Genomic DNA, 251,157 nt, shown 5'->3' with positions numbered 1-251,157 from the left:
CGGAGAGAAAAGAAAATAGGTGGAGAGGAGATTATAGGTGGGGAAGTAGGGAGGGGATAGATCAGTCCAAGGAAGATAGACAGGTCAAGGAGTTGAGATGAGGTTTGTAGGTAGGAGATGGAGGTGCGGCTTGAGGTGGGAGGAAGGGATGGGTGAGAGGAAGAACAGGTTAGGGAGGCAGAGACAGGCTGGGCTGGTTTTGGCACGCAGTGGGGGGAGGGGATGAGCTGGGCTGGTTGTGTGATGCAGTGGGGGGAGGGGACGAACTGTGCTGGTTTTGGGATGCGGTGGGGGAAGGGGAGATTTTGAAGCTGGTGAGGTCCACATTGATACCATTGGGCTGCAGGGTTCCCAAACGGAATATGAGTTGCTGTTCCTGCAACCTTCCGGTGGCATCATTGTGGCACTGCAGGAGGCCCATGATGGACATGCCATCTAGAGAATGGGAGGGGGAGTTAACATGGTTCACGACAGGGAGATGCAGTTGTTTATTGCGAACCGAGCGGACGTGTTCTGCAAAGCGGTCCCCAAACCTCCGCTTGGTTTCCCCAATGTAGAGGATGCCACACCGGGTACAATGGATACAGTATACCACATTGGCAGATGTGCAGGTGAACATCTGCTTAATATGGAAAGTCATCTTGGGGCTTGGGATGGGGGCGAGTGATGAGGTGTGGGGGCAAGTATAGCACTTCCTGTGGTTGCAGGGGAAGGTGCCAGGTGTGGTGGGATTGGAGGGCAGTGTGGAGCGAACAAGAGAGTCACGGAGAGAGTGGTCTCTCCGGAAAGCAGACAAGGGTGGGGATGGAAAAATATCTTGGGTGGTGGGGTCGGATTGTAGATGGTGGAAGTGTCGGAGGATAATGCGTTTTAATCGGATGTTGGTGGGGTGGTGTGTGAGAACGAGGGGGATCCTCTTTGGGCGGTTGTGGCGGGGGCGGGGTGTGAGGGATGTGTTGCAGGAAATGCGGGAGACGCGGTCAATGGTGTTCTCGACCACTGCGGGGGGAAAGTTGTGGTCCTTGAAGAACTTGGACATCTGGGATGTGCGGGGTGGAATGCCTCATCCTGGGAGCAGATGCAGCGGATGCGGAGGAATTGGGAATAGGGGATGGCATTTTTGCAGGAGGGTGGGTGGGAGGAGGTGTATTCTAGGTAGCTGTGGGAGTCAGTGGGCTTGAAATGGACATCAGTTTCTAGCTGGTTACCTGAGATGGAGACTGAGAGGTCCAGGAAGGTGAGAGATGTGCTGGAGATGGCCCAGGTGAACTTGAGGTTGGGGTGGAAGGTGTTGGTGAAGTGGTTGAACTGTTCGAGCTCCTGTGGAGAGCAAGAGGCGGTGCCAATACAGTCATCGATGTAACGGAGGAAGAGCTGGGGTTTGGGGCCTGTGTAGGTGTGGAAGAGGGACTGTTCCACGTAACCTACAAAGAAGCAGGCATAGCTTGGGCCCATGTGGGTACCCACGGCCACCCCCTTTGTCTGTAGGATGTGGGAGGAATCGAAAGAGAAGTTGTTGAGGGTGAGGATAAGTTCGGCTAGGCAGATGAGGGTGTCGGTGGAGGGGGACTGGTTGGGCCCACGGGACAGGAAAAAGCGGATGGCCATGAGGCCATCTGCATGAGGAATACAGGTGTATAGGGACTAGACGTCCATGGTGAAAATGAGGTGTTGGGGGCCAGGGAATTGGAAGTTCTGGAGGAGGAAAACACTTGCCCCCACACCTCCTCCCTCACCCCCATCCCAGGCCCCAAGATGACTTTCCATATCAAGCAGATGTTCACCTGCACATCTGCCAATGTGGTATACTGTATCCATTGTACCTGGTGTGGCTGCCTCTACATTGGGGAAACCACGCGGAGGCTTGGGGACCGCTTTGCAGAACACCTCTGCTTGTTTTACAATAAACAACTGCACCTCCCAGTCGCAAACCATTTTAACTCCCCCTCCCATTCTTTAGATGGCATGTCCATCATGGGCCTCCTGCAGTGCCACAATGATGCCAGCCAAAGGTTGCAGGAACAGCAACTGATATTCCACTTGGGAACCCTGCAGCCCAATGGTATCAGTGTGGACTTCACAAGCTTCAAAATCTCCCCTTCCCCCACCGCATCCCAAAACCAGCCCAGTTCATCCCCTCCCCCCACTGCATCGCACAACCAGCCCAGCTCATCCCCTCCCCCCACTGCATCCCAAAACCAGCCCAGCATGTCTCCGCCTCCCTAACCTGTTCTTCCTGTCACCCATCCCTTCCTCCCACCTCAACCCACACCTCCATTTCCTACCTACGAACCTCATCCCGCCTCCTTGACCTGTCCATCTTCCCATGACTGACCTATCCCCTCCCTACCTCCACTCTCCTCTCCACCTATCTTCTTTTCTCTCCATCTTTGGTCCACCTCCCCCTCTCTCCCTATTTATTCCAGAACCCTCTCCCCATCCCTCTCTCTGATGAAGGGTCTAGGCCCGAAACGTCAGCTTTTGTGCTCCTGAGATGCTGCTTGGCCTGCTGTGTTCATCCAGCTTCACATTTTGTTATCTTGGATTCTCCAGCATCTGCACTTCCCATTATCTCAGTTGCCATACCATGCTCTGATGCATTCAAGTAGGTGCAACTTTAAAAATCGATGAGAGGCATTGAGGAGATGTGAACTTTCCTCACCCTTCTGAGGACGTAGTGGCATTGGTGTGCTTTTTTTCTCTGTAGCATCAATGAGGATGGACCAGGACAAATTGTTGGGTGATGTTTACTCCTTGTAACAATTCCTATGGCCCTCACTAGCACCAGTCCACCTCTGAGCCACATGTTATCCTTTTATCAAAGAGGTATAAGGTCATACAGCATGGAAACAGACCCTTCAGTCTGACTAGTCCACACCGGCCATGTTCCCAAACTAAACTAGCCCCATTTGCCTGCATTTAGCTCATACTGCTCCAAGTCTTTTCTATTCATCTACTTATGCAGATGTCTTTTAAATATTGTAACTATGCCTGCATCCATTGCTTCCTCTGGCAGTTCATTCCACACACAAATCACCCTCTGTGTAAAAACGTTAACCCTCGTGTCCTTTTTAAACCTTTCTCCTTTCGCATTAAAAATATTTCCCCTAGTTTTTAACTCCCCTTTGGTAGGGGAAAGAATTATGCTATTCACCTGATCTATGCCCCTCATGATTTTATAAACCTCTATAAAGGTTACCCCCTCAACCTCCTATGCTCCAGTGAAAAAAAATCCAAGCCTATCCAGCCTAATTATATTAATCAATCCCTCCAGTCCCAGCAACATCCCAGTAAATATTTTCTGAATTCTCTCCAGTTTAATAACCTCCTTCCTCCATCAGGGAAACCTGAACTGCACACAGTATTCTAGAAGGGGTCTCTATCAACTGCACAGAACTGCAAGGTGACTAACCATTGGCTCGGCTATACCTTCACTGCATCATGGCGATGCCTATAGCTGCAAGCTCTGCAGGAGGAGCTGGCTGCAATGAGTCTGCATAGGCTGCAGCAGAGACTAAGCCCCAGAGTCATGTAGTCAGCAGACACAGCACGCACACATTACATCTGAATAGCATCCTCCATTTGGATGTGGTGTTTACCAAAGAGACTGGGGATACCCCTGTAGAAAGATAAAAGATAAATAAACACTGTTGTCCTGATTCAGGCATCTTTTGCTCAAGCTTTTTGGTGCACAGGCTGGAGCAGGTTGTATGGACTCACTGTGCACACTACCTCCTGACTGAAGGCTAAGATGCCACAGCACCACAAAGTGCAGTGTTGAAGTGGAGAACTGAATTGTAAGTGAGTTGGAGGTTGGACGTGGGACGTGAGGATATTGAGAGGCTGGGTCTCCCCTTGTCAACAGCTGCTCTGCCATCCAGCAGCTGCCAGGTTGCAGGTGGGCAGTAAACTGATGCCTCCAGGGCAAAAAATAATTCGTTTGAATTAAATTGAATAGGACTAACTCAACTAATTGCTTCCAGTTCAAACCACAAGCTTTCTTCATAGCACAACTATGTCTGAATCACTGTCTACTGGTGGACGCTACTACATTTATTTGTTTCCAATTATTTCAATCCAGCCACTTCAAGGCAGTTTTTATTTACATATGCAAAGAGAGAGTCCTGTGACGAAGCCTTTGGAAAGAATTTTCAGTGATCCCTGCTGGAAAATGTTTGTGTGACTCACGGATGAGAATGGGATCAAGATTTATAATTATGAGACCCTACGCACTGAAGGCTGGCTAAAATACATGGGATTATGTTCCCTATGGAAGCTTTTTGATTAACACAACTGGCCATAAAAACAATTCAGACATGAATATCTGTTTTGCAAACACAATTCAACCAAACTAGTAATATCCCATCATTTTTGTGATTGAATCTGTTATTTAAATGGATTATAAATTAAAATCAGTAATATCTATTTTATCAGTAATTTCTTTTGTACATGCAAATATTGACAAGTCTTTCAACTGAAATGTTTTCCCCTCCTGAAGACGTAAACTAACACTGGAATACAGTTTCATAGGTTCCAGCCACTCTGTGGTTAGCTAATGTGTCCACTAGCTGCTTGTTCAAAGTAGGCATGGCAACCTTGCCTGTTCTGCACTATTTTGACATCAATCATGTTTGTTATTTCAGCAACAGGCACTGACAGTCAGTTGAGAACAAGAACTGAAGGTTGTTTTCTTTCTCCTATTCCCAGAGGGCAATTACATTGGAATGATTATGCACAAGAGAAAAGGTGCAAAACTTGGGCCAATCCCTACACAGTAAAGCTCCTTTTTGTTAAACAAGAAGTGTATTTATCAATTGAATTATCAGCAGAATTGAAATAAACTTTAGATAGAGAATAAACCCGAGTTTATATTAAACTAAAGGCACTTCAGCGTCTCAGAGATAGTAGAAAGTGCAGATGCTGGAGAATGAGATAAAAGGGCGCAGAAGCAGGGTCTAGACTCGAAACATCAGCTTTCCTGCTCGGCCTGCTGTGTCATCCAGCTCTGCATCTTGTTATCTCAGATTCTCCAGCATCTGCAGTTGTTATGATCTCTGAAACAATTTTAACACCACTGTGAAGCCTATTTCTGAAGAACGGTCTGGGCCGAAATCGTCAGCTTTCCTGCTCCTCTGATGCTGCTTGGCCTGATGTGTTCATCCAGCTCTACACCTAGTTATCGCACTTCAGCAACTGGGGCCTCAGGCTTGTATTTACTACACTAAACCAGCAGAGGGTGCAAGGAGCTTGTGTGGCTGCTGAAAGTTAACCAACATGCCCGACACCTCAGCGCAGTATCTGAAAATTTTGTTTTGCTTTATTCTATTTTTATCCAGTCATGGGATGTGTACATTGTTGGCAAGGGGAGTATATGATGCTGATCCATAACTGTTGTATTGTTGAGCTATTTTTCTTGAATAGTTGCAGCCCATGTGATGAGTCATCTCTGCAGTGCTGATACAGAGAAAAGTTCCTGGATTTTGACCCACTGACAACGAAGGAAGGTGATACAGCTCCACATCAGGATAATGTGTCTCTTGGAGGGGAGCTTGCAGTTCTTGAGCGACTAGGCAGGTTGAAATTACACATTTGTCGGATGAGAACGGGTGAGTTGCTGGAGGGTATCTAGTAGATTTCTGCATGATTCCTCATTCCATATTTACAAACATGCAAATTAGGAACAAATTCGTGCTTGGGTCTGCTCTGCCATTCAGTAAGATCGTTTCTGCATTTCAAATTCTATTTTCTCACAATTTTTGATTCCCTTGTCTAACAAAAGTCTGTTTTGCACCACCTGAAGAATACTGAGTGACCCAGTCTCCAGCAACTTCAGAGGCAGAGAGTTCCAAATTCTCACAACCTTCTGAGAGAGAAAACAAAGGGTCAGCAACAACAATTGTAAATCTCTAGCCGGCTGAAGCGCTGGAGAGTTGTCATCTCTTTCCAGTGGCTTTTCCTATCAATCATAGTGAAATTCAACCCAATCTAAGAACAAAAGGCGACCTGGAGACCCAACTGACTCAATGCTATTAAGGTTGGTCTGTTGACGCTACAAATCAAGGTGATATCACATCTGAACATGCATACAAACATACAAATTCAACAGACTAGCCAGCTGCGCCATTCAATAAGATCATAGCTGATCTGATTGTGACCTCAATTCCACTCTTCTCTCTACTGTCAATACCTCAGATTCTGACCAAGAAGAACTTAATCTACTTCTTCCTTAAAAGTTATCAATCGCTTTCTTGCTCCGTGGGGAAGACAGTTCCAAAGACTCTCAGTCCTCTGAAAGAATAACTATGCACCTCCATTTTAAAAGGACACCCCTCACTTCTAATCTGTGTCCGCAAGTTCTAGTCTCTCTGACACGGGGAAACATTCTTTTATCATCTGCCATGCAAAGGCTCCTCATGATCTTATTGAAATACACAAGATCATCTCTCATTCTTCAAAAAATCCAATGGTTACAGACTCAGCCTGTCCAAACTTTTAATCTAGAACCTAGTTTTACGTTCCTTTCCAAGCATACAACAATAAACATGCCCAACTATGGCTCACAAAATAAATTAATGATAGTATTAGTTCCAAAGAGGAATCATATAAAGTTGCTTTAAAAAGTAGCAAGCCTGAGGACAGGGAGCAGTTGAGAACTCAGCTAAGAAGGACCAAGTGGTTGATTAAGTATGGAACTATTGAGTATGAGAGGAAAGTTGCAAGTAACATAAAAGCTTCTATAAATAAGTGACAAAAAAGTGATGACAGATATAGGCCCCTTACAGTCTGATATAGGCAAATTTATATTGCAGAACAAGGAAATAGCAGAGGGATCGAACAATAGCTTTAGTTCTATCTTCACAGCAGAAAACACAAATAGCTTTCCAGAAATGAGAGGGAAGCAAGGATCAAATGAGAAGAGGAATTGAAAGAAACTAATCATGAAAAAAAGCCTGAAGAAATTAATAGGTCTGAAAGCTGATAGATCCCGAGAGCCTGATAATCCACATTCCAAGGTATTAAAGGAGGGGACCATAGATAGTAAACATAAAGCATGAAAAAATGGTTGGTTTTTGAAGTGGAAGCCAGTGATGACTACCACTAGAATCAAAGCTATTCGCAATATATATCAATGATGTGAATGGGAGAATAAAATGCAATATTTCCAAGTTTGTTAATGATGCAAAACATAAGAACAGCAGTGGGCCATTTAACTCTTCAAACCTGTTCCCCTATTTAATGTGATCATGGCTGACTTGTGGCCTCTCTCCATATACCAGCTTTTGACCCATATCCCTTAAAATGCTTTTTAAAAATCTCAGATTCAAAATGAACTGATCCAGCAGCCACTGCCATTTGTGGAAGACAGTTTCAAATATTACCACTGTTTGTGTGTAGAAGTGCTTTCTGACATCTCTCCTAAACAAAACTAAGTGGAATCGTGAGTGATGGAGAGACTGTAGATGACAACATATTTGAACCATTCAACCATCTCCATTTAATGTCTGGCTGTTTGCCAGTAAGTAGGCAGATTCAAGCTGTTTCCACAGCTGCTGAAATGATACAACTAGTGACTGAGCTATTGCACGATGGCATCTCGAGTCTTTGATAGGCATTCAGCAACCGCCAATTTGTGATGCATCAGCCACTGGAGGAGCATGTAAAAGTAAAAATACAGGTCATAGAGCACGGTACAATCATGAGGTTTATTAGATGGTAACGTTTTTGGAAAGGTGTTCTTAAGGAAAAGTGAAAGTGGACACTTGGCCTGTTCTGGATTTGCCTGACAGTATGTCCATATGGTTTATTTGTTAGAGATTGAAGGGGAACCCATTTTTTTCCCCACTAAGAGCACATGCAAACTGTATGTACTTGGAGATAGCAGCAGCAGGCTGTGAACAAATAGGTCCAGCGTCCAAATTCTCGGAAAATCATTGACTATGTCAGGTTGCAGAGGGTTGTGCTTTAAATGGTCCATTTACTTCCAAGATGAAAAGAGAGATGTGTCTAAGTCATAGCTAGTCAGCCATTCCACCTGGATACAAAGCCCGTGTGACTCACTATACTATGGAGATGGAGGTTGAAAGGGCACTGGTGTAAGGTATTCCTGAAAGCATTGAAAGTTTACTTTCCAGAATCTAGGAGGGAGGGGGGGAGAGAGAGAGAGAGAGAGAGAGGGAGAGAGAAAGAGAGAGCAGCCTTAAAGAGCAAGAGGTTGTGGTTCACCATGCAGGAAGGCAGTTGGAAACCTGTACTCAGATTATAACTGTAGAAAGGTTAAGGCACAAAAATAAACTTTTCAGCCCTTCATGTCAATACCAGTGGAATAAACCGACCATCCATATTAATGTAAAAACAAAAACAATGCTAGAGACACTCAGCAGGACAAAGGAACAGAGAAACTCATTAAATCCTGTGATTCTTTCAACACCCATTCTAATCTCACTTTCCAACACCTGGATAGCAGTCAATAAAAGAAAACCATAAGATATAGGTGCAGAACTATTTCTCAATCCCATTCTCCTGACTTCTCCCTGTAACTGTGACCCCCTTACTAATCAAGAACACATCTATCTGTCTTAAACACACTCAATGACTTGGCCTCCACAACCTTTGTGGCAATGAGTTCTTGCAGATTAACCACTCTCTGAATAAAAAAATTCCTCCTCATCTCAGTTCCAAAGGGTCTTCCTTTTACTCGAAGACTGTGCGCTTGGGGTACGACTCTCTCTTACTAGGGAAAACATCTTCTCCGTGCCCACTCTATCCTTTTAGTATCTGTAAGTTTCAATCAGATCCCCACCCCCCTTCCACCATCCTTCTAAACTCGATGCAGTACAATTCCAGAGTCCTCAACTGTTCAACATATGACAACCCCTCATTCTCTGGATCATTCTTGCAAATGTCCTCTTCACCCCTTCAATGCCAACACATCTTTCTTTAGATACGGGGCTCAAACTGTTCACAATATTCCAATTGCAGTCAGACCAAAGCTTTATATAGCTTTAACAGTATATCCCTGTTCTTATATTCTAGCCCTTTTGGAATGAATGCCAACATTGGCAGTTAGGAAGGCAAATGCAATTGAACCTCCATGTTAACCTCAAGAGAATCCTGAACCAGGACTCCTAAGGCCCAGTGTGCTTTAGGTTTCTAAAGTTTTTCCTCATTTAGAAAATTATCTGTAACTCTGCTGAGCCCGCCACTCTCCTTGTGGATGGATCAACTCCTCCTTCCCCATGGTTCCAAAGCCAGATGAATTTGCAACTCTCACATCAATCATTGGCCACACAATTACCTCTTAAATCTTGTTGATACTGTGCCAACTAGCTTTTGGCTCAGGCAGTAATCTGGAGATTACTGCCTTTTTGGTTCTGCTTCCAAATTTGGACCCTAGCTCCTCACGTTACCTCAGCAGAGCCTCTCTCCATTTTTAAACAAAGTAAATCTTCCTCAACATTGTCTCAATCAAACAGTCCTCGGACAGACCTGGACAGGCGCAGCAATAAAGTTCTCTCTGCTCTTTTGGACTCAAAGTAACCAGAAAGTAAAGCCTCCTCGACACTGTCCCCATCAAATACTCCAAGGACAGGGACAGCACACGGTTAGACACAGAGTAAACATCCCTCTTAAACCGAAAGGAAGCCTTCCTCTACACTGTTGCCATCAAACACAACCAGGGTAGGTACAGCATGTTGTTAAACAGAAACTAAAGCTCTCTCTACTCTTTTAAACCACAAGTAAAGCCTCTTCAACACTGTCCTCATCAAACACACTCAGCTCAGTACAGCACAGGGCGAGATACAGAGTAAGGCTTTCTCTACTCTTTTGGACAGAAGGTAGAAAAAGTTAAACAGCCCCATCTCGGGCCCTTTATCAAAATAAACAAACTAACAGTTGAATGGAAATATACATAATGAAACAGAAACTTACTAAATTAGAATAACATTGTTCGGTCTTCCATCTTTGTACTATATCATTGGCATCTCTGTGGGCCACAATAATTGGATTTTTCCCTCTCACTCCAAGTTCCTCTGTAGCCCAGATGAGATATCCAGAAATAGCAGGAACTACACATGCTGGAGAATCTGAGCTAACAAGGTGTAGAGCTGAATGAACACAGCAGGCCGAGGAGCAGGAAGGCTGACGTTTCGGGCCTAAAACGTTCTTCAGAAATGCGGGAGGGGAAGGGGATTCTGAAATAAATAGGGAGGGGGAGGCAGGCAGAAAATGGGTAATGGAGAAGATAGGTGGAGAGGAGACAGACAGGTCAAAGAGGCGGGGGTGGAGCCAGTAAAGGTGAGTGTAGGTGGGGAGGTGGGGACGTAGGGAGGGGATAGGTCAGTCCAGGGAAGACGGACAGGTCAAGGGGGTGGGATGAGGCTAATAGGTAGGAGATGGGGGATGGGACTTGGAGGTGGGAGGAACAGATTGGTGGGAGGAAGGACAGGTTAGGGAGGCAGGGACGAACTGGGCTGGTTTTGGGATGCGGTTGTGAGAGGGGAGATTTTGAGGTTGGAGTGGGTGAGAGGGGTGGAGAGGTTGAGGCGACTGATGTCTTGACAGCAGTTGGAGATGAAGAGGTTGAAGGAGGGTAGGCGGCTTTGGGGTGGTGTCCAGGAGGAGGTGGTGTGTTGGAGGTGGGAGAAGAGGTCAGTAGAGGGAAGGTTAGGCTCACGATTAAAGAAATAAGCACGGAAGAGGAGAACAAACTGTTCAACGTCCAAGTGTGAGCGGTATCCGTTGATGTGTGGGTGGGAGGGGGACAAAGGTGAGCCCTTTACTGAGGACTGACCGTTCGTCCTCAGTGAGGGGGAGGCCTGGGGGGATGGTGAAGACTTGGCAGGGCTGGGTGCTATTGTCTCCTCTGGAGTTGTTAGCTTTGGAGGTGGTGGGCGATGGAGCTTCAAAATCTCCCCTCCCTGCACTGCATCCCAAAACCAGCCCAGCTTGTCCCTGCCTCCCTAACCGGTCCTTCCTCCCACCTCGATCTCCTACCTACAAGCATCATCCCGCCCCATTGACCTGTCCGTCCTCCCTGGACTGACCTATCTCCTCCTAAACCCCACCTACATTCACCATTACTGGCTCCATCCCCACCTCTTTGACCTGTCTGTCTCCTCTCCACCTATCTTCTCCTCTATCCATCTTCATCTTTGGGGCGGCACGGTGGCTCAGTGGTTAGCACTGCAGCCTCACAGCGCCAGGGACCCGGGTTCGATTCCAGCCTCGGGCGACTGTCTGTGTGGAGTTTGCACATTCTCCCCGTGTCTGCGTGGGTTTCCTCCGGGTGCTCCGGTTTCCTCCCACAGTCCAAAGATGTGCAGGTTAGGTGGATTGGCCATGCTAACTTGCCCGTAGTGTTCAGGGGTGTGTGGGTTATAGGGGGATTGGTCTGGATGGGATGCTTCAAGGGGCGGTGTGGGCTTGTTGGGCCAATGGGCCTGTTTCCACACTGTAGGGAATCTAATCTATCAGCCTCCCCTTCTCTCCCTATTTATTTCAGAATCCCCTTCTCCTCCCCAATTTCTGAAGAAGGGTCCAGGCCCGAAATGTCAGCTTTCCTGCTCCTCTGATGCTCCTTGGCCTGCTGTGTTCATCCATCTCTACACCTTGTTATCTCAGATTCTCCAGCATCTGCAGTTCCTACTATCTCTAGTCCCATTTGCCTGTGTTTGGCCCATATCTCTCTCTACTGTTCCTATTCATGTACGCATCCAAATGTGTTTTGAATGTTGTAACTGTACCTGTGTCTATCACTTCCTCTGGCAGTTCATGCCATATATGTGCTATCGTCTGTTTGAAAAAGTTGCCCCCCAGGTCCCTTTCAAATCTTTTCCCTTTCACCTTAAACTTATGCCCCGTTGTTCTGAACTCCCCTACCTGGGGAAAAGATCTTTGCTATTCATCTTATCTATGCCCTTCAATTTTATAAACCTCTATAAGGTCACCCCTCAGCCTCCTACGTTCCAGGGAAAAATGTCCCAGCCTATCCAAATTCTCCAGCCTCTATTTATAACTCAAACCCTCCAGTCCTGGTAGCACCTTCATAAATGTTTCCTGCACCCTTTCCAATTTAGCAATATCCTTTCCTTTAGTAGGGGAACCAGATTGAAAGCAGTACTCCAAAAAAAATCAACCTCCATGATGTCTGATATCTGGCTTGATAGTTTTTTTTTGTTTTAATGAGACAGTCTTTCACTGAAACTTAAGCACCCTATGCTGCAGATTTGCAGACATTGTTATGCAAAAGGATTAAATTAGAAGAAGCGACTATTTACATATAGTGTAAATGTCTGAAGATTTTGAAACACATAACGCCTACAGGGTTTTCACGAAACACTCCTGGACTGCACCTTTTAAACTAAACTCCTTCTACTAAGGTAACCTATTTTCACAATTCTTAGTGATAATGGGAACTGCAGATGCTGGAGAATCCAAGATAACAAAATGCGAGGCTGGATGAACACAGCAGGCCCAGCAGCATCTCAGGAGCATAAAAGCCTTTGTGCTCCTGAGATGCTGCTGGGCCTGCTGTGTTCATCCAGCCTCACATTTTATTTTCACAATTCTTACCTATCTTCTCCCTTTCTCAGGAACAACAGCTTTACATATCCAGCTTCAGTTAAGAATTCTGCAGAATTGCCTAAACCAAAAGTGGAAAAAAAAAACATTTTCACATTATGGGTGTTTCCCCACAGCCCCAAAAATCCAGAATCTTCTATCTGGAAGTTTAATAAACTATACTTTTTTTGTTCATGAGTGAACACTCCCAATTGCATATGAATTCCCATTTGCCTTTGATATGTCTTAGAAAAAAAATTACAGCTACAAAAATGCTTTCAATCATCAAACATCTTTAGAAACACAGAAAACCCATATTCCACTCATTAAAATCCAAAAATTAAACTCATAAATAAATTATATTAAATATATATAAATCACATACCTTACATCACACTTGTTCTGTTCGCCCTTCCCAAATGTATACCTAGATTGAATTCCATTTAACATTTTTCCACCCTTTTACCCAAACCATTGGTAACATCTTGCAGTCCACATCCAAACACCGCTACTACAACAATTTTAGTGTTGATTCGAGACACTGAATTAATGAGGAGAAAAATCAAGTCTAGGTGATACACCTAGCTCTCACCTGAGGAAGAATATCAGGGGGTAGAAAACCTTACTGTGAAATGTAATTAATAAAATGTGAGGCTGGATGAACACAGCAGGCCAAGCAGCATCTCAGGAGCACAAAAGTTGACGTTTCGGGCCTAGACCCTTCATCATCTGATGAAGGGTCTAGGCCCGAAACGTCAGCTTTTGTGCTCCTGAGATGCTGCTTGGCCTGCTGTGTTCATCCAGCCTCACATTTTATTATCTTGGAATTCTCCAGCATCTGCAGTTCCCATTATATCTGTGAAATGTAATTCACATGTTAAATGCTCCTAGGCTGAAAAAAGGAAGAAAACCAAAATAAACTCGTCAGATAAGAATTGCTTTGGATTGGCTCTAAGAGACTTGAATGTCCACTCAAAGAGCAGTATATAGTTTATCTGTGAAGCACATTTTTAGTTCTGCTCAAAGTAAAAAGGAAAGTTTTGTTTTATGCTTTGAAGCATAAACTATCCACAGAGACAATGCTGAGTCATGTTTTTTTGTCTTCTGTTACAGTAAAAGTCTTAAAATAGGAAATCCTGTTCTGTTATTCTTTCACCTGTTAATTGGAAGTTTGAATTTCTTGGTTTTTACCGGTATGGTAACAAGTGCATTGGGCATGCAGCAAGATCCCATTAAGGCTCCAGTGCATGAGGACATCATTCACTAAGGAATGCACACCTTTTTTCTTAATTTAACCATTTTCTAATCATCCTCTTCAAAACTGTTATTACATACCCCTGGATCATGTGGGACTTGAACCTCTCATTCCAGGGGTAGAAGCACTACCACTGAGCCACAACAGGGTATAAACTAACATCTTGTATGTTCTCAATACGCTCCAAAGCACTTCACAGTGAATGATTTTTTTTTGAAGTAGTCACTGTTGTGGAGTAGAAAATTGGTAATTTGCTGTAGTCCACTAAGGTTCACAGACAGTTCTCTGGATTAGAGATAAATTGGTGAAATAGCATAAGGATATGGCAGTCACTTTGCAGTCAGTGCTAACTACTGAGCCACTGTCCTGCCCTAACACCCATAAGGCTAACAAAATATATTTTAAAAAGATAAATAATTAAATAAAACAATTGAGTATTTAACTAAAACCCATTTAATACTGTAGGACCCGCCATACATGGTTAACTAAATAAGTTAAAGATTAAAAACTTGTAGGAAAGATATACAATTGGAAATCAATGACTGGCAGGTCAAAATTTTGGACAGAATAAAACGAAAACAAATAATGTCTAAGTAAGAATTAGTAAGGAGTGAGAAAGTGGTGTAACATAGAAAACTAGCTAGAAATGTGAGAACAGATAGTAACTTCCTGTACAGAAACATTGAACATAAAAACAAATAAGAATATTTCATCCAAACCTGGCACCCAGTGCGCTTAATAAGTCTGTGATTGTCTACGACTACTATATGCAGCACTCTCCTCCCAAGATTTCCAAAGGAAAAGGGAAGGGCCCCTTTGTATTTATTTCCTCAAAATAGTGCCTCGAGAGTCTCTGCTGCCTGGTTTGGTGGACACAAAGTGATATGCCAAAGTATATTTGAGTGGCAGACAAAGGTGAGGAATCGTAGTGTGTGCAGCAGCAGCCCACAGAGGTCATTGTAAAGGACATGGGGGAATTTCACCCAGATATTCAAACTGTGGGGTGCTGTATCCTAGTACATACTCCATTGCAGAGGGATAGATGAGGTTAATTTGTTCAGAAGTCCAACAATGGTTTGAGCCACCTCTTTCTCTTGTGTGGGGGGGTGTTGGAGCTGAGTACCTCAGTCAGAGGCTCTGGATGGCTCAGACTGCATACTGGACATTGACGGACACACCAATGTGTCTGCCATCCAATGTGCCCAATTTCTGGTCAGCCCAACGTCTTCAGCCTCTCCCCTGCCAGCCAGCGAATCTGTCCATGATCAGCAGCTCCCTTACAACAACGACTCCTGCAGGGGGAGCACTCCACCTTTGGCCAATCAAGTCTCAAACTCTGATTCAGTCCAAATAAAAGTAGGGCAATTATTAGAAGAAGCCCCGAGGGTAAGGCCACTCTTTGAACAGGAACTGCATGTCATAATTGAGGCCATGCATCTCAAATACATTGTCAGGATGCACCACTTTAAAGAAAGCTCACCGTAAAGGCATCACTGCATGCTCTGGAGGTAAAACGTTGCTGTCTGGGTGCAGAGCCAACTAGCATGTGTTTGTATTTCCAAATTAGATTCAGACACACGATCTGGCGAGCACATCACTGGCATGGCTCAGCTTTGGGTAGAGGAAGAAACAGCCCAGGTTACTGGCTCTCCAGAAACGAGGAGCTTCCATCTGAAGAAGTTGGGACTGTTCTCCTGGGAGAGAAGAGGGCTGAGTGAAGAGTTGGTAGAGGTCTTCAAAATCATAAGCAGACTCGAGAGATAAGAAGTTACTGCCTCTCATCAAACAGGAGAATAGATTTTAAAAAGTGATGCGCAAACAAAGCAAGAGAATAAAATCTTTTCATGTAGCGAGAAGCTAGGGCAATAATTGCACTGCTTGGAAATGTGGTGGAAGCATCTCCAATTCAGGCATTCAAGAGGGCATTGGATGTTTATTTAGATAGAAATAAAGGGATTGGCACTAGGTAATAGAGCCAAAGAAGGCACAGCAAGTCCAAAGGCCTGCTTCTGCAGTTCTGTGAAAATCACATACACCATATCCTGAAACCACAATTCCTTGTAATGAACACACCTATCCCCAAAACACAGAAAATAATCATGCGCTTGAAAATAATCCTAAAAGGTTGTCAGTTTCCTTTGTTCCCCAAACTTAGAAAATAGGTCAATTTCACCAGCTGCAGTAGAGGCAGTGTTATAAACATATCCCAGAGCATTAAAACAGATACCCAGACTAGTCTAGTCACATTACCATGACATCACTAATCTTTTCCAATCTTTGGAACCATTTTGAAGTCTTAACTGGCCTAGTAATGCTGGAACAAAACTGACATTACCTGATGGCAATTTAACCCCCAAAGACTTTTAATTGGTCGGGTGCAATTATATTCAGCTCAGTTTCCTATATCATGATTCTCCAAAAGTGCACAATGCACAATTTTTACAATGAGGTAAGAAAAAAAACACGTAGAGAAGCTACTCAATGACATTATCAGATGCCAGACAGAATAGTATAGATGTTCTTGTACAGAAAGAAAACATCCTGAATGACGTGAAGCCAGAATTATATGCCATTAAAATAGAAAGACATGGAAAGCAACTCCTTTTCACCAATGATTTTCAAGCTGCATCATTCATGTCTTTTTTATACTAATATTGAACGACCACTATGTAACAGTTAATTGAAAAGTCAATGTTCATTTTTAAAAGTAGATTGCTTTGGACTGTGGTTAACAAAAGTGGGGAACAATGAACACTGACAACCTTTTAAATTTATTTTCAATTATTTACCACAGATGTAGACTCCACCTTTTGCACATATTACAAAGAAATTTAAGAAAATTTATAAGAATCAATGCTATAGTGTTTATTGTGAAGTCTGAATTTTACAGTGTTGTAAAATTTCAATGTTTTTCCTTATTTTAAATATAACAAGGGCAATGTATGCAAATATTAACCTCAAGATATTTCATCCATTAATATAAATGGGTTGAATTAATGAATATGGCAATGAATTACAAATATCAGTATAGAATACTTACAGTCAAAAAGCTTAATTCAAGGTCACCACAATCAGACAGAATTAAAGGTCTCTCACCAAATATCAATGTACTACAAGTGCAATCCTAGACAACACCTCACATTAATACCAGTTAATAAAACATTAATCCATTTTACTAATTTCCAGCTTTTTCACCTTCCCCCTTAATTTTTGAACAATTATTGCTGATTATGGATGAGAAAAGGTCTTATTATGAGGTGTCAGCAGACCTTCTGTTCAAAACCCACATCAATTTTTTTCCACATAAAAGCAAGCTGACTGGAACATGAAGTCATCTGAGAAATTAATAGGATAGTTTAAAGATTGTTAACATGTGGTCATCTGCAGCTAATAATTACAGCTCAGTTGGCCACGTGCCTGAAATTTAATGAAAGGCCTTTTGAATACTAGATGATTTTGAATTGGTAATCTAAATATTGAGTTGTGTGTGTAAAAAACAATAGGACAGAATGAGAAAGTTTAAAGTGAGTTTGGCAAATGAAGTACTACTATTAGTTCTGAGGAAGGGTCACTAGACCCGAAATGTTAAATCTGTTTTTTCCTTCACAGGTGCTGCTAGACCTGCTGAACTCTTCCAGTAACTTTGTTCTCATTACTACTATTAGTTATATCAGCAGAGATCGGATGCTGGACATATATGAATGCAGATGTTGCAGCATATCCAATGGAGCTGATCTGACAGTTGGAAAACATTGGCAAGGTGGAAGAGTTCACAAAGTGGATGCTGGTAACTGTCAAGATGGGGAAGGTAACTGTTTTTATGGAAGGAGTCACTAAAAAGAAAATCATAATTCATAGGTTTTAGATTCCCTACAGTGTGGAAACAGGCCCTTCAGCCCAACAAGTCCACACCAGCCCTTGAAGCATCCCACCCAGACCCATTCCCCTATAACCCACACACCCCCCTGAACACTACGGGCAATTTAGTATGGCCAGTCCACCTAACCTGCACATCTTTGGACATAATTCATAGGTATGATGGAATACAATCATACAGCATCTAGGACCTGTAAAAGGCTGGGACAATTATATGAAATATATATTTTTTGATAGAAAAGAGCAGCTGAAACAAGATGATATTAGGTTCAGACACAGGAGTGCATAAGGTGTTAACAGTTTTGCTCGAATGCTGTGGCCACTAACCACCCACAAAATGGAATTGTCATATGTAGAGAGGGAAAAACATTGAGCAGCTAAATGAGAATATTACAATCATATGATGCATATGCAACATAAGAAAACTGTGTCAGGTCATTGGTAGCCATATGGAATGAAGTATACATTGTTTTACTCAAGCTCTGTACCAATCACCTGGTCAACTGATTGATGGCAAAGTGTAATGTACATGTATCTTCTATTTTTATTTTCCAGTACTTAATGTTACAGTGTCCTTTGTATTTGTCTACAGGGAGTTTCATCTTGCCCTCATCTGCCTACATGAAAATCCTCAAGCTGTCTGCAACATCCTAGATACTCCCTCAAATGTCACTTGGTGTCATCTGGACATTTCACTACCTTATAATGCAGCTTTAATCCCATGTCCGAACAAGAAGGAACCAAGGTTGCAACAAGTACTTCTCCATTCATTGCAGTTCCCTTTATGTAAGCTTTGTTTTCTTCCCTTTAGTCTGTTACTAATCCACATCCATAAATCATAGTTAAGGTATCAGGTTTTCATGTAGTACTTTCTGGAAACCATTTGGTAAAGGAAAATATGGCTAATCTTACAACTTATCTGTTACATTTGCCACAAGAAAACTGTGGAGCAATGTAGTTGAACATGTAAAAAAGATAACAAAACAGCCTTCTTCCATGAGGGGAATGAGAAGTGTGATTGGGAAGGGAGTTTAAACTATAAAGGACCAATATGGAATCAAAGTCTAAAATGTTTACCTCTTCTCAAGCCATGTTGTCCTTACTTTATTAGGCTACATTTGTTGTAGTGCCCTTTCTTTTTGTTTTTAGTTAGTTATTACATTAGTTTTATGATCAAGTTAATGGATCTGTAGTCATAAGATGAAACTCTTAGTTATCTCTCTTCAGCATGCAAATGGACTTACCAACTTCTTAACACTTAGCAGTGTTCAAAAACTTGCTTGAAATAGCTATCAACATTTAACAAGTTTTATCCCTTCATCTGCAAGTATTCTGAGCCATACCCCTCTGAGAACCAGAAAGAAATAGAGAATTTTAGTGAAGGACTCCAAAGATTTGGTAGTTGAGAGCACAGCTTCCAACAGTGTAACACAAGAGATTAGGAAAGAAGCCAAAACTGAAAGCCACAAAGTATCAACTATTTCTTATCAAATCTTCATACATAATTCTATCTAGATCCGTTATGGCTTATACTCCGTTCCCAATTCCTGGGAGCACTGAGGTTTTGAAAGATGTTAAATCGTTGTCAACCAATTTATGTGCAACCATGCCCCCAATCTATGTTACTACACTTGCCCCTAGTACACCAGAAAAGCTGCAGTACAGCTCTTACCACCATCTCCAAGAATGCTGCATTCATGAAAAATTAGCCATGGATGTATATTTTTCTTTTTACTGATCACAACTAAGAATGAGAGGAATTTATTACAAACCCTTCTAAGTCATAAAGGAGAGAAGGAGTGCTGATTGGACACTAGCTTGTCATTGTCCTTATTGAAGGGATCACTGTTCAGCATCATTGCATCCTGGTCAGGTGCATCAGGGAGATAACTATAATAGACAGCTCCTTACAAGACAAGCTGTTTTGTGGCTCATATGGTTGAAAAAAAAACTGAATTCTGACAAGTAACTATTAACTTCTGTAAGAGTAAATCTTAAAGAACATCAAATAAATCTTAAAAATAACTCAGAAGAGTTTTTAAATATCAAACAACACTTTCTCCATTGACACTCATCCACCAATTCCAATCATTAACCTTTTTATTGCAATACAAGTTTGGTGGAACTAATCAGGCTTTACTCTTCATAACATCACACACTTTGAAGAAAACTGTGAATGAAAAAGAATATCAAATGGTGCTTCAGTAAAATATTTGATGTATTGGCATGCTTATATTGCCCATCAAAAGTCTCAAGCCATATTATGTTCTGGCGCAGTGGAAAGAAACAGAAGTGTGATAATGTGAAAAAACAAAATTAATACATGTCAATATCTGGATCTTTGAATATATCACACAGTTCCCGTAGCTGGCTGTGCATTAGTGATTCAATGGTTAAAGGTAACAGGACTTATTTGTTACATCTTGTACTTTCTAGCAGACAAAAGCTCTTCTCTGCTAGCAACATTCCATGTTGTTTCGTTCAGTATCAGTTGGGAGCCAGCTGGGCAACTGGTGAAGATGGTTCAAAGACATCATCCTCAATAGTCTCCTCAATGGGTTTCATTTTTCCTGAAGTCCTAGTATATGGAGACCTTTCTGTTACGTTTGAAAGAAAACAGAAACAAAATAAGTATCTCTGCAATGAAATCATTGCTTTGAAGCTAACTGTTAATAATGAAAGTTTTTTTAAATCTACAAACTTGATTACCATCTTGTTGATTGGGGCCCTAAGCAAAATGGAAAGTGAAGCCCCCCAGGTTTTACTGTCAAAGCAATCACAAGATTTGTGCAAAAACGTTACCAACAGTTGAACGTAAAGTTAAAGTTGCCATTGTCCTACTGGACCATATGGCTGCTCTTCTCATTAGAGAGAGAGAGATGACTGACAGTGGTTTAACTGGAGAGTCACCTAGGTGAGGGAACAGGTTGAGAAGGATGGTATTTTACGACAATCTCTCCAAGTGTGGGAACTGAACCCATGTTGTTGGTATCGTCTGCATCACTAGCTGGCAGTCCAGCCAACTGAGCTAACTGACCTCCCCCCCCCTCCAAACAACAACTGCAAGATTGGGTCAATTAAATACAAATATCCAAAGTTACTGTCTAGACTGAGCTGGATAGTTTTTAGGTTTTTTCAAAAGGAAGTGGTGTGGGCATGTCAAGATAAATGATTTCCCGTGCATACACTCTAAGTGATGTAGAACAAAACAGCACCTTACTGTCTGGCTTACCACTGACATGCCTTGAACCATGTGAAGTTGCTACTTACACTGCAGACATCAGTTAAGCTTATCAAAGAAAGTGATATTTTATCCAATTCAGGTCAGTTTGCAATCCTTCAGTTTGTTTTGTAAGGAGACACAGTTATTAATCCAGCTTACTCAGATCTCAGATATCCTGCCATCCCTACTGCAAAGATCACACTTTCTGTGACTCACTATGCAGGAAGTTTAAAAACCTAAACACGTGGGGTAAGCTTAATGAACAGCAGATGCCACAGCCTGCCACAGAAAATTAGGATCCATTGTGTTCCCATCGACATTTCAAAGGGCAACTAATAGCTCATAGGCGTATCCTGCTGGCTTACTTGCTGGTTTGATTCTGCACTCATTCTCAAATAGCATATTTTCCTTTTAGAAACTAAAAGACTGTTACTCTGCTCTTAATGAGATATTCAATCACAGACATCATACCAAGACACAGCAAATTAATTCGTTAAAGAAATTCTTAAATATTAAAGATAATGGGAACTGCAGATGCTGGAGAATTCCAAGATAATAAAATGTGAGGCTGGATGAACACAGCAGGCCAAGCAGCATCTCAGGAGCATAAACATTAAAAGTGCCTTTGGAAAATAAATCAGAAAATGTTATATTGAAAATAAAAGTTTCTTTAGTAATTAAAACACAAAACTAAACAGTACTATAAAATATAGCTGGGGACAATGATAATAACATTTGTCTCCTCCAACCTTATAAATGATTATTTGTCTAGCTCCATAGGCCTACTTAAAATTCCAAGATATCCTTTAGATATTTTAACGATCCATCAACGTCAATCATTTTCATGCTATAATCAGGTGAATTTCATTGAAATTCAGGCATAAATTATTGCTCAAGACTAATATTCATCAGAACACCTCCGCTCAGTTCGCAACAAACAACTGCACCTCCCAGTCGCAAACCATTTCCACTCCCCCTCCCATTCTCTAGATGACATGTCCATCATGGGCCTCCTGCACTGCCACAATGATGCCACCCGAAGGTTGCAGGAACAGCAACTCATATTCCGCCTGGGAACCCTGCAGCCATATGGTATCAATGTGGACTTCACCAGTTTCAAAATCTCCCCTTCCCCTACTGCATCCCTAAACCAGCCCAGTTCGTCCCCTCCCCCCACTGCACCACACAACCAGCCCAGCTCTTCCCCCCCACCCACTGCATCCCAAAACCAGTCCAACCTGTCTCTGCCTCCCTAACCGGTTCTTCCTCTCACCCATCCCTTCCTCCCACCCCAAGCCGCACCCCCAGCTACCTACTAACCTCATCCCACCTCCTTGACCTGTCCGTCTTCCCTGGACTGACCTATCCCCTCCCTACCTCCCCACCTACACTCTCTCCATCTTCGGTCCGCCTCCCCCTCTCTCCCTATTTATTCCAGTTCCCTCTCCCCATCCCCCTCTCTGATGAAGGGTCTAGGCCCGAAACGTCAGCTTTTGTGCTCCTGAGATGCTGCTTGGCCTGTTGTGTTCATCCAGCCTCACATTTGATTATCTTGGAATTCTCCAGCATCTGCAGTTCCCATTATCTCTCATCACTAATATTCATCATACAGTTTACCTGAAATCTTGGAGGAAAAGAAGTAAAAGAAATTGCATTAGTAAGTTTTGTTTTATTTACATATGTGGTTAATACCAGGCAATGTGAAAGTGTAATGTTAAGTTTTTAAAAATGGTACATTCATGCAGATTGAAGGGATACACAAAAACATAATTACATCCATAACACTCAAATACTAATGTACACACTTTATTTAAAAAAAAATGAGGAAGAAATTCACATTTTATTAAATCTACCTTAATTATGCTGAAAGGCTAACTAGCAAAGACAGCTTGGTGACCTAAATTCAGTGTGATTCATTACCACCTTAAGAAACTGCTCTCAATGTACATGGAGAGCTCCATTTTACCAGCTGTGCCCCATTCAGCAATACTATCAGGCAATTGAACACATGCAATTAAACAGTCAGACAGTGTTTAATGCTCATCTAGGCATCCTGCATTTGTTGCTAGAAGAAATAGAACAGATGTTTCAGCTCAACCAAATTATCAATATTAAATGGATTTTCAAAAGGGTGTGGATGCTTGACAATAATTATGCAACAGCACACCTGACCAATAATTATTAGAGACCGAGAACCGTTAAAAGTCACACAAGGTGTTTGCAAGAACATGCTAAAATGGATTTTTGTTAACCCACTTGTAACGGTCACAGTGTAAAATGATTTTCTTCCTTTACCTCTCCTAAGGCGAAGGCTGAGGGGCAACTGCGGCATTTTCATGGAAATCATTTCAAAGCAGGGATCAATGTGAAGGAGTGTTTCTCAACTGTATAGCTCAGTACTGAACATTTATCCACTGAGTCAAGAGTTACCAGCCTTGGCTATTCTGCCTGTAACATGACAGTACAGAATTGTGTAATCTAGACATCAGTATAAAACCATTAAATCAAAAGAACAACAGCATCAGTTACATAGTCTTCCATCCTGCAGCCATAAATAATATTAAAAATGTTGCCAGTTATTCAAAAGGTGAGGAGTATTGTAGTTTAATCAAGAACAAAAAGGCTCATAAAAATGTAGACAGATTAGAGTACCAGGCAATCACTGACATCTAATTAGAACTTCACTGTTAAACCATTAGGCCAAATTCAGATTAAAACAAGATACGGGGCTCTCTCGTAGGGAAAATGCAGGAAAGCCCAATGGCTTAAACAACTTTACAATAATGAGTTACAATTTAGGCAAAATATTTTAAGTGCCATTCCTTTAAGATCAAGATACTGGGAAACTCAGAAACACAGGGAGCCTGGAGTGCCTGTCCACAGATGGCAGAGCAGGTTATATAGCTGGTTATGAAGGCATATAGAACATTAGCCTTTATCAGTCATAAGAAATATTATAAAACGAATCAGGTTATGTTGGTGCTGTACATAATTTTGGTCAGGCCACAGCTAAATTACTGTGTGCATTTGTGGCCACTACACGAGAGGAAGGTTGTGTCAGTACTGGAGTTGGGTTGGAATGTTTTGGCTATGAAGAGAGGCTGCAGAAGCTTGGGTTGTTTCTTTGGAGCAGGGAAGACTGAGAGGCAACCTGATTGAGATGCACTACATGATGAGGGGCTTGGACAGGGTGGACAGAATGCAACTGTTCCCCTTAGCTGAAGCATTGAAAACGAGACCGCATAATTTTAAGGTGAGATGGGAAGAGTAGATGGGATTTAAGGAAAACCTTTTTCACCTGGGGTTGGTGAGAATCAAGAATGCACTGCCTTGGAGAATAGTAGAGGCAGGAAACCTCACAAAACATATATATGAAGACTTGAAACATCATAAAATTCAAGGCCATGGGCTGCATGCCGGAAAATGAAATTAATGCAGATAGGTCCATGCAGGTTAAGTGGGCTGAAGGGCCTCTGCTGTGCTGAATGTCTATCAGATTCACTACAACTGCAATTCATGTAATCTTTCCAACATGGCAGTACAGTTTTAAATTGTGGTCAGTCGTGTGACAGTTCTATTATCCAGCACATACAACAACATCATCCTGTTCTGCTTCAAGAAGCAGCATTTACTTAAATGTAAAACATCACTATGACAATGTTGAACTACAATAATACTGCATTAATACTCCAGACTAGATTACGTGCCCAAATCCTAGATCAGCAATTTTCAATCTACAATCTTCTGGTATATAACCCAAGGACACTCTAGTTAACTCAAGGCATCAGAACAACAGCAATAACTGAATTTTCCTCTAAGACTTATTGATTTAATCAGGTTATCTCTGAATAATTAGAACAAATTAAATTCTTGATTTATATTACTTTTTTCAGTACCTGAGACCATGTAGTTAGTCACAATCGGACCAAGCATGAACAAAATGCAGCAGTTGACTCCTTTCAGACAAATTAGAGCAGTCTTGCAGGTTAGTTCCTTTTCACAAAAGTGAAAACAACATAAAAAGTGTTAACATCAAGTACAAAAACTCCACAGCAACACAGGGGAGCACACAGCTACCATAACAACCTTGATTTTGCAGAGTTGAGCATCAAATTAGGTCAGAAGACAGAACCAACTGAGAGTTAGTCTGTTGGGTCACATTGAAAGTTTCACATCCGATTTTACTTTATTTTTAGATTAGAATAGTGAAAGTTATTTGTTGCTGTACAACTCTAAGACCTACTGATGTAATCGGGGAAGGCTACAGTGTAATAGAACTGTTACTGGACTCAGCAGGGAACCAAGGCCAAGTCAGAGGGATAGGAATTCAAATCCTACCATTGCAGTTATTAAAATGTGAATTCAACAAGAAAGAAAATCTGGCTTAATGCTGAACATGGAACCATTGTTATAAAAGGAAATCTGATTCACTAATGCCTTCTAGGGAAAACAATCTGTCATCATTACCTGTTCTGGCGCATATATCACTCCAGACCCACAGTTGTTGATGCTTAATTGCTTTTGAGAGGGTAGTTAGAGATGAATAATAAATGTGATCTGACCAGTGCAATGACAAGGAAAAATTTTAAAAATCTTTTCCCAGAAAATTAAATGGATGGCTTATAAGTTTGATATAGATTCATTTTATACGAACTGTGAAAGGAATCGGTCTAATGAACCAAAAAGCATTTTAAAATCCTACACTTTTATAAAATAGAAAGTGTCAAAGCACTTCTTGGTCAGGCACCATGGCCAATTTGTGCTGTATGTGCCCATCTAACTGGACATAGCATAAAATTATGTCGTAGTTTTGATGCCTTATGGCAGTGATGAAATGGAATACAAGCTGGATGGTATTTGTGGAACATGTGCCATTGGTGGTGATTTATATTAGGCATCAGCTTTCTAAAAACTATTTTATGTTTCAAGTTCCTTTATGGATCATGTTAAGATATAAGGACTTTGGGAAACATTAACAGCAGAGGTAGTGGAGAAAGGGTTCTGAAAACCCTGTTTGATGAGTGGGTTACCTTGATTTAAATTACGCAAATTTCTTTGTTAAGTGGAATTCATACTGCAAGCAGTTAGTTTCGAAGGGCGAGACTATCGTGAAAAATCACACTTTCTTAACATGTGGAAGAAAGGAGAAGAAAAGTGCCATTTATTTGATGCTCACGGATTGATGAAGCAGTAGATCCCCCATGTAGAAAGTGTGATAGTCCATCTTCTGTATCACTTGTACTGGCCATACTATTTCTCATTTTCATCATTGAAAGTTGGGAGCAAAGGCTCGGCTGTCGCTCAAGTTTTTTGGCAGTCTGTAACAAAAAGAAACTGCATTTTCAGAAACAAGATAAACAGAACCTTATTTCTCAATATTGGTTACTTACTTTGACTGCCCAGATAGTTAAATTCCAGGAGCCTAACTCAATGCACAGTTGCTATTATTGAATTTGGCTCTTGTCTGTAAAATAGAGATGTACATTTCCAGTTCCAGATAAGACAATATTTTGAACTTGGTTCTGGGAAGGCCCTGCTTTGTATATTTTAAGACTGTTGGATAACTCTGAAATAATAGTTTCACTAAAATAACCTTCACTTAAAACAACACCATGCTCCTAAAGCAACGCTGATGATCGCATTATTATCTTATGAACACCTGAACCATCCTTGGAAACCAGAAACCTCTCAAATCCAATTACAGATACTTGATAGAGGAGGCTGTCTGAGGTGGCCTCTGTTACAGCTCAATATCTGACATAGCTGTCGACTAAAATATCGTTGCAATAAAGCAACAGCTCGCAAAAAGCTCTTTTTTTATGCAGTATGCCAACACACTTCCCTTTCTTTATAAAAAAAAACATTAAATGGACAGAGTGTGCTAGTTTGAGTGTGGATGTTATGTTTCACCATTACGGGATGTACTTCCCACTTTGAGAGAATGATTTCCTTTTTTGCACAGACAACGATTACAAGTTACGTTATGTATCCAGGCCTGCTGATTAGGGTTGTCTGTAAATTCCTCCCATATTAACCTTCCTGATTTTGACCAGAGTAACTATGTGTAAGATGCATCAAGTCTGCTCTGGATACTGATACTGAGTATGCCACACTGCACCCACCCATCTCCGTCTAAATTGAAATGAGATAACGCAGTGGAAGCAATGACAAAGAACTGGAATATTTTGCAGCTATTCTCAAGGATATTAAATTCGAGTGAGTCATATTAAAAATAGTAGCAGCATGTACTGTGATCTACATGTGTTGTGCTTTACAATAAGGGAACTAACCTTCCAGAAGCCTCGGTAGACTCGTCTGTTACTAGAAAGTCCAATTTAAATCTCAAAGAATGGAGTGAAGCATTCCTTTAAAACAACAACATTTGGAGAAGGTTGGGGGGGGGGAAGAGAGACGGAAGTGGGGGGGGGGGGGGGGTGGTGAGGGGTCCAAAATACATAATATCCAGTGGATAAAACATATAAAACCAGTAACTGTTTATTACATAAGGCTACAGGTGGTGTACATTTTATTGGAAAAAAATTTTGCCCAAAGCATAACCACAACATGCAAACTTTCTGCACAGTTATATGGCAGAGCAAGAGCAGGTATGAGAAAGTTCTGGGCCACCACTCTTAAAATAAACTCACCACTGATTTGAAACAGGACGTTCAGAATTCCCAAGTTTTTTTTTGTTTAAACGATGATGTCACAGTATTACAATATGCAAGGGAGCACATTGTCATTTATCACACATCCACGAGTCTTTACATTTTCATGGTCTTTACAAGTATTTCTAAAAATTAATTCATGGGATGTGGGCATCATCTACATTTATTGTCCATCCCTAACTGCAGTTAAGACTCAACCACATTGCTGTGGGTCTGGAGTCACATGTAGGCCAGCAGCTTCCTTCCCTAGAGAACATCAGTGAACCAAATAGGTTTTCCAACGAACAACAATGGTTCCATAGTCAGCATTAGTCTCTTAACTCAAGATATGTATTGAGCCCAGATCCCCAAAATATTACTTGGGTCTCTACATTAATAGTGTAGCCAAAATACCAGTACAACACTGCCTTCCCTCAACTTATTCATTCTGATTTGGTGCCCACTGTTTCCCTCCCTCCTATGCCAGCTGGCTGAAGTTCCACCAACTTTGGAGGGGCATAATGCACGTGACAGCCATAGACAGTGCCCTTTTCCACCAAAATGGATTCAAAGCACGCACACGCACGTGCACGCCCAGGAACCAAGTCCAATTACAGTACTCAGCTGCCCTTAAGTGAAACTACATAAAATAACACTAACCCAGTATCATTCCTAAGACTCTGTGGTCTGTATGACTTACTAATGGTGTCATGACTGATAGCAAAAACGAGGGTGTGTTGAAGAAAATATCTATGCAATAAAGCAACAGGACACAAAAAGCTCTTTTTTTTGTGCAGTATGCCAACTCACTTCCCTTTCACTTAAAAAAAAATTCAATGGACAGAGTGCTAGTTTGAGTGTGAATGTTATGTTTCACCATGGATTAAAACAAGACATTTGTCCTACCACCTAAAGTTTATGCAAAGTTCATAGCTCTTGCAATTTTTCCATCGACCCCTGAGGTGGCAAATTCACAACACCCATTATGTGATTATTAGCTTTTCCTTTAGAATTTTTTACAGGATTTGTATTTCCACCACTCTGATTGGAATGGCAGTAAAGTACTGACAGTAACTTAATGGAATGCAGTCTCCAGTTCCTTACTGGGTTTACCAATTACAGTATGAAGGATACAGAAAATAAATAAATATTTCTTACACAAGACTTGCTTGCCTGACTCTTAAGATCTGCTTGCAAAAGATTACAAAAATAAAGGATTTGGGCAGGAACAGAGACTGAGGATTGGCCTGCAACACTGATGTTTCACATTCAATTTGGAAAATTCCATTTCAACAAAAGAAAACCAATATTTTGATAATAGCTTAACCTTCATTCAGCATGGAGTTACTGGTATAACCACTACAACATACACAGAAGCAAAAATGGTACAGCTCTGTCTTACTTCTATTAGAGATCGAATCTGCATTAGCACTGTAAAATAATTCAACATCTTGCTCCTCAATTGTGACAGCAATCTTTTTATTATGCAATAACTTTGAATTTATTTGGCACTACTTATAATAAAATAGCAGAGCAGTTTACAAGACATATGATTTACTCTCAACATTCACCCAACATCTTTAAATCTTCCTTCTTCAAAAAAAAGTTATGGGCTATTTGAATCTTTCAAAATAATTACAGTCTTATTACCTGTTCCTAAATATTCTGCACAATCAAAATGCACGAGTGACATTTTATCAAATTGGTTATAGTGTCCATCACGTTTGTATGTACAAAGCAACTGAAGATCATAATAAGCAATCACTAAAATAACAGTTCAAATAGCAACTGCACGTTGTATCTAATGAAACATAACATAACATATTTGCAGAATAAATTCACCAGAAATATTTCAAATTGCACACCATTTTAAGTGAAGGATTAACTGTCTGTATAATAGTCAGTTTCATTAATCAATGCCCTAAACACCTTTTCCTTTGGCACGTTGTGTTTTAACAGTTTTCTGACCCTTAGAACTGAATACACAAAATTTAACTAACTCAACAACTTATGCTAAGATCAAATATTAGAGCTTTACATAAAAACATTTTCTTGATAAACCATAGCTATTTAGAAACTCACCACCGACACTGTATTATGAGACACTTGGTGCAGCAGGAAAGCATCCACTTTGAGAGTTACCCGACAGATTTTGTAAACACCCACAGAAAGTTTTTTTTCTCCTTAGAAGATAACATAAAATATGTTGCAAGTCTATTTCAACATCAGGTTGTTAAATAAGTGTGGGGTTAGATTACAGGAGCTCAAGTGGTCAATGGATCATCCATTTTAGCACAAACCTGTATGATTTGTTGGGTCCCACATTTAGGCAATGGTTTTTCATGAGTACTTAGCCAGCGAAGTATCTGAATGTTATAATGAGCCAAGTTGAGGGAGGGAAGAAAAACTGCTAGGATTCCAATTCCCAACGGCTGTCTATTGATCCTTGCTGGCATGTGTGGGCATTGAGTGACAACAGGAACTGACTATGGTGCAGCAGAACAGACTATTATCACTTAGTCCTTCAACTCACGCGTGAAGAATAATCTGATATCCAACAAGATCTAGTATCTCTCTGACCATATCCAAGCTGAATTTGCTACTTCAAGTGAGATAAGGGTTTAAAAAACACATTGGAAACCAAACACCTGGGTTAACGTAAAGGTTAAAAATAATCATATCATATATCGACTAGCTTTTTTAAAGTCATAACACAGTCTATTCATTATGTGTTTATACATTGTACTTTGTTTGATATACATATTTAAGATTTAATTACAACTTTTTATGTACAACACTCAGATCAAACAAAGTGTGCATATATTAACAGAAATTTAAGAACTGTTTTTGAAAGGAATCTTTATTCTCAGGCATATTTTTCATACCGAATATTTTAAAATTGAGCAATTTTAATGTAAATTTCTAATCGTCTTTGGATATTTACATAATATTTATCTTCAGGCATGCAAAATTAATACCTACTTTGTCATTTAGTGTGGGGTCATTCAAAGAATACAGCTTGTTTGTGATATCTTTGCCAATTAGATACTTAAAGACTTCATGAAGAAATGACTCTGTCTCCAAGAAGAAAGTTAGCCTCTCTCTGGACCAGCACAAAAACTTGCAGTTCTCTTCAGCCACAATAGTTACCTGAAGAGAGAGGACATCACTATGACACACTGTAACAGCCCAAGGCACTACAAGGAGTAAAAATTACTTGGATCTTTAATCAAAATTTTATGCACATATGGCTTCAATCTCAATGAATGACAATAAATGAATTACCAATTATGAAGCCCTATGGGTCACCCCTTTTCCAATTATTGTTTAAAGCCATGATGTCTTTATATCATTATAGTCATTATGCGTACAAAGTTTGCACATTTTCCCCCGTGTACAAGGGCTTCCTCTGGGCGCTCTAGTTTTTCCCCCACAGTCCAAAGATGTGCAGGTTAGGTGGATTAGCCGGATTAGCCATACAAAATTATCTGTAGTGTCCAAGGATGTGTAGGAGAGGCGGGTTAGCCAAGGTAAATATGACATGACGGGGATGGGGGGGCGGTTTTGGACTGGGTGGAATGCTTTTTAGAGGGTTGATGCGGACTTGATGGGTTGAACGGCCTCTTTCCATGTTGTAGCCATTTTCTGATTCTATGACCTTGAACTGAGGCTGAAAGTAAATCTCAGGGCAGGCAAGGTGATCAGATTTTGATTCTGTTAAAGCTATGACAATTCTGCGACTTGACCTGCATCTGAAAGGTTCTGCCTGAGAACGTACAATGGAGTGGCAGAGCAGGAATTTCTTCTATGCAGAGTTACTGAACACATCTGCCCCATGTCAGGTGGAGACGTGAATCCCCTCCACAGAGGCACACAAAATAAAAATCCATTCTGTCAAACATCCAATTTCAAAGCAATGAATTCCTGGGATCAGGTTGTTTGGTTCTCTCTTTGACAAGAAGGGGAATTAACTCTCAATCTGTTTAATAAGCAAGATAGCAGTACACAATTCTTCAAACGATGAGAACCATGTGTGTGCCCTAACATTTAAAATTAAGATATTTTGAATGTTATCAAATATCAAAACTGAACTATATAGGTTTAATTTAATTACCAGAGGTCCAATAAGCCCAAACATCATCTGCTACCTCAATAACCTCCTCCATCAGAAGTGGATATGTTCACTGATGATTCACAATGCTCAACTCATTCACAGATCCTCAGATACTAAAGCAGTCTATGTCCAAATGTCAGCTGACAGTTGACAAGTTACATGTGTACCACACAACAGCAAAGCAAAACTCATCTAGCCATCACAAACTGAGATTCAACACAATTGCCAAAGCGAAATTCCCAAGCAGAAACATCAAAAACTGAACTGGAAGAGCCATATAAATACAGTGGCTACTGCAGAAGGTCAGAAGCTAGGAATCCTGGACTAAGTAATTCACTTCTTGACTCTGTACTTTGTACAAGGCTCAAGTCAGGAATGTGAATAGAATGCTTCCCCACTTGCTTGGATGACTGCAGCTCCAACAATGCTCAAGAAACGTGACACCATCCAGGCCAAAACAGCCTGATTCACTGGCACGAAATACACACAAACATTTACTCCCTCCACCAGCAATGCACAGCAGCAACGCTATGTACCATCGACAAGATGCACTGCAGGAATTCACCAAAGCTCCTCAGGCAGCACCTTTCAAAATCCATGCCGATATTGTCTAGCCAGATAAGGGCAAAAGATGCATAGAAACTGCTCCACTTGCAAATCTCCCCCAAAGCCACTCACCCGGAAGCTTGGGAATATATCAATGTTCCTTCACTGTTACTGGGTTAAAATCCTTGAAAATCCTCCCCGACTCCATTGTGGCCTACCTACACTAAATGGACTTTAGCAGTTCATGACGGAAGCTCACCACCACCTTCAGAAGGACAACCAGGTATTGAAATATACGGTGGCCTTGTTAGCAAGGCCTGCATTTCCTGAATTAATAAAATAAAACATATCCGTTTTGTAACCATGAAACAACGTTAGATATATTCTTTTACTCATAAAAAGTGGTGGGGAAAGTAGCTGTCTAAAATGGATGTATATTTTCTCGTGTAAAATGAAAGCACAGTTTAGTCCTGGAGAAGAAAAAGGAAAGGAATGTGGCAGTGGAAATCATAAACCACCAGAACGGACGTTGTTAATTCTGGAATATAACACAAAAAGATTTTAATCCAGTAAATTTATACAGAATGTCCACAAACCAATCTAGGACATGTCTTTCTGTTTCCAGTATTCTCAAGGTACACTTCAATTGACAGAGTGAGTCAGGCATTGAATGCATTATAATTTCACTGATCCCCAGAAGGCTAGAGAATAATCAATTTATAGCTCAACAGACATGATGGTTTTATGTTGTGGTTTAGTTATCCATTCACTCCAGATGAGTTAACAGAAAAACACAGGACCATGGTATTTCACCTGGTATCTCAGGATTGAGTAGGAATCACTCAGAAGGAAGGGAAAAACAGCAGTTTTTTGCCAGCCACCTGTTAGGGGCAGTACTAGACTGACAGATGACTGATACCATATGTCTGCTCTATCAATAAGGATTGAGCAAAAACCGCTAGAGAAATAGACGAAGGGAGGCGTTTTAAAACCCAAAACAAGTATCTATTAGGGAAACCATAAATGTAAGTGACAGTTAATTTCAATATCACTAACATACTGCATCCAGAAAATGCAGACCAAGGGGTTATATGAATCACGTAAGTGCATAAAACGTATGCATAACTCCCAAGTATAGTTCACATATACCTAAAACACCCTGGTATTGAGCTTTAATGTCAAGTTCCAATTTTCCATTTGTCAACAATGTTTCACATGACGTCAATCACAATTAAAGGAGGAGGCTGAATATGCTAGAGCTATTTTCCCTGGAGCATCGGAGGCTGAAGGGTGACCTTATAGAGGTTTATAAAATCACGAGGGGCATGGATACGGTGAATAGTAAAGGTCTTTTTCCCAGGGTAGGGGCATCTAAAACTAGAAGGGATAGGTTTAAGATGACAGAGGAAAGATTTAAAAGGGACCAAAGGGGCAATTTTTTCATGCAGAGGGTAGAGCATTTATGAAATGGGCTCCTAAGCAAGTGGTGGAGGCTGGTACAATTACAACATATAAAAAGCATCTAGATGGGTACATGAATGGAAAGGGTTTCAGATGGACATGAGTGAATTGCTGGTAAATGGCACCAGATTAAATTTAGGATATTTGGTCGGCATGGACAAGTTGGGCCGAAGGGCCTGTTTCTGTGTTGTACATTTCTATGACTCTACCAGAATTTGTCATTACTAGGCACCCGACCATCAACCTGGAAGACGAGGTAAACTTGGCTTGACTGCTAGTGGAAATTCTGGCCATGCTTTTCAGCCAATCAGGGCTCCCATCTGCCTCTGTAATCTGGAGCTGCTGGCCAAACAGTCCAGAAGATCAACACGATAAATTTCAGAAGGGATTCCTTAGGAACAGCCTGCTTCCTGACCAGGTAAGTGAGGTTTGAGGTTGGAGGGCCAGTTAGACATGAACTGCTTCAGCAAATGGGGTGCATGGTCATCCAGGGCGGGGCACGTTGCTGAGGACAGCCATGGAGTGACCCAACTAGGCAGTTCCACCACTGCAAAGTGGCTTTCCCAGGCTGCAAAGGGTACACTCACCATGACACGCAAATGTCACAGTTGGCCAATGGGTAGGGGATCTGTCCTCCATCTCCTAAACACTGGTTAAATGCCACAATAGCAGTGTTCCTAAAAGCAAATCATCAGTATTAATATACACGCTCCCAAACTGGTAAAAATATACATTTCTCATTGTTCTACCTGAAATTTTTCTCCTTTATGCATCTGAGTCGATCGGAATTCAGGAGAGTCGATGAAAGAAGTGGGGTAAATGTTGTGCAGAAAGTGCCCGCGATAAGAAACTTTCATCCTGTCAAGCGAAAAAGGTAACAAAGCAATTACACTGGAACAACTGATGGGGAAAGTAATCAAATCACAGTTCAGAAGGAAAAAAACACTCAGTCCTGAAACCAGATTTCTGTCCATCAGTATCTGTGCACAAGCTCTTACTAAGAAGATCACAGGAGAATTATTTGAGTCCAGAAGGATAAAAAATAAATTTAATCTCTATTTTATAAAAGTTATTTATTAAAGCACCAGTTAATCCCTTTTGTATTACAGTCCATTTACCATAAACTCAAGATTCCACTAATCGTTTAATTATTTTGTCTGTCAACTGACTGTACTGAACACCCAACTTACTTGCTAAAATGTGAAATACATTCCAGTCCTTCCTTTCTTGGATACAAAAGTGGTTCAGCTTCCACTTGCCCACACCAAAACCAATTCATTTGTTAGTTATTTTGGCTGCTCTTGCAGCTCAAGACCTCACAGCAGTACCTGAGGGAGCAGCAAAACTACTGGGGAGTATATTTCCAAATTAGTCATCACTTAGGAAGGATGCAAATACTTCACCAACAATCAAACTTCACAGTCAGTTCCCTCAATTGGAATGTGACAATGATCAAACTTTTTAAAAAAACTTCGCACATTTCTCTTTTGTAGGAACGATCATGGTGTACTGATCCGAAATGCAAGTAACAGGATTTCATCACATAGGATATTACTGCCTCAGGGTATTTGAGTTGTCACTAGAACTGCAAGTAGAATATTTCACATGGTGCACTGTGGAATTTATCAAACAACTGCTGAAAGGTCACAATCTGATCTTTGTAGAGGAGCGGCTATTATTTATAATTTGCTTGGCTTCAAACCAGCTTCTCACTTTACCATTTATGGCAGCAAGCCAGAGGCAGACACAACTCAAAGAAAAACAACTGAAACACATTGAAGGATAAGGGAATTGAGCAATCTCTCTGAAATACAATACAGGGAACTGTAATTTTGAAAGAATAAACAGTTCATTAGTCGCTGCTAATTGCAAGTTTGGAAGGAAATTTGATGAAGGATAAACCAAGTTTGTGATTACAGCGGGGACACTACATTACATGTCGTTTCTACTTGTATCTTGATATCAGTGCTAGTTTTTAATCACATGTTAAAATATCATTGCTGTACTCATTGTAAATGGATGGCTCATATAATTCGTGATTTTCCGCAAACAGCAATCAGACAGAAGGTTTTTAAAAAAAGGGGAAAAGATGAAAATCATCTAGTGGGTCTAGATGGCATAATGTCAGTCTGACGGCACTCTTGACCATTAGTCAGAAAGCCACAGCCACACTCCATGATAAGGGCACAATCTAGACCAAAGTTTCAGAGAACAACTGCGGCATCATTTAAGGTCGTCTGTTTAGTATGTGAAACTGAACTATATTCCTGGGAGAAAGAAAAACAAAAAACTGTGAATGTTGGAAATCAGAAACAAAAACAGAAATTGCTGGGAAAACTCAGCAGCCCTGGCAGCATCTGTGGAGGGAGAACTTAACTCTGCTTTCTCTCCACAGATGCTGCCAGACCTGCTGAGTGTCTCCAGCAATTTCTGTTTTTCATTATATCCCTGTTCAGGTTGGTGTTAAAATCTCATCAGAAAAATAGGCAGTTCAATCTTGCATCTTGGCCAATGTATTCCCCTCAGCCAACATCACCCAAACAGCTTTTCAGTTACACATCTTCAGTGCGTCTTACAGAACCCTGCTGAATGCAAACTGGTTGCTGTTCTTGTCTACACAATAGTGTCTGTACTTCAAAAAATAAAATTGAGATGCGCTGAGAATGTCATAGAACATAAATATTTAAATTCAAGGTTTTTCTTAAATACAGAAACAAGAATATCTTCACCACTTACTTTCCCTTTAGCAGGACACTAAGTCGATTATCAACCGATGTTTTATCTTCCGCCGCGTAGGTCTGACCCTTTTTGAGTGTCATAATGTTGCAAAACTGTCCAGTCAGTCTTCGGAACAAATCTGGAGGGACATGAAGTGGCTCAAACATTCTCCTGTAAAGCACATTGAGCTCTTTATCAATCTTAATCTGTAATAAAATAAGATGGTTAGGTGCAATGAGGTTTACCAGTTTCGGCATAACACACCGGCAAATCTAGATATATGTACACTACCAAAACCTTCATATTCTTTGGTATAACTGAATGTGAAACTATGTTGATAGGTACAGGCTGTATAAATGTTTTTTTTCTTGCGAATCAAAATTGTAAAACGAGACACTTGCTTTAAAAGTATAGAAAACATACGCTTAAAATAATGCTTTCAAAACATTGTCATTCAAATGGTCTCAAAGGTATTAGCTCCTGTAATTCCAAAAGTATTGCTTAGTATATTGAAATTATTGCTCAAGAAGTCATTTGAACCATAAGTAGGAGGTAAAAATTAAAAAAAACTTGTTCCCGGAAGAATGGAAACTGCTAGGAGCAGGTTTGATCTCAGACAAGTGCCTTAATGACCAAAGATAATGGGAACTGCAGATGCTGGAGAATCTGAGATAACAAAGTGTGGAGCTGGATGAACAAAGCAGGCCAAGCAGCATACTAGGACGCTGCTTGGTCTGCTGTGTTCATCCAGCTCCACACTTTGCCTTAATGACCATATGATTTAGTTGATAAGTGGCTTTTAATTAACAACCAGATTAGATTAGTACTGCTTCAAGTATTGAAAAACATTCACCTAATTTACTTTTTTGAAATGAATAATAAAAAATGCCAAATCTCACTGCAATAACCTACAGAACACAAAACCATACGATAGATGGGAAGGTAAATAAAGGTAGACAACATGAGGTGTCAACCTTCGAAAAAGACTTAAAGCTGTAAAAGTGATAGAAGACTGAGGAAAATTGTAGGTTCCACAGTTTATAAATCCTGGTGAAAGGTTATGGTTTGACTATGCAAACTGTCTCTGGGTGGCATTCACTGAAGAGATAGTCACTCCATACCTCCTCACTTAAAATTTGGGGCCACGTTTGACTCTAAATGGCCAGGTAGCCCCAAGCCAATTGAATGGCTGACAGTCTCTAGTCCCACTGTGATAGGAAGCCAGATTTTGGAGTATGTCCAAAACACTATTGCCTTTACAGCCAGATATCAAGGTGAGTGGGGGTATTTTGCCAGGACCAGTCAGGCAAGATCTGGGCCAGCATGAGGAGGGCAAGGGGTGGACCAGAGTTCACGTGGCAACCTCAAACAGCATAGATGCTCCTTAAGCAACCATTAACTGACCACCTAAGGCCCTCAGATGGCTCAAGGCCAGGGGAAAGCCAGCCAACAAGAAAATAGCAGATATACTGAGAAGTACTTTACATCGGTAAAGCATTTATGTTACAGGAAGAGGTCGGCATTTCAGAAATCCCAAAGAGACTAATACTAAATAACAAATAACACGCTAAAATTAGCATAAAAGAAAATGAAGATATGAAAGGACCAGAGGTAACAAGGTGTAGAGCTGGATAAACACAGCAGGCCAAGCAGCATCAGAGGAGCAGGAAAGCTGACGTTTCGGGCCTAGGCCCTTCTTCTGAAGGGTCTCGGCCTGAAACATCAGCCTTCCTGCTCCTCTGATGCTGCTTGGCCTGCTGTGTTCATCCTGCTCTATACCTTGTTATCTCAGATTCGCCAGCATCTGCAGTTCCTGCTATGTATGAAAGGACCAGCTGGTTTTCATCCCAAGGTTTAGAGAAAACAGATGTGACCATTGCTCATACCTCTTCAAAGGTTCTCTTGATTTCAGATTGGAAAATTGCATGTTTCCTCACTATTGAAAAGAGAGTCATCATGGATTTCCAGGCCAATTAGCTTCGTATCAGTTGTCAGTCGATATCAAAGAGTGTATGACTGAGCATCTTGAAACTTCCCCGATCAGAGTCAGCCAATTTGGATTTGTAATGGCTAGTACATGGCTAATCAATTGATTGATTTGTTTTGAAGAGGTGACTAATAAACAGGGAAATGTCTACAAATATTATTTTAAAAGAATTTGAGGCATTTCATGATGTTTCTCATAAAAGACAGTTAGCTAAATCTGAAACTAATTGACCTCGTTAGATATCAGCGAGGAGAGCACTTCTGGATAAAAAAAAGTAAAGTGACAAGAGAGTAGGGATAGGTAGACACTCTAATTACTTGGATGTAACTACTGAATCCCACAGAGATCTGTATCATGAGCTCAACTGTTCACCATAATATTAATAACTTTGATAATGGGATAGAATTCTGCACGTGCAAGTTTGCCAAACACAGGTACCATTGTAAGGAAACTGGACGAAAACATGAAATAACAAAGAAACGTTGGCAGATTGAATAAGTGTGGACAAAATCATGCCAAATAATTTTAAATAGAAACAAATGTGAGATCATCCAGATTGGAACATTAGATGCCAAAAGAATATTGGGGTCCAGGTATGCAGATTGTTAATATATACTACAGGCAGGTGCAAAAACAAAATCAAAAACAAAGGCTAATGGAATGATCAGATGTCATGCACTGCAGTTATACAAAACCCTATCTATCTAAATCATTTCTGGAGTAACTGAGCGGTTCCAGACTACACCTTAGGAACAACACCTTACTGGCCTCAAAGGGAATATTGTGTAGATTTACCAGAATAATACCTGGATTCCATAGGTTAAATCATGAGGATTCCATTTCTGGACATTTAGAAGGTTAAAGAGTGATTTAATAGAATTTTTCAAATAATGCGGGAAATTGATAAATTAGAGAAACTATTTCCTCTGGTTGCAGAATCCAAGATTTAGAATCAATAGATCACAGATTAGAACTAAACTTTTCAGGAGTGAAATTAGGAAACATCTCTAAATACAAGGGTATTTGAAATTTTTGCATCTTGTGGTTGATGCGGCAAATTTTCAATTTTAATTTTGAGATTGGTAGGATTTCTGTTAATGATATATTTGCCTCATTACTTTTGGATTTCTATTATCAAAGGCAGTCATATGGAGTTAACTCACAGATGTGCCAAGATGTCAGTCAATGGTAATACAGGCTCACAAGACTAAATGGCCTTTTGCCGTTCCTATCAGGATTCTGATATCATTGAATTTAAAAAGTGTACGATGCCAGGTCTCAATTAGGACTTTAGTGGGATCTAAGGCAATGACAGATGTTTAATTTAACCGTACAAAAACAGAGTTGCAGAGATGCATTAAGTTAACACCAGAATGACCAGTGAGAATGATTATCCAGAACATTCAAAGCAAAGGATAATCTGACAGTTAGCAGCTGCTTTCAACAGTTTAGCAAATTCTTATCTGAAGCTACTGAGTTATACAGAGAAGGGCATGAAGAATAACCCTTTTTGTTGGGTGTGAGTGATAAACTGCCATTTAACAAAAATACCTCTGGAAACTCCAACAGTGGATGTACAGAAGTAACCAACATAAGTGAATTCAACGTGAGATACCTCAGACTGATCAAGACAGATCCAGCAGGTCAATTTTTAAAAATAAAATGGTAGGCAAAAGAAATACTGAAGCAGACTGTACAAAAAAGAAAGCCCATATGTGAACTGGAAAAATATATTTGTACAAATGCCACTGAGTGGTATATATTCTTTTATAAATTACAGAAATAAATAGGACCCTTGTTTTCAGAACATCTTTACTCCAATTCTAAGAAGGGACAACAATACATCTCACTCCAAACCATCTGAAGACAATAGCTGACCACATGGCATGGTCAAAATTACATGCACCAGGTTCAAAGGTGCTTACAGTTGATTGCAGGTCAGCAAGGCCCCACCCCGACCCCTGAATATCAGGACAGGCTCATGGGGCCAAATGGCCACTTTCCCTACAGAGGCACAAAATTCCTTACCCCAGCTAGCATCACCCCCATTCCATAACTGGACAGTCTAGGTGCAGCCCAACAGACACTTTACAAAGTTCCAACTTAATATAAAACAAAGAACTGAGTGTGATGGAAGTCTGAAACAGAAACACAAATTGATGGAGAAACTCAGCAGGTCTGTAAAGAGAGAAAAAGAGGTAACTCTGAGTCCAGTGATCCTTCTAGAAAGAAGTGGTATTTATCTCGATAATGGGTGGGGGACGGAGATGGAGCTCAGAGAGGAGGATGTGGGAGAAGTGAGGCAAAGAAATTTTTGATATTAAGCCGGGGAACAAGAAAAGCTTGATGGCTCATAATGAGGACTAAGAGGGTGAGAATAGTTTGTGCTTAAAGCTACCCAAGTCATGGCATGACTGGGGATGTGGGGTGGATAAAAGACACGGAAGGTGGTGTTCAGGCTTTCAAATTATTGAACTCAATTCCGAGTCCTGAAGACTTAAGGTCCCACATGAATTGCTGTTCTTCCAGCTTGTGCTGAGACTCAAGGCTCAAGACGGAGATGTTGGCATGGGAAAAGGCTGGTGTGCTGAAGTGGCAGGCAACTGGAAGCTCATTACAGGCTGAACATAGGTGTTTCGCAAAGCAGTCACCTAGTTTGTGTTTCATCTCCCCAGTGTAAAGGAGACCACATTGTGAGCAGTGAATACTACAGACTAGATTGAGTGAAATGCACATAAAATGCTATGGTGTGTCTGGAGCCTTCGGAGGAGGGAGCAAGCAAACAGGCAAATGTTGCACCTTCTGCAATTACACGAGAAGGAGCCCTGGGGTGTGGGCAAGCGTTGGGAGCGGAGGAGGTGTAGACCAGGGTGTCCTGGCAGGAATAGTCCCTGTGGAATGCTGACAAGAGAGGGGAGAGGACTGTGTGTCTGGTGGTGCCATCCTGCTGGAAATGACTGCTTTTTGATCCTTTGGATGTGGATGCTGGTGGGGTGAAAAGTGAGAACCAAGGAGAGACTATGACTGTAGTGACAGGGAAGGGAAAGGATGAGGGCAAAAGTACGGGAAATGGGTTGTACATGGCTAAGGGCCTGGTCAAACAAAGTGGAGGTGAATCCTTGGTTGAGGAAAATGATTGGCATCTCTGATCACTCCGCCTCCCCCGAAGAAGCTGGTTTTTACTGATTAATATGTATATTAACATGTATATATAAATCCCTGAATTATTTTCCAAGTCACTGTCCTAAGAGAACTAAAGATTTTCAGTGTAAAGAAGAGGTGACATTTTAGATCAGACAATGCATGTTAGGTGTCAGGCCTTGTTTAGAATCTGTTGTGTGTTGGTTTAGCGTCAGATTGGTTTTATTTCTAAAGTAGGAATTTATAAAATGCCACACTGACTGACTGCCTATAAATTGTGTGCTTTTTTAACAAAATAGAATGTATCTGATCATCTGATCAGCCCATCCATACTCTTCTGTTCAAAGGTTATCTGTCTTATTATTTACCACCCCACAATTTTTGTATCATCTGCAAATTTACAGATCAGCACTCGTAGATTCTAAATGATTTACATAAACCATAAACAGCAAGGGCCCCTGTGGGAACCCACTGCACAGATGTCCATTCAGAAAAGCACCCCTCAGCCACTGTCCACTACTTCCTGCCACTCAGTCAACTGTGGACCCAATTTGCCAAATCTCCTTGTAGACCATATTTGTACCTTTGCTATCAGACTCACATGCAGCATCTTATGAACAGTTTTGCTGAAATTCAAATAAACTACATCAAAAAGCACAGTCCTCATCTACAAATTGGCTAACTCTTTGAAAACTTCATTCAAGTTGGTTGGACATGATCTGCTCTTGACAAAGCTATTCTGACAGTTCTTGATTATTCTCCACCTCTCCAAATGCAAATTAATCTGTCCCTCAGAATTACTTCCAATAGTTTCCCCACCAAAGTTAGACTGAGTGGTCTGTAATTTCCTGGTTTATCCTTTCTTCTATTCTTGAGTTACGGTACCACACTAGTTGTTTTCCATTTCTCCAAGACTTCTCCTGTGACCACTGAAGAGTTTTTTTTGAGTAATGCAGCTTCACCTTGTCGCATTTCCAATCAACAACTCTGCTTCAAGGCAGCAAGTACTTTCTGAATAAGACTGGACACTGAATGAAGCGCAGTCAGATCATCTTAAATTCAATGACCAGACTTTATCGTCAACAGAAAAGAAAGGGCTCTTGCCACTGACATCAAAATAAACTACCATAAAGATCTAGCAATCTCATTGATGGGGATTTCCATGTTCCCAAATGTAATTTGAGCTTTAAAAAATGCAAAGAACTGCAGATGCTGGAAACTGGAAACAAGAACATAAATTTCTTGAACAAATCAACAGGTCTGGCAGCATTTGTGGAGAGAAAGCAGAGCTAATATTTCAGATCTAGTGACCCTTTGAGTTAACTCTACTTTCTCTCCACAGGTGCTACCTGCTGAGTTTTCCAGCAATTTCCTGCTGTTTCAGTTTATATAAGTTTAAATGGGAAAAGTCAAGAGATTGTAGGATGCAGCGGCAACAGTCATGTCAGAAAGCATGAAGGCCACCAATCTAAATGAGATACTGTTTACACACATAGCAAACCAACAGATTAAAACACTCCTCTTTTAAAATTAAATATTCAGGCAGCAAAATAAGTTATTATTTTAGATTCTACAAAGATAAATCAACTTTTAAAAAGAAGAAACTCCTGTCTTTAAAAATTGTAGATTTAAAACAAAAATACTTGTGGAGCAATTTAGCTTTCCATAAATACAAAAAAATCAGCTTTTCAGGCCAGTAAGGGTCTACACCAATAATTATGAATTCAATGCATAACTAAAAAAAACAGGTACACCTCATTCGAGGTGTAATTTTCTTAAAAGGTCTAACAGCAAAGATAAAAATTGCAATGGACACTGCAATCAGTGCAAACCTATAGCAATGCATAGACTCACTGGCAGCAACTTTTAAATTTCCTTACTTTTTCTGCATAGGTCCAAACTCCCAACATCATTGCTAGTTTCAGTTGTCAGACAGCATGGTACGTACTATCATAGTAAAATCTGTCCCAAAGTTTATTGATCGTAAAATCCTCCCATTAAGATTGTTGTATTTTGTACTCCAAATAAGAATTATTCTCTAAGAGGGAATTTTGCCTTCATACTCCTTCAAAAATATCAAGAAGATTTGACTTAAAGAGAAATTATTGACAATTAGTGTTTTAAAAATTGGTTCAACTTGAGAATGAATAATCCAAACATTTAGACCAGAGGCAGCTGATCATATCATGACATATTGTCAAACTAGAAGTCAGTTATTTCTCCAGCAAGTGTCAGGTCTACCAATGGACACCCATTATTTTATCCTGGATGTTGGCTCCATCCAGCATTTCACTGCAATCTCAAAATCTTAGTACTGAGCAGTTTTTACACTTAAAAAGATGAACAGCAAACAGCTAAGAAGTGTGACTATCACTGCTAACATACTTGCAAAGCACTCATGATGGCCAAAAATAACATAAATCAGAATTTTAGGTGAATACAAAAACAGTGTTATCACGCAAAACAAATAGCAGAGAGAGTGGTCTGTACTTACAGGCCTTCTTTTGTACAACAGATAAAGGAAATGCAACATGTTGAGAATAAGAAATAGAGAGTTCCAGATCATTATGTCTAAAGCACATCGGTAAAGCACAGCCCACACAATGAACAGTGCACAGCCTGTGAAAGAAAAAAAATTAAATTTAATCAACCTGAACTTTTCTATTAAAGAAACATTCTTACACAGGTGCCAAGTACAAGAAAAAATTCTAACGGGAACAAAACATATGGAGTTACACAGCTATAAATTACTACAACTGATATAATTATACAAACTCTAAAGGCAATCAATCTATTGTTTTAACAAAGTAACCCATTTAAAATAACTGACAAAACTCCCTCAGACATTTCCAGGTTGGACTGAATAGGGGATGAATGGCAAGTAACTCTATTGAGCAGTTCTTGTTACACCACAAACTATTAGGTTAAACTCCTTTCTTAATCATCACAATTTTCGAGCTTCGATTACCATCTATAAATTGTAACTATATATCTGTAATTATCTTGCTATACAGAATTTTCAACCTTACTAAAATCCAAGAAAGGAATAGCTAGAGACTGCTTTATCATATAATTTGGTGGGCTATGCACAAGCAGAAATGTGCAGGTTGAACATTTTGCTGTTTCAACAGTCACCTCCGCTGAAATCCTAGGAGAAGCAACTCCATGCATTTTCTCTCAAATAACCCAACAAGGGCACCTATTGCAATGAGTGGACATGAATGAGTGGAATGGAATTTTGTTCAGCACTTTATCAGATAATACCAGAGGAAAAAGATTATGGACTAATTTCTGGGCTCCACTACAAAATGGAACTGAGTATCCCATATAAAGAGAGTTGACAGTACATAGGGCCATGTGAAACAGAATTTAACATGCCAATGCCATCTTACTAGTTTAATCCATTCTACAGTATATACCACAACAGGTTAGTGAACAGAATAAATGCAGGCACATTAAAATTTTGATTCAGGGGAAAACATGGATGTGACCTTATAGAACCACATTCCACTGTCGGATTTCCGTGCTATTAAAAACTACCCAAATTGTTGAGTACCAAAGCTTTAACAGAAACTGCATCTCATTAAGTTTCTATTGATGCTACTGTATTTGCTTAAGTTTAAAATTACTAAAATTAGGGGTACACATGACTGAATTTGAGGATGTAATTTTTTTTAAAATGCTTCATTAGTTTTTAGCTTGCATTGAAAGCTTTGCGGAGTTCTTAAGTTCTATTTTTTGGCAGTTAAACAGCAAACAATGTGAACTCTCCAAATTATTCCTTAGAGTCAACTTCTATAGTAGATGAATGAGTGGCAGTAACCATGCTGAGAATGACCAGTCATGTGCACATCAGAATACAAATAACAGGTATTAACATCACAGCAATAATGACAAATGAATTAAGAGTGTTTGAAGTTTCCTTTAACTTCCATGTTATAGCAATTTCTTCAGCTTTTTGTCCAGTTTCCACATATCATCTGCCCTATCCTGTGTGTCTGGTTATCTACATTTGCTGTTCTTCTGAGACCTGGTTTCCCATTTCTCCATAGTCATCATTCCGTACATATCCTTCTAATCTGACAATTTGATACCCCAATTCCCTTGGCACGAATTTCAAATTCTAAGCATGCCAACATCTGAAGGATGGACTTTGTTACTCTACATTGTACCCCATGATACACCGTATTTGGAGGTCCTCTTGCAGTACATTTGCCAGGATGCCTGGGTTCAAGTCCCACCTGCTCCAGAGATGTGTAATAATATCTCTGAACAGGTTGATTAGAATAGAATGCCATAGTTCTTATAAATGGAAGTGGTGGCACACCGACAATGACAATTGACTTGTAATCAAGAGATCCATATTAGTGCCCTAGGGACACTTGTTCAAATTCCATCAAGGCATTCAATTAATATATTATTAGATAATTATTATGTAATTTGATTAAAATTGATCTCTCTCTGCACCTTCTCTGTCGCTGTGACACTACATTCTGCATTCTCTTCTATTATCCTAATGCACTTATGTATGGTAGGATTTGCCAGGATAGCATACAAAACAATATTTTCCACCAGATCTCAGTACAGAGTCACAGAGCTATGTAGCACAGGAACAGACCCTTCAGTCCAAATCATCCGTGCCAACCAGATATCCTAAACTAATCTAGTCCAATTTGCTAGAATTTGGCCCACATCGCTCTAAATCCTTCCTATTCAGATGCTTTTTCAATGTCATAATGTCAACCTCCACTACTTCCTCTGGCAGCTTGTTCCTTGCATGCACCACCCTCCATGCGAAAAAGTTGCCACTCAGGTCCATTTCAAATCTTTCCCCTCTCACCTTTAAACCTATAACCTCTAGTTTTGGACTCTGCTATCCTAGGGAAAAGACCTTGGTTTTTCACCTATCCATGACCCTCAATTTTACAAACCTCTATAAGATCACCCCTCGACCTCTGACGCTCCAGGGATAAAAACAACCCCAGCCTATTGAGCCTCTCCCTACAACTCAAAACCTCCAATCTCAGCAACATCCTTAGAAATCTTTTCTGAATCCTTTCAAGTCTAAGGACATCTTTTCCATAGCAGTGATACTAGAATTGAACACAGTATTCTGAAAGTGGCCTCACCAACGGCCTGTACAACCACGACTCGAGATCCCAATTCCTATACTCAACATATTGATCTTTGAAGGCAAACATGCCAAACACCTTCTTGACCATGTTACCCACCTTTGACTCCACTTTCAAGGAACTATCCGCCTGCACCCCTAGGTCTCCTTGTTCGAAAACTGTCCCCAGGGCCCTACCATTAACTGTAAAACTCCTGTCCTGATTTGTCTTACCTAAATGCAAAACCCCACGGTTGAGTAAATTAAACTTCATATGCCAGTCCTCCACCCACTGGCCCATCTGACATGACAGTAGTAAAATCAAAGCAAATAATAAATATGCAAGATAAAGTTAGTCTCAGTCATGGTACCATATAAAGATTAATTGGCATCTAAAAACCCATCTGATTCACAAATATCATTTAGTATTGCAGAGAGGAAAGATATACATTTTGCAAAGCTTTTCTCTTTCCATTCAGCTCAATTCATAGGAGGATCAATTTAAGGGGAAAACCAAAATGTATATTGTAAGAGATGAGAGAGTTAATTGATTGAAATCAGCTCAGACTTCCTTTCCCATTGCAGCCAAACCATTTTCACCTACTAAAGGTCCCTTTAGGAAGAAAGGTCTCACCATTATCCACTCTTTTTGTCAGCCTAAGTGCTGTTTTCTCACTCTCCCTCTGGACTCTATCCCCACCTATAGTGTTCTCCTCCACCAACACTCACCCTGCTACTCTTCATCCATCTTCAACACTATTGCCACCTTTCCTAGCTACTTTCAGTTCTGAAGAAGTGTTACTGTACCCTAAACTTTTAACATGTTCTACCAGACCTGCTGATTTTCTTTAGCAATTTCTGCTTTTGTTTCAAAGTTTTCAGCATCTTCCATTGTTTGGTTTTTGGATTTATTTTAGAAAAGGAAATCGACCATCCTTACTTGGTCTGGACTAAATGGGACATTAATGCCTTCTGAAATGACACTGCACAAACAACTTGGGCCAGGCAACAAACGCTTTGCTTGCAGCATCTACACCCCACAGAATATTTTAAAAACCAATTATGCCAAACAAGGCAAGTTTTTACTTACACACCTAGCAAGTGTCAAGCTTGCTTGACTTGACAGCAAAGTGGCTGTGTTTGCACTGCCGCTTCATAGCACCAATAACACAGGTATAATTCTAGCCTTGGGTGACTGTCTGTCTGCAGTTTGTATATTCTCTCTGTGCCAGCGTGGGTTTTCTCAGAAGCTCTGGTTTCCTCCTACAGGTTAGGTGGACTGGCCATGCTAAATTGCCCAAAGTGTGCAGGCTAAGTGGATGAGCCATCGAAAATGCAGGGGTGGGTTGGGTGTAGGATTGTCTGGATGGAACGCTCTTAGAAGGGCTGATGTGGATCGAATGGGCTGAACAGCCTTCTTCCACAGTCTCTCTAGTCTGTGGGATCCTTAATTTCGAAAGAAATTGGAGATAAAAGGGGAATAGGGAGAATCCCCTCAATTCATTTAGAACGGTCATTATTACAGCCCATTTGAACTTAAGAGGACTCTGTGACTAAATCTTACTGTGCAGACCACATCAAACTAAAAAGGCGGTTGAGTTGTATTCGGCAATTTTCTTACCCTACTCCCATTCTCTACAAGACGCTACTTACCCGTACTCATCATAGCACGGAGGAGCACCATGTGGATCTTAATGGTGGTGGGAATAAGCAGCCCGATGGCGAAGCAGAGATTAGCGACGTGAAAGACCAAATGGTGGATTTCTTTCCAATTGTCACAGCTCTCGGTCTGATTGGACGGTGGCTCCATTCCGTTGGTGAAACCGTAATGCGAAGGAGCGGAGGTGGTGTTCGCCAGGAAGAAGCTGAATGCCCAGGTGTCATCTGATGTGCCGTTCATGGTGCTAAGCCTTTTATTAGGAAAGAAGAATGAACAGAAACATCACACGGCGCTACAGCACCGGCAGACTCCACCCTGAAACTCTGAGCACAGTCCCCTTCTGGCAACAAAAACAACAAATATGTCTTCAACACAATAAAGTCTGAACGTCGAAGTTGTCAAAACAGGAAAGAGACGACGGCTCTGAAGCATCAGTGATTGCAACTTTGCAATGTAACTGCGTCCGTCGGTCGCCTGCAAGTTGCAGACTGCAACGAAAAGCAAACCCCAGAAACTGCCGGAAAAGCTCAGCAGGTCCGGCAGCATCTGTGGAGAGAGACCAGAGTCAATGTTTCGGGGTCGATTGCAAACCGATGCGGGAAACAAGAACAGAAATTGCTGGAAAAGCTCAGCGCGAGATGCAGGATGCGGACCCCGGGGGGATTGGTAAGAGCGGCCGGTGCGTCTGGAAGAACGGAGCCGGTCTACCAGAGCGTCCACTCCCTCCCTGTTGGCGTTTCCAACTCATCGGTATAACGCCGGCCCAGCAACAACAGATACCACACTCATCCACACGCCCTCCCTTCCCCACCTTCGTTCCCGCGCAACTTCCTTCGGGAATTTCTCCCGCCCGGGAAAGCGCTCGGAATTGTCCGGCACGCTCACTCACAGGCACGGGCGGACGATCCGGCCGAAACTTTTTACTTCGCACGAAAAGCTCGTCCCGCTCGCAGACTTTCAGGGAAGTTGGCCGCTGTCGGCAAACAGGAGGCGCACGACAGACAGACTCTCAAAATAAAACCCTTCAGAGACCGCGGCGCCAAGCATCGACTAAAATGGGCATGAGCGGAGCCCGGCGCGCTCCCGGTCACCCGATGTTGGGGGAGGGGGGGAGGCTTGATCGGCGCTCGTCCACGCTTGCACAGGCGCGGTCCCGGCAGCTGGCGGGAGGGGACAGCCTTCCATCGCTGACATATTTCTGCAGGCTCGATAAGCAGCCTCCAGTTTAACAAAAACACTTGTATCAGAGGCATTGAAACCCGAACGTTTAACTCATGCCCGCTGAGTTCCTTTAAAAAGGAAGGGATGTTTGGTAGGTTTTGCAGCTTAGCCGGGGTAAGGTGTGAGTCTTATATATATAAAGCCATGGGACTTCATAGCTCCTTTTTTTGGCCACCGTGTGCTCCTGAGATGCTGCTTGGCCTGCTGTGTTCATCCAGCTCCACACTTTGTTACCTCGGATGCTCCAGCATCTACAGTTCCCATTATATCTGTGGTCAATTATTGTCTAATTAAGAAATGAGCAAACATTGTTTTATGGGAAAAAAACAAATTGTTGGAAAAGCTCCGCAGATCTGGCAGCATCTGTGGAGAGAAATCAGAGTTCTGGGGAGCGGTCACTCGGTCCGAAACGTTAACTCTGATTTCTCCCCAAACTTGCTGCTAAGTCCTGCTGAGCTTCTGCAGTAATTCCTGTTTTCATTTCTGGTTTATAGCATCTGCAGTTCTTTCGATTATTAGTTTGTTCTATGGTGCTGTACATTCAATGGCATCACTTTGATTGTGAGCTGATTCAACCTTGACTATTTTTCAGTCAACAAAGTTTTAAATTATCAAAAATAGAAATTGCTGGAGACACTCACCGGTCTGGCACCATCTGCGGAGAGAAAATAATTAAAGTTTCGAGTCCTTTCACTTTTCTGAAGAGGGGTCGCAAGATGTTAACTTTCTTTCTCCACAGCTGCTGCCAGACCTGCTGAGTTTCTCCACTAATTTCTCTTTGTTTGCTTCAGATGTCTAGCATTCGCAGTTCTTTGTTGTTTTTCCCTTCTGCAAATAACGACGATGAAAGTATTCTCAATGGATGCTGTCTGATCCGCTGTGATTTATAACAACCAGACTCCTACCCGAGTTCGGAGGTAAAAATCTCAGAACACTACTTCTCATTTTTCTCTCCACAGATGCTCACAGACGCCGAGTTTCTCCAGTGTTCCTTATGTTTGTTTTGCACACAGCAGAAATGGTAATCTCAGCACATTCAGTATTTATTTGTACGAGAGTAGACATCTCTCTACACGCTGTGCACATATGGCTTTGATGACATTAACAGGCAGACATATGGCGACATTTACTGAAACCCGTTTTTGGGTGCCTTCAGCAAATATCCGCCGGCTGCAAAACAACGTTTTGTTCCTGGCACCTCGATCTCGACGAATAAAACGGGACTTGGCTGAGGATGAAGCAGAGGCTGAGGGGAGGCGCACATTCAGCGGTGAATCCAACAGGTAGCAATAGAAAGGGAGTTGGATGGAACCGGAGCCGAGCGAGCAACAACAAACTCTGAAACGGAGATAAAGATAACTCGTTGAACATCAATTTGCAGTTGGGTTTAGGCACAATCTTCTTGAGCTTTTAACCTCTTATTTACATAGCCGTTTGCAATTTCTCCGGTTAAATCTGTTGGGAGGGTTGTCTCTCGTTTGAATGATTCAGAAATAACGTCCGCAAATTTCAGTTAATTGAACGCTCCCGAGATTTGACCAAAAATTGTATTTTTCATAAGTAAACATATACTAGCATTGTACAATTCCATTTCTATTATAAAATAGCGAAATTAGTGCCAATTAGAGGGAATAATTCCTGGCACATATGGATGATGGTTGTGGAGGTCAATCATCTCAGCTCCACAACGTCTCTGCAGGAGTTCCTCAGGGTAGGTATTTTTAACCAACCTATTCAGAGATGTTAGGACTGGCATCTGGCGTCTTGAATCCAGCTGTCCCTGTCTAGAGGCAGAGACACTGCCTCTGCACCACAGGGTAATGTCCTAGGCTCAACTATCTTCAGCTGCTTCATCAATAACCTTTCCTGCATGGTAAGGTCAGGATTGGGGGTGTGGCCTGACGATTACATGCTCTACAGCATCATTCCCCCCACTCCTCAGAACCTGAAGCAGTCCATGTTCAAATGCAGCAAGACCATGTTCAGGTTTGGCTGATAACTGGCAAGTAACATTTGCAGCACACAAGTACCAGGCATTGACCTGGCAAAGGAAGAATCCAACCATCTCCCTTTGACATTCAGCGGCATCATTATCGCTGAATCCCCACTATCAACATCTTGAGGGTTACCATTGACCAGAAATTGAACTGGACTCACCATGTAAACAGAGTGGCTACAAGAACAGGGTCAGATGATAGGAATGAAGCACTGAGTCACTCACCCATTGTTCCACCAAAACCTGTTCATCATCTGCAAGGCACAAATCAGAAGTGTGATGGAATACCCCTAAATTGCCTGGATGAGTGCAGTTCCAACATCATTCAAGAAGCCTGATTATATCCAGGACAAAACAAATTGCTTCATACGCAAACATGTGATCCCACCACTGATCCTCGGGGTGTATCATCTATGAGATGCACCACAGAAATTTACCAAGCCTCCTTAGACAGCATCTTCCAAACCCACGATCACTTCCATTTAACCATTCTAACTTGGAAATATATCATTGTTCCTTCAGTGTAGCCAGGTCAAATCCTGGAACCCTTACCCAAATAGCATTGTGGAACAATTGACAGCATGTGGACTATAACAGTTGAACAAGGCAGCTCAGCACTGCTTTCACAAGGCAACTAAGAATGGGCAACAAATGTGAAGAAAAATCAGAGTTAACATTTCAGATCCAGTGACCCTTCCTCAGAACAAGAGGGCAATAAATGTTGGCCAAGCCATAAATGCCTACATCTCAGAAATGAATTATAAAAATAAACCAAGTAAAATGTTAAAAACAACCAGCAGGTTGGGCGACATCAGCAATAAGAGTAAACAGATGTGGAGTTTCAGGTTGGAATTTTAGAAGGTGCTGTATTTTTCTTTTATCTTTATTGTAATGTTGATTGTTATAGGAACAAAGTGCAGTATATTCAATTTGTGCAGGATTTCTGAGCTAGACGTGATTTATTTAGTATGTACTGTGGTTTGATAAGAAGATTTATATTGAAATGGTATACATTAGAGTTACTTTATACCTACTTTCAGTTGCAATTATGTGGCTAAATTAGCCTAATGCAAAGCACTTTTGCAGCAAGAAACATCAGCTAGGCAAAGGGTTTCAAGCATACTCCTAACATGCATTTTGCTTTCTAATTGTGTGGTGTTGTTAAATTTTAAACCTTACATTTTAATCATTAATTATGTATACAAATAGTCATTTAGTAGTACAGAACATGCGTATTGCTGTAAAGGGTTTTTGTCAAAGATTATCATCTTGCATCTATCAGCACTATCTTCAAAAATACCAATTCAAAGAGAAAAGTAACATTAATACTGCATGAGAGAAGAGTGCTGATTAATTAGTAAATGGACACGTGGGTAGGAACAGTGCACCTACTAAAACTGGTTGACAGTTAACTGCCAAGGTTTGTCTAAATTTTAAACCAGACAGATTGACATGAATTGATCAAGGCATTGCTCTCAGAAATGAGTCAGGAAATGGCCATAATCAATTTTGTTAAGTTGAAGCTGAGATAATGTGTTTATGTCCTTTCTGTTGCAAAGAATAGAGCCCTATCTATTAATATGTGTACCTTCCAGTACATACAAGTATGCCATATAGCAAACCCAACTGACAATCATAAATTGGTTTTCAGTGTAATTCTTGATACATACAGGAGTATTTATTAAATGTTGTCCAGTTGTCAAATAACTTCTGATGCTGGACCCTTTGTTATGAGTTTTGCAAGTGCAGGCTGGTAGGGTGCAGTCAGTACTTTGTCGTGAACAGTAAAAGGGATATGCTGTTTGATACAATCCACCAGCTTACATACCTGCTGTCATGCTGGCACTGAAATTCATCCACCACATCACCCACGTGTTTGATAGGCAGATATTTCATCACATTAATGGGTCAGTTTGATAGCAACATCCTTTCAGTGGTGAACACTGCTTGTGTTCTTGCATCATAGCAGCATGAGATACCTGTCACTCAAGCTTTTGAATTACTTTACCCTTCCAAAGTTATCTGGGGTAGACTAGGCAATATTTAAGAGCAAGAATGCCTACCTATGTGTTTTACATAAGTTCACACAATATATTGTGAAAAATGATTTCATCAAAGTTGTCATCCAACACGATCTGCATTACGTGGTGAAAAAATGGCTGGGCTCTATTTATGACATTACAGATGAGAATAACCAGATTGAGTGTGAAACTGTAGAAATACCAATATGTATACTGACCAGTGAAGGTAGATTTGCAGGATACAATTAGGACATTGGGAAAATGGAGCTCAATTGTCTGTGCAGTTTCAAACAAGAATTTAAGTGCAGGATGGAACCCATTAAGACATGTAAAAACTCTATTAATGAACATTGTTTTACTGTGACTTGGATTCCCCCATCTGCAAACCAATCACGTGGGTCTGTACATTTGCCTGATAACTTCCAATCAGGGGGATAGTGGAGCAAAATCCATTATTTTGTCTTTTGCTGAACTTAATGCATGGAATCTTACACAGCTTTACTTTGAAACAAACACCTGAAATTTTTTTTTTCCTTTAATCAGGGTTTTGAACCATGTCTTCCAGCTATTATTCATGTAATTTTGAAGTTATTTTGAGCAGAAGCTATCACAATCCTCCCAAGCTAGGATTGAGGTCACTACTATGGAGTGAATAGTAGAGAGACGCTATCCAAAATGGTGTACCATCCACATGTGCAGTTTGTGATCTCCATATTCAGCTCAAAATTTATCCTCTGGATAAACATATCAAGTTGAGACATTAAGAAAAAAATTAAATTCATATATGAAAAGTCACAAACGACAAATGGACACGTAATTGTTTTAGATTATTTGTTTGAAAGGTTAGTTAGGCACTTGAAATTTAAGTTACTAAGAAAAAAATGGTGAAAAAAATCAGGAATATATCAAATGAATGGTTGGAACAGACAATCAGATTGCACAATTACAGCTATGGATTTTGTTTAGGCAAGATTGATTTATTAAGTAGAGTCATAAGATTTCTTAATTGGAAAAAAAATCTACAGAGAATCAGGTTGTGCAAACAAAAATGTGTAGTTTCGCCTATATTATGCATTGTATATTACGCTGTGCAATATAATGTAAGCTCTGGCTCAGTTGGTTGCTTTCCCCTGAATCAAAAGCTTAGGTGTTTGAAGTCTCACTCCGGGACATTAGGGTCTACAGCCATAGCTGATACTCTAACAGAATGAGGAAATGGCAAAGTCAGAGGTGCTATTCTTCAAATGAAACATGAGATAAAGTCCATCTCAAGATGATGTAATGGATCCCATTCCACTATTTAAAATATGAACAGGAAAATTTTTCCTAGTGTTCAGACAATATTTATTCCTAAATCAATATCATAAAAATAGATTATCTGGTCACTATCATATTGCTGTATGTGGGAGTTTGTTGAGTGCAATTAACTGCTGCATTTCCTGCATTAAAACAGGACTATACTTTAAAATGTGTTAGTTTAAAAGCACTCTGGTACATCTTGTTGTCATTAAAGATGCAATGTAAATTTTATGAACTTTTTTCTAACACAACTGAGATATTATTAAGGTCCAGAATAGGACCTCCAAAGGACAGTGTGATTCACATAAACAAGGAAAATCAGGGAATAGTTAAACTCAGATACCAAGGTGTAGAGCTGGACGAACACAGCAGGCCAAGCAGCATCAGAGGAGCAGGAAGGCTGACGTTTCAGGCCTAGACCCTTCTCCTAACTGAGCTTTTCACTGCAATTTTCAGAATTAAAGAAAATGTTGACATAATCCATATTGATTCAGCTACTCTGGTAATTTATGAAGAATGTTATATAATAATGCATCTTTTACCACATTCCATCAATGTTCATCCAAAGAGCAATTCAGACTCACAACTCCACTGGAGTTGTTTCATAAGGTGACTAAATTGGAATAATAAAGAATTGTGTGGATATATATTTGAACTTTCAGGTGACATTTGCTATGATTCCACCTACCTAAAAATAGTATACAGAGGAATATAATGTCAATTCCTCACCCTCCTCAATCAACCTATGGTCTTTGTGTGAACCTATGATCTTCCTGTGTTGCATGCAAAACAACATTTTCACTGTACTTAGATATACGTGACAATAATAAATCAGACATCATTTAATCAATAATTAATTGTGATTTACCTTCACTAATTGGAAAATGCATCCATACATCTTATTAAATATAGTTAAATTAAGTCATTTTAAATATATCTGCTTAACTGATCCTTTGAGGAGGTTTATTCTGTTTGTGTCTGTGTGTTTCTTTGTGTATGTGTGCCTTAAAAAATACATATCAATGAACACCTGTTCTGATTGACCTGATGTTCTTTCAAAATATAACTAATTTTGGAACTTTTGAAGACAGTGCTAATTTTATATTACAGGATTATATTTCAATTTGAAAATTGCAGATACACAATATTTAGAAGGTGCAAGCTTGAAGAGCAGAGTTGTCTTCTATATTCTTCTTTGTGGACGTAATCATCAGTCACTGCAGAAATGATGTTTCCTATACTCACCTGAACATGCCTCATCATGGCATTAATGAAGCTAAATGTTGTATAAATCATAAACTTGTTAAATAGTACCATGCGCAAGATGTTCTGTTATGCCTTTGAACTTAGCTATATTGAGAATTTTGTGCTTGGAAGCTTCTTCTGTCCTTCATGATTGAAAGAAAATAATGGTTTGTTTCATTCACTTAGGTGGACGACATTCCAAGTCACTCTAGTGTGACAGGACTGTGGGGCCCTAGTGACACAATGGTAGTGCTCTACCTCTGAGGCAGGAGACCCTAGGTTCAAGTCCTACCTGTTCTGGGTCTGTGTAGAAACATTGCTTAATGGATCAAGTAAAAATACCTAGTTTAACAAGACAAAAACACTGAATACTTAAAAAAATTTCAAAATGCTCATATTAATAACCTAATTTCTTAGTCTCTGATTCATTAACAGTTTACATACTACTTAAAGTGCTATGATGTATTGCTGAGTTGATCTTCTTAATTCACTTATTTTCTTATTATACATTATTAATTAGTGTTACATGAATTATCCAGTCTCTCAATGTGGTATTTCCCACTGATCATAAGTATATACTGTAAAACCATTGTAGACTATAAAAACTGATGTTAAATGAGTAGACTGTTCCCTGAGGTATCACATATTTCATTCATTGCATATATAAAACATTTATGTTTATAGAGTATGTCAGCCTGATATGAAAGCTGTCTTTTATAGTGAAAACAAGTAAAGGGTGTAGGGAGTTGGCTCGAATTGTAATATTTCATCCAGGGATAATGGATATTGCAATCACTCCCTAAGTATAGGGATTGAATTCTAGAGACAAATGAGTGGTGCGGTGGATTAGTATTTTCATCCTTACAAGTTGAGTTTATGTTCAGCTCAAACTAATAGGATGAACATCTGCTGATTGTTGATATAAAGATTCCAATGTCAAACATAATACGGAAATGTCAACATAGTTCCCAATGGACATGGATATAAAGCAATTATTAACCTTCTCATGGAAGGAAATGAAAATTATGCACCTGCAGTAGAAGGGATTTTTGACATTGAGGTTCATGTAGTTTGATACATAAATATTTTACCCAATCATACACTCAATAAAATATATTGAATTCCAATACAATCAACAGACTTTACTTCACAGGTTCTCAGCAATAAATGTAGGCCATATGACACCTGGCAATATATTTGACCATCTTAAATCATAGTCTTGCATGAAATGTGTTGAGATTTGTGGAGTGGGTGAGGGGAGCATCAATTGTTTAAATGAAATACAGAATTCTCTATTCATAGAACAGTGACTGAATGTGTCCAGAGTGATATTTACAGAATGTTTATCAAAAAAAAATATAATGCTTTGGTTTGATATCCAGTTAGTACCTTGGTGAAGTTTCATGTACACAAATAATGGAGCCAAAATGTGATTAACTAACAAATGTTTTGAAAGCTGCACAAGGGAGACAAATTGAAGTTGATTTATGCTTTCAAAGTTGGCTTTCTTTCTTAAGAACCTAATCCCACAATGTTGTTCTTAATTCACCAAGAAGTCAATAATTTAAAATACTCTGATTATTTACTTAACTTGTGGTTTTGAAATGTGTGTATGCCCACAAAAATAAGCTGTGTATTATTTGCTGTGAGTAATATTTAAGGCATATGTGGCATCCACAATTATGAAAGCACTGATGAAATGAAGGAAGGTTAAATAGGTATTCATCATCTAAGCAGTCTCTAATGTCATATTTTAAACACCAATTTAAATGCCTCTGACACTTGTAGTTTAATTTAATAGAGCAGTACAATTTTGTTGGTGAAACAGTGGGTGCGGGCGGGTCCAAAACTTGAGGACATGGTTTTAAGGTGAGTGGAGAAACACTTAAAGGGGACCCTTTAAGAGTGGCAATTTTTCAACACAAAAGGTAGTGTGTGTATGGAATGAGCTGCCAGAAGAAGTGACAGAGGCCGGTACAGTTATAACATTTAAAAGAAATTTGGTCGGGTATAGGAATGGAAAAAATTTAGAAGGTTATGGACCAAATACAAGCAAGTTTCATGAGTTCAGTTTGGGATTCCTGGTTGGTATGGATGAATTGGACCAAAGGGTCTGTTTCCATGCTGTATGACTCTATTGCAAAGTCTGTATTGGTGCTTAAGCAGGACAGTTTTGTCAACTGCTTTGCAGGGAAGTGACCAGTTGCTCGGTGATTGTTTTCATTATTCCTTGTAATTTCATTTGTGACTATTGATAAATTATCAAAAGGGTTATTGCATCATTCAATTTTAATAAAGAACTTAATGTTTATTTTGAATTTTGAGTCTTGTCTCTGTTTCTCACAGGACTTATGTCTGAACAGTAATCTGTTTCATGTAGGTTATATCTTATTATCAAATAGTCAAAGTAAAGCCTACTGAAGACTCATACAAAGCAAAATGCTGTAGACAATATAGTAATAGAAAATGACAGGAATATTCAGTATGTCAAGTGGAATTTGTAGAGCGAGAAACAGAGTTAGCATTTTGAGTTGTGATAAAATGTCATAGATCTGAAACACTGACTCTGTATTTCTCTCCACTGATGTTGACTGACATGTTGAAGATTTCCAACCTATTTTGTTTTTATTCAGGTACTGGTTATTTTATTACTAATTGAACAGATTTATTATGCATTCATCATTATCTTAATCAACGTTAGCCACTCCTGTTCAGTAAAATAAATTCAGACAGTTCTCATTCATTCTAGGTCTGTTTTGTCATCAAGGATCAAAGGCTCCTTTGCGCATAAAAATTCGTCAATGAAATGACTGCAGTCATTACATAATCATAACTTGGTCAGACCCTTTTATTAACAACTAATGTAGTCAGCTGCAATGAGTGCAGACCTCATTTCAGTATTAGAAGCAGACTCTCACCCGTACATTTTACTCAAATTCTTAAGTTAGGATCCCTAGGGAGCACCTTCCAAAGCCATGACTACTTCCATCTCAAAGAACAATAGCAGGAGATACTTGGGAACCTCATCACTGGCAAGTCCCCTGCCAAGCCACTCAACATCCTGACTGCAATTATATCACCATTCTGAGACTGACACTAAGTCAAAATACAGTGTTATGGCTCTACCTATAGCACATGTTCAAGAAGGCAGCTTATCAAGGGCAAGTATTCTCAAGGGCAAATAGGACTGAGCAATAAAGGCCCCACCAAATAGCAACACCTACGTCCCATGAATGACTAAAAAAATTGGATTAATCCATCAGAGCTGTAATGTTGGTGTTTGTGGGCATTCAGCAACCACACCAAGAGTGCCTAAAGAAAATTTAAGAGGCCACTTGAGAAGATCTCAAAAGTTTAAGAACTTCCTTTTGTTTTGTATAGAATCAAAGGGAACAGGGTGTCTTTCTCAGCTTTACAAAACAACTCTGAGCTGTTGTTGGCTCATGCTTCAAGCAGCGGCTAATTTGCTCAGTTTTTTTAACCCAGGAACAAAAACAAAGTTGCTGGAGAAGCTCAGCAGGCCTGGCAGCATCTGTGAAGGAGAAAACAGAGTTAACGTTTTGGATCCAGTGACCCTTCCTCAGAACCAGACCCGAAACATTAACTCTGTTTTCTCCTTCACAGATGCTGCCAGACCTGGCTGAGCTTTTCCAGCAACTTTGTTTTTGTTCCTGATTTACAGCATCCACATTTCTTTTAGTTTTTGTTTAACCCATGTTATTTCTCACTATTTCACTGGGATTGAAGCTTACTGACTAGGCATTTTAAAATAAAAATCCCTTTCTTCATTGATCTCAAAGAAACTGCCACATCTTCTTCATCTCCACTATTAAGTACCCAACCCTTTACTATCCTACAATCACTGCTTAGTTTCTGTAGGCACAAACCGCCCAGAACATCAATACTGATGCAAAAGCTGAGGGTGTTCATCTACCACCTCTCTTGTGTTTCTGGATACAGCTGGTGGGTAAATCCTCACTCGCTGTTAGTTTTTAACTCTCAGCGATCTCCTTTCTTATCTAACTGTTCCTGATACCGTGATATTCAGTGTTTAGTTGCCGTGTTGCTCCGAGTTTGAAATATACCATCACGCATGGTCTATGACATACTCATTCAATTGGCCTAGCCCGGGGTGGTTGTATATAGAATCCCTACAAGGTGAAACAGGCCCTTTGGCCCAACAAGTCCACACTGAACCTCAGAGTATCCCACACCGACCCATCCCCCTATTAACCCACCTAATCTACACCTCCCTAAACAGTACAGGCAGTACGGTATGACCAATCTATCTAACCTGCACATCTTTGGACTGTGGGGGGAAACCAGTGCATCCGGGGGAAACCCACGCAGACAGGGGGAGAATGTGCAAACTCCACACACAGTTGCGTGAGGGTGGAATTGTACCCAGGCCGCTGTGAGGCTGCAGTGCTAACCACTGAGCCAGCGTGCCGTGCATAGTAGCTATCTGGTCTTTTTCCCAGGGTTTCCCAACTCTGGATCAATTTACTTCCCTCAAATGTTCCCCTTTCGTTTATTTGTCAGGCCTGCTTTGCAACCGTGACAAACCAATTCCTGACGCGCCACTTTCTTTCCGCTCTTTTACTGTGGCTGGAGACTGAAAGTCACTTGGCCTCGGATTTTCAACTTTGAAAGAGAATGCCCCTGGGCACCATGACTTGAGTAGCTCCTTGAGTTTTAATGCACCAGTACTGGAGTGAACTTGAGCACTGTGCCTCGAAACCCATTTGCTCTCTGGTTCACATTCCAAACAAAACATTTCTTCAGGCTTCACGAAATAAGACATTGAACTCCCTTTTGTTTCGAAGCAGCTGGAAGTTGTGTGGTGCTCACGGCCACTACTCCAGTTGAAGGATTCTCCAGAAGGCATGATTATGCTTCAGTCAGTTTTCGGGGCCAAAGCTCTGATTGTCATTTGATATTACATTTAACCTGCCGGGCAACATTTCTGATCGTTTACTGGCATTCCTGAGGATTGATGTAACACTGTGTTCCCGTTTAACGTTATTTTTATTTAACAGCTTCAGTGGAAAAGTGCCAATTACATCGATTACTTTGAACGTCTACGTAAGTAACCACCATTAATGTATTGTATTACCAAAATAAAATCAAGGATAAAGCCTTTCTCATTCACTGTAAATGTAATATTGATAGCAACTAAACAGGTAATGCCTCTTGGTTAATGGAAGTGTTGTACGTTATTCAGTGCAAATTCAGAGTCGAGCCTTCCCCGTATCATCTGGTCTCCCAGGCCAATAAAGCGCAAAGTGGAGTTAACCGATCCATCAGAGCAGAAAGATCCCAGAGATCACGGAGGAGAGCTCCTTTTCAACTCCAGTCCAGAACAGTCTGTCTGTCTTTGTTTTTCAGTCGTGCTGTGAGTGTGCCCAGCCCAGTCTGCTGTCGGGCAGTTTCATTGCTGTTAAAGGCACGCAGGTAGCAGACACGGGATCCCAGAGCCAGGCAGCTGCAGTAAGGCGCAGAGAGTCAGGATCCATGGCGGGTCCGGGGTGGGGGGGGGGGGCGGGGGCGGTGGGAGCTGCGGTGAATGACTGCACACAGCAGCAGTGTTCACACACACACACACACACACACACACACATCTTCCACTTGCACGGCAGCAAGTCAGCTTGTATGGGAAAAAAGCCTTCCTTCCCGTATTTTTCATTCAGAGAGATTAAGTCAGCGGAGAACCGGGCTAAAGCCAATGAAGAGGGTGCACTGAATGTGCAATGATAGACTGTCACTTCCAGGAACACACAGGCTCTGGCACTTGGCCGGCCAAGGCACCACACCCACCCCCGCCTCCCCAACACCCGCTTCCCGTCTCTCATTTGCCCCCTTTGCATATTCCAAAAGAGTGGTTGGGCTTCAATCACACGGTAAATCTCCAACCGCTTGGCCCCATTCCCCTCTCCTCCCCCGGGGTACAGGGGCTGCAGCGGGCGGGCAGGCGGTGGGGGCGCCGGAGCGCTGTGTATTCCACACCGTGAGGCCGGGGGTGGGTGGGTGGGGGGCGGCTGGGGAAGGAAGCAGCTCACTGCTGCTGCTGCCGGCGGGAGTTCCTCTCTGAGAGCTCCCGTACAGGTACGGCCAGGTGGTAGAAACTCGGCAGCCGCAGGTCATAACGCAGCCCGTTGCTCAGATAAACTTTGTCGTTCAGGGAGTACAGTTTGTCGGCAATGTCCTTCCCAATCAAAACCGAGAAGAGCCTGGAAATGCGGCGGTGCTGAGCGAACAACAAGTACAGCTTCTTTCTCCTCCAGGCAGCAAAGCGACAGCTGGTCTCGGCTGTTAGAGTCACCTAGACACGGGGGAAGGCAGAGCAAAACATCAGTCTCTACCACTAACGGTGACTATCATATAACCCAGCCCTTCAATAAAAACCCAGAGAAAATAAAGCCCACTTCCATGCTCAAGTTCCCCATCCAATAGCCTACGAAACTAAATCCCGCTTTCGAAGCCAGTTAAGTGACTGCACTCTGAAAGCTGCTGTTTGTGGGACAAACTACATTTCCTCTCAACAATCAGCCAGCGCAGGGCTCCGCCTTTGACCGGCATCTCTACCGCGCCCCTAATGTAGCGACTAGCCTGACGCCAGGCGCCTGAGATGGTGGACAGTGGGAATCCAGTGATGGTGACTCCACACACACTGGGAACCCAGTGACGGTGATTGTACAGTCAGTGGGAACCCAGTGACGGTGATTGTACAAGACAGTGGGAATCCAGTGATGGTGACTCCACACACACTGGGAACCCAGTGACGGTGATTGTACAAGACAGTGGGAACCCAGTGACGATGATTGTACAGTCAGTGGGAATCCAGTGATGGTGACTCCACACACACTGGGAACCCAGTGACGGTGATTGTACAAGACAGTGGGAACCCAGTGACGATGATTGTACAGTCAGTGGGAATCCAGTGATGGTGACTCCACACACACTGGGAACCCAGTGACGGTGATTGTACAAGACAGTGGGAACCCAGTGATGATGATTGTACAGTCAGTGGGAACCCAGTGATGGTGATTATGCAGACAGTGGGAACCCAGTGACGGTGATTGTACACACAGTGGGAACCCAGTGACGGTGATTATGCAGACAGTGGGAACCCAGTGACGGTGACTGTACAGTGGGAACCCAGTGACGGTGATTGTACAGTCAGTGGGAACCCAGTGACGGTGATTATGCAGACAGTGGGAACCCAGTGACGGTGACTGTACAGTCAGTGGGAACCCAGTGACGGTGATTGTACACACAGTGGGAACACAGTGATGGTGATTGTACACACAGTGGGAACACAGTGACGGTGATTGTACAAACAGTGGGAACACAGTGACGGTGATTGTACACACAGTGGGAACACAGTGACGGTGATTGTACACACAGTGGGAACACAGTAATGGTGATTGTACACACAGTGGGAACACAGTGATGGTGATTGTACAAGACAATGGGAACACAGTAATGGTGATTGTACACACAGTGGGAACACAGTGATGGTGATTGTACAAACAGTGGGAACCCATGATAGTGATTGTACAGAGGCCACTGACACTTCCTGAATCCCTTTGGCATCCACCACAAAAATACACACACATACAGGCCATGACATATGGGTGGCTCTTGCCATTTCACAGTTACAGGTAATAAGACTATAACAGCTAGGACTAGGCGGCAGCCGTTCACCCCCTTTAACCTGCTCTGCTGTTCAATAGTATCGTGGCTGATCCAAAATTCCTCACATCCACCTTCCCTGTATCCCTTGATTCCCTTACTGATCAAGAATCTCTCAGTCTTAAACATACACCAGGACTCTGACTCCTGGCCCCCAGGGCAAGTAATTCCAAAGACTCACAGCTCTCCAAGATAAGGAATTTCTCCTCTTCTCACTCTTAAATTGGCTCCTTTATTCTGAAAATATGTGGCTTTCTTCTGCACACTGATGGCTGGGTTATTAGCTCTGTTGGCTAGATGGCTAGTTTCTCCATGCGGAGTGACTCCAACAGCATGGGTTGAGTTCCCCCACCAGTTGAGGCTACCATGAGGGACTCACCTTCCCAACTTCCCCCTTCACCTGAGGCATGATGACCCTCAGCTTAAACCACCAACAGACCCCTCTCTGGTGAGAGAGCAGGTCTATAGTTTGGTGACTTTACCCAGACTCTTAACCAAGACAAAGATGTAGATGTTAGTAGATGTCAGCATATATGAGAGGCTTATGGTTATTTAACTGGTAAGGAAGTGATCTTTAGATGAAACTATGGAATTTAGCTAGTTCTTTTCTAATCGATGTTGCCGTCAGCGATATCCACCACAGGTACTGACTGAGGGAATACTTCTCGGAACTGTCTCAAGTACAATATGTTATTATTGTGCTTTTGTGCCCACATTGTTTGAGATAATACTCCATGTCCTGAAAAGATTGACTCTCACAAGCACCCGCTCCCTCCTTTACCTGGAAGATCCCCTCCTCTGACGGTCTGAGTGAATCCCATTCTGGAGAATCCAAAAATTGATAGGGATAAATGTAATGTAGAAACTCCCCATCCACCGTCACCCGAATCCTGTCAAGGAACAAGAGGCGAGCGAGCATGAGGACAGCAGAAAAGCCGGCTCTCAGAAAGAAACAATGATTGAATCAATTAATAGTGGGAACTGGGGGTGGGGGATCCTCAGCAATACGCAGCATGGTGGAGGGAGTGATCCTTTAACTGACCCAGCATGTTCCCCTCTCTCCACAGTGACGAGCTGACCTGCGGCATGTTCCTCTCTAGGTGTCTGTGGTTTCAGTCCAGTCCCCCTCTGATGAGGACTATCAGCTAGAGGAACAGATAACGAAGTGTGGAGCTGGATGAACACAGCAGGCCAAGCAGCATCTCAGGAGCACAAAAGCTGATGTTTCGGGCCTAGACCCTTCATCAAGGGTTTAGGCCCAAAACGTCAGCTTTTGTGCTCCTGAGATCCTGCTTGGCCTGCTGTGTTCATCCAGCTCCACACTTTGTTATCTTGGATTCTCCAGCATCTGCAGTTCCCATTATCACAGAGGAACAGATAAGCGTCTCAAGCAAAAATCCAATCCACTATCAAACAGCCTGCCTTAGGCTGCTTTATTTTTGAGAAGTGGGGGGCAGGTACGTCCTGAGATATTGTATCAGAGTTAATGGGAGCTGCAGATGCTGGAGAATCCGAGATAACATAGAACAGTACAGCACAGAACAGGCCTTTCAGCCCACAATGTTGTGCTGACCATTGATCCTCATGTATGCACCCTCAAATTTCTGTGACCATATGCATGTCCAGCAGTCTCTTAAATGTCCCCAATGGCCTTGCTTCCACAACTGCTGCTGGCAATGCATTCCATGCTCTCACAACTCTCTGTGTAAAGAACCCGCCTCTGACATCCCCTCTATACTTTCCTCCAACCAGCTTAAAACTATGACCCCTTGTGTTAGCCATTTCTGCCCTGGGAAATAGTCTCTGGCTATCAACTCTAACTACACCTCTCATTATCTTGTATACCTCAATTAGGTCCCCTCTCCTCCTCCTTTTTTCCAATGAAAAAAGTCCGAGCTCAGTCAATCTCTCTTATGACATAAGCCCTCCAGTCCTTATCAAATGCCTTGCTGAAGTCCATATACAACACATCCACAGCTTGACCCTCATTAACTTTTCTCGTCACATCCTCAAAGAACTCGATAAGGTTTGTGAGGCATGACCTGCCCCTCACAAAGCCGTGTTGACTGCATTTAGTCAAGCCATGCTCTTCCAGTGTAGACCTGGATGAGCCCAGCCTCTCAGGAGCACAAAAGCTGACGTTTCGGGCCTCGACCTTTCATCAGAGAGGGGGATGGGGAGAGGGTTCTGGAATAAATAGCGAGAGACCATTCCGCCCCCTTGACCCGTCCGTCGCCCCTGGAGTGACCTATCCCCTCCCTGCCTCCCCAGCTATGGGTTCTATCCCCGCCCCTTTGACCTGTCTGTCTCCTCTCCACCTATCTTGTCCCCTATCCATCTTGTATCCGCCTCCCCTTCTCTCCCTATTTATTTCAGAATCCTCTTCCCCTCCCCCTTTTCTGACGAACGGTCTAGGCGTGAATCATTAGCTTTTGTTCCCTTATGATGCTGCTAGACGTCCTGAGATATATCCGGATATTGATTACGTTTGCGTTTTGAACTTGAATTGACACCGATGGCAGTAGAGTAGAATTATAGACTTGCCCAGCCCTCTTGTCCCCTCGCCCACTCGGCCGCAAGTCGCGGCAGGAACACACGGACGGTTTTAAGACCAACATAAAGGGAAACAGTATAAAGAGCTGCCGATGCTGGATATCGGCAACAAAAAAACAGAAACAGTTGGAGAAACTCCAATGAAGAGTCACTAGACCCAAAACATTAACGCTTTGTTTCTCTGCCCACAGACACTGCTAGAGTTTCTGCCGCTTTTCTCGAGCAGCTTCTGGGTTTTTTTGTTTAGGAAATGGCTCAGTTCCTAAAGAGAGAGAAAATCAGAGAGACAGTGACAGAGAGAGACATAGAGAGAATCAGAGACGTTACGGCGGTGGGGAGGGGGGGGAGGGTTGTGGGTGGGCAGAATTGGAGAGATAGAAACAGAGACACAGAGCGAGAGGGAGACACGGAGAGAGATACAGAGAGAGACCCAGAGACAGAGAGGGACGCGCGCGCGCACACACACGGGAAGAGAGACAGAGACCAGAATCAGAGAGAGAGACAGAGGGAGACAGAGAGACACAGAGACAGAGACCAGAATCAGAGAGAGACACAGAGGGAGACAGAGAGAGACAGAGACCAGAATCAGAGAGAGAGACACAGAGGGAGACAGAGAGAGACAGAGAGACAGAGACCAGAATCAGAGAGAGAGACACAGAGGGAGACAGAGAGAGACACAGAGACAGAGACCAGAATCAGAGAGAGACACAGAGGGAGACAGAGAGAGGCACAGAGACAGAGAGAGACACAGAGACAGAGACCAGAATCAGAGAGAGACACAGAGGGAGACAGAGAGAGACACAGAGACAGAGACCAGAATCATAGAGACACACACAGAGGGAGACAGAGAGAGACACAGAGACAGAGAGACACAGAGACAGAGAGAGACACAGAGACAGAGACCAGAATCAGAGAGAGACACAGAGGGAGACAGAGAGAGACACAGAGACAGAGAGACACAGAGACAGAGACCAGAATCAGACAGAGAGAGGCACAGAGACAGAGAGACACAGAGACAGAGACCAGAATCAGAGAGAGAGACAGAGACAGACAGAGAGAGACAAAGGGAAACAGAGAGAAACATAGAGACAGAAGGAGAGAGAGACAGTCGAACCTGCCAGACAGGAGCAGCGAGAGCCTCTCAATGGGGGTTTTGCCCTCCATGGCATAACAGTGATCCTTTTCCAGGGACAGCACGGTGCAACAAGTGGCGATCTTCTTGTAGACGTTCAGGGGGATTCCCAGCGGCTGGAAGAGGGCTCCGTACAGGTTCTGCAAGTCGTGCTGGAAGGAGACGCTGCGGAGCTGGTAGGCGATGTGGCTCAGCTGGACGGCGGAGACCGCCAGCAGCGCGAAATTCCATGAGAAGATATCGGCGGCGCAGGCGTCGGTCCACGCCCAGACCGAGGTGCAGAGGAAGCCGGAGGCCAGGAACAGGTGGATGTACAGGAGGCCGACCAGGCCACTGCCGCCCATGTAGCCCAGGGTGAAGAAGATGTTGGCGAGCTGGTAGACCGAGCCCTCCATGCTGTGCCTCCAGCTGGGACAGGTGGCCTGGCCAGGCAGCAGCAGCAGCGCCTCCCATAGGGAACTGTTCCCGCTGGCCATGGCCTGGAACTGGCTGCAAGGACAATCTGACCCAATCCGGGACCCACGCTGCAGCACTGCCCCGCTCATTTAGGGAGCGTTGTAGCCATCATCACTACCCCGTCGCCTTGCCTTTCCCACTTCTTTTCCCGAACAGAGAGTACAAGCAGAGGTCTCCGAGAGTTACTCGAAACAGGCACTCGGTACTAGGCTGTGGGCTGTTCGAGAAACAACATGTGGCACAGTCACTTACTGCTGGCTGCCGGCTCAGAGCGGGTCCTAGGGAACAGTACGCTGCGGACATAGAACGTATGCAGATGGATCCAAAGTTGCCAGTTTCCTGGGGACCCTGATCACTCAAATACCTTTTAGACCAATGCTCACTTTCTTGTTGTCGAGCTGGCAAGTAGCGGATCAGCAACAGAGGACACTTAGCAATTTGGAGTTTTGGCAAGGGCGCGGCTAGACTCCAACTAAAGGCTGGGCGACTTTTCAGATGCAGAATGAACGGAGAGATTTAGAGATTTCATCTCGCGGTGTATGCTGACCCTCCTGGTAGCTGTGTTGAAAGCAGAATCCCGGAGCAAACAGCAAAGTGACAGCAGTAGGGGTGGCTATTGGGGCGAGGTGGACAGAGCTGTCTCCCAGAGTAAGTTACAAGCCGGTGTACTCCGTTCAACAAAGCTCCCAAAGCAACTCTTCTGGCCGTCCTGATCTGTGACCGTGCTCTCACTGCCTTCAGCTGCTGGAAGGAACTGCTTTGGGCCATTTCAGAGGCCAGTACACTCTGTCTCCACCTACACTTACATAGATGAGGTGTGAGCAGTCAGTAAGTCAGCTTCTGCTAATGCCCACGCCAGCTCATCAGGCTGCATTCCTTCCTAAAGCGCCGAGGCCGTAAACCAACGTTCAGCAAGGTGAAGAAGTCTTCGACGATATTCTCTCCATTTGACACCGCCTCTCGTTCCAGTCGCCTTGAAGCAACCCCAGCGAGTAGTGAAACCTGCCCTCACCCCGGCTTGGAGGCAAGAAGTACTATTAAAATCCAGTCACTCTGGCCGAAACATTATGATAGACAGAATTTAAGATACAGCTTTAATTACTTTATACCTGATACTCTGATTTGTATAAGAAACATTGCTGTCCTAAACAAAAAAAAACACGAATGTGTAGGGTTAACAAGCACCCATCCAGATTTAGCAGCAGCACTAATCACTTTATATATAGCAAGGTATATGAACCAGCCTGTTAGTGCCTTAAAAATAGTTCCAAATAAATAGCTCGCGTTACCGCGATCTCCAAGTCAACATGAACAACTCAATCCAACTGGGCCTAAAGCAACAGCCAGCGTCCCCCGTTGTAACAGTTAGAAACGGTGAGAAAGCGCAGTTCAGCTCCTTATTGAGCCAGAGAATGGTCGCAGATCGGAGAAAAAGGCCATTCAGCCACGAGCGTTGGTGCTGGCACTCAAAAGCAGCAATTCACCTCGTGCCATACACAGGCACTCGCCTAGTTGTGCATGTTCCTCTTACCATTAGCCAAACTTCCGCTTCAATACCTGAAATGATTCTTCATTTACCAGACCCTCAGGCAGTGAGTGCACATTGAGGTGTTCTCATTGCTAATAATAAAGATGAGGTTGATTCAAACACATGGATTCTGGTAGATCTGTCAACAGTAACCATATCAGCAAAGTTAATGGCCAGTAAGTGCAAAGCAAAAGTCCTTTAGGTGTGAATAATGTTGCACACTCAGGGCAAAACCTTTCCAGTTGTATACTACAACGTTACATGTGCTGACGGGTCTATCCTGATAGAATACCCAGTGACAGCGATGTCAGCAACATTGTAAAGTATGATTCAATGACTATGGCTGTGAGACAACCCTTCCGGTTTTGCCACCAGTCCCCCAGATGACAGCTTCCATAGATTGAGTGCCTTCGTGGAGCAACTGCCGCAAAGGCGCAGTGGGGTAAAACCACTGTCTGAGACCTTTACGTTGAAATTAAATGGGGTCTGTTTAATTATCGGATCCTTCCGGTGCCTCAAATATATGTAAATATAATCTTGCACCTGTAACAGATGGCTTTGGTTTCTTTGTTGGATAGAGTCAAACTCCAATGTTTGTTTTCTTCATATGCTATTGCACAGACTGAAGTGCTTTAGTGATTGTCTGTACATATATATTTACGAATTAAGATTATTTTTGAAGTTAAAAGTGTACCGTTGTCAGCTGCTTAGGTCAATGCTGCATGGTTCTTCACACTTAATCCCCTTCTCACCTTCTAGCATTTGTGATAGAGCTGAGTGGTTTGCTAAGCCATTTCAGAGGGCATTGAGGGTTAACCACGTTTCAGTGGGTCTGGAGACACATGGAGACCAAACCAGTAAGGACATTAAGTGAATGTGAGGCTGGATGAACACAGCAGGCCCAGCAGCATCTCAGGAGCACAAAAGCTGACGTTTCGGGCCTAGACCCTTCATCAGGGTCTAGGCCCGAAACGTCAGCTTTTGTGCTCCTGAGATGCTGCTGGGCCTGCTGTGTTCATCCAGCCTTACATTTTATTATCTTGGATTCTCCAGTATCTGCAGTTCCCATTATCACTAGGACAGTAAGTGAACCGGCTGAACTCTTACGACAAATACTTTCATGGTTGCCATAACTTGGCACTAGTTTTTAATTCCACATTTTAGCTACTTGAATTTAAATCCCACTAATTGCTTTGAAATTTGAATTTGTTTCCAAAGCATTAGCTTGGGCCTCTAGATTACTAATCCAGTGACATTACTATGATGGCATCATTGCCTTCCCTTGGTGTATTGCGACCTATGACACCAGATATGAAAAGCATAGAAAATCCTGTAAGGATTGTAAAACATTGGCTTTGGGAACTATAGCACAGTGGAATAATCTATAGTGCAAGAAGGGTTTGGTTCAAACTCGTTTTGGATCCTGAACAGCAGGTCATAACATCTGACAGTAATACAGGTAACGACTTAATTCAGAGTTACCTCTGTTGAAGTAGTTCTCCAATCTCTTCGAACAGGTAAAAGATACAAAAACTTAAACAGATGTACCAAGTTCAAGAACAGATTCTTCCCCACTTATTAGACTTCTGAATGGACTTCTCAAATTTCACATCTAATGTTGATCTTGTTTTTTGTGCACCTTCTCCACAGCTGTAACTTTGCATTGCTTGCTCTGTTCAATCACCCTAGCATCTTTGTAGGTTATGATCCGCCTGCATTGCACGCAAAACTTTCCTCTGTACTTAGGTATGTGATGATAATAAATCAAATCAATTTTGTGACTTGTGGTTAAAATTCTAATGTTAAACGACCTCCAACCCAGAAGACCACACTTTTGATTACCTTCAGTCACATCCAGCTTTCTCTCAAAACTTTTAAACCAGAAAAATGTAAAGACAGACAGTAATGCACAAATGGGGAACTGTATGGTTTGCAAGTAGGAACAAGTGGTGTGTCACAGAGATCAGTGCTGGGAACTTAATTTCTTATAATTTATGCAAAATATTTAGATAAAGGAATGGAAGATATGCTTGTTAAATTCGATGACACGAGTATACACAGGAAAGCAAGTTGTGAAAAAGACATACTAAGGCTACAAAGGGAATTTTATAGGTTAAGTGAGTGGGCTAAAATATGACAAATTGAGAATGATATGAGTATATGTAAAGTTGTCTATTTTGATAGAAAGAGTAAACATGCAAATGGTGAAAGATCACAGAGGTCTGATATGCAGACAGATCTTGATGTCCACGCATGCAAGGAGTTTAGCTTGCAGGTACAGCAAATAATTTGGAAAGCTAATAGAATTTTATTATTTTTTTGAAAGGAGAATGGAATACAAAAGTAGTGAGGCTATGTTAGAGTAATACAGAGCATTGATGAAACTAGGGTTGCTGTACTGCAAACCGTATTGTTCCCCTTATTTCAGAACTTCACAGATAGTATACTAGGATAATACCAGCAGTGGGTTAGTCCTTTTATTAAGAAATGTTTTATGGGCCAGCCATTGTCTGCTGAAGTTTCAAAGAGCAAGATACAACCCAATAGAAACATGGTATCCTGAGGGGGTTTGGCTGAGGGAATGTAGAAGTAATGCTTCTCCTTGTGCAGGGGTCCAAATTAGGGGTCACCCTCAAATGTACAGCTGATTTTTTAAAGATTTAACTGAGGAAACATTATTCTCATAGAGAATGTTGAGTGCCTTTGCAATGCCCGAGATGATACTGTGGTTTTAAGAAGTGTATTTTGTCTTTTTTTAAACAAAAGGGAAGAAAAATTGAGCGGAAATCTGAGCAGTCTGTTCCAAGCCAAAAAAGTAAACATCTTGTGAACCCTTGTTTTTTTTAAATTAAAAGTTGGAACAATAGAAGCAGTATGAAGGGTTGGGGTCAAACTCCCACAGAACCAAGATTTTGGTTTAACTTTCAGCAGCTGTTGGGGTAATAAAGGTTTCCCTGCTACAGCAAAATACTTGAGATCTCTCTCTCTGTCAGAGTTTTGTCTTGATGGTCTTTCTTCCTGGACTGCAGAATTGCATAAAACACAATCTGCTTTACTGCATTTTCCTTTGCCAAGGGCATGTTTATGGGATATTGTTATAGTGAAACAGCTAGTGTTTAGCAGTTAAATAATCTATTATTCTGTTGCATTTTTCCAATAGAGTTAGCTTAATCCAGTTCTTTAATTTGTATTCTAACAATAGTGTAAGAATAGACAGCGTTTTGCATCAAGCCTGTTTGACCAATTGACTTACTTCTGGAACACAATGCCATACACCTGCCTTTAAAAAGTGGGGGTTTAAGTTGTCTTCTTAATAAAGTTAAGGGGGTTTGGTCTGGTCCACAACGCACTCTACCTGAAATGGTAGTGAAAGTTGAGTCTGGTTATTTTTAAGGCAGAGGCAGACATATTATTGACATGCAAAAGATAAAAGGTTATTGGGAATGGGCATAAATGAGACGTAAATTTTATTCAATGCTGGAGCAGGTTCAAGGGGCTGGCTGGCCTACTCGTGCTCATAGTTTGATTGCTTGGTTTCCATAAGCAAGACCAAACCACTACTAATATTTGCAAAAATGCCATCCCCTATTCCCAATTCCTCCACCTCCGCCGCATCTGCTCCCAGGATGAGGCATTCCACTCCCGCACATCCCAGATGTCCACATTCTTCAAGGACTGCAGCTTTCCCTCCGCAGTGGTCGAGAACGCCCTTGACCGTGTCTCCCGCATTTCCTGCAACACATCCCTCACACCGCGCCCTCGCCACAACTGCCCCGAGGATCCCCCTCATTCTCACATACGACTCCACCAACCTCCGGATACAACGTATCATCCTCCGACACTTCCGCCATCTACAATCCGACCCCACCACCCAAGACATTTTTCCATCCCCACCCGTATCTGCCTTCCGGAGAGACCACTCTCTCCACAACTCCCTTGTCTGCTCCACACTCCCCTCCAACCCCACCACACCTGGCACCTTCCCGTGCAACCGCAGGAAGTGCTACACTTGCCCCCACACCTCCTCCCTCACCCCTATCCCAGGCCCCAAGATGACCTTCCATATCAAGCAGATGTTCACCTGCACATCTGCCAATGTGGTATATTTTATCCATTGCACCCAGGGTGGCTTCCTCTACATTGGGAAAACCAAGCGGAGGCTTGGGGACCACTTTGCAGAACACCTCTGCTCGGTTCGCAATAAACATCTGCACCTCCCAGTCACGAACTATTTCAACTCCCCCTCCCATTCCTCAGATGACATGTCCATCATGGGCCTCCTGCAGTGCCACCCGAAGGTTGCAGGAACAGCAACTCATATTCCGCTTAGGAACCCTGCAGCCCAATGGTATCAATGTGGACTTCACAAGCTTCAAAATCTCCCCTTCCCTCACTGCATCCCAAAACTAGCCCAGTTCTTCCCCTCCCCCCACTGCATCCCAAAACCAGCCCAGCCTGTCTCTGCTTCCCTAACCTGTTCTTCCTCTCACCCATCCCTTCCTGCCACCTCAAGCCGCACCTCCATTTCCTACTAACTCATCCCGCCTCCTTGACCTGTCCATCTTCCCTGGACTGACCTATACTCTCCTCTCTACCTATCTTCTTTTCTCTCCATCTTCTGTCCGCCTCCCCCTGTCTCCTTATTTATTCCAGTCCCCTCTCCCTATTCCCCTCTCTGATGAAGGGTTTAGGCCCGAAACGTCAACTTTTGTGCTCCTGAGATGCTGCTTGGCCTGCTATGTTCATCCAGCTCCACACTTTGTTATCTTGGATTCTCCAGCATCTGCAGTTCCCATTATCACTACTAATATTTATCGCTTTTTCTGAAACAAAATTACAAGGATGCAATGGACTGCACATCCAAGCAATTTCATAAGTGGATGAAAACACCTTGAAATTAAGCATACAGAAAATCCAAAAATTGGACAAAATCCTTTGAGTCCCGAACAATTTTAACTCTCAGCATTCGGAACCGAAATATGATGGATATGAAAATGCATTAAGGAATAAAAGAATTGTGTTGAAACCTGATATTAGGCATCAGCATTTTAGATCTGCGGAGAAATAGGTGGGTGTTGTGCTTTGCGAATTTTTATAGCGTAAGTTGTTGACATATTCCTGAGCTCTTTCAATGTTAAGGACATTTCTATTATGTCAGTATTGAGCAGCTCTTAAATTAGACAGAGTGCTTCCAGAACCTTTGCCCACTGTGGCCCGATTTCAAAGTTTGAAAATTTTTGTGTCTCTTACTCCTAGGTAAATAAGGATGTTGTGAAATGAATAACTACAACTTTACTAAAATTCATTCAGGGGATGCAATAATTGCTGGCCCAGCCACCAAAGCTTGCCCACTGTTAGTTGCTCTCCAGAAGGTGATAAAATGCCTTCTTGTGTTTTTGAAGACATAATGATTGACGCCACCAATCATAATACTAGCCACAGCAAAACAATGGTGTTGTATTTTCAAACCAAGACAATGAGTGCTTTCAAAAGGAATTTGGAGCTGGTGGTGTTCACGTGTATCTATATTAAAAAGTAAAATCATTCTTAGCATGGAAAATACACTCGGAAAAGCAGAAATGTTTGGCAAATTGCATTTTATTTTTTCAGGTTCTAAAACCCAGTACATTAATTCAGCATAAGAAGGTGCGAATCTGAATTATTAGTTACTAGTGCTTTCTTCAACTGAGATTTGAGGTAAAAATTATATTGTTTAACAGTCAAATGCAACTTAAATGCACTGAAATTACATGGTAATGTATGTGGCTGTCTGAGATTAGTATTAAAACTATGTTGTATTTGTAGCTTATTTTGTTGTATATCCAGAGACTAAGCTAAGAAAAATAATTCATAAGCCTATGCTCAATTTCAATACACTACTTACACCTTACAATCAAAAACTTCTAAATCAGCATTAGTATAACTTAATTCTACGGCATCACAACATATGTGATTTACCAAATGCATCCAATACATTTGGACAAAAATCTCATAACACCTCTCCTCTCTACCACATGGTGAAATTGCACATTACCAGGAAAAATGCAACAGGAGCTTTCAAAAATCCAAGATGTATTGTGCTGGGCTTTCTTTAAACAGACAAAGCACACAAAATAACCTATCAGAACATGGAAAAATGTGAAATTCTAAGTTACATCACTTTGATACAAACTTAGATTATTTACTGTGTCCCTGAATTTTCATGCTTACAAATGGCTTTAAACAATCCGTATATAACCAAACACATGGAAACTGACCTGGTCTGATGTAGTGGGGTGGATCAGTCTATAAAGTCACAAACTAATTGCTTACAGTAATGGAAAGCTATTATTTTCACATCTGGAAAGCAGAAGAAACCTCAACTCCATATCATTACTCATTTTATTCAGTTTGTTTAAATAATGAAAATAATTGTTACCATTCTAATGGATGCATTAGTAGATGTGAGTAATTGATGATCAAAAGGAAAAGGAAATGGCAGAGAAGTTTGAATTATGCCGAGTACAAAGTAAAAATCCACACCAAATGGAATGTTTCTATACCTTTCTGTACTGTAGAAAACAAAAATGTTTAAATGGGCAATGACTACAGCCATTTATTCGAAAATCTCCTTAAATATTTAAATCTAGCTTTATTAGCTGGAGTTTCTTTTCAAATGGAAAAAAGGTCCAATTGTGTAAAATAATCTCAGGTTATGTCCAATTCTGACAACAATCCACATAGATAGGTTAAAATACACAAACACAAAATGGATATCACTATAACAAGAAGTTGTGTTTATGGGAGTAAATAACCACTGGAATCTTTCGTAGCTCATTTATTTCTCAAAATGCTGCACACAGCTGTTAAACTTTAACTACTTTTTTAAATTCTGTATCTCTTACTTTGTAGGAATTGTTATTCTACTGAGGTATGAAAATACCCTTCAATCTCAAAGAACATATTACTTAATGATGATACTATTCTTAAATGTCTTAAGCGTATTCTAAATTTGTTTACATGTTTTGAAACCACACCTTCAATACCAACTATATGAATATATAACAAAAGCTATCTCAATTGACCCATTCAAGATGCAATGTCTCTGCAATGAAGGCATACATATCAGTGACCTCTTGAATTACTTTAGCTGTTGGCTTTCCTGCACCATGCCCAGCCTTGGTATCAACATAGATGAACAGTGGGTTACTCTGATTTGGGCTACGGCCAACAACATGTTGCAGAGTAGCTATGAACTTCATAGAATGGAGAGGAACGACACGGTCATCGTGATCTGCTGTCATCAACAACATTGCTGGATACTGAGTGCCATCATCTGGTAGTTTAATATTGTGAAGTGGTGAGTATCTAAAAAAAATACAAATATAACCATTAATAGTCTTAAAGAATTGAGTTTCACAGATACACAATATCTTGGTCAAGAATACGAAATAGAAGACTTAGTAATTTCAAAAATTAATTAGTTAAATTTACAATCCAGTCTGACAATTAAGATATTGTATTAAAGATTCTGTGGTAAAACAGATAATTGCTGAAAACACACGTATGTTAGATCATTAAATTTTCTTCCAATACTAAATTTCATTGAACTGGTTGCGGTCTTGAATTAGGATCTCAATGGTACAAGACTAATGTCACTAACGCATCTATAGAGGTAATTCCTACCTTTCTACACAAGTGAAAACATTATTTTCAATTTATTTTTTGCACAAGTAAAAATTGTATAAATAATGTAAGCTCACTGGTACTTTCACAGCATGAATAAAAAATAACAAATATATCCTGTGGGACTGAAAACTGTACCATCCCAGTCTTGATTTATGGAGTCTACAACTCAAATTATTTGGGAACTTAAGACGTTAGGTTGTCTGTGTACTATTCTCACATATACATAACTTAAGAACATAAGAACTAGGAGCAGGAGTAGGCCATCTGGCCCCTCGAGCCTGACCCGCCATTTAATAAGATCATGGCTGATTTTTTGAGACTTGGGTCCACTTACCTGCCCACTCACCATAACTCTTAATTCCTTTACTGTTTAAAAATTTATATAGCCTTGCCTCAAAAATATTCAGTGAGGTAGCTTCAACCGCTTCACTGGGCAGGAAATTTCACAGATTCACAACACTTTGGGTGAAGAAATTGCTCCTGGCCTCAGTCCTACATCTGCTTCCCTTCATTTTGAGGCTATGCCCCCTAGTCCTAGTTGCATCTGTTAGTAGAAACAACCTCTCTTGCCTCCAGAGATATTGTACAGACAATATCACAACAGCCAATTCTTCCTTTCAAATTGAGGACAACCCAGATAAATCGCCTTTCCTGCTATGGCAATCAGCTCACAACATATGCTAAGAACTGGGTTTGAAGTTCTTGGCTTATAGGATTCCGTTGCTCTCAGTTTGAAAAAAAAAATCAGAACATCTTTCCAAATGTTTCAATATAAAACTTACTTGATTAAGTATTCAAACTGTTCCTTGCAGTCTGAACAGCCAAAGTCAGTGGTCCATGCATGTCCAATAGTGAACTTATGGAATTTAAGCATATCCATGACTCCAACCTGCACTACAGCACAGCCAAAGAGGTCAGGTCGCTGGTTGACGCAAGCCGCTGGGAAAAAAAAAGAGAGATTGAGAAACATAAGCAAGAGGGACGAGTTTAGTTTGGGGCTATGGTCAGCATGGACTAGTTGGACCGAAAGGACGGATTCCATGCTGTACAACTGAAAAATGGTCAAAATTAACTTAAGGATGTTTATCATGTTATCTTGATACATCCACACAAACACACAAAAGCCTGAGCGAACTTGTTTTATATAATTAGTTATGCAGTAATCACCTAAAGCATGTTTAAAAATAACTCTTCATTGCATCCAAAACAATACTGAAAATCAAATATGCTTCTTTGCACAGTTTAGTTTCTACTAATTCATTTCTTTGACAAGATGTCATTTTCAAAAATTTAAATCATTTGTGAATCACTTTATAGAAGATATTTCCAGTTTGACATGCCGATGCATCACAAATTTGGAGCTTTATATCATCCTCCTCCTTCTTTAAAGTCAATCGGGATGTAATACCAAATTTTATTTGCAAATAATAATGTTCAAAGGCACTTTTGAGATAGTGATGCTAGTTCTGTTAAAAGGAACACTTTTAGTGCAAACTTTCAGCATGCAACATTTTAAAGTCAGAACCAACAAAGTAGTTTGGTAAAGCCATTGTTATTCATTTTAAGGAATAAAATGATTTTCTGTATGTCAGATGTACAAATCAAATTTATCTATTGATTTTTTGGAATCTTGTTTGTTCAGCTCTCATTGAAAATTGTACAAACATGGTTATTCTTATGCAAGAATTCCTAGCCTTAGCTACTGTACTCACTTCACATTTCCCAATCAGATGCACGCTAACAAGATTTCCAAAGTCAACTTCCTTTAACAAGTTTATAACTTACCTGTTGCAGCCACCTTCAACATCAGCATGTTATGCTGTACAATCTATTCTTTTTAAATCATTCAAAATACTTTTCTTATCAATTGAAATTTCTAGTGTACAAAAAAGGTTTTAATAGAAGTATTCACTATAAAATATATTTACTTGTCCCTTCAGTCTTTTAATTCAGTAAAGCTTTCAATTTAAGGCCACAACCACTTTCAAAACTAACTTTGAATATGTTTTTGCCAAGTTATGATTCAATTACCTCATTCTGAATTGTGTAGTTGGGCATTATATGTCCAACTTCTAAGAAAACACAGAGTCTGGTTATCACTGTAAGACATCAATGACTGATAAATGCTACATGATAAAACAATGAAAGGCAAATTTGTAATATGAATGTTATAATGACAAATTAAGTCAAAGTTGGAAGCTGGCTGAACACAGCAGGCCAAGCAGCATCTCAGGAGCACAAAAGCTGACGTTTCGGGCCTAGGCCCTTCATCATTGTGCTCCTGAGACGCCGCTTGGCCTGCTGTGTTCAGCCAGCTTCAAACTTTGTTATCTTGGATTCTCCAGCATCTGCAGTTCCCATTATCTCTGATTAATTTGTCATTAGTACATTTTGAACATTAATGGTTTTCCTCAGCAGATCACCCTGATAGCGTACATTCTTTGGTTGCAATTTTTTCTTGTTCACTTCAAGTTGCCTATATGTAAGCAGTGACAGGCCTTGCTGTAACTTTTAGATTAGAAAAATAGCCTTGCAGAGGAGACAAGGATAGGTAACAAATGTGGCCTTTCCAATGCGGCCTACATTTATGAACAAATTTAAAAAATAGCATTTCTGATGCCACCAAATAAAATGATTCAGCCAAATAATATCACTATTATTTGACTGGAAGTACGATGTAGCTCTTAATTGGTATGCATATTGTTCCGCTCTGTGGCAAAACTCAAAAGCAGTCATTGAAGTTACAATTTTTGGTTTGTGTGAACACTTTGTAAAATAAAAGTTGGCTTTAATATTGCCGAATGGCAGAGCTCTGCCTCTGCGCACAAAGTGTATGACAGTATTAAACAGGCTTCTGTTTATTCATCCTGGTAAGGTTTTTCCTTTTCCAATCACTTTTTGTATTGTTAGATAGTATAATCATCAAATGCACCTTACCATGAAAAACCCCTTCAATGCATTACATAAGACCATAAACAGAAACAGGAGTAGACCATTTAGTCACTTGAGTCTGCTCTGCCATTCAATAAGATCATGGCTGATCCGGCACTCCTTTTATCAATGTTCCTGCACATTCCTCATAACCCTTGATTCCCTGACTAAGCAAAAATCTTTCTATCTCAGCCTTAAAATATACACAAGGACTATCCTCCCACAGCTTTCAATGGCATGCAGTTCCAAAGACTTACATCCCTCAAAGAAGAATTTCCTCCTCACCTCAGTCTTAATTCGGCAGCCCTTAATTCTGAGGCTTTGTCCTCTGGTTCAAGACTCACGTGTGAGGGGAAACATCCTCTCAGCAGGACAATATCAAGCCCCTTAGGAATCGTATACGTTTCAGTGAGATCACCTCTCATTCTTCTAAACTCCAATGAGTCCCAAACTGTTTAATCTTTGCCCAAAAGACAATCCCTTCACACTGGGGATCAACCGATTGAAACTTGCCTGAAATGCCATCAATGAAATAATATATTTTCTTAAATAAAATAAGAGGACCAAAACAGCTCTCAGTTTTCCAGATGTCATCTCACCAGCACCTTGTACAGTTGCAGTAACATATCCCTTCTCTTATACTCGAACCCCCTTGAAATAAGGGCCAACATTTCATTAGCTTTCATGATTACCTGATGCACCTGTGTGCTAGCTTTCTGTGTTATATACACACAAGTATCTCCAAGTCGCTTTGCATTCTAGCTTTTTGTAATTTTTCTCCATTTAAATAATACTGTTCTTTTATTCTCCCTTCCAAAATGAACAACTTCACACCTCACATTGTAATCCATTCATAAACTTTTTTCCCCACTTACTTAACCTATCAATTGCTCTCTATAACTTGTTCAAAACCTGGCTTTTCACCTATTTGGATATTATCTGCAAATATGGTAACAGGTACATTTGCTTCCTTCCTCCAGGTCATTAATAGGAACTCTTATCGTCCACTTATGGCTTCCTGGTCATTACCCAATTCTCTATCTATGTCAATACACTACTGCCAACACTGTGTGCTCTTATATTGTAACTTAGCCTTTTTGAGATATTTTCCAAAAACGTGTTTTATATAAAACGTCATACTGACATACCCACTAATAGACCACCATTAGAGCCTCCGTTAATGGTCAGTTTCTTTGAACTAGTGTAGCCCTTCTCGATGAGAACTTCAGCAGCCCGTTGAAAGTCATCAAAACAATTTTGCTTGTTTTCCAGCATACCTCCTACAAAGAGGCCACAAAAAGATTTTAGTTAAAATGCTAGATTAATTTTATCAGCTTCAAATGCACCAAACATTATTTCAGCAATAAGCAAATAACAAATGTTATTCAGATAGAATTTATCTAGCTACTGTATATCAGAATTGATAAGAACTAAAGTATGTAACGTAATGAAACACTTCAACACCTTCCTTTCCTAAAATGACAAATGTAGGTGCACATTACAAGAGAAAAAAAAACACAGGCAGATTGGATTAGTTTAAAAGAGCATCATGACTGGCACAGACATCGTGGGTCTTGACTGTTCTATGTTCAATCCTGAAGATAATAGATAAACAGTGTTAATGGAAGGAATAATATTGTAACAGTCTCTATCATGAGGGACAAAGTATTGGACAAACTTTTGGGACTAAAGGCAGACAAATCATCAGAACCTGATGAGTTTTAAAGGATATGACTCCAGAGATAGTGGAGACATTGGTTGAAATGTTCCATAGGAACATTCAAGATAGGAGGAGTAGGTCATTTGATCCCGTGAGCCTGCTTCGCCATTCATTATGATCGTGACTGATCATTGAGCTCAATACCCTAATCTTGTCCTCACCAAACTAGAACTGACTGGATTCAGGAGGAATTCCAGAGGATTTGAAAACTACTAATGTGACACTCCTATTGAAGAAAGGAGGGAAACAGAAAGCAAGAAAATAAAATTCCACAGCTCTCAGGATTCCAGTGGATTGGAAAACGGATGCAGAGTTCAAGAAATAAGGGAGAGAGAAAAAGCAGGAATACCTGGGTCAATTAGCCTAATATCTGATACTGGAGAAAATTTTGGGGTTCATTATGAAGGAAGAAATAGTGGAGATTTAGGAAAGCTCAACACAAACAGGGTTAACATGATATCCAGAAGGCATTGGGTAAGGTGCCACATATTGCATAAGATAGGAGATCATGATATTGAAGCTTGCTTGTTACACAGAAGACAATGTCAGGAGTAATGGTGTTTTTTAGGTTGGAAACGCGTACAGTGCCTTGAGGTCTGTCCTAGGCCCTCAATTATTTCCATCTACAATAAGGACTCGGATGAGGGGTGGTATGTAGTGTATCTTCATTTGCTGATTACAAAAATGGGCAGATGGGTGCATTGTGAAGAGGACATAAAGAATCTTCAAGGGTAAAAAGATAAATTGAGCAAGTGGACAAAAACTCAGCTGCTGAGTTTAATGTTGGAAAGCATGATGTCATACAATTTGGTAGGGAGAATCCAAGATACACTATATTTCAAATGGAGAGAGACTCCAAATATGAAACGCAGAGATGCCTAGGTATTTTGATGCACTAAACACAAAACAGTTGCATGTAGGTACTTAAGCAGTAATGAATTCAGTAAATAAGAAGGCAAATAGAGTTGAGGCCTTTTTTTGCTAGGATATTGGAGTGTTTTGGTCCCTGTTTCTAACATGAATGTAATGGTATTGGAGGCAGTTCAAAAGATATTCAGTCAGCTTATTTCTGGGGTAAAAGGGTTGACCTATTAAGAAAGGCAAACCAGATAAGACCCTTAATCATTAGAGTTTAGAAGAAAAATTTTAGAAGAGAGGTGATTTTATCGAAACACACAAGATTCTGAGGGCCCTTACACAGTAGATGTTAAGAAGACGTTTCCACCAGTGGGAGCATCTTGAATTAGGGAACACAATTACAAAATAAAGGGTGTTCATTTAAAACTCAGATGTGAAGGAATCTCCTCTCAGATAGCAGCGATGTCTGGGATTTTCTGCTCGAGGCAAGCTAGTTCATTGACAGTATTTTAAACAGTGATTGCCATATGTGTGTTGACGGCCAGAAAGCATGGACATGAAAGTGGAGTTGATGCCTAGCCACATCAGCCACCATCTCAAATGGTGGGGCAGGTTTGAGGGACTGAATGCTTACTCCGGCTCCTATTTCTAATCTTCTTTAGAACCTTTCTTCCAGTAAGAAGCATCCCATTTACCCAGCCTCTTCTCATAACAAAAGTTATTAATTTCAGGTCCATTGCAATAAACTTGTTCTTCAACCTCATCCTTTCCAATTTAAGCAGTTCTTAACTGGATATAAGTTTCCAACTAATGACTTGCATAAATTTAGCATTAATCTTTTGCTTTACTCTTCACTTCTTTTAGAAAACCTAGATTGTCATTTCTTTATGTTCAGTCTTATCAACTTCCCCTTGTATTTTTAATTATTTTTTAAAATCTAAGCCCTTTTAAAGTTTAGAATACTTCTGCTGAGCTCCATCAGCTTGGCAGTTGGAATTAGGTGGGGTTAGGCTGTGGCTACTGTTATAGCTACACGCACCGGAGATAAACGCACACAGTATGGGTAACTATATACCAGAAGAATATATTTACTTAAATTCCAGTCTCCAATCAGTAATCAAGGCAGCAGAACATTCATAAAGAAAAAAAAGGCAGGGTTGTAGAACAAATACATATGCTGTGTAAATCTGTGCACTGAGATTACATGTTCAATAACTGTGCTCATTATTCAGTTTATTTACTATTTAATCCAAGATGAGTTTATCAAAATCTGGATTCCCAAGTAGCGACATGTGGCAAGTAGCTGATTAGGCAACATTGTCACATGATAATTTTATTTGCACTATGATCACAAAGTGAAGGATCTCCTGTTATTGGTTCTAAATTAAGTGCTTGCCAGTTTCAACCATGACATCCTATCATGGTTAGGCTTAAAATATTATTTTAAATTAACTAATTTATATATTGTGAAAGTCTCAACAGAAAGTGAATGTTGAGGTCCTAGAGGTGATGCTGCATTTTTACGAGACCGCATTACAGTTGAACCACCGAGTCTGAAAACATCACATTTTAGGGAAAAACCTGCAGCTCATAACCCACATCCTCCAATCAGCCTGTTCTATCAATCAGATAAAGAAGCAGAACTCCCCTCAGAAGAGAGATTAGACTCCCCCCATGTTCATAACAGCTGTAGCTTCCTTTCCAGTGCGTGACCTACTCTGAAATACTGGGCTTATGATCAAAAGCTGGTAAGGAAGATGAGTCGAGCCATTTGGAATGAGGCCGAACTGTGACAGATTCCAGTCTGTACAGTGGTTTCAGTTATAGACATGTTCAGTTAAGACAAAAGAATGAACTTCCTGTGTCCCTGTGTCTCCTGAACACCACTTAACTTGACAGTTTTAATTAAAAAAAATTATCTCCCCTAAAACAAAATTAAGATTTGGAGATGGCTAGTGCAACAATGTACCACAAGTCATTTCACGGTATATCAATGTTAATATTAGGCTTCTACTATACTTCGATAAAGTTATACTACATTAATGCTCCATTCCACACTCAAGTCCAAGTTGCTGCAGTCTTTCCTCATACCCTACATAGCTGACAATAGGGATCAGTTTCTCACTTCTTTACTAACTGCATCCAGCAAGTGAAAAGCTCAGCATCCAAAATTGACGAAGTATTCAAGCTGTGATTCGAACAAAGCTTTGAACAATTTGGATAAGGCTGCCACTGTCATTTTGACTGATTTATGTAGCTTGAGATTATGTTGGCTTTGTCCATTTCTCTGTTGCATTGGTTAGAAACGTCAAACTTCAAGTTAACTACACAGATGGTTCCCATTTAGCTTCATAATTAGCTACTTCAACTGGAGCATATATATTCTTCCATTTCTATGTACACAATTATGAAGGTACCTATGTATAAATGCCAACTTTGTCTCTCATGGTGATATATTACATTTGCTCACTGTTCCTCCCACAAATATAGCACTTTACACTTCTCTGCATTAAATCTCATACAATACTTATCTACCCATTCCAAAATCTAACACTGCTTCACTGTGCTTACTTGCAGAACTCTTCCACAATAATCATTCCTTCAAGTTGTGTGAAAATATTGCCAATTAAATTAGGAGTCGGCCACTTCACACCTGTTGCTCCATTCAATACAATCATTACTTATCTGATTTAGTTTCAACTCCACCTGCCTACCCTGATATCCTTTCACCTTGTTCACAGAGAACCCACCTCTTTCTCAACAATATTCAAAAATTGTGTCCTCATCCACCCCTCGAGGAAGAGTTCCAAAGACTCAATCCTATGAGAGTAAGAAGATCTCCAGTGCCATTCTAAATTGGTGTCACCTTATTTTTAAACAATAACTTTTATTTCTAGATTCTCCCACAAGAGAAAACATTCTCTCCAAATTCATAACGTTAATGTCCCCTTGGGATCTTATATGTTTCAATCAAGTCACTCTATAGCACTTGAGGCAAAAGGGATCAGAGGATATGGGGAAACAACAGGAACAACGGAATTGGGTGATCAGCCATCATCAATGAATACCAGAATAGCCTTGAAGGGACAAATTGCCTACTCCTCCTCCTAGTTTTTATGAGACCTCTTACACTTCTAAAGTCTAAAGCCCATGCTTTCACATCAGACAACCTGCTCTTTGCAGGTAATTCTCTGATAAACCTCCTCTTCGGATCCATTTTTGTCCTTCCTAAAATAAGGAGTCCTACACTATAATTCTGATATTGTTTCACCAAAGCCATATGCAATTGCAACATAACTTCCCCTTTTATTGCATTCAGTTCTCACCATAAATAATACTATTTTACTTATTTTGCTAATACTTGCTACACACTAACATCTTGTGACTCAGGCACTTGGTCACCCAGTACCCTTCCACAATTCAGAATGAGCAATCTTTGACCATTTCAATAATATGCTTATTCATTCCGCCTGCCAAAATGACAAATGTCATATTTGCCCACAATATACTCCATCTGCTAGATCTTTGCTTGCTCACCTAACTAATTTATATCCTTGCATTGTCACAACTTATTTTCCTACCTATCTTTGTATCATTAACAAACTTAGCACCCATACTTTCTGTTGCTTCCGCTGAATCATTTATAAAAATTGGAAAGAATTGACAGCCCAGCACTGATCCTTTGGCACACCATTTGTTAGGTCTTGCTAACCAGAAAGTTACTCATTTATACCTGTTACAAAGAGTAGGCAGAGAGGGTACAACTCCAACTCTTCACATACAGGTAATGCCAGGGTTATGAATGGGTTCCTTTCTTGAATATATTCCTAAGTCAATTTGTACTCAAGTCAGGACACAATACAATACAATGCAGTAATAAATAGTAAGTACCAGCAACCATTCTCATGTTGGATCTAAAAATGATCAGATCTCACCCATGAATAACAGCATTCTAAGTTGCACCTTCAAATCGGGGACTGTGTGTGTGTGCGCGCGCGTGTGTATTCCTATGGAGAAAAGTAATTTTCTTAGTAACGATCCCTGACTGAGAGTTATCATTGTCATACCAAGTAGTGGTTAACAAACATTATTCCGTCCATGACTTAACATTTCTTGAGGAAAGGTCACTCAAACTTGACCCAGATTTCTCTCAATATTTGGAGCCAGACCAGCTGAGCTTTTCCAGCAATTTGTTTTTGTTTCTGATTTCCAGCATGCATAGTTTTCAGTTTTTATGTTCTATTTCTATTCTCGTTATTCAAAACATGCAGTTATTGGAGAATGTTTGTAACAGCCAAACATTCAATACTTTCTCTTTTAAAGTTTCAATTCCTTTAATATGTAGAAAGCTTTTTGCCAATTGCCAATTTTTCAAAATGCTTTCTAATTGGCAATCTCAATAAATTACTTAAGCTATCATAATTTCAATTCAACTGCGTCATGTAATAAAATACAAGCTAAATGATTTACTTTACAAAACACTCCAGATTAAAGTAATTGTGCCACATTATAATGTCAGATAAAGCTGAGTTGCATTTATTGAAAAATAAACATGTATCCATATATGGTTTTAAAGGGATTAAACACTACTTCCAATTTGACTTTTGATGGTATACTTTATTATTCCAGAAAGCAAAACCATGCAATACATGATGTCTCCTCCCTAGTTACTATCTTTAATTAATGTTTTGCTCATATATATTATTCTGTTGGAGCTGTGTTTAATTAAATGGGACAATATGCAGCAGCAATAATTACCACATCATTTTGTCAGCAGTAACCTGGCAGTAACTATGTATCAACATTACTGCACCACAGGATAATCCAGCATTTGTATCTTAAATACAGGATCATGTTTATATATCCAAAATAACAGTACAAGTGACTCACAACATCAAAAAGAACCATCTCAACTGAAAGGGCATTAGATTTTAATAGACTGAAGAATTTTTAAGTGAAGTTATCACTCTATAGCAGTCCCATTTCAGCTTGCATGCATCTCCATAATATTCTCCATCTCTGACCCGACCTCAATCCATTTGCTGCTGAAATCTGTGCTAATGCCTTTTTAACCTCTAGACTCAACTATTCCAATGGAGACAGAATTAACTTTTCATATTTTACCCTCAATTCTATATTTCAATCAAAGTAGTGCTGGCCATCTTTCATCAGTTGCACCTGCTCATCATGGTGGCTCGATGGTTTAAATTTAGCATTTTTACTTTTATAGCTTTTTCTCTTCTCTGCAACATCTCTCAGTCCTACAGAACATTCCTTCAAACTTTCTCCTTCTCTAACTCTGCTCTGCTCAGCAAACCACTCTACTCACCCCAGTATTGTCAAATGTGAATAAACAGTCACACTTGGCCCGAGTCAGACATTTATGGATTCAAAGCTCTTTCCGAAGAGAATTAAACACCAAGACTAGAAAATAGTCATAAAAGCACAAAAAAACCTCTTCTGCCCAACTAGTCCATGCTGACTAGGTTTCCTAAACTGAACTAGTCCCATTCACCTGCATTTGTCCCATATCCCTCTAAAACCTTCTTATCTATGTACCTGTCCAAATGTCTCTTAAAATGTTGTAATTGGTGTTTTTCTTTACCTCGTCTTCTGACAGTTTATTCCATATATGCACTACCCTCTGTGTGAAAACATTGCCCCTCAGAACTCTTAAATTTGTCCCCTTTCACCAAAAACTATGACCTCTAGTTTTGGTCTCCCTTAACCTGGTTAAAAGACTTTGGCTATTCACCTTATCTATACCTCTCCTATTATAAACCTTTTAGAAGGTCACCCCTTAGCCTCCTTTGGTCCAGGGAAAAATGACCCAGCCTTACCAGTCTCTCCTTATAATTCAATCCCTCCAGTCTCAGTAACATCGTTCTAAGTCTTGTCTGCGCCCTTTCCAGTTTAATAACCACCTTCCTATAGCAGGGCGACTAGAAATATAAGCTGTATTTGAAATGTGGCTTTACCCATGTCTTTGGCAGCCATAATATGATGTTTGAACTCCTGTGCAAAATGCTCTAACTGATGAAGCCAAGTGTGCCAGATGCCTTCTTTGCCATCTTGTCTACTTGTGATTCCACTTGTAAGTAACATGCTGACCCCTTAGATTTCTCTGCTTGACAACACTCCCAAGGGCCCTACCATCAGCTGTGTAAGCCTTGCCCTGGCTTTTCTTGCCAAACCACAATACCCCGCATTTACTTAAACTCCATCTGCCATTCCTTAGCCCACTGGGCCAGTTGATCAAGATCATGTACTTTAGATAATCTTGTTCACTGTCTACTGTACCACCTATTTTGGTTTAATCTGCTAATTTACTGAATGACCGTCCTGTATTCTCATCTAAATTGTTCATATAAACGATGAATAATGAGGGCACAGCACTGATCCTTGCTGCACACTGCTGGTCACAGGCTTCCTGTCTGAACAACAACTCTCTCTCACCACCAAATCAAATTTGCATCCAATGTGTAGGCTCTCCCTGGATCCTACTGATCTAATTTCACTAGCCAGTCCACCATATGGAACTTTGTCAAAGGCCTTGCTAAAGTCTATGCAGGCAATGCCTACCACACTGCCTTCATCTGTCTGCTCTACCTCTTCAAAACAACTCACCCAAGTTGGCGAGGCATGATTTCCCCATGCAAAATGGCATGCTGACTATCCCTGATCAGTCTGTGCCTTTTCAAAAGGATGTAGATCTTGTCTCTTCAGAATCCCGTCCAATAATTTACCTGTCACTGATGCCAGACTTACAGGTCTACTGATAGTTTCGTGGCTTTTCCTTGCAGTCTTTCATAAATAATGGCACAACATTAGCTGCCCTCAAGTCTTCCGGCAGCTCACTTGTGGCTACTGATGATACAACTATCTCTGCTAGGGGCCTCGCAATTTCTTCCCTAGTGTCCTGGGATACACTTGATCATGTCCCTTAATTTAGACGCTCTTCAAGAAATCGCTATTTTCCCAAGTCCCCTAGCTTCTACGTCTTTCTTCACAGCAAATACTGACATGACATATTGGTTAAGGATCTTACCCATTTCCTGAGGTTCCACATATAGATGGCCTTGTTGATCTGTAAGGGGTCCTATGCTCTCCCTAGTTACTCTTTTGTGCTTAATATATTTGCAGAATCTCTTCTTATTCTTTTTAAGCTTATTCACCCAAGCCGTCTTATGTCTCCTTTTATTGGCCTCCTGACTTCCCCCTAAATGGAGTCTTACACTCCCTTTATTCTTCAAGGAATTCACTTGATTTCAGCCATCTATAACTAACATATGCCTCCTTCTTTTTCTTGACCAGTGCTTCAATATCTTTAGTAATCTACAGTTCCCTTCTCCTTTTGCCCTTCATACTACCAAGAACGTGCTGTCCCTGAACTTTTGAAATTTGCTTTTGAAAGACTCTCACTTGCCAGATGTTCCTTTATCTGTGTGAACAGCCTCTCCCAGTCAACTTTTAAACGTTATTGTCTAATATCATCAAAATTGTTCTTGCCCCAGTTTGGAACTTCAACTTGTGGACCAGATCTATCCTTTTCCATCCTATTTAAAAACTAAATGAAATTATGGTCACTGGTCACAAAGTGCTCCCTCACTAATGCCTCAGTCACTTGCCCCACCTTATTTTCCCACGAGGAGATCATAGTTTGCCCCTTCTCTAGTAGGGCCATCTACATATTGATTGAGAAAGTTTTTTTTTTGAACACATTTAACGAATTCCTCCATATCGAAGCACTTAGGGCAATGGGAATCTCATCTACGTTTGAAAAATTAAAATTCTCAACTATTACAACCCTATTATTCTTACTGCTACCTGTGATCTCCCTACACATTTGCTCCTCAATTTCCTGCCGACTATGGGGTGCTTATAGTACAATCCCATCAAAGTGATCACCCGTTCTAATTGCTCAGTTCCATCCGTATAGCTTCATTGGCCAATTCCAGGGATATCCTAAGTGCAGGCATGACGTTTTCCCTAATCAAAAGTGTCACTCCCACTCTTCCCTTGCCTCCCCGTCTGTTCTTCCCAATAGCATCTACACTCCAGAACACTGATCTACCAGCGTGTCCCTCCCTCCCCCTCTATGCTTGAGTTCATCTGCCTTTTCTGTCAGGCCTCTTACATTGAAATAAATGCATTTTAATTCACAAATCTTCCCTCATCCTCTACAATGATCTTGAATGCCTTGTCTATTTAACTTGCTTTCTTTAACTTTTGTACCAACCTCAGCCTTCTCTCTTACCTCACTACTCCTTAGGGTCCCACCCCACCGCCAGATTAATTTAGCCCCCAGACCCCCAAAATTCCTTTAGCCAATCTCACAGCCAAGATACTGGACCCCTCAAGTCCAGGGGTCATCAAGTTGGAGTCGTGGAATAAAATACCCACATCTGAACGCAAACAAATTCAATGTTGATAGGAGAGAGGATTGAATTATTTGAAGTGAATATGAGCGGAAAGTTTTGAAAAAGAAACTGGCTTAGTACATAGGAATATTGGAACAAGAGCTCTGAATAAACACAGTCAATAACTCTAAACCAAATTATTTGAGCACCCAGTTCTGGTAAGATAAATCAATAAGAGCCAAATGATTTTGTTGAAAACAAATCATGTTCGTTAAAAGTTATGCTGGATAAAATTAATTTACATACATTTGATGTGTACCATTTGTACTCACAAGAACAGGAGTAGACCATTCATCCCCTCAAGCATGTTCAGCTATTCAATGAGATCATGGCCGATTTGTGGCCTAAGTCCATGTATCTGCCTTTGGCCCATATCCCTTTATATCTTTGCTTAACAAGAATTTATTTCTCTCTGATTTAAAAATAAACCATTAGCATCCAATGCCATTTGTAGAAGAGTTCCAAACATCTACAATCCTTTTTGTGTGTAGAACTGCTTCCTAACATCTCCCTTGAACGGTGTGGTCCGAATTCTCAGACTATATCCCCTGGTTCTAGAACCCTTGACCAATGGAAATAGTTTATCTATCTGTCTTTTCTTGCAGGCAACTGTGTGTGGAGTTTGCAGATTTTCTCTATCTGTGTGGGTTTCCTCTAGATGCTTTAGTTTCCTCCCACAGTCCAAACATGGGTGGGTTAGTCATGGGAAATGCAGGGTTACAGAGATTTGTTAAAAGGAGCAGCACAGTGGCTCAGTGACTAGCAATGCTGTCTCACAGCGCCAGGAACCAGAGTTCGATTTCACCTTCAGGCGATTGTCTGGGTGGAGTTTGCAATGTTCTCCCAATGCCTGCGTGGATTTCCTCCGGGTGCTCCGGTTTACTCCAACAGTCCAAAGATGTGCAGGCTAGGTAATTGGCAATGCTAAATTGCCCATCATGTCCAGAGATGTTAGGTGCGTTATCGGGGGCGGTTCTGGGTGGAATGCTCTGAGGGTCAGTGTGGGCTTGTTGGGCCGAAGGGCCTGTTTCCACACTGTAGGGATTCTATGATCTATGTTAAATATCATGTAGACTTTGATCAGATCAACCGTTAACTTTCTAAATTCTACTGAAAATAGGCTTCTCCTCATAACTGAGCTCCTGAAGTCTAGTTATCATTGGGCTTAATGGCTATTTCCCACTCCTAAGATATTGCTGCCTGAGCATTTTTTTTAAAATGTGAAAGATCAAATAAAGCTTAACCCTCTGAATGATTGCAAATCTTCCAGATTTCGATGCAATCTTACACTATACAAATTTTTTAAAATTACTTTTAGAACATAGAACATAGAACAGTACAGCACAGAACAGGCCCTTCAGCCCACAATGTTGTGCCGACCATTGATCCTCATGGATGCACCCTCAAATTTCTGTGACCATATGCATGTCCAGCAGTCTCTTAAATGACCCCAATGACCTTGCTTCCACAACTGCTGCTGGCAACGCATTCCATGCTCTCACAACTCTCTGCGTAAAGAATCTGCCTCTGACATCCCCTCTATACTTTCCACCAACCAGCTTAAAACTATGACCCCTCGTGCTAGCCATTTCTGCCCTGGGAAATAGTCTCTGGCTATCGACTCTATCTATGCCTCTCATTATCTTGTATACCTCAATTAGGTCCCCTCTCCTCCTCCTTTTCTCCAATGAAAAGAGACCGAGCTCAGTCAACCTCTCTTCATAAGATAAGCCCTCCAGTCCAGGCAGCATCCTGGTAAACCTCCTCTGAACCCTCTCCAAAGCATCCACATCTTTCCTATAATAGGGCGCCCAGAACTGGACGCAGTATTCCAAGTGCGGTCTAACCAAAGTTTTATAGAGCTGCAACAAGATCTCACGACTCTTAAACTCAATCCCCCTGTTAATGAAAGCCAAAACACCATATGCTTTCTTAACAACCCTGTCCACTTGGGTGGCCATTTTAAGGGATCTATGTATCTGCACACCAAGATCCCTCTGTTCCTCCACGCTGCCAAGAATCCTATCCTTAATCCTGTACTCAGCTTTCAAATTCGACCTTCCAAAATGCATCACCTCGCATTTATCCAGGTTGAACTCCATCTGCCACCTCTCAGCCCATCTCTGCATCCTGTCAATGTCCCGCTGCAGCCTACAACAGCCCTCTACACTGTCAACGACACCTCTGACCTTTGTGTCGTCTGCAAACTTGCTGACCCATCCTTCAATTCCCTCGTCCAAGTCATTAATAAAAATTACAAACAGTAGAGGCCCAAGGACAGAGCCCTGTGATAGAAACATAACTAATTTAGTTTGTTGGATAATATTAGCAAAAGGATATTATGAGTTATTTGTTCAGAAAAATACATTCCTGCTAATATCCTTGGCTACAGTTGAGGATGTCAAATCCCTTAAGTCAAAAAAACTCAAATGATTTCACAGTGGCTAGAATTAGGACAGTGCACAGCAATGAGAACATTTAAACATACTGTAAAAATTGATTTGGCATTTAAATAGTGCTCAATAAATGGAAACAGAATAACAGATGGAAGCTCCATAAACAGACAAAATGCTAGGGGATTACAGGAATTGTTGGGAGGAGGAACAGCATGATAAGACATCGAGGTCCAGTGATATTAAGGATATCAGGCTAATTCTTTGGGGTCACAGGCTCAAATCCACCATGGCACCTGGTGTAATTTGGGTTCATTTACACAAATTTGTTTAGAACTAATGATTACAAAACTATAAATCATCATAAAACCCACTGAATTCACTAATGTCCTTATGGTATGTGGTCCATGTGACTCACAGCCATGTGACTGCTTGTTAACTACCTTCTGAACGGCCTAGCAAATCACTTAGTCCAAGGGCAGTGCAGATGGGCAACAAGTTCTAGTGACACCCACATACCAAGAAAGAACACATAATTAAACAACACTTTTACATGTAGAATTACATTAGAAAGGAAAACTTGCACGCCTATGAGTCTGATTTACAGTCGAGACATTCCAGCCCAATTGCTTACAGTTGATTAGAAAATGAGCACTTAGACAGAAGTAATTTAAAGCAAAAATGAAGCATAACTGCAAGACTATAGGTATATACATCAATAAGTTAATTCGAATGATTTGAGATTAGAAAGTAATAGCCTAACAGAACTGACATGAACTTTCATTGTTAGGAAAATACATGGGCCACTGTCTAGCGACATTGTCACTGTACTACCTGCGCTAGATTTTAAATGAATATAGCTTAGTAGATGATTTAATTACATTCATTGCTCGATGCAAGTTGCAATAGATACTTCAAAACAACCTACGCAGATATGTCATGACACACATGAACCCTGAGCTTTCTGGCCCACAAGTAGGATGCTACCATTATGTCACAAGGGCCCTTATGAAAAGTAAATACAAGTGGAAAAAAAATCAATATAAATAAACAAAACAAATTTGAAAAGAAATAAGCAAGCAATCCAAGCTCAAATATTAAGATAGCAATTACTTGATTGATATAGCGCTCTGAAACATGTGTAGCTCTGGTTCCATATGGCTCTGGAAATGCAGTTCCAATGTTCTAAAACCACAGAAAGGACTATAAAGTCATTATGTTAAAATCTAGAGAGATAAATTGCTTGCAGGCATTTAAGAGATGCCATAAATGAAGATTTAAAGGCAGCACAGATATCTCAAAGAGCAGTAAGCATGGTTCTAGAAGTAATATAATTTGGAAACCTTATAAATCTAATGAAATTCTTTGAGATGATAACAAAACTTGTGGAAAAGATAATCTTGTAGCTTACTTGGATACTTGAAAGGTGCTTAACATAGTTTTTTTTTCCCCAGACTTGGAAGATTAAGAATCATGGGCAAGGTGATATATTGTTTGGATAGATTCAGAACTGCTCAGCACAGAAGACATGTGAAAAGAGTTCCACTGGGGAATACAATGGAGTAAGGAGTAAACTAGATTTATGCCAAACGCAACACACAAATATTGTTGAAAATCATAGTCCAATACTTTCTAGTACCTGATAAACAATCAAGTTGGCCACACAATAAAAAATGAGAATTAAAAGATTAGTCTGATATACAAGAGATAAAAGAAAAACATTGCAGGTGTAAAGTTTATATCCATGTGCAGGTGTACGTTGATTACCTTACCTTTGTGCCAACTTTCCCCATATTCTCCTCCTCCTCTGATATTAGCAACAGCCAAAATACCACCCAGATGCCTCACAAAAATAAGCCTTGAAACACTGTAAAAGTTGAAGAGAAATGTGTTATACAATAATTTAAAGTGTTACTTTGAGAATTGACAATTACATAAAAGCCATTCAATAAAATTTTAATTTGACAAATATTTTTCAAAAGAAATCCTGTAAAAAGAAATGTAACTCAACCATGAATTGCTTTATTACAGTTGAGGGAAAAAAAAAAGAGAAATTCCGACATTTTTAACATTACAAATAACCGCTGGAAGAGGTCTCAATCAAAATCCTAATCAAGAGAAATAAGGTACAACGACGAAGGGTCACTGGACCCGAAACATTAACTCAGTCTTCTCCTCCACAGATGCTGCCACGCCTGCTGTGCTTCCCAGCAACATTGTTTTTGTTCCTGATTTACAGCATCTGCAGTTCTTTTGGTTTTTAGAAAAAAGGTAAATTTGGGAGCATCATTTCTTGGCACGCGAACAAGTTTGTGTGGGGTATGTTACAAATGGTGAAAGGACAATTTAGGTCAGATCCTGGGAAGAACATTTTTTAAAAAAAGTATACAGAATGTTCAACAGTTCAGGTAATCTTCTGCGTCAGTTTACAGATCTATTCAAGGTGCAGTAAGATGATGTAATGGGAGGAATAACATATCCAATGTTCTAACAGTATGTGTCAACAGTGGATGAATGGCCTGGCTCATCTGACTGCACTTGCAAAGAGTGAACAAAGTACTGCAACATGAGTGGGTACTTAGAATATTCTGCAAGTCCAACTTTTCAAGAGGAGGGCAAGAAGATCTACAAAAAAACAACTTTAAGCTTTAAATGGAATCTCAAAACAATAACATTAATTAACTTTCTTTCAAATACAAAAATATCAAATTTGCATTATTTCACAAACAAACCAGAAAACAATTATTGTATGCATATCAAAAGAATTTTGTTAATCAAAATGCACCTAGACTTTCTATTGATAGTTTAATATGGAAGATCCGCACAAAGAAGTGCTATGCAGTCCTTTTGGGGATATTCCCCAAGGACAGAACTGACAGCTGGAGAATAACACTGATGGAAACATCACAAACTTTTAATAAGCTTCTCAAAATATCACAGAATCTTCAAACTATAGTATATTTGCAGACTACAATATTTACAATAACTTCACACATACATGTAGTCTATGCATATATTCCTCAGAATATTAGTATTTGTATTACTTTTATTAATGAATAGTCAAAGAAAAATTTATTTTCAATGAATACGTGACAGCAAATATGCCAGCAGTAATAAATCAACTTTCGGATTTATAGTACTGAATGTTGTTTAAACATAAAGTGCCTATGGTTTTAAAATATTCGTAAAGTCTGAGTTATTCACAAAAGTGTGACAAGAAATTTTTTATAGCTCATCTTAATTATAGTATTAATGCCTGCATTTTGCTTTGATTAATTTGCATGTTTGAACTTTCACCTAAATCAAAAGGTTACTGACTCAAACCTCACTCTGGTCTATGAGTACGTAATCCAGGTTGACACTTTTTTGGAAAAGTGGTATTGTGAAAGGTGCTGAGAGATAGTAAGAACTGCAGATGATGGAATCAGAGATAACTGTGTGAAGCTGGAGGAACACAGGAGGCTAGGCAGCAGAGAGCTCCAATCTTTACTCATAGCTACAATTCTCTAGCTCTTGCAACATTCTGGAAAATCTTCTTTGCACTCTCTCCAAAGCAATTGCATCCTCTGTTGTGTGGTGACCAGAACCGGACACGATACTCTAGTAGTGGCCTCACCAACATCTGATACAGTTTCATCATTATATTCCTACTTCTGTATTCAATACCTCAGCCAATAAAGATCAGCATTTCACATGCCTTCTTTACATTATCTATCTGTAGAGTTACCTTTACAGACCTGTGCAGTTCCATGCCAAGATCTCTCTCTTCATCTACCCTTTCAGTATATTCCCGTTTATTGTGTATTCCCTTTCACCGTTTCCCCCGCAAACACTTAAGCTTATCAGAGCTGAACTCCATCTGCCACTTTCCAGCCCACGCCACTTTCCAGCCCACTGCACTAACCCATCCAAATCATTTTGAAGCTTATAGGTATCCTCTACACTATCCATTACAGTCAACTTTTGTGTCATCTGCAAATTTCCCAACTGTGCCCCCAACATCTAAGTCTAAATTGTTAATGTATAAATGAAATAGCAGAAGACCCAACACTGAGCCCTGCGGAACACTACTTGAAACAGTTTTCCATTCACAAAGGCAGCCGACAAACATTACGCCTTTTTTTCTGTTACTAATCCAACTGATGGATCCAATTTGACACATTATCTTGTATCCCATGGGTTTTTACATTTTTGACCGGTCTGCCTTGTAGGACCTTGTCAAATGCCTTCTTAAAATCCAAGTAGATAATATTCACTGCACCAGGCTCATTGAATTCTTTGAAAAAGTGACAAGGAGGATCAATCAAATTTGTAGGGTATGACCTTCCCATTACAAAGCTATGCTGACTAGCCTCAACTAGTTCATGCCCTTCCAAGTGGTAGCTAATCCGACCTCTTAGGATTGATTCTAACAATTTGCCCACCAACAACGAAAGACAAACTGGCCTATAACTGTTTGCATTTAGGCTGGCTTCCAGGTAGGAAATCCTGCTGATAATGAAGATGCATACCATGACATTAAAACCACACAGAGAATGGCTAAAACCATTCCTCATATCAATTCTCAAAATCTTTCTCAGGCAGAGCCATTATTTGCATGGCATATTTTATTCTCCATGTTCTTTAAGGCTGAGATAGATAGTTTCTTGGTTATCAAGCGGATCAAGGGATACGGGGAGAAAGCAGAAGAATGGGGTTGAGGAACTTATCAGCCATGATTGATTGGCAGAGCAGACCAGGTGTGCTGAATGGCCTAATTTCTGCTCCATGTTTATGGTCTCATGGTCTTCTTTGTGGGCTTGTAAAACATTTCATAAAATTGATACAGCTGTGCTTGGAAAATGCTCCAAGTATAACTATGGGTAGGATGCAGCCATTCCATAGAACAGTGAGGCAAACTGCCCTTCAGGTTATTTCATTAACTTTGCTGCGATTTGGAATTAGGAGAAATAGCTCAGAAGGATGTGTGTCTACTCTGAGAGGCTGCTGGCATATAATGCTGTGTACACTCAAACTAGCACTTGATTCATGGCATAGGTTCAGGTTTGGAACTACACAACAGATCTGGAAACATTTAATATCATCGAAATGCACATTTGATAACAATTTTGTAATCAAGTGAAATCAGTCGTCTTTGTTTTCCACCACAATACCGCCTTTAATTTTAAGTGAACTCCACCAGCACTTTCTGAACTAGCTAGAAGAACATAACGCTGTTAATTTCACATCAAATTACAGCATTAAGTATTTTTATTTAATCCTTGGGCAATACTGTATTTGCAATATTACATGAGGCTTTTAAAAAATTCATTCATTGGATGTGAGTGTCACTAACCATGCCAGAATTTATTAACTACCCTCTAGGCAACTAGGGTTGGGTAAGCGTCAACCATATTCCTGTGGGACTGAAGTCGCATTGTAGGCCAGATCAAGTAGGGAAGGCAGCTTCCTTTCACATAGTACATTAGTGAACTACACTGTGTCTTGTAAAGGAATGTCCCTAGATGCATTAACACAAGACAAATATCTGGCACAATCCTCAAAAATGTACTAAACTACAACTGTTCACAAAGCTATGGTAAGAATATACAGGACAAAAAAGAAGTCCTGTTTTACTTTGAAGCAAATTCAACAAACTGCAACGTTTCATCTTTCAGGGTTCCCTAGCTATTGGGGTCATCCTCCTGGATTGGCAAATTACACATATCACTCCAATTTTGAGAAAGGTGGAAGAGGAAAACCGAGGAATTACAAGCCAGTTAGACTAACATCTGTGGTGAGGAAACTGTTATCAACAAGGACGGAGTAACTGAACACTTCAGGGGCAGTCAGTGCGAATTCATGACAGGTCAATCATGCCGTATAAACATCAGTTAACTTTTTGGAAGAGGTGGCTGAGGTAGTGGATAGGGGATGTTGTTTACATAGACTTGCAGAGGCATTTGATAACATCCCACAATACAGACTGTTAACTAAGGTAGAAGCCCACAAACTGAAGGTAAATTGCTGACATGGCTGGGAAACTGGCTGATGACAGATACTAGGAAAGATTGGTAGATATTCAAATTGGCAGGATATGACTAGTGCTGTCCATAATGAACTATGCTCTATGCAAGGCCTTCAATTGTAAATATTATTATTTCAGGATATGGATAATGACAAGATCTCAAATCTCCAAATTTGCTGATGACACAAAATTAGATCACATTGTACACAGGGTAGATGATTACATAAAATTACAAAGAGGTGTTGATAAACTAGGTGAATGGCCAAAACTGTGGCAGGTGGAGTTCAAAGCAAGCAAGTGCGAGGTTATCCAGTTTCAACTTTAAAAAAGTCAGGGTATTTTCTAGAAGGTTAGGACGTTAAATATAGTGGATGTCTGAAGAGACTTGGGAGTTCAGGTGCACAAATCTTTAAAATAAGATGAACAGGTGGTGAAAATAATCAAGAAAGCTAATGGAATACTGGCCTTTATATTTACAGAACTAGAGTATAAAGATTCAAAGATTATACTGCATTATGCAAAACCTTGGTTAGACCCCAATTGGAACACTGTGAATAGATCTGAGCACCATACATTAGAAAGAATATATTGGTTTTGGAGGGAGTACAACATAGATTTACAAGAATGATACCTGGGCTTCAGGGGTTAAGTTATGAGGAGGGATTACACTAATTAAGCCTGTTTCCTCTAGAATTCAGAAGGTTAAGGGGTGATCTGATCAAAATCCTCAAGATTTGGCAAGACAGGCACAGATAAAAGATACGTTATTAGGAGGTATGGCTAGTAAGTTTGCAGATGACTCCAAAATTGGAGGTGTAGTGGGCAGCGAAGATGTTACTTCAGAGTACAATGGGCTGAGGAATGGCAGATGGAGTTTAATTTAAATTAAATATGAGGTGTTGCATTTTGGAAAGGCAAATCGGGACAGGATGTAATGGTAGGGTCCTGGGGAGTGCTGCTCAATAAAGAGAACTTGGGAGTGCAGGTTCATGGTTCCTTGAAAGTGGAGTCACAGGTAGATAAGATAGTGAAGGTGGTGTTTGGTATGCTTGCCCTTATTGGTCAGTACATTGATTACAGGAGTTGGCAGGTCATGTTGCAGTGGTAGTGCACATTGGTTAGGCCACTATTGGAATACTGTGTGCAATTCTGGTCTCCCTGCTATAGGATGGATGTTGTGGAACTTGAAAGAGTTCAGAAAAGATTTACAAGGATGTTGATAGGGTTGGAGGGTTTGAGCAAAAGGGAGAGGTTGAACAGGCTGGGGCTATTTTCCCCGAAGCATCGGAGGCGAAAGATGAACTTATAGTGGTTTATTAAATCATGACGGGCATGAATAGGGTAAATAAGCAAGGTCTTTACCCAGAGTGGGGGAGACCAAAACTAGAGGGCTTAGGTTTAAGGAGTGGGAAAAGATTTAAAAGGGACCTAAGGGGCAACTTTTTCCACACAGAGGGTCGCACATGTATGGAATGAGCTGCTGGAGGAAGCAGTGGAAGCTGATACAATTACAATATTTAAAAGGCATCTGGATGAGTATATGCATAGGAAAGGTTTAGAGGGATATGGGCTAAATGCTAGCAAATGGAACTAGATTTATTTAGGATATCTGGTCAGCATGGACAAGTTGGGCTAAGCGATCTGTTTCCATGCTGTGTATCTCTATGACTCTAAACTATTCCGGGCCAGACCACTGTGCGGAGATGTTAGAAAGCAGGTCCACACACAAAAAGTATTTGGAACTCTCTTCTACAACAGCAGTGGATGCCAGATCAACGCGAGAGACTTTTTTTTCCAAATGAAGCAAAGGCACAATGGGACATGGGCCAAAGCTAGGTACATGGAGTTTGGCCACAGATCAGCCAAGTTCTCACTGAGTGGAAGAAAATGCCGACAAAAGGTGCAGATCAAGTGCAAATTAATTTGAAGAGCATAACTTTAATGAACATGACTCATTTTGAACAAGATCATCTGATCATCAGATTATTTATTGCAGAGCTAGATGCTCAAATAATTTGGTTTAGAAGTATGAACTCGTAAGCATTTATTAAGAATGGATATTAGAAAGAACACAAGAAATAGGAAAAGGAACAGACCCTAATGTCCAGTGAACCTGTTCCACTACTTAAAGTGAACATGGTTGCTCCGGGGATTCAAATTGCTCTGCCCCACTCATTCACCATGTCTCTTGATTATCTGAGAAACCAGAAATCTCTCCAGCTTACTCTAAAATATACAAAATGATGAAGGGTTTACAACCTGGTTACCTTTCGAGCAAGGTAATTGATTAGGGGCTTATGTGAAGACTGTTTCATTCTGCTTTACATTTCTCAAACAACAGAATAAATCTCTCAGCACCTACCCTATCAAGGCTTATCATTATCCTGAATGTTTCACGTGAATCATTTTTCATGCTTTGAAGTGCCAAACAATACAAGTCAAATATTCTTAGGCTATGCAATCTGCAGTTATCTGGTTTAGTATCCGATGAGCACTGAATTTTATAAAAATGATTGTTTTGAAACATACCTTTAACTCAAAATAAATCAAATTCCAAATAAACACCACAGCTTGGAGTTGTGTTCTTGTGATTCTGTTACCATGGAAGAGAAACTTAAATAGAAATTCAATGAAGTGTCAAGTGACAGTTTTAACACTTTCCCAACGCATCGCTCAGAAAAAGGGCAGCGGCTGTTCAAAATGCAGAAAGAAATAAATTACAGCTGTGAAAAAGGAGGAGAGAATAGTTTGAGGTAACAACCAAATAGGATGCGTGTGAAAGTTTCGCTTTTGTTCAAATGAGAAACAGAAAAGAAGGGGGTCTTGAATATTTAAGGAATAGGGAGTGGTTGCAGTTGACCTTATGGGTGTAATTGAAAAATTCAAACACTTGAATATGGAGTAGAGCAACTGTCAAAGGTCACTCGATTGTTTCAATCTTGTGTGGAGGGGAGAAATGATTGGAAAGATTGCGGAAAAGATTTAAGGATGTTACTGAGACTAGAACATTCGTGTCATAAAGGAGAGGTTAGACAGGCTGGGATTTTATTTCCCCTGCAGCGCAGGAGGTTGAGGGATGACATTATAGAGGTTTATAATATCATGAAGGTCATTGATAAGGTGAATAGCAATGGTCTTTTCCCCAGGGTAGGACAGCTCATAAGTAGAGGTCATAATTTAAAGAGGAGAGTGGAAAGAAGCATTCCTAGAAGCATGGCATTCCAACCGGAACTCCATCAACATACACATTGGCTCCAAATTAGTCTACCATCCTCTGAGAAAAAGAACAGGAAATGACATCACCAACCCAAGGAAACCTAAACAGATAAATAGAAAGCAGGACATAACACCAGCGCTTCACCAGAGGCTCACTGATTATGTTACCTAGAACGGTGACAAATTGTCTGGGAACGAACCTTCCAGCTCAGTGAACCTGCTTACATCCGGAACAAAATAAAGACCCACTCTTTTGTGGACCGAGAAGAGGAGAGCGTGACTGTATTGGAGGTGGAAGGAAGATGTCGGGTTGGCTATGCACCCTTGCAACCGGTGGATCTTAATGCTGGCTTTGGCCTAACACTGGTTCAGGGGAGCAGCCAACCTGCAACGATGGCTGCGATGAGTGCTCGTGCCCTGGGTCAGGGGGTCCGGAACACCATCTGCGTTTCTGTGAAGAAGGTGGATGAAGGTGCACTTGTGGACTGCACCTTCTTTGTGAAGAGGGTCCTGTTGGACTGTTGTGGGCTCACTGCTGCGGACATTTACTGCCTGCAGGATTTCCCTGGAGGAGGTTTTTACGATGTAACCTTCAGGAGTGCCAAGCTTCGTGAGCACTTCCTGGAGGTTTTCAAGGAGAAAGGAGGTGAGGGCCCCCTCTCTGTACTGACCGCTGTCCCGCTGTTCGTGATGCCGTTGCAGAGGAGCTGTATGGTGACTGCATACATGTACAATCCGCATGTGCCAGCAGTTGATGCCCTGACCTTCCTCGGAAGGTACGTGAAGGTGGAAGGGGACCTAACTGACATCATGGACCCCTTCGGGATCTGGACCAGTAAGAGGCAGGTCAGGATGACGCTGAGGATGGGCTCGGACGGGAACATCGTACACCCACCGTCCAGCTTCGCGATCGGCAGGAGCAAAGGCTACCTGACCTACACAGGGCTACCTAAAGTCTGCCACGCCATGGTAGGTCAGGTCACATGGCGGCCGACTGCAAAGCCACCATCTGCGGGAAGGAGGGACACCTTGCAATGGATTGCCCAAAAGAAAAATGCTGCAACCTTTGTGGGGAAGTGGGCCACCTCTATAGGGCATACCCGCAGCAGGGGACTACCTACGCCCAGGTCGCTGGCAGGGGCAATGCAGGGCAAGCCTCACCCCCCCATCCCCGGAGGAGAGGAAGGCACCAGGGCCCTGCAAGGACCCCCCTAATGTGCAGGAGGGCCAGGTCGTGCAGGAGGGCCCAGCCCCGCAGGACGGACCAGAGGCCAGCAGAGCACCCCTGCAGGCTCCGCTCCCCCCCCTCCGACAACCCGGAGTCGACGGAGGAGGCGACAGGTGACCCAGGGGAGTGGACGACGGTCCGGAAAGCGAGGAGGAAGGCGCGCCGGTGGGCGCAGGCATCGCAACTACCAGGCGGGAAGAGGCAGCTACAGGGGGGCTAAGAGCTCCTCTGATGAGGGAGATTCGGAAGAGGCCCGCCCAAAGCAGAAGCTAAAGATCTCAAGGGAGAAGGAAAGCAGCACCCCGCTTCCAGGTGACGGGAGGCGTCCTGAGGCTCCCTCGAACTTTCAGGCGGGAAGCAGGAAACAGCGTGTCCCCAGCCTGACCCAGAGCCGGATTCTCCTGTGTAATTTTTCTTGTCGACAAACATTCTTTTCTCTAGGGGCTGGTCCTCATCAGCTTCTAACCTGCATATCTTTGAATTTAGGCGGAAACCTGAGCACCCGCAAGAAACCCACGCAGACACGGAATATCCAATCTCCGAGACTGGAATTGAACCTGGTCCCCGAAACGGGAATTGAACCTGGGTGCCTGGCATTGTGAGGCAGCAGTGCTAACTACTGAGCCACCTTGTTCTTGGAGCCTGAAGGGCGTGACTATCCCAGGCAGCGGAGGCCTTCAGGTCAAGACCACTCTGTACATGGACCATATTGCCGTCTTCTGCACTGATCGTCGGTTGGTGAGTAGGCTGTTGGACATCTGCGGCCAGTTTGAACTGGCCTCGGTTGCCAAAGTCAATACGGGTAAGAGCATGACCATGTTCTTCGGGAACTGGGACGACCGCTCCTTCATTCCCTTCACCGTCAAGACAGACTACCTGAAGGTGCTGGGTGTTTGGTTCGGTGGAGCTGGGGCGTGCACTAAGACTTGGGAGGAGCGTATCACCAAACTGAAGCAGAAGCTGGGCAGATGGACGCTCCGGTCCCCCTCCATCGCTGGTAAGAACCTGGTTGTCAGGCGCGAGGGGCTTTTGGTACTGTTGTATGTGGTGCAGGCCTGGCCTATTCCCCGGACCTGCGCTGCTGCGGTCACCCGGGCCATCTTCCACTCGAGATGGCTGCGGGGGGGGGGGGGGGGGGGGGGGAGGGGGGGGGGGAGATGAGATGAGATGGGGATGAGACTGTCGATCACCTCCTTCTGGAGTGTGCCTATGCGCAGGAGGTCTGGAGGGGGATGCAGTGGTATTTGTCGAGTTTCGTCCTGAGCAGCTCCGTGACACGGGACTCTGTGCTCTACGGGCTGTTTCCCGGGATGCACACCGAGACCAACATCAACTGCGCCTGGAGGACCATCAATGCAGTGAAAGTCGCTCTTTGGTCTACCCGCAACTTGCTGGTCTGCCGGCTGAAAGAACTGACCCCGACCGAGTGTGGCAGACTGGCGCACTCCAAGATCCAGGACTACGTGCTGAGGGACATGCTAAAGCTTGGGGCAGCCGCCGCCAAGGCACGGTTGGGGAAGACCACCGTATGAAACCCCTCGTCCAGAATAGAAAAAAGGGCCCTATTTGGTAACTGGGCCCAGCTGGCACCTTCCCCAACTGGTCAGGGGGCCAACGGGGACTGTGCGGGGAGAAGACTGCTGGGGTATTTTCTTTGCTTTGTTTTTTTATCTTTTTTTTTTGTTTTTGTCTTTAGTTGGTGTACGTACCCCCTGGGTAACCTGGAGCGGCTTGCATGACTGGGTAGGTGTATAAATGTTTTATTTTTTGTACATTCTATGAATAAAGTATGTTTTTTCAAATTAAAAAAAAGTGACAAAATGTCTGAAAATGAACCTTCCAGCTCAGCGAGCAAACTCACATCCAGAAACTCAACCTGAGCTACAAATCTTCTCAAAACTCGCTAGAGTGGAAAGAGTTAAAGGACCAGAGGCACAACATTTGCTACTCAGAAAGTGGTCCGCATATGGGGTGAACTGCAAGAGGAAGTGTAGATGTAGGTACAAGTTAGAAAATTTCAAAGACATTTGGTCAGATACATAAATGGGAAAGGTTTAGGAGGGATATGGGCCCATCAAGACTAGTTTGGTTTGGGAAACTTGATCAGCATGAACGAGTTGGACTGAAGGGTCTGTATGTGCTGTATGACTTCATATTCTGCTGAAAAACTGGGACTGAATGTGGGCCAGTTACCATAATATTAGATATTTTGTCAAAAGTGTGATGTTGAATAAAAGACATATCCCAGTTGTGAAAGTTGGTTGTTAGTAAGTATCTTCTGTTTAATTTGATGTATTGGTTGCTTGCTCTGCTCGTTTGGTCTATTGTGGCTTTAGTTTAATTAAGAAGTGACATTTTTGTGTTGCTTCATTCCTCCATTGTTAGGGAAATTCTTCAATTTTGGGTGTCTCTATAGGGATCATAAGCAGTCTTGGCTAGTTCCAATCCTTCTAAAGGGGAGTAAAGAATTGGGATCAAAGTTTCTGCCATTGCCTCTCTTTACCATCATAACTTGGATCCATCTTTTGTGTCCAGTGAAGTCTTCATCTCTAGTTCTACTGGTATTTTTACAATCAATTCCTTTTCCTCAGCTATTTCTTGTACATACATGTTTTGCCTTCACTTTGATTTCCACTATTGATGTAACATCTCCAATCAAACCTCATTCTAACTAGATTCTCTGTTCCATTCCTTCGTTGTGAAATTTTCCATGTTGTTTTACTTCTTATATATTTCTTTTTAAAAAATGTTTTTATTATCTTTGACCCTTCTTCACATCCGTTCTAGCTTTGAAGGACTACTACTCAGTCATTCTAAGCATCATACAGTAACTCCAGTTTACTAATCCATTTACCTCAGTTTATCTTACAGTAAATGAAAACTAAACATCTTCATAATAGAGAGGGATGTCATAACTCCAGGATATAAAAATGGTTTGGGTAGGTATCAGTAATAATAAAAAGGTATGAAATCACTTGTGGGAACAATGTACAGATTTTATAACAGTAACAAAAGGAGCTGATTATTATTTAAATGGAGAAAGACTGCAGAAAGGTGCAGCATAGAGGGACTTGGGGTCCTTGTGCATGAATTGCAAAACACTAGCTGCCAGGTTCAGTGGGTAATGCAGGAAGTAAATTATTTGTTGGCTTTGATTACAAAGGGAATGGCGTATAAAAATAGGCAAGTCTTGCTAAAAGCACACAAGGCCACACAAGACAAACACACCTTTATCTTGGCTCTCTTTTCAAAGGAATGATATACAGGCAATGGAGGCAGATAGAAGATTTACTCGGTTTATCCTGGATATGGAGGGATTTTTCTTTTGAGATCAATTACAACCTGTACTCAAAGGAGTTTTAAAGAATGGAAGCAGACTTTATTAAAATAATAGAGCATTACAGCACAGTACTGGCCCTTCGACCCTCGATGTTGTGCCGACCTGTCATATCGATCTCGAGCCCATCTAACCTACACTATTCCATGTATGTCCATATGCGGTTCTAGGAGATTTTGAAAGAATAGATGTGGAAAGAATCTAAGACCAGAGGCATAGCTTCAGAATCGGGGGCACCTCTTTAACACAGAGGTCAGGAGGAACTTTTTCTCTCAGATGGTACTAAATCTGTAGAATTCTCTCCCAAGAGCAGTTGAGGGTTGGATGTTAAGGATATTAAAGTTGAGTCAGATAGGTTTTTAACCAGTAAGGGGATCAAGGTTTATGGGGAAAAAAGGCAGGATGAGAGTTATCAGATCAGCCAAGGTCTTACTAAATAGTGGAGTAAAGTTGATGGGCAAAAAGGCCTAATTCTGCTCCTGTCTTATGCATGGAGTATAACAGAAGAATTAATAGGAGATCATTAGAAGGTAAAGTGCCAGTAAGCTGTGCATAGGCAGGAAGGAGGGATCTCATCTGGAATGAGTCACAGCCAGAGTATATGGCTAGGGGAATTTGGAAGCAGAGTAGGAATTCTGTGCAGAGGGCTAGAGGTGCTTATTGGTTCAGCAGAGGTTATTAAAGTTTCTAGAACAGAGGACAGAATGTGGAGAGAGTCGGATACCTAGCTTCAGGCAGGGCAGATGAGGGGACACCTATGAGAAGGGAGATAGATAATACATGATTAAGGCTGTTGTACTTAAATGCACACAGTATACAAAACAAAGTAAATGAGCTGATAGTGTAGATTGAAATTAGAGCATACGATGTTACAGGTATCACAGAAACTTGGCCACAAAAAAAATCGATCAGGGCTGGGAACTAAATATCCAAGGACAGGTGTCCTATCAAAATCAGGTAGATGGGCAGAGGGGGTGGAGTTGGTTTGTTGTTAAGAAATTGAATTAAATTGGTAGTAAGAAGTGATGCAGAGTTGGAAGGCATAGAGTCTGACGTAGGTAGTTGTGAGAACCCCAAAGGGGAAAAGACCCTGACGGGAGTTGTATACTGGTCTCCTAGCAGTAGTCAGGAGGTGGGGAAGAAAATAAATCAGGAGATAGTGCCTTTCTTACATACCATTCCTGTTACTTAAATATGCAGGTGGACTAGGAAAATCACGTTGGTAGCAGATCCCAAGAAAATGAATGGCTATGAGATAGTTTTTTTTGTGGCAGGTTTTGGTAGAGTCCTCTAGGGAACAGGAAATTCTGGGTACTGTGATATGTAATGAGGCAGACTTGATTAGAGAGGTTAGGGTGAAGGAAACTCAAGGAGGCAGTGACCATAAAACGACAGAATTCACTCTGCAGTTTGAGAGAGAGAGATTGAATCAGATGTAATAGTATTACAATTGAGCAAAAAGGTAAGAACAAAGACATGAGGGAGAAGCTGGCCAGAGCTGATTGGAAGGGAAGCCTAGCAGAAATTCATCCTAAGATAGAATTAACATACTGACAGGAGGCAGAGGCAACTATAGCTGACAAGGGAAGTCAGGGCAGCATTAAAAACTCAAGAAAAATCATGCAATGTGGTGAAGATTATTAGGAAGAGACCGGTTTGGAAAGCCTTTAAAAACAGCACAGAATAATTTATAAAAAAAATTAAATCAGAGGGCAAGCTAGCTAGTAATATAAAAGAAGATTGCAAGAGCAGTTTTAGTTATTTAAAAAGGTAACAGAGGCAAGAGTGGACACTAGGCTGTTGGAAAATGAGACTGGTGAAGTAATAATGGGGAACAAAAAAAGGTGGAAGAACTGAATATTTATTTTGTACAAGTGTGCATGGTGAAAGGCTCCAGGAGCATACCAAAACTTCAAGAGTGCCAGGGGGCAGAGACAAATGTAACGGCCAACAATAAAAGAAGTGCTGAATAAGCTGAAAGGTCTGTAGGTGGATAAAACACCCAGACAAGCTGGACTACACCCCATGGTTTAAAGGTGATAGCAGAGGAGATTGTGAAGGTATTGGTGGTAATCTTTCAAGAATCACTGGAGTTAGAGAGGATCTTAGTGGGACTGGAAAATAGCCAATGTAACACTTCTGTTTAGGAAGAGAAGCAGACAGAAAACAGGAAATTATAAAGCTGCTAAGCTTGACTTCAGTCATTGATAAGATTTGACAGTCCATAATTAGGGACGAGTTTGCAATGTACTTGGAGGTGCACGGTTAATATAGCTGAGCCAACAGTTTCATCAAAAGGGGAGGTCATGCCTGACCAATCTATTAGAATTCTTTGAGATAAGAGTAGGTTAGACAAAGAAGGGCCAGTGGGCATGATCTATTTTGATTTCCAGAAGGCCTTTGACATAATGCTGCACAGGAGGCTGCTGAATAAGAAGCTATGGTGTATGGGATAAAGTACTGCGATAGATTGAGGATTGGCTGACTGGCAGAAGGCAGAGAATAATGGGATCTTTTCAGGATGGAAGCCAGTGACTAGTGACGTTCTACAGGGGTTAATATTGGAACCACAAATATTCACATTTTATATTAACAATCTTGACAAAGGAATTGTAGGCATTGTTGCTAAATTTTCCGATGGCAAAGATAGGCAGAGGGACAGGCTGCGCTGAGGAAACAGGAGGTAGTAGAAGGCCTTGGACGGGCTAGGCGAGTGGGCAAAGAAGTGGAAGATGGAATACAATGTAGTAAAGTATGAGATTATGCATTTTTGGTTGTAAGAAGAGGTGTAGACTATTTTCTAAATGGGGCAAGTCTTCTGAAATCTGAAGCACAAAGGGACATAGGATTCCCATAATGTTAACATGCAGCTTCAACTGGCAGTTAGGAAGGTAAATGGAATGTTAGCATTCATTTCAATAGGGCTAGAATACAAAAGCAAAGTTGTACTCCTGAGACTGTATAAAGCTCAGACCACACTTGGAATATTGAGCAGTTCTGGCCCCAGTGTCTAAGGGAGAATTTGCTGGTCTTGGAGGGGGTCAAAAGGTTTGCAAGGATGATCCAGCGAATGAAGAATTTCTCACATGGGTTGTTATAGACTCCAGGTCTACACTTTATGGCATTTAGTATTTAAAGGAGCAGGGTGGGGGTAAGAGAATCCAATTGAGACATACAGAATACTGAGGCTTGAGTACATGAAAAATGATGTTTCCACTAGAGATAGGAGAGTCTAGGGGTTGACAGCACAGCCTCACAATGAAGGGGCAATGCTTTAGAACTGAACTTATGAGGAATTCCTTCAGCCAGAGGGTGGTGAATCTGTGGAACCGATTGCTACAGAAGGCTGAAGACCAATCATTGAGTACATTTAAGACAGTGATAGATAATGTTCTTGATTAGTAAGGGCATAAAGGATTCCAGGGAGAAGGCAGGAGAATGGGGTTGAGAAACATTTCAACCATGACTGAATGATGAAACAGACTTGATGCACCAAATGGCCGAATTCTGCTTCTATATCTTATTGTCTTATGGTGCAGTGATATTATTTGGGAATCTACATACAGACTATAAGAATCAAATTGGTCAAAAGTAGCCAGGGAAGTGCAGCAATCATAATGCATTTGAAATTTTACATCCCAATTGACAGTGAGGGGAGTGGGTCTCAGACATGTATTTTAAAATTAAATATGGGAAATTATGACAGCATGAAAGCAGAGTTAGACAAAGTAAGCTAGTAAATAAGGTTAAGAAACAGGTCAAGAGAGAGTTACAGTGGCAGATACTTAAACTGACATTTCAGAATATATAAAATAGATACATTCCAACAAGAAAGAAACATTTCAAAGGAAGGGCTACCATGGCTAATTATTAATGTTAAAGATCATATCAAACTTACAGAAAAAGCATACTATTGCACAAATTTGTACGGGAAACAAGAAGTTTGGATACAATATATAAAAATGCAAAGACGGACTCAAAGATTACGGACATAAAAATTGGAGTCAGACAGAAAACTAGCTAGAAACACAAGAATTAGTTGGGGGTAATGTAGGTTTTTAAAAAAGGAAATGAGATGGCAAAGTTAACATTGGTCCTACAGAAAGTCAGATGGAAGAATAATAGAAAAAAAGAATGAATGGGATGTCAGATTACTTGAACAGATATTTTGTATCAGACTTCATTGGAGGATGCAAGTAACACCTCAGTTGTAGCTATAAGATAGAAAATGGAAACGAGGGAGAAAGTGAAGAAAATTAGAACTCCCAGAGAAGTGGTACTGAGTAAATTGTTGGTGCTGGGGGCTGATAAATCCCTGGATCCTTTAAAGGGTGTTAAGAGAAATGGCTAACAGGGAAGTTGACGTGTTGGTTTTCATTTTTTGAAACTCCATAGATTCAGGAAAGTTCCACTGAACGGAAAATTGCAAATGCAATTCCTTCATTCAAAAAGAAGAGGCATAAAGCAGGACACTACATGCAAGATAGTTTAATATCTGTTAGTGCAAAAATGTCAGAAGTCATTAAAGGCATTGTAGCAGATTATTTTTTGAAAGAGAAGTCACATTTAACTCACTTATCGGAGTTCTTTGAGGAAATAATGTGCTGTGCATAAATGCAAACTAGTGATGTACTGAACTTGGATTTCCAGAAGGCTTGTTATAAGTTATTGTGGAAAATGAGAGCTCAGGTTCTAGAGGGTAACATATTGGAATAGACAGATTGGCTAGCTAACAGGAAACAGACAGCAGCCATAAATGGGTTATTTTCTGGCAAATAGTGTGCGTGATAGTGCCATAAAGAAAGATAAGCAAGTTGTGAAGAAGACATAAGAAAGTTACAACATGATAGAACTTAAGTAAATGGGGAAAGCTTCAGCATATAGAGTAGCATGTGAGAAAATGTGAAATGGTCCCTTTTGGCATGATGAATTAAAACACATTACCTAAATGGTGAGAGATCATAAAGCTATGAGATGCACAAGAATGAGGGTGCCCTAGTGAATGTATATCATAGATTAGTAGGCAGATGCAGCAATTAGAAAATCTAACAGAACATCATCACTTATGGCAAGGGAGATCGAATACAAAAGTAGGGAGTTTATGCTTCAGTTATGCAGGGCAATGCTGTGTATGGTACTTCAGAAGAAGGTTACTAGATTAATGTCTGTAATGGATGGACTTTCTTATGAGGAAAGACTGGCTAGGTGCAGCTTGTATTTGTTAGAAGTTACGAGAATAAGTATTGATTTGATTGAACATATAAAGCTCCTGAGGAGCCTCAACACATCGTATGCAGAAAATCTAGAATAGTGGATCATTATTTACAAATAAAGGGTAACTTGTTTAAGACAGATGAGAATTTGTTTTGCCCTCTTAGACACAGTTGAGTGTCTTTGGATCTCTCTCTCTGAAAAGGCAGTGAAAGCAGAGTCTTTGAATGTCTTTAAGGCAGAGGTGGGTTGAATCTTGGTATGTAAGTGGGTGAAATGTTGCTGGGGTTAGGTGGTAATGTAGTGCAATTAAAATCAGTCATGATGTTAATGAATGGTATATTAGGTTGGAAGGGAGAGTGGGCTACTCATGCTTCTGATTTTAATGTTCTGTACTTTTAGTCGATCAATTTCTAATAACACTTGAAAATTACATTTAGAATTAAACCTCTATATCTTGACTTCATTAAGATACTATACAGCTCAACTTAGTTGTCTTTCAGATCACCTCAAGTTACAATCATGTTCAATCTATCCTTTCATACAATTTACTGTGGTTTCCAAACAAGCATGACTAATTATACCCATTAGATATTAGAAGAGACATTATTCACAAATTTACAATTGAAGAATATCTTTATTGCATAGTTTTTATTACTTTAATACTGTATCCTAATTTCTTGATATTGTGTTCTTAGTCACATGGCCGAGTTATAAAAAGGTGGCTGCTCTCTAGGGTTTTCCTTTTCACATGTTAATGGTGACATTGCCTCGCGCAACCCAACTATTTGGAAATCAACCAAAATTCTCAAGGACAAATGATAACCTTTATCTTCATCCAATTGCACCAGCAATTTATCATGTAACACAAGTTAGCAACTGTGCCCAGTCTTTACGGTGTTAACTGCAAAATGCAACATTTCTCAACTCAATTATGCATTTGAGAAAGAAGTTTTAAATTAAAAATAAAGCAAATAAAAACTTCAGCCTGTTCTTGAAATCACCTAGATTCAAAAGCAATGCTTAACATCTTTTCTTTCGAAAAGAATGACTTCCAATGTATCAGATCAAAACAAGGCCAATGCTAAAATCATTACATATTCAGTATTTTCCTAGAAATATGTTCAATTACGTTTCTTATCCAGTCCATGAAGCACAAACTAATGGTATTATTTGTCTGGTTGAAACGAGTCTCTTAGTACTTACTACTTGTTTCTGCATAACGAGAACAATTACATTTATTTATAAATTAAAGCAAATCAGGATGCTAAATTTCTGACATAATAGTTTTATTTCACATTTACACTTCTCCATTGTGAACTTGAGATGGTAGAGGTGGAGAAATCAAGCCCCTTTCCTCTGACTGAGAAATGACACGAGTATATCAAAGGCTGCCTCCTTTTTTTACAATTGCAAACTGAATGAGATCATGTTAGCTGCAGTTCCAATTCAAAGAAGCAGCTAAAATATAATAGACAGTAAATTATTCAATGCTTTGACGTAAATATCAGTCCTTTTACTTCTGGCAGAAATTTGTGACTTTCTTAGCTACAATACCCTTACCAAAATTGAAGATCTATATAGTGCATCAAACATTAAATAAGCATTAGTTTAAACTAACTAGCTAGCTTGAGATTATGAAAAACTAGTTGTTTCATTTCCTTCTAGTAATAAGTAGCAGGACATATCAACTAATGACTGAAAAAAATTCAGCATTTAAAAAATATTGACAGTAAGATATTGGAAGTCTAGGGTCTTGTTTTAGATATCCTTATGGAACGAGTTAAATGTTTCACTTTTAAAAGGTCTACCCATAATGCCTATGCTTTAACTACAAACAGCATAATCTAGAGGATAACAATAATATCCCTTTGTAATTGTAAGTGGATACATGTCTTTTTCCTGTACACTTAATCTTTGAGAAAATTGCTAAGATGGGAGTTGTTATTTTACATCAAGTACACATAGAGTAATATCATGACTAAACACAGTTTAATCTGTATTTGTCTTTATACAATTTTATGCAAGTACTGAATGTACTATGCTATCCCAATTAATTGTTTTTTTTCATTTAAGCATATTGAATGAAGTTTTAGGCCCCAAACAACGTGGGCAATGATGGCAGTTGGGAAAATATGGCGGAATGAAAATAATTAAAGTTACTCAATGTCATGATAAAAAGGTGTGATTTTGAAAATGAGGTTTTAATGGCTAGATGAGAATCTCATTAGTAAGCAGCAAGAGGTCCAAGTGTGTGGACGTAAACATCTCATTATTAACATTGAAAAACAGAAAGCAGAAGTATGCCATTCAGCCTTTAAAGCTGTTCCTCCATTCACAATTATCATGTTTGTTCCTCTATCTCTGTCATATTCCCACTTTCTCCACCTACCTCTTAAATCCTTTAAAATCTAAAAAAAGTATTTACCTGTTTCTTGAACATAATCAGAGACTTGGCCTTCATATTCTCGAGTCCTAAATGCTAAACTCTCTGTACCTTGTATACTGAGACAGTGTCTCCAGGTTCTAGACATTGCAACTAGGGGAAACATCCTCCCTGAATCTAATTTGTCCAGCCTTGTTGGAATGTTATATGTTTCAACTGTATCTCCTCTCAACCTTCTAAACTCTAGCTAAAAAAAACCAAGTGCAGTCAAAAAAATTTCACCTCAAAGCACAGTCCTGCCGACCCTGGTATCAGTCTAGCAAACCTCTACTGCACTCCCTTTTTGGGTAAGTATATCTTTTCCGAACCAAAGAAATCAAGAATGCATATAATACTTCAGGTGTGGTCTCATCAAGACCCTGTACAACTACAGTAAGACATTCCTACTTCTGAATTCAAATACTCTTGCAACGAAGGCCAATGTACCATCTGCCTTCTGAATTGCTTGTTGCACCAGCCTGTTTATTTTCAGAGAATAGTGTACAAGGACACCCAGATGCCTTTGAATAACCACAGCTCCCAGGATATCACTGCTTAACCAATACTCCTCCCTTCTGTTTCTCGCACCAAACTGTATAACTTCACATTTAGCTGTGTTGTACTGCAATCGGTCATGTGTTTGCCCACTCACGTAACTTGTCTAAATTATCCTGAAGCTTCCTCACAACTCACAATCTCATCCAGTTTTGTGTTATCAGCAAACTTGGAAATGTTACATTTGATCCCTCATCCAGATCATTTGTATACATCTGGAACAGCTAATGCCCAAGCAGCGATCCTTGCTGCATCTCACTAGTCACTGCCTGCCACTTGGAAAAAAGAACCCATTAATTCCCACTCTGTTTCCTATCAACCAATTCTCAATCCATGCCAATATATTAGCCTCTACTCCCGGTGCTTTAATTTTGCCCATTAAACTCGAGGCACTTTATCAAAAGTCTTCTGAAAAATCTAAATACACTATATTCACTGGTTCTCCCTTATTTATTCTACTAGCTACATCCTCAAATATTTCCAATTTGTTTAGCATGCTTTGCCTTTCATAAACCCACACTGGCTTTGTCCAATCGTATACTGCTCTTAATGTGCTGTTATCACATCTTCAATTATAAATTCTAGCATTTTCCTGGTGTTACTTGGTCTGTAATTCTTTCCCTCCCTTCCCTTGTAAACAGCAGGATTGCTTTCCCACCCTCTGATCTGTAGCAACTGCTCCACAATCAACAGAATTTGGAATATGTCCACCATTGTGTTAAATATTTCGAGGGCCAGTTCCTTTAGTACTCTGGGATGGAAATTATTAGGCCCTGGAGACATGTCCCCACTTTTGCTGAAGACAGAACCAAAGCAAGTATTTAACTCATCTTTGTTCCCCTTTACAATTTCCCTGGCTTTTGACTGTAAGAGATAAACATTTGTCTTTAGTAGTCCTTTTCTCTTCACATATTTATAGTAGCTTTGACAATGACTTTGTTTCCTGCAATCTTATTCCTACTCTATTTTCAACTTCAATCTAAATTTTTGTCCTCTCTTGCTGAATTCTAAGTTGCTCCCATTCTTCACGTTTGCTGCTTTTTCTGACAACTTTGTATGTCTCCTCTTTAAATGTAATACTATCCCTAACTCATGGTTGACCCACTTTTTTTTCCCTACATTTGTGCCAAGAGGACTAAACTATTGTAATTTAAGCACATCATCTTTAAATATGAACTACTGCCTATCCACCATCAACCTCATTTTTTCCTTTAAAACAAAGTTTTCCCAATAAATTCTGGTCAATTTGTGCCACATACCCCTCAGTCTTCTTTATTTAAATAGAAGACTCTAATTTCAGATTCAGAAACCTCAATCACTATCTTAATGGAGACTTCCATCATATTATGGTTGCTCTTCCCAAAGGGACCCTGAATAAGGTTGTTAATTAATCCTTCCTCATTACACAGTACAAGCCAAAAAAATAACCTTCTCATTATGGCTCTTAGAGATTAGTAGTGGTGTCCTGCCTGTGAGCTAGAAGCTTGGATTCAAGTCCCCTCATCCTCGAGAGGGGTTACATAACATTTGGTCAGGATGATTAAAAATATCTAGAATTGCCTATTCTCGCTGGTTCCTCAACATATTGGTCAAAAACCATCAGGTACACACTCCAGGAAATCCACAATGGCAATGTTAGTTTAGTGTGTCCAATCTAAACATAAAAGTTAAAGTCACCTGTGATTACAGTTGCAACCTTACTGCACATATCTCAGATTTCCTCACATCTCCACTACTCTTTGGGAGCCTTAAAGACAACGTCACTATTCTGCCCCTTGGTGTTTCTTATGTATGTATACCCGTATAGATCCTACGTGATTTTTCAAGCCAATATTCTATGTCCCTTTTGGGAGGAATATTCCACTGGATGTAAATTTGCTCGCTGAGCTGGAAGGTTCATTTTCAGATGTTTCGTCACTTTTTCTTTTTCTTTGAAAAAATATACTTTATTCATAAGATGTACAAAAAATAAAAAGATATTTATACACCTACCCAGTCATGCAGGCTGCTCCGGGTTACCCAGGGGGTACGTACACCAACTAAAGGAAAAAAACAAACAAAGAAGAAAAAAAAAACAAAGCAAAGAAAATACCCCGGCAGTCGTCACCCCGCACAGTCCCAGTTGGCCCCCTGACCAGGTGGGGAAGGCGCCAGCTGGGCCCAATTACCAAATAGGGCCCATTTTACTATTCTGGACGAGGGGTTTCATACAGTGGTCTTCCCCAACCGTGCCTTGGCGGCGGCTGCCCCAAGCTTTAGCGCGTACCTCAGCACGTGGTCCTGGACCTTGGAGTGCGCCAGTCTGTAACATTCGGTCGGGGTCAGTTCTTTCAGCTGGCAGACCAGCAAGTTGCGGGTAGACCAAACAGCGTCTTTCCCCGCACTGATGGTCCTCCAGGCGCAGTTGATGTTGGTCTCGGTGTGCGTCCCAGGATACAGCCCGTACAGCACGGAGTCCTGTGTCACGGAGCTGCTCGGGACGAACCTCGACAAATACCACTGCATCCCCCTCCAGACCTCTGGTGCATAGGCACACTCCAGAAGGAGGTGATCGAAAGTCTCTTCCCCCCCCCCCCGCAGCCGCCTCGAGGGCAGCGTGCAGTGGTGCAGAGATTCCAGGCGTGCATAAAGGATTTCACTGGCAGACCCCCTCTCACCGCCAGCCAAGCAATGTCCTTGTGCTTGTTTCAAAGTTCTGGCGATGAGGAATTCTGCCAAACGACTTTGGCAGTCTGCGTGGGGAACCACACAACGGGAGCCACCCTCTCCTTTTCCCGAAGGGTCTGGAGGATACTACGTGCTGACCACTGCCTGATGGCCTTGTGGTCAAAGGTGTTTCCTTTCAAAAATTTCTCCACGAAGGACAGGTGGTACGGGACGGTCCAACTACTCGGAGCGTTCCGCAGCAACGAGGCCAGGCCCATCCTTCGCAACACTGGGGACAAGTAAAACCTCAGTAAGCAGTGACACTTGGTGTTTGCGTACTGAGGATGTAAGCACAGCTTGATGCAGCCGCACACAAAGGTAGCCATCAGGGCGAGGGTGGCGTTCGGTACGCCCTTTCCTCCATTTTCCAGGTCTTTGTACCGGGTCCGCAGGGACACCATGTCCATCCTCGACCCCCAAATGAAGTGGAAGATGGCCCGGGCAACCACAGCGGCGCAGGTCCAGGGAATAGGCCAGGCCTGCGCCACATACAACAGTACCGAAAGCCCCTCGCACCTGACAACCAGGTTCTTACCTGCGATGGAGGGGGACCGGAGCGTCCACCTGCCCAGCTTCTGCTTCAGTTTGGTGATATGCTCCTCCCAAGTCTTAGTGCACGCCCCAGCTCCACCGAACCAAACACCCAGCACCTTCAGGTAGTCTGTCTTGACGGTGAAGGGAATGAAGGAGCGGTCGTCCCAGTTCCCGAAGAACATGACCTCGCTCTTACCCCTATTGATTTTGGCACCCGAGGCCAGTTCAAACTGGCCGCAGATGTCCAATAGTCTACTCACCGACCGACGATCGGAGCAGAAGACAGCAACGTCGTCCATGTACAGGGAGGTCTTGACCTGAAGGCCTCCGCTGCCTGGGATAGTCACGCCCTTCAGGCTCACGGCCTTCCTGATGGATGTGGCGAAGGGCTCCACATAGCACACGAACAAGGTAGGAGAGAGCGGGCAGCCCTGTCTGGCTCCAGATCTGACGGGAAAACTGTCCGATTCCCACCCGTTGATCGAGACTGTGCTAACGATGTTGGTGTAGAGCAGCCGGATCCAATTGCGGATACCCTCCCCGAACCCCAATTTGGAGAGGACGTCCCTCATGTAAGCATGAGAGACCCTGTCGAAGGCCTTCTCCTGGTCCAGGCTGATGAGGCAGGTGTCCACCCGCCTGTCCTGCACGTAGGCGATCGTATCCCTGATGAGCGCGAGGCTCTCAGCGATCTTCCTCCCCGGCACAGCACAGGTTTGGTCAGGGTGAATCACTGACTCCAGGACAGACCTGACCCGGTTGGCAATGACCTTGGCCAGGATTTTGTAGTCCACGTTCAAAAGTGAAATAGGACGCCAATTCTTAATTTCTTTCCTCTCCCCTTTCCTCTTGTAAACGAGGGTGATGATGCCCTTCCTCATGGACTTGCACATTTCCCCTGCCCGAAGCACACTATCGTACACCTCCAGCAGGTCCTGGCCGACAAGGTCCCACAGAGCGGAATACAGCTCGACCGGTAAGCCGTCGCTCCCGGGAGTCTTATTCCTCTCCAAGGACTTGAGGGCTCTGGTCAGCTCGTCCAGGGATATTGGCCGGTCCAGCCACTCCCTCGTGCCATTGTCGAAGACCTCCGTGATAGACGACAGGAACAACTCAGAGGCCGTGCTGTCCGTGGGCTTCGTGTCGTACAGTCCGGCATAGAAGGATCTGATGATCCTCAAAATGTCAGGCCGAGACGACGTCACTGAGCCGTCATCCTCCTTCAGCCGGCTAAGCACAGAGCTCTCTTTGTGCACCTTCTGAAAGAAGAAACGCGAGCACGTCTCGTCCTGCTCCACGGAGCGGACCCTGGATCGGATGATTATCCTGGAGGCCTCCACGGCGAAGAGAGAGGCTTGCTGCCCCCTCACCTCGCGGAGGTCCTCCGTGACACTGACCCCCATCCACTGCAGAAGGAGCAGGTTCTGCACCCTTTTCTGGAGTCGCGACAGCTTTCCCCGCCTCTCTCTTGCCTTCCGAACACCCTCGAGGACAAAGAACCTCTTGACGTTCTCCTTCACCGTCTCCCACCAGTCGCCTGGAGACTCAAAGAGGGGTTTCTCCAACCGGCGTACTCCCTCTGAAGCTCCTCAACATTCTCTGGGGTCAACAGAGTCGTGTTGAGCTTCTACGTCCCCTTGCCGGCCTGCTGGTCATCCTGTAAGTGACAGTCGGCCAGCAGGAGGCAGTGGTCAGAGAAGAACACCGGCTCGACGCCGGTGGACCTGACCAAGAACGCCCGTGACACAAACAGGAAGTCTATCCTTGGAGCGGATAGACCCGTCTGGCCGCGACCAGGTGTACCTCCGCTGCGCTCCGTCTGCAGGGGTGCTGAAGACGTCGAGCAGCTTGGCGTCCTTCACTGTGCCCATTAGGAATGTGGACGTGACGTCCAGTTGACTCCCCCGACCCGCTGTCCCCACGCCGGATCTTCCATCTGCATCGATGGTGCAGTTGAAGTCTCCGCCTAGGATGGCCGGCCAGGATGTAGCCAGCAGGGGTCGAAGCCGCCGTAGGACGGCCAACTGCTCACTCCGTACCGCTGGGTTGTACACGTCGATCAGCCTCAGGGGAGCGTTTCTGTAGGTGACGTCAGCCACTAGGAGGCACCCCCCACCATCTCCTGAACTTGAGAGATAGTGAAGTCGCAGCCCCGCAGCAGAATAGCCAGGCCCGAGGAGCGACAGTTGTTACCTCCCGACCAGATCGAAGGCCCACAGGTCCAGGTGCCGGACCATTTCCCGTACCTGCTGAGGTGCGGTATCCCGCACTCCTGTGGAGGCAGGAGGACCGCCATGATGGTGGTCAGGTAGGCCAATGTGGACACACATCTTGCGGTGGACTTGACGCTGCACACATTAGTGCTCGCAACTCGTACCCCCATTGTGGGCAGTGACCGCAGTACCCTACCCAAGTCCAAGTCCAAGGTCCAGCCCCTCTGTCTCTTCATGCCCATTGCTCGGGCTAACTGCTGGACGCTCTCCAGGCTCAGGAACCCGTCCCTGCTGCCTTCCGGGTGGCATCCCCCCGTCAGGGGTACAGAGGCAGGAGAGTCCGGCTCTGGGTCAGGCTGGGGATGCGCTGTTTCCTCCTTCCCGCCTGGAAGTTCCGGGGGGCCCTCCAGTGCCCCAGCGGCACGTGACTGGGTGTCGGAGGGAGCCTCAGAACGCCTCCCGTTACCTGGAAGCATGGTGCTGCTTTCCTTCTCCTTTGACATCTTTAGCTTCTGCTTTGAGCGGGCCCTCTCCGAATCTCCCTCGTCAGAGGAGCTCTTACAGCCCCCCTGTAGCTGCCTCTTCCCGCCTGATGGTTGCGGTTCCTGTGCCCGCCGACGCACCTTCCTCCTCGCTTTCCGGACCGTCGTCAACTCCCCTGGGGCAACTGTCGCCGCCTCCATCGACTCCGGGTTGTTGGGTGGGAGCAGAGCCTACAAGGGCGCTTTGCTGGCCTCGGGGCCCATCCTGCGGGGCTGGGCCCTCCTGCACGTTAGTGGGGTCCTTGCAGGGCCTTGGTATCTTCCTCTCCTCCGGGGGGGGGGGTCTGGCCCTGCATTGCCCCTGCTGGCGACCTGGGCGTAGGTGGTGCCCCGCTGCGGGCATGACCTATACAGGTGGCCTGCTTCCCCGCAAAGGTTGCAGCTTTTTTCTTGTGGGCAATCCTTTGCAAGGTGTCCCTCCTCCCTGCAGATGGTGGCTTTGCAGTCAGCCGCCACGTGACCTGACCTACCACAGCATGGCAGACTTTAAGTTGCCCTGCGTAGGTCAGGTAGCCCTTGCTCCCGCCGATCGCGAAGCTGGACGGTGGGTGTACGACGTTCCTGTCCGTGCCCATCCTCAGCGTCACCTTGACCTGCCTCTTACTGGTCCAGATGCCAAAGGGGTCCATGATGTCAGTTAGGTCCCCATCCAGCTTCACGTACCTTCCAAAGGAAGGTCAGGACATCAACTGCTGGCACATGCAGGTTGTACATGTGTACAGTCACCATACGGCTTCTCTGTGCTGGCATCACGAACAGCGGGATAGCGGTCAATACAGAGAGGGGGCCCTCACCTCCTTTCTCCTTGAAAACCTCCAGGAAGCGCTCACAAAAGCTTGGCACTCCTGAAGGTCACGTCGTAAAAACCTCCTCCGGGGAATTCCTGCAGGCAGTAAGTGTCCGCAGCAGCGAACCCACAACAGTCCAACAGGACCCTCTTCTCGAAGTAGGTGCGGTGCACAGGTGCACCTTCATCCACCTTCTTCACGGAAACACGGATGGTGTTCCGGACCCCCTGACCTGGGGCACGAGCGCTTGCCACAGCCATCGTTGCAGGTTGGCTGCTCCCCTGAACCAGCGTTATGCCGAAGCCAGCATTAACATCCACCGTTTGCAAAGGTGCACAGCGAACCAGATGGCTTCCTTCCACCTCCAACACAGCGCTCTCCTCCTCTCGGTCCAGAAGAGAGTGGGTCTTTATTTTGTTCCAGATGTAAGCTGGTTCACTGAGCTGGAAGGTTTGTTCCCAGATAATCAGTCACCATTCCAGGTAACATCATCAGTGAGCCTCCGGTGGAGCGCTGGTGTTATGTCCCACTTTCTATTTATCTGTTTAGGTTTCCTTGGGTTGGTGATGTCATTTCCTGCATTGGTGATGTCATTTCCTGTTCTTTTTCTCAGAGGGCTCCAAATCAATGTGTTGTTGGTGGAGTTCCAGTGGAATGCCATGCTTCAAGGAATTCTTGTGCGTGCCTCTGTTTGGCTTGTCCTAGAATGGATGTGTTGTCCCAAAGTGGTGTCCTTCCTCATCTCTATGTAAGGATACAAGTGATAGTGGGTCATGTCATTTTGTGGCTAGCTTTCTGCCTGTTTGTCCAATGTAGTTTTTGTCACAAACAGGCAGAAAGCTAGCCACCAGGATGCATGAACATCAATTAGCCACAAAAAGACATAACCCACTATCACTAGTGTCCTTACATAGAGGAGAGGAAGGACACCACTTTGAGTGGGACAACACATCCATCCTCGGCCAAGCCAGAGACATGCACGAGAATTCGTAGAAGCATGGCATTCCAACTGGAACTCCACCAACAACACATTGATTTGGGGCCCATCTACCACCCTCTGAGAAAAAAGAACAGTTAATGACATCACCAATGCAGGAAATGACATCACCAACCCAAGGAAACCTAACCAGATAAATGGAAAGCGGGACATAACACCAGCACTTCACTGGAGGCTCACTGATGATATGATGTTACCTAGAACAGCGACGAAACTCAGTGAGCAAACTCACATCCAGAACCTCAACCTGAGCTACAAATCTTCTCAAAACTCACTAGGAATATTCCTTTACTAACAATGCTTCTAATACCTTTTTTTTTTGGCTGTCCTTTTTAAAGGTTTAGTTCTCATCCTTGGTAACTCTGAAGCCATGGTTCTGTAACTGCAACTATAATTATAAGTGTTTGTATTTATTTGCTGTGCCAATACATCTACCTCATTGTGTTTTAATGCACAGTATTTGCAAGCCTTTAGACCTCCCTTTTTAACTCTATTAGTTATCTTACCTTTAATTTTTACTCTGGACCCATTTGTTTCCTCTCTTGTTTTTTCTGATTTTTGCGTTTTTTTTGTTTCTATCCTTGCTTTGTCCTCCTGTCTCCTTGTTCAGGTTTTCAGCCCCATGCCTTTCTAGTTTAAACCGACTCCAACAGCACTATTAATACTAGCACCACCCCAAACAAAAACATTGGTCCTAGTCCCACTTAGATGCAACCTATCTTACTTGGTCCCATCTTCCCCAGAAAAGGTCACAATGTCCCAGGAAACTGAATTCCTCCCTGCTACAGCATTTCTCCTACGATCTATTCATATGGTATATCCTGTTATTTTACTGCCACTAGCACATGAGACTGTTAGTAATGCTGAGACTGCAACTTTTGAGGTTTTAGATCCCCCACCAGCAATGTTTTGTCTCATTTTTCCAGCTGACTACATGGGCTTCTGAAAGTCTATGCATGGCAGAGGCTTCCAGAATCTGACATCAATGCATCCACACACTGACTTGCATACACAGACAGGTGACGAGTGCCCCAAGTGATTGACTAGGTAGCACAGAAGGCAGGAAGGTTTAGTAGTTTATGGTACTGGGTGAGCGAAAGTGAGTGAGGGAAATGCTAGATGCAATAGTGAATGCTGGTAGACCATAAATCTTAGTGGGAGGTGGTGCAATAACAGAGTTAGAGTGAATGTGAGGTAGCAACAAGAAAGAGGATTCTTAGCCTTGCACAGCACAGGTGGTCATTAATTTTCTTGCAGAAATGCTGCTCATTGCTATGTAATGAAGAACTGGCGTGACCCAGGTGGCTACTTAAGACCAGGTCTATTCTTGCTGTCCTGAAGAAAGACAGCAACCCTCCTCTTCACCATTCTGACCACCAGATCCTATAAACAAAGCTGGATGCCACCTCTCCTATCGTGTAGGTGTGAAAAGCAATTCCTAGCTTGTAGCGTTTGAACTGGTACCCAGTTAGCTTTGTATATTGCACTGTATGTAATTCTGCTAACAAAGTTATTCCCTGCCAATATCAGGAAAATGGTAATAATCTTATTTTCTTACAACCGGCACATCCGAAATCAATTAAAATATATTGATATTAGATTACAAAGGTTCATATGAGTCACAAAATGCAGTGCAAACAAGATCAGGTGACTGGCATTAAGGATCAGAAGACTATAGCCCGGACAATTTTGAATTTTGTAATTAATAAGCAGATGCTTGAATATCAGTATCATTGCATGGACTTGTCCACTCTCAGCTCATTAATGATGTGAAATATCATCTGGTGATAAGATAGATACACAAAATATTTATACGTGCCTACTTTTTTTTAAAATTGCTTGACAATACTTTAGATCCTCAATTGAAGCTCAACAACCTACCTAAAAATATACTTTCCAAACTGCTAGAATAAGCGGTGTACCAAGTTCTTATCTAATTAGGAATAAGTTTCTCCTCAGTGCCACACTTCTGCATTAGAAGGTGTGAGATAACTAGATGCTACCAAACTGCCTACAACTGATTGAAACTTTGTACACAGTTACTTTAGTTTGAAAGGGTGCGTGCGCATGCATGGGGTGGGTTGGGGGGGGCGGGGGGTGTGGTGGGAGGAGGGATGTACTTTCCTCTAGAAAAGCGAAAGCTGAGAGATGACCTGATGGAATTCTTATAATTAAGAACAAGTTTAATAGGATGGACGTATACTTGATGTTTTGATTAGTAGGAGACCAGAGATAAAGATAAAGATAAAGATAAAGATAAAGAGGGTTCTTGTGGCAAGGTGGTGTTGTCCCTACCTTTTGGCCAGAAGGCCTAGGTTTGTGTTCCATCTGCTCCAGAGGGGTGTCATAACATGCCTGACAGGTTGATTTAAAAAAATTAAGATAAGGGGCAATATAAACATGACTGTAGTCAAGGTGCCTAGTACAGCTGTATTTAAGCTTATTTAAGATTGAAGGCAAAAGAAATAGAAGTGTATAATCGGTAGCAAGAGGTAAAGGAAGTTGGAGGAATTGAAAATAAAAAATGTGAAAAGGAAAATGTTAATAGATGTTAAGAAAGGTAATGGATTACAATTAAATTAAGCTAGACTGAATAGAATTGAAACAGGAAAGGACTTTACTTCAACGTTCAATTCGATCTCACCAGATCTGAATTTGTTTTTGTTTGTCTGAGATCTCCAGCACCCACAGTTCTTAGTCTAACTCCCCTGTTTATCAACTCCATTTGCCCATCTTGCTTCCACAACCCTCCATATGCTTGATTTCTCGAAAAACATTAATGTAGTCTTGAAATGTTTCAACTGATGCACCCTCAAAACATTTTGGAAGAGTGTTTACCCTACCCCTTCTGGATGACATTGCTGTAATGTGCCAAGCTCTAATTTTAAAAGGTCATGCTCCTTAGTGATGGACTTCTCCACAAGTCTCTCTGTACATTTATTGTTAAATTTTATTCCTTAACAGCACAGCAAATAATATAATTGACTTTAATATAATGAAATATCATTGACGGCGTACACTTGCTGTCTGCAAAATTTGAGTTTCGGTACATAGCTTATGTTAATTCCTATTATAGAAAGCAAAATTGCAGGAAGTCAAAAAAGAGGAGAAAGATCAAAAACAAATTAATGGTGTGAAAAATATTTCAGAGAATACAGCAAACTTTTGAAAAGAATTTAACATAGAACATAACAGCACAGTACAGGCCCTTTAGCCCTTGATGTTGTGCCGACCTGTCATACCAATCTCAAGCCCATCTAACCTACATTATTCCATGTACGTCCATATGCTTGTCCAATGACGACTTAAATGTACCTAAAGTTGGCAAATCTACTACCGTTGCAGGCAAACGTTCCATTCCCTCACTACTCTGAGTAAAGAAACTACCTCTGACATTTGTCCTATATCTTTCACCCCTCGATTTAAAGCTATGCCCCCTCGTGCTCACCGTCACCATCCGAGGAAAAAGGCTCTCCCTATCCACCCTATCTAACCCTCTGATTATTTTATATGTTTCAATTAAGTCATCTCTCAACCTTCTTCTCTCTAATGAAAACAGCCTCAAGTCCCTCAGCCTTTCCTCGTAAGATCTTCCCTCCATACCAGGCAACATCCTAGTAAATCTCCTCTGCACCCTTTCCAAAGCTTCCACATCCTTCTTATAATGCGGTGACCAGAATTGTACACAATACTCCAAGTGCGGCCGCACCAGAGTTTTGTACAGCTTCACCATAACCTCTTGGTTCCGGAACTCGATCCCTCTATTAATAAAAGCTAAAACACTGTATATGCCTTCTTAACAGCCCTGTCAACCTGGGTGGCAACTTTCAAGGATCTGTGTACATGGACACCGAGATCTCTCTGCTCATCTACACTACTAAGAATCTTACCATTAGCCCAGTACTTTGCCTTCCGGTTACTCCTACCAAAGTGCATCACCTCACACTTGTCCGCATTAAACTCCATTTGCCACCTCTCAGCCCAGCTCTGCAGCTTATCTATGTCTCTCTGCAACCTACAGCATCCTTCGTCACTATCCACAACTCCACCGACCTTAGTGTCGTCTGCAAATTTACTAACCCATCCTTCTACGCCCTCATCCAGGTCATTTGTAAAAATGACAAACAGCAGTGGACCCAACACCGACCCTTGCGGTACACCACTAGTAACTGGTCTCCAGGATGAACATTTCCCATCAACTACCACCCTCTGTCTTCTTTCAGCAAGCCAATTTCTGATCCAAAATGCTATATCTCCCACAATCCCATTCCTCCGCATTTTGTACAATAGCCTATTGTGGGGAACGTTATCGAACGCCTTGCTGAAATCCATATACACCACATCAACCGGTTTACTCTCATCTACCTGTTTGGTCACCTTCTCAAAGAACTCAATAAGGTTTGTGAGGCACGACCTTCCTTTCACAAAACCGTGCTGACTATCCCTAATCAATTTATTCTTTTCTAGATGATTATAAATCCTATCCCTTATAACCTTTTCCAACACTTTACCAACAACTGAGGTAAGGCTCACTGGTCTATAATTACCAGGGTTGTCTCTACTCCCCTTCTTGAACAGGGGAACCACATTTGCTATCCTCCAGTCATCTGGCACTATTCCCGTAGACAATGACGAGTTAAAGATCAATGCCAAAGGCTCGGCAATCTCCTCTCTGGCTTCCCAGAGGATCCGAGGATAAATCCCATCCAGCCCAGGGGACTTATCTATCGTCACCTTCTGAAGGATTTCTAATACTTCTTCCGTACGAACCTCAATCCCACCTAGTCTAGTAGCCTGTATCTCAGTATTCTCCTCAACAACATTGTCGTTTTCCAGAGTGAATACTGTTGAAAAATATTCATTTAGCGCTTCCCCTATCTCATCCGAGTCCACACACAACTTACCACTACTATCCTTGATTAGGCCTAATCTTACTTTCGTCATTCTTTTATTCCTTAAATACCTATAGAAAGCCTTAGGGTTTACCCTGCTCCTATCCGCCAACAACTTCTCATGTCTCCTCCTGGCTCTTCTGAGCTCTCTCTTTAGGTCTTTCCTGGCTACCTCGTAGCCCTCAAGTGCCCTAACTGAGCCTTCACATCTCATCCTAACATAAGCCTTCTTCTTCCTCTTGACCAGAGTTTCCACCTCCTTCGTAAACCACGGCTCCCGCGCTCTACAGCTTCCTCCCTGCCTGACAGGTACATATTTATCTAGGACACACAGGAGCTTTTCCTTGAATAAGCTCCACATTTCTAACGTGCCCATCCCCTGCAGTTTCCTTCCCCATTCCATGCTCCCTAAGTCTTGCCTAATCTCATCGTAATTGCCTTTCCCCCATCTATAACTCTTGTCCAGTGGTATACACCTATCCCTTTCCATCACTAAAGTAAACATAACAGAATTGTGATCACTATCACCAAAGTGTTCACCTACTTCCAAATCTAACACCTGGCCGGGCTCATTACCCAGTATCAAATCTAATGTGGCTTCGCCCCCTGTTGGCCTATATACATACTGTGTCAGCAAGCCCTCCTGCACACACTGGACAAAACCTGACCCATCCATAGTACTCGAACTATCGTGTTCCCAGTCAATATTTGGAAAGTTGAAGTCCCCCATGACAACTACCCTGTCTCTCTCACTCCTATCGAGAATCATCTTTGCTATCCTTTCCTCTACATCTCTGGAACTATTCGGAGGCCTATAGAAAACTCCCAACAGGGTGACCTCTCCTGTCCTGTTTCTAACCTCAGCCCATACTACCTCAGTTGACGAGTCCCCAAACATCCTTTCTGCAACTGTAATACTGTCCTTGACGGACAATGCCACACCTCCACCCCTTTTACCATCTTCTCTGTTCTTACTGAAACATCTAAATTCAGGAGCCTGCAACAACCCTTCCTGTCCCTGCTCTATCCATGTCTCTGAAATGGCCACAACATTGAAGTCCCAGGTACTAACCCATGCTGCAAGTTCACCCACCTTATTCCGGACATTGCCTAGAATTAAATCAAAAGTGAAAAAAGTTTCATACTTATAGAAAAAAAATTGCCAAATATCTTTTCCTTAGGAACTGAAAAACTAATGAAAAATATGTTTTCTTTAAAAAAACCCACAGTAACTTGAGTATTCAAAAAGTGATTTATCCTTTAATACTTTTATTAAAGTTTCACCTAAAGGCCTCTTACTTCTTAGAGAATTAGAACTTTAAACTCCCCTCCACAGCCTTGTCAAACCTTGAAACCCATTCCGCAGAATGTAATATTAAAGAAAATACACCCATCCCTCCCAACCACAAAGCAATGTATTTATCATATGAATGATGCCACGGGTGATCTGCCAGTTTAAAATAAAAAATCAAAATCTTCTACATACCTGTAGCTTGGTGTGAGAGATATATTGAAGCCTCCATATCCATAGAGAAAAGCAGGATGAGTGTTATCAAGCTTGATTCCTTTTTTATGAACAATAAACATTGGTATTTGTGTACCATCTCTACTAGGATAGAAGAGCTGCATAGAAAAATAATAATACTGTTATTAGTCTGTATTTTATTGTCTGATCATCATCAAAATGTTAAATCACGTCATTACATAGGTGGCCACCATTCTTCCATAAAATTTTCAGTCTTTTATCTTCATCTTTGTGAATTACCTAGTTGAACATCGGGAATTACAGAGGGCCACGTATCAACGATAAACCTGTGTTCCCATTAATGTGCATTTCTCAATTTGCTCCAATTACACAGAACCGTACCTAGAGTAGTGTGCATGGCTTATCTCTGAACAGGTGTATTAAGGGTCCATACAAATGATTGCTTGGATGAGGTGACTGCCTGTGAGGAAATAATGAGTAGACTGGGCCTTATTACCCTGCAGTTTATAAGAATCAGAAGTGATCAAAAATTTGTACAAGATTTGACAGAGTTCATACTAGGAGGCTGTTTTCTCCAGCGGGTGAATCTATAATTAGGGGTTACAGTCACATATTAATAGGTCATCATTTAGGAACGTGAACAGGAAAAAAATTTACTCACTTAAAGGGCGTGAATCTTTGAATTCTCTAATCCCCGGCTCAGGGACATTAAGTCATTAAAAACATTTAACGGGTGACTGATTTTTGGGTGCTGAGGGCTATGTGGACATTGTAGGAAAGTGAATTTAAGCAGACAATCAGCCATACCTTTGACAAGTGGCATATCAGGCTGGATAATGGAAAAGTGGTGTGGGAAGAGAATGGGGTAATCAGCCATGTCAAAGGCTGAATGAAAGGATGAATAGTTTATGACAAATAATTTGTAACCCAATGATGGCCATTTCAATCTTGTAGAAGGAGCAGAAATCTGACTGGAGAGATTCAAAATGGAGTTCCAAGAAAGATGAGCGTGAATTTAGGTGATGACAGCACCTTCCAAGACTTGAGAAGACAGAGCTTGGTGATGGATGACAGTTTGTAGGGAAGAGAGGTCAAGTGTAGTTATCTGGGGGATGAGGTGACAACAGCAGAGTTGCAAGGAGGAAAACAGTATCTGCTAAAATGATATCAGGAAAGGAAACCCCTGCTCAGCAGTTTACATCCAAAGTACAACAAAAAGTGTGAGGCTGCTTGAACACAGCAGGCCAAGCAGCATCTTAGGAGCACAAGGATATTCAAGTTGCTGTCATCATTTTATTCTGTTGACTGCAAGCAGGCTAAAACACACAAAAAAAAATCAAAAATAACAATTGAGAACGTAAAACAGTTACATGCTCACTAAATGAAAAATAGTGAATGAGTTAATTCATTTAACAATGTCTCTGAGCAATGCTCAGGAGCCCTCTAGTTATTTCAGTACTGTGATAAGAGTCCATGTTGAAGATTAAAAGAAGCTGATGAGGACCAGCCCCTAGAGAAAAGAATGTTTGTCGACAAGAAATATTACACACAGAGCTAATTTTAGAATCACAGAGAACCTTCAGGAAACTTTCTTCATAAAAGGGTATTGCTGTTTTACATTTATCAGAACTGACTCATGTAGGTGATGATAAAACTGTAATCTAATCACGGCAAATCAATGAATTCCTCAGGACCTGAGTTATGTAAATTATTTGCCTATATATACACACTCTGTTACGAAGTGTTTTGCATAAATTAACAGCTTTTTCAACATAGTTAACATCTTTAGCCATTCAAGACAAATAGGAAAACTAGTCAACATAATGTCAGCGCTTAGCAGATGGAGTTGCTAAGAAGCCAGCAGATAATGAAACAGAAAAAGCAACACCTCGGTGACTTTGACACTGCACTGCCCCATGTAGGGGAAACCTGATGAGAGTCCACACGTTTAACTGGTATTGATTGCTCCACAGCTCATATATGACCGTTTATGGTTGCCCTCAGGTTTAATTACCAGCAGTATGGTGGCTGTGTGAATATTCATCAAAGCTGCAAATGCTGAACACTGCAACAAGAATCAATGCACGTGACATCTGCCAGCACATCAGTGTAAAAGGTCACGATGAAGCATTCACAGCAATCTTCAGCCAGAAGTGTCAAGTGATGACCGTCTTGGTCTCCGGTGGTTCCCAGCATTCAAGAAACAATTAGAGGTGCTGGATTCTACAAAGGCCATAGGCCCTGGCAACGTTCCAGCAATGGTACTGAAAATATATGCTCTAGAATTTGCCACTCACTTATCCAAGTTCTTCCAGTAGTTACAACACTGGCATCTAATCAATGTGAAAATCTGCCCAGGTACATCCTGTACACAAAACAAAAACAGGACAAATCCAAATAAGCCAATACCACCTCAAACTACTCTTGATCATCAAGCAAGTGTAATTAACAGTGCTATCAGGCAGCACCTGCTCAGTATTAACCTGCACAGTGACAGAGTTTGGGTTATGCTCTTGACATTATTAAAGCCTTGGTTCAAATCTGCTGAATTCCTGGGGTGGGGTGAGAGTGGCACTGGTTCTTTCACAAATTACATGAAATTTCTTCTCCTGGTTATCAATCCTCTCATGTTGGATACTTTTTACTTCATATGCTCTATGAAAATCATCCATATTGTGAATAACTATCAAATTTTATTTTAGCCTTCTTGGTTGTAAAGAAAATTACCTCAGTTTCCCTAAGCTCCCCACATGTATCAAGTCCTTCATTTCTCGTACCATTCTAAGGAAGCACTTTGCGTTCTGTCCAAAGCTTTGCATGACACTTAGGACAAAGTGACCTGCTAGACTGGCACCATTTGCACAAACACCCTCTCCCTCCAACACTGATGCTCAGTAGGAGCCGTGTGTACTATCTATACAATGCCCTGCAGAAATTCACCAAAGATCCTTGGACAGCACCTTCAAAACCCATGATCACTCCCATCTGGGAGAACAAGGGCAATAGATAAATGGAAATACTTACAAGTTCCCTGCCAAGCCCGTCCTCACACTGGCTTAGAAATATATCACCTTTCCTTCACTGTCACTAGGCCAAAGTCCTGGAATTCCTTCCCTAACAGCATTGTGGTTCTACTTATAGCACATAGATTGAAGTTGTTCAAGAAGGCAGCTCACCACCATCTTCTCAAGGGCAGGCATGGATGTGAAACAGTACATTTACCAGCCAGCAATGCCCACTTCCCACGAGTGAATTTAAAAAAAAACACAATATCCTAACCAAGGTCTAACCACATGCTATGAAGATTTAGCATGTATTTCCTTTCTTTGCTACTTAATAGCAAAATCAAAAATTCCATTTTAAAAAAATATAAATTGGCTAGACACCTTCACGAATTGTGTATGTACATCCTTGGGTCTAAAAGACCCTGCATCCTCTTTAGAACTGCATCATTTATGTTCACACGACCGCATTACATTTTAATTGTATTTGTGGCTAACACTACCACTTGGTGGAGCACTGCAGATGCACACGTAATACTGGGTGGGTTTCTTTTTAACTCAATCCTTGTAGAACATTATACATTTATTATTAAACAAGAGGTAAATACTCATGTGGTTTATCAACACATAACCCATTAATTAAGCGTTACGGAAAATTGAAGTACTTGAAACTCTAGACACAAGAAACATTCAACATTGCACGATGTACTACAACACAGTCAAAACTTCATCATGTGACTTTTTCAGTGAGATCAGTAACTCTTTGGGTGTTAAGACAAAGAGCGACCAAAGAGGGGATGACTAGAGACTAAACAACTTGACCAATACTCAGTGCTTTGGCATATTTGAACAGGTTTACTCCCTAACAAATGACAGAAGCATGTAGAATATACATCAAGAACAGCACTTCACTCAAGGCAATGATGTCAAGATGCATGCCTTACTCTCCTCTGGTTATTCTCTTGCAATTAACATATCCATAAAGTAAAACCAGATTTTCCTTTTAAATGTCAGTGCTTTTTACCCCACTAGTTTCTTTTCTGATTAATCTCCTGTACATTCTACACTCCTTTAGGGCGTTCTTGTGTTCCTTTATCCAATTCTGTACATCTCTTGGGTTCTCTGATATTGTTGGTCCCACCCATCACATGTATAGGAACATGTTGGACCTGCTGTTTCACTTTATTCTTCTGAATGCCTTTCACTGCTTCAGTGGTGTATTTTTCTGCAAGTAGCTGCTCACAGTCCACTTTGGACAGATCTTGTCTCACCATATTAAAACTGTCTTTCCTCTAATTCAGAATTTTTATTTCTGGTCCATCTTCATGTCCTTATTCATAAATAAATTAGATCTGTTTGAATTATGGTCACTACCACCGAAATGCTCCCCAATGACACATCTCCACTTGCTCAACTGTGAGAGTCAGGCATACATCAGTCAATGAAAGCAAGCATGCAGGTACAGCAGGCAGTGAAGAAAGCTAATAGCATGCTGGCCTTCATAACAAGAGGAATTGAGTACAGGAGCAAAGAGGTCCTTCTGCTGTACAGGGCCCTGGTGAGACTGCACCTGGAGAAGTGTGCAGTTTTGGTCTCCAAATTCGAGGAAGGACATTCTTGCTATTGAGGGAGTGCAGCGTAGGTTCACGAGGTCAATTCCTGGAATGGCAGGACTATCATATGTTGAAAAATTGGAGCGACTGGGCTTGTATACACTTGAGTTTTGAAGGATGAGAGGGGATCTGATTGAGACGTATAAGATTATTAAGGGATTGGACACGCTGGAGGCAGGAAGCATGTTTCCGCTGATGGGCGAGTCCCGAACCAGAGGACAGTTTAAAAATAAGGGGAAGGCCATTTAGAACAGAGTTGAGGAAAAACTTCTTCACCCAGAGAGTGGTGGGTATATGGAATGCTCTGCCCCAGAAGGCAGTGGAAGCCAACTCTCTGGATACTTTCAAGAAAAAGATAAACAGAGCTCTTAAAGATAGAGGAATCAAGGGTTATGGGGATAAGGCAGGAACAGAATACTGATTGTGGATGATCAGCCATGATCATAATGAATGGTGGTGCTGGCTCGAAGGGTTGAATGGCCTACTCCAGCACCTATTGTCTAGTGTTCTTTAAAACTAGGTCCAGTACCAGGCCCTTTCTTCTGGCACTAAGTGCTTAAGTACTTAAAAAGTTTCCCTGAACACATTTGAGTGCTCTGCCCTGTTCCCAACTCAAACCTTTCACACCTTGTCAGCCCCAGTTAATATTGGGGATGTTGAAATGCCTTACAGTATTATTACCCTATTCTTTTTAAACTTCAAGATCTGCCTATTTGTCTATTTTTCCCTAGCTGTTAAGGGGTCTCTTGGATATCCCCAGCAGAGTGACTGCCTCCATTTTGGTTTTAAGTTCCAGCCGAATGGCCTCACGAGGGACCTTGTAAGATATCATCCCTCCTTCCTGTAGTAATTGATGCCGTGATTAATACTGAAATACCACATCCTCTTTATCACCATTCACCACACTCCCCCACTGTCTCGCCTGAAGACTCCACACCTCAATGTTGAGCTGCCTTATCCTTCTTATCCTTCCCCAACCATTTGTCTTTGATAGCAATGATTTCACTTCCCCATCCTATTATGGAAAGCTTCAAGTCATCTTCCTTACTTGCCAGGCTCTGTGCAATAAAATAAATGCTCTCCAGTCTTGCCTAGCTCTCTTGTACCTTGAAATTGAATATATTTGCACTGCCTTCTCGATGTACCGGGTGATTCTTCGGTGCATCACCCCCTACTGTGCCTTCATTCTGTAATCCATCCCTGTTAAATTAGTTCAAAGCCCTGCTAATCACAGCAGCAAACCATCAAAATATAACCCCTCCACTCCACAGAGTGTTTGTTGTTACATCTTTCCTACAGTTCAGAGCACAAAATTAAATATCCTGCTCCAGTTAGGTCTGAGAAGGGGTGAGTTTTAGAATGGCAACCTGTAACTGGTGGGGTGCCACACGAGCCAGCGCAGGGGCCACAATTATTTACAATATATGTTAGTGACTCCGACGAGAAAATTGAAAGTATGATAGGGAAGTCTGTGGATAGTCCAAAAGTAAGTGGGAAGTGGTGAGGATGACACAATGTAACCCTCTGCAGATTCCGTCAGGTTAAGTGAGTGGGTAAAAACCTGTGGCAGATGGCACGTTATGTGGGAAAATATGGGAGTGCACTTTTGCAAGTGTAGAGAAGCTTAATTATTTAAGTAGACAAAAGCTCCAGAACAGAGAAATTTGAGTATCCTTGTCCACAAATCACACAAATCATTCAAGTTCAGCAGGTAATAGGGAAAGCACATGGAACAGTGGCCTTTACTGCAATGGGAATGGATTAAAAGGGAGAAAAATAAAGCTATACAAAGCACTAGTAAGATCACAGCTGGAGTAATGTGAATAGTTTTGGGCCTCTTATCTAAGGAAAGATATGCTGCTGTTGGAGGCCACAGAACTTTTGCTAGGCTAACACCAGATAAGGAGGGAGTGCCTAAAGAAGAAGCAGTCAGTAGGGTGGGCTTGTATTCATCGTAATTTAGCCTACTTCTGCTCCTATGGTTTATGGTCTTATGGTCTAACATACTCAACAACACGCCTCAATGAACATTAAGCTTTGCCTGGGACTAATCTACTCCTTGTGATCAAAAGATCTGTAGGTGGCTTAAGCTGATGTTGTGCAGTTGTTCCTATGACTAAGGATGACTGGTTGTATTTTATTTCTTTCATTTTGAATCCTTTTACTGATGCTTTAGTGACTTTTTAAACTGACCTTTAAGACAAAATGCTGTGGCATTTGGAAACATTATTGCCATGATAGCTGGATGGAAACACACGAGAACTTTACAAATGTGCAGTGCCTCCTGCTTAGTGAAGCTTAAAAGAGAGGGTCAACATAAAACAGCTCCAGCTCACTGTGACAGATAGCATTTCCAGTCAGCTTTCAGAAAATACAGCAACATCTATTTGCTAAGCAATGACTACAGAAGAGAAGCAATACAATAACAAACTTAAAACTTTTTAAAATGGGCTTAAGCTATTTAAAATCACAGATAAAAAAAGTGTTGGGTACTTAAGGAACCTCGTGTAGGCTTTTTATTTTAAAAAAAAAGGACCACAGATGTACAAAGTAGAAATCCAATAAACAAAAGCAGAAGTTGCTGGTAAAGCTCAGCAGGTCTGACAGCATCTGTGAAGAAAAAAGATCAGAGTTAACATTTCTGGTTCGGCGACCTCTCCTCCGAACTGATGGTAGCTAGGAAAATGTCAGCTTAAATGCAGATAATAGGGAGAGGGAATGGGCAGGGAGTAAACGATAGGACAGAACCTAAAGAGAGAGAAGAGTATTTGGATCAACAAAGGAGTTGATGGCAATCTGGCAGTGAGGGTGAATAGTTGTTAATGGGAACTGTTAGTGACTAACAACAAGCAGTGTGTCATAGCATGCTATGCAATAACAAGATCTAGTGTGTGGGGTAGGGGGGCTATGACATGGGAGAGTTTAGACCCTGAAATTATTGAAGTCAATATTGAGTCCAGAGAGCTGCAGGGTCCCCAAGCAGAAAATGAGGTGTTGTTTTTCCAGCTAGCGCTGAGCTTCGCTGGAACACTGCAGCAAGTCAGAGACAGAGATGTTTCCCAGGTAATAAAATGTGAGGCTGGATGAACACAGCAGGCCAAGCAGCATCTCAGGAGCACAAAAGCTGACGTTTCGGCCCTAGACCCTTCATCAGAGAGGGGGATGGGGGGAGGGAACTGGAATAAATAGGGAGAGAGGGGGAGGCGGACCGAAGATGGAGAGTAAAGAAGATAGGTGGAGAGAGTGTAGGTGGGGAGGTAGGGAGGGGATAGGACAGTCCGGGGAGACGGACAGGTCAAGGAGGTGGGACGAGGTTAGTAGGTAGCTGGGGGTGCGGCTTGGGGTGGGAGGAAGGGATGGGTGAGAGGAAGAACCGGTTAGGGAGGCAGAGACAGGTTGGACTGGTTTTGGGATGCAGTGGGTGGGGGGGGGGGGGAAGAGCTGGGCTGGTTGTGTGGTGCAGTGGGGGGGGGGGGGGGGGGAGATGAACTGGGCTGGTTTAGGGATGCAGTAGGGGAAGGGGAGATTTTGAAACTGGTGAAGTCCACATTGATACCATATGGCTGCAGGGTTCCCAGGCGGAATATGAGTTGCTGTTCCTGCAACCTTCGGGTGGCATCATTGTGGCAGTGCAGGAGGCCCATGATGGACATGTCATCAAGAGAATGGGAGGGGGAGTGGAAATGGTTTGCGACTGGGAGGTACAGTTGTTTGTTGCGAACTGAGCGGAGGTGTTCTGCAAAGCAGTCCCCAAGCCTCCGCTTGGTTTCCCCAATGTAGAGGAAGCCGCACCGGGTACAGTGGATGCAGTATACCACATTGGCAGATGTGCAGGTGAACCTCTGCTTAATGTGGAATGTCATCTTGGGGCCTGGGATGGGGGTGAGGGAGGAGGTGTGGGGACAAGTGTAGCATTTCCTGCGGTTGCAGGGGAAGGTGCCGGGTGTGGTGGGGTTGGAGGGCAGTGTGGAGCGAACAAGGGAGTCACAGAGAGAGTGGTCTCTCCGGAAAGCAGACAGGGGAGGGGATGGAAAAATGTCTTGGGTGGTGGGGGTCGGATTGTAAATGGCGGAAGTGTCGGAGGATAATGCGTTGTATCCGGAGGTTGGTAGGGTGGTGTGTGAGAACGAAGGGGATCCTCTTGGGGCGGTTGTGGCGGGGGCAGGGTGTGAGGGATGTGTCGCGGGAAATGTGGGAGACGCGGTCAAGGGCGTTCTCGATCACCGTGGGGGGAAAGTTGCGGTCCTTAAAGAACTTGGACATCTGGGATGTGCGGGAGTGGAATGTCTTATCGTGGGAGCAGATGTGGCGGAGGCGGAGGAATTGGGAATAGGGGATGGAATTTTTGCAGGAGGGTGGGTGGGAGGAGGTGTATTCTAGGTAGCTGTGGGAGTCGGTGGGCTTGAAATGGACATCAGTTACAAGCTGGTTGCCTGAGATGGAGACTGAGAGGTCCAGGAAGGTGAGGGATGTGCTGGAGATGGCCCAGGTGAACTGAAGGTTGGGGTGGAAGGTGTTGGTGAAGTGGATGAACTGTTCGAGCTCCTCTGGGGAGCAAGAGGCGCCGCCGATACAGTCATCAATGTACCGGAGGAAGAGGTGGGGTTTGGGGCCTGTGTAGGTGCGGAAGAGGGACTGTTCCACGTAACCTACAAAGAGGCAGGCATAGCTGGGGCCCATGCGGGTGCCCATGGCCACCCCCTTAGTCTGTAGGAAGTGGGAGGAGTCAAAAGAGAAGTTGTTGAGTGTGAGGACGAGTTCAGCTAGGCGGATGAGAGTGTCGGTGGAGGGGGCCTGGTCGGGCCTGCGGGACAGCAAGAAGCGGAGGGCCTTGAGGCCATCTCCATGCGGAATGCAGGTGTACAGGGACTGGACGTCCATGGTGAATATGAGGTGTTGGGGGCCAGGGAATTGGAAGTCCTGGAGGAGGTGGAGGGCGTGGGTGGTGTCACGGACGTAGGTGGGGAGTTCCTGGACCAAAGGGGAGAAAATGGAGTCCAGATAGGTGGAGATGAGTTCGGTGGGGCAGGAGCAGGCTGAGACGATGGGTCGACCCAGGCAGGCAGGTTTGTGGATTTTGGGAAGGAGATAGAAACGGGCCGTGCGGGGTTGGGGAACAATGAGGTTGGAGGCTGTGGGTGGGAGGTCCCCTGAGGTGATGAGGTCGTGAATGGTGTTGGAGATGATGGTTTGGTGCTCGGGTGTGGGGTCATGATCGAGGAGGCGGTAGGAGGTGGTGTCGGAGAGTTGGCGTCTGGCCTTGGCGATGTAGAGGTCAGTGCGCCATACTACCACTGCACTCATCCAGCCTCACATTTTATTATCTTGGAATCTCCAGCATCTGCAGTTCCCATTATCTCTGTTTCCCAGGTGATGTGTTAAAGTGGCAGGCAACAGATGGCTCAGTGTCTCTTCTGCAAGCAGAACGTAGATATTCTGGGAAGCTGTCACGCAGTCTATGCTTTATTTCCCCAATATAGAGGAGACCACATCATGCGCAGCGAATGCAGTAGACTAGATTCTAGGAAGTGCAGGTGAAGTGTTACTCCACCTGGAAGATGTATTTGCGCCCTTGAATAGTGGGGAGGGAGGAAATGAATGGGCAAGTGCGGCACCTTTGCTGGTTACAGGGGAAATTGCCGTGGGGCTGTGGTGGTGTGTTGGGGGCGAAGGAAGAGTGGACCAGGCTCCTTCAGAAGGAATGGTCCCTGCGGAAGGTGGGCAAGGGAGGGGAGGAGAATGTGTGTCTGGTGGTGGCATCTCACTGGTGGCAGCAGAAATGGTGTCTGATGATCTTCTGGATGTAGATGCTGGTGGGATGATAAGTAAGGACAAGGGGAACCCTATCGCACTTGGAGGAAGAAAGAGAGGGGGTGAAAGGGAAGTGCGGGAGATGGGCTCGACCCGGCCGAGGGCCCTGTTGACAACAGTGCTGGGTAATCCTCAGTTGAGGAAAAAGGTGGACACATCAGAGGCTCCCTTGTCGAAGTTGGCCTTTATCTAATAAATCTAATAAGTATTGATTTTGATATGTCTTGGCACCCAGCATGCCTAAAATTCAAAGTAACCATGCCCATAATTCTGAGGAAGGGTCACCAGACCTGAAACGTTAACTCTGTTTTTACCTTCACAGATGCTGCCAGATCTGCTGAGCTTTTCCAGCAACTTTGTTTTTATCCATAATTTACAGATTTGCTTCAACTTTCATGAAACATTTTCAGCAAATGGTACCAACCACTATTTTATCACGCAGTATCAAACTAAGTGTGGCTGGTTGCGAGGCAATGGGAGGTTGGGGCAGGGTTACCAGGATATGACAACATAAAATCTACTCCAAATCATTCAGCATTTTCTTTCAAACAAAGATTTAAACATTCTATAATTTGAATGAAGAAATGAAAATAAGGAGCGAAGCAGAAAATATAATTACCAAGTGATTTGAATTAGTAGATTTTGAATCAAGAGTAGACATCAGAGAATAAGGAAATGGTAACAGAGTTCAATAAATAAATTTGCAGTCTTCACACAGAGGACATGAGTAGTGTTCCAAAACAAATAATCAATCAAGGGAGAAGAGGTAATTAATAATTATCACGAGAGGAAGAGTACTAGTAAGGTAATTGAGGTAAAGGCCGGTAGGATCCTGGACCAGATGGACTGCATCCTAAAATTTTCAAAGAAGCACCTACTAATGGCTGTAACTTCTCCTTTCCCAGGTCTGGTTGAAATAAAATAATGACAAAGTAGAACTGACCATTTTTTCACTCAAGATGACAAAATAATGAAATTGCAATGGATTTATTTTGTTAAATCGATGCATTGATGAGTGGCTAAACTTTTATCATTGTTAGGCAGAGACAGCTATAAATTGTTTTCCCACCCCAAACCTCTGCTACATCAAAAGTAAAAAAGATAGTAGAGATTTCAAAAGCGTTGAGGGCATGCTTTGAACCCTAAAGTGAATCATACTTTCAATATTAGAACCCAAGAAAGGAAAAAAATGTTTGCTGAAGAATAATTGATTGCATTAACACAGCTTGAAGAGTCCTGAAAATTTGCACATCTAAAGATAATTTAATTTCTAAAAGTCAGAATTACATTAGGCACAAGAGAACTCACAGTAAAAGCAAGTCTACTATTCTCAGAAAAAGTGACTGGCATCTGCAGAAGTGCTCAAGTCTCAAAATTGGCAGATGGAGCTATTCATGGTAAACAGGTCTTCCTTAATGCCGATAGATATTCCGTGGTGCAAGGGCTGAAAATGTATCTGGGTACTGTGGAGACTGGTCAACTGCAGAGACTATCCGGCCTCTTAGAGAGGACCCCAATAACACAGCTGCCAGTCTTCAACCAATTGGATTTACTCCACAAGATAGTGAATATTGCAAAGGCTGTGTGTCCTGTCAACACTCAGCAATCATCCTGTAGATATGTGCACTTGCTGCACGTCGATCCAAGCTGTTCACAGAATGTCAGAATTGTTACTGTACAGAAGGAAGTCATTCTATCCAGTGTGCCTGAGCTGCTCTTCAAAACAAGCATCGTTGCTGATCCAATCAAGCTACAACACTGTCATATGACCATAAGATGTAGAAGAATGTCATTCAATCCATTGAGTCTGTTCTGTCAAATAAAAACCAGAAGAACGGCAGATACTGGAAAACAGATACATAAACAGAAATTGCTGAAAAAGATCAGCAGGTCTGGTAGCATCCATAGAGAGAAATCAGTGTTAATGTTTTGGTTTCAGCGGAGGCAGATAAAAGCTTGTTGGTGTTGGGGGTATTTTATGATGGATTGAAGTTAGTTAGCCAGAGTTGAGGTAAAAGGGGCATTTTCAGGATGACAATCTCTAGCTGGAGGAGCCCCTTTAGTGCTAGAGCCACCAATACTTACAATAGATATATGACTCTGATGATAGAAGAGAATATACCACTGTGATGTTGGTGTATGACACAATAACAGGTGGGAAGGAAGTATTGGATCCAGTCAAGTAAGGGTCACTTGACTTGAAAAATTAACTGATTTCTCTCCATAGATGCTGCCAGACTTGTTGAGCCTTTCCAGCAATTTGTTTTTGAATCTGCTCTGCCATTCAATGCGATCACAACTGATCTGCTCATCTTCAACTCCACTTTCTTTCCTCTTTGCCTCGATTTCTTTACAGATTGAAAATCTCTCTCTCAGCCCTCAATACACTTAAATGACTCTGTACCAACAACATTTTGCAGTAAGGGGAAACAACTTTTCCTTATCTACCCTGTCAAGTCCCTTAAGAATCATGTATGTTTCACTCAGGTTACCTCTCATTCTTCTGTATTTCAACTAGTACAGGCCGAATCAACACAACCTCTCTTCATAAGAGATTCCTCCAGACCTGGTATCAGCCTAACAAACCTCTTCTGAACTGCTTCCAATGCTTGTATATCTTTCCTTAGATAAAAGGCCCTCTATCTAATTAGATGGAAAACGGTCACATACACAAAGCAGGACAAATCTAACTGTCACCCATCAGTTGACGCTCGATCACCAATAAAGCAATGGAAAGGGTCATTAGGCTGCACTTGCTTAGTAGTAGCCTGCTTACTGATGCCGATTTGGAGTTCTGACAGTGCCATTCAGGTCCAGACCTCATTACAGTCTTAGTCCAAACATGGCTGAAAAAGAGATGAATTCCAGGAGTGAGGAGAGAGTAACTTCCCTTCACATCAAGGAGACATTTGACAGAGTGTAGCATCAAGTAACTCCAGCAAAAAAAAAGGCAATGAATTCAGGGATTGGAATGATACTTAGCAGAATGGAAGATGGTTGTGGTGGCTGGAAGTCAGTCATGTCAGCTCCAGGACTTTTTGGATTAATTTCTGTGAATAATCTTCAGCAGTATGGAACATTCACATTGTATTAGGGCGGCATGGTGGCTCAGTGGTTAGCACTGCAGCCTCACAGTGCCAGGGACCCGGGTTCGATTCCAGCCTTGGGCGACTGTCTGTGCAGAGTTTTCACATTCTCCATGTCTGCGTGGGTTTCCTCCAGGTGTTCCCGTTTCCTCCCACAGTCCAAAGATGTGCAGGCTAGGTGGATCGGCCATGCTAAATTGCCCGTGGTATTTAGGGGTGTGTGGGTTATAAGGGGATGGGTCTGGGTGGGATGCTGCAAGGGGCGGTGTGGACTTGTTGGGCCGAAGGGCCTGTTTCCACACTGTAGGGAGTCTAACCTAATCCCTATTCAGCAGTTCAAGGCAGCTCACCACTACCTTCCCAAAAGCAATTAGGGATGGGCAATAAATGCTGATTGAGCCAGTGGACCCCGTGTCACATGACTGAATGAAACAAAAAAAATGGTTATAATCCATTTGCATCACCAAACCACAATTACACAGTTGTCTTCCATCAATATCACAATCAAAAGGCATAGTCTTTTCTTTACTATTGCAGAGAAATAATATTTGTATTGCAGAGAGGAACATATGCCTGTGGATTATTTATAGTGAGCTCCGTGTTTTACGTGTGTCTCTGTGTGTGTGTGTGTGGGCGGGCGGGCGGTGGGGCTCTCTGTTTTAGAGTTCATAAACATGGGGCTCTGGTTTAGGGTTTGTTTACAGGGGGCTCTACGCTTTAGGGTTTAGGTACAGGGAGCTGAGAGATTTAGGGCTTATGTACAGGAGGCTCTGTGCTTTTAGTGTTTATGTGCCTCAAGTTTGAGAGACAATTTCCCACTTTCCAAACATATGTAGATCCTGTGTCTCAATCCTCCCCACGAAATCAATATTGCTAATATTAATAGTATTTCTACTTGAATACCGCTGAAATGTGAATCATATTGCTGAATCTTTTCATCTTGTACACATCAGGTCAAATTCAAAAATGCCAAACTTTAGATGATCACAACAATTTATAGAATAGGAGTAGTATTGATTTGTCAGCAAGTCGACCCTGATGGATCAAGGATTTCTATGGAAAAAGCTACAGGAACTGTATTCTTGCGGATAATTTAAAAAAGTGCAATGCCCCTTTGTTTTGTTCCCAGTGAACAAGGCACTCTATTTGAATGTGTACTGCTTATAGCAAATGAGCCACTGAGACTGACTGATTACCTAAAAGTGATTGTTATGGTAGCTATTAACAAACTATGATTCATTCGCTAAGTGCCCAATCACAAAATCGCATCTAACATTAAATGTTTTAATTTGGGTTATGTAGTTTGTCGAGTAGTCTTAGTCTGCCTATTAAGAATTGTTGGAGGTGTATGTTTGATTCAATCAGTAAGTCACTGGATGTATGGCCTACATACCTGGAATCACACTGAAATGAAGAAACAACATTCTTTTTGACAAATGGCACTCATTAGTGGAAAACACCACTCTTACTGCTATTGTATTCAAAAGCAGTTATTCATTTTTTATGAATTCACTGGCTTGCTAGGCCATTTCAGTGGGCAGTTAAAAACCCATTATTGCTGTAGGTCTGGAGTCATATGTAGGCCAAGTGAAGCAACGATGACGATATCCTTCCTTAAAACATATTAGTGAACTGGCTTCGTTTCCATGGCAATCATCAACGATTACATGTTTCCATTAGGCCATCTTTCAATTCCAGATTTAGGATTATAAAAATTTCACTACCTGCCATGGTGGGATTTGTATTCTGGTCTCCAGGACATTGGGAGTAATTCTGAGACCCAGCCAGTGAAAACACCACTGTACCATCACCTGCTCCAAGCTTGCTTCACTTCACAGAATCATTATAGACCATCATGCCTGCACTGGCTTTATTAACTAGTGCCAATTTCCAGCTTTTTGCCCATATCTCTGCACACATTCTTTTGAAATTCTCATCCAATGCCCTCCTGGAGTGTCTCAATTAAAACTACCCTTGCCACATTTTCAGGCAGTGCCTTTAATTACCTACATTTTCTTTATCAAGCGGGAATTGATTCTCTCTATCTACTCTCCAGTATTATTTTATTGCATTTTAATTAACTTATTTTCAAATTTTGAGACGCTGTGACTTTCTACCTCTAATTCAAGGTAGACTAGGTATGCATCACGTCCGAAAGTGTCAGCCATTGGCCTTTTGAGAGACTGCATGTACTCAAAATCAAACATTCCTAATCTTCCCCTTCTGGGAAGGGAACTGCAGATTATATGTGGTTGTATGTTATTGTGTTCTAGGTTTTGGGACACGAGAAGTGAGCTATTCGAAGTCAACCAAACAGTTTCCTGTTGAGATGGTTTGATATGGCTTTTCGAGTTATACAGTTTTTATAATTCACTCATGGGCGTCATTGGCTGGATCAGAGCTGGTTGGCCATCCCTAACTGCCTTGAGAAGATGACGTTGAACTGCCTTCTTGAATAAAAGCATGTTATATCTGCATTTTAACTAAGTGGCACAGAATTAGAGCAGGAACAATAACTGAAAATTCCCTCCAAGCAGGCAGAAGGACCAGGAGAGACTCTACATTTGCACAAATACAAACCTCCATCGGTACAAGATTTAATTTCCAAATTGTCCTAAGAAAGCTGCACTCTAAGGTTATATTTTTGTTTCCTTCAAGAGTAGCTGGTGTTGATCAATATTGAGACCAGAGATAAGACAGGTGAGCTATCGCCAGCTAATGTTTCAATTGAGTTCTGTGCTGTACTTGGGAATGCCAAGTGAAGACAGCAGAAATTAGCTGAGAGCAAGTAACTTCTGGCGGACCACCAGTACATGCAACAAACTACAGCTAAATCACTAGTAATGGTATCCAAATTTTGAGTTACTTGGTAAGGCAGTATTGAACAAATGAAAAAGTAGAGCAAGCTACTGGCCCTTTAACCCTGCAAGCCTCTGCTGACCACCATTGTCCTAAATAATCTAAAAACAAACCTGCCATTTTTCAATCCGTATCCCTTTGTTCTCTCCCTATTCATGCACCTATCTAGGCACCTCTTAAAATGTTTCCAATGTGCCCGCTTCCACCACCTCTTCTGGTAGTGCACTCTAGACTCCTTCCACTTTCTATGTGAAAAACTTCCCTGGCACATCTCTCAAACTTCCCCCTGCCCCGACCTTGAACCTGTGGCCCCTTGTAATTGAACTATCTAACTATCTCAGACTATCCACCTGTCCATGCCAGCCATAGTTCTATAGACCTCTAACAAATCTCTTTTCAGCTGCTGTCTTTCCAGTGAAAACAAAGTTATTCTTTTTAACATTTCCTTGTAGTCACTGCCCTTGAGACCAGGCAACATCTGGTGAACGTTCTTTGTACTCTTCCAAAACTTTCACGTCCTTCTGGTAGCGTGGCGACCAAAACTGCACACAATACTCCAAATGCAGCCTAACAAGGGTTTTACAGCGCTGCAACATGGTTTGCCAACTCTTGTACTCCAAGCCCTGGCCAATGAAAGCAAGCATGCCATATGCTTTTGAAATCATCCTGGCCACCTGTGTTGCCATTTTTAGGGAACAGTGGACTGGCATACCCAGATCCTTCTGTATGTTAATATTCATAAGGGCTCAGCCATTTACTGTATAGTTCACACCTAGATAAAATTGATCCCCCAAAATGCACATCTGGATTAAACTCCATCTGCCATTTCTGTGCCCAAGCCACTAATCTATCCATAGCCTGCTGTATCCTTTCACAATCATCAACGCTTTCAGCGACTCCACCACATGTCATCTATAAACTTACTAATCAGACCACCCATATTTTCCTCCAGATCATTTTTATATACATTACAAATAACAGAGAACCCAGGACCAATCCCTTTGGAACACCACTAGTTAATGGTCTCCATTCTGAAAAAATACCCTTCCACCATTACCCTCTGGATGTGAGTTTGCTCGCTGAGCTGGAAGGTTCGTTTTCAGACGGTTCATCAGCATTCTACGTAACATCATCAGTGAGCATCCGACAAAGCACTGGTGTTATGTCCTGCTTTCTATTTATCTGGTTAGGTTTCCTTGGGTTGCTAATGTCATTTCCTGTTCCTTTTGTCAAGGGATGGTAGATTGGCTCCAAATCAATGTGTTTGTTGATGGAGTTCCTGTTGGAATGCCATGCTTCTAGGAATTCTCGTGTGTGTCTCTGTTTGGCTTGTCCTGGGATGGATGTGTTGTCCCAATCAAAGTGGTGTCCTTCCTCATCTGTATGTATGGATACGAGTGATAGTGGGTCATGTCGTTTTGTGGCTAGTTGACGTTCATGTATCCTGGTGGCTAGCTTTCTGCCAGTTTGTCCAATGTAGTGTTTGTCACAGTTCTTGCAAGGTATTTTGTAGATGATGTTCGTTTTATTTGTTGTCTGTATAGGGTCTTTTAAGTTCATTAGCTGCTGTTTTAGTGTGTTGGTGGGTTTGTGGGCTACCCTGATGCCAAGAGGTCCGAGTAGTCTGGCAGTCTCACCATTACCCTCTGTCTTCTATGACCAAGCTAGTTTCATATCCATTTAGCCAGTTCACCCTGAATCCCATGCAATTTTAGTTTTTGTACCAATCTGTGAGGTGGGATCTTATCAAATGCCTTACTATAGTCCATGTAAACTGTGTCCACAGTCCTTCCCTCAATTATTTTTATCATCTTTTCAAAAACTTCAGTCAGGTTACTGAGTCATGACCTTTCCCGTACAAAACCAGGTTGCCTGTCACAAATTAGTCAATGTTCCTCCAAATGCACATATGTCTTCTCTCTCAGTATCTTCTTGAAGAGCTTCCCCACCACAGATGTCAAGCTCACTGGCCTATAGTTTCTTGAATTAACCCTGCATCCTTTCTTAAACAAGGGAACAACATGAGCTAATCTCCAGTCCTCTGGAATTTCACCTGTAGTCAACAAGGATGTGAAGATATCTGCCAAAGTCCCAACTATTTCCTCCCTTGCCTCTCATACAACCTGGGGTAGATCCCATCTGGTCCTGGGGACCTGTCTATCTTAATGCAATTTAGGATTCCCAAAACTTCCTCTTTCAATATGTTGACGATCTCTGGAGTATTCACGCTCTCATTCCTGACCTCAACATTAGTCATGTCCTTCTCCTTGGTGTAAAACAATAAGCACTCATTCAATACCTCCCCTGCTTCCTGTGGCTCTATGAATAACTTCCCTCCTTTGTCCTTGAGTGAGCCTACTCTTTCCCTTGTTCGGAGAAAGAGGTGACTCTTGAGCATAAAAAACCTTGGGATTCTCCTTGCCACTGTTTGCTAAAGACACTTCATGGCCTCTTTTTGCCTTCTTAATGGCGCATTTAAGTTCCTTCCTAATTTCTCCATACTCCACCAAGGCTTCATCAGTTTGTAGCTGCCCAGACTTGTTGTATGCTTTCCTTTGTCTTTTGACTAACCTTACTATTTTCCTTGTCATTCATGGTTCTTGAATCCTGCCATTCCTATCCTACAGTTTTGCAGGGATACGCATGTCCTGCATTTTAGTCAATTGGTCTTTAAAAGCCTCCCACATGCCAGAAGTAGATTTGCCCTCAAATAACTGCTTTGAAACCACATTCTCCTGTACCTGTCTAATTTAGGTATCTTTGGCCCTTGCCCAGTTAAGCACCCTTACCCGAGGGCATCTCTTGTCCTTTTCCATGACTACTCAAAATCTTATAGAGTTATAGTCACTAACCCGAAGTGCTCTCCTACTGAAACAATCATCTGTCTTGGCTCGATCCTAAGGACCAAATCTAATATGGCCTCCTCTCTGGTTAGATTATCAATATGCTGCCTCAAAAGGCCCTCATGGACACAACTAACAATTTCTCTCCGTACGAGCCCCTAGCTCCAAGGGATTCCCAGTCAAAGAGGAAAGTTGAAGTCACTCACCACAACTACCTACTCTGTTCACATTTTTCCTGTATCCGATTACATATCTACTCCTTTGTCTTCCATGGGCTGTCGGGAGGTCTATAATAAACACCCAACATTGTGATTTTGCCATTCCCATTCATGAGCGACACCTATAATACCTAAATGCAAGATCCCTCCAATGTGTCCCACCCCTTTTGTTTCCATTTAAGTCCCCACTGAAAACAGCAATATCCAGGAGTGTTAAGCTGCCAATCCTGTCCCTCCTTTAACCATGTATCTGTAATGGCAATAACATAATCACATGCAGTAATCTTAGTTCATCTGACTTACGTGCTACACTTCTTGCATTGACATAGATGCATTCCAGTCTTCCAGTCCCTCTGAGCCCCACAACTTCCCGGTGCCTGTTTTTACTCTGTGCTATGCATATTTCTGTCACACTTTTGTTCACAGTCCCTGCATTTATTGGCCTAGTATTCCGGTTCCCACACCTCTGTCACACCACTTTAAACCCTCCTGAAGAGGTCTAGCAAACCTCCCGACCAGGATATTGGTGCCATTTCAGTTCAGGCGCAACCCATCCTTCCTGTACAGGTCCCACCTTCCCCAGAAGACATCCTAATTATCTAAAGCCCTCTGTTCTATACCAGCTCTGTAGCCATGTGTTCAAATGCACTATCACTCTGTTTCTAGCCTCACGAGGCCGTGGCACAAGTAGTAATCCTGAGATTTACTACCCTGATAGGTAGGGAGCTAAAACGCAGGACTAACTCCCTGAATTGTCTTTGCAGGATCTCTTTCTTCTTCCTACCCATGACATTTGTGCCAATGTGGACAACGACTTCTGGCTCTTTTCCTTCCTGCTTCAGGATGTCCTGTACCTGCTCAGACAAATCAAGGACCTCGGTACCAGGGAGGCAACATACTATCCTATTAACAGAGGACACATCTTTTTAAAGTTATTTTCCCGAGAAGAATATCCATCTTCTAAAAGATGGATAATCATGAGTGACAAGCGTCGTCAGCAGATCTGGTAGATATTCAAAAAATAAGCTGAAATGTTTGAAATGGTGATGACTGTGACAATTTCCAAGGAGGCTGCTGTTCATCCATTTACAACCTGCCTGAATGTGGCATCAGCAGGGTCTGTGCCAACAATGACTGCTCATGTTTATTAAACTCCTGCCTGCCCATTTCCGGGGTCATAAAATGGAGAAGCATTTGTTGATCTCCTCCAACCTTCACTTGGAAGAATTTGGCATTTCACTCCTCTGTCAGCAGAATTAGTTGTTTGCTACTCCAGACAGATAATACATTTTTCCAACTATTTAGAGTCATAGAATTATATAATACAGACACAGATCCTTTGGTCTGTACTTAGTTGAAATAATTGTATGAGCTTGTCCACTTGAAAATAACTAGTAGAAAAAAAAAAATCAATAAAAGCCTGAATCACCTGAATAGTCTGGTAATCAGATGGAACAAATCCCTTCACAGTCACTTCTCTGAAAATACGCGGCTCCAAATCATCTTGGGTCAGATCACAATAATAAATAATACCTGAAACAGAATTGCACAAGACATGTTTCAAATGTTTGAGGAAATAACTTCCACAAAATCAGCTTCAATGAGACATGGCAAAAAAATGAGTTTGTGGCAGCTCTCAGCTTCAAAAACAGACTTTTCTGTTGTACAGTATCACGTTGTTTGATGCTGTAACCTACATCAGGATTCAAATAACATGTACAAGCCATTCTATCATCTGTTTAAAAAAAAAACTGAAGGTAATAGGACATATGTAAGTCTAAAGCTTCTCTAGCTGCCGAAAGATTTCAACTTTATACCCTTATTGAAAAAAAATGCCAAAACACACGGAATCAAAACATGCTTCTAATCTAGATATGCTAGCAATGTTCAGAAAACTATTCTCCAATAAAAAACCAGTAATCTGGCCTGTTATGAAAATTAACAAACTGCTTTGAAATATTGATGAGCCTAGTTTCTCTGACACTAAAATTCTCCTGTTTCTTAGAATGTTGATTCTTTGCTGAAGCATTGTTCCACAGGCGAAGTTTTTTCTGTTACCTCATACAATTGTTTTGATGAAGTATAGATTTAAAAAAAGAATCATCTGGTACTGGGATAAGAAGTTCACATTCATCCCTTCCTCGTCTCTCCATTGCTCAACTTCCTCATCGGATAGCTTCATCGATAGTGCTTTCATAATTGAAATTCACACTGTGTCCATTGCTGAGAGTCTACTAGGATTCCAGAGAGCTGTATTGGAAATCGTTGACGCACACACTCGCGAGGGGTGGGAGCGGGGTGTGTGTCTGTGTGTGTGCGCGTGCGTGCGTACGTACGTACGTTTTTTTTTGGGGGGGGGGGGGGGGGGGGGGGTGTCACCTGTATTGTGACATGAAGCCACAATTCCAGTTGAGGCCATCCTCATGGGTACCAGACCTGGCTCTCAGCATTTGCTCAACAACTCTGCATTATTATTATGTACCCCGAAGTCCACTTTGGATGACATTTATCCAAAGATCCAAGGCCACATGTCCTTAGCTGCTGAACTGTTTCCCCCACAGGGAGGGAACATCCCTGTCTGGCAATTATTGCGTGGTGTCCATTCATCCGTTGTCATAGAATCTGCGTGGTTTCACCAATATACCATACCTCAGGGCATCCTTGCCTGCAGTAGGAGATAGTCAACGTTGGCAGTCAGATGAGTATCTGCTCTGCACTTGATGGGTGGTGTTCCCATGTGTGATGGTTGTATCCATGTTGACGAAGTGACATGTCTTGCCATAACAAGTCTGTATGATGTTGTGGTCAATATTGTCCTGAAGGCCGGGTACTTTGCTGCGAACAATGGGGTGTTTAAAGTTTAGTGGTTGATTGAAGGCAAGAAGCAGAGGCATGAGGATGATCTTGGAGAGGTGCTCATTGCAGCCTTCAACACCTCATTGATGACAAAGAACATGACATTGTTTCTCTGTTCCCAGGACGTACTGGATGGCAAAGGACACCCGATCAGTCAAATCCAGTGTCTGTCCTCTGAGGAAGTTTTTTTGCTGTGGTACATTGGAACTGGTTTCTGATGAGTTGAGCATCATGTCCCGTTACGAGGACGTTCCTTGCATTCCTCCTCACCTGAACATATCCTGTATATGCAGAGGGCTTGTCCGAAGGGAATGGCTTTTCAAAATGTATTTAGGGTGGAGCTAGAAGTGCAGCAGCGTGAGGTGACCCATAGGCTTGCAGTGCAGGGAGGCGTTGAGGTGTCTGTCCTTGATGGAGATGCACGTGTCCGAGAACGAGGCCGATTCTAAAGAGTAGTCCATGGTAAATCTGATGGTGGATGAAACTTGTTGACATCACTGTGGCTGTTTCAGATTCTTTGCCACGAGTCCAAAAGGAGGAAGTGTTGTCAACTTGTCTGGTGCATATTTTTGGTCGTAGGTCCTGTGCAACAAAAGTCTTGTTCAAACTTATGTATGCAAATGTTGGCATATTGGGGTCCAAATCTGATTACCATGGCTGTTCCTTGTGTCTGGAGAAGAAATGGTTGTCAAAGGTAAAGACACTGTGGTTGAGGATGAAATGGGTGCATTGTAAGATGGCATCTGGATATTGGCAGTTATTGGTATTGGTATTGAGGCTGTTGCAGTGACACTGTTGTCATGGGGGATGATGACGTAGAGTGCCAAAGCATCCACTGTGATGAGGAATATTCCTGGTTCAGTTACTGGGTTTCTCGAAGAAATCCATGGTATCGCAACAGAAGCCGGGGCTCCTTGTACAATGGGTTTCAAGATGCCCTTGACATAGCCAGAAAGGTTCTCAAAATTATGAGTGGCATAGATGGAGTGAACTGTCAGAGTCTTTTGCACATGGTGGACAGATCAAGTACAAGAGGCCACAGGTTCAAAATGAGATGGTAAAGGTTTAGGGAACAAGTGTGAGGAATATCTTTCACACAGGTGGTAAGTACCTGAAACGCACTGCCAGTGGAGATGGTGGAAGCAGGCACATTAGCAATGCTTAAGGTACATCTTGATGGACACGTGAATGGGAGGCAAACAGATGGACAGAAACTGCGTATGGGCAATAAGTAGTGGGTCTAAATAAGGACACAAAAAAAAAAAAAAAAATCGGTGTAGGCTTGGTGGGCCAAAAGGCATGTCCCTTTACTGTGCTGCTTTTTTTCTCAGCCAACTATTGCACGACCTATTCTGCTGCACGGTGTATGTCACTGCATTAATAAATTATTCAACTGACTAAAAAACTAATTCCTATAACGGCCAACAGATTTACCATGGCATTAATAACAATATATTAGATGATCAGCTTCGCTAGAGATATTAAACTGGGATAGAGCGTGATAGGATGCAACTCCAAAATATTAAAAGGAAGTAATCACTTATGAATCAAGATTTATAATTTAAGACTGGCCTATTGCACAGAAAGAATGCATACAGGAGGGTACCAATATCAAATGCAGCCTTCACGCAAAACTGGATGAGAAGAGGAGTAAGATTTGGACCAAAGCATGAATGCAATTCAATTCCCATTTGAGTAATACATTGACTTTCTTTTCTCTAATAATCTGAATTACCATTATCTTTGGCCATTGACCTGAAACATTAATGTTGCTTTTCACTCTTCACAAATGTTGCTCAAACCAAGCGACAATTGATTTGAAGTTTGAGAAGATTTGTAGCTTGGGTTGTGGAAGAAATTATAAACATGCTTTCCGAGCCGGTGGGTTTAGCTACAAAAGTTTCGTTACCCTGCTAGGTAACATCGTCAGTGTGCCTCCTCTGAAATGTCACTTCTGTCCTGCTTGTTAGTTATACGCCTCAGTTTGCTGGGATGGTTAGTATTACATCCGGTTTAGTTTCTCAGTGCTTTGCACAGGGTCCAATTCAATGTATTTGTGAATCACGTTCTGGTTGGAATACCAGGCCTTCAGGAATTCTCCAACATGTCTGTTTGGCTTGTGCGATTATCGAGGTGTTGTCCCAGTCGAATTTACATCCCTCGTGGTCTGTGTGTAATGAGAGAAGTGAGAATTGGTCATGTCTCTTGGTGGCCAGTCGGTGATCATGAATCCGTATTGTCACTTTTCTTCTGGTTTGACCTATGCAGTGTTCCTCCCAGTCCTTGCATGGTATTTTGTATACAATCCCAGTTCGAATGCAAAAGGTCCCACACGCAAACCAGCAAAACTGGGGCTATATGGAAAATACCCTGCAAAGACTGTCAGAAACACTACATATAGTCAATTTTTTTCCCCTTTGGCCTATGCAGCGTTTCTTGTAGAATATCTTGGGATTCTCCCTAACCTTGCCTGCCAACACTTCTCTTGCCCCTTCTTTCTTCTCGTAACTACTTCAAGATCTCCTCTGTACTACTTACACTCCGCTGGGGCATTTGTTGTTTTGCTCCATTTGTACCTGTTATAAGGTACACTTTTCCTTTCACCTGGTCCTGAATATTCCTAGATAGCCAGAGTGTTCAGAACACTTACTACTTATGGCAAATGAAAACAACCAGAGCAGACTTTTATTATCTTAATCACAATGGCATCAGATATAAATAACATGAAGAGTTACTTGGCTATAATTTATACAATTGGAATACGTGCCTACAAGGAATGAAAATAGCTAGAGACTATTTCTTGATGAAAATGGTTCTCTTTAAAATGTGCTTAATTTATATTTAATAAAGGGCAGCCAATGATGACGAGAGCCTGAACCAAATAGAGACTGCAACTAATAGTTTAGACAAACATTTCAGAATGCAGATTACTCAATGCAAGTAAAATTAAATGTCACAGTATACCATTATAATTTACATGTCACAGATTCTATCATTACAGCATTTAAAAGATTCATTTGCTCTTTTTAGAGTTGTAGCATTTTATCATTGCTCAAAGGATTGTAGTAATTAAAAGGAAAATAGCATGCTGTGCAGGAAACAGTACTGTGTCTTGCAGGGAAATGAATATGAGCCAGAAAATGTTTCAGAACCACATTACAAAATACACAATTGTAGTAGTCATCATTATTTTGTAAAACACTGCAGCTCATCCCCCAGCTCCAGCTTTCTAATTTACAAAGAAAAGTTTCTGTTAGAGTAATCCTTGTTTACTGATCAGCTACTGAACAAATATATCATTTAGGTGAACACTGCAAAAATATCAAGGCAAATGGCCCAGGACAAAGATTTATGGTTAAAGTAAATTCTAAATGCTTTAGATTTAAGTAGCAAAGAAGAAAACAATTGTAAAAAAGATAGGTTCGGTATTATTGCCATTAATTATGCTACAATGCATGGCTTTCCACAGCTGCTAATACTTCTACTGTAACAAAAGAAACAATAATTAAGCCGCACAGAATGTGCCAAGTACTGGTGAAGCCATGCGAACAACACATTGGTCATGCGCCCTTGAAAGCATCAATCAGCCTCAGAACAAGAGAGACTGGCAAGGGAACCAGACAAGTGCACGATGGCATCATCCACTTCCCAAAATTTCAGTGCCCTCCAGCTAATGGCTTCAGTTTTTCAAAAATAAAAATACATATTTCTAATGTTTACATGGTAGTTTGATGTACAATAAATGAAATAGATGAAATGACAAAATTATGGGGAATACAAAGAGTTTACAGAGACAATGATAGGTTAAGTCAGTGGGCAAAAAGTTGGCAAATGGAATATTGTGGAAAATATGAAGTTGTTCTTTGTAGAAGGGAGAAGAGAACTACAGAGTATTGTCTAAATTGAGAAAAGTTGTAGAAAGCTGCAAAAGAAAGAAAGGTACTTGAGGGCGTTTAGGCATGAAACACAGAAAACTAACACAGATGCAGTAGGTAATCTGGATGGGTGATGATCCTTACTTCGAGAGAGTTGGAATACGAGAGCAGGGAAGTCTTACTGCAACTGTATAAGGTGCTGATAAAAGCATATCTGGAGTACTGTAAGCAGTTTTGGACCCGAGGGAATGTACGGTTCACTGGAGGCAGTTCAGAGAAGGCTCACTAGAATGATCCCCACTACAGAGGGATTGTCTTATGAGCAAAAGGCTAAACAGGTCAGGTCTCTGCTCACTGGAATTTAGAAGCATGAGGGGTGATCTCATTGAAACACATACAATTCTTAAGGGGCTTGACAGGGTAGCTGCTAAGAGGATGTTTCCCTGCATGGGAGAGTTGAGGATCAGAGGGCATAGTCTCAGAATTAATCGGTGCCAATTTAAGACTGAGATGTGGAGGAATTTCTTTGCTCAGATATCTTTGGAACTCCTTGCCACAGAGTGGCAAAGGCAGAAGTCTTGCAATATTTGAGGCTCAGATAGAAAGATTCTTGCTCAGTTGGGGAATCAAGGGTTATGGGGAAAGGGCAGGAAAATGGACTTGAGGGATTTCAATCAGCCATGATACTAATGAATGGCCGAGCAGGGCAGAATTGAATGGCCTACCCCATTCCTTTTTCTTATGGTCTTAAATAAGCATCCAAATCTTTTTCCAGATGCAGTCCTTCCACCACGGCTACAAATGGACAACAAGCCTGAGCACTGTACCAAGCAGAAGGTAGAAAGGAGAAAGAATTGCAAGAACAGGTTGCAAGAACAGCAACTCATATTCCACTTGGGAACCCTGCAGCCCAATGGTATCAATGTGGACTTCACTAACTTCAAAATCTCCCCTTCCCCCACTGCATCCCAAAACTAGCCCAGTTCTTCCCCTCCCCCCCACTGCATCACAAAACCAGCCCAGCTCGACTCCTCCCCCCACTGCATCCCAAAACCAGCCCAGTCTGTCTCTGCTTCCCTAACCTGTTCTTCGTCTCACCCACCCCTTCCTCCCACCTCAAGCCGCACCTCCATTTCCTACCCACCACCTCATCCCGCCTCCTTGACCTGTCAGTCTTCCCTGAACTGACCTATCCCCTCCCTACCTCCTCACCTATACTCTCCTCACTACCTATCTTCTTTTCTCTCCATCTTCGGTCCGCCTCCCCCTCTCTCCCTATTTATTCCAGTTCCCTCTCCCCATCCCTCTCTCTGATGAAGAGTCTAGGCCCGAAATGTCAGCTTTTGTGCTCCCGAGATGCTGCTTGGCCTGCTGTCTTCATCCAGCCCCACGCTTTGTTATCTTGGATTCTACAGCATCTGCAGTTCCCGTTATCACTGGAGAAAGAATTGATGCCCGTTATCTCTCTCTCCATTCTCTGTATAGTACAAAGCTGAATTTTAACTTGGGTTTTGTGCAAAGAGATTTAACAATCCATCATACTGGATATACCCTACTGGATTTTCTTTTGTAATGTGTATTGGAAACTGTTGGCTCGCAGCAAGGTGGACAATCCATGTGAGCTGTTGTCTAAACAGATTGCTGATTGTATCCAGCCGTGTATTCAGCGACCCTGCTTTCAAATGCTTGCACTTTTTTTTGAGTCAGACCTTGACAGAAAGACACAAACTTCAGGCATCTACAGAAAATGAGGCTGATTGAAACTAAATAAGAGTCAGATACGTTTGGGCTGACATCATCCAGAAGTGCACTGGATTGAAGGGGAAAAGAAATTACTGCTGGATCGGATCGATAGCAACAGGCAAATAAAAGACTGGTGTAACTGTTTCTATTACTTAAAGTTAACTACTGACTGATATGACCATGGCGTGGAGGCACTGAGGTTGCACTACGGTGGACAAGTCAGATGTGACAGAATGCCAGATTATAGTCCAACAGGTTTATTTGAAATCACAAGCTTTTGGAGTGCTGTTCCTTCGTCAGGCGAAGTCGAGAGAAGCGCACAGGCACAGAATTTATAGGCAGAGAGATCCTTGTAACATAATTATCTTGCAAGAATCTTGCTGCCTATAAATTTTGTGTGCTTCCTCCAACTTCACCCGACGAGGGAACAGCACTCCAAAAGCTTGTGATTTCAAATAAACTTGTTGGACTATAACCTAGTATCATGCGATTTCTGACCTAGGTATGATCAGGTGCACCAAGAGTTGAGGTAGATACTGGTGGATCCATGCCATTAAGCTTGTTGTGAGCATTGCTGAAGAGATACTGGAGAAGAACACCACTTTGGTGAAGACTCTTATCAACAGAACTCTGACTGGGAGTTCCATGAGAATTCTCTTTGTTGTACCTTGTATTTAATGTGTAACTTGTACTTTAAATTGAACAAAATTTGCCTGTTAATTTATATTTGCTTGATTTTGATTTTAGTTTTAGTTTGACAGATGTAAGTAAAATCTATATTTAATAAAATCATTTTCATTATTTTTCTCATTGCAGTGCTTTGGGTTTTTAAGAGACCACAGGGATCATTACTAATCAAGTCATATTTCATTCCTTTTATATAATGGGAGATGATACCAGAGTGGTAATATACTACCAGTGGACTGATAATTTAGAGTCTCCATATATTGTTTTAGGGTCATGGGTTTGAGTCTCACCTATTAGAATTTAAATTTAATAAAATCTGGAATTAAAAACTAGCCTAATGGCAACCAATCATTATCCACTGTAAAACTCCATGTAGTTGTTCAGTTCAAGGGTAATAAAGGACAGGCAACAAATGCCAAAAATAAATAAAACAAATTTTTAAATGGCAAAACTAGTTTTGGTCGATTGAAAGTGGTGAGGTGTGGAGAAGGGAAGGGAGTCTGAACACAAGATCTATCCAACTTGACAGGCAGTGGGCTGAGCTCAAAACTGGGGAATCGCCAATATACAGTCTTAAGGCAGAATCTGGAACAGTAAAGGTTTCAAACTGGAAAGAAACAGAAGGAGGCAATAAATAGTCTTGGGAGCAAAATGGAGGCGTTTGCCCAACACGTTACTCAACCTCAAAATAACCGAATGAAGTTCTACCCCAAAGACAGAAAACAAAAGTTCAAGTAAAAATCTGTCTTAATTTGACTCTGTACTAACCTGGTGTCAGGAAACTAGTAAATTGATAGAAGATTTCCGTGTCCTTTTTTTGCCCACTGTAGCCCACAATACTGCCCACGTCTAATGGAAATGTTTTTAAGTGTGCTCCTGTGGCCAACTCATGCAGCTGCAGAACATGCTTCACATCATGTAGGTAGCATAAAATCAGAAAGTTGTTCTTGACACATCCTGCCCATTCTGAAAATAGAGATAAACTTAAATTGTAAACATACAAAAACAGAAATTCTAATTACAAATGTCGGTTTAAAGTAAAACATTATCTAAATTATACTTTTGATAACTCACATGTGGCTAAAACCCAAATATATAAAGCAACATGTAATGGACCAGAACAATCCCCTCAAAACATATTAAGACAGTCTAGACCCTAAATTTTTTTTCCTATTATTTTTAGGTAAGATGTTGCATTCCACAGGCAATTTGGTCAAACTACTTGACTTTAAGCAAAGCACACTTTATTTTAACTGTTGTGTAAAAATACAGATAAAATAAAAATAAATAAATGAAAAGAAATGTCTTAACTATAATGCTATCAAAATAATATATATTAACTGCTACTAATCAAGTGTTCCAATACAGCAACATCCCATAAAAGCACCCTTGAAAAAGGCAAATTCAGTAAACAGATTGTCTCACGTGCAATTCTCACAGCAGGAAGAGAACCCCAGCTTTCAGCTGTAAGAGAGGGGAATAAGAGCTTGCACATCCCGCTTCAAGACCTCGGCACCTACAGAAAGCTAAAACTAATAATCATGGTTCTGTGGGAGCTTGACCCCACCCATTCTGGCTGCTTTTATTGTTCTAATTTTTAAAAAAACTCAAGGCCTCACGAGCTGTTTCTTTATTTGCTTTGAACAGCAGCTCTGGTACCTTTGTTTCAACCTTTCTTTGCTAAAGAAAACAGACAAAATACACCTCTTGAAGCCATAGTATCATCACAACCTCTTCAAAAATGCGCAGCAATTTTATCACAATCAGAAACCCTTACACAATTCTTCACTGTAAAGACAAGAATGTACCTGTCATGCCTTGCAAAGGGAGTAGAATTGAGTATAATAGGTAGTCATAAAGCAAACTTAAGTTAAGAAAATAACCAATTTAACACAAACAACTTCGGGACGTGACTATGGTTGGTGCCAAAATAGATGGCACTGGCAAATTGTTGTTTTTGTGATACAAAAATCTAACGTAATAATGTTGCTTTATGAACGTCAATACACCACCACCAACAGTAGGAGGCCAACAAAATCATCTGGATAACTTCCAGCATTTTTTGAGGAGTGACATACCAGGAAGTGAATAAAAATGTATCAATGGAAGAAAAATATGATCATCACCCTGAACAGTCAGGTGGATGCCCACCTGCTCACTTGTCCATTTCTTTAGCTGAAACTAGAAAGGGTTTGGAAGGGTGCAGGGCTTTGCACTACAGTGCTAAAATATGGAATCCACGTTGCACTGATGATTTGGTTGTCTTGTCTAAACAGCACACTAAGCAGAAAAAAAATACTGAGTTTTTCTAGAACAAACTCCAAACATTTTTCAATATCTTTTACTGTACATGGTCAGGCCATTGTGACGCATGAATAAATTGAAAAGAGTCACGCCACTGTTTCATTTACACTGTCCGACTCTGTACATGAGCCAGGTTGCAGACAGGATTTTCTCGGTTGTCTCAAATATTTGCATACACAGCATTGCAATTATAACAAAGTCTCTTCCTTAAAGAATTATTCTGCCAAATTCTGTAATCAGCCCAAGAATGAGAGGTGGAGTGGATGATTCTTGGTTGTTCAGGGGCCTGATAAACCCTTGTTATTGCAGGGTCTTATTTGTTTCCTCTCCAACATCAAGATGTTTGAAGTTCAATCATCAAAACTGTTCTCCAGTTATACTCCTTTTTTGTAGAGAGAAAGGAGAAGTTCCAAACAGTAACTCTTTATGGTCTGGACTAAAAGTTATTTCCGACCTGGCATCTAAGGCGGTATTGGAATGGTTTTTCCAACACCTATAATTTTCTATGATCTATTTTCATTTCAGGTTTCCAGCTTCTCTTCCTTTATATTGCAGGAGTGACTGTAATTTTTCACAGGAATAGTCTGTAAGAGGTGACATTGGTATCTAACAGAACTGCCACTCTTCTTATTTTTGATGCTGGCTGTAAACCTAGCCAAGTCTTAAGGCTTACTGAAATATTAGTTTGCAGTTCTTCACCATGATTTCAAACATGTTCTTTAAATTCAATGACCGAAATCATAGATTCCCACAGTTTCTTTATCTCTTGCAAATTGCATAAGTGTCAGATTAGGTTTCTTTCTTGTAATATTATATTTTAATTGATAATCTTCGAGTACAGGCTTATACCCATTGAATATTGCTTTCTTAATAATTTCAAAGTTTGCAGATTGCTCTTCCGACAGACTGGAGTACACATTTGTAGCTGTCCCTATCAGAACAAAATTGTAACATTGGGAACAAAAACAGAAGTTGCTGGAAAAGCTTAGTAGGTCTGGCAACATCTGTGAAGAAAAAAAAAGTCAGTGCTAATGTTTCGGGTCCGGTGACCCTCCTTCAGAACTGGTCTGAGGAAGAGTCACCGGACCTGAAACATTAACTCCAACTTTTTTTTCTTCACAGATGCCGCCAGACCTGCTGAACTTTTCCAGCAACTTCTGTTTTTGTTCCTAATTTACAGCATCTGCAATATCTTTTGGTTTTTAAAATGTAACATTGTCAGTTTGAGTTTTTTTAACAATGTTACATTTTAAAAACCAAAAGATATTGCAGATGCTGTAAATTAGGAACAAAAACAGAAGTTGCTGGAAAAGTTCAGCAGGTCTGGCGGCATCTGTGAAGAAAAAAAAGTTGGAGTTAATGTTTCAGGTCCGGTGACTCTTCCTCAGACCAGTTCTGAAGGAGGGTCACCGGACCCGAAACATTAGCACTGACTTTTTTTTTTCTTCACAGATGTTGCCAGACCTACTAAGCTTTTCCAGCAACTTCTGTTTTTGTTCCTAATTTACAGCATCTGCAATATCTTTTGGTTTTTAAAATGTAACATTGTCAGTTTGAGTTTTTTTAATAATTAACAACTTTGACTTGATTAAGGTGAGGAATTAAATTATATTTTGTTTAACGGTAATCAGTTGTTAAAACAGTTTAGATAGCTAACTGTCACAACATCCTGCTTTTATTTCTACTTTCAGCTTATCCACTAACATTCTCAACATAGTTTTGTACTTCAAATAGACCGCAAATAATCCACTGGTACATATTCTGTGCCAGAAAAATGTCATAGCAGCATTCAAGGCCATTTGGGAGTTCCAATCACACACTTCAAATCAGCCCTCCTGCTTTTATGCTCAGTACCTCTGCCCAGTCAATTCTAAAGATTCACAGATTCCTTCTCAAATGTAAAGCTTATTGATTCTGCAAAGAGTCCCTACTTTGTTATTCTCCTAGCTGATGGAAATACTGGCCAAGTGAGATCCCAGAGTGAAACTTAGCTGGGCAGAAAGTTTATTTTGACATTTGCTTACTATCATGGTCAGTCATTGAACATACTCAAAAAAGGCTGCCAATGTGCTTTTAACACAATAACAAAAATTTATTACATATGTGCCAAAAAAAAGCTAACTATACTAAAGTTAAAATGAATAGGATAAAAGGATGTCAATAAAACTCAGAAAACAAGTTTCAACTCTTTTACCCTCAACAACAGTCTTACAAACCCATAAATTCTGACGGAGGATCACGGTGTTCCAACTTTAAACTCGAGGGCCAATAAGTCCTGGTTATTAGGGGGTTAAATTTGTTTCTTCTCTAACCCATTCTTCCTTTTGTAGAGAGAAAGGAGAAGTTCCAAATATTGAAGATATTTCTTCTTTGGGTACAGCTGTAGTTGGTTTGTTTTCAACAAAGCTCTGCATTGACAAATGCTATTTTTAAATTAACGAGAGACCCTTAAACTGACCACTAACACAGCTCACTTATTCCTTAACACGGACTCCTTGAACACCAGTTTCATAGACTCTGGTTTCTGGAGTTCTCTTGGGACAAAAAGCCAGTCAGGACTATTTTCTTCTGCCATGATTGTTTTGGTAACTGTTAAACTCCACTAGTGCTGCTACAAGCTTTATATTCCCTAAACAACCTTATTCTTTCCCTCTGACACTCCCTGCCCTTCTGATGGTTCCATCTTACAAATCAAAAACTTTTGTTTCCCTTTATCTTGGTACATCTTGCGACTACATTACAGGCTATTTTTACTACTCTCTTCTATCCTTGCTTCTAAGGCACAGAAATATTCAAGGTTTTTTGAATTTTAAAAAGCCTAATTTAAACTCATGTTTAAATTTCCAACGTCACTCAAAAATCAAATTTAAGCTATGTTCTTCCCTTCTTAATGAAGGCATAATATAGAAATACAAATCAAACTTAAGGCAATACAGGGCTCATTTTAGAACTCAATTTTCCAAGTAATGTCCAAAAACAGATCTCTCAGACGGTGCTGGAATATTGAGCAAAGTATTCTTTAAATGATGCTGAGTCAGAGATTTATGTGAACCAGGTCAGAGGTACAAATGTTGCTAAGTCAAAGTTATAATTCAAAGGAACTAAATGTGGTAATCGAATGAAGTTTTGTCAGTTGCAACCGATAACCATTTTAGCCGACTCCTGAACCAAACATCGAAGATTTCAGCACTACACTTTCTGAACTTAATAGCTTTCAGCATCATTATCTAGTAAATAAATCATTGGAATAAATATAAATTATGTTATTGGGAAGATAATTTTAACTGAAGGTGTTCAGATCAATGGAACTAACAAGGTGGCCTAAAATTGTCAGTGCTTTCAAAATCTCAATTTTAGTCAAAACCTCAATTCAGTCCCTCAGTCTCTGATGCTCTGAAAACAATCCAAGCTTACCCAAGCTCTCCTCAGAACTAATACATTCTAATCCAGGCAACATTTTGATAAACCTCTTTTGCACCCACTGCTAAGCTTCCACATCCTTCGTATAGAGTGGTGACTAAACCAGCTCTCATGAATTAGTTGCAGAACAATCAGCACAAAGTGGGAAGACAAAGAATCTGAAAATTTAATGTACAAGTAGGAGTAGCTTAACAAACTGATGTGTAAATCTACTAGATTACAATGTGACATAGTGCACATATTTGATATTTGCCAAGTTCTCATGCACATGCAAAAACACACACAAATTTCGTGCCCTTCATATGCCTTCAAACAACTGATTCAAATAGATACATCTAAGGGAACATTGAAGAAAACCACTACAATGATAAATGGAACAAAACTTACCTAATACATCCTTCTGATCCTCAGCAACCAAAGTTTTCCATTTGGAAGCATCAGGTTCGCTAAAGTCAATATTAATCAAGCGATAACGAGGAGAATTGAGATTTGTCTTAAAGGTGAATATTGTTCCTTCATTAGTGACATATTCATATTCTGCATCAAAGTTATCCACTAGTTTGACCCAAGGAAGAATTCCTATTAAAATAAAATTTAACTATTTAATTTCTCTCTGAAAGTGGCTTTAATAAACACTATCTTACTGTGTGTTAACATAAGCAGGCACAGACATGTGAGAGACAACTTTACATTCTGTTTTGTCTAATTCATGTTCTCAAGTAAGGATGGCAGAGCTGGTTTCAGAAAAATTGAAGATTTATTCAGTACACCCACCCGATGGTTAGAGCTTGTAAATGCAGCCATCTGCATTCAGCTTGTGATTGCATAATTCAAGAGCTGTTTACAAACAAAAAGGGATAACTTCAGGATCAGCTTTGGCATAGAATGCCGACAAAAGTACTTCATGACAGAAAATGTGCACAAACACAATTTGCAGAAGATTATTCATAGACCAAATTAGCTATAACCCAATCAAGGACCAAATGAGCTTCAGTTATTAGCTATGTTTGGAATACAGCTGTATTCATAATTTTGCAATCATTCTTGGGATCGCTTGATTAGGTTTGGCAATTTCCAAGTTGTTGCGTGTCTAGAAATTGTAAATGGGGCTCCATTAGGTGTTTTATTAGGTAAAGCAGAGATAAGCATTAAAAATTTGCATAAATTAGATTAAATTTAGGGATAATTTCAAGAAATTTACAATGAATCATAATGAAATGAGACTGAAAAGGTTTGGCAAGATTTTTTTCCTAATCATTCAGGAGATGGACCATTATTTGTTGCCCCATCCCTAACTGACGTGAGACTTGCTAGGTCATTTTAAAGGATGTTTAAGATTCACTCACAAATGTTTTGGGCAATGTTCCCCATTCAAAAGGTCCATGCTGATCAGGATGCAAGAACATTAACTTCTTTTACTGGCAGTTGCTGCTGCACACAGGCCTTGGAGATTCATGCAACGGCAGGAAAATTAGAGGAAATGTAGGCTGTAGGTCTAGAGACATATGGTGTGATTTAAAACTACTACTTTGCCTGTACAAAGAACTTGCACAATTTCTACCTTTCTCATGTATGCCATTTAATGAAAACATATGTCTAAGTCCTTGTAGAATCACGTAAGTACACTTAGACTAAACTTTGAAGAACTTTAAAAATCGAAATGTCACTGTAATGCTTCTCACAGATAATTTTTTTGCAACAATGGGAGGGGTTTAGGAACTGGTTAACTGTACAGACCTTTTGGTATTGATGTGTGAAAAAGCCACTGAAAGAAACAGCAGAGGGCGGAAAATAACAACTTACATCCTGCTCCTCTGATGCTGTTTGGTCTGCTGTGGTCATCCAGCTCAACATCTTGTCACATCCAGACTATGGTTTATTATGGTTAATGGAGATCCAAAACATCTGACAGGGGTTCATTAGAATCATGGTCTTGCTAGTGATGCCCACAACTAGTTATTGAATAAAATTTAAAAACGAGCAGTAAGTTTTACAAATTACTGAAGTATTGCTGGTGGGCACATGTGTTAAAACTTGCCACCTTAGAGAACAAAAATGTGAGGTTTACTTCAAGGAAACATCTCCATTAAGAGACAAATAAATATTGGCTAACAAATTTTAATCAATCCCGAAAAGACATTAATTTCAGTAGGGATAGTAAAAACTGCCAATGCTAGAGTCAGAGATAAGACAGTGTGGAGCTGGAGGAACAAGACAGGCCAGACAGAATCACAGGAGTACGAAAGTTGATGTTTCAGTTTGGGACCCTTCTTCAGGAAAAAAAACGTAGGTATACAGTAGGTATATTTAAGAAGGAAAAATTGTATGTTTGTTGTCCAAGGGACAAGGTGATGTGATATGTGGAACATATTGTACAAGCTAGAATTATCAAAGGTTTTGGAGTAGACTTGTAGCTCAGGTTGTGGATGTTGAGGTTGTTCGGCTCACAGAGCTGGTTTGTTGTTCTGCAGATGTTTCGTTACCGTGCTTGGTAACATCCTCAGACATCCTTGGTAACAACAAATGTACATAAGCAGCAACTGGCTACAAAAAGACACGACCAATATTCACGCATCTCAATTCACATGGACAAGGAGAACCACAACATCAACTGGGACAGGCTAGGCAGAGACAAGCACAAGAATTCCTCGAAGCATGGCACTCCACGAAGCAGACTATTAATAAACACACTGAACTCGACCCCGTATATATTCCACTACGGAGGAAACCCGGATGTGAGGCAATCCATTGCAATGGACCCCAGGGTTAAAAAGCCAGGCAGGGAAACACACCGATGCTTCAGAGGCGGCACTGAAGATGTTACCAAGCACAGTAACGAAGCATCTGCTGAACAACAAACCAGCTCGGCGAGCCAACCAACCTCAAAAAGCTAGAAGTATTTTGGAGCAACATCAAAACTATTCAGGAAGATTTATAAAAATGATTTGGAGATGAGCATTGAGGGCAAAAATCTCTAAATTTGCATACTGTAAAGGTAGGGACAAGAGTGCATTGTGAGGGTGATGCAGACGGACCTCGGGGCTCACATGCATGATTCTTAGCAGGTGGTTCGGCAAGTTGGAATAATCATTAAGGCAGCTTTTTATAGGATATTTGACTTCAAATTTTATAAATTGAGGCAGAGGGTATAAAAGCAAGAAAGAGATATTACACATTTACAAATCATTGGTCAGATCAATGTGGAACATTGTGTTCAGTTCTGGGCACCTTATTTAAAAAGGACATTAAAGCCTGGAGAGAGTTCATAGGAGATTTACTACAACGATACCAGGAATGAGGATTTTAAGATAGAAGGAAAGATTAGAAAAATTGGACTCATTGTCCCTGGAGCAGGGAAGATTAACAGGTGTTCAAAAACAAACAATTTTGACAAGGTAAAGGAGGATGTTCTCTTTCCTCCAGTTGGTAATATCAGCAACCAGGCATTACAATTTCAAAACTGTTACTAAGGGAGGTAGGATTGAGAGGAGAAGAAATCTCTTTGAGGTGTTAAGATATGGAATGCACTGTCTGGGAGAATGGCGATAGTGGATTCTGGAGGAGGTTTCAGAAGAGAGCTGGATGTTGATTTGAAAGTGAGGAATTTAGAGGGCTACGGAGATTGGCTGCAGAATGGGACAAGCTAAGAAGCTGCATAGCTCCTTTGCGAGTTGGTATAGACATGGCAGGTTGAATGGCTTCCTTCTGTGTATAAAATCCTAATGATTTTATGATAGCTGTATTGAACCAATTGTGTTGGCAGAGATAAAATTACAATAACTGTTTACCTTTAATACCATGGGGCAAGTCTTTCAGGTCGTAATACCAAAGACGGTTGACTGGATCACAGCCTTCACGAATTGACAGGAGAACATACTGTCCATCATCTGATACCTATACCCAAGTGCAGAGATACTATTAACAATTGGTTAACTAAGCCAAGTGAATCTATTTTTGAAAAATTTCTCTTGATAAGATTTTTAAACAAAGGTTTATGTCAAAATAATTAGCCGTAACAAATAAATAGCCCTATACATCACTTAGTTTTGTTTTTAAAATCACTAAAGGTGGAAATAGAGGAAAAATGATGTGGAAACTTGAATCAGGATAACTTTGTTCAAGTAGTTCACTCATGTTTAAAACCGAAATTAACTCTATTTGATCCATTACAAAATAATCTCGAGTGCTTGTGAAGATAGAAGTACAATCTAAATAATTTTAACATAAAATCAATCAAATCAATCAAATCAATGGGAGACAGTATATCTAGCAGCAAGAATTATTCTGCCTCTCTTGTACAACTGCATGTCTCCATCTACTTATGGTGAAGTCCACTCATTACTTCAGCTGCAACATGCTGGCCGTTTCACCAAGAGTATTCTAATTATTATTTCATCCAATTTACATTATAACAATTATGTCTCACGCCTTACTACTCAAGATACCTTTTACTGCTCAATCTCAGTGGAAATCTTTTTGTCTTTTTAGCTCGTCCACTCCGATACTCAACTACATCAGACTCTTGATTAGCCAACTGATTAATTTCTCATTGTGGCAGTCAGTTTTTCTTCTCCAACCACGTACCCTCCTTCCCAATTTCTTATCACAGAAGTTGTGTATAGGGCAATCTTGAAGGGTATCCACCTGAAACTTCTGAATCATCATCTTACTTCTTAAAGAAAGACTTCTGCATCTGTTAGTGATAAGCTAACAGATTCTGCATTTTTGGAAACTTGATACCTTCACAATTTCTTGCATACCTGATGTTCAGTGTATAAAGAAAGAGAAACAATCACCAATGTAGTACCTTTGATGTACTTGGGCATCCTAAAGTGCATTACTGGCTATAGAAGTGAAAACAATATTGCAGGGTAGGTAATATAGCAGACAATTCGCACACAGTAAGGTGCTACAAATGGCAATGTGATTGATAACAAAGCGTGGGGCTGGATGAACACAGCAGGCCAAGCAGCATCTTAGGAGCACAAAAGCTGACGTTTCGGGCCTAGACCCTTCATCAGAAAGTGATGAAGTGAATGAGGCAATGTGATAGTGACCAGTTTTTCTGAACTTGATTAAAGCATAAATATTGGTCTGGAAGCAAACTTAATTCTCTTTATTTCATGTTCAATTGAGAAGACAGACAGGCCTTGGTTTAACATCTCGTCAAACAACAATATAAAGTTAAATCAGCTTTCATCAGAAAATTTCAAATTAAAATAGCTTGGCAATAAACCTGATGAATATTAAACAGGTTAATTACTCTGCTTATGGTACTTGTTAACTCATTCACTGATTTCTTACTTTCCTTTGAACTGTGCAGACATGAAACAAAATGAAACTGCACCAACTAATATTTGTAAAACAAGCAACTGACCTACTTGTCAAAAAATTAAAATAAAATTAAATTTCTATGAGCTACAAATTAAAATGTGAAGATTTGGTTAAATTTATTCAGTATTTTTCTCCAGACTCAAAAATGTGTGTCACAATTAATGAATTCCTACAGAATGAGGTCAATTTGTTAAAATAATCAGGATACAGACAACCAGATCAAACAATATTCCTGATTCCCAGAGTTAATTGCCAAACTATTTTAATTTGAAATTTTCTGGATGAGACATGATTTAACTTTATATTGTGAAAAAGTTACTGGATGTTTGACGATTATCAAAGTGGTGGCAGACTGTTCCTCAAACCACTGCAATCCTTCCAATGGTATTGGGCAAGGAACTCCAGCAAGAAAAAAACTGCAATGAAGATGGAATAGTGACATTCAGGATTCTGTATGGCTCAAAGACCTTGGGAATCCCACGGCATTACTGTCTTGGGCCAAATGGAGGAGGCTGCAGGGAGAGAGAAAGTATGGTCAAAGTAATCTTGAGTAGTTGCTTCACTGTACCAGATATTTGTACATACTGCACACACTGCATTAACGGTGAAAGGAATGGATACCAAGCCGAGTGGCAGAGATGTCTAGGAACTAAACTGATATTTCAAGGGTGATGAAGGATTGTCGCAGTGTCTATCCAAAAGTGTGTGACAACAATGTCATGACATTCTGATCTGACATTTTGTGAACAGAGATGGATTGGAGACAGGAGACGCGTTAACAAAGAGTAGAGCTGGATGAACACAGCAGTCCAAGCAGCATCATAGAAGCAGGAAAGCTGACATTTCAGGCCTAGACCATTCTTCATAATACATCTATCTCTGATGTATTAACAAACTTTGCCCAAGTTATCACCTACCGCAGGAGGATAACTAGGGACACAGGGATGGTATTGTTATTGAAACCTGGAGAAGCTGTTCCAGACAATCCATCCTTAAGACAATTATCTGGGACATGTTTTAACCTCCACTGAGAAGCTGCAGTGTGGGTGTTTTCCAGGTACTGTCCATAGTTGTCATGGCTGATTTCTTATTAGAAAAGAAGATCCTAGCATCAGTGAACAGCTCCAATTTGACATAATGACAGCATGGAGATCACTGACAAAGCTGTAGAGATTTAGGATACCTCCGAGGACTCTCGCGTGAGTGTGCTAAAACTCTAAGACTGAACACACTCATTTTGTGTGCGTTAGGCTTTTCCTTGTCTTAATTAACTTCAGCTCTGATAGCGTTCTTGGTTAAATTCTACATTGATGGCAAAGACAGCCACTCTCATCTTTCCTTTTGTAATGCAGCTCTAGCAATTGTATCCGAATGAAAACGTTCAAGAAATTAAGCATGCTTTGAGGAATCCAAAATGCATTTCTCTGGATACATTGAGAAATCCGCTCTAACTCTTTAACACATTGATGATCCCAGTTTATGTTGGAAAAGTTGAAATCCCCTTGCATAATTACCCAATTATTACTCTTACACACCTCTGTGAACTGTCTACATAATTGCTTCTCTATTTCCAGTACCTGGAAAACACCCACACTGCAGCTTAAAACATGTCTCAGATAATTGTCTTAAGGATGGATTGTCTGGAACTGATTCTTGGGGGCCAGTAAAGTGGCTGCTCCTTTAACATTCTTAAGTTCTACCCACAATGGCCTCTGACAATAATAGAAGAACTGCTGGTGTTGTAAATCAAGAACAAAAACAGAAGTTGCTGGAAAAGCTCAGCAGGTCTGGCAGCATCTGTAAAGAAAAAAGTCGGAGTTAATGTTTCGGGACTGGACCTGCTGAGCTTTTCCAGCAACTTCTGTTTCTGTCCTCTGACAATATCCTGTTTAGATACTCAAATCCAAAACACAAAACTAGATGCTTCCTTAGTCAATCTGTTGGAGCGCTGCCATAATAATGGCCATCTACGTAACAACTGACAATTATAGATATCTATGACTTATCTCTGGAGTGAGACTTCAACCCGGGCCTTCAGGTTCAGAAGTAGAGATGCCACCACTGCATCAGAAGAGCTACATTTATATAGCATCTCTAATACTATAAAACATGCCAAGACTCATAAATAGTGTGGAAGATTATGTGGGTATATCATATTTGTAATCAATGAGATAAATCTGACTACGCCTGTGAAGGTATACAAGTCATTACCAATGCCACCAAATGACTCTGCACATCAGTAATGTGCCCAACAGAGGGTGCAGTGCTGGATCTGGTTTTGGGAGAAGAAAACAAACAAGTGCTCACCGTGCAATGGGATAGCATTTTAGCAGCAGTGTCCACAACAAATAGTGATAACAAATTTGTTCTGACAAGGAAAAAGATGGCTTTGGAATGGGCGAAGGCAGGTTTCATTAAAATTAAGTACGTGGCCATAGTTGCCTGGGAACCGTCCCTTATGGGTAAGTCTACAGTGGAGTAGTGAGGGGCTTTCAAGGAGCTGGGGAGTGTACAGGTCGAAGAGGGAAATGTAGTAGCAATAAGTTCAGAGGACTTGGATGTCTTGGACAATTCAGGATTGGATGAGGAAGAAGAATAAGGTTTTTAGCAAGTCCAAAGAGAACAATTCAGTTGCAGCCCTGGAAGAACACAGAAAGCGGAGGAGGCAACTTAAGAAAGCACGCAGAACAGCAAAAACAGGGCATGAGTTTCGGGCTCAAAAATAGGATTAGGGAGAATGCTAAAATATTTAAAAATACATTAATGGGAAGAACTTAACTAGGGAAACAGTAAGCCATTAGGGACCAAGGAGGCAACCTGTGTGTGAAAGCAGTAGGATTTTGCAAGGGTATTAAATGAATACTTCTCTTCAATCCGGAAATGAGCACATAGGAACGGAATTCAGAAAAACGTACTGTGAGGAATCTGCACCGTTTGACATAGGAAATGGAGAAAAATTAGAGGTTCTGTTAAGCTTAAAATATGGCCAAATCCCTTGGCCCGATGATTTACACCCCAGGCCGCTGTGGGAGACGAGACAGGAAATTGTAGGGGCTCGGACACAAATTTTCAATTCCTCTTTGGCCATGAGCGAGCATGCCAAAAAAATTGGAGGACGGCCAAAATGGTTCCACTTGGCAAGAAGGGTGGTTAACATGAACCATGAAATTCCAGACCAGTGAGTCTCATGTCAGTGGCAGGGAAACTATTGGAGAAATACCCACTTAGAAAGACATGGGTTAATTAGGGATAGTCAGCATAGCTTTGAGAGAGGGAGGTCATGCCTAACAAATTTGTTAGAATTTTTTGAAAATTTGATCAAGTGTGTGGCTCAGTGAAGTTCAGTTGATGTAGTTTATAGGGATTTTAGCAACATTTTCGACAAGCTCCCACATGGGAGACCAATTTGAAAAAGGTTAAAACACTTGAAATGGATGGAAACTTGCTAAGATGGATCAGAAACTGGTTTAGTAATAGAATACATGGGGTAGTATCTGGAGGTCAGTGTCCAGCAATGTATGACAAGGATCAGTACTGGGACTGTCAGTACTGGGACTGTTATTGTTTGTAATTAACATAAATAATACAGATGAAAACGTGGGGGGGGGATTGTTAAGCAAATGATACCGAGATGGTAGACTGGTTAATAGTGAAGATGATGGTTGTAGGTTACAGGGAGATATAGATGGGCTGGTCAGATGGACAGACCAGTGGTAGATGGCATGTAACCCTGATAAGTACAAGGTGATGTACTCTGGAAGAAGAAACAAGATGAGGGAGTGAGTATGTAATGAATGGCAGACACTGGGTATCTCAGAGAATAGAGGGATCGGGATATTGATTCACAAATCCCTGACGTAGGCACAGCAAGTGAATAGCATTGTTAAGATGGCATATGGGACACTTGCTTCAGTCAGCTAAGGCTGAGTATAAGAGCAAGGGGATAATGTTGGAGTTGTACAGTAGCATTAGTTAGGCCACAGCTGGTGTATTGTGTCTAGTTCTGGTCACCTCACTACAGGAAGGATGTGATAGGTATAGAGGAGGTTTAACAGGATGTTTCCTGAGATAGAGAAGCTGAGGCGTAAGATGAGACTAGATAGGCTTGGATTGTTTTCTTCATAGCAGAGAAGACTTAGGGGGAGTGTGATTGAGGTGTTTAAGATTAGGAGGGGTACGGACAGGGTAAATAGACAGCCCCTGTTCCCCTTGGTTAGAGGACAATCACAAGAGGGCATTATTTTGAGGTAAGGGGTAGGAGATTAATACTTTTCCACTTAGCAGGTGGTGGGAATCTGGAATTCATTGACTTGGAAGGTAGTGGAAGCCAGAAACCTTACAAAGCTTCTTTAAAAAAAATTTGGATCAGCATTTCGAATATCTTAACACTCGAGGATATGGGACAACTGCGGGAAATTAGGATTAGCGTACCTTTAAATGCTAGTTATATCAATGCAGATTTGATGGGCTGTACGGCCTTTTCTGTGCTGTATGAATCTACGGATCACCTTTGCGATGACAAGTACACCACTACCGAGCTGCAGGAGTTCTTCAGGGTAACATCCTTGGACCAACAACTCCAGCTCCTTCGTGGCCTGCCTGCTGTCATAAAGGTCAGAAGTGTAGATGTTCACTGACCACTGCACAATGTTCAGGGACTATTTCGGGATCCTCAGATAAATGAAGTAGTCCATGTCCATGCAATATGACAATACTTGGATCGTGTCAAGCTTGAGGTGATAAGTGTTAAACAATATCTGTGTTACATAAGTGTCAGACGATGGCCACCTCCAACCAGAAATGATCTAAACATCAGCTTTTAGAGATTCAAAGGCATATCCTTTGCTGAAATCTCCCATGATCTGCATCTTTGGGTGCTAGAATTGGTTAGAATTTGAACAGGGCAAGCCATTAAAGTACTGTGGCTACATGAGCAGGTCAGAGGGCAGGAATTTGGTGAACAACTCACACCCTGATTCAAGCCTATTCGCTAGGCTCAAGGGTCTACAATGGTCAAGTCAGGAGTTTGATGGAAAAGTTTGCACTTGCTTGGATGAGTCCGGACTCAACACCACAAATAAAATTTGCCTCCATCCAGGACAAAGCAGTCCATTTAACATCTTCAAGAATCGCACACTAGTTCTGACACAGTGGCAAAAATTTGCTATAGCTAACATGCACACTACAACTATTCACCAAGACTCCTCAGACTGCACCTTCCAAACCCATAATCATCAATACCATCTAGAAAGACTGGGCAGTAAATAGATGGAACACCACCACCACCACAAATTCCATTTCAAACCACGCAGCATCATTTTAACTTGAAGCTATATCACTTGTGCTTCATTATTGCCGGATCAAAATTCTGGAACTCTCACTGTAACAGCATTATGTTGCACCATCATCCCGACTGTAGGAGGTCAGGAAAGGAGCTCTGTGCCACCTTCTTATTGTCAGTTGTGGATGAGTAATAAATACTGGCCTAGCCTGCAATGTTTGCACCTAGTGAATCAACATGAAAAGCTCAATTGGCACATGGGTTGAACACAATTGGCAGGGGAATTCCAGCACCTTTTTTTTGACGGTATCAATCACAGGCCAAGTAGAATCTCATTTAATTTTTTGGCTCAAATCATTTGCGAACATCTATTTTGTCATTTGTACTCATCATGATAACACTAAAATGCTTCAAAAGATGGCTCACAGCTTCCTCCAGTTAATTGCCTTATTGTTCGTCACTATACTTGACTCAATGACGTAGTGCCATAGTACCTTCTCTGACCTTTTTTGGCTGTGATGTCACTTGGGCTGGTCGACAACCAGTCGTAATTTTTTTTTAAGAAACTACGCAGGTAGCCTCGAGTAGCCGCTCCAGCAAGCTTGTATTTCATTACCAGATATGGTTGGTGATACATGTGGTTTGCCCATCTAGAAAAAGATTATGCAGTGGTCTATAATTCTAAGACATCTTTGTTCCTATACTCCGAAATCCTCTGGTAATAAACCATTATACCATTTATCATCTTAATTGCTTGCTGTCCCCACAGGTCAACTTTCAGCGACTCGTGAACAAGGCCATCCAAGTCCCTTTGAAAATCATCACTTCCCAGCCACTCAAATAAAGATACTCTATTTTGTTTTAACCTCTCCTCATATTCCTCTGCATTGTACAAAAATTTGACCATTCAAATAAAAAAAAGAATATTACAGCAGAGAAATACGCCCTTTTGCCCACCAAGGACTGTGCCAGCACGCGATGCCTTTCTAAATGAAAAACCCATTTGCCTCGAAGCAGTTCACTTTCCTCAATTCCCTGCTTAGTCATATGGATGTCAAGGTGCGTCTTAAACATTGTTACTGTATCCACCCCAGCCACCATGTCTGACAGTGCATTCTAGGAACTTACCACCCTCTTCGTAAAAAACCTTCACATTGTCTCTTTACATTCACTTGAGGCATGCTTGCATTCTTCCCAAAGAAACACAAAATAGGAAAAGTAGACCATTCAGCCTGTCCAGCCATTCATTCAACACGATTACGAATGATCCTCTATCTCAGCTCCTGTTCTCTCTCCAAACTCTCCAAAACCTAGAAATCTACTTCTTTCTTAATTACGTTTAGTGACTTTCTCCACAGCATTCTGTCATGTAAGATTCCACAGGCTCACCACCCTATGACGCCAGAAATTTCTCTGCATCCTCAAAGAATTTCCATAAATCCATGTTGACTCATATCAATTGTACGATTGGACAAAGTGTCCTGTTATTATATTCTCCATTACAAATTCTAACATTTTTCCCCGACATATTTTTCCTGCAATAGTTCTGCAGTTCTTGGTTTTCTCTCCATTTCTTCATTAGTAGTGAGGATACATTTGAAAGCCTCCAATGTGTCAGACCTAGTCCAACAATGCAGAATTTTGAAAGACTATCACCAACCGGTCTATAAATTCTGATGCTGCTGCCTCCTTCACTACTCTCGGATAAAGATAGGAACCAGAGCATATTTTCTAAACCAAATGTTAACAAAATCCCCCCATCCGGAATTTTCCCAGACTAGCTGTATAACCTATTTCATATTTTTAATCATTTTTATTCTTGAGCTGAAAAATGATCTGCTTTTCAGCCTCCAAGCCAATCCAGTTATTGATTCACGGCTTGCCTTTGACATCTGTGCAACTTTCCAAAGTTACCTCTATATCCATCGAACTCCTTAGTCTTCAGAAACCTATCTATTTCTGCCTTAAACATGCATCATGATTCATCTTCCAAAACTCTCCAGGATAAAGAATTCTAGAGATTCACTATCATATAAATGAATAAATTCCTTGTCTTCTTTGTTTAACTTGCCTATTCAATGCTATTGAGATCATGTTCCCTGGTTTTAGTACCACCTTCCAGGAATGCACCCCATCTATATCTGCCATGTCACGCCTTCTGAAAAAATTTTAAAATTTTGAAACAACATTCAATTTTTCCTCAGGGAAAAAGATATTTCTGCACCTATGTTTTGAAGGTCACACTGCATAATTGCTTGTGCCACATAGTTTGAGAAATATTTTCCTAATATATTCCTTTTAACCATGTTTTGCTTATCCCATCTATAGGGTAGATGAGGATGGCAAACTATCAAAAAGACAGCACACCAGCACTGGCAAGTAAAGACATTGAAGGAAGCCTAGATGTGTAGGATCATGAAGAGGCAGATCAGGTTTCAGCTCAAGAGCAGAAATTATTAAAAATCTGAAATAAGGACTGCACCTAGTCCAGGCAAATTCAGAGTGTGGGATTTTGTTACAATTGGTTTACAAAATATATTGATTTGCTCAATTTCACAGGATCTGCAGTCCTTAAAAGGTGAGCTCACATTTGTTGTGGGAACTACTATTTCTCTCCATGCATCAGACAATAATAGTTCATATTAATTGATTCATTTCATTTAAACTATTTTTCATAGCACACAACAGAACAGCTAAATAACTAAATGTAACATTAAAATTCTGAGGTTAGCATGAAATGTCAACAAACGACATCTGGATCATACTATATATTTTCACTATGAGCCTGCATGCACTTTTGAACCTTGTATCAAGACTCTAGACAATTCATTTTATTTTTAGAAAGTTTACAAATGCTTTTTTCTGTGAATGACACATTCTGAAAGCTTATGTAGAAGCATCACAAATAAAGATTATACATCACAAGGCTGACTGCTAAACTACATAAACTTGTGCCAAACGTCTGATAGCTGCAATCAGGTCTCTGTTATCAGAGTTAATGGGTTCTAATGGAACTCCAAAATCAAAGACAGTCACAAATGCTGGGCAATATTGAATAATATTCCATTTTAAAAACTTTTGGAAAATTCAAAAAAGAACAATTAGAATCCTTGCCATTTTTTAAAAATGGAAATCGACAATATTTTCTGCTTTTTTGCAAGGGCCATGAATCAATAACACTCTGGAACATGTTGATATTATGCCAGGTAACAAGTCATCTATGTGACCTCTACTGTTTCACATTTTGTATAAACGGGCCTTTCCGGTATTCCGTAGAAGGCTTCAGTTTATTAAAACTTACAAATTAAAAATCTTAGCACAATAAACACCATGTACCTCCAAACTCAGACCTAGGATCCTGCACCCTGCCCTTGCAGTCTGTGGATCAGGAAGTCAATCAGTAAGGACCGGCGACAACACCTCCATGATAATCCTCAACGTCATTGGCCCACAAGGCTGCGTACTCAACCCCTTACTACACTCCTTATACAATCGCAATTGGATGACCAAATTCTGCTCTAACATGGACATTGGGATGGATTTTAAACAATGATGAGACTGAGTACAGGAAAGAGAGATAGAGAGAGAGAGAGAGAGAGAGAGAGAGAGAGAGAGAGAGAGAGACTTTAGTGGCATGGTGTAAAGACAATCTTTCCCTCAATGTTAGCAAAATGAAGGAGAACGTCATTGGCTTCAGGGATCAGCATGGAGGGCATGTATCAATGGTGCTGAGGTGGAGATGGTTGAAAGTTACAAATTGTTAGAAGCAAATATCAACAATCTGTTCTGGTCCATGCACATCGACACGCCAGTCAAAGAAGTACAACGCCTCTACTTTCTTAGAAGGCTAAGGAAACTTAGCATGTCCACAATTACTTCTACCAATTTTTATAGATACACCATAGAAAGCATCCAATCCGGACATATCGCAGCTCGATATGGCAACTGCTCTGCCCAAGACCATGAGGAATTACAGAGTTGTGAACGCAGCCCAGTCTATCATGCAAACCCACCTTCCATCCACTGGCTTCACCTATATTTCCCGCGACCTTGGGTATGTAACCAACATGTTCAAAGTCCCAATCCACTCCAATTATATGCGCTTCCATCCTCTTCCATCAAGTAGAAGATGTACAAGTTTGAAAACACATACTAAAGATTCAAGAACAGCTTCTTCCCTGCTGCTACCATACTTGTGAATGGATCTCTCAAATGTTAATTCTGATCTCTGCACTTTCTCTGTGGCTGTAACACTGTATTCTGCATTCTGATCTTTTAATCTGTTGATCTTACGTTAAGAAGCGATTTGCCTGGATAGTGCAAACTATACTTTTCAGTGTATTTCAGTGCGTATGACAACAATAAATCAAATCAGTGCACGTATCCTGACGGACATGATCTATGTGAAGGTCAGAACTTTCCACAGACAGTAAAGAAAATGTGTGAAGAATCAAAATCCAAGTTAATTTACATATGTTAGATTTTTAAAGCTTAAGGTCATGTTAAAACAGCAAACAAATAATTCCTCATCATTTTTCTCTATAGATGAATATTGAGTAATTACCTCACTTTACTCATCCTGTATAGGCTACTTGGAAATAACTTTCAGCCTGTTAAAATCATTCTTGGCATCTTCATGTTGTTATATATTTGCTGTCTAACTGACGAGCAATACGGCTGCCCAACACACCGAGTCAAGAATACAACTGATAGTGCCTCTACTGCCATCTTATTGAGGATCAGAGGGTGCGCAGATTTAAGCTCTTGGCTATTAGAAATTAAAATGTTCATTGAATCATTCTGTTCATTTTAGTAAAAGGGAAGAGCAAAGAACAATGAATTAGAACATGCAACTTGGAAAAGATCCAACTTTAATGGGATAAAACAGGATCTAACCCAAAATGATAAAATTGAATCAAAAAGACTGACTAGAAGAACTGTAATGTAACAATGAGGTACCTTTAAGGCAGAGAGATATTTTAGGTACACAATAGGTACGTTATAGGAGGGAAAGGCAAGTAATCAAAGTCAAGGCTTCTTGAATGATGAGTGAGAATGACAAGTTGCTGAAGCAAAATAAAGAATTATAAGGGCATATCAAATGAAATCTTCAAAATGAAAGCTGAAGGGTTAAGTGAAGAGAAAAGAACGCAAGAGAGAACATCAAACATACTGGCAGTCAGCAAGGAACACAGTACAGTTTTTTTCTACCAGGATGTAAATATTAAGGGAGTTGTCAAAAGGAAGTGATGGGGCCTATTAGGGTTAACAAATTTGATGTATGCTATTATGTTTTTATTCATTTAAAGGTACGTGGGCTTTGCTGGCTGGGCCAGAATTTACTATCCTCATTAGCTTCCCCTCGAGAAGGCGGTTGACAGTTACCTTCTTGAACCATGGCAGTCCATCTGGCACACACACAATACTGTTATGAGGCTTCCAGTTTTTGACCCAGAGACACTAAAGGAATGGAAATATACTTCCAAGTTAGGATTGGAGCTGGCTTGGAGGAGAACTGGCAGGTGGTGTATCGACATATCTACTGCCCTTGTTCTTCCAGATAGCAATAGTGCTGGGTACGATTAGATTAGATTAGATTCCCTACAGTGTGGAAACAGGCCCTTTGGCCCAACAAGTCTACATCGCCCCTGGGAGCATCCCACCCAGACCCATCCCCCTATAACCCACACACCCCTGAACACTACGGGCAATTTAGCATGGCCAATCCACCTAGCCTGCACATCTTTGGACGGTGATATCTGAGGAGCTTGGTGAACTTCTGAGTGCATCCTGTAGGACTGTTACCAGTGAGTGTCAGTGATGGAATATTGTTTTCGGATATTGTGTCAAACATGCCGGTGGTTGTGTCCTGGATGGTGACAAGCTTCTGAATGATATTAGAGCTACACTGATCTAGGCAGATGAGGAGGATTCCATCACACGCCTGAACTATGCTTTGGTCGATGGAGGACAGGTTTTGGAGAATCAGGAGCTGTTTTCCCTTAATATTTTATTCTGGTGCTCAGCTCTGAGGGCCATGCACATGGAAGCCTGATTAAGATCCTGACTGCATGCCAGAGTGGCTGATCAGGATTAAGGAGGAGTTAGTCACTATACGATTCTGGATTTCGGACCGGCACTTGTAGCCACAGGATTAACGTGTCTCATCCAGTTCAGTTTTTTATTGACGTCAACCCTAAGGTGCCAACAGTGGGTGATTCTGCAATGCGAAGACCATGGAATATCAAGTTGCAAAGATTAGATTAGATTCCAGTCTTTACTTGGCACTTACATGGTACAAATCTTACTTGCCACTTGTCAGCCCAAGCCTGGATTCTGTCCAGGTTTTGCCACATTTGGAGATGGGCTGCTTTAGTATCCCAGGAGTTAAAAATGGTGCTAAACATTGTTCAATTAGAGAACATCCCCACTTCTGACCTTATGATTGAAGGATGGTCACTATTAAAGCAAAAGAGGATGGCTTAGCTTATAACACTGGCAGGACATATTGAGTGAAGAGTTAGAAAAGCATGTGGTTTTGAGCTTCATAGCTGGAGGTATAAAATACAAAAGCAGCAAAGTTATGCTGTCATGCTGAAATGCTAACAAAACTCTATTTAAGTCACTCCTAGATTATTGCATCGTCATCATCACACTTCAGGAGGAATACAAAATTTCTTCAAAAGGATATGGAGATTTACCAAAATGATTCCAGGAATAAGAATTTAGCAATAAAGTTTGGTTCAAGAAGACAGGGTCATTCCTGTTGGAGTGAAATGGGCAAGGGAAGATCTAACGGAAGCATATTAGATTCGTACAGGTTTAGATTAGATGGAAAAATTATTTTGTTTCTCTAAGCCAAATGGACAACGTGAGCACACAGATTTAAGGTTTTGATCAAGAGGTGCATAGGGACATGAGGAAGAATTTTCTTTTAAAAATGAGGAGCAAGATAATGATCTAAAATACAATCTAAGCGAACCATCATTGAATCTCTAAAAACATGCGCAGGCTAGGTGGATTAGCCACGGTAAATGCAAGATTACAGGGATAGGATGGGGGATGGGGTCTGGGTGGCGTGCCGTTCGAAGGGCTGGTGTGGACTCAATGGGCTAAATGGCTGATTTCCACACTCTTCAGTGTTTCTATGATTCTGTTCTGAAGTTTCAAAAACAGTATAGCAACTGGTGACAAGGTTAATTATAGAGTCATAGAGCCATACAGCAAGCCCTTTGGTCCAACCTGTCCATGCCGAGCTGGTTACCCAAACTAAATTAATCCCATTTGCCTGCCTTTGGTCCACATGCGTCTTAAACTTTTCCCATTCGTGCCCCTGTCCAAATGTCACTTAAGTGTTGCATTTGTACAGAATTTTAAAATTAAATTAAATAAAAGCCTGATTTATTAAATTTTATATTTACTAAAGTAGTTAATTAGAACACATTAAGGTTAGCAGGACAGCCGATGCATACAGTTGCAGCAAGTGGAACTTTTGGGTGAGAGTGTGATCCAGGGAAAAACACTTTAGCAGTAAAGTCCAAAAAGCTTTGACACAGAGTTTGTAATACAGCGGTGGGGCGGGGGAAAAGACGGCAGTCACACCTCTTAGGGAAGCACCTTTGATTTGATGAGTGTGACTGTTACTGAGGCAAGTCAGTGGACCCAGAAGATAACAGCACAGACGCCTCAGCTTTTGAAACTATCCAACAGGTTTAATGTTCTTTCAGCTTGTTTGAAAGAGAATAGGGACTGCATTGCAGATAAGCCAGCTGACCATGTCACTGTAGGACCGGAAGCCATTGAGGGAGGGAACAGTATAGCTGAAGGGATCAATATCATTCTCTGCAGCAAAGAGCAATAGTCCACAAGGTTACATTGCCTGCTTGAGGCATCTGCTCAGGGCTGAGGAGGAACCTGCAGTAGGAGGCAGCAGATTACAATAGTGATTGCATCGCTCTAAGATGCAGAGGAATACGGCTGACATATTGCGTGAAACATAAAAACTTAGTATATAGATACAGGGACTAATTAGGAAAGCTAATAGAATGCTATCATTTATTGCAGGGGAATTGAATACAGAAGTAGGGACATATTATGCATCAGTCATACAGGGCTGGTGAGACTGCACCTGCAGCACTGCGTACAGTATTCGTCACCATAAGGAACATATTGAAAGAACTTCACAAATGCTAGACTAGATTAATCTCTGGAATAGGTGTTTTCTCTAATGAAAATGGATTGGACAGGCTAGGCCTGTCCACGGGAGTTTTCAAAAGAAAAAAGGTAACATTAATTGAAACAAAAGATCTAGGGGTCTTAAGAGGAAACTTCCTGTTCACAGCTATCCGATCAAGGTGGGATGTAGAATTGGGGCCATTTTTTTTAAAGAGACTAGGGGTTGCCCATCTAGAACAGACAGGAGGAAAAAAACTTTCTGAAAAGGCAGTGGATGCAAAGTCTTTAAATATTTTGAAGCACAGGCGGATTCTCGACAAGAAGAGGGTGACAGGTTAATGGGGAGGCATAGACATGGATCTAAGATTGCAATCAGAACAGCCGTGATCTTATTAGATTATGGAGCAGTTTGAGGAGCTGAACGGTCTATTGCCGTTCCGAGTACATGTGAGTTACCAGCCTATAATGATTTCTATTTTGATCATGCATGTAATACTTGAAATGAAACAATAACTAACAGTACCTCAGCTCCGCCCATCCATTTGGGGTGGTCTGGAAATTCAGCACACAATACATCCTCTGACTGTTGAAATCCTAATATATGATAGTATAATTTCTGGTGAAGGTTCACTGATGTTTCAGTCCCTGGCAAGAAAATTGACAACAAGAGATTTATCTTAATCAAGTTCATAAAAGGTTTTTCTGAAAACAAAATCATTTATTCAAATGGTAATTAAATTTGGAACAGAAACAAACATTAAAAGAAAAAAAAACAAGGCGGTCATCATTTGTAAATAGAAATGGCAGGATTGCTTTGGGCATCTAAGAGGTCAACACTGACTTTAGTAATAGATATACTGCACATTGAGCAAGTTCAAGAAATAACATACAATAGGATGTCATCCTGATAAAGTGTATAAATTTGCCTAGGATTAGAAATTGATTCAATCTCATTTAAGGATTTCAATTTTGTTTTGACTTATAAATACCTTTTGAACTTGTAGAGTAGTCGAAAGTAACAAAAAAAATGCTTAAGTTATTAATTCCAGAGATGCTTCAGGATTTAATCTAACAGCAAAATCTGACTGGACAGCTTATTTTGTACTGCGATACAGAATGCCAATTCTTGCTCATTGACAAAACTTTGTAAATACTTTGTGAAGTGATAGCCTTTAGATAGAAAAGGGGTTAAAGATGATTAGTTACATGAGAAAAGTGACGGCAATAGACAATAGGTGCCGGAATAGGCCATTTGGCCCTTCGAGCCAGCACCACCATTCATTATGATCATGGCTGATCATCCACAATCAGTATCCTGTTCCTGCCTTATCCCCATAACCCTTGATTCCACTATCTTTAAGATCTCTATCTATCTCTTTCTTGAAAATATCCAGAGAGTTGGTCTCCACTGCCTTCTGGGGCAGAGCATTCCATATATCCACCACTCTCTGGGTGAAGAGGTTTTTCCTCAACTCTGTTCTAAATGGCCTACCCCTTATTTTTAAACTGTGTCCTCTGGTTCTGGATTCACCCATCAGCAGAAACATGCTTCCTGCCTCCAGAGTGTCCAAACTCTTAATAATCTTGTACGCTTCAATCAGATCCCCTCTCATCCTTTGAAACTCAAATGTATACAAACCCAGTTGCTCCAATCTTTCAAGATGATGAAACAAGTTTGCTCATCTGGAGCTTGTGATGAATCAAATGACCTTCTCATAACTAATGTCATATCATGATGTTTAGAGGATGTGGCTTGAGAGTGAAAAAAGGTCTTGCCTCTCCAATTATGAAGGAGAGCGCAAGAACTACAAATATTGATGATCATGGATCTCAAAATAGTGGGCAGGAGTGCAGAATATAATCTTGAGAAAACTTTAAATCTTCTATTTTGCAACTGAGTAATAACAAACCTCCTTAGATAGTCATTAACTTGAGAATACTGGCATACGTGTCTCCAATTTAAAGGGAAACCGCTAATGGATAATCTAAGACAAACCATGGATTGAGTATTTAACAAAAATCAGGATGGCCAAAGACCACTGCTTCAAATGGATTATAAGAATATGTTTTAAGTGGAAGGCACTTCCAGGGTTTTGACAAAGTAACAGTGAAGAAACATTTCACCAAAAGTGAAAAAATTCTGGAGATCACAGCGGGTCAGGCAGCATCCATGGAGAGAAGCATCATCTAGGCTTGAAATATTAGCTTGCTTTTTCTCCCTGGATGCTTCCTAAGCTTTGTGATCTCCAGCTTTTGTGTTTTCAGTACAGATTCCAGCATCTGCAGTAATTTTCTCCCAAGAAATGTTGCAGGTCGTGTTTGCACACATCTGCCGTTATTATCTTTCTGGCTGGCAAAGGTCACAGGTTTCAAAGATGCACTCAAAGAATTCTTGGTGAGTTGCCGCAGTCCATCTTGTAGATAACAAAGTACAACTTACAGTCTCAGGAAAGAGAGACAGAGAAACAGACAGATAAAGAGAAATGCAAGATAATAAATCGTGGGGCTGGATGAACACAGCAGGCCAAGCAGCATTGTAGCAGCACAAAAACTGATGTTTCGGGCCTAGATCCTTCATCAGAAAAATCTTCTGAAGAAGGGCCTAGGCCCGAAACGTCAGCTTTTGTGTTCCTAAGATGCTGCTTGGCCTGTGTTCATTCAGCCCCACACTTTGTTATCTTGGATTCTCCAGCATCTGTAGTTCCCATTATCTCTAAAGAGAGAGATGCAGACTGGCTGTCATGTCCTGGATAATATTATGGTTCTTAAATTGCATTGGAGCTCAGCTCATCCAGACATTTGAACAGTATTCCACTTTGGTTTATGGGCTGCAGACTTTGGAAGTCAAAGTTATTTAGCAGAATTCAAAGCCTCTATCTTGCTCTTGTAGCCATAATATTTATAAGCCAGATCCCATTCAGTTTCTGATCAATGGTAATTTCTAAGATATTGATTCTGGGGGATTCAGTGGTGGTAATCTGTTGAATATCAAAGGGGAGATGGTTAGGTTTTTTGAGGATGGTCATTGCCTGGCATTCACGTGATGTGAATGTTAAATGTCACATCAGTTTAACATGGTTGTTGGTGCACGCAATAATAGACTGCTTCAGTATCTGAGATGGCATGAATAGCGTTGAAAATTGCGCAAGCATCTCCACTTCTGGCTTTAAGATGGAGGGATAATCATTGAAGCAACTGAGATAGTTGGACATAAAGCACTACCTTGAAGAACTCCTGCAGAACTGTTCTGGACCTGGGGTGACTGATCTCCAGCATTCAATGCTCGTACCAGATTTTTACCCACCCACTCAACCAAACTATACATTCCTGCATCCTTGTTATGTCCTCTTGACAACGTGTTTTCTAACTTAACCTTTTCGTCACTTGTAAATTTAGCTAACCTGTCTTTACCATACTCAAAAAGTCATATCTATAAAGTGCAAAAAGCTAAGATCCAGCACAGACCCCGCATGAATCCACCATTCACAAAACTCCCAGTTTTGGTACAAGTCCTTGATGCAAGTGAGGAAGACTTTTTGTCAGGGCTAAGTTTGTCATCATTTCCCTCATCTAGGTCAATGCTGGGTGGTCCAGTTTCATGCCTTTTAGTCTTTGTAGTAATTTAATAGACCTTGGTGGCTGTTGGAGAGGATATTTAAGAATCAACTACATTGCTCAGGGTGTCCAGTCAAATTTAGCAAGATCAGGTAAGGAGGCCAGCTTTGTCATCCCAAAGGACACTTATGAACCACATGGCTTTACTGATAATTGGTAAATCACCTTATGCTCACCACTACTGATGGTGGCTTTTTTTTGACTAGCTCTTAAAGTTTCATATTCATTATGAATTGAATTTAAATTCCTCCAGCTTTCGTGATGAATTTGATGGGTTAGGGATAAAGTTTCAGTCTGGGCTGCTGAATTACCAGTTCAGTGATTTTATTAATACTTTCTTGCCCTTTGAAGGAAGGTCAAAAAGATACAGGTCGGCAAAAGGACAAAATCATCAATGCGCCAAGAAAGTTAGGATTAAAGGCCTTAAAGATGCAAACCGTCTCAGGCAGCACCTAAAATGGTGAAGCTTCCAGAAGTTCAGGCCCAAGCATGAAAGTCACTTCATTAAAGGACATGGAGACAGCTAGTGCTTGTTGGAGGGAACATTTCTAAGAACACCTCAAACAAGATAGTTTAACTTGAATATTCTCAACTCCTTCCCCAATATCCCTGTCTCATTCAGTCTTGGTGATTTTCTGGTTCAAAGTTGGAAAAATAGGGTCCCTGGAGCAGATGGAATCCTTAATCAAGCTCTAAATTGCCATCTTTAATCCAAAAATCAATATTATTTTGATGTCAGCATTGAGGTCCAGTATCCAAATGACACTTATGCATGTGATGACTCAGAAATGAAGCTCCATAAAAGTAAGACCATAAGACAGAGGAGCAGAGTTTAGCCATTCAACCCACTGAAACTGCTCCAACATATGATGATGGATATGTCTCTCAACACCATTCTCCTGCTTTCTGCCATGACCCTTAATCTCCTTACCAATCAATAACCTATTTATGTCTTGAAAACATTCTAATTTGGCCTCCACAGCCCACTGTGGCAATGACTTCCAATGACCAATTACACACTCTGGCCGAAGAAATCCCTCTTCATTTCAGTTCTAAAGGGTTGCTCCTTCACTGAGGCTACACTCTCAAGTCCCAGTCTCTCCTACTATTGGAAACATGTTCTCCAAATCTGTGCTATCTCGGCCTTTCAGTATTCTGCAAGATTCAAATCAGATTCTATCCACCCCCGCCACCCAAATTCTTCTAAACACCATCAAGTACAGAACCAGAGTCCTCAACCACTCCACAAGCCATTCATCCCAGGACCATTGTTTTAAACATCCTTGGTCCACCTCCGAAGCCAGCACATCCTTCCTTAGATACGGGGGCCACAACTACCCACAATGATCCAAATGCGGTCTGACCAGAGCCTTGTACAGGATCAGCAGTATACCTTTTCCCTTGTATTCTAGTTGTCTTGAACTGAATGACAAGATGGCATTTGTCAACCTAGCCACCAACTGAGCCTGCAAGTTAACCTTAAGAGAATCCTGAACTAGGGCTGCCAGGTATAGTTCATTTAGAGGTAGTAAGAACTGCAGATGCTGGAGTCAGAGATGGCACCATGTGGAGCTGGAGAAACAAGAAATAAATATGGCAGGGTGGGGCTGGGGAAGGTAGGTGGGCTAGCGATAGATGAGTGCAGGTTAGGCAGTGGTGGGGATTGGCAGTGAGGTGAGAGGAGTGGATAGGTGGGAGAGAAGATGGACAGGTTGTCAGGTCAAGGAGGCAGGGATGAAAAGGAGGGTTGGTCATGGGATGAAGCCAGAGGTGGGGAGATTTTGAAACAGATAAAAATCCACATTTAGGTCATTGGGCTGTAGGGTCCCAGGGTTAAACAGGAGGTGCTGTTCCTTCAGTTTGTGGGTGGCATCATTGTAACACTGGAGGCGGCTCACGATGGACACGTTGCCCAGGTTGGGTGGGAGGGTGGGGTGGTGTTGAAGACCAGAAGAGGAGTTGAAATGGTTCATGACTAGAAGGTGTTGTCATTTGTTGCGAAGAGTGCAGTTGCTCTACAAAGTGGTTTCACGCAACTTGCACCCTTCAGTGGTTGAAATGCTCTCAAAAGCATCTCGTATTTCCCGCACCTCTGCCCTCACATCCCCTACCCCAAAAAAAGACTTGTTTTTCTTGTCCCTAGAGATCTCTCCACTATCTACAATCTGACCCAATAACCAAAAAGGTATGTTCCCCATCCCACCCCACCCCTATCTGGCCTTCGTAGCAAATGTGCTCTCCACAATTCCTTTGTCCGCTCCACACTCCCCACTAGCCCCACCACTTCCATTCAAAGGCACCAAACAAACCTTCCACATCAGAGAGAGAGAGAGATTCACCTGCACAACTGTCGATGTGGTTTATTGCTTCTGCTGCTCCCAATGCGGCCTTCTCTAGATCAGTGAGACCAAGCGGAGGCTCAGAGACCACTTTGTAGAGTACCTGCGCTCTGTTCGTGACAAATGACAACACCTCTCCAGTTGCGAACCATTTCAACGCCCAACCCACCACCCCCCGGCTGACATGTCCATTCTGGGCCTCCTCCAGTGTCAAAATGTTGTCACCTGCAAACTGGAGGAGAAGCACCTCAGTCCACCTTGGCAGCCTGTAGCCCAATGGCCTAAATGTGGATTTTACCAGTTTCAAGACCTCTCCATCCCTGGCCTCATTCGATGACCAACGCTCCTTTTCATCCCTGCCTCCATGATCTGACACAACCTGCCAATCTTCTCTCCTGTCTATCCACTCCTCCCACCTCACTGACCAATCCCCACCACTCACTACCTGCACTCACCTATCACCATCCCATCTACCTTCCCCAGCCCCACTTCTCCTTCAGAAATGGCGGAGAGGAAGGGAGCTCGGAAGTAAAGAGAGAGAAGGGTCCTGACCGGAAACGTCAACTTTCCTGCTCTTCTGGTGTTGCCAGGTACAGCTCCATACCTATCTAGGATTCCCAGGTACCTTTGGACTTGAAATTTCCAAAGCCTTTCCCCATTTAGAGAATTGTTTATGTTGCCCCAAAACACCCAGCCTCCTGTTGGTGAACTGTGGCGGCCATCTGGTCCTTTCATCATCTCTAAACCAGTTCATCCCTAGTCTGTACTGTATACGTCAGCAGTCCTGTTTAGCTACTGTGCTGGCATCTATTTCTTCCTTAGAAATATGATTCCAGGCCAACATTGTCTTTCTTTGGAATATCCTCGACCTCGAGGTTCCTGCCTTTCTGGTAATCTGTCCTTCCTGATTTTGCTCTCCTGCCTTGCTAGTCTGTTCTGCTCACAGTATGTCAAACAGGGTTCTCAGCTGGCAGTTGAATAACAAGGATGCTGGCGAACGCTAGGTTGTTTCAAGTGGCATGTCCTACGCATGCTGAGGACCTTGTTAATTCACTGTCCTAGCAACCCCTCCTCTTGCGAAATCTTTAAGGATTTCAAAGTTTGAACAAACCTCTCCATCTGGCCCTTTTCTAGCAGGGTGATAGAGCCGAACATGCCTGACTGTGATTTTCCACAAATTCTTCAAAGTGTGGACAACTGTCACTAACAATACGTTCAAGATTTTTGAACGTGACAAATATTTCATCCAGTTGGTCTATCATTTCAAGTGGCCTGAGGTGGCAGTCATGAGGCCAATGTCAGCAGAAGCAGTGAGCATCCACGACCAATGATAGTATTTGTCCTTCTACCAGTTTCACGAAATCCCTGGCATTTGCTGCCATCGTGTCTGACGCCAATCCATAGACAAAAAGGAGCAATACCAGTGGCGCCTTTTTAACAAATGCGCAAGATTCTCACAATCCCACTTTCTCCTCAATCTGGAAGTTCACATTTGACCACCAAAAATAGGTCTTACCTATCTTCATATACCTGGGTGCACTTGCTTGAGCAACAAATCTCACTCCCCACATTAAACACCCATTTGATACTGACAGCTCCAAACTCCTGGACAGGTAAGGGCATATTTCAGGATAGTTTCCATGACTGGTCCTCCCATTCAGGGCTAAAGTCCATTACTCAGGTCAAAAACAGATCATATGATTGGCGTTTTATATCTGATTAGCTGAAGCCAGCACTTTGTTATTCTGGGGAAAGTACATAAATTTTCAGGTTCAAGTGGTAACATCTTTATTTCCTGGTAGTGGCAGCAGTATTTGATCGAGTAAACTGACAGAGACAATGCCCATCTCTGCAGGAGTGTTGCTGCCAAACGCAGTATCCATGTCTACCGGTAGCGGTTAAGGGTCCATGGTCAGTCAGTAGCACAAAGTGCTTGCTGTAAAAGGAAATGAGTGAACTTCTTAAAGCCAAATACAATCCTTAAGCCCTCTTTTTCAACCACAGGATAATTATTATCTATCTTTGTTAGTGACCTTGATATGAACGTGATGGGGCTTTTCTTTCAATTTGCTAAAAATGTGCGACAGTATAGTGCCAACATCACAAAGTGAGTTGTCACATGCTAACTGTAGTGTTAACTTTGGATTGAAACGTGTTAACACTTTTGACCTTTTTAAGACTTGCTTTACATCGCAATAAGCCACCTCACATTCTTGGGTCCATTTCAATGAGCACCCTTTTCCCAGCAACTGATGCAAAGGTCAGATCAGATAAGAACTTGCTACATTATTGTACAAATCAAGAATAATCTCAGTTGAGACACACTGTCTGGTCTAGAGGTCTTCATGATAGCCTCCATTTTGGGCACCATGTGTACTTACTCCGTCATTTACATGGTCCAAGTACTCCATGGAGGTCTATAAAAAAAACTGACTTCTCTCGTTTTACTTGTAGGCAGTGCACCTACAGTCATTTTAGGCTTCCTTCCAAATTTTTCAAATGCTCTTCTTTGGAGGATCCAGTAATCAAGCTATTCTCCAGCTAACATTTCTGAAGAAGGGTCCCGACCCAAAACATCAAGCTTTCCTGCTCCTCGGATGCTGCTTGGCCTGCTGTGTTCATGCAGGTTCACACCGTGTTATCTCATTCTCCAGATAAAACTGGAATCCTGGCAACCCAATTAATTTCTGATCCAAATGCTTCTGGAACACAGTCAGCACTGATGTGATGCCTGCAGCAGAAAAGTCTTGTCATACTGACAGCAATGACATCCACCTACAGGTAGGCTTGTGACAGATCCATCTTTGAAAACTTCTTTCCCCTACCAATCCACTGAATAGATCTTCTGGAGTGGAAGGAGGTATTAATCTACACTCAGGGCTAGGTTGGTTGCAATCTTAAAGTCACCGCAAATCCGCACCAATTATTTTTAAGACTGGACTGATAGGAGTGGATAATTCACTGGTGGCTATTGGGTCCAATGCTCTCAGAAGCAATGGCTGTTCCAGTTCTGTCTCTACTTTAAGCTGGGTGGCATATGGTACCAGATGTGCCTTCTGACTCCAAGGATGATCCTTTGGTTTCAGTTGTAATTTAGTCTTGGCTCCTTTTATATCCCCAGGATTCCTTTAAAAGGAATGTTTGTACTTGTCCAGAATTGCTTGCAAACCAATTTTTGAGTCTGCCAGCTTAGTAACCATATTCCAGTTCAACTTTAAAAATTTTTGTAACCAGGAGCATCCAAATAACGCAGGATATTCACCTTTTATGATGCAAAATGACAAGTCTGCACACTGGTCCCTTCACTGTACCTTCACCCTTTTCACCCTTCAATGGCAACACTTGTTCCGTGCATGTCCGATGTACAATCTTGGCAAAGCTTAAATGGTACTGCCCTTAACTTCTTCCTATAGAATCCAGTTCCATTTTTACTGTCTTCCTGTCTACTCTGGAAAAAACCCAGAAACACAAATCAGTTGCATCCAAATCTGACAGTATGTTTAAGTGAAACTCTGCTTCTTTTGCAGACCTAGCTGACTCCCTGGCTGGTGGCACATACTTATCTTATGTTTTGTCTCCAGGCCTGTTTCCTTCTGTCTCCCCTTCTCTTGTCTGAGTTCTTCCTGGCAATTTCAGGAATATGGCACTGGGCTTGAAGTCTAACAAAATGATACCTTGGGGCCACTCATCGCATCGGCAGCATTTTAAGGTCGGTTTTGCATTCAACTGAGTTTCCACTATTTGATGCTTTCAGGTGTCATCAACCAAGTGGTAGCTTCACTGGTGGCCAACTACATTGAGGTAACAATTTTGAAAGCTGCCTTAAAAGGAAAAAAAACCTGGATTTCTAGAATCTTCTGTTAGATGGCTTCATGCTGGAGACAAAACAAAATGGTCCTGCAAGGCATCAAGAGGAACCTGTGAATTCACAATGTTCCGCTAACCTCTTAACATGGACATGAATTGGGTGGTGGACTCTCCTTCGTGATACATCCTTCTGTAAAAATGGAAACATTCCATAACTATAAGCGGCATAGATGCAAAATAATTTATAACTTCACACAGCTCTTGGAATGTCTTCTCTGCAGGTTTCTCTGTTTGCACTGGACTCCACAAAGACCTTCGCCCCCCAGAGTATCTAGGAAACTGGTACCATAATGTCTTCAGCCATTTTGATGACTTTTAAAGAACAATTTCACGTGTTCTGCGCACATTGTCCAATTGTCTACTCTACATTATTTGTCCCACAACTCCAAAATGGCTTGCCATTTTGATTTCCTGCTGGTGAGAATTGTTCCTGCTACTTGAGTTCAGTAGCCACCCGCAGCCACAGTCCCTCTGGTGAACGCTCCTGTTTCAGCCACTCTCTCACTGGCTGTGCTAGTGCTATTCCTCCGTGGAATCACTTGCAGCACAAATTCCCTTGCAAGTGCTCTCAACAACGATTTTGTTAGCTCCCATATGTGCATGCTCTTCTCTAACTGCCGGCACAAGTCCCCTCACGACTGCAGCCCAAGTCCCCTAGTGACCACTTCCCTCCATGGTACTTCAATCTCGTACCGATTCTGCAGTAAAGGCAACATCACCTCCATGCAAAAAAAAAATGGAAGTTTGCATGCAATTAATGGATGGATCCCATCCTTGTCAGTTTAATATTGGTATTTCCTTTGGAACAGGGACTTGTACACAATAAAAAGGTAGATAAATGGTAAAACTGAACGAGAACACTTTATTGCCAACACTCTACCCTCCTCAGCTAATTCTAGACCAGACCAAAACTTCATGCCTCTAGGCCACCTGACCACCTGTCAAAGGAGCAGCAGCCCTTACTATAAGAGGCACAAACATAGAAACACAGAAAATAGGTGAACAAGTAGGCCATTTAAGCCTGAACCACCATTCAACATGATCATCGCTGATCATTCAATCTCTGTATTCCATTCCTGCCCACTGCCCCACTCATTCCCCTTGATCCCGTTAGCTGCAAGGACCACATCCAGCTTCCTCTCAAATATATCTAACAAATTGAACTAGCAGCTTCCTGCGTCAGAAAATTCCACTGCTTCACAGAAATTCTTCCTCATCCTAGTCCTGAATGGCTTACCTCTTAATAGTGGACTGTAACCCATAGTTCTGAACTTCTCCAACATTGGAAACACTCTTCCCACATGTAGTCTATCCAGTCCCATCAGGATCTTGTGTTTCAATGAGATCCCCCCTCATTCTTCTAAATTCCAAAGAATGCAAGCTCAGTGGAACCAGTCTTCCCTCATGTCAGTCCTGTCATCCTGGGACTTAGTCCAGACTCCCTCAATAGCAAGAATGTCCCTCAGACTAGAACACCAAAACAGTACACACTCAAGGTGTGGCCTCACCAAGCCCTGCATAACAACAGCAAGATATCCTTATTCTAATACTCAAATCCTCTTGCTGTGAAGGAGAGCATGCCATTAGCTTTCCTCACTGCCTGCTGTACCTGCATGCCAACCTTCAGCAACTGTTCCATCATAACACTCAGGTCTTGAGCCTCACCATTTCCCAAACTGCCTTCATGTTTTTGTGACCAAAGTGGGTAACCTCACATTAACAGATACATTTGCCATTTTTCAGTCCTCTTAGACAACTGCTGACTCCAGTGATTCCTGAAAGATCATCACCCATAGCCCTACAATCTCCTTCAGAACTCTGGGGTGGAGTCCATCTGATTCAGGTGATTTGTCTACCTTTGGACCTTGCAGCTTCCTAGCATCTTCTCCTTAGTGACGGCCACGATACTCACCTCTGTTCCCTGACTTTTGGAGTTCTGGTATGCTGCTGGTACCTACAACTAGAAAAATTGATGCAAAGTACAAATTCAGCTCCTCCACCATTTCTTCATTCCCCATTACTGCTTCTCTAGCCTGATTTTCCAGCTGTCCAAATTGTACTTCTGCCTGTTCACATTCTTTAGTTTCTCTCTACCAGCACCCTCCCTCCAAAACACCTTTTTGCTCTTTCTAGTTGTCCTCTCCTTTTTAAGGTTTCCTACTAATTTTCACCACAGTATCTGCTTTTACGCTGCCCCTGGCTTCCCAGGTCAGTCATGGTTGCCTCATCCTCCCTTTAGTATGTTTCTTCTTCCTTGGGATGAATGTCTGCTGTCCGTCCTGAAATCACTAGAGAATCTCCTACCATTTCTGCCCCATCCTGTTCTGTGGGGTCCCTTTCAAAAAAACAACTCCAGCCAGCTCCTCTTTCACATCTTCATAGTTACCTTTACTGAACTGTAATACTACTACACTTGATTCCTCCTTTTCCATCTCAAACTGCAGGGTGAATTATATCATATTAAAGTCATTGCTCCCCAATGGGGTCCTTCATCTTCAGCTCCCTAATTAAGTTGGCCATTTTACATATCACTAAAGTATGTTATTGCTTGCTCCCAATGGGTTCCACCACAAGGCGCTCCAAAAACAAAGTGTCAGACATTCCACAAATTCCTTTCCTTCAGAGCCATGACCAACCCAATTTTCCTAGTCCAGCACATAATGTAATTGAGCATTCCTCACATGCCTTTTCTATCTCCTGATTTATTTTCTTCCCCACATCCTGACAACTGTGAAGAGTCTTGTAGCTAACTCCCATCAGAATCTTTCGTCTTCTGCAGTTCCTCAATTCTACACACACAGGATCTACTCCTTCCAACTCAATATTACTTCTTACTATCAAGTTAATTTCATTCCTTACTAACAAGGGAACCTTGCCTCCTCTGCCATCTGCCTGTCCTTTCAATAGGATAGAATTTGGCAGATATTTGCTTTACCACCTCCAATGCAAATGTACCCTTGCTTAAATATGGAGGCCAGAACTCTACACAGGATTCCAGATGTGGTCCAAGCTGGATTTAATTAAAACCAAAATGCTATTTGCCTTCCTAACTGCTTGCTTTAAATGCATGCTGACCTTTGTGACCCTTGTACAAGCACACTCTGGTCTCCGAACTTCAACATTTACTAGTTTCAGGTCTTTCAGCAAGTATGCAGCTTTTTTATTAATATGACTGAAGTGAATTACTTGGCTCCCCATGTTGTGCTGCACCTGCATTGTCACTTGCTCACAACCTTTGATTGCTTTTTGTGGCCTCCACCCAGCTTATCTTTCCACTTATCTTTGCAGCATCAATAAACATCACTCTCTCCAAGTTCTTTAATATAGATTGCAAATAATTGATATTAATCATTAGCTGATTTGGCAAATAGTATTCATTTGGAGGTGCATGTGCATAGATCGGTCAAGAAAGTTTTAAAAAGGCATATGGAATTGTGAACTTTATAAAGATCTAATGTACAAAAGCAATGAAAGTCATGAATGGTTGCCATGTATTCAACTGTGGACAGGTAATATGTAGGATATGCTAACTTTACAGAAAGTTTGGCAAAAGATTTATTACAATGATTCCAAGGATGGGGAGCTTCAGATATGTTGACAGATTGAAGCAGTTGGGATTATTGTCCCCAGAGGAGGTTGACAGGAGATGTGAAGTGCACAAAATCACAAGGGATCTAAACAGAGCAAATAGAGAAAGACTGTTCCTAAAGACAAAAACGATTCAGAACCAGGGGATACAGACTTAAGGTTCTTGGCTGAACAACTAGTACGATTAAGAAAAAATCTTCTGACACAGTAGGGGTTTAGAATTTTGGAATGAACTGTCCAAGAGCGTGGTGGAAGCAGATCTGATTGTGGTTTTCAAAGGAACTGAATAGCAGGTGGAGAGAAAACGTAAAGGGTAACGTGGATGGGTGCAATGAAACTAGTTATGCTGCTCTTACAAAGTCAGCATGAACATAATGGCTAAACAGTATCCCATTTCTGTGCGAAGCCTCCTACTGAGGCTATGACACAGTTTATACAAGAAATTCTATGCGCGTTTTCTAACAGCTCCTCATTGAAAATTTCTTGGTGAAACATAACCCATGCAAGAACTTGGATTGCATCATATCATACTTATTCTTTGCTAAGAAATTTAACAATTCAAAGAAATGGGTATCAGTGACATATCACCAAGGCACAGCAATCACTTGGGTTGAAAACATTAGGCTAGTTTCCAGTTGCCTATCCTTTCAAGACATGACCATCTGAATTTGCCAAGCTGTTAGTGCATTCATATCAAATTCACTGCAACATCTCTTCCAGGGATACTCACTTAACTCCTGCTCTGAGAATTTCTGTTTGTCTCTTTTACCGTGATAACTTTCATTACTTTCTATACCTTTGTCTTCTGACTTTTGCTCTACTACATTCTTTTCCTTTTATCCCTTCTCTCCCATATTCCATTTTACCTGCACAACAGCAATTAATTTGCCCTAGTTCTAATGAGGTCACTGTCTGAAATACTAATGTTGTTAATCTCAGCAGACACTGCCTGATCATAGCATTTTGTTTTTTTAAAATCAAATTTATGACTGCCACTTCTGAGAATTTAGAACTTAACACTGAATATGCTGTCCTCTATGCATATAAAATGCTCTTCAAAATAAAGCTAATGTTTGCAATAAAATATATCCAGACATCCATTATGTTTCCAGTAAAAAATGAAAACAGCATTATTTGGCCAATATGCTAATGTTGGACAAAAGAGTCATGAAACTTTACATTTAGAAACCAGAGGAATGTCTGATCCATTGTTATCCTTAATGTAGTTGAGGTCAGCTTATTAAAAAAGGAAAAATGCAAGCCAAATCTACTATCTTTATCTAACATCTGAAGTGTTTACTGCCAGTTTGCAGGATATTATACAAATGAACATCAAGTTAACTCAAGATGGTTTCTAAAGTAATAGATCAAGCAATTTGTCGAAAACATTTTCCCAAAGAAAAATGACCAGGATGGTTTTCTCCCCCCCCCAGATGTAACTTCTGTGCAAAACTTGTTTCAGTCCTAAATACTCGAAAGACAAGGTCTTTTCCACCGCCCCCCCCACCCTTTATCCAGTCATGGGATATGAGCACTGTGATCAAGTCAACTCTTATTACATAGAACATAGAACATTACAGCACAGTACAGGCCCTTCGGCCCTCAAACTTGTGCCGACCGGTCATACCAATCTGAAGCCCATCTAACCTACACTATTCCATGTACGTCCATATGCTTGTCCAATGACAACTTAAATGTACCTAAAGTTGGCGAATCTACTACTGTTGCAAGCAAAGCGTTCCATACCCTTACTACTCTCTGAATAAAGAAACTACCTCTGACATCTGTCCTATATCTTTTACCCCTCAATTTAAAGCTATGCCCCCTCGTGCTCACTGTCACCATCCTAGGAAAAAGGCTCTCCTTATCCACCCTATCTAACCCTCTGATTATCTTATATGCCTCAATTAAGTCACCTCTCAACCTTCTTCTCTCTAACAAAAACACCCTCAAGTCCCTCAGCCTCTCATAACAACTTCCCTCCATACCAGGCAACATCCTAGTAAATCTCCTCTGCACCCTTTCCAAAGCTTCCACATCCTTCCTATAATGCCGTGGCCAGAACTGTATGCAATACTCCAAGTGCGGCCGCACCAGAGTTTTGTACAGCTGCAGCATAACCTCATGGTTCCGGAACTCGATCCCTCTATTAATAAAAACTAAAACTCTGTATGCCTTCTTAACAGCCCTGTCAACCTGGGTGGCAACTTTCAAGGATCTGTGTACATGGACACTGAGATCTCTCTGCTCATCTACACTACCAAGATTCTTACCATTATCTCAGTACTTTGCCTTCCGGTTACTCCTACCAAAGTGCATCACCTCACACTTGTCTGCATTAAACTCCATTTGCCACCTCTCAGCCCAGCTCTGCAGCTTATCTATGTCTCTCTGTAACCTACAACATCCTTTATCACTATCCACAACTCCACCGATCTTCGTGTCGTCTGCAAATTTACTAACCCATCCTTCTACGCCCTCATCCAGGTCGTTTATAATAATGACAAACAGCAGTGGACCCAACACTGACCCTTGCGGTACACCACTAGTAACTGGTCTCCAGGATGAACATTTCCCATCAACTACCACCCTCTGTCTTCTTTCAGCAAGCCAATTTCTGATCCAAACTGCTATATCTCCCACAATCCCATTCCTCCCCATTTTGTAAAATTACCTACTGTGGGGAACCTTATCGAACACCTTGCTGAAATCCACAAACACCACATCAACTGGTTTACTCTCATCTACCTGTTTGGTCACCTTCTCAAAGAACTCAATATGGTTTGTGAGGCACGACCTACCCTTCACAAAACCGTGCTGACTATCCCTAATCAAATTATTCTTTTCTAGATGATTATAAATCCTATCCCTTATAACCTTTTCCAACACTTTACCAACAACTGAAGTAAGGCTCACTGGTCTATAATTACCAGGGTTGTCTCTACTCCCCTTCTTGAACAGGGGAACCACATTTGCTATCCTCCAGTCGTCTGGCACTATTCCTGTAGACAATGACGAGTTAAAGGTCAATGCCAATGGCTCCGCAATCTCCTCCCTGGCTTCCCTGAGGATCCTAGGATAAATCCCATCCAGCCCAGGGGACTTATCTATTTTCACACTCTGTAGGATTTCTAATACCTCTTCCTTGTGAACCTCAATCCCTCATAGTCTAGTAGCCTGTATTTCAGTATTCTCCTCGACAACATTGTCGTTTTCTTGCAAAATATTCATTTAGTGCTTCCCCATCTCCTCTGACTCCACACACAACTTACCACTACTATCCTTGACTGGCCTTAAGCTTACTCTCGTCACCCTTTTATTCCTTAAATACCTATAGAAAACCTTAGGGTGTACCCTGATCCCATCCGCCAACAACTTCTCGTGTCTCCTCCTGGCTCTTCTGAGCTCTCTCTTTAGGTCTTTCCTGGCTACCTCGTAGCCCTCAAGTGCCCTAACTGAGCCTTCACATCTCATCCTAACATAAGCCGCCTTCTTCCTCTTGACCAGAGATTCCACTTCCTTCATAAACCACGGCTCCCGCGCTGTACAGCTTCCTCCCTGCCTGACAGGTACATACTTATCTAGGACACACAGGAGCTTTTCCTTGAATAGGCTCCACATTTCCAATGTGCCCATCCCCTGCAGTTTCCTTCCCCATCCTATGCTCCCTAAATCTTGCCTCATCTCATCGTAATTGCCTGACCCCCAGCTATAACTCTTGCCCAGTGGTATACACCTATCCCTTTCCATCTCTAAAGTAAACATAACAGAATTGTGATTGCTATCACCAAGGTGCTCACCTACTTCCAAATCTAACACCTGGCCGGGCTCATTACCCAGTGCCAAATCTATTGTGGCTTCGCCCCTTGTTGGCCTGTCCTCATACTGTCAGAAAGCCCTCCTGCACACACTGGGCAAAAACTGACCCCACCTATCATTAATTGCAGTTAAAAGTCAACCACATTGCTGTGGGTCCAGAGTCACATGCAGACAGGACCAGGTAAGGATGGCAGTTTCTTTCCCTAATCAACATCGCTGCTGATTGTCAGGAAAATCCCATCTGGTTCAATGGGTGGGTCACCATTAGAATCTAAAAATTGCAGATATTTTATTGAATTCAAATTCCACCATCTGCCATGGTAGAATTCAAATCCGGGTCCCCAGAACATTATCTGGGGATCTGGATTAATAGTACAGCGATAATAACTCTAGGCCATCACCTCCCCATCATATTATCAACTTCAGCAAGCTATTAAACCCATTCATTTCTCCAGCTTCGTAAATGGGACACCTTAAATAAAAATCAAGGCCTTTCAGCAAATCACTGACCAAATGGCTAGGTAATTCTTATTTCTATTTTTAAACTGTAGAGGCTTCACTGAGTTATTCCAATTGTTGATTGAGAGTTACTGCGCAATACAATTTTTCAAGCAAAAACTACTCAAATTAACAAGAGTACAGCCTATTTAAGCTGCATAAATGGAAATAAAAGAATGTAGAACACAAGCTTTTTATTTCTATTTTAGCATAGATCTTCAAATTAACAAGTGGGTTTACAGAATGATTGAACGTTCCTTTGCTATTTTCACAACATTTAAGCAATGCTGAAAAAGGTCTAAAATAAATTAGCAGTATTTTTATCGACTTTACAAAGGCAAGCACAATAATAAGCTACCATATTTTAAAAACGGAAACTATAAAATATACAAAATAGATTTGAAAACATGATTTTTATTCTTATTGTTTCAGAAGGCCGAGTTCAGTTATAAATACAGATTGACCGTTGAAATTTTAGAAGCTGTTCCATAAAGTAATTTTTCCCCAATTTATGCGACCCAAAAGGTATCTTAGCTGTGCCCTATATTTATCTGTGAGTACAAAAATTTGAAGTTGTGTGCAGTCTTAGTAATCTTTTCCAATGGAACCTCAACTTACCATCACTCTTCCCATCCTGGTTCAGGTAACAATTGTAAAATATTCCCTTTGCATCATGGGTCCAAGCCATGCAGCTGAACTTCACTCTCTCCAGAGTATCTGGAAGCTCCACAGTACCATCAACTTTCAAGAACTTGATTGTTACCCAATCTGACCCACTTGTACTCAGTCCATATGCAAAATATTCACCATCTTCTGAGAAAGCATATCCTGAAACCAGAAGAAAATAAATCTTGAAAACATTATTTAAGTGGGTATCAATTACAACGACAGTTTGGTAAAGGTTCAAGATTTCGCAAAACATATTCCCTTTAAAAAAATGTCAAATAAATCAAATTATTTTGGTCAGTTTTTAAACCATTGCCTGCTCAACTATAAATTCACAAGCACCAAAGGCACTTTGGTATCTCTGGCAACTGGCCATTACTCATAACAGCTGCAGGCAATTTCTTTCTGAAAGTTGTAACATATCCAACTTCCAGCACTAGTTAACCAATGGTGCTCAAGAGTGAGAACGGAAGTTATTTTTTGTCCTTTCTAAATGCGGAGGTAGAAGTCAACTGTAATATTGACAGTACTCTCTCATCTGAGAACAGGTAGTTGGGCAAAGACTGGGAATCAAGCCCAAATCTCTAATATTCAGCCCCTTTCTGAAATAAGCTTAAATCATCTGCAGGTCAAGGGGAAACAACCTATTTGCATGTACCATGTCAAGTCCTCTAAGAACTTTGTATATTTTTAGTAAGGTCATCTTTCATTCTTCTAAACCCCAATAAGTATAAGCCAACCTACTCAACCTCTCAAAAGACAGTCCCTCCGTACCTGTAATTGTAATCTAAATCTTAGAATGTTAACCTTGTCTAAACTACTGATGTGCAATGTTCAGCGCAATTCATGACTCCTCAGATGCTGAAGCAGTTCATGTCCAAATGCAGCAAGACCTGGATAACAATCAGGCTTAGGTTGACAAGTAACATTTACACACTATGTAATTGCATGGCACAATCTCCAATGAGAGTGTACGTAAGCATCGCCCCTTGACAGGGAGGGAGTGGAGGAGGCTTGGGCAATCTTGAGGAGTATATGCATAGGAAAGGCTTCAGAGGGACATGGGCCAAATGCTAGCGAACCTTGATTTATCTAGGATCTCGAATCAGTATGGATGAGTTGGACTGAAGGGTCTGTTTCCTTGCTTTACATCTCTATGACTACGACTCTACGAAAGGAATCAAAAGGGACCGGAGGGGCAATACTTTCTATTCAGAGGATGGTTCATAGGTGGAACCATTAAACTGCCAGGGGAAGTAGTAGATGCAGGTCGTTACAACATTTAAAAGACATCTGAACAGGTATATCAGTAGGCAAAGTCTGGAGGAACATAGGCCAAACGCAGGCAAGTCGGGCTAGTTTAGTTTCAGAAACTTGGTCGGCATTGACGAGTTGGGCCGAAGAGTTGTGGAGTTTCTGTGCTGTATGACTCGCTAGCATGACTTCCGCTCGGTGAAACCATGCTGACTCTAATTGATCAGACTACGCATTTCTATTGCCTTGCAATTACGTTCTTCATAGTAAACTCCAACATTTTCCCCATTAACAGACATTAAGCAAACAGTTTTTTTCCCTCACCTTTTCAAATAAGGTGTTAACAGTGGCAGTTTTTCAATCCCCTAGAACATTTCTGGCATCTAAGTAATTTTTGGAAAATTACTACCTATGCATCCACTATATTTATGGCCAATTCCATTAAGATCCTAGGATACAATCCATCATGTCGAGAGCGCCTTACAAACTTTGGTTCTATTCATTTCACCAGCACTTTTTCCTCTAGGATAAGTTGTTTGTTTTGTCTCCTCCATTTGATTCTTGATTTAGTACATTTAGAACACCATTAGGATCTTCTAATAGAAGCCTGAAACAGTATTTATTCAGGTTCTGTCATTTCCTGGTTTTCATTAATATCTGCCCAAACCCGCACTTTAAGGGGCTTATACGAGCTTTGGTCTTTCTCTTCCTTTTTATGCACATAAAGCTCTTTCTGTCCATTTGATACAACCTGAAAATTTACATTCAACATTTATTCTCTTCTACTTTATTATTTTTTGGACAAATTTTGTTAGTTTTTAAAACTTTCCCAATCTCTGGCTTCCCACTAATCTTTCTCACATTACGTTTTTCCTTCAATTTGGTGATGCCCGTAACTTCAACTGTTCTGCCACTAACTCAGAGAGGAGAAGAACAAACAACTCCCAATCCTGGATGTCATGGTAGAGCACAAGACAAATGGGAACTGCAAACGAAAGTACACCGAAAAGCCACACACAGAGACCAGGTATTGAACTTCAATAGCAACCATCCCGACAGACACAAATGAAGCTGCGCGCAAACACTGATTAAAAAGGGCAACAACACACTGCAGCAACATAGAACTATGCCAAGAGGAGGAGGAGGAGGAGGAATACCTCCAAGTGTTCAAGTATAATGATCCACTAGGAGAAGCCTACCGGAACAGCATCAGAAAGATTCTACCCGCCCCAACACACCTATCACACTACCTTATATCAGGAACATGTCAGAACTCACGACAAACACTTCTATGTCTGCTGGGCATTAGAGTGGCACACAAGCCCACATCAACCCTATGACAAGTATTCACCTGAACCAAAGACCTGTCATCGACAGGGCCAATGTCATCCGCAAGATCCCCTGCAGGGACTGCGAGAAACACTACATTGGATAAAGAGGAAGGAAACTAACAACAAGGAGTACATGAACACCAACTAACACGACCAATACTCAATCCACGTGGACAAGGAGAACCACAACTTCGACTGGGACAACACCAAGATCCTGGGACAGGCTAGGCAGAGATAAGCACAAAGAATTCCTGGAAGCATGGCACTCCACGAAGACTGCTATTAATAAACGCATTAAACTCGACCCTACATTCCACTATGTAAGAAACCCAGAAGTGAGGCAATCCATCGCAACGGACCCCAGAGTTTAAAAACCCGGCGGGAAAACACACCGACACTTCAGAGGCTGCGCCGAAGATGTTACCAAGCACAGCAACAAAACATCTGCGGAACAACAAGTCAGCTCGGCGAGCCAACCAACCTCAACACCCACAATCCGAGCTACCAGATCTACTCCAAAACCTTGGATACCTCACTTCCTGTCACCCTCACCTACCCCAACTGCTGACCAAATCAGAAGACCCTATTCTAAACTGTGTGATTGCCTCCAGGTAACTTCCCCTCCTGATGTATCTCTAGATCACAATGACATATAAAAGTTCCCAGATGCTGTGGTGGTAGATGCAAGAACCAAGATATAACTGCTGAATTTTCTGATAACACAAAGATAGGTAGGAAAAGAAGTTGTGAAGGCAGAAGGGGATGTAGGTAGGATAAAAAAAAATCTGGCAAATGAACTACAATGTGGGAAAATGAGAGATTGTCCATTTTGGCAGGAAGAATAATGAAAAGCACATTATCTAAATGGTGAAAAATTACAGAGCTAAACAACGCAAGGGTCTGCCTGCCCGAATACATAAATCATGTAACTTTAGCATGCTGGTGCAGCAAGTAGTTAGGAAAACAAATAGAATGTTATTGCTTATTGCAAGGAGAACTGAATACAAAAGTAGGAGGTTTTTCATCAATTAAACAGCACATTGGTGAAACCACAACTGGAACACTGTTGGCAGTTCAGGTCTCCTTGTTGACGGAAGAGAAGTAAATGCATTGGGAGCAGTTCGTAGAAGGTATATTGGACTAATACCTGGAATGAGCAAGTTGTCTTATGAGGAAAAAGGTGGATGGGTTTAGTTTAGAAGATTAAGGAGGAGGTGACTCTACTAAAGCATAAAAGATTCTGAGGGAACTTTACAGGGTACACGTGGAAAGGATTTGTCCTCATCTTTGTCCGAGTACCCAAAATTAGAGGGTCACTATTTAAAGATAACCTAATTAAGCTGAAAAGAAATATTTTCTCATAGATGCTTCAGAAACTTTGGAATTTTCATGCTCAGAATGTGACAGAAACAGAGTACTTGTATATATTTAAGGTGGAAAGAGATAGATTTGTGACTTACGAGGTGAAAGGCTACCAGGGCAGACAGGAATGTGAAGTATTCAGGTCAGCCATGATTAAATGGCATAGCATGCTCAAGAAGCCCTGTGGTCAGATGTGTTCATACGCATTTGCAATGCTTTTAGAACCACAAACCCTATGGATATTGCCAGATCTTAAAATCTGTTTGCAAGTAAATCTTGCATCCTGAGAAATATCCCAGTGTTGTCACTTGCCACTGCTCCTGGAATCCTCACCTAGCGTGCTTCTAGATCTTTAAGGACAAACTTCAGAAATATTTTCAGACAATGATCCATTACATTCTCAAGCCTGGTTGACCTTTACAGGACCACCTTTAATGCTATTTATTCTAAGTCACTTACAGTATTAGTGACAGAACTCAACTTCCCTAAAAATGCTTCAGTGTAGTATACAATTCAACTGAATTCCACTTAGAAAAATAAAGTCTTGCATCTCATGCACATACTCTGGGCTTTATGATATGGTTGGAGTAAAAGCAAAGCCTTAGGAAAAAAAAAAGACATTTTTCCATCCCCACCCCTGTCTGCCTTCCAGAGAGACCACTCTCTCCGTGACTCCCTTGTTTGCTCCACACTGCCCTCCAACCCCACCACCTTCCCCTGCAACCGCAGGAAGTGCTACACTTGCTCCCACACCTCCTCCCTCACCCCCATTCCAGGCCCCAGGATGACTTTCCATATTAAGCAGAGGTTCACCTGCACATCTGCCAATGTGGTATACTGTATCCATTGTACCCTGTGTGGCTTCCTCTACATTGGGGAAACCACGTGGAGGCTTGGGGACCGCTTTGCAGAACACCTCCGCTTGGTTTGCAATAAACAACTGCACCTCCCAGTTGCGAACCATTTTAACTCCCCCTCCCATTCTTCAGATGGCATGTCCATCATGGCCTCCTGCAGTGCCACAAGGATGCCACCCGAAGGTTGCAGGAACAGCAACTCATATTCCGCTTGGGAACCCTGAAGCCCAATGGTATCAATGTGGACTTCACCAGCTTCAAAATTGCCCTTTTCCCCACCGCATCTCACAACCAGCCCAGTTCGTCCCCCCTCTCCCTATTTATTCCAGAACCCTCTCCCCATCCCCCTCTCTGAAGGGTCTATGCCCGAAATGTCAGCTTTTGTGCTCCTGAGATGCTGCTTGGCCTGCTGTGTTCATCCAGCTCCACATTTTGTTACCTTCGAAAAAAAAAAGGCTTGTAATTGACCTTAGGTCTAATATTTACAAGCATGTGTAACTGCATGAAGTGTAGGTGACTGACAGTATCAAAAACATGCCTATCAACAGCAACAGCCTTAAGAGTTAAAGAACACACTTCCACAGGAGATCAGGTAGGAGGCAATTGATAAAGCCATTACCCATCTTCTGGTTAAATTAGTATGGGGGAAAACAGAAGAGGATAAGATTTTTTTCAGCGTAAAATAATGCATGTGAAAACAATTAGAAAATATTTCAATATGCTTAAACTATTCTCAAAAATATAATTTTATCACCTACATACAAGTAATCGATTCCAAGAATGTTTTAAACACCAACCTCTTAAAGCCACTGTTCCATCATCTGAGAATTTGTTGGGGTCAAGAAAAACTTGAGGTTCATCATCTAGTGAATTTTGGACATACATCACACTTTGGTTCTGCAACCCAGTGTTGAAGAAGTGAAAATACCTGTTGAAAGAAAATAATTTAAGAAAGGAAAGGAATTTAGATGCTTGAAACCCCAATTCTCAACAAGCAAGATAGATATAAAGAAAGAATATATGCTCTCAAAAAGTTGAGAATGTTTTGGAGTTCCCTTTCAGAGACAGCAGTGGAGCTAGGTCTTAAAGGCTGTATTGGAACAACTTTTTGATCAACAAAAGGAGTCAAGGGTTATCAGAGTCAGGGAATGAAGTGGAGTTAAACGAACATTAGATTAACTATGTCTGAATAGTACAGCAAGTTCAAAGGGCAAAATGATCAAATGCTCTACCTATTTCTTATGATTCCATAAGTTCCATCTGATCATAAATCATTAGATTATACACAAAAAGCTATTCATTGGTTTCAGAAAGAAAAAAGCAAAAATAGAATTTTGTTTTTAAAAAGGTTCAGGCTTGTAAACACTGATGTTCAGAGGAACCTGAGTGTAATTATACCAAGTTAACATAGTACCACAAAGAATTAGGTGAGCAACTTGCATGTTTATTTCAAGGGGATTGAATTGGTAGAATGAAGATGTCTTAGTACAATTGTACAGAATTTGGGTGAGATCACACCTAGAATACTGTATTGAGTTTTGGTCTCCATGTTTAAGGAAAGATATTCATTCATTGATTGCAATACTGGAAAGAATCACTAGATCAATCTTAAGAGCCAGACAGTTGTCCTTAGGTGATGCTTTAATTAGGCCTACACTGTCAGGAGCTTAGAAGAATAGCAGTGATCTTATTGAAACATTCAAAACTGTGATAGGGTAAAGTGTCTAACTAAGGAATCTACAACATTCGGACTGGTCTCAAGACAAGAAGCGATCATTTAAGACTTAAGCAAATAGAAATGTCTTTACTCAGAGTTCTCAATCTTTGGAATTGTCTATCCCAAAGAACTGTGGATGCTGCATTATTGAATATCTTCTAAGGAAGAATAGAAGTCTTCTTTGTCTCTCAGGGAATCAAGGGATATGGGAACTGGGCAAGAAAACCACAAGATTAGCTGCGATCATTTTGAATGGCAGAGCAGGCTTGACTAATTTATTGTATCCTTTCTACAGGCATTGCCACAAATAACATTGTTCTCTGTACAGCATTAATTAATTGCATAGAAAATTGATTAACAACTTATTAGTAATAAAGGATTATAATAGTTGAACATTTAGAAATACATAATATAAATAAGCAGAGTCAGCTTGGCTTCATGGAAAGGGATATCATGCCTGACAGATATAGTAAGGTTCTTAGGTGCTTAGTAAGGGATTCTGTACTTGGGGAATCTCAGCACAAATGGTACAGATTTAAGCAGAAAAAAATTTTGTAACATTACAATTACTACAGATTTGCTATAAATTACATATAGCTCATTTCCACAATCTTCAAGGATTGTGGAGAAAGAAAATATAATTCTAAAGGATCATATTGAATAAATGGTGTACAGACTACCCAACTAAATGGATCAATGTTCTTCCACTGTATTCAAAGGCAGTATGGTCGACTCCACAGGAGGCTATAGGGCCAGTCCATTTGGGGACATGGCTGGATGGAAAAGGAGATTCCCAGGATAAACTGGGAGATACTGCACAAGCTAATATTGCACTAATTATAGCTAGAATTAGTCACACAAGAGTTCAATTGAGCATGTAACTGTAGTAACTAAATTACTGGCAAAAAAAAACACAGATGAATCACAGTCCAAGAGATGTTTTGATATCAAGGTTAAGCCATTTGAGTAGAACATTCAGCATTACGCGATAGAGAAATTTTGCCCATAAGAAGCACTCATTTGATATTAAATTGAAAGGGCTGTGCACAATCATGGACAAACCGAATCCTGCCATTTCTGTTAAGGGTTCCACTTGCACACGAAGGAGAATTAAAGTTGAAATGCTTCCACAGGAAATCAGCTGAATACGATTAAAGACTTTTAGTTTCACTAACTGGGAAGATATCTGGGCTGATGGTATTGCTGATGTTCATCAATATCGTCACAACACCAGTCGTTCCTTTTGGGGCTGGATAGTGTATTGATAGCAACTGTAAATGAGGCTACAGAAGATAGATATCAGACCGCAATGGACTATCATAATATGGCTGTCTGTGAGGCACTTAATGTTCAGGCTTGACAAAGAAAAGGCAACACATGATGAGGAAGCACAAGGATTTTGAACAACATTCCAGAGTCCCACGTTTAGCTTATTTCTATTTCATAAGTGAGCACATGCAAACTTCAAGGTTGAAAAGGCAAAGTTAAGATCCTACTAGCTCATTAATGAGAGGTAGAGAGGCAGTTACGGGAGAAAACAAAGATTACAGCTGCACTCTGCACGGGCATTGTTGTAACTGGTTTCAGAAGCAAGGCAATTGTATTTTCTCCTTGATGTAGGGAGCAATGACCCGGGGCAGAAGGTTTAGAAGAGATGAGGAAAAACCTCTTCACCCACAGGAAGGTAGGATTTTGGAACTCACTACCTCTAACAACAATACAGCCGGAAACGTCCAAACACTAAAGAAGTAATTTAGATGTGCGTTCGCATAGAAGTCTATAGACCAAGTGCTGGAAAATGGTGATTGTTTTTGACCAGCGCAGATGCGATAGGCTGAAGGGCCTCTGTGCTGTACATATCTACGACTATTAGACTACAGTTAATTTGCTGAATTAAAGTTAACTTTGTCACAATGAACGTTTAATATATGTAACTGTATAGTCCTTTAGACTTTCATCACTCAAGACTATGGAGTTGACAGAATATTTAATTACTCCATTTATTACATAATAATACAAACAAACTGTTGTGCGGTGTATGAGAGATGTTGTGCATTTATTTTGAGTTTACAGGCAATTGATGACATAGTATCTATTGGGGGAATGAACTAGGGATATAAATTACAGAAGAATTAGACATTCACTTAAGGCTGATGTAAAGGAGTTCTTCTCTCAAGTGTTGTGAATGTCTCAGAATCTCTGCACTGTAGAAAACAGGTAAAATTTCTGAAATATTGAGGAGTTGAGGGCTTGTGGGGAACTGGCACAAAAGAGGGGTTAAGATCTCTGGCAGATCAGCCATGGTCATATAGAACAGTGGGGAAGGCTTGAGGCGCTGAATATTAAAGACATAAGAAGGGAGACCAGAAAAAAAAAGGACAAAATATGACTGAAGTAGAAAAATGCACGCCATTGTTAATTACAAATTTTGTCCACCGGACCTGCCATTTAGCATGATCTGACAGCCTTGACTGAAAGCACTTTTGTTGAATTTTGAGTAACAGCAACAAGTGGTATGTACTTTCAATTTATGTTATCTGCATACATATGGGCTAATCCAAATATACAGAAGTTATGCCCCTTTACACTCTCTTTTCAATGACCGAATCATAGTCATAAAGCATGGAAACAAGACTCTTTGGTCCAACCAGTCCACACAAGCCATCTTCCCAAACTAAACTAGTCCCACTTGTTTGGAGGGATATGGGCCAAGTTCAGACCTTTCCTATTTATGAACTGATCCAAATGTCTTTTAAACCTTGTAATTGTACCTGCATCCACCACCTTCTCTGGCAGTTCACTCAAAAAAAAAGTTTCTACTTTTTAAAATGTTTTTCATGTCACCTTAAAAATACGTCCCCTAGTTTTGAACTCCCGCACTCTAGGGATAAGGCCCTTGTCATTCACCTTATCAATGCCCCTCATGATTTTGGAAGCATCAACGGGGTCATCCCTCAACCTCCTACGTCTGCTGAGAAGAGTCCCAGTCTACTTTTAGACGTAAAACCCTCCACTTCCAACAACTTCCTGGTGAATTCTTTTCTGAACTCTCTCCAATTTAATTGCATCCTTCCTATAACAGGATGGCCAGAACTGTGCACAGTATTCCAGAATCATGTTTCTGTACAACGTGAAATGGTCAAACATTTGGGTGAATTGTTACAACTAGTTTTGGGCAAGTATGCCAGTTACCTAGTGAAGGATTCCTTCATGTTTGTGAAGACCATTCAGGACTTGAACATCAATAGTCTTGTAGCGTCTCATGTACTTTTTTTGACGTTGCTAATCTACTTATCAATTTATCACTTAAGGAAGCCACAAACGTCTGCACTATAGCTCTATGTCATAACAATCTAGACCTGGCACCATTGTGAGAATCAGTACTCACTGAAATTATAAACTCAAAAGCTTGCGTACTCAAGTTCTGTTTTAACAACACCATAGGTCCCCAATTTGGTATTGCTGCCTTGGGAGCCTCACCGCACCCAGCTTTCATAAAAATGTCTTTGCTGGATTTCATGAGAAGTATGCTTTCCAAGGAAAGCCACATAACCATCTACCACTTACATACTTCTGATGTGTAAATTTTACTATATTTGAATCCATTGTTGCACATCTGGATGTCTCCAACCTGTACTCAAATTGATGTTTGAAATGGAATATTCAAATCAGCCTCTTTTCCTCGATGTCCTTTTTAAGAAGATCAACTCTGCATTTCTCTAGTACCGTCTAAAGCAAACCTACCTTCACTGGTCAGTACACTTATGATTTCTACAGTTGATTTTCCCCTAAAGCTGGTATAGTAAAGAGATTACCTATTTGATTTTATTCACCCACAGGCTGGTATGGAATTTGAACTTAAATAGCTGAAATACCAGAAGTATTCTGCAACTTACAAATCAGGCACTGCACATAAATTTGAGCTATGCAATGCATTGTGAAGCAGTGAGAGAAAAATCAAGACCTCCTGCAGTTTTTTCAGTTAAGAAAATTCTGCCTGATAACAGCCATCTGATCAAGCCACAGATAGTTAAAAGTTGTAGGTGCCAGGGCATCTCAGAGAAACATCTAGGTGCCTGCAAACAGAGAGCTTCCATGTCTGCATCTCTGAGAACGGAAAACCAAGAATGCTTAAACGAGTTCTAAAGCCAGACAAGACCTATGTCAACTTGACTTCACTATCAAATTGAAGAATGCCTAGCACCCTACAGAAATAGCATGTTAACAGTGCTAACATCAAAAAGGACTGAGTGTAAATAATTTTGTATCTCATGCACTGGAATTCTGATCACCAGAAGCAGGTTTACACTATGTTCTTTTTCCACCCATAGTATGTGTATTAAACCATGTCTCTTCAGTCTGTCTGAAATCATGGCTGTGTGTATTTGGATTCTGAAGGGTTTAAGCTGCATAAGTTATATCTTACAAATCCCATCTTTTCTGTATTTTGTTAGAGTGGTGTGTGTGTGTTTTTTTAAGTTGTTGTTATTTTTCTGTTACAAGTGGAACCTGGCAGGAATTGCTTTTCATCCTGAATAGTAGTCAGTTAAGCAAGTTACACAATTTGGTATGCCCAATGGGATTTTATACATTTTGGGATGTCTTGAGGAACAGTGGGGCACAATCATTTAGACATTCTTCCCTGTTAAGTTGCCACAGTATAATTGAATAGCTTGCAAGAATACAAGATTGAAAGCTTCAACAAAGATATATAGTTCAAAACAATACTCAATAGGAACACTGACTGCAAAAATGACAGAATTTGTGCAACGGATGCAACTAGAGTATAGGGAACCAAACAGGTAGAAAATATCAAAGAACAAGGACAACTGTTAAGATAACTATTTTGTATACTAAGATTTTACCTGATAGAAAGGCAGATTTCTCAATTTCCATATGAAAATTTTCAAGCAATTATGAAGTAATATACATGAATAAAACTAATAAATTTCCTGCAGATGCACTGGGATGGCTAAATATTTTCTATCACTGCTGCCAAATCCAAAGGAAACAGAAACTGGCCTTGCACATTGCCATAATCAAAAGGTCATAATTTAAATGTAGAAATGAGGCTCTTCTGTTGTAATGCTTAAAAAAAAAGCTCAATTAACTGACAACTGAACAGCAGTGCTTAAAACAAACTGAATACAGTAAGGACCACAGATGTTGAAAGCCAGAGTCAATAGATGTGAAAGTGGAAAAAGTACAGCAGTTCAGACAGCAGAGGAGCAGGAAAGCCAAAGTTTTGGGCTGAAACCCTTTGGCAGGACTAGGGAGGGGTAGGGGAGCGTAGTGGAGCCCAGCAGTAAATAGAGGATGGGGTTGGTGTTGGGGTGGGTAGGTGGGATGGTGATAGGTGGATGCACGTAGTGGGTTATTGTGATTGGCCAGTGGGAAGGGTGGAGTGGATTGAGGAAGATGGACATGTTAGGTCAGTGAGGCAAGGAGTGGGTAGGGTGAGGAGGGGGGGGGGGGGGGGGGTTGGAGGTGGAGATTGAAGCTGAAGTCAATTTAAGGGCCATTGGGCTGTAAGTACCCAAGGTGAAAATATCAGGTGTTGTTCTTCCAGTTTGCATTGGCCTCACTGACAGCGAAGAAGGCCAAGGATGGACATGTTGACGGGGAGTGGGAGTGAGAATTAAAGCGGAAGGCAACCAGAAGGTCAGATTGGTTGGTGCGTGCTCTGTGAATCAATCCTGGTGTCTGCTTTTGGTCACGTCGATACAGAGGAAACTACATCAACAGCAACAGATACAACAGATCAGGGTAGATGAAGAGCAGGTGAATCTCTGGCAAATCAGGAAGGATTGTTTGGGGCCTTGGGTGGAAGGGCAGGTGTTTCACTTCTTGCAGTTGCAGAGAAAGGTAGAAAAGTTGGTGGGGAGCCTAGAGCTGATGGAGTTGTAGAAAGAATGGTCCCTGTGGAAAGTGGACAGGCTGGGGAAGGAAAATATCTATTTGGTCGTGCGATCTGATTGTAGGTGGTGGAAATATCGGAGGATGATTCATTGGATTAGGAGGTTGGTGGGGTGGTACACGAGAACGAAGGGGACGCGATCCTTATTGTTACAGGTTTGAGGGTAGAAACGTGGGAAATGGAACAGTTGCAGTTGAAGGCATCTATAGTTAGAGAGGAGGGGAAATTCTGGTCCCTGAAAGTAGTGGGATACCTGGAGTAAAATGCCTCATCCTCGGAGCAGATGCAGTGGAGGCAGAGGAACAGACAGTATGGGATAGCGTTTTTACAGGAAGGTAGGGGAGAGGAAAATGCATTAGAGGTCGTGGTGGGAGTCAGTGAGTTTGAAATAGAGATCAATGCTGAGCCAGATTCCAGAGACTGAGACAGAGTCCAGTAATGGATAGGAGGTGTCAGAAGTGGTGCAGCTGAGTTTGAGGATGCAGTGAAAGGTGTTGGCAAAGTTGTTCAACTGCTCAAGCTCCTTGTAGGAGCAGGAGGCAGCATCAATGCAGTCCTCAATATAGTGGAGAAACAAAAAAGGGCGTGGGATGATGAACTGGACCGGTTCGTAGACCATCTGTGTTCTGCTCATACCAACCAATCAAACCTTCTGGTCACCATCCATTTTAATTATCCCTCCCACTCCCCTGGTGATATATCCACCCTTGGCCTCCTCTACTGTCAGAGTGAGGCCAAGTGTAAACTGGAGAAATATCACCTGATATTTCACCTTGGGAATTTACAGCCCAATGGCCTTAATACTGATTTCACCAGCTTCAAAATCCCTTCAACCCCCAGGCTTATCCCAAGTCCAGCCGTCCCCATTCTCCTTGCCTCCCTGACCTGACCTGACCAAACTTGTTCATTTTCCAACCCATCCATCCACTCCACCCTTCCGACTGACCAATTACAATAACCCCCTACCTGCATCCACCTATCACCAACCCGCCTACCCCGACCCCAGCATCACCCCCTCCTCCCTCTATTTACTCTGGGCTCCCTTCCCTGTCCCCAGTCCTGATGAAAATATTTTGGGCCGAAATGTTGGCTTTCCAGCTCCTTGGATGCTACCTGACGTGCTGTGCTGTACTTTTCCAGCTTCACATCTAGGGTTTAAACGAAGTTAACTGCAACTTGCCACTCCCATGCCTCTGGGCTAAGGGCCGACTGATCTCAGATGATCTTGAAGCAAGCTAACTTGTGCAGAAGAAAGCATAATGTCTTCAAAGAAGCATAATTTCCTTGAAACTAGATATCCACCACTTTCTTTGGTCTCAGAAAGGGGGACAGAATGCAGCCTTGCCAACAATACACACATGCAAAGAAAAATTAAGAAAATAAATGCGCCTAAATTTGAAGTTTAAAAACTATGGCAAACTATTTACACATTTGCATCAATATGCAAATGAGCACAGAGCACAGTCAAGTTCATCTCAATTAGTATCTGGGTAATTTTCAACATACCTTGGCCCTTTCCGAAAAAGGCAGCTGTACTTCGGATAATCGTAGAGTTCTGTCATTCTTTCTTTGAATTTTTCTCTTATTGAACACTTTTCCAAAAATGGCAATGTCAATTTATTCTGGGCTTCCACGTAAGCCTACAGTAATAGATTCAGTACAGAAATTAACAGAGTACTTCACCAACATGCAAAATGTATTAAGGATGACTTTTCATTTAATTCTCCATGAACAAAAATACAAGGCATATCCTTCTGCGCATATCATGCCTTATGAAATAGACAGAACTAGGAATTAAAGTTGTTAAACTTACCCACCTTTAACATTTTACGTGGGCAGTTAGAATTACATAAAAATACTGCAGTCAACTTGATACCAAAAGTATAACCTCACACTAATGTAGAGAGATGATAATATTATATGGTCAAACGAGCACAGGACTAAAGCAAGCCAAGGAAAGTTTCCAAATTGAAAGTGATATTTAAGATTTACATTTTCAGTTAAATATTTGCTCAGTGTACATAATCTACTGTGAATGGGTGTTCTAAACACTAGAACAAACACAGCCCTAGCTATACTTTGTCCAAACAACTTTGCATTTTTAAAGTGTTCAGACTGAATGTTCAATTGCAATGCTAGCAACACTTAATTAGCAAAATTTTTTTTAAAAATGTACATAATGACCTTAATGTCATAATGGTTAAGCCATTAGGGATTTCCCATCTAGAATAAATAAAATTGAGGCAAAATAAAAACAAGTTTTGGACAAAGAAATTGTTTCAGCAGATTCAAATAGCATAATAGGACATTATTCCAAAAACAGAATGAGACAAATGCTTGTAATTTTATCTACATCTGCAATTGTAAAAGTACGAGGGGTAAAAGGTATTTAAAAAAAAATAAAAAAAAAAATCAATCTATTCAAGCATGTTAGATCACCTCAGGGTGAGATGGGAATTAGAAGTAGACAATGGAGTGCTGATACCAGAAACTAGTCTTTCATGCAACACGCTTGGCAACTGGAACTGATATGGAGACAAAACAACTTAAACAATTTCTGCATTGGGATGGACTACAGAATCTTTATGGATGAATGAGTTAATGTGGATTGACCAAAAAAAAACAAAATTCCCCATTCATAACTGCATTCTAAGGATTTGGCAATATTTGGATTTTATAAGTATTATAGTGCTAATTTAACATTTATCTCAAATATTTCTGAAATTGCACGTTTAGGACTTCATAGAAGTTAATGATGAAAAAATCTGATTTATTTCATAAAACATTTATTACTGCTGGGTCACAATCCTGGAATCCCCTCTCTAATGGCATTATGTGTCAACCTACAGCATGTGGACAGCAGCAGTTCAAGGCGACAGCTCACCACCAGCTTCTCAAGGGTGACTCAGGGCAGGCAATAATTGCTGGTCAGCCAGCAATGCTCTCATCCCGTGAACGAATAATAACAAAAAAAATAGCAGTTGTTTGATTCCTCTTTCTCCAAGATTCATTCCACTCAAAGAATACAACATCTTGCTGGGTTACAATTAACTGTAATTCCAGTAGCCATTAAATTGTGAACTGTAACAAGTATGGATTGGTCCTCCAACCATAGAAGACATCATTGCTGACCATGCTCACATCCTAACTGAAGTTCACATATCGGCACTTCCTTGATTAGTGGAAGCAATGGCCTAGTGATACTATCGCTGCACTATTAATCCAGAGACCCAGATACAGATCTCAGCATGGAAGACAGTGGAAACTGAATCCAATTAAAGTAGAATGAACACTACGAAATATTGTTGATTATTGGTTTTTAAAAAAAAACCAATCTGGTTCACTATGTCCTTTCAGGAAGGATTCTGCTGCTCTTGCCTGGTCTGACTTACATGGACGCCAGACCCACAGAAAAGTGGATGACTCTTAACTGCCGCTTGGGCAATAAGTGCTGGCTTGGCCAGTGATGTGGTCTTTTTCCATATATTAGAATGGTAACTACATTTTGTACTAAATATCTTAGTTAGCCCTCATTTTTTGGAGGTTTTGAAGATTGACCTCTACTAATGTTTTACCAACCAGCTTGATCTTTCATTTTATCTACATTATACCACTTGGCTACAAAAATGAAAAAACACAGAGTCACTAAATGTTGTCATAAAATGCGAGCCTGAGCACTTAACAGATTTGCTTGTAATTGTTCTCTTCACTATTTCAGAAGAGACTTAAATTTATTTCCTTGAAATAGGAAGTATTTGGCTCCTCAGTGCACATGACATTTAAATCCTCAATTTTTCCGAGGGGGGGGGAAAAAAGACTTGTCTCCAGCTACTGCCACATCACTTCCATATCTCATTCGCAGACTGAAGTTGGTGCATACTCCAAAAAGTAAAATGACAGAATTTAGTAAGTCTTTTTTTTGGGACAGTTCCTTTGATCAAGGATGATTTGCTTCCACTTTGGCTTGATGTGTTCTACAATCGCTGATACAATCGACAGATCATACACTGGACTTCTCACATGCAAATCAGGTAATGCTGAAGTAGTTGGATAAATCCACCCTTTCAGGTTTGTGCACTGTCAGTACCTCAACTTCACTTCAACTCCCTTCAGCTGAAGGTTCTCAATGTGATTGCTGCCTTTGTTAAACAATCCTTCTCCAGTCTTTTTTCAAACATAGCCCAGAGTCTCCCATAGTTAACCAGTATGCTTTGGCTCCTTCAGAGATGTTCTAAAGATACCTCAAGTACTTCTATTGTCTCAAGGGGAGATTCCAACTTAATCAGTTACAGGTACAGCAGTTCTTTGGGATAAAAGCAATTAGGGGTAGAGAAACTTAGTAGGTCCAACAGCATCTGTGGAGAGAGAAAGACAGTTACCATTTTGACTCTAGTATGACACTTCATTTCAATTTTGAGACCTGAACTGTTCGCCTCTTCACAGATGCTGCCGGACCTACTGAGTTTCTCCAGCCCTATGTTTTACTGCAGATTCGCAGAGCCCACAATATTTTGCTTTTACATCGGTTGATTTGGGAGTCTGCTGTCAGGCATGTACCAGGTACAGTTGTTGGACTTAATTTCTTGCCATTTTCTTTTCTAGTGTCTCCAAAACCACAAGGGGTGCAACGATCACCACTGCTGGTAAATAATCTTAATCTCAATTTTTAGAATATTGGAATGGCACAGCAAAGCATTCAACCAGACTTTCAAAGAACTGGCCAATTACTATTAATTTCCCTGCTCTTGAAGATATTCCCCCACAGTGTGATCACGTATGCCTTTGAAATTTCCTGTTGAACTTGCTTTCACCATTTTTCAGATCACACTAACTTAATCTATAACTTTTTACCCTTTAATACCATCATATTCTTTTGCTAATCACCTTAGTTTGGGTTCTCTGATTAGTGTTCTTTTGCCACTGGAATCATTCTACATATTTAACTCATAACTTCTGTTCTCCCATGGTCCATTTGATCAAGGCAAAGGCAATGCTGTGTGTAGCATTCAAGTACGCAGAAGAGAACAACCTCTGCTCCCAAATCCCAGTCATTGCTGAGTAAACAATGACCTCAGCATTAAGCAAAGAAAGTGTGGAGATGAATCAAAACAAGCCAGGATTCCCAATCACAATCCTTAACTGGTGATATTGAGAATAAGTAAGTAGTGACAATTGAATTTACCTGTAAACATCTTCCCAAGTCGGCCACTTCTCATAAATCTAATGTCTTGCATTAAGAATGGTCATTTGTCTATCGGTAAAACAGAGCTTGAGTACTGCTGAAAGACGACATTTTGTCCAACAATTTTGTCTTGCTGTCATTAGGACATTTACAACGTAGAGGAGAATAATATTTTAAACCCCATGAGAAGAGGGCGCAAGGTAAATTTCTCAGCATTACTTCAGATTACCAAGGGACTCTCTTCTACTGTCTATTACATACCTACCTTCACTGGTGTACAGATGCATTAGGATTCCTACAGTTCCACGTTAGCAGCAATCTCGCAAATAGGGCTCAAGCCATTTGCTCACCAGCCTGTGTTTGCAAAACACAACAGTTTTCAAACATAGATGGGCTTGTGACTGGACAAATAATCCGGTGTACTAATAATCACATTGACACCAATTTAACATTGTTAGTCAGGCACGCACTTGACATACTCTAAGTGACATAAATTAATATTAGGCATCTGTAATTAGCCGATAGACAAACATACTGCCTGTCTCAACTTAACAAAATAGGTGCAGCCATTCTCTGGTTTATTCCTCAGGGCATTACCTTACCTAATCAGAGTGAACTTGCATGGTTTAATTTCGAACAATGCAAAGACAGTTAATATTGGTCATCATCCATATTGCGCATTCTCTATATTATGCCTTCACCAATCTGTCTTCTCTTCTCATACAAAATACTGTCCCTCTTTACATTGGAATTGTTGTAAATGTCCTAAGGAGTGCAAAATGAAATGCTTCAAATGAAATGTGCCTTTTTTTGCAATACTTAAGAACGCTCACTTGAATAGCTAAACTGAGATAGGTCAGTGTCAAGAAAACTACTCAGCAGATAAAAGGAAGCAACTCAGCGGAAATACTAAAACAGGAAGGAAACTTTGATAGAGATTACATTTCCAATTACCCTGAGAAACAGCATTTACAGCCAGACGTCTTGTCAGCAAAGTTATACAAAGTAGCATGGACAATGTAATCAAACAGGTTTTGCAGATTTACCTGTCAAAATGTTGAACATATTCTAGAGCACATTATTAATAATTACAGAAAAGCTTTTACTTACCTTAGTATCTTCACTATCTGGGTTTTCTAACCATCTATATGGGTCAGCAATTTTATAACCATGGTACTCATCAATCTGATAACAGAAATTAGAAAAAAAATTTCATTATAACACTTTGATTTTTGTATTAAGATTCTGATACTTGTATGACAAGTTTTAATTGTGCAATTGCAATTGATGCAACGTGCAATTTGTAGGGGACAATATCCCACAAATTATGGGAATTCAGACGATTACAGGAACGTTTCACAATGAGTTGCATAAGATGACAGGTACTGTACAGATTGCACTTCACATCCATAGTCACTTAGTTCCGTGAGCACCTTGCAGCTGTCTTACTCTCTCCCATTCTCTGTACTTCCTCCATCACCAAATATTCATCTAGATTAGGCATCTCAGCAAGTGTGATCATTCCAAATTGGAGAACTAGGTTGTTCATGACACAAAAATGCGATGTGGTCAGAATAAATCCTAATTGAAGACTGGATTGTCATGAACCAGTCTTGTGTTTATTATTTTGTAAAATACATATGTAATTTAGTGTGATATTAATAGACAGATTATGAACATTCAGAAATACAAGAATAAAGTTATATAAGAAAAGAGCAGCTGATCAGTAAATTATATAATCGCTTGCCCTCCATGTTACACACCACTCTAGTTTAGGACTACATCTTTTCTGCTGTTGCATCATAAAAAATGGGAACTCCCCTTGTATGCTCTCCACACACAGGCTACAGCATCAAATGCAACCAGGGATGGGTGATAATTGCTGACTTTGACTGTGATGCTCAGATCGCAGGAACAAATAAAAATAATAAACAGTCCACATAGTAGCTCCTCTCAAGTGTCACACAGATGACGGTGCATCTTTGATTCCTATTCTAGGCTGTAATCTAATGCAGGGAAACAGATATATAAATAAGTAATGTTTTCAGAAGACATTTTTGCATTGCACTGAATGTTCAGAATTGTAGAACACAGCAAAGGCAATTCAGATCACAGTGTCGAGATGTATCATCCAGCAACTTACACTCACCAGAATCCTTAATATTTCCCCCTCCCTTTCAGTATTTACTTGTTTTTCTTTTAAAGGCCATCACTGAATGATTCCTCTATTATATTTAGCCAATACGTTCAAAATCGTAGCTATTCATTGCTTAAAAACTTTTCTCCCCGCTCATGGCTCCCCTGATACTTTTGACAATCATCTTATTTGGCCTGTTCTGCCTTCAGCCACTGGTAACAGTAACTCTCTAATGAAACCTTTTATTATTAGCATCTCCATCAAATTTCTTAAAATTCTTTGCTCTAAGGGTAATCAATCCCAACTTCTCTAGGCCGTTCAAGTAACTAATTCCTTAACAAAAACAAAGTTGCTGTAAAAGCTCAGCAGGTCTGGCAGCATCTGTGAAGAAGAAAACGGAATTGACGTTTTGGATTCGGTGACCCTTCCTCAAAAAACTGATGGTGGCTGGGAAAAAAAAATATCAGTTTATGTGCAAAAAAAAAAGGGAGGTGGGTGAGGTAGGGAGTAAATGATAGGATAGAGACCAAAGACAGGAGAAAGACAGTTGGATAGACAAAGGAGTTGCTAACGATCAGGCTGGGAGGGTGCATAGTTGATATTTACTAACAGTCCCCATTAACAACAGGGGGTGTGTAATGGCAGGCTATGTGGTAACAAGATCTGGTGTGTGGGGTGGGGGTGGAGGGCTGGGACATGGGAGAGTTTAGGCCCTAAAATTATAGAACTCAATACTGAATCTGGAGGGCTGTACAGTCCCCAAGCAGACTTCTCCCTTCCCTTCCTCTACATTTCTGTTTACTTTTCTAGGGAAGAGACTGGCCACAAATATCCAGTACAAATCCACTGACTCCCACAGCGACCTGGACTATCCTTCCACACAACCTACTTCCCGTAAAGACTCCATCCCATTTTCACATTTCCTCCATCTTGTATGATGCCAACTTCGACAAGGGAGCCTCTGAAATGTCCACCTTCTTCCTCAACTGAGGATTCCCCAGCTCCGTTGTCGGCAGGGCCCTCAACCAGGTCCAACCCATCTCCCACACTTCCACTGTTGCGGGAGAGAAGAGGTGAGGGTGGTAGGGTTCCCCTTATCCTCACCTAACATCCCACCAGCATGCACATCCAGAAGATCATCAGACGCCATTTCCGTGACTACCAGCAAGATGCCAGACAAATTCCCCTCCCCTCCCCTGTCTGCCTTCTGCAGTGACCATTCCCTCCGGGACACCCTGGTCCACACTTCCTTCACCCCCAACACCTCCTCACAGCCCTACGACATATGCCCCTGTAACCGGCGGAGGTGCAACACCTGCCTATTTACATCCTCCCTCCCCAGTTTCCAAGGGCCCAAACATACCTTTCAGGTGAAGCAACACTTCACCCGCACTTCCCAGAATCTGGTATACTGAATTCACTGCTCACAAATGTTGTCTCCTCTACATTGAGGAAATGAAGCATAGACTTTGCGATGTTGTGACATCGATGTTCTGCTCGCTAAAAAGATCCTGAGCTACCCATTGCCTGCCACTTCAAAGCATCACCCTGCTCCCTGGCCAACATCTGTCTCTGGCTTACTGCAGTGTTCCAGTGAAGCCAAACACAAGCTAGAGGAACAACTCATTTTCTGCTTGGGGACCCTACAGCCCTCCGGACTCAATATCGAGTTCATTAATTTTGAGGCCTAAACTCTCCCATGTACCAGTCCCCACACTACACACCAGGCCTTGTTACCACATGGTCTGTCATTACACACCTGTTGCTATTCACTAACAGTCCCCATTTGGGCTTCAGTTACGTGGCGGCAGTTGCCGAGCGAGGACCAAGGGCTGCCGGGTAGTTGAGTAAATTTTTTGGGTTTGGGCAGCAGTAAGAGCGGGAGCAGAGAGCGAAAGAAGTGGAGCTTGCTGGGAAGATGAGTGATTGTTTTTAAGTAGGTGCACATCGTAGGGTCTCCCTCCCATCCTCCACCTCTAACCTTAAACAAGAGGCTGTAGACTAAGTTTTTCTGGTTTTCTCTTCCTAGTTTAGTACTGTGTGAACTTTCAGATTAGCGGGCTATGGATGTTAGGACAATTACATGTTTCTCCTGCAGGATGTGGCAGATGAGAGACACGAAACATGTCTCCGCTGGCCACATCTGCAGGAAGTGCACCCAACTCCAGCTCCTCGAAAACCAAGTTAGGGAACTGGAGCTGGAGCTGGATGGACTGCGGATCACCCGGGAGGCTGAGGGGGAAATTGAGGGGATGTACAGGGAGGTGGTCACTCCTCAAGCGCAAGATAAGGACAGCTGGGTTACAGTCCGGGGACGAACAGGGCAGGGATCCTGTGGCTGTTCCCCTCATCAAGTATACCGCTTTGGATACTGTTGGTGAGGACAGCCTACCCGGGGAAAGCCATAGTTGTCAGGTCTCTGGCACTGAGCCTGGCACTGCGGCTCAGAAAGGTGGGGTGGGGGGAGGAATGAATTAGAAAACAAAAAGCTAGTGGTAGGGGACTCAATATAGTTACATGGATTGACAGGAGATTTTGTGGTCAGGAACGGGACTTCCGGAAGGTACGTTGCCTCCCAGGTGCCAGGGTCCGGGATGTCGCCGATCGGGTCTAAAAGATTCTGATGGGGGAGGGTGAGCAGCCAGAAATCGTGGTGCATATTGGCAATGACATAGCCAGGAAAGGGACTGAGGACCTGAAAAAGGGACTACAGAGAGCTAGATTGGAAGCTGAAGAGCAGGACAAGTAGAGTAGTGTTCTCAGGTTTGCTACCGGTGCCACGAGATAGCGAGGTGAGGAACAGTCAGCGAGTGTTAACACGTGGCTGCGCAGCTGGTGCAGGAGGGAGGGCTTCAGATACTTAGACCATTGGGATGCCTTCTGGGGAAGGTGGGACCTGTACACGGAGGATGGGTTGCACCTGAACTGGAGGGACACAAAATGTCCTGGGTGGGAGATTTGCTCGAGTGGTTCGGGAGGGTTTAAACTAGTTTGGCAGAGGGTGGGAACCAGAGCTACACATCTGAGGGGGGAGGGGGCGTAGTAGTAGGAGACAGTGGCAGGATGCAGTGAATCTACCGGGAAGGTTTTTCATGTGATGGAACGAAGGGATCGGTTAAAACGCGCCTGCTTTAATGCAACGAGTGTCAGAAATAAGAGTGGTGAACTTAGAGCATGGATCAGTACTTGGGACTATGATGTTGTGGCCATAACGGAGACGTGGGTTTCACAGGGGCAGGAATGGTTGCTAGATTTTCCAGAGTTTAGAACATTTAAAAAGAATGGCGGGGGGAGGGGGGGGGGGGGTGGGGGAGAAGAGAAGAGGGAGTGTAGCGTTGCTAATCAGAGAGTGCATCACAGCAAGAAAAATAAAAAAGGCTGCCGAGGAAGGTTTGTCGACTGAGTCAGTATGGGTGGACGTTAGGAACAGCAAGGGAGCAGTCACCTCATTGGGGGTTTTCTACAGATCCCCAAATAGCAGTAGGGAGATCGAAGAGCTCACAGGCCGGGAGATTGTTGAAAAGTGCAACAGGGTTGTTGTTATGGGTGACTTCAACTTTCCCAATATTGATTGGAACCTCCTTAGTGCAGATGGTTTGGATGGAGCAGTTTTTGTCAGGTGTGTTCAGGAGGGTTTCCTTACTCAGTAAGTGGCCTCTCTCCTCATCAGCCTGTCCATTTTGGATTTGGTGCTCAGCAATGAGCCGGGACAGGTGTCAGATCTCGCAGTGGGAGAACACTTTGGGGACAGTGACCACAACAGCCTCACATAGCCATGGAAGGGAAAGGAGCAGTTACCAGGGCAAGATATTTAACTGGGGAAAGGAAACTATGGCGCTATCAGGCAGGAGTTGGGAAGTACAGATTGGGAGCAATTGTTCCACAGAAAGGGCACAACAGACATGTGGAGGAGTCTGTTTAAGGAGCAGTTGTTGCGAGTGATCCATAAATTTGTTCCTCCGAAACAGGTAAGAAGGGGTAAGATTAAGGAGCCTTGGATGACAGGAACAGAGGTGCTTCTCGTCAAAAAGAAAAAGGCAGCTTACGTAAGGTGGAGGGAGCAAGGGTCTAGCACAGCTTTACAAGATTACAGGCTTGCTCGTAATGAACTCAAAAGTGGATTGAGGGAGGCCAGGAGGGGGCACGAAAAGGCTTGGCAGGAAGAATTAGGGAGAACCAGAAGGCATTTTACTCATACGTGAGGAATAAGAGAAATGATCAGGGAGAAGGTAGGGCCGATCAGGGATAGCATAGGGAACTTGTGTGTGGAGTCTGAGCAGATAGGGGAAGCCCTAAATGAGTTTTGCACTTCGGTTTTCACTAAGGAAAGGGACCTTGTTGTGAATGAGAACTTTGAGGAGCAGGGAAACAGGCTTGAACAGATCAAGATTGAGCAAGTTGATGAGCTGGAAATTTTGGCAAACATTGTGATTGATAAGTCCCCAGGGCCAGAACAGATTTATCCTAGGTTGCTCCGGGAAGCGAGAAAGGAGGTTGCTAAGCCGCTGGTGAAGATCTTTGCTTCCTCACTCTCCACGGGAGTTGTACCGGAAGATTGGAGGGAGGCAAATGTTATTCCCTTTCTTGAAAAGGGGAACAGGGAAATCCCTGGAAATTACAGACCAGTCAGTCTTACATCTGTGGTCAGCAAGGTTTTGGAAAGAATTCTGAGGGATAGGATTTATGACTATTTGGAAAAGCATAGCGTGATTAAAGGGAGTCAGCATGGCTTTGAGGGGGGCAGGTCATGCCTCACAAATCTTAGAGTGCTTTAAGGAGGTCACGAGACAGGTTGACGAGGGTCGAGCAGTTGATGAGATGTATATGGACTTCTGCAAGGCATTTGATAAGGTTCCCCACGGCAGGCTCATTCATAAAGTCAGGAGGTATGGGATACAGGATGATTTGGCTGTCTGCATTCAGAATTGGTTGGCTGACAGGAGGCAAAGAGTGGTTGTAGAAGGTGAGTATCTGCCTGGAGGTCAGTGCAGAGTGGTGTCCCGCAGGGCTCTGTTCTTGGGCCTCTGCTCTTTGTCGTTTTTAATAAATGACTTGGATGAGGAGGTTGAGGGCTGGGTTAGTATGTTTGCTGATGCCACAAAAAGGTTGGAAGTGCCGTTGATAGTATCGAGGGCTATTACAGGCTTCAGCGAGACATTGACAGAATGCAGAGCTGGGCTGAGAAATGGCAGATGGCGTTCAACCTGGATAAATGTGAGGTGATGCATTTTGGAAGGTCGAACCTAAATGCTGAATATAGGATGAAAGGCAGGATTCTTGGCAGTGTGGAGGAACAGCGGGATCTGGGTGGTCAACTGCACAGGTCCCTCAAAGTTGCCACGCAAGTGGATAAGGTTGTTAAAGCATATGGTGTTTTGGCTTTCATTAACCGGGGGGGGGGGGTCGAGTTTAAGAGCCGCGAGGTTATGCTGCAGCTCTACAAAACCTTGGTGAGACCACACTTGAAATATGGTGTCCAGTTCTGGTTGCCTTATTATAGGAAAGATGTGGAGGCTTTGGAGAGGGTGCAAAGGAGGTTTACCAGGATGCTGCCTGGACTGGGGGGGGGGGCTTGTCTTACGAGGAGGGGTTGACCGAGCTTGGAATTTTCTCTCTGGAGAGAGAGAGGGAGGAAGAGAGGTGACCTGATAGAGGTGCACACGGTAATGAGAGGCATGGAGAGAGTTAATAGCCAGAGACTTTTCCCCAAGGCAGGACTGACTACCACAAGGGGTGATCGTTTTAAGGTGTTAGGAGGAAGGTATAGAGGAGATGTCAGGAGGGAGGTTCTTCACCCAGAGGGTTGAGCGCGCATAGAATACTTTACCAGTGGTAGTCGTGGAAGCAGAGTCATTAGTGACATTTTAGCGACTGTTGGACATGCACATGGACAGCAGTGAACGGAGGGGAATGGAGGTTAGGTTATTTTATTTTTGGATTAGGATTAATCCACGGCACAACATCTTGGGCCGATGGGCCTGTACTGTTCTATGTTTTATTAGAAACTAATTACCCTCATGGCCTGATCGTTAGCAACTCCTTTGTCTGTCCAACTCTCTTTGGGCTCTATCCTACCACTTACTCCCTACCCCACCCACCTCCCCATTTTCTGCTAAAGTGACATTTTTCCCAGCCACCATCAATTCTGAGGAAGGGTCACCGGACCTGAAACGTTAATTTTGTTTTCTCCTTCACAGATGCTGTCAGACTGGCTGAGCTTTTCCAGCAACTTTGTTTTTGTTCCTGATTTACAGCATTTGCAGTTATTTTGATTCGCGACTAATTCCTTAACCCTGAAATCAACTATTCCTCTTCAAAATCTTCAAGCCCTGCTTAGACTGAGCTCCCAAGAAAGCAACACTATGTGTGGCTAAAAAAAAACCCATTTTATACAGTTTTATTATAGCTTCCAGGTTTTTACACTTTTCCCTTAAAGACCCCAGGATCCCATATGTTCATTAACTGCCCATCTTGCCACTTTGCACAATTCTTTCAAAATACCCTTATCATCCCCTTAAAAATGAACCATTTACCATACTTATCTCAATTATTATTCTAATCAAAATGCATCACAAACACTGGTGTTGAAGTTCAGAGTCATATACTGAATATCAACTATCCCTTCTCTGTGATAAGAAGGTGTAGAGCTGGATAAATATAGCAGGCCAAGCAGCATCATAGGAGCAGGAAAGCTGATGTTTCGGGACTAGACCCTTCTTCAGAAATAGGGGAGGGAAGGAGGCGGATAGAAGATGGATAAAGAAGATAGGTGGAGAGGATACATACAGTTAAAAAGACAGGGGTGGAGGCAGCAAATGAGAGAGCGTAGTTGTGGAGTTGGGGAGGGATAGGTCAGTCCAGGGGAGGACAGACAGGTAAAGGGGGCGAGATGAGGCTGGTATGTTGAAGATGAGGGTGGGGCTTGAGGTGGGAGGAGGACAGGTTCGGGGAGGCAGGGACAAGCTGGGCTGGTATTGGGATGTGGTCGGGGAGGAGACAGTTTGAAGCTTCTGAAGTCAACTTTGATACCATTGGGCTGCAGGGTTCCCAAGCAAAATAGGAGGTGCTGTTCCTGCAACCTTCGGCTGGCATCATTGTGGCACTGCAGGAGGCCCAGGACGGACATGTCGTCTGAGGAGGGCAAGGGGGAGTGTAAATGGGACTGGGAGGTGCAGTTGTTTGTTGCAAACAGAGCATAGGGGTTCCAAAAAGCAGCCACCAAGCCTCCGCTTGGTTTCCCCAATGTAAAGGAGGCCACAACAGATACAGTATACCACGTGAGCAGATGTGCAGATGGTCATGCAGTATACTGTATCCGCTGTGGGCTCCTTTACATCGAGGAAACCAAGCAGAGGCTTGGGGACCGCTTCGTGGTAAACCGTTCGTTTTACAAACAACTGCATCTCCCAGTCGCAAACCATTTCAACTCCCCCTCCCACTCCTCAGACGACATGTCCGTCCTGGGCCTCCTGCAGTGTTACAATGATCCCAGCTGAAGGTTGCAGGAACAGCACCTCCTATTTCACTTGGGAACCCTGCAGCCCAATGGTATCAACATGGACTTCACAAGCTTCAAAATCTCCCCTGCCCTGACCACATCCCAAAGCCAGTCCACCATGTCCCTGCCTCCCTAACTTGTCCTTCCTCCCACTTATCTCCACCCCCATCTCCTACCTACTAGCCTCATCCCACCCACTTGACTTGTCCATCCTCCCTGGACTGACCTATTACCCCTACCTCCCCACCTACACTCACCTTTACTGGCTCCACCCCCACCTCCTTGACCTGTCTGCCTCCTCACCACCTATCTTTTCCTTTATCCATTTTCAATCTGCCTGCCGCCCCTCCCTATTCATTTCAGAATCCTCTCCCCCTCCATTTCCAAAGAAGGGTCTAGACTCGAAACATTAGCTTCCCTGCTCCTATTGACGCTGCTTGGCCTGCTATGTTCATCCAGCTCTACACCTCGTTATCTCAGATTCTCCAGCATCTGCAGTTCCTACTATCCCTTCTCTGTCCAGTTTTACTTTCAAATGGCCACTTGTAATTTATGGTTTGGACCCACGAACCTGTTCTGCCATTCAATCAGGTCATACCTGATTTGTACATCTTCTGCAGTTACCCACCAAAAAAAAAACAAAATCGCGGGTAAATCAAATTCTTCAGTCATCTTAAAGATCTGACGTGGAGATGCAGGTCAGAAAGACCTCATTCAATAAGCTTTCAGAGTGGTGCTGCTTTGTCATTTCCAAGAGCCTGTTGGACCATAATATGGTGTCCCATGATTTCTTACCTAATCTTGAAGATCACTCAATCATCCATCCTAACCTCATATTCTAGTTCTTAAAACCTCAACACTTTTCTGGTAAAGATGTCCTATCGCTCCCTCAAAGACAAAATACCCTAAGATGCAAGACACCAAGTTAGAAAGTAATTCACCAAATGGGATATAACCTAGCATCACTTTATCCTCTGATTACAATAACCATGATTTCATTAGACTTTTTGATCAGTTTTCATTTAATGTTATGGTTCTTCGGGATTGATTTGCTCTCCATATTTCTTTGCTTCTCTGGATTTGTCTCACTTTCATCCAAAGTGGGTGATCTCAAATTCTCCCAACACTGAACTCAATTTTCCACAATCTTCCCCCTTCACTTAAATCTGGCTGCATCCCTTTGAAAATTCTTGGTTCCAGCTGCACCAACTACTGTGCCTCATGTCAATTGCAAATGCTCTCTCTTACTGTTTATGCTTACTTTCTATCTCTTACCTTGCAGCCAATTTCCAAAACATATTAGAAGGTTCCAGCAGTCCCACGCACATTTACTTGCCGATAGCCATGTGCAGAATGTCAGAGTGGCTGCACAGCCACACAGCTTAGAGGAAACAGTTAGTTACAACAATCAGCATGTCTCATGGATAACAAAGTGTAGAGCTGGATGAACACAGCAGGCCAAGCAGCATCTCAGGAGCACAAAGCTGACATTTCGGGCCTAGACCCTTCAGAGAGGGGGAACCGGAATAAATAGGGAGAGGGGGAGGCGGACCGAAGATGGAGAGAAAACAAGTTAGGTAGAGAGGAGAGTATAGGTGGGGAGGTAGGGAAGGGATAGGTCAGTCCAGGGAAGATGGTCAGGTCAAGGCGGTGAGATGAGGTGGTAGGTAAGAAATGGAGGTGCGGCTTGAGGTGGGAGGAAGGGATGGGTGAGAGGAAGAACAGGTTACGGAAGCAGAGACAGGCTGGGCTGGTTTTGGGATGCAGTGGGGAGGAAAAACGAGTTGGGCTGGTTTTGGGATGTAGTGGTATATTGTATCCATTGCACCCAGTGTGGCTTCCTCTACATTAGGGAAACCAGGCGGAGGCTTGGGGACCGCTTTGCAGAACACCGCCGCTCAGTTCGCAACAAACAACTGCACCTCCCAGTCGTGAACTATTTCAACTCCCCCTCCCATTCCTCAGACATCACGTCCATCATGGGCCTCCTGCAGTGCCACAATGATGCCACCCAAAGGTTGCAGGAACAGCAACTCATATTCCGCTTGGGAACCCTGAAGCCCAACAGTATCAATGTGGACTTCACAAGCTTCAGAATCTCCTCTCCCCTACTGCATCCCCAAGCCAGCCCAGCTCGTCGCCTCCCCCCACTGCATCCCAAAACAAGCCCAGTTCTTCCTCTCTCCCCACTGCATCCCAAAACGAGCCCAGCCTGTCTCTGCTTCCCTAAACTGTTCTTCTTCACCCATCCCTTCCTCCCACCTCAAGCCACACCTCCATTTCCTACCTACCACCTCATCGACCTGTCCATCTTCCCTGGACTGACCCATCCCCTCCCTACCACCTCACCTATACCCTCCTCTCTACCTATCTTCTTTTCTCTCCATCTTTGGTCCGCCTCCCCCTCTCTCTCCCTATTTATTCTAGTTCCCTCTCCCCATCCCCCTCTCTGATGAAGGGCATGGGCCTGAAAGGTCAGCTTTTGTGCTCCCGAGATGCTGCTTGGCCTGCTGTGTTCATCTAGCTCTACACTTTGTTATCTTGGATTTTCCAGCATCTGCAGTTCCCATTACCAGCATGTCTCGTGGAGATGTGTTCTTCACTACGCTTCTTATTTATGCTACAAAAAGGTGTGGTGGGGAAGCATGTTCTCAGCATGCACAACTGTAGTCAGTATCACAATACCAGGTGGTTGCATTGAAACCAACAAATTGGTTTGACAATGACAAAGACTAACAGTCAAGTTACTGATTTTTAAGTCTGTGCAGTCTTGAATCAATTGCCAATTCACGTATCTAGACCTACCATTTCAACTTTTTCATCTGCAACACATTCTTTATGAAGGAAATGGTGTAGGAGTTATGTTACTGGGCTAGTAATCCAGAGACCCAAAAGTAACATTCTGGACCACAAGTTCAAATCCCATCAAGCAGGTCACAATATTTACACTCAATAAAATCAAGTGATGACTGCTCGGCTGGAAAACGGTGTTGTGAGATTGTTCAGCTCACGAGTGGCCATTACCCTTTAGGTCTCCTTACCAGTCTTAACCATGTGATTTGAAACCCACATTACAATGGTGGTTGATTCTAGAAATTCAAGGGTTTAAAAAAACAAAATGAATTCCAGCCTTGGCAGTGATGCCTATAACTCATGTCAGAATTTTAAAAATTGTATAGACAAGATTTATTGTTGTAGAGAATTACAAACAAATGATTCTTCCAGCTTCCAATTAATTCAGGAGAAAAATCAAATGCAATATCTAATTTTTTTTTGGTAAAAATCAATTAAAAAGGTGCAATTAGAAAAAATTAATTCCTCAGCATGGAACTTGTAGCCATCACCCTTGGATTAAAAAGTTCCTTTACAGATCAATTAAGCTAAACAGATCACATAAGAACTTCCTGCACAGAAGGCAGAAGATAAATGAAAACAGTTCACGTGCACAGTTTATGTATTTTTCTTTAAATTTGCTTGTGGGATATGGGTATTGTTGACTGGTCCTGCAATTATTGCCCACTCCAAGCAGTCATAGAAAGAGGTACTGGTGAGCTGTCTTTTTGAAACCCTGCAGTTCACGTGCTGTATGCGGACCCACAATGCCACTGAGGATGGAATTCCAGGATTCTGACGAAGTGACACTGAAGGATTGGTGATATATTTCGAAGCCTGGATGACGAGTGGCACGGAGGGGAACTTGTAGGTTATGCAGTTCCCATTTATTTGCAATCTTTGTTCTTCTAGTGCATGTGCTGCGGGTTTAAGAAAATACTGACTTCTGTGAATTTCTGCAGTGCATCTTGTAGACAGTGTATATAGTACTGCTGAATGTCAGTTGAGGAGTGAATGAATTATTTGGAGGAAGTGCCAGTCAAGCAGGCTTTCACCCAGATGGTGTCAAGCTTCGAGTGTTGTTGAAGCCACACGCATCCAGGTAAGTGGCGGATATTCCATCACATTTCTGACGTGTGCCTTGTAGGTGGTGGGCAGGTCTTTGAGGCAACAGGTGGAAAGTTATTTCCTGCAGTATTCCTAGCACCTGACCTGCTCTCAGTAACTGTATTCGGATCAGTTTCTAGTCAATGGTAGGTCCCAGCAAGTTAACAGTGACAGATTTAGTGATGGTAATGCCATTGAATATCAAGTGTCAGCGATTAGATTGTCTCTTATTGACAGAATTACTGCCTGCCATCTGAATGGAGCAAATATTGCTTGCCAGTTTTTGACACTAGCTTGGATATTGTCCAGGTCTTCCTGCACATGGACAAGTGCTTCAATATCTGAAGAGATGCAAATGGTGTAAACATTGCACACCGAACGTTCTCACTACTGAGCTTATAAATGGAGGAAAGGCCATTGATGAAGCTGAAGATGGTTGGCGTTAGGACAGCACCTTGAGCATCTCCTGCAGAGGTGACCTTGAGCTAAGACTGAGCTTGAGCTGCATACCAAGAATATCTCCAGAGTTTTCCTTCTGATTTCCACTCACTCCAGTTTTGTTTGGACTCCTCAATAACAGTAAATCGAATGTGGCCTTGATACCAAAAGACGTCACTCTCGCTTCACCTTGGAATTCAGCTTTGTTTGTCGATGTTTGAACCAAGGCTGTAATAAAGGTCAGGAGCTGAGTGGCCTTGGCCAAAGAATGCAAAGTGAGCATCACTGAGCAGATTATTGCTGAGCAGGTTGACACACCTACCATCAAGGTTTTGGAATATATTTTATTGATGTGGATTGAGATGAGATGAGATAAGGAAAACCACCAATTCGACTGGGACAAGCTAAGCAGGAGGCAGGTACGGGAATTCCTAAAGTGCCTGGCACTCCGTGAAGAAAGCCATCAAAAAACACATAACTCGACCTCATATACACTCCACTATGAAGGAAAACCAGAAGTGAGGCAATCCAGCTCAACGGACTCCAGAGTTTAAAAACTAGGCGGGAAAACACATCAATGCTTCACTAGAGTCTGCATGGATGATGTTACCCAGCATAGTAATGAAACGTCTGCAGAACAACAAACCAGCTCAGCGAGCCAAACAACCTCAACACACCTTCCATCACTTTAATGGGGTGGTAGCTGGCCAGATTAATTTACCCTGCTTTGTGTGTACTGGATGTATCTGGGCAGTCTACCATACAGTTGGGTAGATACCAGTGTTTCAGCTGTATGGGAACAGCTTGGCTAGAAGTGTGGCAAGTTCTGAAGCTCAAGTCTTCAGTACTATTGCCAGAATGCCATCAGGCCCTATAGCCTTTGCAGTACCTAGTGGCGCGAACCATTTACATAGAACATAAGAACTAGTTATAGGCGTAGGCGATTCAGCCCCTTGAGCCTGCTCTGCCATTTAATGTGGTCGTCATGGCTGACCTTAATTGTAGCCTCAACTCCACTTTCCTGCCCACCCTTCCACCTGTAAACTAAATTTCTCTCTATGTCCTTAACTGTACTCAATGTTCCAGTATCCACTACACTCTGGGATATTAATTTCCAGATTCATGATCCTTTTAAATATACAATTTGTCATCTGCTACCTCTCATCCTAAGGCTATGACATCTCTTCCCAGATTATTCAACATCAAAAAAACATCTGTGGAGTGAGACAGAATTGGCCGAAGACTGACATCTGTGATGTTGAGGACCTCCAGAGAAGGCCAGAATGGGTATTTACTCGGCACTTCTGGCTGAAGATTGTTGTGAATGCTCTGGGCTTATTTTTTGCACTGATACGTGGGCTCTGCCATTATTGATGATGGGGATCTTGTGGAGTTGTTTCATTGTACACCACTATTCATGACTGGGTGTAGGACTGCACAGCTTAGATCTAATCTGTTGATGCAACATCATTCAGCTGTCACTTTCCGCTTATACTGTTTGACAGACAGACAGAGACAAACAAGAGCATCTCCAGACATGCTCTCCTGCAAGCTTCACTAAACCAGAGTTGATCCCCTGGATGGATGGTAAGATAGAATGGAGGATACGTTGGGCCATGAGATTGCAGGTTGTGTTGAAGCACGATTTTGCTGCCGACAGACCACAGTACCTCACGGATGCCCAGTCTTGAGTAGCTAGGGCTAATCAAAGTCTGTCCATTTAGCACACCAATAGTGCCACACAACACAATGTTAGTTGTCATCAATGTGAAGGCAGGACTTCAGCTCAACAAGGACAGGACAGTGGTCACTCTTGCCAACACTGGCCTGGACAAATGCAGGAAAGCTAGTGTGGATGCTATCAGGTATGCTTTTTCCCCTCACCACCTGCCACAGATCCAATCTAGCAACAATGTCTTTTAGAAGCCAACCAGCTGGCTTGGTAGTGCTGCTTCTGAGACACTTAGCGGCAGACACTGAAATCTCCCAAAGTACATTCTTTGTGCTCTTCGCATCTTCCAAGTGTTGGAAGATATAGTAGGGAGGAAGATATAGTAATCAGGAGGTTTCCTTACTCAAATTTAACCTGATACCTTGAGACTTCATGGTATCCAGGGTCATTGTTGAGAAATTACAGAACAATTTCTCCTGATAACTAGGTTGTGAGACAACTCTTCCACTTTTGGCACTTGCCTCCAAGATCAGTAATGAGGACTTTGCACAGTCAATAGGGCTGTTTTTGCAGTTGTTGTTTCCAGTGCTTAAGTTGATGCCAGGTGGCCTCTCTGGTTTCATGTTTTTGTTCAGACTACATAGCGACTGTGACAATCGAATGGTTTGCTAGGCCACAGGTGCAACTATTTCTAATGCCTTTCTGATCATTAGTTGAAGTCAGAGTGTTTTTAAACTCTTTTACAGTTACCTTAGTTGACTCATGTTCATTGCCATACTTCATTTAAAAGCTATTTTATTTGCCTTTTGCACCTCCTGATACTCTGAATATTTTTGTCATCTTTAATAGTTCAGTGTTTTGTTTTAAGGAGAATGAGAACCCAATTAGCTTTTGCATCTATATTGATTGTTTAATATAAAAAAAACCACTACTCCTGGTCCAGCAACAGATATATGCATGCTTGAAATGGTTTATAGTTATTGCAGCTCATTTTACAATAGAATCTAAGTGGTGTAAGATTTTCAGCAATCAAGAATGATTTCAAGGTAGACTTTTTCTAGCATGACATTGACATTAAGCATTTCGCTGACACTGTACAGTGCATTTTTCTTTTTCTCTAGTTTGTACTAGAGTATTAACAGACATAACAGAAAAAGCTTTTGTGCAATTAATATCTTGGAATAGCAACATTTAAAAATATTTGTTCACAGTAAAGTGCTTTGGATATCCTGAAGTTGTAAATGGAACTCTAAAAATTCAAGTCTTTTTTGACATATCAGTGTTCATCTCCCAGTTCTGGCACTGTAATATTCTTGTCAAATCCAAAGTTAGAGGCAGAATTTTATTTTTTGAGTTAAACAGATCAAAGGGTACAAGGTTAGAGTGGAAACAGGATACTCGTAATAATCACGTGGTAATTTCAAACTTTAACTTCCAATCTCACCCAAGTAGTCATTATTCAATGTGAGTTTTCAGAGCAAGGACAATGAGATGGATCATCAAATCCAATTCATCCTCATCCATGTCAACAGAATTCCTGCTGGAGTCGTGCTCAGCAGATTATTATATCCATACTGCAACCACGCTTAGGACTAAACAAAGAGCAATTCTGAGAACTTCATGGTTTCTACAGCTCAGTTAATCACAAATAATTGGAATCACATCACAACACCATACTGGCAGCTTGAGGGGTATGGAAAAACTGCCAAAAGAGAGATGATTCTGTAATATTAAGATGTGAAACAAATGACTGGGCTGAAAAATGGAAGTTCTTGGTTAGTACCATCTGCTGGTTAGAGCAGTTGGTGTATAACTCATTAAATCATGGGAAAGCCAAAGAAGGAACACATTAATATGTTGTGGAAAAAACATAGCAAAACACAAAATCAACCTCCACATACAGTTCTGAAGAAGGGTTGCAAAAAAATTTACTACATCTACTATGTGAAAGGGCTAGATCATGGCAAATAGAATATTACATAAACAATGTGAAATTATTCACTTTCTTAGGAAAAACAGAAAGGCAGAATATTTCTTAAATAGGAAGCATCCAAAAAGATCTGGGAGTACTTGTTCATGAGTCACTAAAAGCTAACAAATGGGTGCAGCAAGCAATTCGAACAAAGAATACTACATTGGCATGCCGCTCAAAGAGAATTAAAATACAGGGTAGAGATGTCTTGCCATAATTATGTATAGTTTGCGTCTCCTTATCCAAAGAGGTGCAATGGAGGTTTACCAGATTAATCCCAAGGATTGTTTTATGAAGACGGATTGAGGAAACCATCTCTGTACGCTCTAGAGTTTCAGGGAATTAGACGTGTTCTCATCGACACTTACAAAATTCATACAGCATAATAGGGTGGATGCAGATAGCGCATTTAACCTGATGAGTGAGTTAGAACCAGATAATGTAGTGTCAAAATAAGGATTAAACTATTTTAGACTGAAATGGAGAGGAATTCCTATATTCAGAGGGTGGTGCACTTTTGGAATTTTCTCTCCCAGAGGCCGAGGGAAGCTCCGGTATTGATCACTTTCCATACAAAAAAAAACTTTACAGTTTTGCATCACTCCCCTCTCCGGTGGGACCGCTCCGTCTCCTCCCAGCAGGATTGTCTCACATCTCTCCCACACATAATATGTCAGCATTCTCCAGAAACTTCAAAAGATACCGCAGGAACACACGGCAATGAGGAGATGATCAGCCACGATCGCCCCAACGGGACCACCGAGGCCGGCCTGCCTTCCATCCTCCACTGTTCCGCCGCAGCCTCCATCCCAAACAACAGAAAGATAAAATCACTCCGCCCTCCCATAAACACTTACGAGTCTCGAGCCGCAAGTTCCGTACGAGAAGCCACCCCCCCTCCCACCTTCTGCGGCCGGCGGAAACCATCGAACCGGCGTCGTTAAACAAATACCCGGCTCCTCACTCACCGCCTCGAGCCGTTTGGCCTCCGGGTACGTGTGAGCCATTATCCACAGCCGCGTGCACCTTGGTTGCCGGCCGCCCCGCGTTCCAACCGCCGCCTGATGACACGTCACAGAAACTACCACACGCGCACCGATACTCGCCGCTCTCACCGCCTTAGACCTTGCGCTGCCGGAAGTGAGCGAGGCCGCACGTGGGCGTCAACAGCCCCCGCCCACCGGGTGCAAGCGGAGCCGGTTAGTTAGGGCCATGTATCCATCTCCTCCCCGGCAACTGTCTGCTGCTCCCTGTTTCCAGTAGACTGCAATCTCGGCAGGTTCTGCAGATGTCCTAGTCGGAGGGATGGCGAGGACGAGATGGGAATTCCTTGTTACTTTGATAAGTTGCGCACAAAGTTGGTCGCTTTTATTCGTGTGGACGGGGAGAGGGTTGGGATTCCTCTTGTGGGAGAATGTCGAGCTACGCCCAGTTTAAAAATTCAGGGGTCGCTGTTTTTTTTCAAACAGATGGAGTATTTCTGTCTCGCCCGTCCGGCACCCGAGTGTCGGGAGCATCTGGAATCCTACTCCTCAAAAGTCGGTATAAGCAGAGTTTTTTTTTGCTTGAAAGATAGAGGGGGATGGAGTCTTAATCATCAAAGGTTATCAGGCACAAGTGGGAATACAAACAAAAACAAAGTTGCTGGAAAAGCTCAGCAGGTCTGGCAGCATCTGTGGAGGAGAAGAAAAGTGTTCGGGTCCGGTGACCCTTCCTTAGAACTTAAGTTCTGAAGTGGGAATGCGGTGTCCTCAAATCAGCCACGATCTTAGTGAATGATTGAAACAGGGCTAGAGGGGCTGAGAACCGTCCCCCCCATCCCTTACAGATATAATTAGGTTATTCATTCTCAACCCTTGCCTCATAACTAATGACATTTTTTTCAATAGTTAGAGTAGTTGCCTGTTGTTTTGCGCACAGCAAGTTCACAGACAATCAATTGATTTTAAAAGTGATGATCCTAGATCTTTTCAGGTTGTATGGCAATGAGCACCAATGCAAGACTTTCTTCTTTCGAGCTGTCAATCATGTTTTGATAGTATTGACCATGTGATCAATGGTGATCAGGAGCCAAGTAAAGTTTTTGTTGCTTTACAGCTACCACTTTGGGACGTTTTGAATCTAACAATACAGGTTTTAATATTTTGAAAAATGCTAAATTTGGCTTTTGTTCAATAATGCCCTGAAAGGTAAGCCTAAATTATAGGTTTAAATCTACACCATCTGACTCAGGCAACGGTGCCTTCAGTGCTGCAGAGTTTACACTTAGTCTGCAAAGTACCAGTGATTAATGATCCCTGGTGAAACAAATTATGCGATTTCATTCTCCAAGACACAGAGTGCTGTGATTTGCTGTGGATGTTGGGACCACATTGAGATCCTCACAGCAAGGTCAGTGGAGCAATTTTGTGGAAGCTAGTCACCTAATTGGCTGTTAGAAAGCTTGCCACACTTGTACGGATGGCCGAAACTTCACAGGAAGGCCCCATCTATACTTTGAACATGTGCAATTTTTTTGGCAACAAATGCTAGCTTCGTTTGTAATCTCGGGCCAGATTTTTAAAAAAAATCGTTCTTTCATGTTCTGATAGTGTCAGTGATTCCGTGCGGGCATCTCAGTCTTAGATGTTTTAAATTATTATTTATTCATAGGATGCGGGCATTCCTAATAATGCCAGCTTTTATTGCCCAGACCTTGTTGCTCAGTGGACAGTTAAGTGTCAACTACTTTGTCGGCATCTGCAGATACACCTAGGCCACACCATTGTTTCCTTGAAGGATATTAGTAAAGTAGATTTTTTTAAACAGTCAACAGTGGTTACGTGGTGGCTCTTACATTTGCTTCTAATTCCAAAATTTTGTGACTGAATTCAGATTTCACTATCTATCGTGATGGTGTTGAAACCCTTAACCTGGATTACTTGTGCAGTGAAAACTAAAGTTCAAATTTTAGCATTTGTATTGATCTTATTCCCAATATTCTACTTTGCTTGTATCAGCATCACAGACTTTATCTATAGTCTGCCAACACCAGCTAAACCAGACATGACCTTGTGAAATAGTAGTACTGATAATTAAAGCTTTTAAAGGGAAATAATCTAAAGCTCATAAAAAGTTCATGAGAAGGGTTATGATTATTTCCGTTAGCAATTTATTCTGTTTTGGGGTTGTCGTTGGGGAAAAAAATATTGATGCATTATCTTGGAAACAATGGACCTTGCAATTTGTAAGGATGACTACATCGTGTTTTGTCATTGCCAGTGTTGAAGGCACTTGTTTCCATCAGTTCCCACCAGTCTGTTCCATATTTAATGGAACATAATCTACATTTTCTCTCCTTTGCTGTAGGATTATCTTCTGATATGCCCTGTTCATTGCTTTTAGTGCTCCCAGTTGTCCTATCTGAGTTTGAATAAATTGTGTTTATACTCTCTGCAGATTAGAATAATGCAAATAATAATTAGAATGACATGCATGAGATTCTGACAGGATTTGACAGGTCTAGACACTGAGAGCTGAATTTTTCCTAGGATTCAGATGAGTCAATTTTGAAAAGTTTCTGTGTGAGCCCAACTGAATTTTCTCATAATGTTCTCCAAAACACATGTCATTAGCTCTGCAACACCTTTCTATGTTGGCCCACTTACTCTACCTTCCCTGTCATGAACCGCAAAAGTACTCATCACTGCTGGGACCTTCCAGGATTCCCAGTTCCAAGTGATGTCAGTCAGGAGTCACCCTGCATGATTCCTGTGAATTATCCTGAAGATGGAGGACAGAGGTAAGTCAGTTCCACACTTTGTTAATCGTTACATGGAGGTCCTGGCAAACAAGGTGGTGCAGAGGATTCTGTACTCGGAGTCACAGAGCAACATAGCATAAAAACAGGCCTTCTGGCCTAAACTGGTCCATGCTGACCATGGTGCGAAAGCCAAATTGTCGTCTTTTCAAAATATTAAAACCTGTTTTGGTAGATTCAAAAGGGTGGTAACTGTAAAGTAACTTTGAAAGAGTGCAAAAAAAATGCCATAAGAAGGTCAATGACTTTCTGCACTCCATGACATTAAGTGCTATTGTTTCTCCTCTGCAACCTCACTCATTCAAATTCTGCTGCTACTACTACACCCATCTCTTGCCTAGTCTAATACTCTACCACTTTCATCACTGCTTGTAACTTTTCTTTCACTTACACTCAATTTTTCCCCAAACTCCCGCATTATGAGACCTGTATGTCTTCTGTGCTGCCCTCTCACTCACTCAGGACACCTCAACACCCTTCCCCCGCTTACACTAGCACTAACAACTGAGCCAGCACTTTCATCTCGCTCAGTCGCTCCTTGGTTTCATTTCAGGAGGAAATGGTCCACAATGGGTCTGATAGGGCTAAGATAGCTGATGGCTGGGTGCCCAACATTTTCCTCCTTACTGCCTGTCTAAGTGGACAGGAACCTTGCCTGCTCATATGATACTGAAAACCCATGTCTCAACAACCAAATAAGAAATGCCCATTTCTGTGCTGCTATCCCATTAATGATACTATGAATCTACTCTTAACATGCATGAACCTCTATGCCTATTTTGCAACTCATCATGTCTTTTGTCTCCTGTAAGCACATTGGCATGTGCACATCTCTGTCATCAAAAGATTTACCTCGATAGACGTATACTGCTCCATCTCTGAGGAAGAAGACACAATTGCACACAGATGTACTGACAAAGCTGCCTTTTGAACCGTCTGCTAGCTCAGATTCTGCTACCTCTGTGGGTACTTTAGTTAGATTAAAGTTGAGAGCATGTGGATGTGCCACATCTCTGCAGGTGATTGAGGAAGAAATAGCCTAAGTCTCTGCACTTTGCCAGAGATGTCCAGATCTAGTGGCAGCCACTTTCATTCCCAGGGTAGTTACAATTTACATCATGATGGAGGAAACCTGTAGTCACTCTTCATGAAGTGACTCATGGATTCTGCCTGTCAGTCCAGGTGACCCTCAAATGTTCACATTCCCTCCTTGGTTGTCCTCCCTGTTAAACCCATTGGCTTTGATCTTCTCTCTGTTCCCACCCAACCTATTTATTTAACTGTTTATCTTTCCATGTAACCCCCTCCCCAAACCCCAGGCATTCCAGCAATACTGCAACATCACACTGTTGTACGGTCCTGCCATCAAAGGCAGAATGGTGTCGAGTGGCAACGACCTCATCCCATATTATGTCTTTCCTTTCCATGTAAATCATTATCTTCTCCTACCCACCCTCATTATATGTTGAATTGGCACCCCCTTTACACTTATCCTATCTACTTCCAGCATGCTGCCTCATATCCCACAGTGGCTCCCAATACCGTAACTTTCAGTGAACAGATCTTAAATACTGACTTTGTCTCACTCCAGACTGGTGGCATAAGCAGCCTGACTGATGAGTGACTGAATCCCTGCTTGATTCTCTGGACTGGTTGCACTGAACCTGCAGGACTGACAGCGGCCCACTCCCTGAACTCTAGTGAAATGAACCACTGACACTGGATGCCCAAACTACCAAATGACTGTGTCCAAGCCCTTGGACTGAAAACAGATGATGCGCTTGACTTACCAGGACACCCTCAGTGAAATGTCCCTTGACTTGACTGAAGACTCTTTTCATTTGACTTTGCAACACCATTTGATTGAAGCACATACAGTGTGTTTGCTATATGTGCTGCTAGCACGTTGTGTCTGTGTGATATTGATATGGCATACTGCCATTCAGCAACAGATCTACCCTTTGCTTAATCAGTGCTGACAAAAAATGTCATGTTCCCTGGCTTTGTGTCTGCATGAAAACACAAGGCAAGATCAAAAGTTGAGCATTTAAGCTCAGGCTGAGAGACAGATCTGAAAAAGGCAAGATAAGGAAGACACACCTTGAGCATTGAAGTAAGCATAAAGTGTGTGGGAACTAAGAGAGCATGCAAACATCCCCATGATGCATTCTGGCTGAATCCATGAAATGGGTGGCTTTCCCGTCATGTTACGTGTCCTAGTGGTACATTACAGTAATAAGTGTTAGTATGCTCCAAAGGTCATCTGTGAAATGCAGAGCTGTGATGTAAGTGGGTCAGCAACGTGCCATGAGGTTTTGATGAGGCTTGTGTATGACAACTTCTCATGTACCCTGAGACGTTAGTAACTGCTGTCTAAGATGGAGGCCCCTAGGAGCAAGCAATGAGCTGGAGTCACTATGTACCTGCTTTCATGTCAGGAATTATCACCATCTGGTTTCTATCCTACATATAGAAGAATATTAAAATGAATGTTGATGTGAGGTTAGGTAATAATGGTACGTTAATACTTTTTTTAACTCACCCATAGGATGTGGCCATTGCTGGCCAGCATGTACTGACTCACCTGAGTTGCCTTTGAGAAGGTATTGGTGAGTTGTCTTCTTGAACTGCTTCAGTTCCTTTGCTGTAGATTGACCCATTATGCCATCAGAGAGGGAACTCCAGGGTTTTGACGCAACAACAAGGAAAGAACATCAACATATTTACAAATCAGGATGAATAGTGGCTAGGAGGGGAGCTTGCAGGTGTTAGTGTTCCCATGTATGTGCTGCCCCTTTTTTTCTAAATGGAAATGGTCGTGGGTTTGGAACATACTGTCTAAAGGTCTTTGGTGAAAATCTGCAGTCCATTTTGTGCATTATACACACTGCTGCATTGGTGGTGGAGGAAGGAGAAGCTCGTGGATGTGGTACCAATCCAGCGGGCTGTGTTATCTTGGATGATGTTGATCTTCATGAGTGTTCACAGAATCATAGAAACCCTACAAAGTTGAAGCAGCCATTCGGGCCATCAAATCCACACTGACCCTCTGAAGACCATTCCACTCAGATCCACATCCTTGTAACCCTATATTTCCCTTAGCTAATCCACCTAACCTGCACATTCCTGGGTACTATGGGAAATTTAGCATGGCCAACCCATCTAACCTGCATATCTTTGAATTTAGGAGGAAACCTGAGCACCCGCAGGAAACCCATGCAGACAAAGAATATCCAATCTCCGAGACTGGAATTGAACCTGGGTGCCTGGCATTGTGAGGCAGCAGTGCTAACCACTGAGGCACCTTGTTGTTGGAGCTGCACTCATCTACGCAGTCGGGAATATTCCATCACAATTGTGAGTTGTACTTTTACATGATGGACACGCTTAGAGGAATCGGGAAGTTGAGTTATTTGCTGCAGCATTCCTAGTGTCCGACCTGCTCTTGTCGTCATTGTGTTTATATAGCGAACCCAGTTGAGGTTTTGGCCAATGGTAATCCCCAGGATGTTAAGGGGTGAGCATTATATTGTGTCTTAGTAGCGGTGGCCATTGCCTGCCATTTGTGTGCTTTGAATGGCACTTGCCACTTATCAGTCAATACCTGGATATTGTCCAGTTGGAGGAAAACAGCAGGCCAGGCAGCATCAGAGGAGTAGGAAAGTTGATGCTACGGGCCAGGACAAAGAAGGATCCTGACACGAAATGGCAACTTTCCTATGCCTCTGATGCTGCTTGGCCTGCTGCATTCCTCCAGCTTTGCACTGTGTAATCTCTGACTCCAGCATTGGCAGTTCTTACTGTCTCTGGATATTGTACAGATCTTGTTACATTTGGACATGGACTGCTTCAGTATCTGCGGAGTCAAGGATGGTGCTGAGCATTGTGTGATCGTTGGCGAACATCCCCACTTCTGACCTTATGATGGAGGGAGGGGCATCGATGAAACGTCTACGCATGACTGGGCTGAGGAAAAAGTTCTGGAGCTGAGATGACTGACCTTCAACAACAAACACCATCTTCCTGTGTGCTAGGTATGACTCTAAATATTGGAGAGAATTCCCCTGATTCCCATCAATTCCAGTTTTGCTAGGGCTCCTTGAAGACACACATATCTGATGATGGCCTGGGTGTCAAGAGCTGTCACTTTCACCTCATCTCATGATGTAATTTTACCTCCCAGCTGATTAATGAGAATTCTGCCTTGCCATTCAAAACATGGATGCAGAATCAGACATTTTGCCTTGATGTTGAGAGTCTAATTTTTTCTGATATCACCATATTTTCCCAACTGACTTGCCAATGCCCACCTCATCAAGAGTTTGGGCAGATTCCACTCTGAGAGTTTCCCCGGTTGGAACTCTAATAACAATGGGCGGGGCACAGTTTCAGGGTAAGTGGTCGATCTTATAGGATAGAAATGTAGGGAATTGAGAGTCTTTGGAATTTTTTTTAACTTCATAATGGTTACAGATCCTTCATTGTTAAGTAAAGGTCTTGGACATTGTGCAATCATCAGTGAACATTCCCATTTCTGATCTTATATTGGTGTACTCACTGATGAAACAGCTGAAGATGATTAGACGCTGTATTAAAGAACTTTGGGCCAAGAGCACCAACAACACATCAAAGTATAAGCTTGCACAAACAGTACTTTTTGTTCATTTATGTTGGAAATTGTGATCCCTTCAAAACTTATTAGTCTATATTCAGTATTTTCTGTTTAGAATGAGGTGTCGTTTAATTGTGTTACATCATGATCTAGCCTCTACAAGTGTAAATAAAAGATTTGTCAAGCACCACACTTTCCTATGAGTGTTTTTGAAATTAAAACAATTTTGTTCTTAGAAGGAGTGAAAGCTAACCTTCAAATGATGTTGAGCAAGGGACTGAATAGCTGCCAATGATCATTGACTGAGAGTGTTAAGGCAGAAGATACAGCATAAACAGTCAGTGCCTAAAATAAGATATGCCAACAGGTATATGTGAAAAAAGAGAGTGAGGGGAGGAGGAGAGAATCTTGGGAAAAGACCGCGAGTTCCCCTACACCAGCCTGAGGGACACCACCTCAAACCTCCACCAGCGCCTGTATTCTGCAGGACAAATTTGGGATCATTGAACCTTTCTCATTTGTCGTGATCATATGCTTTCTTTTTCTAGTTAACTGACATATATCTAAACTGCTGCTTCTAAATAAACTCAATAAACTACCAGTAAAATTGTTGCAGGTTGTTACAGGTAACTGTAATCATGAATCCCCCAAGATCAACATGTATATATTGCTGTTGTCCAAGTAAATTTAGCAGTAATTCTCTGTTAGTAACAACCTTGCAAAAAAAAGTGACACTAACAATTGATCGCTCTGTATGTATTGGCTCAGAGATCAAAGCCAGTTAGCATGCTGAGAAAAATCAGTATTTTTTTTAGGGGAGGGCAGTATGAAATTGCTAACATTCCCTGTTACCAGCTTAACGTTTCAAATCAAAAACTTAATCTCAAATTAGATTTGTAGTTGCTATTGAACTGAAACTAGCATTGTATTTATTCGTGCTGCATGTTTCATACAAGCTTTGAAAATGCTATACAAGTTTCTAGAAAACATAATACTTTGCATAATGAAACCAAAGAGTAGTTGTGCTAGATGACTCCACCTTTTCTCTTATTGACTGGGACTCCCTTAGAGCCAGGGGCTCAGATGGAGGCCAATTTGTTAGATGTGTCCAGGAGGGCTTTTTGAGACCATATGTTGACAATCCAACCAGAGAGGATGCTATACTAGACATGGTATTAAGGAATAGGCCAGAACAGATTATTGATATTTCAGTAGGAGAGCACTTTGGACTTAGAGACCATAACTCCATAAAATTTTGAATAGTCATGGACAAGGACAAGAGTGGCGCTCGGGTGAGGGTGCTGAACTGGTCAAGGGCCGATTACATCTGAATTCAACAGGAACTGGGGAATATGGATTGGGAGCAGCAGTTATTTAAGGCCAAATCTATGTCTGGCATGTGGGAGGCTTTTAAAGACCAGTTGATTAAAGTGCAGGACATGCATTGCCCCTGCAAAACTGAAGGATAGGAACAGCAGAAACCATAAATGACAAGGAAAATTGTAAGCTTATTCAAAATGAAAAAAAAGAAGCGTACAGTAGCTCTACGCAGTTACAAAATGATGAAGCCCTTGAGAAAGATAGAGAAAATAGGAAGGACCTTAAATGTGGAATTAGGAAGGCTAAAACGGGCCATGAAATGTCATTAGCAAACAGGGTCAAGGAGAATCCGGAGGCTTTTTATGCATATATTAGAAGAAAGAGGGTAGCTAGGGAAAGAGTCGGCCCACTCAAGGACAAAAGAGGGAGGTTATGCGTGGAGCCACAGGAAGTGGGAGAGGTCCTTAATAAGTACTTTGTACAGTATTCACCAAAGAGGACATGATTGATGTTGCGGTAGCGTGTGAATACTCTAGACAATGTATATATATTGAAGGAGGAAGTTTTAGCTATCCTAAATTGCATTAAGGTAGACAAGTCCCAAGGGCCAGATGGGATCTATCCCAGGTTACTGTGAGAGGCAAGGAAAGAAATAGCTGAGGCATTAGCAGATGTCTTCACATCCTCTTTGACCACAGGTGCAATTCTGGAGATGAGCCAATATTGTTTGCTTGTTATGAAAGGATGCAGGGATAATAAGGAAATTATAGGCCAGTAAGCCTGACGTCTGTGGTGGGGAAGCTCTTGAAGGGACAAGATGTATGCATATTTGGAAGAAAAGGGACTAGTTACTGAGGGGCAGCGTGATTTTGTATGGGGAAGGTCACGTCTCAGTAACCTGATTGAATTTTTTTTTTTGAAGAGGTGACAAAAATAATTGATGAAGCAAGATCTGTGGGCATAGTTTATATGGATTTTAGTATGTAATTTGATAAGGTCCCACGTGGCAGATTGGTACAAAAACTAAAATCTTATGGGATTTGAGTGGGCTGGCTAGATGGATACAAAACTAGCTTGGACATTGAAGACAGAGGGTGAGGGTGGGAGAGTGTTTTTTAGAACAGAGACTGTTAACTAGTGGTGTTCCACAGGGATCAGTCTTAGGTCACAGTCATACAGCACAGAAACAGGGGCACTGGATGATTAGAAAGATTAAGACTTTAGTCAAAAAAAGGAGGCATATATCAAGTATAGGCAGCTGGGATCAAGAGAATCTCTTCAGGACTATAGACAGTGCAAGAGTACACTTAACAAGGAAATCAGGAGGGCAAAAAGAGACATAGTTTTGACAGGCAAGGTAAAGGTCAATCTAAAGAGATTCTACAAATGTGCTAACAGCAAAAGAGTAAAGGAACAGAATAAAGTCCCTAAATCATGAAGGGCATAGATAAGGTCAATGGCCAAGGTCTTTTCTCCAGGGTAGGGGATCCAAATCTAGAGGACACATTTTCAAGGTGAGAGGATAAAGATGTAAAAGGGAAATGAGGGGCAACTTTTTCACACAGAGGGTGATGCATATATGGAATGGGCTGCCAGCAGAAGTGATAGAGGTGGGTACAATCAACATTTACATGACATTTGTACAGGTACATAGATAGGAAAGATTTAGAGATTTGGGCTAAGCACAGGCAAATGGGACTGGATCAGTTTAGGAAATCTGGTCAGCATAGATGCGTTGGGCCGAATGGTCCTGTGTTATTTGTAGTATATTATAAGTGATCTGGAGGAAAATGTGGGTGGTCTGATTAATAAGTTAGTCAATGACACGTAGTGGAGTTGCTGATAGTGTTGACAATTGTGAAATAATACAACAGGCTATAAGGGCATTTTGGAGGATCAAAGTTAGGTGTGAATTATACTGTAAATAGCAAAACCCTTTGGAACTCTAGCATACAGAAGGATCTGGGTGTGCAGGTCCACAGTTCCCTAAAATGGCATCATAGGCGGCCAAGGTGAGTTTGAAAGCCTATGGCATGCTTGCTTTCATCAGCCGGGGTATGGAATACAAGAGTTGGCAAACCGTGTTGCAGCTACATAAAACTCTTGTTAGGCTGCATTTGGTGTATTGTGTGCAGTTTTGGCTGCCACGCTACCAGAAGGTCGTGAAAGTTTTGGCAAGAGTACAGAGAAGGTTCAGATGTTACCCAGTCTCAAGGGCATTGGCTACGAGGAAAGGTTAAAAAGACTAGCTTTGCTTTCACTGGAAAGACAGTGGCTGAGAGGAGATCTGACGGAGATCTACCAAGTTATGAGAGGCATAAATAGTGTGGATAGACAGAGGCTTTTTCTTAGGCTTGAAGTTTCAATTACAAGGGAGCACAAGTTTGTGGTGAGGGAGGAAAGTTTAAGGGAGATGTGCGCGGGAAGTATTTTACGCAGAGAGTAGTAGGAACAAAAACAGGAGTTGCTGGAAAAGTTCAGCAGGTCTGGCAGCATGTGTGAAGAAAAAATTCAAAGTTAACATTTTGGGTTCCGTGACCCTTTCCTCAGAGTGGAAAGAGCCTGGGACATGCTGCCAGAAGAGGTAGTGGAAGCAGGCACGTTAGTGATATTTAGGAGACATCTGGATGGTTACGTGAATAGGGAAGGAATAAAGAGATACAGACCGAATAAGGGCAGAAGGTTTGTTTTTTAGTTTAAAGCATGATGATCGGCACAGGCTTGGAGGGCTGAAGGGCGTGTTCCTGTTCTGTACTGTCTTTTGTTCGCTTTTGTTCTTTTGATTTGTTTCATTGAATAAAATATATAAGGAGTTGCTGCACTTATTAATACTCTGACTGTCTGTCTGAAAATTCCCTTTAATAAAATCTACCCGGTGGATATATCAGGTTCACGATTTGGGACTCCAGTTTATTCAGCAGTGTGAGAGTTAATTACAATGGACAAATCTAATATGCAGACACGGGAAATAAATAGAGCAGCAGAATTTATGCAGTGTAATTACATCAGACACAAGTACTGACCAAAGTATAAAAACAGAAAGTCTGACTTTTGATATGAGCAAAAATACTATGAAATTTGAAGTCCAATCCTAGTCACTTATAATTTGTAAAATTTTGCTTGTGAACGAAACCCCACATACAATAATTGAAGACATTGAAGGCAACATGAAATATAGGAAAGTTTAAAGCTGTTTTTGAATAACAACTTCTAAATTTAAAAACTCCTGCTCTTTCTTTTTTTTGTGGTTCTGCCCAATTTTCCTTTTCCTATTGAAGACTGTGATTTAAGCTGTTGTATAGAATTGTGGATTCCATCAGCTACCCAAGACAGCTGGGTCTCTGTGTGATGGTAAAGCCTTATCACAAAATCATGGAAGAGAATCTCTGTTTGACAAACAAGTTCCAATGTTTTTTGAGGTTGTAACTAGCAGGGCAGATAAGGAAGTACCAGTGGATATAGTGTATCTGGATTTTCAAAAAAACATCTGATGAGGTCCAATGCAAGAATTTGTAACAAAACAGGACTCATGGGATCGATGGTGATTTTTGCCATGGATCGAAAATCAATGCTGACAGAAAACACAAAGAACAAACTAATTGTATTCAAATTTGCAGCTTGAAATTTGTAAGTCATGACAAGGATCAATATTTGAGTCACAACTATTTATAATCTACATAGGTGAGTCATAGAGACATACAATTGCTGTGATGCAAAAAGAGGCCAATCAGTCTATTATGTCTGCAGTGGTCCTCTCAGCATTTTGGCTTAGTGCCAAACCTTCTATATGAAACTCTTAATTCCAGACTTTTCTTGAAATCAGTTATCACCATGTGCTATGGCAGGATTTGAAACCAGGTCCCCAGAACATTACCTGGGGTCTCTGGATTAACAGTCCAGTGGTAATACCAATAGGCCATTGCCTCCCCTTCTGTAGTGTTGCGGAGGGAACTCTATAGTGTTAATGGATGGAATGTTTATGTTGCCAATGTGTTGACACGTTTGAAAACTGTAGTTTAGTTCTGACCTCAGAACTACAAGGTCTTAATTCAGAAGAATCACAAGTTCAGCTCTGTTTCTCCTAGGAGGAGAATCAGATTTAATTCATGGAAACGTGCCCACTCACTGAAGTGTTACTTGTGGACATTCCGGTCCAGGAAAGTCTGTAGAGAAACGTGCATGTTCTTAGAACTGAGGAATTTCAGGATTGGACTTAGAAAGGAATTATAAAATTATCTCTGCAGCCTAAGGAAATAAAACCTGTGGGAGTCAGTTATGTAAAAAATCAAAGATTTGAGGTAGCAGTGGAAGTTCTCTGGAATTGAGTATCTGTAGAGATTTAATAATGAGAAATAGGTTGTAACTTTATTTCCTTTTTTTTCATTCTAACTATCATGTAACCTTTTTCTTTCTTTTGTGTAATGGGCTTACATTCTGTTGTTAAAGAACATCAGCAGCCTTATTTGAATGTTTCAGTGACTAACTACTAAAGTAACCAACAGGAAAAGATAAATCTATGATTTATTAAGCCAGATTTCTTCATGCAATCTGATTTCATATCTGTTCAAGGAACTACAATATCATTGAAGAAGGACTGAGGCTTTGAAAGCTTGTGTTTTCAAATAAACGTTTTGGACAATAACCTGGTGTCATGTGATTTCTGACTTTGCCCACGCCAATTCAACACTGGCACCTCCACAAGATCATTAGCTGAGATAAGAGTCAACTAAATTGTTGTGGTTTTGGACTCCCATGTAGGCCAGACTGAGTTAGGATCGTTGATTTTCTTCCTAAAAGACATCAGTGAACCACACAAGCTTTTATAACAATTGGCAGTGGATTCACGGTTGACATTGGGCCAACTTTCATTGCACGTTTATTAAAATCAGATTTCATCTCTGCCACGATGGGATTTAAGCTCGTACTCAGAAGATAAGACTGGTGTTTGAGATTTGTAGTACAGTGACCTGTCCAGTAGTACTATGAGCCAGGATAATGATAACAAATACAGCATTAGACAGTATTACAAAAGGATTGGAGAATAAGAGTAGAGATAACAAGGTGTCGAGCTAGATGAAC

The 251,157-nt window shown here is 41.7% G+C and overlaps 2 protein-coding genes across 6 annotated transcripts; both read right to left on the bottom strand.

Annotated features, from left to right (window-relative positions):
• Positions 1-16,666: 16,666 nt before the first annotated feature.
• On the bottom strand, positions 16,667-69,054 carry bves (blood vessel epicardial substance). Of its 4 annotated transcripts, XM_048530606.2 has the most exons (12): positions 67,444-69,054; positions 64,558-64,666; positions 62,191-62,403; positions 60,462-60,516; positions 51,597-51,616; positions 48,293-48,428; positions 44,024-44,148; positions 36,420-36,607; positions 34,433-34,541; positions 30,545-30,712; positions 26,092-26,233; positions 16,667-20,289 (listed from the first exon to the last, which is right to left on the bottom strand). In XM_048530606.2, the coding sequence occupies exons 1-12, from the start codon at positions 68,004-68,006 to the stop codon at positions 20,180-20,182; spliced, it is 1,938 nt and encodes a 645-aa protein (XP_048386563.1). In that variant the 5' UTR covers positions 68,007-69,054; the 3' UTR covers positions 16,667-20,179. The 4 variants fall into 4 exon arrangements, 3 of the variants coding, with proteins under 3 accessions (XP_048386563.1, XP_048386560.1, XP_048386561.1); XR_009445674.1 differs by lacking the exons at positions 51,597-51,616; positions 60,462-60,516; positions 62,191-62,403; positions 64,558-64,666; positions 67,444-69,054 and adding exons at positions 23,211-23,363; positions 24,812-24,908; positions 49,189-49,387 and having other exon boundaries at positions 20,183-20,289; positions 48,293-48,549; XM_048530604.2 differs by lacking the exons at positions 51,597-51,616; positions 60,462-60,516; positions 62,191-62,403; positions 64,558-64,666; positions 67,444-69,054 and adding exons at positions 24,812-24,908; positions 49,189-49,386 and having other exon boundaries at positions 20,176-20,289; positions 48,293-48,549.
• Positions 69,055-75,025: 5,971 nt separating this feature from the next.
• On the bottom strand, positions 75,026-237,491 carry LOC125452453 (prolyl endopeptidase-like). 2 transcript variants are annotated; one of them, XM_048530880.1, is made up of 15 exons: positions 237,316-237,491; positions 219,802-219,876; positions 215,016-215,149; positions 206,673-206,803; positions 201,024-201,233; positions 183,203-183,324; positions 167,678-167,783; positions 164,277-164,468; positions 158,934-159,131; positions 150,434-150,537; positions 129,573-129,709; positions 95,208-95,302; positions 81,193-81,324; positions 77,896-78,052; positions 75,026-76,792 (listed from the first exon to the last, which is right to left on the bottom strand). In XM_048530880.1, exons 1-15 carry the CDS (start codon positions 237,352-237,354, stop codon positions 76,501-76,503), a joined length of 2,124 nt encoding a protein of 707 aa, XP_048386837.1. In that variant the 5' UTR covers positions 237,355-237,491; the 3' UTR covers positions 75,026-76,500. The 2 variants fall into 2 exon arrangements, with proteins under 2 accessions (XP_048386837.1, XP_048386838.1); XM_048530881.1 differs by lacking the exon at positions 237,316-237,491 and adding an exon at positions 218,957-219,045.
• Positions 237,492-251,157: the final 13,666 nt, after the last annotated feature.

This window comes from Stegostoma tigrinum, chromosome 4 (genome assembly GCF_030684315.1).
Source record: "Stegostoma tigrinum isolate sSteTig4 chromosome 4, sSteTig4.hap1, whole genome shotgun sequence".
NCBI lineage: Eukaryota > Metazoa > Chordata > Chondrichthyes > Orectolobiformes > Stegostomatidae > Stegostoma > Stegostoma tigrinum.
The sequence above is the reverse complement of the archived record's forward strand: the minus strand, read 5'-3'. Positions and strand labels throughout refer to the sequence as shown.

Coding starts and splice junctions, on each gene's coding strand:
- bves (XM_048530606.2), bottom strand. CDS start 68,006: ATGAGCGGGGCAGTGCTGCAGCGTGGGTCCCGGATTGGGTCAGATTGT. Junction 64,667..67,443: donor TCGCTGCTCCTGTCTGGCAG/GTTCGACTGTCT, acceptor GTTCCTTGACAG/GATTCGGGTGACGGTGGATG. Junction 20,290..26,091: donor ATCTACTGCTTCATCAATCC/GTGAGCATCAAA, acceptor CAAACGTAACAG/AAAGGTCTCCATATACTAGG.
- LOC125452453 (XM_048530880.1), bottom strand. CDS start 237,354: ATGGCTCACACGTACCCGGAGGCCAAACGGCTCGAGGCG. Junction 219,877..237,315: donor AGGCCAAACGGCTCGAGGCG/GTGAGTGAGGAG, acceptor TTCTGTTATCAG/ATTGATGAGTACCATGGTTA. Junction 150,538..158,933: donor TACTAGTTTCCTGACACCAG/GTTAGTACAGAG, acceptor ATTCTGTTTCAG/GTATTATTTATTATTGTGAT.